A 268,463-nucleotide genomic window follows, 5' to 3' on the forward strand; every position below is an offset into this window, starting at 1 on the left:
GGATATTTTTTAATTATTATAAAATGGAAAGTGAAGTTTACTTACTGTTTCCTATAAGCTGTTTTTAGAGTACAATATATTATTTATTATATTCGAGCAGTACTATATGAGCCGTTATCTTTTCATTGCGTGCGTGTAGGAGGAAAACACATTACCGAAATACATTTGTCCTTATTCAAGGAAGCATGGCACAACAGAGAAATAATCGACACGATCTTGAACATTACTTTGATATTTTCTCGTAACTGCTGTAACTATCTCGGATCCTGGGGCAATCCTGACACTTTTAGATCGCTTTAGTGACCTTTGTTGACAGAAAGCAAGAAGCAGCGTGAATGCGGCAGACCACAGACAGTCTGATTTCGCTAAAGCATTTCTTACTGGCATTGCTCCAGTCAGCTACAGTACATTCTTGGCAAGTTTTTCATTCTCTCTGTTAGATATTTTATTTCTCCCGCGTATAGTATAAAATAAATGATAACTTAGGAAAACTTAAAACTTTGTAGTAGATTTAAAATGTTGAAAATCGCAAATACTAGAACTTGAATCAATTGCGAAATATTCCGCGTAAAATATTTTGCATGGAAGAAAAGTCATTACATCTAATCTAGCTGTAGAATCAGTGCCATAGCAGCACACTGTACAAACGTAAAGCCTTTTTTGACCTGCAGATATATTTTTTAAGTGGATATGTCAATTGAAACCAGTGATTATTATTTTATCATTATTTATTTCAAAGAGAATTTCTGTTCCAAGCTTAGTCACTTTGCTAGTCGGAAAACCGAAAAAAATATTTTCACGAGCCGCTAAGAATGGTCATTCTCAGCTCCTTCTGTGAGCACTTACATAAAGGACTGTGAAGGGAAAATAAAATTAAAAAAAGAAAAACTGCTAATTTTTTTCGAATTTTTTGAACTTTAGAATGTTTTAATCAATTTCCTTTGTGAAGTCAATAAAATTAGCAATAAACTTAGAATATTTTGGGGTAAAACTACATCTAACTAATTCTAATAAATCTAATTCTAAGAGTATTTTCTTGTATAAAGGAAAGCTTTTATTTAAGGAGTAACACAAACATTTCACTTTTAAGTACAGTACATCGTCATATAAATTCAAATAAATAAAAACTACAGAGTTAAATGAAATAACAAAATACGAAGGGACTGTTCCATTTGAAAAATCCTGTTCTTTGGCTTTGGCCCACAAGAGCTTTGGCCCACTGATAAAATAATAGCAAGGCGTAAACTTAAAAAAAGAAAAAATCGAACAACTGTATTGTTTAGTTTTTAGCAGTCACAGAAAAAAAGATTGTCTATAAAATGTATGCAGTTTCAAGAAATGTTTCACGCAGTTGGCACCATGGTCTCTTAAGTGCAGACTCACTAAACATATACTGTATATTGTGTATATTATAATTACATGCATCTTCATGGTACCAAATGTTTTTTCTACGTTAATTGTCTGCCATTACTTGTGTGCCTGGCTTGCCGTTTTGAGAAAGGGAAAGTTCGAGTTTCCAAGAGAGAAACTAGTATTCTCGTATGAGAATAGCTAACTCACCTTCAACTGGTAAGGCCCATACACAGATTCCTTGTGTCATAAGGCGTCGCGTCGCGTCGTTCTTCCAAGCTGCCATACTACTAGGGAATTAAAGCTAATACCAACATTTATCATGATTACCTTCTTAATAAAATATGACTATAAAAAAATCTTCCTTAAGTGTGTATTGTTGTTTTTACCAATAAAAATAAATAAATAAAAGTGGTTGTTGGCCGTCAGATTCTGTCAAGCAGTATTTATTATTATTATTATTTCATTATTTTGCTCTCGGGTCCTCATCATTTTTTCAATGCAACATCCCCGACTAGCGACCTCAAATCACTCCTGCTTCCACATTTCGTCCCTGGAGCATTTTATATAAAATACTTTGTTTTAATTACCTCATACAACTTTTTTGCAGCCATTCTTTCAAAACTAATTTCATCATCATCATAATCAATCCTTATCCATCCACTGCTGGACGATGATCTTCTGCATATTTTCCACGTTTCTCTGTCTCTGGCCCATAAGCTCTAGTCGTTTCCCATTGAATGATGGAGTTCATCTCTCCACTTTGTTGATGGTCTGCTTAGTAAACCAATTTACTAGTAATCAAAACTGAACAGTATATGATGAACAACATTTGAGTGAGTTGAAGTAACAGGCTTCTCCTGACTACAAAAAAAAATGAAATAAAATAGTTATTGATTCTTATCTTCATAAGGTGTTTATACCTAGTCCAGCCATAAATACTGTTATAACATGAACAGCGCATAAACCTTTAATCAATTAATAAATCATTTACAGCTTTCAGCACATACAAACTACATGTATAACGTGCATATAGCAGCACTCATTGTTCAAGCTCTAACCACAATTTCAAGTCCAAGGATTCAGATCGGAACTTTCCAGACGGTCAGTCAGATAGTGATATGTAGTCAGGCACATTCGTCTCCAACCACTGTTGTGTAATCCTCACCTTATGTGTAGGGGCTGAGTTCTGTTGGAAGGTCCACTGCCTACCTGTGTTGTTCAAAAGTATACTATAGGTTCCAGCATGGTGTCTTGATACACTCTGGTGGAGTTTCTGACCCCTTATGTTAATTCATACAACTAGACCTCTCTCTCTCTCTCTCTCTACTCGGGGTGGCTTGGATATATCCCCGATATGTCTCCCCACCAAACCATCACTGATGTGGGTTGATGGTTTGGTTGGGTGACATGTGCGACCATTTGGAGAATATACCCGATTATTTTGGCAGTTAAACAACTCTTCAATGATGAAAATATCATCTGTGAAGAGGACATCTCTGTCTGTGTGCGAACACCACTGGAGAAGTGCCTTTGATTTTATCATCCTCTGCAGTAGTAACTGATGACCTGGCAGAGTTAGAGCCTGTCATTGCTCTACTGTACACTTCCTCTCAGGTCATCTCAGTTAGTACATGTGACACAGTTCTCTGTGAAATGTTCATCTCTGGCAACATCACTTTCTGCATTCTCACAGGATTAAGGCAGAGGCGTGCCTTCACAGCCCTCACAAGCTGCGTCCTAATGCAGCGTGGTGGTCGATCTGTTCTTTGGAAGTCAGATACGTCTGTCATTATCAGGGATGGCTCCTGCATAGGCACTGCAGAACTGCAGCACCCCCAATTTTTCTCGATATATAAATATATTTATTAATTTATTTATATTTGCTTGCAATATTTAATTTTACCATCAACAATCCTATACAATTCTGTTATTTTGTATAAAAATAATAAAAAATCACCTTGTAGCACTTAGGTGGGCAAAGGTAGCTAGCAGCACTATTTTTACCACAGTGTCATATTGCTACCCGTGCAAGCATATGCACGTCATAGTGAGATGTGAGCTATTAGCATAATGCGGCACTGTCTGTCGCGCAGTTCCACTGTTGTTTATATGCAGTTTGCGCCAGTAGTAGTGTTCGTAGTGCTTATCATGTTTACTCCACTTTAAATATTTGGATATTACAATTAAATCCTTTAATTGTAATCTCCAAATATCTGTAAATCCATTCCTTTAATTGCAATTAAAGGAATGGATTTTATTTTTAAGTAATTTTGAATTATACTAAACTGTATAATTTTATCGATAATAAACAATATTTTTTCATGAAACAAAACAAGAATATATTTTATTTTTAAGTAATTTTGAATTATACCAAACTGTATAATTTTATTGATAAAAAAAATCAGCTAACGCCTTTTATTCCCTTATAGGGAGTAGGCGAGGCCTTTATATCCTATCCAGCTTTTGGAGACTGAGTGGGCAGTTCAATCTCCACCGGTAGCCAATCAGACATAGCTGGCTCATGTCTATCACTAATTATAGCAGCCACTGATAAAGAGGCTGGCAAAAAAGCACTGCCATCTCTTGGTACCTAATCCTAACAAGATATTTTACTGTCTGAAATAATGTGGATACTACGGTCGATTTTCTTGAGTTTACGGGATAATACTAATTTGAAGGCCTTTCTTCGGGCGTCTAGTGCCATGAACGGTACACGCCGCTTCGAAATGAACTATACACGGTTGATATTTATGTTTTTGATTTCGTTGATTAAAGTTTATGATTTTGATATTTTTGATGATATTGTATTTTTGCAATATGGTTTTAATTTTGCCTTTTGTTTGCATGTGGTATCGCAAAATTAAAGAAATGATTGAACTTTTTATTCAAATTGTAGATAATTTTTATTATTATTACGAGGCGCAGCCCATATCTGTCGTAAATGAATGATATGACATTTTCAATATTACTTCAGTGTTACAATTTTACACATTCCCTCAATACACTGAGACATTTATCGTATTGGGCAAGCCCAGATTTTTGTATCTCCTCTAGTAGTCTCCTGCCAGTGTCTTGATCCAATCCTCCACGACCATCTTCAAGCCATCATTGCTGTTGAATTGTTAAGCTGATATACATCTTTTTTTTTAAAGTGGGGGTGGGTGTTGGAAGACTTCCTACTTCTATCTGAATCCTCTGTACCTAACACTTCCCAGTCCACTAGAAATGCAGGTGGCCAAATCTGTGCACAGTAATCAACATGTGGCCAAATCATAGCTTTATAAAGAGGGATAATAACCTCAATATCTTTACTTGTCAATGTATTCTTCAGCATCCAAATAATCTTCTGAGTTTTTCTGCCAACTCTTGCAATATGATGTAAACTAGTACCATTAATATGATATGAAGTGTGTAATATTTTCATCCCGAAGTGAATTACTTTATATTTTACAACACTGAATTGACAGCCGCTGACCTTTACCCACAATTTATTTACGCCATCCTGCAAGATATCTATATTACTTTATTCAAGTATTGCCCTCCCTAGTTTCGCATCATCAGCAAACAACTAAATATCCCCTTTCAAATCTGTGATATCATTAATGTACAAATCAAATGGCAGGAGTCCTAGTCAGAGCCCTGGGACACTCCAAGTCACCCTCACTTGCCTTGATTTCACTTCACTATACACCACCCTGCGATGTCTATCAGTCATCCCCCACCATCCATTCCCATTTGCTCTAACTTATGTACTAGTTTTCCATGCAGTATTCTGTCAAATGCCTCTGCTAAGTCCAGCAGTATCATAGTGTAGCCATTTCCTCTATCTAATTCTGTTATCACCATATAAAATGTGAATAAATTACTGAGGCAGAACCTACCTTTTACAAAGCCATGCTTACCCGTATAGAGTATCACATTCCTATCCGCCCATTCCTGAATTTTATTTTTAACCAACTTTGGCAATACTTTAACTACAGAGATACTAACTGGTCTGTAATTTGCTACTTCTGCTTGCCGCAATCTTAATGTAATGGAACTAATCTTACCCTCTTTCCACTCCCTTGGAACCTTGCTAGAGGTGAGACTTAGACAGGGCTGTCGCAAGATTAAATTGCACCCTGATGCAAACAATTAAATATCACCCCTGATGAATTATAAGACAAAAACATAAGAAAATCTCCATTGCTATTTTGTTTTTATTACAAGAGAAAAATTAATGCAAAATGATTACATATGATATTAATTAAATGTTTGCTCTACAGGGATATCACACAATAAAACTGTTTATAAGCTCTTCTAAATTTAAATTATAAGCTATGTCTGCGTCTATCGAGCTAGACCAACCAATCTTTCTTGGGCCATTGCTGTTCGCAAATAATTTTTAATCAGTTTAAGCTTGGAAAAACTTCTTTCCCCACTTGCTACGCTAACAGGAATTGTTAGCATAGTGATGGTGCCTACCGCAATGTGGCTGAAAGAGCACCCTTATTAAACTGCGCCGGGAGGCAGGCTGCCTCTATGCTACACCCTGTCGACGGTACTGGACTTAGATTAAACAACTTCAGGGGCACTGCCAGTTCACAGAGCCAGATTACCAAATAGGTAGAGTAAGCACTAACCTATGGGCCCTGCAACAACAGATCAAAATAATATTGATTTCTTGAAAGAAAATTACAATCAAGCTTTCATAAATTGTTTCCAAAAGATAGAAAAATGAATCAACTCAAAGAAACAAAAACTTTACATTAAAGACTATAGAGAAAATACTGTATTAATGTAATTACCCATTAACAACTTAAAGTACATAAACCATAGACATCAGGTTCACATTACAATTTTTCGATTACAATTACAAGATTTCGACTGCCTAGGAGCCTCCACAGAGTTTAATTTGGCACTGCCAGTTCACCTGCTCATTCTCGTTGCACGAGTTGACATACTGTCTAGGTCCACTACAGTATTTACACTGTTATTTTTCAATATACTGAGTAACATTAGGTTCATCTACCTCAATTCTCACATCAGTCTCTGTCATGTCAGCAACTGCAAAGTCACCACTTGCATGATATACCCTTGCAGGGTGATCCCTAGTAACTGAACTAGTTCTTCTGCTTGTCACTTTCCTACCATCAGCACTGAGTAAAATTATCTTTTTATAAGCATTCTTTCTCTTATTTGCTATGTAGCAAAAAAAAACTCTTTTGGATTTACTTTACTTGTTACCCTTCTGGCTTGTGCTTTATATTGCTCATGAGCATGCAGATCACCTTTTTGTTTATATTCCTTCCACAATGCTTTCTTTTTTTGCAGTTCCTGCTTTATATTGTTACTCATCCACTTAATCCCTACTCAGTTTATCCTGCTGACCTGGGTATGCACTCTGATACTGCCAGGGGTGCGCCAGTAGTGTCTGGCACCTGTGTGCAAAACTTTAGTTGGTGCCCCTATACCCAGTAGCATGCCAGTAGTGTCCAGTGCCTGTGTGCAAAAGTTTAGTTGGTGCCACTATCCCCCCCCCCTCCAATAAAAAAATCACTTTAAAAAAACGTTTTTTTTTTTTAAAGGATTTCCTCCTCTTTGGTACCTTTACTATCCTGGCACCTGTGTGCATTGCACATATGGCTGGCCGCCCCTGGATACTGCCTTACTCAAACAATCCCTGACTGTTTCCCATGCACTAATGACATTCGTTCTATTATGCCATGGCACTGCTCCAAGTTCCCTACTATGTTTGTCATAATTACTAGCTTTGTAGTTTCAATAAACCCTTTCTTGAGGGAAAAATTCCACATGTTTAGCAACCTCCCAGGATAAGACTGCATGGTCACTTCCCCTGATGGAGGTAGAGTTGCTATAGTTATAGATAAATCTTCTGAAGCTATTACCAGATCCAACACTCTCAAACCCCTTGTCCCCTCTATCACATGCTATTTCTGATAATTATCCCTTAGTAACTGTATAAATTCCATTTCTATTTGGCCATGTACCCTTTCCTCCTTCCAATCTATATTTTCATAGTTGAAGTCTCTCATGGTAATTGCTTGGCCTGCACTCATTGTGCTAATCTGCCAATGCATGTCTTCCACATCTTCTTCTTCTGGACCCCAGGTCCATTGGTGCACCAAGGGGGGGGGGGGCAAAAAAGAAAAAAAACTCTACAAAATTTTCCAAAAATCTTTCCTGATTAAAATTAATTTTTTATTTATGTTGTGTCGTGTCTTCTATTTCTATACTACTTATGAATCAGCTGTCACATAAGGTGGGAATACCCTATAGCTCTTGGGAATCATGGCTGCTGTGAATGCAAGGTGAACAAGGTAGTGCTCGGGTGGACCAAGCGCTACTTCGTTTGCCCAGGCAGGGGCAGAGGAGATCACGGGTATCATGTATTGGAAATCACTGCATATGCTCAGTCATAGGTCGTACGCAATGCGTAGTGTCTATTCTCAAATCGTCTACTCAACTCGACCCCCCCCCCCCCCAAGATTAAATCCCAAGTGCATCACTGCCCAGGTCTACAGCTGCAACCAACAATATATTTTGTCTTATTGGCCTCTATGTCCACCAGACAACCTCAAATGACAAATGAACCATTTCTCTCAGATCTACAATCTTCCTCAATTTGTATTTTTGTTTGTTGTAGTTCTTCAGCTATCATTATTAATACCCCCCTCCTCCTGCCCTCATGGATATTAATGAGGTAATTAATATCCACTGGTATGAATTTATTTAAGCTAAAATGATTTACATTTCCAATTTCTTTACTGTTTTAATTTTCTAATAATGTTAAATATTTGTTTCTTCACACTTCATTTGTATGTGAATGTCAATTGAAAGCAGAATGCATGGAGAGAGAAAAACAGAACTGCTGAGAAAGAGAAACGATAACTGAGTTCAGGAGGGTGAATGAAGACATTAGAAGGCTGGAGAAGGTTGGCTAGTATGAGAAGAGTTGGTGTGAGAGAAGGGTCTCAAAGAGCAAGGGAGACAGGGGGAAGAGAGGAAACTGAAGAAAGTCAAGATAGTGTGTGGAAGCAAGAGAAAGAGAGGAGAGGAAGAAGGAAAAGTGGAATGAGTAAGAGCCAGGGATGCAAGTGAGAGAAGGATGAATGAATCTATTTGGAGTATTATATGGAGATTTATTGATTCAGGGTGTGCAGAGTAGAGTGCAGCACCAGAGTAGTGCTTTCCTGGTGGAATGATAAAGAGTGTGGCAATAGCAGCAAAAAGGGGTGAAAATGTAGAGATGACAATAATGATTTGTACAAATGACCTGAGAGGTAGTGTGAATCATGCAAAAGATTTGAGGTCGATGTTAGATATAGTGTGGCAGAAATGTGTCAGAGTGAAGATGGTGAGTGTGTTGACCCAGTATGATAATGCAGAGTGAAGAACAGTAGTGATAACAAATGAGATGATGGTGAGAAAGTTTAAGACAAAATGTCTGGAATATGTGGATGCATGGAGTATATTTGTGGATAGAAGAGAGCTCTATGAAAAAGATGGATTACATCTGAATGCAGAAGGAAGCAGGCAATTGGAGAGACTGTTGTTTTCTAGGTATGTCAGGACAGGGAAACTAAAATTGCACAGATGGAATGTAATAGGTATGGTCTCAAATCAGTTTTTCAACATGATTGGATATTAGTATCAGTCATGTTAAAAAATTGAGGGGAATGTTATCATTACCCAGATAGGATAATAATGATAACATTACATAAAAGATGAGAGAATAAGGTGTTGTTTCTGGAAGTTTTGTAAGAATGTGATTAGTAAGGATGTGAAGACTAAATATTTATGCTTGGCGATAAATTAATGGAACGGATTATTATTATTATCATTATTATTAATATCTGAGCTCCACGGAGTCAAAAGACTCTTCATAGGAGGTCTATACTCTCTCTCTCTCTCTCAAGCCAAAACAATCAGTGAACCATGCCTTAAACCCATTCACAGTTTCTGGACTCACCACACTTTCAGCGAATGCATTCCACATGCCAATCACTCTCCATGCAAAGAACCTGCTTCTCACTCTCCTTATACAGTTCCCAGGGATGGCCTCTAGTTCTATCCTTGCCTCCCTCTGCTCTATGAAAAATCTCCTCCACATTAATCTGGAAACAACCCCTGACAAACTTATATGTCTCAATCATATCCTTCTCTTCTTCTATTCACAAGGCTCTGTAAGTTGCATTCCTCAATCTCTCTCTCTCTCCTCATATCTAACCTTCCACAGACCTGAGCAAACCTTCTCTGGACCCTCTCCAATACATCCTCATCCTCCCCTGAAAACCAGGTGACCAAATCTGTGCACAGTACTCCATATACGGCTGAATATGATATAAAAGGGAACCATAACTCTTTTGCTTCTACATGTAAACGTCCTCCTCATTATTGCCATAATCTATTGAGATGTTCTTAGAATTTCAGCAATTTGACTACTAAACTTCAAGTCTCTGTCTACTGTCACTCCCAGATTTGTCATCTCCTCCACCTCCTATAAAATTTCTGCATTAATTGTATACTTTGCATCCCAACCATGCTTATCAAATTTAAAGACCTTGCACTTTGCAACATTAAATTGATAGCTCTACTCATCTGCCCACTTACATAGTCTATCCAGATCCTCCTGCAAGGCCACAACATTTAGGAAGGGCTACTTCTAAAGAAGTCCTTCCCAACTTTGCACATTGGCAAACAGCTGCACATCTACAGTTAAGCCATGCCATTAATGTACAAGTTAAACAATAATGGTCCCAAAATAGATCCCTGTGGCACTCCACTAGTGATCTTACTCTTTTAGGATACCACTCCTCCATACACAACTTGCTGATACCTGTCCAACAGCCAATCAGCCATCCAACTTACTGTTCTGTCATCCCATCCGTTTCAATTTAGCTACTAGCTTGTCATGTGACAGTCTGTCAAAGGCCTTTGAAAAATCCAAGTATACCACCATATATGAATCTACTTTATTGAGTGAATCTGTCATCTTACTGTAATACATAAGAAGATTGCCAAAAACATGATCTGTCCTAAAAACTCATGCTAATCATCATAAAGAATACTGCTATTATCAACCTACTTCTGAATCCTAGTCCTTACCAACTTCTCTAACAACAACCTCAGACACACAGATTGGCTTATAATTTGTAGCGTCAGTCTTAACCCCCCCCCCCCGTGTGAAGTGGAACAATTTTTACTACCTTCCATTCCTTTGGGACTCTCCTTGTTGCAAGACTTATGTTAAATAGGTATGCCATTAATTCCATAGAGCAGTGGTTCTCATCCCTCCTTTCAAGCTATTCGTTCCCCCCTGGGGGGTCATTCCCCACGGGGGGGGGGCACGAATAGCTTGAAAGGGGGGGCGTGGCATACTTTCCTACAGATAAAAATTAAAACTGTCCTAAATCAGTTTTAAAAATAACAACAAATAAAAATACAGAGCGAAAAACTTTTGATGAAACAGGTTTTAATTATCATGAATTTCAAAATAACTAATAATTATTTTCTTCACTCGCACTTATAAAACGTGTGTGCCAGAGGTAGTGTTGATAGTTCGGCAGCGGCGGCATCCTCTTCCAGGCAGCACTATACACGCACAGCTGAAAGCAGCGACTTAATGACATATCACTGGTGCTTGTTGGGCCAGGAGGGGGCAGTTTGCGCCAGAGTCAATGGTGATTAGCGGTTATACCTGTTTGAGATTGTGTTCTTATGCATTCAAAGTTTCCGTGCAATTGTGCTGATTTGTTTACCTCTTAAATTTGACTTGATTATGAACAATTGATCATGAAACGTTTCCTGAATTTTATTAGATTAAAAACCCATTCGAAAATGCACCTAGGCCATCATTTCTGAACATAAATGAGCAAGAACAACTCATCGATCTCACTAGTGATACTTCACTGAAAAGTAAATTTAAGGAATTGTCTTTGTCAGATTTCTGGATATATATATTGGCAAGGAATTTCCAACTTTGAGCCAAAAAGCATTGAAGATCCTTATTCCTTAAGCAACAACTTATTTATGCGAGAAAGGCTTTTCTGCTTTGGCAGCTATGAAGTCAAAGTATCGTTCAAGACTAAATATTGCTAAAGAACATAGAGTGGCAATTTCTGATATTACACCATGTTTTGATAAACTTCGTTCTCAAAAGCAGGCCCATCCATCACATTAGACTTTGACATTTAAATATTTGATTATTTTTACAGAGAAAAATTAAATACTTGTTAGTTAAATATTGTTTCATTTCAATACATATTTTGGTTAATTGCAAGTGTTAAAACTAATTTTTATTGTAGGCCTAATATTGTGATACTTTAATTATTTTATGTCAAAAACTGTTAAATAGCATGTAGAAAACACAAAATAAACTGAATAAAACATCAAATTTAGTATGACTTTTATTTTGATAAATAAAACCGGTGGGGGGGGGGCTGACAGTGTTTTCTCTTTTGTCAGGTGGGGATCAGAGGTAAAAAGTTTGAGAACCACTGCCATAGAGCATTCCTTCAAGACACATTGAGATATACTGTCAAATCCTATTGCCTTATTAACATCATGTTTACTTAATTTCTCATATATTGTACTTCCTGCTCATTCATGTTAATCCCTCCTCCACCATACCCTCTACGCTCCAGCTTCTCGTGATGTTGCCTTCACTAGGATCAATGTATTTCATCTTAGTGATGTTGCCTTCACTAGGATCAATGTATTTCATCCTAGTGATGTTGCCTTCACTAAGATGAAATACACTGATAAACTGATCATTGAATACTTCAACTATATCCTCTAAATTGATTACTATTCTGCAAGTGTCATTAACCTGGATCATCCTCCCATAGTCATTTTTCCTTCTACATCCCACATGTTGAAGAACTCACTAGAATTTTTCTTAGTTTGTTTAGCTCATTTCTTCTCATACTGCACTTTTGCTGCCTTTATCAAGGGAGTCACCTTCCTCACCTGCTCTTTATACTCTTTATGCAACTGATCATTACCGACATTCATCTTGTGTTGTCTTTACAGTGCCTTCTTCAATATTTCATGCTTAATCTCTTAATTCATCCATTTTACTCCTACCTTATTTAGCCTTTTCACCTTTGGAATACTCGACATTGCTGCTATTAAATAGCTCTAGATCATTGCCCATGCAGTATCTGTTTCCTTCTCACTTAACTCCTCTTTCCAAGCTATAGCTCCTAGTTGTCTCCTAAGCTTTTCATAATCACCGGTTACAGGCAAATTCATCGAAAAACAGTTAATCGAACAGCAATTCGCCGAACGACAATTGAACGAATGGCAATTCGTCGAAAAGGCAATTCATCGAATGACAATTCATCGAACGACAATTCGTCGAAAATGCAATTCATCGAAAAGTCAATTTTCTTGCAAAGTATTGTTTAAAAATCTTCAGTAACAATGCGGAACGTTACTCATGGTACAGACAACATATTTAAGTGGTCATTGAAACATAATAATTATTTTCTTGCATTTTAGAGCATTTAATGTAAGTGTACATCCTGCTTTATTGTACAGTTAGTGATTTATCTGTAGAGAAGACAGGAGTACCACATGCACTTATCTCCCGAATAACCTCGAAAACATGTAATTGCAGTTAATAAGGGGAGGAATAGGCTAAGAAATTCGTTCTACCAAATTATGTCACAATAAGTCTAGTCGATTGAAATTAAAAATTTCATTAAATTTCATCCAGCCAGAGCGAAATTGCTAATATCACTTAGGAACTTCTTTACAGAAATGTCATGATACAAGTGATCCATTACGAACTAAAACTGAACCGTGCATTCAGTTTCTTGTTCTGAAAACTTCTGCTAAGTCTGCGAGTTATTGTATACATAATTTCGACACTATTCCTTGTAGCCCCGAATATAGCTGAACTGAAAACTGGAAGGGTTCGACATTTTTTTGTAAAAGTTTCAAATACGGAATCTAAATAAATTTTTTTCATTAATAAATGTAATAAATAAATAAATTTACTGAATGTAAGTTAATAGGCCTAATACTGAGATGACTAGGCTTTTCCTCCTGGAAATAGGCAAATCGGACAAGAAAAACAATAAGAATCGATATTGTTCTGTAATTATTCCTTAGTAAAGCAGCATTGCTATACCAACAATCATTATATTGAGGAGGATGAGGGAAAATAGTATTAATCATTAATATTACAACTACTACTAATAATAAATTGATTCTTTGATGTAAATATTTTTCACAATATAATAATAAAATATACAGGAATTCAGAGTAAATATATTGGAAAACTTGAAAAAAATTCATTCTTGAAGATTTTTCAATCACGTTTCACTTATTTACTCCTGTTTCTGTTATTCCTCAACGACAGGAGTGCCACATGCACTTATGTCCCGAATAACCTCGAAAGCAAGTAATTGCAGTTAATAAGGGGAAGGATTAGGCTAAGAATACTGATGAGTATATGTGTAGGTATATTTCTGGGTTTTGAGGAGGTGATCGGTGCAGATTGTTAAAAAATAAATAAAAGGTTAAAATATTCTCTAGGAAAGGAAAATAATAAAATAAGGAATGATGAATAAAGAGTTTTAAAAAACAAACCTGCAAACCTTTTAGAAGCATACTCATCTGGTGTTATATTTAGATCAGCAGTGGTTGGAAGTCTTATTCGACTTTTGAAGGATGCCAGTGGTCACAGATCACAGTTAGAAAACACAGTGCTAAAGGAAATTGGAATTGGGTTGAGTTGTTTTGAATTAAGGAAGAAGCAACTGGCCTTAAATCTCTGCGTATTTTTCCAATTCGGTTCACTTGTTTTTCGGCAAGAAAAAAAAAACCAAGTTTGAGAGAGGGAAAGCCTTCCATCCTCGTATGAGACAGGATAACTCACCTTCAGGTTAAACGCCCTGATAAAGGTGCTTGACATCCTTGATAAACGTAGGATGCTGAAGTCCTTTTCAGCAGTTTCATTAAATGAGCTGTAGAATTTTTCTCTTCTCGGTTTCTGCAGTTTTGTAGAAAATAAGTTTAGGATGGAGGACTTTTTTTTATACATTCACGCCGAGTTTTTTTGTAGTCTTCCATTTTCCAGAGATGAGATGTTTCTTAAAGTTGATTTTTCTGTTTTGGAATTTTCGAGTTGGTTCGAAAATATGGCTCAACAATGCGATCATGCATGATCGCATTGTTGAGCCATTTTTTTTCCACGAGGAGTCGATTACGAGAGTGGCATACCTAAATATTCTAGAGAAATTTGTGTTTCCCCAGATTGAGAATGTGTAGGACCTTATTTTCCAACATGATGGAGCAACTCCACATTATGGCGACTGCGCGTATCCTACTGCTTGTCGTCACCCCGCAGTCCCGATTTGATTTCTTCTTTTGCGTATATTTATATTTGTGTATAAATAATTAAGTAAAAGAGTTTTTTTAAGGGGAAGGGGTGGAAAAATATGCTACTGCATGTGGTGACAAAATTTCTAGGGCAGGCCCTGCAGCCAGTCCTGGTGAATATGGTGTTTGAGGTAGATATTGTAATCTCAAGTTGTATATTGTCTGTTGGATTTCATAAGCAGGTGCATTGTCCTGCAAAAGCAATACGCCTCTGCTTAGTTTCTCGAACCGATTTTCCTTCAATACCTCCTTCAATTCCTTCAGAGCTGCTGTAACAGTTTCACCTTTCTTGAGGTAAGGTAAGGATTACACCATCCATATCCTAAAAGACAATGGCAAGAACTTTCCCTGCTGACTGTTTGGTTCGAAACTTCTTTGGCCATGGAGAACCTTTGTGTCTCCACTCCACTGACTGTTGTTTGTTCTCTGGGTCATAGTGACGAAGCCATGTTTCATCAACGGTTAGAATATGAGCTAAAAATTTCACGAGGATGAAATCCCTTTATGAAATATTCTTTTAACATCTCAACTATACCCACCTCAGTGGATATCATTCACTGCAACCAGTATGCCCTGCCAAAAAATCGCTTTCCGTACGAAGTAGGATAAATAGTAGGATAATAAAAAGATATATACCTCTCAAAATAATCCAAAACAAACCAAAAAAAAAAATTGCACACACATCTTCGCCCCACACGCTTTATAATTCATTTTTCGGTGAACTGTATTTTCGATGAATTGTTGGTTTTCGATCAATTGCATTTCGATGAATTGTCTTTTTGATTAACTGCTCATTGGTGAATTGCTTTTTCGGGGAATTGTCTTTCGATGAATTGCTTTTTCGATGAACTCTCCGGATACCTAATCACCAGCCTTGTAGTTCCACCTATATCCCTTCTTTACAGATGTTCTTGTATGATTGGCAGCAACATAGGTGATCATTTCATGGTCACTCTCACCTACTGGAGGGAAGATTAGATACTCTATTCACAATCACATCCTCTGATGATATAACCAGATCTAAGACTTCTAACCCTCATGTGCACTCTGTTACATATTGCCTAAGACTGTTGTCCCTTAAGAACTTGAGAGATTCATTCTCCATATTCCCTGATGCTATCTCTTCATTCCAATCAATCATAACTGAAATCACCCATAATGATCACCCTTCACTTGTTCACTAAGCCAAGATGCCTATGTTTCTTTGATTCCACCTTCCACATTCCCTGGCCTGGTAACACCCCAGGTGCAAATTCTCCATGCTTGCTGCGCAAACTCATTACTTGAAAAAGAAGTAATATTTATTTGTCAATAAATGCATGCATTTATAAGCATTCCATTTAGGCTTTTATTTTTATAGACAGAAGACGTCTTAAGCTTGCGTCGCAATAATTGAGCTTTGCGTTGTGTATCGAAAGCCAATGCTTGTTCGTCTAGCCAAAGCTACTTTGGCTTGCTCGGTTGTAGGAGCTTCCAGGTCTTCGCAGCAGTATTGTGATTTGATGAGCGTGCATAGCCATTTCACGTCGTCTCATTCTGCTGCTTAAACACGGACCATACGTAGTCAATGTAAGCCAGTGAGCTTCAGCCAGCCTTTACAAGTGTGTGTGTTGCTTGGGAAAATTAAGTTACAACCAACTTTTTATGACGATGTTATTGACCAGTTCATAAAGAACCGTAGGGTAGAATTTGTATTCAAGTAGCTAAATTGAAAAAGATAGAATATCATTTGTAAAATAAATGTTGTATTTGTATGATTAAATGTACATAAATTTCTAAATATATAGTTTTAATGGTCAGTAATTCATTATTCTGTTAATCAGACTTCAATCACACCTCTCACTCCCTGATAATTGTGGTAATTAAATTACCACAATGATAACAAGAGCAAGCTTAAATTTCAAGATCAGCATTTGCCCCTGTAACACCCCATGGAAATATCTCATTCTATCAACCCCCACTTCACACCATACTGCCACTTTTTTTCCCCTTGTATCTGAACATTCTGTACACATAATTCCCCTGCAATCATGAGCAGCACTCCCTTTCCCTTCTTGCCTTTCCTATCTTCATGAAAAACATCATATCCCTCCATTTCTATTCCCATCAAGATGTCATTCTCATCCAACCATGTTTCATTTATTCCAACTATTTTCAGGCACATAAACTGAATCAATGCAACAATTTCATCTCCCTTATTTCTGATACTCCTAGCATTCGTAAATAAGCATAACAATTTCTTGTCCACTCACCTTCTGCCCCATATATCCCTCCATTTATTCCAGGCAGTTCCATTCCTATGCTGACCATCCACATACATGTATTTATACTGCTTTCAGAATCCACTCTCTTTACACTGTATCTCCCTGTCTAAATTGCATTCCTGTTCTCACATTTTCTTCTCCATTCACAACTAAGTCAGTCTTACCTAGTCCACTCTTTGACTTTCATTGATACCTTGTTTGCATCACTCATTACACTTCCTTCTAGCAGCAACCTTTCCAAATGACTCACTCCAAAACCATTCAGATGTAGTCCATCATTGTTTTATACAATTCCATTCATACCTCAAACTCATCCCACACATTCATAAACTGCACTCCTTTCTCTTTACACATTTCTGCTAATATTCCATCAAGATCTTTGCTCTCCACTGCAACACATCATTGTTATACCTAGGCAACAGACAAACTTCCCTTTCTACCGCAATGCTAACTCTCCTCAATAATCTCCTGATATCCATTCTCACATTTTTCCTGTGCCCAACCAAAACATTTGTTCCAACCATAACCACTAATTTGCTTGCACACTTACTTCTCATATCCAGTGCCTCAATAACCCTGTTCATTTTCCCTCCTGAAAAACATATGTGCACCCTCTTATTCATCACAACTTTTTATGATGGAATCTTCATCATTATGATTGAGTCATTCACTACTTCTTTCTCTCCACTATCTTTCATTTTATTCTTTCACACTCTTTTGTTTGTATTCACCATATGTGTAATTTCATTTTGTACATGCCTCATCTCACATCTTAATCATTTCATTCTTCAATTCTTACATTTCAACGATCATGTCTGCTGTTGCTTCATCAGCAGACTTTTTTCTATTCCTACAGACATGTCAGCTGTTGTTTTGTCGGTCAGGCACACTTCTGCTTTTATAATTATATCTGGTTTCCTCTTTTTTTAATAATTTCCATATTCACAATCACATTCTCTGAATTCATATTCTCATGTTCAATCTTCCATCATTTCATCTGGTATTCTTCACTTCCAGTTCCTGATTTTCATTCAAATCACTGTAATCCATTAACATATCACACTTTTTGCAGAACCTCACTCTCTCACTTCTCTTGTTTAATCTTTCAACAAACACATCTGCTATATTTGCCCATGTGTACATATTACACTCCCAAAAATGAACTATCTTGGTAAAATCCATTAAGCATACTCAATTTTTGCACCATGCATCTGTTGACCTAGTTCTTACAGCTATTTCTGCCTCCATTAACTGTTATTCTGAAAAAGTGCTTGAAACTGAATAGTTTCCAAATGCAAACATGCCACATTCATTCACAACTCATTCCAAACTAGACTAAAATTATAATTATATTGCTAATAAATACTTATCTTTTTTTCCCTCAGACTGTATGTCATAGGAGACTGAACTAAACTGTTCATCCTCTACTGGCAAATCCAATTATCATAAGCGATTGTTTGTTAGTGAATGAGTTTAAGTAGAATTATGATGGGTATTGGATATCATTATCAAGTCAGGTTAGAAAATTCATGGGAATGTATCATGATTGATGGGAAATGTTTGGTTGTTTGTTAAAGATGCAAACCTGGGAAGAGCAATAGTAAATGAAGGTGACAGAGAGATCCTACAGGATATAAATTGAGAGGCAATATGGGCAAAAGTAAATGGCTGCCAGTTTAACATAACCAAGTGTAAGGGGATTTGGAAAGAAGACATCACAAGCTGTATACTATATTGATAGAAGTGAACTGAAGGAAACTAATCCCTGTCCACAATGACTTCAGGGTGATTGTGGACAGGGAGCTCATACTGCAATGGTAGCCAAAACAGCACATCAGATTACATTTGTTGAGGAACACACTAACCAGCAGGGATAGAAAAGTTATTGTTCCTCTTTATAAGGCTTTAATAAGGCCACATCAGGACTACTGTGCACAGATCTGTCAACTGGATTCCATGGGAATGAAGAAGTGGTGGAGAGGATCCAGAGACAAGTGACAAAGATTGTAGTAGGTCTATGGAACACTCCCTATTAGAATACATTGAAGATCTGTAGGTTTCCAAAACTGGCTCATCGGCAAAAAAAAAACATAGCATACATGATAGACGCATATAAGTTATTAAAGGAGTTTTAAAGGATGTGAGAGGTGTTGCATGAAGGAAGATGTGAAAGAGTTATTTGAAGAAGCAAAAAAGAAGAGCAATAGGATGAAGTTTGTAAAGCTACTGCCACTCTATGATAGAGGAGAACTGAAGAGGGTGATGATAGCTAATGAATCAATATGCATGTTGTGCAGAAGGAATGATGTAAAGCTTGTGGATCTATGAGGGACTTTGATGGATGTAAAGATTTGTACAATGCTCATGAACTGCATCTCAATGGATTCGGAGTTAGGGAGCTTTGTTCACTGAGACTGTGGAAGCACAAAGCCAGGAAAACTAAAGAAATTAATTTGGATGCAGATGAGTGTGAGTGTGTGAGAGCATCCATGAGGCAAATAAGTGTGAGAATGACCAACAAATGCAGAATAATCTATTCACTCAAGCAAAAATATTGAACAGAGTAGTCAATTCAGGAAGTAACGATGATTAGGGATCTAAAGGGATGCTGCAGTTTCTATATACTAATGCCAGAAGTATCAGGAACAAGAGGGAGGAGTTTCTGGCATTGGTTAGTGCAACCTCACCAAATGTTATAGGCATTAGTGAGACTTGGCTAACAGTAGATGTAGTTACAGGGATAGAAGGTGATGGATTTAGTATTTTCAGGGATGACAGAGTAGACAGGACAAGGGTGGGATACTACTGATGATAGGAGTAGTAGTAGCAGGAGGAGTCAGTCAGGCAGATGGCAGTTCTTTTGAGTCAATCTGGTATGAGATTGAGGCCAATATGACAAAATATAAAATTGGTTGCTGCTATAGGCCAGGGAGTGCCAGGAATGATGTAGAAGACATCCATCAGTAGTTTGGTACAATGAGTGCAAGTCAAGTAATTATTATGGGGACTTCAACTTCAGAGACAGATTGGAAGGAGGAAGTTCACACAGCAGGAAGGAAATTAAATTTATACACTTACTGAGAAATAATTACTCAAAGCAGAATGTGATGGAGGAGTCTCAAGGTAAGGAGTGTTAGGCCTTGTTATATTATAGGATCAGAAGACATGTCCATAACTAAGGTGCTATATTGCTTCTGACTGTAGAAAGTGATCTTGTGGTTTTGACTTGGGTGGTAACAAAGCATGAAAATTCCAGTTAAGAAGGGATGCTGACGGTACTACAAGTGTTATCAGTGATTATGATACATTTAAGAGGCAGCTCGAAGCAGTACTATGACACAAAGATCTGCAAATGAAGGAGGATGTTCACAGTGTATGGGGGATAGTCAAGGGATATCCGGAGGAAGCAGTATCACACCGTATACTCAAGATCAGGAGGGGTAAATCAGGTTGAAGTAAGATGGATGAGCAGTATCATTAAGCATGAGCTGGGAACAAAGAAAATGTTGTGGAGGGTATATAAGAAAAAAAGTGACCAGCTAACTCATGAATAGTATAAGGATCAGGCAAGAAAGGTGATCAGCATGGTAAGCAAGGCAAAATCAGATTATGAAAAGAGATTAGTCAAACAGATAAAAGGAAATCCCAAAGAGATTTTTCATTATGTGAAAACAGAAAGAAGAATGACTATGGAAGGATAACTTTAATTAGTACAGATGGTAGAGAGGTAATGGAGGCAGATGAAATTGTTCAGCTACTGAGTCATCATTTTGCAAAAGTATAATATATCATCAAAGTGAAAATATTATTATGAAAGAGGTGACAGGGACTAATGTGAGAGCAAAGGTCGAAGAATTAGCAGTACTTAATTTCACAGTGAAGAATTTATGGAGACAACACACGTTAGAATAATTACTTTACTTAACATTAGGAAAGTAACATTCAACGTTTTGACCTCTGTATTGAGGTCATCATCAGGAAAAATACATATGTATAAGATCCAAGCTACATGACACTGCACTATGCAAAGGTAAAAATCTAGGTGCTTGTTAATCTTTTAACCTAGCCTGACCTCTTGTGGAAAAAAAATTAAATAAATAAACTAAACTAAAAATAAATAAATAAATAAAATAAAATAAAAATACATAAATAAATAAAATTAAATTAATATACAAATAAATTAAAAACAGAACTACATTAAATTAAACATTTCTAAAGTCCTCTTCTTCTGGGCTTGTTCTGGCTGTTATAAGGGTTGCAGATGGGTCCTCTACATTCTTGGAATGATTAATCCATCGTTTTTGTTCAGGTTTGGATAATGTTTCAGCATTTTACAAGCTTCTTTGAATTTTCTTTCAAACTGGGTTTTGGTGTGGTGTGGTGTAGGAACTTGGTGCCTTTCCAGTCAATTCTGTGGCATGTTTGGAGTGCGTGGTCTGATAGGCTTATTTTAACATAGTGAAGGTATTTAATGTGTCATTTGTGTTCATCTTTTCTGATTGGAATGATGCATCCTGTTTCCTCCTATGTGAGGTAGGTTACATAGGTTACAGGTACATTGAATTTTGTAAACTCCTGGGTGGACCAGGTATGAAAGAAGGTCTTTGGAAGAGCTAAGTAAATTTCTTAATTTTGTCGGGGGTTTGAAGGTAGTCTTAATGTTGTATTTAAGCAGTGTTCTATCTATTTTTTCTGAAATGCCCCTATGTAGGATATGTCTATGGAATTCTTATAATCTTTTTTGTTTTTAGTGGCATTTGTATGGAGGATCTTGTGAACTGTTTTTTTTTTATTGTAGCCATTTTTTAGCAAATGTTTAGTTAATGATTTCAAATTCTTGGTCCAGAGCTTGTTCAGTGGAGCGAATTGTTATGGCTCTGTGTTTCAGGGTGCTTAGTTTTTGTGTTGGATGGTGGTATGAATTTTTATGTATGTATTGGCTGATATGTGTAAGTTTGTGGTAGAATGTGAAGGAGAGACAGCTTAAAGGAAGACATATGACTAGTGTGTCTAGAAAAGGAAGAGAGTTGTCATTTTCAATTTCGATGGTGAACTGGATATGTTTGTGTTGTTTGTTCAGGTGGCTTAGAAATGTATTTAATGTTTTGCGACTGTGGGGTCAAATGGCAAAAATATCATCAACATATTTGAGACAGACTTTGGTCTTTAGGCTGGATGACTCTAGAGCTCGTTGTTCGAAGTCTTCCACGTAAAAGTTAGCTATTGATGGTGGGAGAGTAGTGAGCCCATGTAGGTAAAAATTATAGATAAATTATAGGTAAAATAGGGGCCATGATGTCAGGCGAAAATATGTTCTGTAAGAGAAGAATAGTATCATTGAAATGATAAGGGCAGTTATGTCAAAGCTGACTAATTAATCTTCTTCTCTGAGTGTGATGTTTCTAATTTTGTCTATTAAGTGTTGTATATTTTTTATGTTGGAGGGGGAGTGACCTGCCAGCTCCTTGAGTGTGGCAGCTAATTTCTTGGCTAAGTGATAATTAGGACCGCTGATTCTTTCTACCATTGGTTGTAGTGGTGTGTTTGTTTTGTGTATTTTTGGCAGGCCATAAATTTTGGGAGCTTGGGCATAATGCGGTATTAGTTTTTTGGTTGTTTCTTCTGGCAATGTGATCACCAATTTGATTAATTCTGTTGTTTTCTTTTTGATGCAGTTTGTAGGGTTGTAGTTCAGAACAGAAGAAAATCTCAATATGAGAGGACTTTAAAAATGTTTAATGTAGTTTCGCTAGTGTCCTTGGTAAATGTGGCGGTCGAGTTTAGCTAGTCTAGAAAACGTGTTTTTAAAGTTAAATATAGTGTGGCTTTTTGTCACAAATTGTGCTGCAATTGTGCATCGGTTAGAAACAAGTGTCCTTCAGTGGTATTATTGTTTAGAACTGTGTTGTATATATTGTGTTTTCACTGCCGTTTGTTTCACTATATCAACGTGTAAAGATGGCGTCCAACAAGAAACGTACGTCAGCGGCGCGCAGGACTTCTACTACTACACGAAAGGCTGGCTCAGCGTTAGATTTTTCGCAGTGGATGCGTTGCGGAAACTGCTATATGTATGCACCGAAAAATGTGAAGGATCTGTGGTCGGTCTGGCAAAATGAGAAGAACGAAAATGTCGACATATGTGAGAAGTGTCGGGATAGGCTGGAGCATTTAGGAATGGAAGCTGACATCGGGACCGTAGCGGAAGAACTTCGGCGGGAGTTTATGAAAATGAAAAATGACCTTCATCTTCTTCATGAGGAAGTGGAAGTGATCGGTAAGGAGATACTGGAAGTTAAAGCTGAGTTTAATGTGTTAAACAGAGAAATTAGGACTATAGAGATTACTTTAGCTGAAGTAACTAGAACAGGATTACATATGGGTGAGTCTTTGGTGAATGATTCAGTAATAAATAGTATGGGAGTGATTGGGAGTCAACATAATAAAACCACAAGTGGCCTAGAAGAAATGAGATGTAGTGAGAGTGGGGGGGTAAGTAATAGAGAGTTGAGTAATGAAGCTGGGAGAGTCATGCTGAATAGTGTAGAGAATGAGTCCATGAGTGTGGACTTGAATGAAGTTAAGAGTGGTAAAATATATGGTGATTCTATGATTAAGGGTATGGAGACTGGTATGCATGAGGAGTGCTTGGCTGATGGGACAATAGAAAGAGTGGCCTTAGCAATAAAGAGAGGGCATGAAGCAGACAAGATGATAGTTATGGTGGGTACGAATGACCTGAGAGGTAGTATAAATCGGGTAGGAAAAGATTTAAGAACATTATTAGATATTGTGAAGAGGAAAAGTGTCAATGGGAGAATAGTGTGTGTGCTGCCTCGTTTTGACAATTACGAGTTAAGTAGACGAGCAATGATAATGAATGATATGATTGCAAGAATGTGCAGAAAAAGAGGTCTGGAGTTTGTTGATGTTTGGAGTGTGTTTGAAGGAAAAAGGCAGTTGTATGCTAGAGATGGACTGCATCTTAACATGGAAGGACATAAGCGATTGAAGAAGTTATTGTTTTCTGAACAGGTTGAAGTTATTGGGCAGGGAAACTAATATTGAAAAGGTTGAGTGTAAGAGAGAGAAACTTTAGCACTGATTGTGTATTTATTGATCCTTATAGGCTGAATAAATTGCAGAAGAGAGGGGATAAAAATCGGCATAGGACTACGGTAGTTAGTGACTTATATATCAGTTCTAAAGCCGGTACAAGATCTAGAGGGAATCTGCAATTTTTGTATACCAATGCTAGATGCATTCGAAATAAGAGAGAAGAATTTTTGGCATTAGTCAGTGAAATCTCACCAAAAGTTGTAGGCATTAGTGAAACTTGGCTGTCAGCAGAAGATGTGGTCACTGGAATTGAATGTGATGGGTACAGTATTTTCAGGGAGGATAGAGAAGATAGAACAGGAGGAGGAGTACTGTTGATGATAGCTGATGTGTTGCAGCCAAAGAAAGTAGTATATCATGATGATAGACATGTGAATGAGAGTACTTTTGAGGCAGTCTGGTGCGAAATAGTGACCAACACAACCAAATATACAGTTGGATGCTGCTATAGGCCAGGGAGTACGGGGGGGAGATATTGAATTCATGCATCAGCAACTTAGTGCAATGAGTGAAGGCTTGGTGATTATTATGGGGGATTTTAATTACGGTGATATCAATTGGAAGGAGGAAATATCACGTAGCAAAAAGGAAATGGAATTCATACATCTTCTACGAGATAATTACTTGAAACAGCACGTAACTGAAGGGACACGTGGCGTGAGAGTGTTGGACCTGGTTATTGGTTCAGAGGTTATATGCATAAGTAAGGTGTCCTCGTTACCTCCAGTTGGTGAAAGCGATCATGTGGTATTGACTTGGGAGGTTGCAAAATCTGTGGATTTTTCTATTAAGAAGGGGTATGTACGGAACTACAGGTCAGGCAATTATAACAAGCTTCGGAGTGAGCTTGCAGCCATCCCATGGCAGAACATATTGCAAGGGAAAGATGTTAGCAGTGCTTGGGATAAAATCAGCGGGTATCTGAGGAAAGCAATATCAGATTGTGTCCCCATGGTTAGGAGGTCAAACAAGGCAGGCATTAGATGGATGAGCAGTAGTATTAAGCTTGAACTGCAAAAAAAGAAAATGTTATGGAGAATTTACAAGGAGAAAGGCGATCAGGACACCCATGAGCAGTACAAGGCTCAAGCTAGGAAGGTTACCAGCATAGTAAGAAAAGCTAAATCAGATTATGAGAAGACCTTAGCCAAAGAGATCAAGGGTAATCCCAAAGAGTTCTTCCGCTATGTGGCAAGTAAGAGGAAGAATGACTTCGGAAGGATAACCTTAGTGGGTGCTGATGGTATTGAGGTGACAAAATCAGATGTAATAGTCGAGTTACTGAGTGATCACTTTTCAAAAGTCTATCACCCAAGTGAGGATATCTCTATACCTACAGCAATACCTAATGTGAGAATTGAAGCTAAAGAATCAGAGGTATTAAATATATTGCAAAACTTAAATGCAAACACTGCGGTAGGCTTAGATGGAATATCAGCTCGGGTGTTGCGTGAATGTGCAAATGAATTGTCAACCCCTCTCACCTGGATATTTAACTTAAGTTTGAACTCTGGTATGGTCCCTAGGGAGTGGAAGTTAGGCAAAGTGGTTCCTTTGCATAAGGGTGGCTCTAAAACTGCAGTATTGAATTACAGACCAATCACCATCTCAGGAGTAGTGGTAAAAGTATTGGAAAAGTTGGTTAAAGACAAAATTCAAGAATGGGTGGATCAGGATATGATACTCTATAGAGGCCAACATGGTTTTGTTAAAGGTAGATCCTGCCTTAGCAATCTATTAACTATTCATAATAGAATAACATCTGAGTTGGACAAAGGAACTGGCTACACAGTGGTACTTCTGGATTTTGCTAAGGCTTTTGACAGGATACCCCATAGAACACTGTTACGCAAATTGGAGCAGATGGGAATGGATATTAAATTGGTGATATGGATAGGAGAATGGCTCAGGGAGAGATACCATAAGGTGGTGTATGGAGGAGCCGAGTCCAGAATGAGGCAGGTGACCAGTGGTGTGCCTCAGGGCTCTGTGCTTGGGCCAATGTTGTTTAATTTGTTTATAAATGATATAGGAAACGGCTTAAAGGGAGATATTCAGTTGTTTGCTGATGATGCAAAGTTGTGTAGTGCAATAAAAAATCAAGCTGATGTTGAAAGTTTGCAGGAGGATTTAAATAAGCTGGTAAATTGGGCAAAAGGAAATGGATGTCAGTTCAATGTGGAAAAGTGTAAAGTCATGCATTTTGGGATTAAAAGATTACCAGCTGTGTACTACATCGATGGAAAGGTACTCCAAGAGATTGATGAGGCTAGGGACTTAGGGGTATTGGTAGATAGGGAGATGAAGTTCAGAGGACACATTGCTAGGGTGTCCAAGATTGCACATAGGATTACTTGGTTGTTGAGGAACACACTGACATCCAGAGATAAAGAGGTTATTATTCCCCTTTATAAAGCATTGATACTTCCACATTTGGATTACTGTGCTCAGGTCTGGTCACCTGGATTCCTTGGAGATGAGGAGGCTGTGGAGAGGGTTCAGAGAAGAGTGACCAAGTTGGTGAGTGATATAAAAAATGCTCCCTACATTGATAGATTGAGAGCTTGTGGATTGCAGAGATTGGTTGATAGGCGAAGAAGAGGGGATATGATAGAAACATTCAAATTACTAAAAGGTTTTTATAGGATTGATGCAGGGGAAATGTTTCAGCTGTGTGATAGTGATGGAAGAACAAGAGGTCATCTCTGGAAATTAAAGAAGAGTGTGGTTAACAAAGGTGTCAGAACAAGGTTTTTTGCCTGGAGGGTGGTGAATGAGTGGAATTCATTGCCTGACTTAGTTGTGAGCTCTTTGTCTGTAAATGAATTCAAGAAAAGTGTAAAGTCATGCATTTTGGGATTAAAAGATTACCAGCTGTGTACTACATCGATGGAAAGGTACTCCAAGAGATTGATGAGGCTAGGGACTTAGGGGTATTGGTAGATAGGGAGATGAAGTTCAGAGGACACATTGCTAGGGTGTCCAAGATTGCACATAGGATTACTTGGTTGTTGAGGAACACACTGACATCCAGAGATAAAGAGGTTATTATTCCCCTTTATAAAGCATTGATACTTCCACATTTGGATTACTGTGCTCAGGTCTGGTCACCTGGATTCCTTGGAGATGAGGAGGCTGTGGAGAGGGTTCAGAGAAGAGTGACCAAGTTGGTGAGTGATATAAAAAATGCTCCCTACATTGATAGATTGAGAGCTTGTGGATTGCAGAGATTGGTTGATAGGCGAAGAAGAGGGGATATGATAGAAACATTCAAATTACTAAAAGGTTTTTATAGGATTGATGCAGGGGAAATGTTTCAGCTGTGTGATAGTGATGGAAGAACAAGAGGTCATCTCTGGAAATTAAAGAAGAGTGTGGTTAACAAAGGTGTCAGAACAAGGTTTTTTGCCTGGAGGGTGGTGAATGAGTGGAATTCATTGCCTGACTTAGTTGTGAGCTCTTTGTCTGTAAATGAATTCAAGAAGAGATATGACAGATATTGTTTTGCTAGTTTGGGTCTCCCGCGATGAGTCTACTGACTCCATGGAGATACCCGTAATAATAATAATAATAATAATAATAATATGTTATTTTTATTGTAATTCCTTAAAATTTTTTTATATTTTAATTTAATTAATTAATTTATTTATTTTTATATTATTATTTTTTTTTTCCACAAGAAGTCAGGCTAGGTTAAATGATCAATAACCATTTAGATTCATCTTACTTTGTATAGTGTAGTGTCATGTAGCTTGTATCTTATACATATTGTTGTGTCGGAAAAAGTGATGAGTCATCCCTTTTTCCCACCCAACGTTACGTTACCTCAGAAGGAAGGGATAAGGACATGCTTATGCCTCCTGATGGGAAATGCACCGAATAATGTCCCAAGAAAATGTAAATAACAAGATGTGTAAATTCCAAACATTGTTAAGTTAGCCCATAAGTTTATTAAGATAGTAATTGTGAATGAATTAAAGTAGAAAGTCATGTAGTATTAACTGATAAATATGTATAAGCTAAGTACAAGTTTAAGGCATGTAAAGACAGTTCGTAGCCACGGCGTCCAATCGGCTGCCGCCGTGTGCATGACGACACCGCCGAGTGAAGGAGCTGTTCCGGAGTATATAAGTTTCGGCAGGAGTTCGAATCGCTCTCTTATCTCTTATCTCCGATTGCTGGTGTCTCGTCTCCGAGTATCGCCGGCACCAAGTTTCCCGTAGGAGAGCTATGTAGAGCTTGCCGCCACGTGTAGCAAGAATTTCCCCTTGCTATGCATGTTACATCGGTCAAAGCTGCAACTACATTGTGTTCAAATACATTAGGAGAAAGAGCCGCTGATGAAATCCACGTCAGCATACAGATCTGTGCATGAGTGTTTTCGGTTCGTGTAGAACAAAGGAACAAGGGAACAACGCCCGCCATCAGAGGAGGTACAGTGAACAGATCAGAATACCTAGTCAAAGCAAGAACGGTAAGCGAAGATTTTCTTATATTAATGTAGGATTAAAGTATCCGTGGAGTAAAGAAACAGAGGTTACGAACACACGCTATTTACGTGTTGTGCCATAAGAACAGTCTGCAATTTGGACACTTGTGTCTACTGTTAAGAAGAAAACATATTAGGCTCCAGCCGAACAGGAGGCCAAGCTCCGGACTGTTTAAGTGATTTTAAGAAAAGTAATGTCATATGTTCAGAAAGTAATTAAATGTTAACAGATATTTTGGGGGAGAGAATTAAGTAGAAATAAGTACTGTTGTCCTAGAAAATTACATGTCAGATTTATTGAATTGTCTACTGTTTATATGTAATGTTTCATGTATGATATTATCAGGTAACTTAATTGTGAGAGTCTGAGGATAGATATATGTACAGAAGTGAGGAATTTATGCCCAGTAAGAAATCATAGTGCAGAAGTTTAAATATGTTTAATCAAGAAAGGGGAACCCAGACTCTTTTAAGGTTAAGAATTTAAATAACATGTATACTTGTCTTTGTGAAATAATAAATGTGTTTCTTTTTACATAATCAATTGAGTTTGTCATATCTTCTGTGGATTTGAATTACCGTTTGGAAAATTTCGTACCATGCATTTAAAGGGGAAACCAATAGTGATATGAGAATAGGGACCACGACTGCATACATCTTGATCCCTACAATTTTCTTTAAGTATTTTAGATAGTGTATCAGAATTTAGTTGCTGGCTGGTGCAGTCTTTAATCTATACAAATTTGTCAGCAACTGAAGTCTGAGAATAAGAGATACAAAACTTAATGTTAAAGTAAAGTAAAAGCCAGTTTAAAGATAAAAGGAACAAAACGGGGATATAACAATATGTACTTTTCCTAATACGTGTGTTGTGTCTCCATAAATTCTTCACTATGAATGCTGACTACTGTGTAACCTTAAAAGAAAGAATTAGCAGTATTTAGTATATAGCAGAATATGAATGCAAATACAGATGTGGAATTCGATGGGATATCGGCTTGCATTTTATGAGATGTGTAGGGGATCAGACAATGCTTTTGATTAGGCTGTTTAATTTAAGTCTCAGCTTTGGCAAAGTCCGATGAGAGAGTGAAAGGGGGCAAAATAATTCCTTTGCATAAAGAAGGATCTATGTCTGTGGTGGCAAATTATAAACCAATTAGTATCTCAGAAGTGGTGGTAAAACTACTGGAAAAGTCAGTCAAAAAGAGAATTCAGGAATGGATGGATGAGAATATGATATTCTATGAGGTGCAGCATGGCTCTGCGAAGGGTCAATCATGCCATAGTAATCTACTAACTTTTAATAATAGAGTGACAACTGAGTTGGATAAAGGAAATGGCTACACAATGATGCTGCTGAATTTTACAAAAGCATTTGACAGGACACCACATGGAACTCTGTTATGCAAACTGCAACAAATGGGAATAGATACGAAACAGGTGATATAGATAAAAGGGTGGCTGATGGAGAGATATACCAAAAAGTAGCATATGGAGAAGCAGAATCCAGGAGAAGGCAGGTGACTAGTGGTATGCTGCAAGGCTCTGGACCACTGCTATTTAATTTGTACATAAATGATATAGGAAATAATTTGAAAGGTGATATTCAGTTGTTTGCTGATGAAGCAAAGTTGGGTAGGGTAACAGTTAATCAAGGTAACGTAGAAAGTTGCAGGATGATTTGAATAGCCTGACAGTATGGGCAAAACATAATGGATGTTGATTTAATGTGGAGAAGTGTAAAGTTATGCATTTTGGGATACAAAGATTACAAGCAGTGTCAAGTATTGAGGGAACTGTACTCCATGAAATTGATGAAGCCAGGGATTTGGTAGTAGTAGATAGAGAGTTGAAATTTAGAGGACATATTGCTAAAGGAGCCAGGGTAGCTCACAGGATTACTTAGTTATTCTAATCCTGTGAGCTTCCCTCAATATAATCCTGAGCACTAACAAACAGAGACAAGGGAGTTGTCATTCCTCTTCCTAAAGCCATGACATACCAAATCTGAGGTCTGGTGGCTGGGTTTCTTGGGATGAAGAAGTGGTGAAGAGGATCCAGTAGTGAGTGGTCTACGGAATGCTCCACGAGGATAGACTGAAGATTTGGGGATTGCAAAAGTTGGTTAATAGACAAAAAAAAAAGGGACAGGGGGGGAATATGATCAAAACATTTAAGTTACTTAAGGGCCTTTATAGGATTGATGCAGGGGAAATGTTTCAGCACTTGGCTAGAGGGAACAGAATAAGAGGTCATCCTGGAAATTGGGTAAGAGTGTGGTTAGCAAGGCCGTAAATAATAGATTTTTGCTTGGAGAGTAGTGAATGAATGGAATGGGATGCCTGATTCAGTTGTGAGTGCTTTGTTAATGGTTTTAAGGAGAGATATGATAGATATTGTGGGGATAGTTTGGGTCTCCCATGATAAGTTCTTATGACTCACTGGAGGTGCCCATGTACTGACTTTTCAGTACATGTCAGAAAGAGAGAAAACAAGGAGTCATCTGTGGGAATTGTGTAAGAGTGGGATTAGCAAGGTGTTAGAAATAGATATTTTTTGGAGGATGGTGAATAGGTGGAATGGGTTGCCAGATATGGTTATGAGTGTTTAATCAATGAATGAGTTTAAGGAGTGGTATGATATGTATTGTATGAATAATGGCTACTATGTGAATGAGTCTTCCAAGATGAGTCTTCTGAGTCCAAGAGGATACCATATAATAATTAATACACAGATAATCTTGAATGAGCACATGTAATAATCAGAGTGATCATAAATATAATTAATAACTATCATCATCATCAATTTCCTGATATATACTGACAAGGAGAGTTTAGGTTGCTATGACAACACTACATGATTCAGTTTACATTATTATTAATCTCCTATCAACAATTTTCCTCCAAATCAATCTGCTACTTGTGAGCACTCAAATGCTATCATATCTAACATTTTGTGCTATTAAGGCACTTTTCAGATTGAATCTGCCTAGTCCTCGATCTTCCTCTAGGTTTCTTTCCTGCCATCTTCATATCAAACACCTGTTTTACTAATGGACATACCACTTAGATCAGCTCTGCTGACACATTCTTGAATGCTAATAATGCCAAGTTCCTTTCTAATATCATCATTTTTAATACGATTCTGCCATTGATGCCATCAGTTCACTCACCTAATTTTTCTCGTATCTGTTGTCACTAGTCTTTGATCAAGTGCTTTATTTCTTGCCCAATTCTCAGATCCATAACTTAAAACTGGTTTGAGCACAGTCTTGTACACTGCTAGTTTGGTGTTTTAGCTAATTTCTGTCTTATTCCATATAAATTTATTCACCTGTCTATCCACAATATCAGCTTTGCTTATTCTATTGTCAGGTTCCAGATTTAACCTGCCATCTTCACTAAAAATGGTGCCTAAATAGCAAAAATATTTTTTCTTGTTCTTCATGTGCTTTCTGTATTCACTTTGTGTGTCATCAATTTATGTTTTTCTGTTATTTTCTTCATTCTATTTTCCATCATTCTTTGTCAATGTATGATTTTCCCTATTTCTTTTTTTCTCTATTTTTTTTTTATGTTTAAGCAAACTTAAAATAGAACTGTTCTATGGGACTTAAGCCAGGTTTTTTCTTTAATTTTGTATAGTGCACATCTACTATTGTGTCCACTAGTATTGTATCCTAAGAAAGTAACATGCAATATAAGTTCAAAAAATGCAAAATAATATAAAAACATGGAAGAACTAATTACCACTGCACAGTCATTGCCAAGTACTGGTATTATTATTATTTGACACTTCCAGGGAGTCCAAAGATTCATCAAAGGAGAGTGTGCCAGCAGCATCGAATGATTGGTCTCCTTCCAACTACTAACCGTGCTCAAGCTTGCTTAACTTTTTGCGTGCGTCATTAGTAGCAGAGGCTCTACCAATCGACCAAACTTTGCTGGCAATATATAATATAAAGTATAATATAACAATTCACCATTAGGAATCTTTGAAAGGATAGCTGAAATTAGAGGTATGTATTTGTATCATTCCAAACATAACTATTTATTATGCTTAGACTGAGAAATAATATGATATACACTATGAACTATGTGTATTATTTAAATCACTAGATCTTAAATTATCACTATAATTATTATATGTGGCCAATCAAGATGAATATACAATTACAAAGTGCTACTCCAGGATTCAGATCACACTAATCCATTCAAGGAATGTTAAACTGATATTCTGCGGTTATGCAAGAACTGGATAAATAGCAAATCACTCTATATACAGAATTAAGTGTTTGATGTAAAGCAAAAGACAAGAGCTATTTAATGGGAAATGAAAGCAATAAAGCAAGTTCTGATTTTTTTTTTAATAGACTGAATGACAGTATTGACTTTTATAATGCTATAGAGAAGACAAGCTAGGTTCAGAACTATATAAATACACAGGAACAAGATTCAAAGACAGACTCTTATTATTTTTAAATAAAATTTACTCAACTGGTATCCCCCCCCCCCAATAGAACGGAAAAAAGCAATTGTGATTCCTATCTTTAAAAAAAGGTAATAGAGATGACCCTAAAAACTATAGAGGTATCAGTATACTAAATTGCTATTACAAAATATATAGCAGAATCTTAAATAGCAAACTAATGAAATATTCCGAAAACTTTATTTTAGAAGTACAGAATGGATTTAGAAAAGGATGATCATGTATAGACCCAGGCCTTTTGCCTAAAATTAATAATAGAGAAAAGAAGAGAATACAATTTAGAAACACATATTGCATTTATTGACTTTGAATAAGCATTTGACAAAGTTAAAAGAAACATATTATTTAACATATTAAAAGAAAGACAAATACCAAATAATATCCTAAAAGCTATCACAAGTATATATGAAAATAATCAAATACAAATAAGATTAAATCATGAGCTATCATATACGAGAGAGATAAACCAAGGGGTCCGACAGGGATATCCCCTCTCAGCAACTCTTTTTAATATTTACTTAAATGAAATAATAATAAAATGGAATAAATAATTTACATCAAAGAATTAAACTTTCTCCTACAGCGAACTTAAACACTCTCGTTTTTGTCGACGACCAAATAATAATTACAAATTCTGAACATAACTTACAGAAAGCTATTTTAGATCTGAATGAGATAGCTAAAGATTATGGTATGATAATATCAATAGAAAAATCAAAAACTATGGCCTTTAAAGGACAAGATCCAGCAAGAACTAAAATAGTAATAGATAACAAGATCTTAGAACTGGTGAATTCATTTAACTACCTAGGATGTATGATCACATATGAAAATGAAAAAGACATAAACGTAAAAACTGCAAAATATTTAAAAATAACAGATGTAATTAACTCTATATTTAAACCAAACCTAGTTCAAAAACAAACCAGACTAAAAGTATACAATACATTAGCCCTACCAGTCTTAATGTATGGAAGCGAAATCTGGACAATAAAACAAAAAGACAAACAAAGATTAACAACAGCAAAAATGAAGTTTATGAGAAAAACTGCAAAGTATACCCTATTTGATCACAAAAGAAATGAAGAAATTATGAAAGAATTAAACCAAGAACCAGTAATAGAAAATTTAAAAATATAAACATAAATGGATGGAACACGTTCAAAGAATGAAAACAGAAAGATTACAAAAACAAGCCTTAAAGTACAAGCCTTAGGAAAAAGAAAACCAGGACGTCCTCTTAAACGATTCAGCGATGACTTCTAAGGCCGGAACAGGCCATGCTAAGCCTAAATCCTTGATACGCATGACGATGAATATGTTTTAACTAAGCTAAAGATGAATCTATAATTAGAACATTGCACCATGATGCTCCTTGTTCAAAAAGTAGATTATAACTTTTCCTTTTGGTGTTAACACCTCTTCTGCATAACTAATTAGTAGTGATGCTGCCAAGCCATATGCCAGGGTAGGAATTCCTGGAAAAAAAAATTCAGATAAGCGTTATTTAATAATGCCTATTTAAAACTTAGAGGTAGAATAAAATCATGTCATAGTTGTGTTTTGGGAAACTTGTATATTTTCAATAAATTATTCTAAAAATTAATATTTTGTTAATTCTTTAGAAACATCTTTCAATTTATTATTAAGGGTTTTATTATTATTATTACCTGTGAATTAAATATTTCCCAAATAACACTGTCTCCTCCATCTGTAGTCTTATATAAAATCAATAATTGCTTGCTTGTCATAAAAATTAACAAAACTCTCTGTATTCACGTATGAATTCCCATCAAGAGAAATATATGCTTCTGAATGCTCCCATCAGCTTGCTTCATCTCAATATAGTTTCACATCTTGAAGGGCAGATAATCAACCACATTAATATCAATAAGGACATATAGTGAATAGTGAATGCAGATGATGTCAAAATTTTGCAAGATGATTTGGATAGATTGGAGGTCTGGGCTAAAGAGAATGGATGTCAATTTAATGCGGAAAAATGTAAGGTTATACATTTTGAGGTGAAAAGATTAGCAGCAGTTTACTACATTGCCGGAATTGTACTCCAGGAAATTGATGAGGCGAGAGATTTAGGAGTGGAAGTTTAGGGGGCACATTGCAAAAGTGGCCAAATCAGCTCATCAAATCACTTGGTTGCTGAAGAATACTTTGACGAGCAGAGACAAGCATGTTATTGTTCCTCTGTATCGAGCCTTGATAAGACCTCATCTCGACTACTGTGCTCAGATTTGGTCACCTAGGTTTCTTCTTGATGGGGAGGAGGTTGAGAGGATCCAGAAACGAGTGACCAAGATGATAGCAGGTCTGTGGAATGAACCTTATGAGAACAGGTTGAGGATTTGTGGGTTGCAGAAATTGGTTGATAGGCAGAGGAGGGGAGAGATGATTGAGACATTCAAATTACTGAAGGGTTTCTATAAGATTAATTCAGAAGATTTTTTGAGAACAGGGCTGGTGGTGGGAGGACTAGGGAACATACATGGAAGCTGGACAAGTAAGGATGTTAGAGCTGGGTTCTTTACTTTTAGAGTGCTGAATGAGTGGAATAAGCTGCCAGTCTGTAGTGGGTACTGTGACAGTGAATGAGTTTAAGGCAAGGTATGATAGATACTGTGTGAATGTCGAATAGTTGTGATGAACATGATTCGGGGCCTCCTTCAATGAGTCTAAGGACTCCCTGGAGTTTCCCATAATAATAATAATAATATCGACCATAGTAACATTTAAGGAGCAATCACTGTTTCCAATACAATATCAATGTACTACACAGTAATGACAACTAAAATGAACTATCAAAATAGTAGCTGGAAATAAACTACCAGCATCAGAGCCTAAACCCAATATACACTGATGTCATGATTCAGTACTTTGGTATGATCAAGTTGGATAGATCTAGACATAAGTTACTGACAAATAATACAGGTCCCGATTCTCAGATCTGAATCTTGGAGAGCAGAAGGCAATTAAACAATATATATTTGTTTTTGATATATTTTATTAATAGAATTTACTGCAATCTTTTGCTAGTAAATTCTATTTCACATTTGTAATGTGCATTATAATTAATATAATTTTTAAAAAATATATATATTATGTTTGTTTGTTTTTTTTTGGGGGGGGGGGAAATCCTCCCCTAAATCTGCTACTGAACTGAAAGCTGATTTTTTTTCATTTTCATTTTATTTATTTTTTTATCATAAAATTTTTAATGACTGGAAATGTGCCTCGGATATTGGGTAATTTACATATTCTACGGACTTCTGTGAGTCGTTAAAAACAGCGCAATTTTAATATACATCGTGTGTTACTCGCAGTTTCTTCTCATGGAGAACGTTTAATAATCCATCTTAATTTAAGACTTACCCAAGTTCATAATTTTTAAGATCTGGAAAAATCTATTTTCTAGAGTCAAATCTTGAAATGGTCGTTTGCTACAATGATATTTTATATAAGGATAACATCCAGTTCTTAAAATATGGTAATTCACTTCTTCTATTTGCCAGTTGAAATGTGACAGACCAAAGTGATCATTTATGATACTACTGTACTTGACAAAATAAGATGTCCACGGAGGCATTTTTTTCTGTCTGATGTAACATGTGAGAACTTCTGATGCATAAGGTTTTTGCTTAAGATGCTCTGCCCCAAGGAATGTTCTGAATTTTGTAATAGGTCCATATGTCTTCTTCATGTTCATGATTTTATTTAGGGCTCTTCCCACTGATTATTCACATTTCGTTAATTAAACGCCTCCCTTTCTTCCATTTATGTCAAGGATTATATGAACACGGATTTAAAGTACTGTATATTCTTTTTTATTAAATGAAATAACGTCAACAAATATTAAATAATCAAGTTTTGCATCACATACAAAAAAGAGATCGCATACAGAAAACTATTCATAACAATTCACAGAATATATATAAGATAAGCAATCTATTTTTTTCACTACTTTCTAGTTATGATAAAAATAAGATTTATGATATAATATGTACGCAATTAAAAGCTAAATATTATATTAAATTAAATGCTAAATAAGCATGATTACCACTCAAACACGCCCTCCTGCCGCTACTGTCGGACAAATAAATGAGTTTTTTTTTTTTTTTTTTTTTTTTTAAATTGATTCATCAATGAAATATGAAGAATATCATGCTTTTCCCCAATTTTTTTTTCTTATTTATGATCAAATAAGAGAAGTAAAATACCTATGTGACCTTCAATTATTTATTAAATTGCAACTGTAGTATATCCATAGTGGCATTGCAAAAACGATGATACACAAAATGCGCTCTTCGATTGAAAGGGATCAAAGTTCGATGCTGATGTTGAGAGGAATCTTTATATGGATGAAGACAAGCTCAATCGATCTCATGCGGGGAAAGAAAGAGTTTTTCCCGTTTCAGTTTGTCATTACTGTTACCAATACGGTTGGTCGATTGGTAGAGCCTCTGCTACTAATGGCTCAGTTAAGTAAGTTTGAGCGCGGTTAGTAGTTGGAAGGGGCCCAATCGTTAGATGCTGTTGTCACACTCTCCCTCGATGAGTCTTTGGACTCCCTGGACGTGTCAAATAATAATAATAATAATGCAATATTAATGCACTACACTGTAATGAAAACTGAAGTGAACTATCACAATACCAGCTGGAAATAAACTATCAGCATCAGAGCATAAACAAGATGAAAAATTGAGTTTTTAAACTCAATTTTTCATCTCGCATGGAAATCGGCCATAAAACATACAGAATATATGCTATAATAAGAATATATGATATTACAAAGCAGTATATAGTGGATCGTGTTATAGTAATATGACAGTGGTGTGTGGCGGGGTTAGATATCGAAGAGTGGATGTTGGATTGAGTAGTGTAGACCATAGGTTCTGTGGGTGTACAGTGCCTTCCTGCGATGAGTCCTTGGACTCCACGGAAGTGTCATCATGTGATAATAATAATATTATTATTTACGACATCTCCATGGAGTCCAGAGACTCATCGTGGGAGACCCAAATCAACTATTGGGCACACAAATCCTATCATACCTCTCCTTGAATCCATTCACTGTTATTGAACTCACAACCAATTCTGGCAAACCATTCCACTCACTCACCACTTTCCAAGCAAAAAAAAAAAAAAAATCTGGTCTGCACACCCCTGCTAACCACAATCAAAGGCAATGTTATTATTATTATTTGACACCTCCAGGGAGTCCAAAGACTCATCGAGGGAGAGTGTGCCAACAGCATCGAAAGATTGAATCCCTTCCAACTACCAACCACACTCAAATTTGCTAACTTTTTTTGCATGAGCCATTAGTAGCAGAAGTAGCTCTACTAATGAAGTAGAGAATTGGTAGAGCTACTAATACTACAGAAGTACCATTAGTAGCTCTACCAATCGACCAACCTTTGTTGCCACCTTCATTAGCTCATCTGATCCTATAACCAAGTCTAATACTCTAGCGCCTCAAGTAGCCTTGAAGTAATTATCTCTCAGTAAGTTTGTAAGTCCCATTTTTTTCCTGCCATTTGATATCTCTTCCTTCCTGCGCTCATTGTACAAATATGCTGACGCATGTCTTCAGATTATACTTGGACATGCCCCTGGCTTATGGTAGCATCCACCGTATATTTTGTCTTATTGGCTTTGATCTCACACCAGATTACTTCAAATGAACAGCCACCTTTCCACATATCTCCTATTCCTTTTGACCGTAATTCCTGCTATCATTCAGCAGTGCTCCTCCCCATCCTGTCCCCTCTATCCTTTCTGAAGTAACTAAACTCTTTACATTTTATCTCTGTAACTACATCATGCTATCAGCCAATTCTCACTAATGCCTATAACTCTTGCCGAGGTTGCACTGACCAATGCCACAAACACCTTCCCCTTGTTCCTGAGACTTCTTGCATCAATATACAAAACTGAGCTATCCCTTTAGGCCCCAACCACCTTTACTTCCCGAGAGTCAACATTCTAGTTTAGGGAAGAATTAGGGCAGAGACTGAAAGACTGAAAATTCCAACTTTACTACTGACTAAAACTCTACTGGTATAACTCATGTCCATTTTGTAGCTTGAAATAGGGTGAAGCAAGTATGGTTGTGGCAAGTGTATTATGTCAACAAATTTCATATGTTCTTCTGTCTAGTTTACTATTTCGAGTAAAACAGTTACCTGTAGAATATTCCTGCTGCACTTGTATTCGATGACAGGGCCATCGCCAGATTAGATCGCGCCCTGAAGCAAACAATTAAATATCGCCCCTGATGGATTATAAGACAAAAATATAAGAAAATCTCCAATTGCGGTTTTGTTTTTATTACAAGAGAAACGTTAATGCAAAACGATTACATAATAATATGAATTAAATGTTTGCTCTATGAGGATATCGCACAATGAAACTGTCTATAATCTTTTCTAAATTTAAATTATAAGCTATGTTGTCCGCCACTGTCGGTATAGTTGCTAGATCAACCAATTTTTCTTGGGTCATTGAAAAAAAATAATAATAATAATCAGCTAACGCCTTTCTATTCCCTTATATAGGGAGTAGGCGATGCCGTTTTAGCCCTATCTAATTTTGGAGACTGAGTGAGCAGTTTAATCTCCACTGGTACCCAATCAGAGATAGCTGGCCCAAGGCTATCACTAATTAAGCGGTACGCAGTGAAGAGAGATAGCTCAACAAGCGCCGCCATCTTGTGGTCCCTAATCCTAACACTCTTATTTAATGTCTGAAATAATGTGGGTTCTAAGGTCGAATTTCTTGAGTTTACAGGACGAAAAACCAGAGTTTCTGGGAGAAAAAACCGCTTGCCTGTGCCAGAGATCGACTAACTCGGGAACCGGTCGAAAAAAGGCTTCAAAAAATTTCTTCTAGTCGCCGATTAGATTCAAAACCAAGTCTTCCTTCATGCGCCGTGGTGAGCAAACGCCACATCCGCTGAGCTACACGGATCATTGCTGTTCGCAAATAATTTTTAATCAGTTTTAGCTTGGAAAAACTTCTTTTCGCACTTCTTACGCTAACAATTGCTAACAGGAATTGTTAGCGTAGCGATGGCACCTACCTCAATATGGCTAAACGAGCACCTTTATTATCGGCGCTCGTTTAACCATAGCTGCCTCTGTGCTACACCCTGTCGACGGTACTGTTCAATAGACTGACTCATTAATTTGAAAAGTACTTTGTAAAGGTTCTTTACATATCAGATGGGATTCAACCTTGATCTTTACAACCATTTGCAATGATGTAATTGCTAATAGGAAATTTGCGACGATAAGGATCCATTACACAATAAGTCATCTGAATAACTATTACATCATACTCTTGTTACACATATGAATTTAATGTTTCAACTGACTTATTCCAGTGCATTGGCTGAACATCTAGAAGACCAGTCATGCTTCTATTGATTTTTTAAAAATTAATTTTGAATATTCATCTGAGGACTTTACTATAATCAATAGCTTTTAATCAGCAAACAACTTTGCTGATTTTACTATTGTTACTATGCAGATCTTCTTCCTTGTGAAAAGAAGTAGATTTTTCTTCTAGATTTAATATCACGAAATGACATAAAAAAATTCAGTCCAACATCAGCTTTTTATTTATTTTTAGTGGAAGAACACTATAGATATTACAAAAAATTGTAAATTTATAGGCAGCCAGTTTGTACCCTCAGAACTGATCATTATCAGTTCACTGATAACTGATCTTATGGCTATCGGTGAGATTGTAGTTTTGAGGTGCGAGTCAAGAACAAATGTTGTCATCTCGTAATCCTGTACTCTAACTTATATTGTTGTCTGAGAGATGTCAGAGTTCCACAGTCGTTAAAGGGTGTGTGTGTGGGGGGGGGGGGTTAAAAGTGCGACTGAAATCGCACTTATGACGTTCTTTCTTTTGTGGACCCTCAGAAGCTTAGTCAGTAATGATGATGCATTTTGGCTGAAAACACCTGGTTCTAATCTCGCTTGTTAATTGTTCTGACAAGACCGATTGATTGGACTTGTTGTTCTTCAACCCTTTGTCGGATGTGAACGAAATTTCAGGGTTCAGGATTACTATTGAATCACCTGCCTCGCCCATTGAGGGCTATTAATTACCAGTGAGTGTTTCAATTTTATTTATTATTATTAACTACATGTTTGGTATGATTTATTGGGATAGCTGTCCTGAGATAATAGTATTTATTTACTGCTAGGTGGTCAACAGAATAAATCATCTAACACCTTTTATTCCCTTCTAGAGAGTAGAAGAAGACGTTTTAGCCTTCACTTTTTGAGACTGATTGGGGAGTTCATTCCCCACTGGTAGTAAGCACAGATAGGTGGCCCAAGACTATCACTAATTATAAGCAGCAACCGACGAAGAGACTGAAAACAAGTGCTGTCATCTCTTGGTACCTAACCCTAACAAGATATGTTCTTGTCTGAAATAGTTTGTGATCTGTGGTCGATTTTCTTGAGTTTTACGGGACGAAAAATCCAAGATTCCGAGAGAAAAATCCGCTTGCCTGTGCCATCGATCGACTATCTCAGGAACCTGTCAAAGAATGGCTTAGAACGCGCACAATTAAAGTTAAACACACTTGCTTCATTGCCTTAGTAATTCTAACAAATTACTAAGGCAAATAGACAAATTACCACATCCACTGAGCCTGTGTAGCTCAGTGGATGTGGCGTTTGCACACCACCGCGCTAGGCCGCACGAAGGAAGTCTTGGTTTCGAGTCTAGTCGGCGACTAGAGGAAATTTTTCTGAGCCTTTTTTCGACCGGTTCCCGAGTTAGTCGATCTCTGGCATGGGCAAGCAGGTTTTTCCTCCCGGAAACTCGGGTTTTTCGTCCTGTAAACTCAAGAAAATCGACCGTAGAACCTACATTATTTCAGACATTAAAAAAAATATATTGAGTTAGGGTAAGAGACCACGAGATGGCGGCACATTTGTGCCGTCTCTCTTCACTGCGTACCGCTTAATTAGTGATAGCCTTGGGCCATCTGTCTCTGATTGGGTACCAGTGGAGATTGAACTGCCCACTCAGTCTCCAAAAGTTAGATAGGGCTAAATGGCCTCGCCTACTCCCGTATATACGGGAACAAAAAGGCGTTAGCTGATTTTTTTTTTTATAGTTGATATAAGCAAGACCATGCAATACTTTAGTTATAATGTTGTAGATTTTTTTTTACATGCAGTTGGTCAATATAGGGAAACTCATACTATTTTAATAACGTATATTTCAGCTAAAGTATTATTGGACAGCATTCGAGTGCATTGTGAATGCAGGTAGTGTAAATGAATTCAAACCTCGTTATGATAGATAGGCATGTTGTTGGTTGAGTTTGCTCCCACAATGAGTCTATTGACTCCATGGAGGTTACCAAAACAACAATAATAAAATAAAGAACTATCTACGACCAGAAAGGCCTACCTCCGTTTGGATCAATGAAAATGGGAAAAAGTTTGTGGTCTCGTCAACAGCGATCTTCGAATTTCTACTCGAATGATTGCACATCAATAGCAGATGAACAACCATCTGGTGTTGCTATCAAAAATACTCCTGCACCTATGAGTCAAACGTGAACTAGTTTATCTCTTCCAAAACCACCACAATGTTCGAACATTACCAGTTTTCGCAGTAGTTGGCAACTGCAGAGTTGTTTAGTTTCTTAAAGTGAAAACGAAAATCAGCGAACCCTGTTGGATGAATGGAGGTCATCCAGAAGAGCGTGTGACCACTGAGCTGAACATAATACGTTTAGATTCTTGCTAACGGTGTTTCGAAAATTAGTATGAGCAATGAAAGCATTGTATTGAGTTAAAGAAAGATTATATTGACATAAATAAATGATTCATCATCCTGTAGTTTGTCTTTATACGGATTATTCTAATTATTTATCTGGTACATTGAGTATGAACAATATGTTTGGTTTCATTTCAGGTAAAAGATATGGTTGCTTTTTTTCCGCTAACTTCAAATTTGTGCCTTCAAGAATATTCCAACAAAAAGAAAGTTCCTCGACTTGTGCGGGAAGAAGGTAATTGCTGTTGGCAGCAGAATAAATTACCCACTTTGGGAAATTCGAAAATGGAGAAATAAATAAATAAACGGGATCTTTGATGCAAGTTTTACTTCATTTTAGTACTGACTAGGAAAATTAATACAGAAATCAACAAATCAGTCAGACAATACAGTTCTGCTCGACTGTTTGTGGAAAGATCTTCACTTATGGAATATTCTTATACATATTGTTTCAAATTAGTGATTAATGAACACGTGGAGATATGGAGAAATTTTAAGGAACTTTGTATAAGAGACGGCCTACACTTGAATAGGTTTCTTATCAGGAGTCTTGTAAAATTGTTTGGTATGAGTCCTAATAGAAGGAGGCAGGGAAACTAAATTATGATGGTAGGGAACAGTAAGAATCCGTGTGTAACATCGATGATATTATCTAACTGTGTTAATGAAGTGAAAGGGCATTATAATTAGTGGATAACGAGGGGAGAAAGACTTTGTATACTTCCGGTTTGGACCTATCAAGCACGTGCAAAGATGACTGCATGAATAAGACACTACATAAGAAGAGAGATCTGTACGTTGTCCAACTGTGTCAAGCAGACTTAAAAGAAGAGTATACAAAAAACATGCCAGTAACTTATTATGTCAGTACACGAATTCTAGAGGTATAACAAAGGAGTAGAGTTTATTGCCGTGGTCAGATTGTAGGCATTAATGACACCTGGTTCTCAGAGGCAGACATACTAACTTTTATCCAATCTAATGGATGCAGTATTTTTATTGAAGGTAAGGTAAGAGATGAGGGTGTGTGTTGCTAATGATATTGCATGGCTTGAACATAGCTTTGAGACATATGACTGTAACAAAAGTCGCAGTGGGTTTGAAGCCATCTGGTGTGAGGTGGAGTCTACCAGTGTGAAAATTGAGCTGTTGCGAGACAACTTCATCAAGCAGCATATCGCAGAAGGAACTGGATATCAAAGAGTGTTAGATTTGATTATAGTGTCAGAAGTGTTTTCATTTAAAGACGTAACTATTCTTCCTGTGGGTGGTGACAGTGATCATGTAGTAGCAATCGCTTAGGAAGCAGCTAAGATTATGAATGTTCCATTCAGAAAAGATATTCTCTGAACTACAAAGCAGGCCATCTGAGTGTGCAGTATGCTGGATTCCGCACCGTGCGATCAGTTGCCAGTGAACCTTATAGTACTAATAAAAGACAAAAACATGGCTCTTGGGTAGAGGTTGTGTCCTCTAAGTAGTGCAGATCTAAGGTAACTACGAAGCTGAATTCGTATTCGTATAAGCCCTCTTTTCAATTTTTAGAAACTTTTTGGCTATGAAATGAGGATGGATTTATAATAATATGTCCTATTTCTATTAATTTATTTCACCAAAATGAAGCCTTTTGTTTTATTATTTATTTATTTATTTTTATCAACCATTAACCGTAAATGACAATTAAAGCAATTGCCGTTACGAGAGCAGACGAAAAGGTGTTTTTAAGTTTATTTCGACGCATGCGTAGTGATCTTTAGTTTGCCAACGTGTTTATGAAGATGTCATCTCAACAGGACGTATTATTTGATACTAAGAATTCATTTTTTATCGGGAATTTTCAGCATTGTATAAATGAAGTGCAAAAGATTAAGGTATCCAGTTGTTTCTTTTATTAGTTTAATTGAGTGTAGAGTTTATATATACTAGATATTAGAAAATAACGTTCTGTGTTATCCTCCAATGTATGACGTAAGATAATTCAAGGTTTGATGAAAGTCTACAATTAGTTCTGTTAAATAAAATATATTCTAATTTGCAATTATTTGTGGAATCTATCTTGATTGGCATGCTGCAGGAAATGTGAATTAATTAAAAAAAATGCCCATGCAGCAAACATCATTCCTCTGGAAATTTCCAAAATTCGATTTCAAGTAATTCCTTACTTTTACAATATTCGATAATAACAACAAAATGATACTTCCATTCAGTATTTGAGCGGCTGACCATGGGGAGGGTAAGAAAGGGACTTTTTTTGCTCCCAGTCGCTTTAGAAAATGCATTTATATCACTGACAGCTTCGTGGGTTGTGTGAAAGGTGGGGGAGTGACAGGGCCGGCCATCTCGTCGGTGCAGTGGTTTCAATGCTCCCGGGCTGCACGATCGAGTGGGCACAGTCGTACACATTTGCGGAAACGTATTTTTTGTTTTTTTCTTCTAATTTAGCTTATAACTGAAGGGATTTCATCGACAGGATTTTAGGGCTCCCTTTAATAATAATATTTCTGTGTTTCTCTATTATATTAGGGTTTTTGCTTAACCCTTTTGATGAGTTTATGCAGTGTATAAAAATTAACAAACATGATTTCGCTTATACCCTAAAATGCCTGATTCGTCATTAGTTTTTTTTCCTAATCTGTTACACATTTATATCATTTGGCTCGTTATCGAAACAGTTGAAAAAATATTTATTATATTCTTTATATATAGTTAGTCTAGAGTAAGGGTGGGCAACCCTTAACATGCCTTCCAAACGTGGCACACCAATGACTTTTTTACATTTCAAACATCTTTACTGACACATATTTTAACTTAATATAATACAATTTTATTAATTACAGCTATACCAAATAAAAATGCAATAATTAATTAAACTCTGCCAACTGTTTCATAAAAATAAGTAATAAGAAAATTAGAAACAAATATCCTATTTCTAAGCCATCGATATATTGCCACGATATACTGATGTACAAGTTTTGTCCAGTTCAGTTGTTGCATTATTCGTCAGGCATCCGGACGTGGCGTGACTCCTTTACCATCATTTGATATATATTTTCATGTTTCGTAAAGAACGTATCCGTTTTCTAAAGTGTATTTGAATTTGGATTTTATTAAATCATAAGTCATTAAAATATGGATTGGAAGTATTTATTGTCAATTAATTTATGACAATAAATGTAAATTAATTTGTCAATTTTTTATTAGATATAAAAGCAAATTTCCTTTACATTGATTTTCGGAAACTAAAGTTTTCAGTTTTTTTCATAAAATCCCCGCATATATTGCAATTGCTATTTCCTGCCTAGAGAGCAGTTTCCTTGTGTGCATCCTACCCAAATAGCACCATCTGCTTTCCCATTATTTCAAGCAAAAATTAGCAGTAATTTACAAGACTTGAGATACTTAATGAACAATCCTTCACAAATGACTAATGAACAGACAGCCATGGTACTAGGCCAGTAAAGATATGTGCATATGATTGGTGCGGTATTAACAAAAGGTTGCGCGAGTCAAAGATAAAAGTCAGCAGACAATTTTTTAATTGAAATGGTAATTCTTTTCAACTAAATTCAATATCTGAAAGTGAGATAACAATATTCACTATATATTTCCTAGCTTTAACACGTTTACGAATTTTAACACTTTCTGTTGATTTTTATTGTTGCTCTGCATTTGAGCTGGGGGGACAGACTCCCACACATCTAGTTTTTAGTGTTTGCCAGTGCAGCATATGGTTTTGCTTGCTGCTAAATAGCATAGTTTTTTGGGGAAGGGACATGCAATTCATTAGTTAGTGTCATTTTTATCCCAGCTCTCTCTCTAATTGCACTATTTGTTGAGAAATATATTACACAGGCTGCAAATGTTTGTACCTTATTCAGTGATACAATAAAGCGACCTGCTTTTACTTGCGTCTGCAGACATATTGGCTAGTATGGAGAGTGCGTAGTTTGCCACGGGATCTATTGCCATGAGCGAGTCACTATTGCCATCAGGTGAACATGATTAAACTTTTTTTTTTCTGTGCGAGGTCACGCAAAACTTTTCAATTTCTTTTTTTCGCAAAGTAAAATCAGGGGTGCGAGTTATACGCAAGGACCAGTTATATTTCAGTAAATACAGTAAGTTATTTTTAAAGCTATGTGAAATGTATTATCAATATTCAGGATTATGAAGTGTTGTCTGCACGTGATTAGATCTCAACTACATTAATTTCAACTCAGTTAATAGTGATAGATAAGGGTGAAACTGATGTACTGAACTAAACAAACAAACAAAAATCCACATTCCTTGAGTGTTTCTAAAATTTTGTAATATTGTAAAAAGTATGTACATATTTAACTTTTTGTTAATTCATGGGATAAAAATATTTAATATTATTTACTTCTTCGACAGGCAAAGCCTAACCTATAATGTCCATGCCAAGAAAATATCCCTCTGGGTGTCAAAAAGAGGAAATCAGCAGAAAAGAAAAAAGAAGAAAAGCAAAATCTCAAAACGTTGCAAGTAGATTTGTTTTCATGGCTACAAAATAAATCTGACAATGAAATTGCTACAATTTCAGCAGTTGTGATTCAAACTTCAACTGAAGAAGAAAACTCCAAACAAGCTACACAATATTTTCAACGAAAATGTAGAAACTGTGGGATTTGTCGAAAAAGATGCGTCTGATTATACAAATGTTTTGGATACAGCAAATAACGATGAAAACAATAACGATGGTGATCAAGTGAATATAAATGATCCAGGTTTGTGGCCAAATATTATAACTGATAAATTTAGATTATTTTGTGTTAAAACTGGACCTAAATAACATCATCAAGACGCATTTGTTAAGAATGTTGTAGGTAGATCATTTTCTACATCATACTATTTAAAAAAAAATGCCAAATGGTGAAACTCAGCTTCGCAGCTGGTTAGTTTACTCAAAAGCTCAAGACTCAGTATTTTGCTTTTGTTGTGTATTATTTTCCAAAAGAAGAGGAAAAGATCAATCAACACGATTTATATATGGTTTTAATAAATGGAGAAAACTGTCATCTGTAATTCGAGATCATGAGCTTTCTGTTTGTTACTTTAATTCTTTTATTGCTTGGTAAGAATTATTAAAAAGGCTTAATTTATGTTCGACTGTTGACAGAACAAATCAAATTAATATAAATAAAGAAATGGAACTTCTAAAATTACTATTCCAAAGAATTGTAGACAGTGGCGCACTCAGGATTTAATCTTGGAGGGGGCCGAGCGCTCAGGATTTAACCTTGGGGGGGGGGGGCTGAGTTGAGTAGACGTTTTGCGAATACACACTACACATCGCATACGACCTATAACTGAGCATCTGCAGTGATCGCTAATTCATAAGTAGCACACAACATAAATAAAAAAAATGAATTTTAATTAGGAAAAGATTTTTGGAAATTTTTCTAGTGTTTTTTCCTTTTCTTTGGGGGGTGCCCGGGCCCCTTGGCTCCCCTCTGGGTGCACCACTGATTGTAGATGTAATTCTATTTTTAGAAGTAATCTATCATTTCGAGGATCCCATGAAACAATAGGAATGCCGAATAATGGAAATTTTTTAAGTTTAATAGAATTAAGTAAATATGATCCTGTGCTAATGGATCATGTAAACAGAATTAAAAATACGAAAAAAAGAATTGTGCATCATTTGGCGCATAGATTTCAAATGGAAATTATTGCTGCATTAGGTAATGAAGTCCTTAATAAAAATTGAAGACGATATAAAAGTAGCCATATATTACAGCATCCAAATGGATTGTACTCCTGATATTTCTCACAAGGAACAAACTTCAATAATTATTAGATATGTAAATTTTGAAGACAAAAAATTAATTATAAATGAGTCATTTATAGGATTTATTGAAGTAACTGATGTGACTGGTGAAAGACTAGCAAATTCGCTTTTAAAAAGAATAGGTGAGCTTAATTCAGATATTATGAATTGTAGAGGGCAAGCATATGATAACGGTAGCAATATGAAGGGAACCTATAAAGGCGTACAATCTAGAATAATTAGTTTAAACCCTCATGCAATTTATGGACCTTGCTTATTACATTCTTTTAATTTGATAATTTGTGATGCTGCTTCCAGTAGCATATGTTGTAAAATATTTTTCGGAATATTGCAACGTTTATGCTGCGTATTTTAATAAAAATTGTCCTTAATAGTCCTTAATAAAAATTGAAGACGATATAAAAGTAGCCATATATTACAGCATCCAAATGGATTGTACTCCTGATATTTCTCACAAGGAACAAACTTCAATAATTATTAGATATGTAAATTTTGAAGACAAAAAATTAATTATAAATGAGTCATTTATAGGATTTATTGAAGTAACTGATGTGACTGGTGAAAGACTAGCAAATTCGCTTTTAAAAAGAATAGGTGAGCTTGATTCAGATATTATGAATTGTAGAGGGCAAGCATATGATAACGGTAGCAATATGAAGGGAACCTATAAAGGCGTACAATCTAGAATAATTAGTTTAAACCCTCATGCAATTTATGGACCTTGCTTATCACATTCTTTTAATTTGATAATTTGTGATGTTGCTTCCAGTAGCATATGTTGTAAAATATTTTTCGGAATATTGCAACGTTTATGCTGCGTATTTTCTGCATCTACAAAAAGGTGGGAAATTATACAAAAGCATTTAAATATTACGCTTAAACTATTATGTGATACTCGATGGGAAGCCAAAATAGACGCAGTCAAAGCAGTGTATACACAGTTTGAACAAACTTTTAATGCCTTAGAAGAATTTATTGGTGCAATTAACGATAACACAGCAGTACCCAAAGCTAAAAGTCTACTAGATTGATTACAAGAAATGCCATTTATTTTAAGCTTATTTAAGCTTACAATATTGGCAAACTATTTCAAGCAAAAACAATTGTTCTTGACTGCTTTTAATTTAGTGAATAAAATTAAAAATGAAATCCAAAATTTAAGATCAAAATTTAACACATTTTTAGATGACGCAAAAATGATAGCACCAAACTTGAATATTTCTGAAGACTTCCCTGAAAAAAGAATTCGAAAAAGAAAAAGATTATTTTCCGAACTAGCAGAAGATGAAGTTTTACTAAACCTGGTAGAGGAATTTAGATGTCACTTTTTTAACGTTGTGATTGATACCGTTATTGTACAAATAGATGAGAGATTTAAAAATATACCCAATGTTATTTCTTATTTTAAATTAATCACTAATATAAAAACATTAGAAAAAAATGAACTAGAAAACCGCTCAAGGGATTTTGTAAAATATTATAGTAAAGATGTAAATGAAGACTTAATCCTGGAAATTGATTTGTTACAAGAATTGATCTTGGACCAAAAAAATGTAAATACCGCGCAAGACATATTGCAATATATATTAAATAATAGTTATAATGAACTATTTCCAAATGTGCTAACTGTATTGAAAATTTTCTTTACGTTACCAGTTACTATAGCAAGTGCAGAGCGTTCTTTTAGCAAATTAAAATTGATAAAGAATTATCTTCGATCAAGTATGTGCGAAGAATGCTTAAATGCACTTGCTATATTAAGCATCGAAAAGGAAATTGCCAAAAATTGTAATTTTTTGGAAATGATTAATGACATGGCAAATAAAAATTTGCATATTTAAATAAATACATATTAAGCAATATACGTGTTAGTAAATCTAGGCCCCTAAATAGTAAACCTATTTATTTTTTTTATGTGCTTAAATTAATTTTTTTATTACTTTAAACAATAATTAATTGTTAATAGTTTTTGTGTGCTAGTTGGTGAGCCAGGTTACTTTTGTTTGTGTTAAATATTTATTTATTTTAATTATTTAATACTTTTGTTTTGTGTTCAGTAAACGTTATTTTAACCTGTTATATTTCGAATGTGTTTTTTTTGTTTTCCTGTGGCAAAATCATTTGCAGGCAAGAGGTTTTACAATACGTTTATTTCGAATCCTTTAATTTTTACCTTTGAAAAATATTTTAGGACCCCAAAAGGTTTCTTGGGCCCCGGGCCCCTTTATAGAGAAGGCCGGCCCTGGGGAATGATGATGTGTATGGCTCAGTTGGAGTCATACGCATCATCACTTACGGAAAAGCGATTGCTATAACTTCTTCAAAGGAACATTGATTGTGTGAGGCTCACACAGAGCTGGTTTTATCATTAGGTGAACCTATGCAATCACCTAGGGGTGCTAAGACTTCGGGGCTTATGTTTGTGTGAGTATGACAAAATATGTAGAGAGAGACAATGTATAGGGGCACCTAAATTTTCTCTGCCTAGGGGCATCATACTCTTGGACCTGCCCTGGGGTCACACTAACACATTGCTTATTGGTAGCCCATTCCACTCATTTAAAAAAAAAAAATTTAAAAAAATCAGCTTATGCCTATTTGTTCCCATATCTACTCATTTAATTATAATTAAATCAGAGAAATACATAAATATATATAAACACAACCTAATCATATAATGTAGCTCTTAGTTCATAGGTACCACTCACAAACTATTCACCTTTTTGAACCTTGAATCCTTACCACTTATTTCCATCTCTGATCAAAGATGGCTGTTCTGCATTTCATATCGGAATAGATTTAAGTCCCCAATGACATTATCTACATATTCCAAATAGCTGATTCTCTCTCTGAAAGATATCAACCCAGTTTGAAAGTTAGTAAACTTCAAAATGCTAATAGTTTATTATTACTTATATTATATATTATTTGTGTTCTGTTTACAGTCATGCATATGCATACCTATGGTATGTAGATTGAAATGATTTTAGTAAATAATTTTTATTTTGATGAATGGTAAAAATTAATATTTATTTATTTTAGAACCCTGAAAAGGAAATGACATTAATTCTGGAGTTCTGGCCTTCTGTAATTTTTTTTTCCTTTTTTTTTTTTTAAATGTAAACCTAGACACTGGTAGGCATTTAACATGCATAAGATGCAAAATGACTTGGTGTTTAATTTGGCATGATAGTATAAGAGAGAAGTTTGAAAGACATAGTTGGAAAAGCTGTGGGTTCAAACTTGCCATGTGAGCAATACCTAGATGGACCCGAACAATGTTGAAGATGAATTGATTGCTAATTAAGTATTAATTGATTGCTAATTACTGTTATGTAATAATAACGGTAATATAATAATAATAAAATGAATATGGGAGGGCAACTAATAGACTGATGAGAGACAATGCATAGCCTCTCCCAACCAGACTAATACTCCTCCCCTCATGTAGGGCACATATTCATGGAGGGACCTTCTCAGTGATACTGACTTGTTTCATTTTTCCTTTTTTTTTGTTTTCTATACTTTCCGTGCATTATTTTCTCTTTTATTTTTTCCTCCTTCCTTACTCTTAGTCTTAAGTGTAGTGGAGTTAACTTTCCTTTTCCCATAGTTTACAATAGCCATCGTAAACTATGGCTATCTATTTATGCTGTATTATTTAATTCCTATTCTTGGTTCTATCTCTTACTCTACCTTCCATGACTCTATATTCTTATACCTGAGAACACTAGAAATTCATTATTTATTAAAGACTACGTCACTAGGCCTCCTTGTGGTATAAGAAACAGTAGTACTTCCAGTAGGTCTTTAGTTAATCCAAATCCTCTCATTAAATTACAGTCATGGCTCTCTATGCATTCCTTATCTTATCTATCATTTAGTCTCCCCCCCCCCCCCGCGCTCACAGGATCGAGTTTATTTCGAAACAGTGCATTGCATATTAAAGATCAGGCGGTACTCATTGAATATAAATAACAAGCATGTTTATTAAATACTAAGACTGAATATACAATGCATGCAATAGGGAAGTTGCTTCTTAATGCTACACTGTATATGACAAACTTCTACAGCATACTTCCACAATTATGTAACATATCTTACAAAATTACTGCAATATAATTTATGACTCCTATTTTAAGTAAACTAATTTAGAACAGAATCACTATGGTAATTTTCTGTAATTATCCAGCATAAAGTCTTAGAATTCCTTACAATTAACAATTAAACATTTTGCCCAATCACTTCTTAGGAATTTGCTATGCTCTGATCAATACACTTATTAATTCCAACCATAAAGTTGCATTAATTATTTTCAGGCTATAATTATCTTATCACATTAAACTTAGCAGTCCATTAAGGTAGTTCCCTTACATCGCATAAAAAAAAATAATATACAGCAATTGATGCAAATGAATTCTTTTTGCTTTTAGTGCACGACTTCTCTATTCGTCTCAAAGTCCTTAGCTTCCTTTTCCATCTCGGGTTTTGAGTTCTTTCCTTAGAGGTTTACGGAGCACTGGCATTTCATTCAGAACGATTGGCAGGTCTGGAACGCAATTTCCCAGTGTCTTGGAGCTTCGGGCAAAGGGGATGCAGAGTACATGCAGATTTGTCTGATCGGCAATGCATTGGGTCCGGCTCAGCTGCTCCCTCCATAGTTAATCGCTTCTGGTAACTGTCATTTCTGATCTGGATGATTTGCTGTGGATCGACCTCCACCTCGTTACCTCCTTTCGACTTCTCTCTGTTCTAGCCTAAACTGTCGACCTCGATGGTTGAAGATCCCAGCCTTATATTCAGTCTTTTCCGGAACCTTGGGTTAAAGATTGAAATCCCCGTACCTTCCTGTGCAAACCCTGGATGTAGGTTTTGGAACCCCAGATATTTCCTCGTGACTCTTGATCTAAAATTTCCGCCGACTTCTCTTTTCTCCCCTTTCGTATGTCTTTAATCCGTTTTACCGGACTGTGGAACTATGTTTGAATCTTGCCGCCCCTTTCTCCACTGACCTTGAGGGTCGTCTAAGACTGAACGTGCAAACAAACAAAAGGGCTCTCTTATAATTTAATCAGAGCACTAACATCATAACTTTCTGATGGCAAGGGCATTGCCCTTGGCTTTACCACTTTGACATTCTTTGTTTATGCAAGCGAGCAAGCTAATTCTCTTTGGGCTTTATACGTAGGCTTTTAGTATTCCATTTACAATAACAACCAAAAGTTATTTTTACAAGTTTTTCTAGATCTGACCTCTGTAAAAGTCGATGAAATAAAAAAATATAAAAATTTATGCTGCATCGAATTTTACACTAGTATCTGAAGTAACTTTGGCATTCCACTTCTGAGAGACTTTATTGCTTGTTAGATAGTGGGTATCCATAGATGGCTCTGTGGTGGATAGGTGATCCAAAAATCCCTTTGAGCATAATTCATTCTCACATTTTTCGAAGCCCTCGTGAGGTCCAACCAAGTACAGACACCATAGCTACATCATCAGATAAGATAACAGAAAAAAGAAAAAAAGAAAATGCCTTGTGCACACATAAATACATTATATTTCTTTGCAAAGTCTAGATATCAAAAGATATGTTTCGGTGATTACACCACATTTTTTTATTATTCAGTTATATAAAACACTGAAATGATAGTTCCTGACAAGTTTCGTAAATCGTAGGATTTACATCTTCAGGGGGTAAATAGTATAACTTAAAGTTTAAACAAGAGAATTAATAAATACAAATCATAACCGTCTGGCTATTCATAAAACTCAAATAACAGAATGCAGATATATAACGTTATTGACATTGAACAATACTGGACAATGTCACGTGTTCTTGTTCTCGTTTCATACAGTCCGAGCTCAGATTGAGGTAGAATTTTTATTAGAGCTGACCACACTTGATGGAGAATTAAACCTTGATTTTTATTGCATTGGGTTGGGTTTTTTAGCATATTAGCAGCTTCTTTAAATTTTCTTATATACTGTTGTTTTCTATGTATGACATTGTCATTTTATGCCAGAGTACATTGTGTCCAGTGGAAGTGGTATGGAAAGCAAGACCCTGAAGATGTAAATCCTACGATTTATGAAACTTGTCGGAAACAATTATTTCAGTGTTTTATATAACTGAATAATAAAAAAATGTGGTATAATCACCGAAATATATCTTTTGAACCAATTAGCCACAGAAGTCTATGCCTGCCAGTCTAGATATATCGTAGAATAATCATTTCCATTATAAAATTTACTCATATTATTATAAAAATGAGTAAATTACTAAATTACAAAACTTCATGCTACTCTTTTTCTTCCATGATACTCCTATCTGCAATTATGAATTTGTGCCCTAATTTTCAGTTCATCTCCTGCTCAATTATCTCATCTGTTTCTATCAAATCATACACCGTATCTCCATTTGTATGATAGATTAGCAAAATAATTTATTCTTTCTGCTGATATCACTATCCTGCCATTGCAGTTGTTAAAGTTATCCTTCTGTAATCGTTCTTGTCACAGAGCAAAATACAGCTCTCTTTGGCTTGCTCAGATAATTTTATCTGATAATCTAATCTGTCTTCATTACCATGACCATCACTCTTTCAGCTTGTGCTTTATATGACTCATGAGTTTGCTAATGATGTTTTCCTTGAATTTTTTTTTTTCATGACATATTATGTAGATTATGCAAGTTGTTTTTCAATTATCAGTTTAACTTTCATCTGATTTATTCTCATACTGCTGAAAGTGCAGTTTGACACTCTTTCCTTCCTTTCTGCATTGAGTGATTCCCTTCCTTTCCTTGTAGTTTCTCATCCCATGGTACTGCCTTTAGCTGTTTGTGATCATGCAATCTTTGAGCTGTGAGATGGCTAAGTATTTTCCATTAATTACTTGCTCTATAGTTCATATACATGTTCTTAATGTGAAATGTACTTTGCCACCTCACAGCTCAAAGATTGCATCATCTCTCTCTCTCTCTGCAATTGGAACAGAGTAGCTACCTTAGTTATGGGTAAGTAATTGGGTACTGTCATCAGACCCAGCATTGTTAAATCTCATGTATCACTTAAGTATTTATTGTTCAATAGTGTTTTTTTTTTCCCCTTTCATTTAATAGTTTTTATATTTGTATTTTTAGATCACTAATCCAGAGCAAAAACTAGAAAAAAAAATATTCATGTATCGAGCTTATTTGGCTCAGAGGAAATATGGAGTTGTACTTGATGAAATACGCTCAGGTGATGTAGAAGAGCTTCAATGTCTTAAGATGTTTGCTGATTATTTGGCTAGTGATTCTTCCAGAAAGTAAGCAGGAAAACATGTTTGTATTTAAATATTTCAGTGATATTTTTAAACGTTTCTTAAATGCCAATAATCTAATATTGTAAATGCCACTTGCAGTCTCTGAATTAGCAGATGTTTTGAATGTTTAAAAATATTTAATTTATTCTACTTAATCTAGTTTTTATGTTGAGCTCATACACAAGAGGTTGGTTAATCAACCTGTAATATGTTAGTACTGTGTATGAGTAGTGGATTGGGAAAGGACAAACTTGTTTACATTTGATTTAAAAGCCTGTATAATTGTATTCCTTGGGAAACACAGGGAAAGACTTCCACGATACAGCAGTAACAGGGATGAAGGAGGAGGAAAAGAAACTTGTTCTGTGGGTTTCAAGGTATACTCTAAAGGGATGTTGGGCAGCAGCTGCATCTGTTTCCAACAGACTTAGTACTAGGTGGGAGAATTGTTGATGCTATTTCAATTGTCTACTAGTATAAATAATTTAGTTCTCTGTGATTATATGCAGCATATAAGTTTTCTAATAGTGTAAACTCAATTTCAGAAAAGGTAGCTGCTAAAAATTTGTTAACTGGGAAATTGCCTAGGGCGAGGAATAAGAGGAAAAATATTTCTTTTTGTATAGAACTGGTCAGGAAGAATCTGCATAATATGAACATTTTATCTGATGCCAAATGTTTGTGAATCTATGGCCACTTCACTTTAAAAAAAATAGTAGCTATAAGTAGAAGTTTCATCAGTAAAAAAATAAAATAAGCAGACATGTATCTGGTAAAATTTTTATTTAAGAATCTACAATTTAAATTTATAATAGGTTCTGAAAAATAACACTCTTGTTATTATTGAGTTTGGAAAGACTGATTGTTTCGAGAGTTTGTGAATCTGAGGCGAAGTCTAGCCTAGATATCAAGTCTAAATCTGTAAAATTTGATAGTCGTTAGGGGCCACATTGATAGTAGGACTACATTTGAAGAGCTGTGAAAGATAAGTGATTTAGTTTTAAAAAAAAATAGCGTTATCAGTTAATTATTGTGCTAGATTATAGTTTATTGCAGAGTTAATCTGTTTAGCATAAAAAGTTTGTTTTAATTAGTGTTAAATTAGTATTTTGATAAGATACATACGTAGTGTAGCACATGGCACCAATGAGAAGAAAGGCAATGGCGTCCAAATCATTGCCGTCTTTGTTGAATAAATTTAACCCAAGGGAGTTTGTTCAGTGTAACATTTGCAGGATGTATGCATTTCCGAAAGCAGCTGGAGTTTGGTTCGATAATGATAGTGGTGGGAAAGTGTCAGGAATGTGAGGATTTGAAGTGTGTCTCAGGTTGCGAGATTAATATAATAGATGAAAGCCATAATCTGATTGAAAATAATGATATGATAGAAATTTGCAGTGTAGTGCCAGATAGCATTGAGAGTGGTGTTGTGGGTGAGAGTGAAAGTAAAAGTACAGAACGTGAGAATGGTTTGAGTGATAAAAAAAAAAAATGAAGAGTTAGTTGCAACGAGGGAGATCGCATGGTTGCGCAGAGTGATATATAGGGCAAAGTGGCAGCTGAAGCGATTACAAAATTGTTTACCAAGCGCATCAGCTAACGGAAAGAAGCGAACGTGTGATAAGAAAAATGAGAGCATGATAGGGAGTGAAAGGAAAATGAAGGAGCGAGTGTTGTACGGTGATTCACTAGTAAGAGGTGTAATAGATGAGAGTTCGATAAAATTGTACTTACCGGGTGCGAAAATTAAGGATGTAAATGAGGCTATTAGAACGCAAAAGCAGAGGGTGAAAGAAATGATAGTAGTTAAAGGAACAAATAATTTAAAAGGTGATAAATTTGCTATGAGAGAGGACCTGAAGGAATCACTAGAGGTAGCAAAAGAAAAGAGTGAGGGAGTTGAGATAGTGAGTCTGTTGCCACGGTATGACGGAGAAGAGTTGAGGAGGGCCATAATTGCAAATGACCTTATGCACAGGTTATGCAGGAGGAGTGGCGTGGAGTGAGTTTGATGGGCGAAAGGACTTATATAAGATGGATGGTTCGCATCTGAATGGATTTAGTGTGCAGAGACTAGAAAAAGTGTTGCTGAATGAAGTGAAAGTGGATGTGCAGAATCAGGGAAACTAGAGCTATTAGTGGGGGGGGGAGTGGATATGCAGACATCAGTGAGGCAGTTGAGTGTAAGAATGTGTATAACATTCCTTAGCTAGTACGAAGGACAACAAATCAGAATGGGATAATTAATATAAGGCATCAAGATAGGGGTGGGACTAACAGGCTTTTGCACTTCATGTATACTAATGCCAGGAGTATTAGAAACAAGAAGGAAGAATTTTTGGCCATGGTTGGCTCTTCCTGGCCACAGGTTATTGGCATTAGTGAGACATGGCTGACAAGATGATATAACTAGTGGGATAGAATGTGAAGGCTTTAGTGTGTTTAGGAGGGACAGAGAGAAAAGAATGGAGGGAGGAGTGTTATCGATGATAGCTGATGAACTGCAGCCAAGGAGAATTGAAGTTGAACTGCAGGATATGAAGAGAGCACATTTGAGGCTATTTGATGTGAGATTGAGACTAGTGGAACAAAATATACAGTTGGGTGCTGCTATAGACCAGGTGATGGAATAGATGGTGGAGATAGTATGCATAGACAAATAGACGCAATGAGTGGAAGGAGGGTAATTATTATGGGGGTTTTCAACTATGGTAACATTGATTGGAAGGAGGAAGGAATTGGATTTTATGTAGTTATTAAGGGATAACTACCTGTGACAGCATGTAACGGAATATACTAGGGGTTCGAGAATGCTTGACCTAGTAATTGCATCTGAGAATTTGACTGTAATGAATATGACCATGTTGCGACTAATTGGTGAGAGTGATCATAAGGTTTGACCTGGGAGGTGGCTAAATGTGTGGAATTTTCAATTAAGAAAGGGTACATGTGGAGTTACCAGGCTGGTAAGTATGACAAGCTTAGGAGATTGCTTGGTTCAATGTCATGGCATGTAAAACTGCAAGGGCTGGAGGTTGATAGTGCATGTGAAGCGGTAAAGGAGCGTTTGAAGGAGGTAATGGCTGACTGTATACCTAGAGTCTGGATAGTAAATCAAGTAGTGGTTAAATGGATGAATAACACCATTAAGCTTGAGCTGCAAAAAAAGAAACAACTTGGAGGGGAATTTAAGAAGAAAGGTGACCGGCAGGCACATGAACGGTATAAAGTGCAGGCCAGAAGGGTAACAAGTGTGGTAAGAAAAGCAAAAGTGGATTATGAAAGAACATTAGCCATGCAGGCTAAAGAGAATCCCAAACAGTTTTTTCAATATGTTGCAAGTAAAAGAAAAAATGTATACTGCAGAATGATTTTAAAGAATGCCGAAGGTAGGAAGGTAACGAATCAGTTGATATAGTGGAATTACTGTGCAAGCATTTTGCAAAAGTATATCATCCAGGTGGTGACATTGCAGGATTGAAAGAACCAACAACTTATATGGGAATTGAGGTGAATGAAATGGAGGTGAATAGTATATTACAAAACCTTAATGTGAATACATCTGTGGGATTGGATGGTATACCAGCTCGGGTCTTACGTGAAGCGGCTAAAGAATTGTTGGTGCCCTTGACCATTTTGTTTAATTTGAGTCTTGGTTCTGGGTTAGTCCCAATGTGGTGGAAAGAGGGGAAAATAGTTCCACTGTATAAAGTAGGTTCCAAGACTGCTGTTGCAAATTACCCACCGATCAGCATATCAGGAGTCGTCGTCATGAAGGTTTTGGAGAAAGTGGTCAAGAGAAAAATACAGGAATGGATAGATGAAAATGGGATACTGTATGGGGGACAGCATGGTTTTGTGAAGGGTAGATCATTCCTCACTAACTTGCTCACGTTTTATAACACAGTGACGACTGAACTGGATAAGGGTAATGGGGGACAGATAGGAGGGTGGTTGTTTGAGAGATATCAGAGTAATTTATTCAGGGGTAGAGTCCAAAAGATGACCTGTGACTAGTGGTGTGCTGCAGGGTTCTGTTCTTGGACCACTACTATTTAATTTGTTCATTAATGATATAGGAAAGGATCTGAGAGGAACTGTTCATTTGTTTGCTGATGATGCAAAGTTGGGTAGAGCAATAGTGAATGCACATGATGTCAAAATTTTGCAGGATTATATGGATAGATTAGAGGACTGGGCTAAGGAGAATGGATGTCGATTTAATGTGGCAAAGTGTAAGGTTATGCATTTTGGGGTGAAAAGATTAGCAGCAGTATACCACATTGGTGGAACTGCACTCCAGGAGATTGACGAGGCCAGGGATTTGGGAGTGTTGGTGGATAGGGAGTTGAAGTTTAGGAGGCACATTGCAAAAGTGGCTAAATCAGCTCATCAAATCACTTGGTTACTGAAGAATACTTTGGCAAACAGAGACAAGCAAGTTATTGTTCCTCTGTATTGAGCCTTGATAAGGCTGCATCTTAACTACTGTGCCGAGATATGGGTGCAGTGTTTCTTCTGAATGGAGAGGATGCAGAGGCGAGTGACCAAGATGATAGCAGGTTATGGAATGAACCTTATGAGAACAGGTTGAAGATTTGTGGGTTGCAGAAATTGGTTGATAGGCGGAAAAGGGGTGATACGATTGAGATATTCAAATTACTGAAGGGTTTCTCTAAGATTAATTCAGAAGATATTTTTGGGAACAGGACTGGTGGTGGGAGAACTAGGGGGGCCATCCATGGGCAAGAGTGTTAAAACTAGGTTTTTTTACTTGGAGAGTTGTGAATGAGTGGAATAAGCTGCCATATTCTGTTGTAGGTGCCATGACTGTGAATGAGTTAAGGCAAAGTATGATAGATAGTGTGGATGTTGAATAATTGTTCTTGACACGATGTTTAGGGCCTCCCTCGTTGAGTCTAGGGACTCCTTGGAGTTGCCCATGATGATGATAATGATAAAAACTTGACAAAAATTATTTCATTTGATATACTAACAAATTTTTTTTTGAAAATAATTCTGTCGTATGATGTGAAACTATGAATATTTGTCATGTTGTACCATCATTTTGTATTTTGAGTTGTAAGTCAGCAGTTAGAATTGAAGGAAGTACAGGGAGATGGTTTAATATTAAATCTGGTGTGAGACAAGGATGTATTTTATCCCCTCTGTTATTCATTATCTATATGGATCACATTATGAAGGAAAGTGGTATTAAATATGATATCAAAATTGGAGATGTTAATGTCTGCTCTTTGCTTTATGCGGACGATGTTATACTTCTAAATAAATCCGCTACAAGTCTGCAGGATTCACTGACTTAATTGAATGACTGTTGTAATAGATATGGTATAAAGGTCAGCAATAAAAAGACAAAGACAATGAAAATAGGCAGAATCATTGAAAATTTCAACTGTGTTGTGAATGAGGAACCTGTGGAACAAGTAAAACATTTCAGCTACTTAGGCACGATTTTTAGTGAAGATGGTAAATTAAATATAGAAATAAACAACAGAATCAACAGAGCTGGTATGGTAGGAAGTCAATCGAATAAATTCATATGGAATAAGAGAGAAATTAGTCGGAACACTAAATTAGCTGTATACAAGACAGTGTTCAAACCAGTTTTAACTTATGGATCTGAGAGCTGGGTCAGAAGTAAAAGACTTGACCAAAGACTAGAGACCGCAGATATGAGAGTCCTGAGAAAGATTAGAGTTGTGAACAGATGACATCAGTGGCAATATCATATTAAAAATGAGGATATTAGGAAAGAACTTGATGTTGTCAGCATCCTGGAATGTGTTAGCAGAGCTAATCTCAGGTGGTATGGTCACTTAAACAGAATGGGCTAGGAAGGATTAGCAAAACAAGTGTTCTCTGCCAGGTTGGCAGGAAAACGACCCAGAGGAAGACCAAGATATAGGTAAATTGATACGGTACAAAGTGCCTTAGACGATAGAAATATAAGATCTGATAATGTTGTAGTCTTGACAAGTAACAGACTGATTTGGAGGAAAATTGTAGATAGGAAGTTAGTAATGATGTAAATTTTTCATGTAGTACTGTCATATTCTGTACATCCCTTGAGGGTACATGGCAGGAATTTGATGATGATGAACTATGAATATGAAAGAGCCTGAAGATTTGATGAAACTAATTTAAGTGGTTAATGAATTATTGTCAGATATATGAACATTTTGGAGGCCTGACGTGCACGAGAAAAGTTCCTTGTTTGATTCAAATTTCCAAATTATCTAACTCTTGACCAAACCATGGTAGTAGCACTAATATACTATATATATATGTATAGACTTAATTAATTCAGGAATCACTGCTATTCTGATTTGAGCATTGCAACTCTGGGAAGAAGTGATAACAGAAACTGCACAGCATTTGTCAGAGTATAGAAACTTTGGCTCATGTTGCACATCGTTATTATCACACCATGGAGTACGTGTCAGAAGACTTAATGCAGTTAGGATTATAGAAAATAGGTTAAAAAACAAAGGTTAGATATCAGCAGCAGAACCCCACTCTAGGACTAATATTAGATTGAAGAAGCCTAACCTTGTAGTAAAGAGAGAGATGAGTTAGTTGTTATCGACAAACAAGTTGTGGGTGCCAGGCAACCACTCACTACCTTCCCTTGTGTGAAAGCTGCCTACTGTGCTGAAAACCATGGTATATCTACTTCACGAAGAATGCGACATTGTACCAAAATTTATCTCTACAACTGTATCCTTCAGAGATATACGGTGTGAGCAAAGTTATATGGAGTTGCTCAGTTTTGGATTCTTGTGGGCTTATTTCAAGATATGGGACCACACCCTGACTTACAGTACTTTGACTTATGGTGCCTTGTACTTATGGATATTTTTGAATTGCTACTTACCCTTGAGTTATGTCTTTAGTACCATGATGCTACCACTTGAAAGGTGTCGCTGTCTCATCAATGTGCTGTCAGATGTGGCTCACATGCATTTTTAAGCTATTGTGTTGCTTTGTGATTGAGTGAATATTAAACTTTTTTTAACTTTTATTCTACTATTTTTGTTGTGATTAAAAATAAACTTAAGTAAAAAGAAAAGTCCTGAGGCTATTACATTAGATTCAAGGATTAAAATGACTAAACTTAGTGGTGAAGATGTAATGCAATCTGAGATAGACCAAGCACTAGGCTTCCCCTCACACTACTATTAACACTGTGATTAAAAACAAACAAAAAAATCTTGCCGAAGTTAAAAGTGCTACTCGAAGAAGGCACTGGACAAGAAGTCATCAGGAACTTCTGGAAAGCCTTTGCAGTCTTAGATGGCATCAAAGCTATACGAAATGAAATGCATAGAATGATTTTAAGATCTCTACGGTAAAAGGAGCCTGGAAAAAATTATGTCTACAGTTGGTAGATGAGTTTGAAGGCTTAGAAAATCCTGTACCTGAAGAAGTAATTATCAGTATTGTAAAGATGGCAAGGCAGTTAGAGCTAGAAGTGGAGCAGCAAGATGTAGCTGAACTTATGAAGTCCCATTCTCAGCCTCTCAGCAATGAAGATCTTCTGACACTTGAAGAGCAGAGGCAAGAAGTTGTGCCTTAAGTGGTATTCATTGTTGAGCCTAAAAGCCAGCTTCCAAAATTCTCTCTGAAACTTTCTGTCATTTTGAAGCTGGCATGGCTCTTTTTGGAAAAGCATGATCCAGATTTTGAAAAAAATTCAAAAATAAATGCTAACATTTTAAAGATTTATGTAAGTGATCTACAAAGATGATCTAGCTCACATACAACCTTAGGCAGGTATTTTAGAATGAACACAATGAAAATCTATCCGTCATCAAATGTAGAAGATACATACAGATATGATGCAGTACTGTGCTTGATGGTAACAACAAATGGCATTGCAGCACATGAATTCATTCAGTAAACCAGTTTTTATACCTTTAGTTTTTTATTTCAGTCATAACCACACCATCTCCAAACTTCAACACAGTGCTTCAACTTAGGGACATTTTCATAAAAATCATATCTGGTTGACATAACTCCCAGATATGATTGTACGTGCTTTGCAGGCACACTGGCTACATAGAGAACTTATTGGAGAATGACTTCTCGATGACCCATGTTTGGAGTTAGATAGCACAGGATATTGTTGGAGCTTGGGCACATAGCACTATAGCACATACTATGGTCCCACATAGTACATTCGGAAGCACAGTATGCAGCACTGTTTTTAGTGTGAAGTTAGGAAAATCAGTAAAAAATAAAAATTTATAACTTGTCATGAGTAAAATTCACATTAAAAAAAAAAAGTGAACTTTTGGGAAGTCAACTGAATAAGAGAAAAGTTTCAAAATAGTTAACTTTGTGTATACAAGAGTGCACAGATCAGTTTTAATTTGATCAAAAAAATAAATAAAATAAAATAAATGATCAGAAACTAGAGGCCACAGATATGAGAATTCTGAGAAAAATTAGGAAGTGAATTGATGGCATCTGGTAAAAATGAAAATTTTGGATTTATTTACATTAAGCAATGTGTGAGCAGAGGTACTTTAACAGAAGGGAGATAGAAAGATAAGGTAAGGTAAATGAGATAAAGAGATAAGAAAAGAATAAGATAAGCAAAACAGGGGTATGATGTCTGAATGGTATGTAAAAGATTCAGAGGAAGACCAAAATCTAGGTGGATTGATGCAATTACAAGTTTCTTAGGAGATTGAAATATAGGATAAGATAGATAGCAGACTAATTTTGAGAAAATATTTTAATAGGAGGTTAGTATTATAATGTAAACGATTTATGTAGCACCATCAAAAATGTGTGAAGAAATGTGTTCACACCAACCTCAAAGTGTGAACAGGACATCAAAAAATGTCCTGTTCACACTTTGAGGGTACATATCAAGAATTTTAATGATGATTTTCCTGAAAATTATGCAACATTCATTTGCTCTCTCAACTGTTCTCCAAATTTTGAGTCACACTTGTTCTGCTTTTTATTTGTTCATCTTGATTTTATACAGTTCAACTTCCCAAGCAGCGGCATCATCTTCCTTAATGCTTAATGTTTACAGCTTCAGCTGTTTCTCTTTCCACTTATGCTTATTAAACTTGAGAAGGGATGAAGCCGTTGTTATAAGAAGTAATTTAACAAATAATACATCTACCTGTTACAGTCCTTTCCAGACTTTGACCTGCAGATTTCTTGTCCTATGGACTGTCCTTCTTCCATGCAGTTATTTTTCAGTTACCTGCATTTATCAGGATGATGCAACACTTACCTATCCATTTGAAAGACTTGGGCTCGAATTCTGTTTAGCACATGAGGAACTTTTTTTAAGGGTGATTTCATTTGAAGTAAATCAGCTAGTTATATATGGAGATGCATGATATTTTTTCTTGCAAAACATTCATACTATCCAGAGAACACAAAGTTAACAGACATAATAAACAAACAAACGGTGTGCCATCTTTTTATTAAATTACTCTGGATTTAGAGAAAGATTAATAAAAAGGTGGCACACCGTTTGACAGCTCCTATAGGAGGAGATGACCTTGCTAATGCTTCTGCCTTGGTATCTCCACTTGGGCCTGGCTCCCACTGAAGAGACCTCAATAAAGGTTGAAACTAGTCTGGGTAGTGGCCCTTCCTTTAATGCATAACATTATACATATCCGCAAGGAGATGTGTTTTGCATTATGGGAGATACTGAGATAGGAGTGTTGGTAGCTTGCTCCACCTTTGCAAGGAGTTGCCTGGTGTTGTACCACTTTACCCCCGTCCTTTGTTTGCACACACTTGGATAAAGGATTAAACTAAATTTATTATAGTCTAACCAAGTGAAAAATAAACTTTCAATATCAGCCATTATATAAGATAACGTATTTTCATTATGATATTGCACGAGCTATATAGCTTTTTCTGTTTATTTGGTTTGGATATGTAACAAAGTTAGTTTGCATGAACTGTGTGGGAAGTATGAAGTTTTAACACCATTTTCCTGAAGTTAATTATACTTGATAAGTAATTCTATTCTTCTTTCATCTGTTTTCCAAGTGTAAGCAAACTAAGTGAAGTATCTTCATGATTAAGGCTAATGTTATATGGAGGCTGTTGATTCACATCAGTTTCATTAGTATCTCATGATGTAAAATACGTAAAGACTTGGGCTCGAATCCTGTTTAGCACATGAGGAACTTTTTTAAGGGTGATTTCATTTGAAGTAAATCAGCTAGTTATATATGGAGATGCATGATTTTTTTCAGTATGGGTCATTACCCACACCGGTTTTGATCTTTATTGAGTTCTCATTAATAGGAACCAGACCCAGAAAGGAACAAAGGTTGAATCAGTGCAGAAGTCAGTTGATATGTAGTCAACAGCTTCCATATACAGGTAGTCCTTGTCATGAAGATACATTGCACATAAACATTTTTCTGAAGATGTGATGGAATACAATTGTGCGTGCATGCACTTGATGTTAAGCATTTACTACTTAAATAGAGCTTTTCATATCATTGAATAAATTACTAATCTATTCTTGTGAATCAACTGTTAGTGTCTGTGGAATGTCAAGAACAAATCACAGGTGTAAAAAAATACTGAGAGTTGTATGACATTCAGTGACAAAGAGAGCTTTGTTTCAAGATATTGTTCTTATGTTGATAATGGAGAGCAAAATTGCTTTATATCATTGACTATTTCGTCATTAGTCATAGCAAGAAAAAAAAATTGTATCTGTTATCTAGACTAGTATAGCTGCCATTCTGTTGAACTCTGTTTAAGTTCAGCAGAATTCACAAGTAGAAGTTTGTATGTTAGAGTAACTCGTCAAATATTTGCTTTCTTAACCAGGGACCAAGTTGTACGAGATATAGACCAAATGGTGAAAAATTTGGATGTTGCGAACACAACTTTGTTGCTAACAGCAGGAAGTATTTACTTTCATGAACAGGTGAGTTAAAAATGTATTAAATACTTAGAAATTTCTATTATGATATTTAGATTTATTTTTTACCAAGAACCAGTAATTGAAAAAATTAAAAAATATAAACATAGATGGATGGAACACGTTCAAAGAATGAGAACAGAAAGATTACCAAAACAAGCCTTAAAGTACAAGCCATTAGGAAAAAGAAAACCAGGACGTCCTCTTAAATGATTCAACGATGACTTCTAAGGCCGGAACAGGCCATGCTAGGGCCTAAATCCTTGATACGTATGATGATGATGGAGATTTATTTTTTTTACTAAAGTAGTAGGTCTTACCAAAAAAAAAAAAGTATCTTCGCTCATTGTTTTTCCAAAAACCACAATATCTGGTGCTGCAGTGTGCATAATGACCTACTTGAACAAGATACTGCTGGTATAGATAGTAATATTTTATTGTATTGTTTGTCATTAGTTATTATCATGAAAAGTCAGTGTATCATTACTATGCATCGTAATTTGTTGTCTGAGAATAACGTAAACTGTGACTGATTCACATTAAGTTTAAGACATGTAGCTGAAGTTGAAGGAAGCATTTACTTTATTGTTTTTATTACTTTTTTTTAAAAAAAAAATTTTTTTATCAACCACATGCATGACAGGTGAAAACCTATAACAGTGCCATGAGTTGGCAGAAAGGTCTGGTGGGAAGAATCAGTAACATAAAATAAATAAATAAGAAAATAAAATAAATACATTATTGAATTAATATTTGGTGATAATTGCAATGAGCAGATGCAAAAGTTTATCATTATGATTATTGTATGGGAATCATCATGGAGTCTGAAGGTTCATTACAAAAGACCTGCACTATCCACACAATAATCTGTCATACCTGTTCTTTAAAGTACTGATAGATGAATCACTTCAAACAGATTCTGGCAACTCATTTCCACTCATTTCCCACTCTTCAAGGGAAAAAATGTAGTCCTCACACTTTCATTCACACCACTCTTTCTTAATTAGCTAGCTTGGTTGTCGGTTTGAATTCCGCTGTGGGCATGGATGTTTGTGATTGTCTTTAGGTGGGAGATGAATTTCATCACCTGGCATGAGACCACTGCCCTGCTTATTGGAGACCTGAAGTGGCTTGAAAAAATTTTTCATTTGGTCTCTAGAATAAGGTTTCCATACTATGCAAGAAAATAAATTAAAAATACAAAAAAATATAAAAACAGAAAAAAAAATCCTTATCTCACACATGGTAAAAATGTACTACAGTTTTCCAAATAAATAACCTTTGGTAGGTGAGAACAACATAAAAAAAATTCCAGGATGACCCTTTGTTCTGCCTTTCTAGCCAAGCTGAAAAATTTGTTTGGAATCAAACCTATATTACCCTTTTAGTAATTTAAAATGTTTCTAACAGATATTTAAACAGATCTCCTCCTTTCCACCTTCTGTCTTCAAAGGAAGCATATCACAGACCACTCATCACCATCTTTAGTCACTTACCTCTGAATCCTCAAAAAAGCCAGGTTGACCATACTTGTGAATGGTAAAACCAGATGTGACCATATCAAGTTCTTATAAGGAGGATGGATAACTTCTGTTGATTAGTATGTGCTTCAATAATCAAATTATCCTTTGAGCTACTTGACCATCTTGCAGTATATACTCTTAACTTCCACTTCCTATCCACTATCATTCACAAATCCCCAGCTTCATCAATTTCCTAGAGTACACTGCTTGTAATCTTTTCATCCCAAAGTGCATTCTTCCACATTAAACTGACATCCATTATCTGTTGTCCATACTGTCAGTCTGTTTAAATATCATCTTGCAAGTTCTCTGCATCTCCTTGATTAGCTATTATGCTATCCAATTTTGTATAATCAGCAAACAACTGAATATCTCCTTTCAAATAATTTTCTATATCATTTATTTACAAATTGAACAGTCCAAATACTTTTTATCACAGTCAGCTGTCACTCTATTATAAAAATTGAATATATTACTAAGGCATATTCTGCTTTTCACAAAGCCATGCTTTCCCGTAATTTATCATATTTTTATCCACTCACTGAATTCTGTCTTTGATCAGCTTTTCCAATATCTTTATCACCACTCCATGTTAATGATTGGTCTGTAATTTGTTACTGTGGTCATGGAGCCTCCTTTATGCAACAAAACTATCTTATCCTCCTGCCACTCCCTTAGACTTTGCAACCTCCTGCCACTGAGGTGCAAAGTTTTGTGGAAAGAGACTTAAACCTAGTCAGAGGCAATGCCAGTTCCTTTCATATGTTTTCATAATACAGTGGAACCTCAGTTGTCGAACGTAATTCATTTATAAAGGACATCTGAGACATGTTCAAGAAACTGATTTGTTTGAAAACTGAAACCATTTTTTCATAAGAATTAATGTAAAATGGAATAATCTGTTCCCGAACCCCAGATGATTGCTTATTTAAACCCTTACAACAGTACTTCATGCATGAAATCGTATACAAAAATAACGAAATCTTACATAAAAAGAATAAATAGATAAAATATAGACGAAAAAGGGTGATCTCTTGCCACAAAACTTTGCACCTCATCCCATTTTGCACACATTTCTTTGATCAAAGAACTAGGAATCCTTTCTTCCTTCCTCTGTCTCTGAAGATATTTCTTCAATCACCGTCTTTTGCTGCTCCTTCTGAAGGTGTTCCATTTCTTCTGTGATGAGCTCATTCCTGTGATCCTCCACATCAGCATTGCCAACTTCCAAGCCTATGCTTTTGCCCAGAGACACCACATCATCGACAACAGCAACATACTCAGCTTCAAAGCCCTGAATGTTTCTGTCTGCTACACAGTCTGGCCACAATTTCCTCCAGGCCGAGTTTATGGTCCTGTAAGTCACTTGCACCCAGGCTTCGTCAAGAATATTAAGCAATGGAGGATATTGAAGTGATTTTTCCAGAATTCTCTGAGAGTTAATTCTGTGTTAGAGGTCACTTCAAAACACCTTTGAAACAGTGCTTTGGTGTAAAGTTTCTTAAAGTTTGAAATGACCTGCTGGTCCATGGGCTGGATTAGAGGAGTCGTGTTAGGATCAATCCTTCCATGCTGATTATATTTCTTTCACTCTCTTTCCATAAAAATCACAGTTTTATTACTTGCCTTAATAGAACATGCCCAAACTCTCATGCAATGTTTAATATTTTACTATTTATATTTACTCTTTCATTACCAAGCAACATTTCTCCAAATTCCTGACATCAAATCTGTTCAAATGCAATCCATCTTGCAAGTACCAGTTCTTCTTTTACCAAACCACACAGAAGTATACTGCACACTAGTTCTCATAGATAGTGTGTTTATTGAATCATATGCAGTTAACTGTTCTCCTCAGTTTAGTGCTGTCATAATCTTGATTGTTTTGCCTTTTTTCTCTTCCAACAATCCTATCCTATATCAATTCTCATGCCACATTTATCTTCTTTTAAGTTATTTCTTCTAACCAGCACAATTATATTCTCTGCTTACTTTATAGTGTTGGTCACATCACAAATCTTTGCACCTGGAAAAGATGGTTTTATCACTAAATAAATAAAAAAATAAATAAATAAGCTAATTCCTTTTATTCCCTTATAGGGAGTAGGCGAGGCCTTTATACCCTATCTAGCTTTTTGGAGACTGAGTGGGCATTTCAATCTCTGCCGGTAGCCAATCAGAGATAGCTTGCCCATGTCTATCACTAATTGTAGCAACCACCGATGAAGAGGCTGGCAACAAGTGCTGCCATCTCTTGGTACCTAACCCTAACAAGATATATTACTGTCTGAAATAATGTGGGTACTACGGTCGATTTTCTTGAGTTTACGGGATAAAAAACCCGCTTGCCCATGCCAGAGATCGACTAACTCGGGAATCAGTCGAAGAAAGACTTAGAAAAAGTTCCTCCAGTTGGCGACTATACTTGAACTTAAGTCTGACTTCGAGTGACCAAGTGCAGAGGATGCAAGCGTCACTTCCACTGAGCTACACAGGCCTTCGTTTTTTATTTTTATCACTTAATTATTTATCATACTGCAGATTATAGAATCACTGTAAAATATATCATTTCTGACCCTTTTCTGTTTATTTTTTCTCATCTTGCTTTTTATTTATTTATTTATTCTTTTGTATTTTGATTCCTTGTGTACCTTTCATGATACTCACCATGTATGTTTCCAATATCTCCACTCTCCGTGTAGTGTTGTGAAGTTGTTGTTGATGCCTTGAAATTTCTAACCTTGTGTACTATGCTCATTTTTTCCTATTTTCACATCACCTTTCTGCACACTCTCTCTCTCTCTCTCTATATATATATATATATATATCTATCAGTGACATCACATGCCCATTTAGGTTGGGTGTGCTGTCATATGGCTTATGCAAAATTCACGTCAATTTGACTGCATGATTGCATTTTTACTGATGTTTGAAAGTTTTAAGAGTGCATAGCACATCAGCACTCACCTTAATTGCTCCAGTACAATTAATTATAGGATAACTTTGAATACTTTAATTTTTAGTTAATTTTAAGTTAATTTCTTACTGAGATCTACATTCTGCTTGGCCTCGTTCAATATATTCAATCAGAAATGCTCAAATATAGAGGTATAAAAGTTTTGTAATGGCTGCACTACATGATTCAGATGGCCTGGTTAGAGAGTTGAATTCCAGATGATTGGAAATAAAACTGAATGTAAGAATTATAGAGGAATTTCTCTACTGATTGTTCCTGGAAAGATTTATGTAAGTATACTTGAGAAGTGACTTAGAAAAATTGTGGAAGGGAAACTTGGAGAAAAACAAGCTGAGTTCAGTCCAAATTAGGTTGTCCGGATCAGATTTTCGCTTTAAGACAAATGTTTGAGAAATTGTGGGAGTATAACATCATCGTCAGTTTCCTGATATGCACCTTCAAGTGGTGTTCAGGCTACTATTACAGCACTATATACTTAAGTTTACATTATTATTAATCTCTTAATAACAGTTTTCCTCCAAATTAGTCTATTACTTGTCAGCACTCCAATATTGTCATATCTAACATTTCATTCTGTTACTAATACAATGTTCCAACATAAAAATGTGCAAAAATTTATATGGAGAGAAGAGTCAAGGAATAAGAAAAAGTCTCATTGACTATGTTATTGATAGTGATGTTTTCCCACTGGTGCAGGACGCTAGAGTGTACAGAGGATTTGAAATTGGAAGTGATCACCATTTAGTCTTGAACAGGATAAAATTGAATTTCATACTGAAAAGAAAAACATGTAAGAAAATTTTAAAGCAAATAAAAGTTGAGCAGCTCTCAGATGGAAACTGTAGACTAAAATACACAAACATTATTGAAGAAAAAATGAAAGAGTTTGAAAACAGGAACCAAACCTTTGAGAGTCATTGGCAAATCCCGAAGATTGATTGATGCAGCCAGAGAGGCATGTGATGAGGTTGTCTGCAAGTATAGAAAAATCAGAACCCCATGGTGGACACAGGAAGTTAAAGAGGCAGTAAAGGAAAAGAAGAAAGCATATCAAAAGTTCCTTGCAAATAAGTCAGCTTGTGCTCTTAGAGAATACAGAGACAAATGTAAGAAAGCTAAACACTGTGTAAAACTAGCTAAACAAAAGTCATGTGAAGATTTTGGTAAGAACATAGAAAATAAATATCAAGAAGGTGGCAAAATATTCTGGAGGCTGTTGAAAAAGCTCAGAAGCAGAGGAAAAAGTGCTGTAAAAGGAATTATAGGTGATAAAGGTGACATGAAAACTGGTGAAAAAGATATCCTTGATGTATGGAGTAATTACTTTGAAAAATTGCTAAATGAAACAAGCAGTGATGACAGCACAGTGGTAAAAAAAACACTCAACAGGCATGCAATCAGGAATACATATCCATACTTGAAGTAGAAAAAGCCTGAAATGTGGAAAGGCAGCGGGAGTAGATGATATTCGACCAGAAATGCTCAAGTATGGAGGTATAAAAGTCTTACAGTGGCTGTACTGCATAGTTCAAAAGGCCTGGACATAGGGACGAATTTCAGATGATTGGAGTAGAACTCTCGTAGTACCCATATATAAAAAGGGAAATAAAACTGAATGTGAGAATTATAGAGGCATTTCCCTGCTGAGTGTTCCTGGTAAGATTTATTCAAGTATACTTGAGAAACGGTTGAGAAGGATTGTGGAAGGGAAGCTTGGTGACGAACAAGCTGGATTCAGGCCAAATAGAAGCTGTCAGGATCAGATCTTCACTTTATGACAAATAATCAAGAAAGCATGGGAATATAACAAAGAACTATATTTAAGCTTTGTCGATCTGGAAAAGGCATATGACAATGTGCCTAGAGAGAGAAGCTATTCAATACGCTACAGTTATATAGTGTCAATGGGGCATTATATCAAGCAATACTTAGTCTTTATTTGAGTTGTAAGTCAGCAGTTAGAATTGAAGGAAGTATAGTAAGATGGTTTGATGCTGAATCTGGTGTCAGACAAGGATGTACATTATCCCCTCTGTTATTGATTATCTGTATATGGATCACATTATGAAGGAAAGTGGTATTAAACTTTATCAAAATTGGAGATGTTAATCTCAGCTCGTTACTCTATGCAGATGATGTTATACTTCTAAATAAATCTGCTACAAGTCCGCCAAATTCCCTGACTAAATTGAATAACTCTTGTAATAGATTTGGTATGAAGGTCAGCAATAATAAGACAAAGGCAATGAAAATAGGTAGAAGCACTGAAAATATCAACTGCATTATGAATGGAGATAGAACAAGTAAAACATTTCAGCTACTTAGGCACGATTTTTAGTGAAGATGTTAAGTTAAAATTGGAAATAGACAACAGAATCAACAAAGCGAGTATGGTAGGAAGTCAACCAAATAAATTTATATGGTATAAGAGAGAATTTAGTCAGAACACTAAATTAGCTGTATACAAGACAGTGTTCAAACCAATTTTAACTTATGGAACTGAGAGCTGGGTTAGAAATAACACTTGACCAAAGACTAGAGACCACAGGTATGAGAGTCCTGAGAAAGATTAGAGGAGTGAACAGATGGCATCAATGGCAATATCACATTAAAAACCAGGATATTAGGAAAGAACTTAATATTGTTAGCAGAGCTAATCTCAGTTGGTATGGTCACTTAAACAGAATAGGAGAGAAAAGAGCAAAACAAGTGTTCTTTGCCAGATTGGCAGGAAAAAGATCCAGAGGAAGACCAAGATATAGGTGGATTGATAAATAATGGGAGAGGAAAGGTTAAGTGATCATACCACCTTAGATTATCCCTGTTCACATATTGTACATGCTAACAATGTCAAGTTACTCCCTGATGTCTTCATTTTTGATATGATTCTGCCATTGATGCCATCTGTTCAAGGTCTTAATTTTTCTAAGAACTCTCGTACCTGTGGTCTCTAATCTTTGATCAAGTCTTTATTTCTTACCCAGCTTTCCAATCCATAATTTAAAACTGGTTTAAACACTGTTTTGTATACTGCTAGTTTTGGTTTTATTTGGCTAATTTCTCTCTTATTCCATATAAATTTATTCAACTGACTCGTTATCATACCAGCTTTGCTTATTCTGTTGCCCATTTTTTCCAGATTTAAATGCTGTCTTTACCAAAAATTGTGCCCTTTACTTTGTTCAGGTTGGTCTTTTTATTGCTGATTTTCATGCCAAATTTGCTATAGTTGATTATAGTTTGCTATAATTTAGAGAATCTTGGAAATATGCATTGGATGTGTTTAGGAGTACAACATCTGCATACAGCAAAGAGCTAAGTATAGGGTGTTTCAAATATAATGACCTTATTTCAAATAATTATATTTAATAATGAAAATGTGGTACAGTTACAAAGTAAATTACCAAATATGAAGTAAGGCCTAAAATTTCACTCACCACAATTACAAATGCTCAACGTGCCTTCCACCTGCTGCACGGACGACATCAAGCCGATAGCTGAATTCATCCCAAACGCGTCTGAGAGTGTCTTCTGTCACAGAATTTACTGCAGCCACGATTCTGGTTCTGAGTTCATCCAAGTCAGTGGGTAATGGAGGAACATAAACACAGTCTTTTACGCATCCCCATAAAAAGAAGTCACAAGGTGTGATATCTGGAGATCTTGGAGGCCAAGAGTATAGTGCCGAGTTGTGGGGTCCCGTGCATCCATTCCAACGCTGAGGCAATGTTTTGTTTGGAAACCGACGAACTTGGAGTGCCAATGTGGTGGTGCTCTGTCTTGCTGAAAAATGTAATCTTCAGATTCTTCATTCAGTTGTGGAAGTAGCCAGTCCTGCAGCATTTCAAGATAGGAGTTTTCCTCAAAAAGAAAGGGCCATAAACCTTTCTAACAGTAACCGCTCAAAAAAAAAATAGATTTTGGTGAATCACGTTCATGTTGTATAATTTCATGTGGATTCTCAAGTCCTAATATGCGAACATTTTGGCGCAAAACTTTACCGCTTAGATGAAAGGTTGCTTTATCACTAAAAATCAACCTTTGTAGGAGGGTGTCGACCTCCATGTCCTCTAACAGATTAGCACAAAAATGTTTTTTTTTTTTTGTCACCTACACAAAGAGCTTGCACCAGTTGCAATCTGTGTGGCTTTATAAGCAAACGTCATCATAACACACGCCAAACAGTCACATGAGGGATGGTAAGTTCTTGGCTAGCACTATGAGTGGACTTTCACTGGTTTCGCTGAAAAAGCCTCTTGAATTCGTTGCACATTCCCCTCTGAGGTGCGTGGTTGTCCAGGACTCTTTCCCTTACACCCTGTTTCTTGAAATTATTGATACCAACGATGAGTGTTTTTGTCCAGTGGTGGATCAATTCCGTAACTTCGTCTAAACGCACGCTGCACCATAATCACGGATTCTGTCTTGCTAAATTCGAGAACACAAAAACTCCTTCTGTTGTTGAGACGCCATCTTCTCATTAACTAAGCGTAATGGCTATTTGGGCGCTAGTAGTGGCATCTAGCGGTCATCATATCAAACTCTGGGCCAAGACCCTTCGCATGGTACAAGTCGCATTCATTTGTGGTTCGTGATTGCAGAGATATACAATTTTCAATTTGGGACATTCTTTTTGAAACACCCTGTATATAACAAGAAATAGTGACCTGTCATTGTCTAACTAGTGACCTGTCGGTATCAGCTATAGTTATATGGTGTAAATGGGAGCTGAGAGATGCATAATCTGTATATTTGAGTTGTAAGTCAGCAGTTAGAAATGAAGAAATTACATATAGGTTTGATGTTAAATATGGTATTTACTCTTAAATTACATGTCTGCAAAATTCTTTAAATTGAATAATTGCTGTAACAAATTCGGTATGAAAATCAGCAACGAAAGACAGACTATGAAAATGGCAGGAACATTGAAAACTTGCTGTATCCCGAATTTAAATATATAGGACAGATAAAAACATTTCAGTGTTTAGTCACAGTTTTTAGTGAAGATGGCAAATTAAATATGCAAATGGCAATGGCATTAGCAAAACTGGAGTAGGGAATCAATTGAATAAATTTATTTGGAATAAGACTAAAGTCAGTTAGAATACTAAACTCGCTGTTACAAGTCAGTATTGAAACTAGTTTTAACTTAGGGATCTGAGAGCTAGGTTAAAAATAAAGTTAAAGACTGGAGATTATATATGAGAGTTTTGAGGAGTGAACAGATACAATCACGGCGACAAAATTATATTAAAAACGAATATATTAGGAAGAAATTTGACATTATTATTATTATTCAGGAATATGCAAGTAGTGCTAATCTCCAGTATTATGGTCATCTTTACAGATTGGGAGAGGAAGGTTAGCAGAATAGCTGAGGAAGACCTAGGTGGATTGATGCAGCAAGAAGTGCTTTAGGAGAATTAATTATAAGATCTGATAATATTGGAGTCCTGACAGATAACAGATTAAGCTGGATGAAAATTGTTGATAGGTTTATAATAATATTAACTTTTCATGTAGTACTGTCATTGTATCCTGTATGCCTCTTGAGGATACATATTAGGAATTTGACGATGATGATTATATACATTTCTTATGCAAATACATTAAAACCCCGTTTTTACGTTCCCGCAATTTACGTTTTCCTGCCATTTACGTCGTTTTCCTTTTGTCCCGTCTTAAGGCCTATTCTTACGATATATTGTTTTCCCGCCATTAACAACTTGATGTGGACGTTATTTCCCGTGATTTGCGTTTTTTCTCGGGTGGCAATACTGATTTTCGAATAGATTTCTGCGGACATTGCTTTCGCTGTAGTTTCTTTTCCGCCGTCACGGTGACTTGCACGCTTGCAGCAGTAATGTAGTGATGAGCGATACCGTGATTTTTCAATCACAGGATGAATTGATATTGCAGAATTTCTGCTACGTAATTTAGCGTGTGAAAGTTGCTTTCAAGTTGTGGTGGTGGATTATCCATGTTAGTGGTAGAAAAAAGACAGAAAAATGTATTTCGGTAGAAGAAAAGATGGCAATTCTGCGATGTGTAGATTGGCATGCCAGAACACGTGTGCATTTAGCAAAATATCTTGGACTCTCCATGTCCATTTTGAACACGATAGTAAAAAACAGGTCAAGCATTGAACTCAATGCAAAGCAATCTGGCGCTATATCAAAAAAAAAAAAAAAAAAAAAAAAAGCAAAAACAATCAACAATTAAAGATTTTTTTAAATAGATAAATGTAAGTAATTATAAATTCATTTATTTTCAGTCATTAAATTTTGTAATCTAGTATGTAGACTCACATTCTAGCAGTAAGTCATCTTTTAGCCTTTTTTAAAATTATTTTACATTTCCTGCTATTTACACTTTTTTCCATCAGTCCCGTGATAAGTATAAAAAAGGGGTTTTACTGTATATATGATACCTTTTGCAATCCACTGCCAATTGGTAATGTTTTTGTATTGATCCTGATAGTATCTATCATGTTGCCGGTCTGGGTAGAGTAGAAAGAATGCAGTTGAGTTTCACTCCATTCATTTATTCTTTCATGCAGTGGTCATTTTGTTATGTTTACATTGATGATGATATGATCATCATGAAGTGATGAGATTTTTGTATTAAATATTTTTTTTCTTTATGTAATTAATGTGTGTGGTAAGTTTCTGATGTCTGTTAATTATATTATCATTAATAGCCAAAAAATGTAGACTTAAATCTTTCTTTTACAAAAAATTTATTTGTAAAAATGCAGCTTTTCAGTCTTATATCATTAGTATGACTGTAAAGTAATTACAATTAGTATTTACAGTGAGCAAGATATTCCATATCAGAACACCTGAGCAGCCATGTTTAAACACTTTGATTTGCATAAAAATAGTCACTTAATTGGATTACTTTGCTAATGATAGCTGCATTTTTTGTAGTACTGAGAAATAATAACAAAGTACTACTGAGGAGACTAGAGGTCTTTTCAGTACTACTTAGAGCCAAACTTCCAGCCCCTTACTTACCTCCAGACTTACCCTGACTTACAATCCTTGAGATTTAAGTCACCTCACCATCACCAAAGAGACAAAGGAAAAGCTGTAGTAATCATAGACACTTTATGTACAACAAAAAAATTTCCTTACAAGATCAGACCGCTTACCAGGAGATTACTCAGAGCCCTAACAATACCCAAATCAGCAAACTAAATTCTCTTCTCAACAAAGTGATCAGCTATAATGAAGACACTACAACAAACTAAAAACCCATATTATATTACATGTTTCTATAGCCCTACCAAAAATCCACAAAGGAGGAGTCTCACTCATATACCCATAGTTGATTGCATAGATATGCCCCCCATGTAGAACCTAGCCAAATTCCTAGCTTGTCTTTCAAGTTCCTGTACTAGCCACAGGAACAAGCCTCTGTGAAAACTTCATCAGAATTTCTGACAAAAATAAAAACCCAACCTTCATTACTAAAAATTATGGAAATAACTACTATGTTATAGTAAAACATCAGTTTAATATAAACCAAAATAATCACTTGATGTTTTGACCTTCACATTAAGGTCATCATCTGGAGTGTACACACATATACAAAGAAACAAGCTACATTACAATCTATCATGTTTTTCAGAACATAAGATGCACCTTTTTATGTAGAGAAATGACTTAGAATCGGGATGCATCTTATGATCCAAAGGTAGGTGATACCGGGTAAGTCTTGGATTCCCACGTTTTCAATGCGAGCCAAACATGTCTTGCTTGGCTCACTTTACTGGCATCAATAGTGGTTAGTAGACGAGTGTATGTAGTTTTGAATGGACGAGATGATTATTAAGTCTTTTAAAAAATGCATCATAAGTAATGTTACAGATGGTACTGAAGATTACTTAGTTTTTGAAGAGACTGATAACAATAGTTATCACTGTCTTTGAAATAACGAAAAGTGACAGTAACGAGACGAGTGAAGACAAACTGAATGTTGCTGGTACAAGTTATGGTAATAATAAATGAAATTTAACTCAGCCCATGTCGCTGTTTTCGATCAACGTAAACCATGTCGGTGTGATTTTTGTGTCCAGAGCTTATTAAATGATGTTTTTATTGAATAATTAAGATGACGTGAACAGAGCACATCATTAATACATTCCAAAACATGGTACAATCAATAACAATAGCAAAAAAATTATTTAAATGATTGTTTAAACTAATAAGCGTCAGAAAAGCGCAAAAAAGACTGAAAAATTTTACAAATTCATATCTCTGCTTGTAATAGACCAAAACCTTTGTTTTTTTTAGTTTTGTAGGTAAATGTATGTACATTAACACAAAATTAATGACAAAATCGTATCTTTAAATTACAATAATTATTTTTGCAATTGAAAGTTGCTAATTTTACAGCAATTGTAAAAAGGTATAAATGCATGATTTTTTTTATTTACATGATTTATTTAATAAAAATATTCATTCAAAATGTATCGTTTACGCATACTAAGCCATTTTAGGAGCTAAAAATATTGTCCGCTATAAGCAAGCTCCATCTGTCTAATGGACAGTGAATATTTAACACATCTCCTGATGGAGACGGAAAATGCATTTGAATATCCGATGATCGATGACCACGTGTTTCCGGAGCATTTGAAGATCACTTGTGACTGTTTCTACCTCAAATATAAGATCTTTGTCCCACAGTTGGAGTAACTGGCTGCTCGATGTTCTCTTCGTCTTCTTCGTTGGCGGAAAAATTATCGCCTTCTTCTGTTTCTAAGTGTTCATCTTCTTCTACTTTATCTTCTTCTTTGGATGCCTCGCTCTCAACATAATTAATGGGCTCACGGAGAGAATAAACAATCTCATTTGAATTGCGAAGAGCCATTTTTGGAGCTAAAAATTTCGAAAAATTAGCATTTCTCAAAAACTATTTTTTTTTGGCTAAAATTGTTGTAAAAATTTTTTTTTAACACTTACCTCACCCTTCTTAGTAATTTTTGCACAAAAATATCACCAGACAGTAAAAAAATGAAAAAGAGCGCAAACTCAATATTTCATTTGACACCCGTTGCTCATGTCCATGGGACTTTTTTGTCCTTCAGCAACTACGAGGCTTCTTTACACCCGAAAGGACAAACCGAAACTAACGGACTACCAGCCTATATTGTAGTGCTCGGCCTAAAGTTTTTTTTACCGTTATCGCAGATGGTGCTACCTGTCCAATCCTAAAAGATATTACAGCCAATAGTTTTTGGATGGACAAAAAAGTCCCACCAACATGGCCTGAGGGTTAAGGTTTGTGAATATTTTTTCTAAAAATTATTTCATAAATTTGGGGTTGCATCTTATAGTCCAGTGTGTCTTATCGTCTGAAAAATACAGTACATGGTATGCTAAAGTTACATTAATTTGTTACAGAAAAATAACTAACACTGGGTTTAATGGATCGTAATAGATATTTGATTAATTCTACTAGTTTTACCACATATGCTAGTGGCTTCTTCTGGGTTAGGAAAGAACAAACAAATATACAATAAGCAATAAACATGAACCGTTACATGATTAAAAGAGAGCAAGAGGTGTTTGGGGAATTGAGTAAACTAGATATAAATAAGGCTGTGGGACTTGATAATATATCACCGCATATTCTGAAGGAATGTGCCAGAGAGTTGACATGTGCCTTGACATATTTTTTTAATATGAGCCTTGCACTTGGTCAAGTTCCTAAAGAGTGGAAGGAGGGCAAGATTGTGCCACTTCATAAAGGAGGTGATCGAACTCAAGCATCCAACGATAGGCCTATCTGTGTGTCAGGTGTTGTGGTTAATTGTTGGAGAAGCTTTTGAGAACTATGGTCCAGATTAGGGTTGATAACAATGGTATTATCTTTGATTGACAGCATGGATTTGCTAAAGGGAGGTCATGTTTTAGTAATCTACTTACTTATTACAATAAAGTGACTGCTTCCTTGGACAGAGGAGAAGGATACACAGTAATATACTTGGATTTTGCAAAAGCTTTTGATAGAGTACCTCATGATAAGTTGACAGTCAAACTAGAGCAGATGGGGTTGGATATTAGATTAGTGCATTGGATTGGAGACTGGCTATCTGATAGGTATCAACAAGTTGTGTATGGGGGTGTGATATCCAGGAAAAGGAAAGTCACTAGTGGAGTGCCTCAGGGGTCTGTTTTAGGGTCATTACTATTTAACTTGTATATTAATGATATTGGCGAAGATTTGGATGGAGATATTCAGTTGTTTGCAGATGATACAAAGTGGGGACAAACCATAAAGAGTAGTGAAGATGTTGTGGCCTTGCAAGAAGACTTGAATAAATTGAGTGATTGGGAAAGCAAATGGGAATGTGAGTTGTTGCAAAATGTAAGGTTTTAAAATTTGGAAAACAAAGATGGGATGCAGAATTTATGCTTAGTGAGAAGATATTGTTGGGTAGAGGAAATAAGAGATCTGGGGGTGATAGTGGATAAGAATCTAAAATTTAGGGGGGACATCGCCAAAATTGGGAAGACAACACAGAGACTTCTGGGAATGATGCGGAGGGCACTGACGTGTAGAAGTAGGGAGATTTTTTTTCCATTGTATAAGGCTTTGATTAGGCCACACATGGACTATTGTGCCCAGATTTGGTCACCGGGTTTTCAAAAGGATGAAGAGATGTTGGAAAGTGTCCAAAGGAGACTGACTAAGGTAGTTTCTGATCTCTGGAATGTTGAGTATGAGGAAAGATTGAGAAGATGTAATTTGCAGAGTCTGGTGGAGAGAAGGAAGAGGTGAGATATGATAGAGACCTACAAGTTGGTAAGGGGTTGTTATAAGATCAATGGTGGAGAAGTTCTACAGAGAATAGTGGGAGATCAGGGGAGAATCAGAGGTCATCCCTGGAAACTGTATAAAGAGGGTGTGAGTAGGGGAGTGAGAGGCAGGTTTTTTCGTGCAGAGTTGTGAATGATTGGAATGCCTTGCCTGAGAGTGTGGTGTCTGCAAAGAGTTTGAGTGTGTTTAAGACATGGTATGATGAGATGTGTGTGTGATAAAAGGACCTCCCAGATGAGTCTTTGACTCCTTGAGGTCTTGTTTAATAATAATGATAAAAAAAGCCAAATATGTAGGAACTGTTATATGAAAATAAAAAAACAGAAACACTTGGAGCATGGAAGCTGGCACAGGTCAGTCATTATTCAGCAGGTGTTCACAAAAGTTGGCATAAAAATTAAAGTGTGACGTGTTGAAAGATCATGATCTTTCAACACATCTAGTACGGTTCTTTCAAGACATAGTAGGCTTGATGTTGATCTTTCAACACATCAGACTTAACTTTTTTGCCAACTGTTGTGCACACCTGCTGAACAGTGACTGGCCTGTGCCAGCTTCCATGCCCCATGTGTTTTTTTTGTTTTTTGTTTTTTTTATTTTTGTGTAACGGTTCCTACATCATATTCCGCTTTTAGTAATGTAATAGTTCACGGTTATCGCTTATTGTATATTTGTTTGTTCTTCCTTGCCCAGAAGAAGCCACTAGCAGGTTTGATTAAATATCTGTTATGACCATTGTTAGTTATTTTTTGTAACATTCATTTTTTTTATTGATAAAATCGACATATTCATTACCTTAATTTGGTCAACCGTTAAAACTACTGACCAGACCTCTGTTGGTAAAAAAAAACTTACATCATAGCTAGAGTCCTGTTATTATTATTATTATCCATTTATTTATCTCTTAATAATTTGTAACCAAATAGATTATAATACAGGCTCTGGCTTTGATGTAGTAAGTTTTTTTTTTTTTTTTTTGGTCAACCATTAAAACTAGTGGACTGACACTATAGGTCAGTCCACTAGTTTTAATGGTTGACCAAATTAATGTAACTTTAGCATACCATGTAGATTGTAACGTAGCTTGTTTCATTGTATGTGTGTGTCTGTGTATATATATATATTGTATATTCCAGATGATGACCTTAATGTGAAGGTCATCATCTGGATTATTTTGATTATATTATGTTGATTAATTAATTTGGTTTATGTTAAACTGAAGTTTTACTATAACACAGTTGTTTCCATAATTTTTAATGATGAATACTGATTGCCATGTAACCATGAATTAAAAAAAAAAAAACAGACAACTGGATGTCAGTTTTTTGACATCCAGTCGTTATTTACCAGGTACCTCTGGCTGACATTCTCTAACTGTTATCAGAAGAGTTCTCTCCACACATGGTCAAACTGTTCAACATTGTCATGCACTCAGGCTATTTCATCTGTAGAAATCATTTCTACAAAGAGTTTCTTTTTACGAAGGAACCACTAGAAGCTCCTTGTCACTTGCACTTGCCAATTTCTACTTAGATCATCTTGAAGACTCCCTATTCTTTTCAATACAACTTTCCTTTTGGATACACTATGTAGATGATGTATTCACCATCTGCCCAGACTCAAAAACATCTCCAGTGAATTTCTTAACCAAAATCAACAGCTTACAAATGCATCATCTTCACCATGGAAAAAGAAAATGACAGAAAATTAGCCTTCATGGATATCCTCCTTACCAGTAACCCAATCTGGAATACTTAAAACACCTCTTCGCCATAAACCTACCTTCACAAGCCACTACATACAAGCTTTAGTCCATCATCTGTCTTCAAAAAATATAGGGATCAAATATTTGCTTATTAGAGCACCTATGATCTGCTCCAATTCCCAAGCTCTCCAACAAGAACTAGTATGATGGTAACCTCCTGGTTACCATCATACTAATCTTTACTTCAAGGAGGTTTAAATAGATCCTAGACACATTACAAACCTCACTCTGAACCTGTATGTTTGGTCTCTATCCCATACATTGCAGGTCTTGGATTTGATTGCAGAGATCCTGAAAAGGTACAGTTTAGTCTTTACATTCTTCCCTATTACCAAAATCTTCTCCTAATTACCATCCATGAAAGATAAACAGCCTAATCTTTCCCTCCCTGGGTATTACCAGGTTCAGTGCATATCTGCATTCATACTTCAGACAAGCAGGATGCTCGGTCAAAATATGACTGCAAGAGCATCCATATCAACAACAATAAACCTGAATAATCTGGCACTCAGCATGAAGTGGACACTGCCCACAGTATTCTCTGGTCCAGTACTTAACTTTTACATCAGTGCCATTTTAGGTTTGAGCAGTTAATGAGAGTGCCAAAGCCCAAGCTTAAATCGGAATGACTGCCTATCAGTTGCCAAGATTTGAAAGATTCTCATCCTCATAAATGACAGGCAGTAAAGTGCTCCCCTCTTTTTTTTATTATAATGCTGTCTTTCATTCATTTATTTATTTATTGTATTTATTTAAATTTTGTTTAATTTTTGCATTTCAAATGATTTTAATTTTGGTTTTGGCTTTAATTGTAATCTCGTTTGTTTTTGTAATGACCCACATCATGGCATTCTGATATGTGGCTCAGCTCTGTAAATAGGATTAATATTCTTTGTTCTAGCTTCACATTGTGATTATGCTGAAGCACTGGTGATGGCCCATTAATTTCTGGCTGAAATATTTGCAATAAGGAAAATTATTATTCTTTATTCTTCTGTATGTGTGTAATAATCTAATGATATCTGGCTAAGGATATCGTTAGATATCCTTAGCCAGATATCATTTGATGAATGACTATTATTTAAAACCAAAAGTTATCATCTAAGTATTGTATGAGATTGGAGAAGTTCACAAATAAATCATTTAAAAGGTTAAAATTAGCACATAAGCACAAGAAAAGAATGTTTGTCTGTTGCAAACATTTCATGTAGGCTGAAAAATATTAATGATCACGTGCAATGCAATTGGTTAACAATAGTTAAAACTGGATCTGAATTTCATTCAGAGAGATGTTTGGCTATCTCATTTTGTCAAATTTTTGCATTAGGAAAATTTCTACAAAGATAGTACAACTAATTTTGAATAATGAACTTTAAGGACTTCTGTTCTGATGCCAGAATAATTTTTTTGGAAAGCATTGTAACTAGGGATAAAACCTGGATATGTTGCCATTGTTATCCAGAAATGAGGCAATCTTTATTGAAGGATTTTGTAGAACATGCTGAACCCAAAGTATGAATGTCAGATTGATAAATATTCACAAAATAGTATGTCACATTCACAAATAACAATCCTAACAGGATTATTATTTGTGAATTTTGCCAGTATACTTGTTGCTTTTGTATTCACGGGGCCAGTTTGCCTGCTTGCAGGAGGAAAAAAAAAACAGATAAACTGCAGAGAAAAACCCTGCTGTCCACACCCAAGACTGGCTAACTTGACTATGTCTGAGAAAGATCCTTAAGCTCCTCATGTCGACGACAGAATCAAACCAGGGACGCCCCTTTCCCAGGCATATGGTTGCGAAGCACATAACCGCACGTATAATAACAGCTTTTAATAGAATTTATTGTGCAATTTGATCTTGCTCCCTCCCTGCCTTTGTTTTTCCAAACTTGTTCTGAACAATTTTGCCTCCTTCTTCAAAAATGGAATTCATTTTTGAAAGGATGAAGATTTAATAGCATTGAGACCATTGAAAAGAAGGCAGTTACAGAATGTCTTCAAAACAAAATGTTTTGAATAGTCTATTTAAATTGTTCTTTACTTCTTGCCTTATTACTGTATACAGCTGCACCTCATTATAATACCATTAAAATTAACTAGTTGTCGGTTACATCTGTTTCCCTAAGGATTTATATATCTATTTTAGAATTATGCTGCTGCTCTAAGAGTGCTTCAGCAAGCAGATTCCTTGGAATGGTATGTATTATATTTGTTCATTTCATTCAAACACTATTGCAAATTTAAATATTAATAAGCTGTTACTAGATAAATTGCTGCGTTTCTTAATGTTAGTTTTGTGAAATACTTTAAATGTTAAATATCTTTCAACTTGGTCTTTTTATTTGTCCAGTCTCTGATTTGATTATTCTTACATTTTAGTCCTTGAAAGCACTCCAGCTGCAAACACCACAAATATCTTAAGGGGAAAAAAAAGTTCACTTTCTTGGTTTTATTTTCCTGTTATATTCACTTGAAATTCTTGTTTTGTTTATCTTATGTACTCTTTAAAAGTGATGTCATCATTTTAGATTACATTTTATACATTAGATGTTCTTGATTATTAATATGGTTCTACCAAAGATCCTATTTATTTACCTCCCCCCCCCCAAAACTCTTATATTGATCAACCATTATTTTAAATATTTGTATATTGTTAGTTCTGCGTTTTGGCTACATTCTGTCTAATTCCATATAAATATTTTCAAATGCCTGGCCACCATACCTGTTTTCTTTATTATGTTTTTTTTCTATTTCCAGTGCCTAAATAGCTGATATAATTCACTTGTTAAGTTCTTCATTGAGAATATGGGCGAATTTTTTTTTTTAAGGTGGGGGAGGGGCCTATTTTCATAGTTTTTTTTTGTCTCTTAATTGCTAATTTTAATATCAAATATTTGTTATAGTAGTTATTCAGCTTAGTTAAAGAATCCTGAAGACTTGTACTCCGTATAAGAGCATAATATCATCTAATGAAGTAAAGAGTTGCGATTTAACATCTGCACTTTTGATATCAGGTTTAATGCTACTTTTCATCATATTGTGATTCATATAGATAATGAATAAGAGTGGAGATAGTGTTCTGCTCCATTGTCTTACATCTGATTCTACATTACCCATCTTCCAGCATATCATTCAGTTCTAACTGCTACCAACATATCGTTCTATATCACATTCTATTCACACCGTATAACTACAGCATTTTACACATCTTTTTCTCTTGACACCTTGTCATGCATTTTCCAGGTCTACAAAACTAAAATTCCAATCGTTGTTATATTCCATTATTTTTCAAACTAGTAAAAATATGATGCAGCCAACCTCTATTTGGCTTAAACTCAGTTACTTCTTCTTCATCATCACTTGGTTTCTTTTCCACAAATTTTCTTAACCTCTTTTTTAAGTTCATCATCATCAAATTCCTGTCATGTACCCTCAAGTAGTGTACAGGATATGATAGTACTACATGAAAAAAATTACTAACTTTCTCTCTACAATTTTCCTCTCCAAATCAGTCTGTTACTTGTCAAGACTCCAACATTATCAGGTCTTATATTTCGATTATCTAAGGCACTTTATACCATATCAATCCACCTATATCTTGGTCTTCCTCTGGGTCGTTTTCCTGCCAACCTAGCAGAGAACACTTGTTTTGCTAATCTTTCTTCGCCCATTCTGTTTAAGTGACCATACCACCAGAGATTAGCTCTGCTGACGCATTCCTGGATGCCGACAATGTCAAGTTCTTTCCTAATATCCTCGTTTTTAATATGATATACCATTGATGCCATCTGTTAACACCTATAATCTTTCTCAGGACTCTCATATCTGCGGTCTCTAGTCTTTGGTCAAATATTTTACTTCTGACCCAGCTCTCAGATCCAGAAATTAAAACTGGTTTGAACACTTTCTTGTATAAGCTAATTTAGTGTTCCGACTAATTTCACTCTTATTCCATATGAATTTATTCAATTGACTTCCCACCATACCAGCTTTGCTGATTCTGTTGTCTATTTCTATATTTAATTTACCATCTTCAGTAAAAATCGTGCCTAAGTAGCTGAAATGTTTTACTTATTCCACAGGTTCTCCATTCACAACACAGTTGACATTTTCAATGATTCTGCCTATTTTCATTGTCTTTATCTTTTTATTGCTGACCTTCATAGCATATCTATTACAACAGTTATTCAATTTAGTCAGAGAATCTTGCAGATTTGTAGCGGATTTATTTAGAAGTATAACATCGTCCGCATAAAGCAAAGAACTGACATTAACATCTCCAATTTTGATATCCTGTTTAATACCACTTTCCTTCATAATGTGATCCATATAGATAATGAATAACAGAGGGGATAATGTATATCCTTGTCTCACACCAGATTTAATATTAAACCATCTTCCTGTACTTCATTCAATTCTAAGTGCTGACTTACAACTCAAATAAAGACTAAGTATTGCTTGATATAATGCCCCATTGACAGCATACAACTGTAGCGTATTGAATAGCTTCTCTCTTGGCACCTTGTCATATGCCTTTTCCAAATCGACAAAACTTAAATACAGATCTTTTTTATATTCCCATCCTTTCTCGACTATTTGTTGTAAAGTGAAGATCTGATCCTGACAGCCTCTATTTGGCCTGAATCCAGCTTGTTCTTCACCAAGCTTTTCTTCCACAATTCTTCTCAACCGTTTCTCAAGTATACTTGCATAGATCTTACCAGGAACACTCAATAGGGAAATACCTCTGTAATTCTCACATTCAGTTTTATTTCCCTTTTTATATATGGGTACCATGAGAGCTCTACTCCAATAATCAGGAATTCGTTCCTCTGTTCAGGCTTTCTGAACTATGCAGTGCATACGCTGTAGGACTCTTATACCACCATACTTCAGCATTTATGGTCGAATATCATCTACTCCTGCTGCCTTTCGACATTTCAAGCCTTTGATGGCTTTTTCTACTCCAAGTATGGATATGTATTCCTGACTGCATGCCTGGTCAATGTTTTTTACCACTATGCTGTCATCACTGCTTGTTTCATTATTTTCAGTCTTTCAAAGTAATTACTCCATACTTCAAGGATATCTTTTTCTCTCATTTTCATGTCACCTTTATCATCTCTAACTCCTTTTACAGCACTCTTTCCTCCATTCCTAAGCTTCTTCAACAACCTCCAGAATATTTTGCCACCTTCTTGATATTTATTTTCTATATTCTTGCCAAAGTCCTCCCATGACTTTTGTTTAGCTAGTTTTACACAGTGTTTAGCATTCTTGCATGTGTCTCTGTATTCTCTAAGAGCACAAGCTGTCTTATTTGCCAGGAAGTTTTGATATGCTTTCTTTTTTTCCGTTACTGCCTCTTTAACTTGTGTCCACCGGGGAGTTCTGATTTTTTTATCCTTGCAGGCAACCTCACTACATGCCTCTCTGGCAGAATCAGTCAATGTTTTCTTCAAAGTTTGCCACTGAATCTCCATTTTTATGTTATGTTATGATTCCTGTTCTCCAACTCTTTCATTTTTTTTCAATAATCTTTGTGCATTTTAGTCTACAGTTCACATCTGAGAGCTGCTCAACTTTTATTCGCTTTAAAACTTTCTTACATGTTATTCTTTTCAGTATGAAATTCAATTTTATCCTGCTCAAGACTAAATAGTGATCATTTCCAATTTCAAATCCTCTATACACTCTGGTGTCTTGCACCAGGGAAGGGAGAAAAGATCACTATCAACAATAACATAGTCAATGAGACTTTTCTTATTCCTTGCCTCTTCTTCCCATGTGAATTTGTGCACATTTTTATGTTGGAACATGGTGTTAATAATAACCAGTCCATGTCCTGAGCAGAAATTCAACAGATATTTGCCATTATTATTAGCTTTGTTCTTTTCTCCAAATTTTCCCAAAATATTTTTGTATGTCTCGCATTCATTTCCTACTCTGCTATTTAGATCCCCAACAAGGACCAACTTTTCCTTTTTCATCGTGTCAGTTGCTTTTTCTAAAGCCTCAAAAAATTCCTCCACTTCTACCTTAGTAGAGCCTTCTGTGTGACCATAGGCACAAATAAGTCTCATTGTCCAGTTCCCCATTCTCATATTTGCCCATATTACTCTACTTGAGACTGGCTGCCATTCAAGAAGATTAGCCTGGTATTTTGTGTTGAATACTATGGCTACTCCGTCTTTTCCTTGATTGTCATTGCCTGAATATAAGATTTTGTATTTATTGCTCAGAAAGATCTCACCAGTTTTTGTCTTTTTTGTTTCAGTCCCCTGTTATGTCGATCTGGTACTTATCTCCTCAGCTAGCTCCATATCTTTGCCATTCAGGCTTCTTACGTTGATAGTACCGATCTTTAACTCTGGTGATGTTGAGTTGGGGTTTGTTTTCAGATTTGTTCCAGTAGCTGACTTTTCGCTGTTCGCCCTGGTTCCCTGGCGAAAACAATGGGGGGTCTTGTTTAACCAGGCGACGCCCCAGCCGTCATGAAATTTTGTCACGTAGTACCATCATTTTTTATTTTGGTTTAACCAATAAGAATACAATTTGGTCGGCTAAATCCCAAATTGCCAGCCCATCCTCGTTCGTTCAGTATCCAAGTAGATACCCAACAGGGTGCACCATGAGAAGGTGAGGATTGGACATTAGGTCAGAAGCCCTGGTTGGTTCTCTGCATTCCTTTAAAGGCTATGTGGAGGTCTCCTCTCAGTTATACAGCTTTGACCCTTAAGCACCCCCATCGGCAACAATAGTTAATTAAACGTGAATGGATTGATTTGAAAAAGTAAGAGCCATGTGATGTTATACATAAAACTCAATGGTATAACTCAGGGAATATTGCAATATTAATTATTCATTAGAAATCTGATATCTGGCATTTTTGGCATGTTGTAACCCATCTCGAGAATTCTTAAGAAATATAATTTAGTGGCTGCATTTCTTCCTATCCACAAAATTATCAACATGGTTTTCATCTTCCAAATATAAATGATCTCCTTTAGTTCTCCCTGGTGTCTATCAAGTTCCCTGTGACTGTCGTTATTCTTACTTTGAACATACTAGAAGCTCAGTAGAAATGAGAATACAAGAACACCAATCTTATGTTAGCAACAGTAAATGTGGGAAATCTGGGACGCAGTATGGAATAGATACAGACCACAATATCCTCAACACACTTACTTCATCGATGTTCGTATAAGTTTGAAGAAATTCGTTTGTTTAAAGAAAGTGCTGAGGCCTTACTTCAACATCAGAACGACTTCCTCTTTCTCTTTGTCTATGACATGGGAAAGTCCTATTTCAATCACATATATATAATGGTATCCCTTGCTTAACGCGGGATTTGATTAACGCGTCGAAATTAATTGATGCATTAATCAAATTAATAGCAAAAGTTTTGATTAATTCACCTTTAACCCTGCAGAGCTCGCAGCTGATCTGAGAGATACATGCAAAATATTTAATATAAATATTCTTACACAATTCAGTGTATAGCTTGGAGGTCATGTGTAGCTTTGCATTCATATGTTACAAATGATATTCTGCACTGTTTTTTTGCTGTCAATTTGGTTTAACACACGTTATATAAAGGTTTGTGATATTTGACAGTAAATTATATCTGAGAGATACCGCGACCTCCGATGTCAGTATAGCAATGTTTAGTTGTTTTTTATTCTTTGTTCAATAATTTCTAGATTGTAACTGAAAATAAATAAACCATCATGTATCACTGAAATAGAGAGCCAAAGGTTTATTTATCATACATGTCCTCTAGGACAGTGCTTCCCAAACTTCTGGATGTCAGGGCCCTTTGTAAAAATTAAAATATTTCACGGGCCCCCCTCGAAAAAAATCGTAATAGAGAGATATATTATTATAATATTTATTGTATTTATATTCAATACAAAACATACACAGCGAATATTGCAAAAATCAAATGCATATATTACATTTTTTGCCTCTTACCGTTTGGTTCTGAAGACAATGCGGGCTGTTCTGGTAAAATATGAAATACTGTCCTTTTTTTGAGTCTGTTTCTGCTTCTTCTGATTGTTTGTGGGATTTTTTTTTTATTTTTTATCAGCCACTTATCCATCCCAGGGTTAAATTTTTTAACGTAGAATAGATCAAATAATATCACCACTTACAGATACTGGCACACCACATACTGATAACATGAAATTAGTGAATATTACCTGAATAAGGGAATCCCCGGACCAGGAACATTTTTCTCTTTTGTGACTTTTCTCCCTTTACGGTAATTAAGCCTAACGCGAAACAGACAGAGGCAGGTTATTAAAACGTGCATATGATTGGTGCGGTATTAACAAAAGATTGCGCAACTGAAACATAAAAGCATAGCTGACAATTGAGTTGAAATGCTAACTCTCTTCAACCGAATTCCATATGTGAAACTGCCATAACATTCATTATATATATATATTACTTGGTTTTAACACTTTTAAGAATTTTAACGCATTCGGTTGAATTTTATTGCTGCCTTGGGAAATCGAACTCACACACACATCTAATTAATAACAGTAGTTTTTAGTTAGATACTGTGTTTGCCCATGCAACATATGGTTTTGTTTCAGTCTATACAGCATAGTTTCTGTATGAGGGGACATGTGATTCATTAATTAGTGTGTTTTTATCCCAGTTGTCTCTAATTGCACTATTTGTTGAGAAATATATTACACAGACTGCTCATACCTTAATCACTGGCATAATAAAAGTACTTGTTTTTATTGCCTCTGCAGTATAGTGGCTGTTAGGGAGGGCTGTTGTTTACCACTGCAAGCGAGTTACTATCTCCCCACATGAACTTGTTTAAGCTTTTTTTCATGTGTGAAGTACATGCAAAACTTTTATTGGTAACAGAAAACTAGCTCGGATGACAGTGATAATATAAAATGAGTTTTGATATGTATATAAAGTCAGTATCAAGTCCCTGATTACAAACGCCTGATGAAAGGGACAGGAAGATTTGGAGCTTCCCTGGAGAGCATTCAAAGTAAATACAATTAACCACTGCTTTGAAATGAAACATATGAATAAGCAATATTTACTAATATTGATTAAGCACCGAAATACGCAGGAAGCAAAGTTTGTGAACCAACACCAATGTGTGAATTTTTCCATTAAAATATAAAAAATAACAAAAAAGAAATCATAAATAATAAAAGTTAAATACATTTCTTTTAAAATAAAAAAATCTACTTAGTCTTAAAACATTTTAAATTTGTTTTCATTATTTCGCGGCCCCCTCAACAAAACTAACGGCCCCCAAGGGGGCCGCAGCCCACAGTTTGGGAAGCGCTGCTCTAGGAGATGTGCTTTACATTATGGAAAATACTAAGGAAAGTGATCTGGAGCTTACTTCACCTTTACTACGAGTTGCCCAGAAGATTGCTTATGCTTACATCCGTCGAAACTTTTAGTTTCTATATATATGGCACGAAACTCTTGTAGTTTCTATATTCGGCTATGAAATAATGTTGGAGTCAATATTTATTATCATATCCTCTAGGAGATGTGTTTTACATTATGGAAAATACTAAGGAAAGTGATCTGGAGCTTTACTCCACCTTTATGAGTTGCCCATAAGGTTGCTTATGCTTGCATCTGCCGAAACTTTTAGTTTCTATATATTCGGCACGAAACTCTTGTAGTTTCTATATTTAGCTATGAAATAATGTTGGATTCAATATTAACTTAATTTGTACCATTATGTATTATATTTGCAGTGTTTTTTCTTTATGTTTCATTGTTTGTTTGCCGAGGTATGGAGGGTCATTTTTCTTGTTATCGTAGAATTTATGCTGATAAGAAAAAAAACTAAAACTGTTCAAACGACTCTTGATAACTTCTTTTGATAAAAAAAAAATGCAGTAAATAATGTAGGTACAAGTATTTATTAAACATTTCCTTTGCATTAATTTTTTATCTTTCCTAAAAGAGTACCATATAAAACGAATTCTTAATACGGTAATCGATCATGGACGAATTGTAATTTTTACCATTTATTATTAGATTTGATTAACACGATTTTGATATACGCGGCAACATCAAGGGATTAATTAACCGCGTTAATTGAGGGATACCTGTATATGTTTTTTTTTCATCAAATTCCTGACATGTACCCTCATGGGATGTACATGATAATTATGATAGTACTGTTACACCTGATATCTTGAGAATATAGTATTCTCAGTTATCATGGTGTAACATGAAAATTAAATAACATAAATAAAACCCCCTGCATAAAAAGGATAATTTAGTTAATGTAATATTCTTGCATCCAGTATAAATTGAGTAAAATGTAAAGGTCTATTGTTCAGTTAAGATAACAAAAGAAAAGAATGTATTAAGATGTATTATGACTAAACAAGGAATTTGTGTGAAATAAGTAGCTAACTAAGAATTAATATAGTAATGCGATTAAGAATGAAAGAGTTAAGTGCATAAGTATAAAAGGATGAGTCATGAAATACGCTATGTAAGAGGCTACGGATTAAGCTTTAAGTTGAATTCTGAGAAAAGGTTTGAAAGGGGGTTAAGATAGAGGCTAACAAGAGAAATAACGGGATATCGCTTAGGTCCTATGCCCGGATAGGAATTTCGTTACGAGTTGCCGATCAAAATGACGTATGGCGGCCAAAATTCCACCCAATTGGTAGACAAACGGAAAACCAGTAGGAGGTGGGAAAAAGAAGTAAGAAAGGGCGCCGTTAGGGAAGCAGCTATAAAAGGGTTGGTAACCCCCCCCCCTTTCGAGGCTTTTCTTTCTTTTTTGACTTTGGATTTCAAGGAGTAGGCTCTTTTGGGTCTTGGGGGAGATGTTTAGGTGGTCAAGGAGGCTTGAGTCCTTTTGCCTTTTTGTGAGAAGAGAAGAAACGTTTGGATAGTCGCGGTGGTTTTAGTTTGGTTTTCTAGTGGATTTCACGGTGTTCCTGAGTGGAGAGATATGGCATATATCCTCATGCCACAACAAGGAATCGAAAGTGAACGGGAAAGCTATTCCCTTATTCAGATGTTCATATAGCCCTGAATTGCAAGAAGTTATGCAAGCAAGTTCGTTCAGTAGAAGGTGAAGGCCCGTAAGTGAAGCTAAAGAAAGGTATTGTGAATTTTGGCTTATGTTAACTAGAAGTTGCATGTGATAGATACCATTGTCATATTACGGAACTGTTAAAGTGATTAGGGAGAAATTATAATAGGACTTTAGAGTTCGATAGAGAGTGTTAAAAGTAAGCTAGCTAGAGTTGATAATCTGTGAATAATTAATTATCCTAAGAATTTTGAGTGCCTACTATATTGTAAAAGGAAAGTTAAAGACATAGTTGTGTGTTAATGATTATTGAGTTTGATTAGTGTAAATTGAGTAACCAAGTAGCCTGAGGAATTTGAATGCCTAGTGTGATGTGTAGAGAATCGGAATTGTCATAAATATGTGCTAGAGTAGTTAATGTATTTGTTAGTGTACTTGGAGCTGAATAATCTATTAATGTGTGATGATCTAAAACTTTTATGTTAAGTGAATTCATGTTTTGTATGAAATTTTGTGGCGGCATGATCATGGTAACCTTTGTCGAATCATAGCCCAACTACTTGTATTAAGCAAATTTTAGTGTGTAAGTAATTTAGATGAGTATTTTGATATGTACCATGTTTAGAGAAATAATAAACCTTTTCTTTGATGATAAAAGAAGTTGTCTGATATTGCTAATCCAGTGCACCGCTTAGAAACATTCTAGCCTAACCACGTGGGGAATTAATGTTAAGGAACGGGAAGTTTAAGGAATTAAGGTTGAGTAATAAGAAATAGTGTCACGACTGCACTAGTTACACTTTCAGTTATTTGAGTTCCTTTCTCTGTTTATGTATAAGATATCTTAAACTAAATATCCCAAAGGGCGCAATTAAAATACAAATACTAGGGATACCACAGAGAACAATAGCTCAGATATTAGTAGAAATTTTGGTGGTGTTTTAAATTCAGAAGTTAGAAGAATATAGACAAAGGAAGTTTGTAAGACAAACAAACAAAGATCGTAAGATAGGGACATAACAGTACTACATGAAAAAGTTAAACTATTACTAACTTCCAATCAACAATTTTCCTCCAACTCAATCTGTTATCTGTCAAAATTGCAACATTATCAGATCTTATATTTCGTTCTTTTAAGGCACTTTTCACTGTATCAATCCATCTATATCTTGGTCTTTTTCCTGCCAACCTGGCAAAGAACACTTGTTTTGCTAATCTTTCCTCTCCCATTCTGTTCAAGTGACATTAGCTCTACTAACACATTCCTGAAAGCTAATAATGGCAAGTTTTTTCCTAATATCCTCATTTTTAATGTGATCTGCAATTGATGACATCTGTTCATTCTACTGGTTTTTCTCAGAACTCTCATATCAGAGGTCTCCAGTCTTTGATCAAGTGTTTTATTTTTGACCCAGCTGTCAGATCCATAAGTTAAAATTAGTTTCGACACTGTCTTGTATATAGCTAATTTAGTGTTTTGAATAATTTCTTTCTTATTCCATATAAATTTATTCAGCTGACTCCCTACATACCAGCTTTATAATTCTGTTGTGTATTTCAATATTTAATTTGCCATCTTCTATAAAAATTGTGCCTAAATAGCTGAAATGTTTTACTTGTTCTATAGGTTCACCATTCAAGATATAGTTAATGTTTTAGTGTTTCTGCCTATTATCATTATGTTTGTCTTTTTATTGCTGATTTTCATACCAAACATATTACAACAGTTATTCAATTTAGTCAGGGAATCTTGCACACCGTGTACTGGATTTATTCAGAAGTATAACATCATCTGCATAAAGTAAAGAGATAAGATTAACATTGCCAATTTTGTTATCAGATTTAATACCACTTTCCTTCATAATGTGATCCATATAAATATTGAATAAGAGTGGTGATAATGTACACCTTGTCACACACCTGACATAACATCAAACCATCTTGTACCTCCTTCAATTTAACTGCTGACTGACTCAAATACTAACTCAAATATAGACTGTGTATTGCTCAATATAATGTCCCATTTACACCATATAACTGTAGGACTCTAAAGAACTTTCCTCTTGGCACCTTGTCACATGCCTTTTCCAGATGAACAAAACTTAAATACAAGATTTCTCAGTCATTTGTCTTAAAGTGAAAATCTGATCCTAACAACCTTTGTTTGGCCTGAATCCAGCTTGATCTTCACCAAGCTTCCCTTCCATAATTGTTCTTTGCTGTTTCTCAAGTATGCTTGTATAAGGCTTACCAGGAACACTCATTAGGGAATTACTGAATGTGATTCTCACATTCAGCTTTATTCCTTTCTTTATAGATGGGTACTATGAACGCTCTACTTCAATCATCTGGAATTCGACCCTCTAACCATGCCGTCTGAATTATGTGGTGTAGCCATTGTAAAACTTTTATTTCCATATACAGTAGGCACCGCTTATTGTGATCACTTTATGACAGTTGCTTTTCGATAACAATAACCGGCTGATAACATTAAGCAGAGGATATAAAAAATTGCATCATTTATTTCAATTTATTGTTGTTAACATTATTTAATTTATTATTATAAACAACTTTTTAATAAGCAACAACATAAAATTTATTTTAATAACTTATCTAGTGTTGTCTGTCATGTCTTTGAATATAGTAGTTCATGAATAAATTGCTCATACTCATAATGCCTTTCGAAGTTTGTCGCTCTATGTTGCACACCGTGACGAAGTATTCATAGAGCTTCTTGCATTGATTGGATGAGGCTTCTAAAATTTGTTCTTCTATACGTTATCAAAGGCCCATTAATCAACTGTATTAGATTCACTTTCTTCTATTAGTTTAAAGCTCTCATTGGATGCAGCTTGACATATTCCTGACACTGTCACTGTAGCGATCACTTTGAGGTGTTATCAATATCCAACCAATTTTCAAATTCTTCTTTTGATGTACCTAGTTCCTACCAAGAGGTCTGGGGTTTTATCAAAAATTTCATTTGTGAGCTATTCAAGTTCTTTGGAAGAAGTTTCAGAGTTTGTCTTAAAAAAATCCACCTTTTTGGAAGCAGTTTTCAATAGTCTTCTCTGAAACTTGCTTCCATGACATTGATACCAAACGCAATGTATCAAGAAGGGAAATCTTTTTTTTTTTTTTTGCAATTGCACTTGCATCAGATTGGTCTTTTATATAATCAAGTTCAGATATAATTCTTGCACGAACTTCTCTGCGATAATAAGCTTTAAAAGCTTGTATGATGACTTAGTCACATTGTTGAATTAACAATGTAGTGTTCAAAAGCAAGAAAATTACTTGTTCTTTAACGATAAATTGTTTGTGTGCAGTGCATTTGTCTACTAACATGACAATTTTTCACTTTAATTTAAGATCCCACTTAACTAATTGTTGAAAATGTCATTAGTCATCCAAGCATTTGCACTAGAACAGTAGTCGACAGGCAAACTTTTGACACTTTAAAACACCAAGGATTTTTACTTTTTCCAATTACTAGGAGCTCTCATTTCTCACCTTTCATATTAGCACAACAAAGAATTGTCACTCGCTCTTTTGAAGATTTAAATCCTTTAGTACTTTCATTTTGAAACAAATAAGCATGCTCTGCCACTGCACGAAAATAGAGTCCTGTTTCATCTGCATTGTAAATATCCTCGGGAGAATATTCAGCAATAATTTTTGGCCACTCAGTCTTAATCCACGCATGAGCTGATAAAAAAAAATCAGTACTTTTTCCTTCACCAATAATACCCTTGTACACAATATTCTCTCGCTTTTTCCACCTGTTAAACCATCCATCAGTTATGGTGAAATTTTCTTTGCCCATTGTTTTTGCAAGTTCTTCTGCTTTTTGACGTATCAAAAGCCCATTAATTGAAGCATCTTTTTCACGAACATTACTAAACCAAATTTTTAATGCTGATTCAACTTGAATATCCTTACCAGATTGGGATCTCTTCTAATTAGTTTCAATGTTTGATTTGTTTTTTAAGGTCTTGCACAAGAGTGGTTGTGATATGTACAGTCGCACTAGCTGACTCATTTTGGGCAACTTATCATAGCACTCCAAAAAAATTCTTTGCTTTTCTTGAAAAGATAAATCTTTACGTTTTTTACTTGCTTCTGTCGTAATTCTAAGGGCTGTTTTAACAAGCACTTAAAGTCAAATTCACTTACTGAAAGAGAGCACGAAAATAAACTCGAAAAATCGCAATTAGACTGTATTTATACCCCCCCCCCCCGCCCATTTGCCTTGAAGATATAAGATTTATGGAAGAATAAGATTAAAAGAAGATTAATAAAACAGTCAAATTTCTACAAATGTTCTTTGTCAAATTTTCTCCTGATTAACCCTTTTTCTTAGAATTCTGAGACACGAAAGGCTAAACATTCAAGGATTTTGATAACAATAATCGGAACTTTGATTATAATAGACGGATTATTATTAATTCCTTTTAAATGGTGTGTTTTGAGACTGACTAATTTTGATTACAAGAGCCGATTGATGATAATATCTGTGATCACAATAAGCAGATTCTACTGTATTAGCATTTCTGGTCGAGTATCATCTACTCCAGTCGCTTTTCCACATTTCAGGTTTGTGATAGCTTTTTCTAGTTGAGGTATGGACATGTATTCCTGCTGTGAGTTTTCTATCAACGTTCTGACACAGCTTGCTTCACTTAGCAGTCTTTCAAATTAATTACTCCAAACATTTAGAATATCTTTATCCTCAGTTTCATGTCACCTTTATCACCTCTGATACTTGTTACAGTACTTTTTTCCCCCATTTCTAAGCTTTTTCAATAGCCTCTGCAATATTTTGCTCCTGATATTTATTTTTTGTGTTCTTACCAAAGTCTTTCCATGAATTTTGTTTATCTAGTTTTACACAATGCTTCACTTTCTTACATTTTGCTCTGTATTATTTAAGAGTACAAACTGTGACTTACTTGCCAGCAACTTTCCATATTTTTTCTTTTTTTCCTCGACTTCCTCTTTAATTTCGTGGCACCATAAGTTTTGATTTTCTTTCCTTACAGACAACCTCATCACATGCACCTCTGGCTGAATCAGTCATTGCTTTTTTCAAGGTTTGTCATTAAATCTCCAAGGTTTGGTTCTTGTTTTCAAACTCTTCCATTTTTCTTCAGTGATGTATATGAGTCTACAGTTCACCTCTGATAGCTGTTCAACTTTGATTCATTTCAAAACTTTCTTACACACACCCTTCTTTTGAACAAGAAGTTCAATATTGTCCTGCTCAATACTAAATGGTAATTACTGTCTGTTTCAAATCCTCTGCATACTTTTATGTCCTGAAGCAGTGGAAAACATCACTGTCAAAAATAACATAGTCAATGTGGAAAGTTTTTCTGCTTGGTTATACTATAAATTAAAGATGTGAAGAAATTATATTCTTGGTTTAATCCTTTACTGAAGTGCAAATAAACAAAGCATGCGTGTGAAGTAACTGGGCAACTTGTATATAGAGGCTAATGACTTCACGTCATTTGCCTTAGTATTCCATAATGCAAAGCACATATCCTTACAGACATGTATAATGCTATGCATTATGGGAAGTGTCACTACCCAGACCGGTTTCGACCTTTATTGAGATCTCATCAGTGGGAGCCAGACCTAGAAGTGATACCAAGGTCCGTAACAATATGTGCTTTGCATTATAGGATACAAAGGTGATGTGAAGTCACTGCCTCTATATATGAGTAGCCCAGTCGTGAAGTTACTTCAAGTGCAAACTTTGTTTGCTTACACTTGGATAAAGGATTAAACCAAGAATATAATTTCTTGGTATCTTTAATTTATAATATAACCAAATGGAAAAATTTTCAACATTATCTCTAATGTAGAGTATTTTAGTAATAATATGTGACACCTTTTGGCTACTTATATATGGAAATATGACTTCTACATCACTTTAACCTTTGTATCACTTTTGGGTCTGGCTCCAACTGATGAGACATCAATAAAGGTCAAAACTGGTCTGGGTAGTGACATTTCCCATAATTCATAGCATTACACGTGTCCATAAGAATATGTGCTTTGCATTATGGGATACTAAGGCAAGTGATGTGCAGCCAGTTGCCTCTCTATACGAGTTGCCCACTATTATTAACTTTGCTGTTTTCTCAAAATTTTTCCGAAACATTTTTCTTATGTCTGATAATCATTTCCTACTCTGCTGTTCAGATCTTCAACAAGGACCAACTTTTCCTTTTTTATTGTGCTAGCTGTCATCTCTAATGACTCAAAAATTTTTTTCATTTCTTCCTTGGTATTCTTATTGTCCTACAAAAGAAATACCAAGGAAGATAACAAATAAGTCTTGCTGTCCAGTTCCCCATTCTGATATTTGCTCACATTACTCTACTTGATATTGCTTGCCATTCAAGATTATCCTCATATATAGTGTTGAATAGTATAGCTATGCCTTCTTTTCCCTGATTGTTATTGCTTGAATATAACTTTTTTTTTTGTATTCATTAATTAGAAAAATCTTGCCCGTTTTTGTCTTCTTTGTTTCAGTAACACCAATTATGTCAGTCTAGTACTTATCCAATTCTTCTGCTAGTTCCATTTCTTTTCCATTCATGCTTCTTATGTTGATAGTACCAATCTTGAGCTCTGCTGATATCGAGTTTGGATGTGTTCCATGATTTGTTCCGGTAGGTGACTTTGAGCTGTTCATCTTGGTTCTCTGATGAAAACAGTTGCCTTGTTTAAACCAGACGATTTCCCAGCTATTCTGTCCTGTTGTACCATCATTTTACATTGAAGTTTAAGCTGATAAGAATACAGTTTGGTTAGCTAAATCCCAAATTGACAGCCCATCCTCGTTCGTTCAGTATCCAGGTAAATATCTAACAGGGTGCACCATAAGAAGATAAGGATTTTTGTTTTTTAAATAGTGTTGTGTCCCAATTTATGATTTTTATTCTATCTAATAATTTCCGCTTATCTATGTTCTGCTATTATCTATGCTCAAGATATCACCAAAAGTTTTACTAATACTTAAGTTATTTCTCTCCTTAGTACCCCTAATATTTGTATTATACTGCCCCTTTTGGGATATTTAGTTTGAGATATTATATACAAAAACAAGCAGAAAGAACTAAAATATGTCTGAAAGTGTAACTATGTTGCAGTCGTGACACTTTATCTCGTTTCTTAACACATTAATTTCCCGCATGATTAGGTTCGTAATTTTTCAAGTGGTGCATTGGACAGCAATTTCAGACAACTGTTTTATCATTGGACAAAAGGTTTATTAAATTCCTTAACATGGTACAATTCAAATTTTAGTTATTACTGAATTCAATGCTATACTAAATATTTACAAACTGACATTAGCTTATCATAAATAATTAAGCTATGATCCTATAATGGGTATTACGATCATGCCGCCATACACATTCAACACATAACTTCATATGACATGGACATATAAGATTAATTCACACTATTTAACTATTCAGACTTAAGTAGCTTAACTAAACCATTTACTGCACTAACACATAACTATGACATTTAAACTTTCTTATACAATATAATAGACATGCAAAATTCTCAGAACACTTAAATACTCATATAACATTAACACTAGCCAGCTTACTTTCAATATATTCTGACAGATACTAAAGTCCTAGTATTGTTTTCTTGGTCACTTCGACAGTTCAGTATTAGAATAATGATAACTAATACAGACGAATCTTAGTTAACACGAGATATAATTTACAGTACCTTTCTTTCCTGAGTTTTCCATATGGGCCTCTATCTTTTTCTCATTGAAGTATCCTGGTATAACCTCTCCGATAATCTGCTTCTCCTATGTTCCCTATTGAATTGAACTATATCTACGCGGTCTTTATCTTTCGTTATTCAGGACACACTTTGAATCGTCTAAATAACGGCTGTGCAACTCGCGACGTGGATATCGATTTCTTTACAGCTTTCCATTTTTCGTGGTTGTCACTGAAGTTGAAACTCAAAGAATATGCTTTCTTCTCCTCGACTATATGGCATTCTTCGCTTCTTACATAGGAAATACGGAACCGAAATTTCGCATACTTTTGTTTCCATGTTGTGACGACGGAGATATAACTCCAATCTTGCCACTCAGGAAAACACCATGAAACCCATACGAAGGAGCTCACAAAGAACTCTCCTGGAACAGAACCAAAAACCAAAAGCCAAAAAGGTCTGAAAGCCTACTTCTCTAAAAAGCCATGGGGGGGGGGTTTCCAACCCTTTTATACCTGCTCTCCTAATGGTGCCTTCTTTAACTTCTTTTCTCCGCTCCTTACTTGATTTTACTTCACCGACCAATTAGGGTGGCGTTTTTCTGCCAAACGTCCTTTGGTCGGCGAGCCCGTAATGATGTCTCAATCCGGGAATCGGCCCTGAGCGATAGTCTGTTGTTCTTTCGCTAGCCTCTAACTTAATCCCCTTTCCAAAATTTCTCTATGAATTCACTTAATATTTTAATCTCTAGCCTCTCATATACCATCTCTTATGACTAATCCTTTTCTGTATTTAGTTAAATTTTCTCTTTTATATCATATTACAACATTAATATATTCTTTCTTTTTGTTAGTTAGTTCAACAAACACCTTTATATTTTATATATTTTATTGGATGTAAAAATATTTCTTTTTCTTTTAATTAATTCATCTATTATCTTTTATTCAGGGTTTTTAATTTATTTATTCTTCATGTTACACCATGATAGCTGAGAATTCTACATTCTTAAGATATCAGTTGTAACAATAGCTATCATCATCATCATCAAATTCCTGCCATGTACCCTCAAGGGGTGTACAGGATATGACAGTACTACATGAAAAAATTACATCATTACTAACTTCCTATCTACAATTTTCCTCCAAATCAGTCTGTTACTTGTCAAGACTCCAACATTATCAGATCTTATATTTCTATCGTCTAAGGCACTTTGTACCGTATCAATCCACCTATATCTTGGTCTTCCTCTGGGTCATTTTCCTGCCAACCTGGCAGAGAACACTTGTTTTGCTAATCTTTCCTCTCCCATTCTATTTAAGTGACCATACCACCTGAGATTAGCTCTGCTAATGCATTCCGGGATGCTGACAATGTCAAGTTCTTTCCTAATATCCTCGTTTTTAATATGATATTGCCATTGATGCCATCTCTTCATGCTTCTAATCTTTCTCGGGACTCTCATATCTGCGGTCTCTAGTCTTTGGTCAAGTGCTTTACTTCTGACCCAGCTCTCAGATCCATAAGTTAAAACTGGTTTGAACACTGTCTTGTATACAGCTAATTTAGTGTTCTGACTAATTTCTTTCTTATTCCATATGAATTTATTCAATTGACTTCCCACCATACCAGCTTTGCTGATTCTATTGTCTATTTCTATATTTAATTTACCATCTTCAGTAAAAATCATGCCTAAGTAGCTGAAATGTTTTACTTGTTCCACAGGTTCTCCATTCACAACACAGTTGACATTTTCAATGATTTTGCCTATTTTCATTGTCTTTGTCTTTTTATTGCTGACCTTCATACCATATCTATTACAACAGCTATTCAATTTAGTCAGAGAATCTTGCAGACTTGTAGCGGATTTATTTAGAAGTATAACATCATCCGCATAAAGCAAAGAGCTGACATTAACATCTCCAATTTTGATATCAGGTTTAATACCACATTCCTTCATAATGTGATCCATATAGATAATGAATAACAGAGGGGATAATGTACATCCCTGTCTCACACCAGATTTAACATTAAACCATCTTCCTGTACTTCCTTCAATTCTAACTGCTGACTTACAACTCAAATAAAGACTAAGTATTGCTTGATATAATGCCCCATTGACACCATATAACTGCAGCGTATTGAATAGCTTCTCTCTTGGCACCTTGTCATGTGCATTTTCCAAATCGACAAAACTTAAATACAGATCTTTGTTATATTCCCATGCTTTCTCGACTATTTGTCGTAAAGTGAAGATCTGATCCTGACAGCCTCTGTTTGGCCTGAATCCAGCTTGTTCTTCACCAAGCTTTTCTTCCACAATTCTTCTCAACCGTTTCTCAAGTATACTTGCATAGATCTTGCCAGGAACACTCAGTAGGGAAATACCTCTGTAATTCTCACATGTAGTTTTATTTCCCTTTTTATATATGGGTACTATGAGAGCTCTACTCCAATCATCGGGAATTCGTCCCTCTGTCCAGGCTTTCTGAACTATGCAGTGCAGCCACTGTAAGACTTTTATACCACCATACTTCAGCATTTCTGGTCGAATATCATCTACTCCTGCTGCCTTTCCACATTTCAAGCCTTTGATGGCTTTTTCTACTTCAAGTATGGATATGTATTCCTGACTGCATGCCTGGTCAGTGTTTTTTATCACTGTGCTGTCATCATTGCTTGTTTCATTTAGCAGTTTTTCAAAGTAATTACTCCATACTTCAAGGATATATTTTTCTCCTGTTTTCATGTCACATTTATCATCTCTAACTCCTTTTACAGCACTCTTTCCTCCATTCCTAAGCTTCTTCAACAACCTCCAGAATATTTTGCCACCTTCTTGATATTTATTTTCTATATTCTTGCCAAAGTCCTCCCATGACTTTTGTTTAGCTAGTTTTACACACTGTTTAGCTTTCTTGCATTTGTCTCTGTATTCTCTAAGAGCACAAGCTGACTTATTTGCCAGGAACTTTTGATATGCTTTCTTCTTTACCTTCACTGCCTCTTTAACTTCCTGTGTCCACCAGGGAGTTCTGATTTTTTTTATCCTTGCACACAACCTCACCACATGCCTCTCTGGCAGAATCAATGTTTCTTCAGGGTTTGCCACTGAATCTTGCAGTATTCACTCATTTACAGCATTGTGTTGTTTTATGTGGCTCTTTTTCAATTTGGTCCATTGTTCATATCTACATTATAATTAACTTTTGTCACCACTAGTGATGGCCTGTAATATTCTGGCTGAAATATATTCCTTGTATTTTGAATTTTAATTAAAAGAAACTTCTCATGGTACAGGTATGTCTTAAACAACAATTTACTGACAAAACACTCATAATCGCCTCTAGCAACTCATTCCACCGATTCAACACCCTTGAAGCAAAAAATTTAGTCCTAATACACTTGCTAACCACGCTTGTACAAAATTTTTACAAGGAACCTTCAATCCATTCACATAGAAAGCATTCCATAGACTTACCACAATCTTTGTCACTTGCCTTTGAATCCTCTTGACCACTTCTTCATCCCCATAGAATCCAGGAGAATTGTGCACAGTAGTCCAAATGTTGTCTTATACAGAGGAACAATAACCTCCCTTTCCCTGCATTAGATATAGATACTGCCAGTCTAATTATCCTGCAGGATCTCTTCATTAGATATTGCTCTTCCCAGTTTAGCATCATCAGCAAACAACTGAATATCTCCTGTCAAGTCATTTTCCATACAAATTAAACAATAGAAAACCAAGTATCGAGTCCTGTGGTACTCCATTATTCAGCTTCCTTCTCCTGGATACTCCTCCATGAACCACCCTTTGATATCTGCTCATCAGCCACCCACTAATCCAAATCACCAAATTCATATCCATCCCCATTTGCTCCAGTTAATGCAAATGATTTACAAAGTCTAGCAGTATCACTGAGTAGCCATTTCCTTTATCCAACTCCATTGTCACTAAGGCAAGACCTACCCTTCACAAAACAATGTTGCACCTTATGATGTATCGTATTCATATCCATGCAGTCCTGAGTTCTGTCATTTATTAATTCTCCAGTGCCTTAACTACTACTCCTGAGACACTGATTGGCCTAGGAATTGCTACTTCTGTCCTGGAGTCTCCTTTATGCAGTAACTCTATTTTGTTCTCTTTTCACGCCATTGGCACACAGTACTGAGGTGTAAATTAGGCAGCTTGGTCAGAAAAATTGATAATTCTCTTGCATATTCTCATAATACATGGGCCAATATGCCATCTAATCCAATGGCCATGTTTGCATTGAAGTTCTGCAATATTCTAAGCACCTTTAATTCTTCTGCCTTTGTTCTCCCATTCAGGCAATCTCACATCCAGCATCGATTGTTACTCCCCCCGCCCCAGTCCAGATGCTGGTGATATTTCACTCTTGCAAAATGATTGCTCAGTGACCCAACTATTTGGTTATCTCTCTCTCTCCTATCAGTGTCATCCTTTGATAGTAATTCCTCCTTTTACCACATAGTAAAAGAAATGTTTAGGATTTATTTTTGGCCTCATCAGCTAGCTTTCTCTCATAATCAGCTTTGGCCTTGTTACCATGCAGATCCCCCTTCTTGCCCATGCCTTGACTGTTTATGGGTATGCTGATCACTTTTTTCTTTATCTCCTTCTATAACTTTTTCCTTTCCTTTTTTATACAATGAAACGTGGTGAATTCATCACTAAAAAACACACGTACTAACCACAGTGATAAGTTTTAATATGTAAATATTTCATCCCAAGTATCTTGGGACATCCTCAGTACAATAATTCAAACAGTACTAGGAATAACATAGTTAAGGTGCATGATTACAATGGAATCTCAGTATGCATACAGTAGCATGTTATAGAATTAAATTAAAATATAACTGAAGAAAAAAAAAGATAACATATATAAAGAGATTATTTTACACAATTTTGTATGACAATTTCCCATACTTTAGGAATAGCAAGAACGTCATTGATTTTTAGTGATTTTTCCTTTCCTGCAATTCCTATGTAATGATGCTATTCAGCTATCTAATTCCTACCTGATTTATTCCTCTGTCTTAGAGTATATAGTCTGATACTGCTTTCTTCAAACACCACCTTGACCACCTCCCATGCACCACCACCACCATCCCCAAATTCTCCAAATTCTTATGCCGTGAGCTGACTGCTCAGCTTGTCATAATCACCTGCTTGGAATTCCACATATATTTCTTCTTAACAGAAAATTCTGTATGTCTGACAATTAATCAGGTCATGACTACATACAAGTGAAGGCAGCATAGCTAGATTGGTTCTTTGATACTATAAAAAATCCAGTAGCAGGATTTGCTACTTCTGTCTTGGAGCCTCCTTTATGTAGCAAGACTATTTTACCCTCTTTCCACTCCATTGGCACCCAGTATAGAGGTGTAAATTAAACAGCATGATCAGAAAAGCTGATAATTCCCTTTCACATTCTCATAAAACAGGGGTAGCCAAACTTGCTTAATATAAGAGTCACATACGATAAACTTCAGATGTTTCAGAGCCTCAAGACATGAAATATTATACACACGTTTTTATTCTTACATGCATATTTTGTTACAAAAATTTTATATAGATATTAAGAAATATATATATGTAATAATATTTATTTATGTACGTAGTAATTAAAACTTTTAATTTGTATTAGTTTCAAAACTCACAAAGTACATGTATACCAAATGTTTTCAAAATCTTGACTGATCATTGTTTTAATTATATTGAGTGTATTTAATACAGTAATTAACTGTGGAAACATCTAAGAGAAATATGCAAATTTACATTTCATTAATATTAAATGAGACTGCCAAAAATAAAAGGAGTAAAAACATATCTTTTTAATGATATTTATTCTAATAAATATCTGGTCAAAAATGGAAGAAACATGTAAACCAATAAAATTAGAGGTCTTTTCATCAGATACCACCTTACAAAATTATAGTTTTATCATAATATTTTTATGACACAAATAGCCATTGCTACAATTATGAGGCTATTTACTACTGGTAGAGGTCTTGTGAGTCTGCATCTTGGCTGTGAGTCATTGAAAATCTGACTGATGGGTTGTCAGGGCAGTATGAATTAGCTCTGTCAGGTGTTGATTCGTAAGTATTGCATGATGCTCTGACTTCACAAACTTCATTACAGAGTACAGTGATTCACAGCAGCATGTTGTGCTGAAAATTGAGATGAGTTGTTTCTACAATATTTTATTTCTCAACCTTGCTTCTAGAACTCATTTGTAGACTGAGATTTATGAATCATATTTAGACCCAGATCCTCCTGTAATTATGTTAGTTCCATTTCCACAGCAGATGAATCTGTAACCAGAAGTTCAAGAATTGGACAACAATCATTGATCACATCAACCATGAATGGATTTATAAGAAGGCAAAGCCAGGGCTTCAGCTTCTATAGGTTTTTTTTTCAGTTATATTTTTAATTCAGTTATATCATCATCATCATCATCATCATCAGATTAATGCCATGTATCCTCAAGGGGTGCACAGGATATGATGGTACTACATGAAAAAAAGTACATCATTACTAACTTCCTATCTACAATTTTCCTCCAAATCAGTCTGTTACTTGTCAAGACTCCAACATTATCAGATCTTATATTTCTAACGTCTAAGGCACTTTGTACTGTATCAATCCACCTATATCTTGGTCTTCCTCTGGGTCGTTTTCCTGCCAACCTGGCAGAGAACACTTGTTTTGCTAATCTTTCCTCGCCCATTCTGTTTAAGTGACCATACCACCTGAGATTAGCTCTGCTAATGCATTCCGGGATGCTGACAATGTCAAGTTCTTTCCTAATATCCTCGTTTTTAATATGATATTGCCATTGATGCCATCTGTTCATGCTTCTAATCTTTCTCGGGACTCTCATATCTGCGGTCTCTAGTCTTTGGTCAAGTGTTTTACTAAACCTGTCTAGGAAATTATCAAGCAGTCCTTGTAATTTATCTTTGTATTCTTCCAGTTTGTGGTCTTAATTCCATATTACGGAATGTATTTACTCTCCTTTTGAAATTGGGAAAGTAACTGAAGTTTCTTCACAGTATGTCTCTTTGAAAAACTTGTTTTATTCTGAAAGCTGAAAATTGTCAGAGTAAGATCAGAAACAATTTTATCCTTCTCCTGGAGTATCAAGTTGAGAGTTTGTAGATGATTCATTATATCAGTAAGGAACATTAGGTCTTGCATCCATTCATCATTTTCCAGTTGAGGATAGAATCTTTTCTTCAAGAAAAGTAATAATAGGCTCCATCAAATCCACAAACCTATTTAGAATATTGCCTGTTGACAGCCACCTCACAGTGCAGTAGAAAAAGACATCACTGGGTTTATCTTCAAGCTCCAGTTCTTCAATTTAAGCATATGAAATTAACAGTTTCAAGAACAGAGTTCATAACACCTTCTTACTAGAAGTATCTGGTTACCAGGTTTTCGTGATGAATAAATGAACAGGAAGAAACTCTGGAAAGCTGGGATCACTTTTCACAAGTGCGATTAATTCTGCATTTTCCTCACAAGTAGTCCATTCATCACATCACTGTTTGCTTACACTTGGATAAAGGATTAAACCAAGCATATAATCTCTTGGCATCTTTAATTTATAGTATAACCACGTGAAAACAAACTTTCAACCACAGATCTACTGGTAAGCTCATTATATTCTATCCAGCCAATAACAAAATTATTATTTTATATCATTTCACAATATTTTGCCACTAAAAACTGACTTATTCACTGAGAAAACATCCACAAACACTAGCAACCTATTCATACATTACTCTCCAAGAGAAGAATCTAGTTCACACATTCTTAAACTCAGAATTAAGAAAAGATTTTAATTAGGATCTCAAATAATAAATTTCTATAAAATCTATCAATAGTAATGGAATAATGGGTGCTGTGCATTTAGCAAAACACCTAAAAAGTGTTTTAGTAGATCTTTCTTTTGTAACAGTCTATAATAACTATAATTATTATTGTTTTGTGGAACAAATCACTTGAAGTGCTTAAGGGTCAAGGCTGGATAACTGGGAGGAGACCTCCACATGGCCTTTTCAGGAATGCAGAGAATTGACCAGGGCTTACCTGATGTCAAATACTCGCCATTCTCATGGTGCGTTGGGTATCTACTTGGATACTGAACGAGGATGGGTTGGTAGTTTGGGATTTAGTCAAGATTGGCAATATCAACATATCAAGTATGAATAATTGGATAAGCACCAGATTGACATAATAGGTGTTATCGAAACAAAGAACACAAAAACAGGTGAGATCTTTCTAATTAACAAATACAAAAAAAGTTGTATGCATTCAATAACAATCAGGGAAAAGTAGTAGCTATAATATTCAACATTAAATATGAGGATAGAGTTAATCTTCTTGAATGGCAGGTAATACCTAGTAGAGTGATGTGGGCAAATATCAGAATGAGTAACTGGACAATCAGATTTATTTGTGCTTATTGTCCCTCAAAAGGCTACCAAGGAAGAAATGAAGGAATTTTTTGAGTCATTCAATAAGGCTGCTGGCATAATAAAAAAGGAAAATAATAAATTTAGTTTATTATTTTCCTTTTAAAGGATAAAGGATTAAACCAAGTGTAAGCAAACAAAGTTTGCACCTGAAGTATCTTCAGGACTGAGGCAACTCGTGGTAAAGGTGGACCAAGCTCTCATCCCTACTTGTCTTAGTATTATCTCCCATAATTATTTTAGTATCTCCCATAATGGGAGATACTAAAATAATTATGGGAGATAATACTAAGACAAGTAGTGATCAGAGCTTGGTCCACCTTTACCATGAGTTGCCTCAGTCCTGAAGATACTTAAGACGCAAATTTTGTTTGCTTACACTTGGATAAAGGATTAAACTAAATTTATTATAGTCTAACCAAGTGAAAAAACTTCCAAAAAAGGAAAAGTTGGTCCTTGTTTTAGTTCTAAACAGCAGAGCTGGAAATGATTACCAGACATATAAGAATGTTTTGGGAAAATTTGGAGAAAAGAGCAAATTTATAATAATAAGTACCTGCTAGATTCCTGCTCAGGATATAGACTAGTTATTACTAACATCATGCTCCAACATAAAAATGCACACAAATTCACATGGAGAGAAGATAAAATGTCTAATGAAAATATGTCTAATGTTATGCATTAAGGGAAGTGGCCCTTCCCTTAATGCATAACATTAGACATATCTGCAAGGAGATGTGTTTTGCATCATAGGAGATAATGAGACAGGAGCGTTGGTAGCTTGCTCCACCTTTGCAAGGAGTTTCCCTGGTGTTGTACCACCTTACCCCAGTCCTGAAGATACTTTCAGGCGCAAACTTTGTTTGCTCACACTTGGATAAAGGATTAAACTAAATTTATTATACTCTAACCAAGTGAAAAATAAACTTTCAACATGCAAACTTTGTTTGCTTACACTTGGATAAAGGATGAAACCAAGAATATAATTTCTTGGCATCTCTAATTTATAGTATAACCAAGTGGAAATACTTTTAACAAATATCCAATGCTTAACATCTGTATACAGATGTTAAGCACTGGATATTTGTTAAAAGTATATAAAAGTATACTTTTAACAAATATCCAGTGACCGGGGGGGGGAGTACAATCGTTATTGTTGTAGTTGTTTTTCTTACTTTATTACTTTTTTGAAAAAATATAATCAGAGTTTTTGATTTCAGTTATCAAAGAAAATTTAAAGTTCTCTTGTGTGCCATTTCATATTTTTCATCACAAAATCTCTTTGCATATTAGCTGATTTCAAACTCTTTGTTTGAAATCAGCTAATAATATTTTGTACGTTTCTAAATTTGTGTTTTGTCTTTTGTTTTCTTGGCCATTCAGATGTTTCTGTGTTAATTTCTTTATTTTCTATTTATCTCAGTCTGCTACCAATAACCAAAAGATTGTATAAGTTCATACTGATAACTGATCGATGATAATGGTAGAAGTTGTGGATTTGTTAGCCAGTGTTGTGACAAGTGATAATATCCACTTGTTCGAACAAAATTTTATTGAATTGAATGTTTAGCCAACTTATTTCATAAAATAAATTGAGACATGCTTGATTTTTTTTAATTTTAATTTAATTTTATTATTTTTTTTTATTTGAGGATGTTAACTAGTTTGACCTGATATTATCAACCTTAATGGTGCAGTTTGAAATCTGATATGCTGAAAAGACTGTGGGTTTGTGAATCCCATGTGAAATAGATATGTTTATAGTGTTTTTTCTGGACAAGATGTGAAATCTTTTTAAGTTAAATAGGGTATTTTTTTAAATAAAAAGAAAAACTTTTTTTCGTGTTAAATATCATTAAACTTACGTTCATTTTGTTGATATTAGCCACCCGTTATGGTTAACTTTGCATAGACATCAAATTTAATTGATGTCACTTATGATTTTACACCTGTGAAGGTAATGGATAATACTAGGAAGCAAGCAGATATGACTTTAGTTTTATCCTGAATATAGAAATAAAGAATATTTAAAAAAAAAACCAAACTCATTAATTACTAGTAACAAATTCTAATGTAGCAAAATGATTTTTTTTTCAACAGTTCAGCACTCATATTGCAGACATACCTTAAGACTGATAGAATAGACCTTGCCAAGTAAGTACTTTTTTTTTTCTTTAAGAGGTTAAAACTGAAAACGTGTTACTCTGAATATATAGTTTTGTGTGTTAGCTTTTTAATTTTTTTAAACTAAATGATGGGAAAAAAAAAAAGGGTGGCAGTGGTATTTATTGCTGACACTTTGAGTATCCAGAGATTTTTTAATTGCATTAGTAAGTAAAGCATTAAAGAGGAAAATTATACATGCAAACCTCTACTTTAGAACTTTCATGATACAAGCAGTTTTTGATTTTACAAACATTGCATGGATTGATAAACTGTGACTCCAGTTCATCTTACAAATGCAGAATACTGCAATTATGAACATTTTACATTGCTTGGAGTTTATCAATATATTATACAATGTGCAGCAGAAAATGTTTGGGCAGTAATTACTTCATTTTTCTGTGACATACTGAATTTTCTTCAATTGTCAAACATGTTCCACATGTTAGTAGTGTGGGTGTATTTCAAGGATAATAAAAAAGCATAATGGTATATGTAAATATACTGTTCTATTTTATTATTATTATTATTTTTTTTAATACCCTTGAAATATAGAAAACAAATGGAGATGCAGCAATTGTGAAAGTGCTGCTAAAAGTGGCAAGAAACAGTGAAGAAAAAATTTGGTTGATTTTAGTGAAACCAAACTGAAATTATTTATAATAATATTAATTATTATAAATAATTAATTACAAGATAAAATTCACTCTGGAAGTTGGAAAAAAAACAACCATCTGCATTTTCTAGACATCTTGATAAAAAGACAATCAAATAGTGCCAATTTATCTATTTACAGAAAGCCGACAGACACTGGAAGATACCTTCATTATACTTTTAACCATCACAAGACACACAAACTAAGCATTATCCATATGTTGAAAAATAGAGCACGTAAGTTTATATCAGAAGAGGAGGATACACAGACTGAAATCTCACTAATAGCCAAAACATTATCACAAAATGGATACCCTCTGAACATCATCAAAAAATATCTATACAGTGATAACCCCAGACAAGAAGAACCAAACTCCCAGCACATTTCTTCTGTAGTGATTCTCTTCATCAAGTAGTCAATTTCTTATCAAATAGCCAGAATACTAATAGCCCACAACATCAGAGTGATCTTCAAACTAACCACCAGCATCAAACATTTTTTTAGGATCAGCAAAAGACAAGGTGCCATTCTACAAATATCCAGGAGTATATTACATTCCTTGCTCCTGTGGTCTTGCCTACAGCGGACAAACTTCACGAAGTTTGGAGATCAGACAGAGAACACGTTCGTGATGTAAACCACAACAGAAGTATTTCTTCCGGCTTAGCACATCATTTCTGTACATCTCACCACACGATAGAGTGGCAAAATAGCTCCATGCCATATTTAGATGACGATTATAGACATCGTTTATTCAAGGAAGCCGCAGTAGTGTTAAAAACTGGCGTAAACCTCTACAAAAACCAGGGTACTATTCTTAACAGTTCATGGAAAAACCTCATCCTCTCTCTAAATCCATCTGAACTACAGCTAGCTAGTAATCACATTATGTGTTTACAACAAACACGCGTGCGTGATAATGATTAAGAACAATAAGTTAACTCAGTCTTTTTACGCGAACGTGCAACCTTAGCTACTAGAGTATTCACAACATTTTTATGTTCCTTTCAATTTGCATTTACTAGTATTTTTTATACGTTTACGTCAACGCGTTGAAAAAGCTAGACAGTTTGCTAGCGAAACTGGTAGGCAAAGAATGTTAAAATATTTGTATATGGTCAGTATTAAACAATAAGTTTTTTATCATCATCATCATCAGATTAATGCCATGTATCCGCAAGGGGTGCACAAGATATGATGGTACTACATGAAAAAAAGTACATCATTACTAACTTCCTATCTACAATTTTCCTCCAAATCAGTCTGTTACTTGTCAAGACTCCAACATTATCAGATCTTATATTTCTAACGTCTAAGGCACTTTGTACTGTATCAATCCACCTATATCTTGGTCTTCCTCTGGGTCGTTTTCCTGCCAACCTGGCAGAGAACACTTGTTTTGCTAATCTTTCCTCGCCCATTCTGTTTAAGTGACCATACCACCTGAGATTAGCTCTGCTAATGCATTCCGGGATGCTGACAATGTCAAGTTCTTTCCTAATATCCTCGTTTTTAATATGATATTGCCATTGATGCCATCTGTTCATGCTTCTAATCTTTCTCGGGACTCTCATATCTGCGGTCTCTAGTCTTTGGTCAAGTGTTTTACTTCTGACCCAGCTCTCAGATCCATAAGTTAAAACTGGTTTGAACACTGTCTTGTATATATACAGCTAATTTAGTGTTCTGACTAATTTCTCTCTTATTCCATATGAATTTATTCAATTGACTTCCCACCATACCAGCTTTGCTGATTCTGTTGTCTATTTCTCTATTTAATTTACCATCTTCACTAAAAATCGTGCCTAAGTAGCTGAAATGTTTTACTTGTTCCACAGGCTCTCCATTCACAACACAGTTGACATTTTCAGTGATTCTGCCTATTTTCATTGTCTTTGCCTTTTTATTGCTGATCTTCATACCATATCTATTACAACAGCTATTCAATTTAGTCAGAGAATCTTGCAGACTTGTAGCGGATTTATTTAGAGGTATAACATCGTCCGCATAAAGCAAAGAGCTGACATTAACATCTCCAATTTTGATATCATGTTTAATACCACTTTCCTTCATAATGTGATCCATATAGATAATGAATAACAGAGAGGATAATGTACATCCTTGTCTCACACCAGATTTAACATTAAACCATCTTCCTGTACTACCTTCAATTCTAACTGCTGACTTACAACTCAAATAAGACTAAGTATTGCTTGATATAATGCCCCATTGACACCATATAACTGCAGCGTATTGAATAGCTTCTCTCTTGGCACCTTTTCATATGCCTTTTCCAAATCGACAAAACTTAAATACAGATCTTTGTTATATTCCCATGCTTTCTCGACTATTTGTCGTAAAGTGAAGATCTGATCCTGACAGCCTCTGTTTGGCCTGAATCCAGCTTGTTCTTCACCAAGTTTTTCTTCCATAATTCTTCTCAACAATTTCTCAAGTATACTTGCATAGATCTTGCCAGGAACACTCAGTAGGGAAATACCTCTGTAATTCTCACATTCAGTTTTATTTCCCTTTTTATATATGGGTACAATGAGAGCTCTACTCCAATCATTGGGTATTCGTCCCTCTGTCCAAGCTTTCTGAACTATGCAGTGCAGCCACTGTAAGACTTATACCACCATACTCCAGCATTTATGGTCGAATATCATCTACTCTTGCTGCCTTTCCACATTTCAAGCCTTTGATGGCTTTTTCTACTTCAAGTATGGATATGTATTCCTGCCTGCATGCCTAGTCAGTGTTTTTTACCACTGTGCTGTCATCACTGCTTGTTTCATTTAGCAGTTTTTCAAAGTAATTACTCCATACTTCAAGGATATCTTTTTCTCCCGTTTTCATGTCACATTTATCATCTCTAACTCCTTTTACAGCACTCTTTCCTCCATTCCTAAGCTTCTTCAACAACCTCCAGAATATTTTGCCACCTTCTTGATATTTAATTGCCAAAGTCCTCCCATGACTTCTGTTTAGCTAGTTTTACACAGTATTTAGCATTCTTGCATTTGTCTCTGTATTCTCTAAGAGCACAAGCTGACTTATTTGCCAGGAACTTTTGATATGCTTTCTTCTTTTCCTTCACTGCCTCTTTAACTTCCTGTGTCCACCAGGGAGTTCTGATTTTTTTTATCCTTGCAGACAATCTCACCACATGCTTCTCAATCAATCAATGTTTTCTTCAGAGTTTGCCACTGAATCTCCAAGGTTTGATTCCTGTTCTCAAACTCTTTCATTTTTTCTTCAATAATCTTTGTGTATTTTAGTCTACAGTTCACATCTGAGAGCTGCTCAACTTTTATTCGCTTTAAAACTTTCTTACATGTTATTCTTTTCAATATGAAATTCAATTTTATTCTGCTCAAGACTAAATAGTGATCACTTCCAATTTCAAATTCTCTGTACACTCTGGTGTCCTGCACCAGGGAGAAAACATCACTATCAACAACAACATAGTCAATGAGCCTTTTCTTATTCCTTGCCTCTTCTCTCCATGTGAATTTGTGCACATTTTTATGTTGCAACATGGTGTTAGTAATAACCAGTCCATGTCCTGAGCAGAAATCCAACAGATATTTGCCATTATCATTAGCTTTGCTCTTTTCTCCAAATTTTCTCAAAATATTTTTGTATGTGTCACAATCATTTCCTACTCTGCTATTTAGATCCCCAACAAGGACCAACTTTTCCTTTTTCATTGTGTCAGTTGCTTTTTCTAAAGCCTCAAAAAATTCCTCCACTTCTACCTTAGTAGAACCTTCTGTGGGGCCATAGGCACAAATAAGTCTCATTGTCCAGTTCCCCATTCTCATATTTGCCCACATTACTCTACTTGAGACTGACTGCCATTCAAGAAGATTAGCCTCGTATTTTGTGTTGAATACTATGGCTACTCCTTCTTTTACTTGATTGTCATTGCCTGAATTTAAGATTTTGTATTTATTGCTCAGAAAGATCTCACCAGTTGTGGTCTTTTTTGTTTCAGTCACTCCTATTATGTCGATCTGTACTTATCTAATTCCTCAGCTAGCTCCATTTCTTTGCCATTCAGGCTTCTTACGTTGATAGTACCGATTTTTAACTCTGGTGATGTTGAGTTGGGGTTTGTTTTCAGATTTGTTCCAGTAGCTGACTTTTCGCTGTTCGCCCTGGTTTCCTGGCAAAAACAATGGGGGCCTTGTTTAACCAGTTGGCGCCCCAGCCGGCATGAAATTTTGTCATGTCGTACCATCATTTTTTATTTTTGTTTAATCAATAAGAATACAATTTGGTCGGCTAAATCCCAAATTGCCAACCCATCCTCGTTCGTTCAGTATCCAAGTAGATACCCAACAGGGTGCACCACGAGAAGGTGAGGATTGGATGTTAGGTCAGAAGCCCTGGTCGGTTCTCCGCATTCCTTTAAAGGCTATGTGGAGGTCTCCTCTCAGTTATCCAGCTTTGACCCTTAAGCACCTCATAAGTTTTTTATGCTTAATTACTTACATAATTATTCTAATCATTGCAGCTGGTTTAAAAGACAAATAAAAATATTTGTGATTATACTTACAGTGCAAGCTCTGTTCAGTCTGTAGTTATTTGTAAACAGGAAATATCATCATTGAAGAAATAGAACATTTAACAGTTTGAATTCAGAAGCAAAATAGAAAAATCCATTGCTTAGTTGTTCTGCACTGCAAACATGTTAATAAAGAGTTGTCCTGTTACAAACAAATGTATGAAGAAATGAAAGAAAAGTGAAAAAATGTAGTTCTCTTCAAATTACATATTTTTTCAATAAACTTTTATTTTAAAAATACATAATTAATATGAACTTCGTCAAATTCCTGATATATACCCTCAAGGGGTGTACAGGATATGATGGTACTACATGAAAAATTTACATCATTACTAACTTCCTATCTACAATTTTGTTAAATGTCAAAACTCCAATATTATCAGGTCTTATATTTCTGTCTTCTAAGGCACTTTTTACTGTATCAATCCACCTATATTTTGGTCTTCCTCTGGGTCTTTTTCCTGCCATCCTGGCAGAGAACACTTGTTTTGCTAATCTTTCCTCTCCCATTTTCTGCTTAAGTCACCATACCACCTGAGTTAATTATGAACTTAATAACTTTATATCAGTAATGTACTAATGGTTATTTTATACTGTACTTTATTTTTTTCCACCAAGGAACCAAAAAGGACACATTTGATTAATTAATATAATTAATTGTAATAAATTATTTTGGATTTATATATTATTTTCTATCTTTGTATTAAGGAAATTTATTTCAAGAACACATTTAAAAATGTAATAATAATCTTGTTAAAAGAATGAATTGAACTTACAAATATTTAACTTACAAGCGTATTTCCATAAATGCATTATGTTCATAAGTTCGGGTTCGCCTGTATTATCTATACTTCTACAAGGTGAAAAGCCTGTTCTAACTCTCCCATTCTATTTAGTAATGCATCCCAAATTCATTCAGTGAATTTGAGGTGCATTATTAAAAGTGTATGGTTGGTACCACACACATTCTAGCAAGACACCCATTTTACCATAGTGTTGTAAAATTCGATGCAGTGTAAATTTCTCCAATTTTATTGCATCAACTTTTACAGGGATCACATCCAAAATTCACAAAAAATAAACTTGTAATTTTCTATGTAAATAATACTAAAAGCCCATGTATTAAAACCCAGAGGAATTAGCATGCTAAATTGTGTAAATAGAAGTTCAAGGGTAATGCCTTAGAAACCGGAAATATATTGATGTTAGTATTTAGATAAAATGTAAAAGAAACCTGCCAGTCTGATACCGCCTTCAAGGTTAGTATTAAAAGTGACAGCATACATCTAACATGGCTATGCCATTCCGTTAAGGAGATTAAATGTGCACTTCAAGGAGAGCTAGAAGTCCGAGTTTAAAAGAAGGTCAAGAGTTTGTGTGGAAAAGTTTGGGGGATCTCAAACTTTCGTTCAGAGTCCCGGGAAAACCTAATATAAGGCATCATGGAAAAAGAGATCAATATCGACACCAGGAGAAGAGAAAGGAGGAAAAGAGGAGAGAGTATCGTCAATCCACGACTTTCGTCCCGTTCGAGTGATGTTGCGACGGATAGTCCCAGGAGCCGATTAATTACCATGGGAGCAGTGCCGCTGGACCTAATTCATTGCCAGTGGACAACCTGCATGAGGCATCGACCGTCAGACCTTCACCTGAGTCTATAAGGCCAGGAAATTGTGCTCCAGGTTCTGCCAGCCACTCGTCAATGAAATGTCAGTGTTCTTGAAATCTCCAAGTAAAAGCCCAAGACCAGATATGGAAGAAAAGCCAGAGAATTCAGTAAAGGAAATGTGAGCAAGTGCACTATACTGATAAAGAAGTCACGTGAGTTTGTTTTAAATGTAATTTTGTCTATGTTATAAAAGACTGTTTTAGAAGGACTGATAAGTTTATAGAGTTACTATATATAGTATGAAAATAATTGCATAAAGAGAAGTTTATATCAAGTGATAGCAGGAGTTTATAGTTATAGTAAACAAGGCATGATAATTCCTATATTGTAAATGGCTAATAGTTTTTTCTTTAAATTGCTTAATGATTTGCATTATGTTGCATGCTTATGTAAATGTTCTAAAGGAAGTTTTTCTCTAAGGTTTTAAACTTAGAGTTCAATAAGTAATAGTAATTCATTAGTGTGTAAATTGTATGATTGTTTCAGTACAAATAAATATGTTTATTTTATTTACAAAGACTGCCACCTGATCTTTTACGCAATGCACTGTTTCCAAATAAACGCATCCTGTGAGCGGAGAGTTTACTAATAGCTACGACTTGAAGTTAAGTGTTAGCCATGACTGTAAAATAATATAATTAGAAGGGCCTTAAGATAGAAAGCGAACTTTACTGGAAGTATTGATATTTCTTATACCACAAGGAGACCACTGGTGGCACAGTTGTTATATCAAAAATAAATTTCTAGTGATTACGGTATAGGTAAAGAATACTGAAGGTAGAGTAAGGATACAAAAGTTAATAGAGTACACGAAAGGATTAGATAAAGTTAAAAGAGGGAATAAATAAGATTAATGAAGAATAGAGATATAGGAGTAAATTGAAGTATAGAAGAAAATAGTAAATTAAATATAGAAATAAACAGTTTACAATAACGTAAATAGATACAGCTTACAACGGTGACTGCAACTTGCAGATACTTGCAAATAGCAAGTATCTGTAAGTAGATACTTGCTAATCTGTTTACTTACTATCTTCTTCACCACAAGGCAAAAAAGGACATAGTTTCATATTCTTGCTCTTTCAGAAGGCCTGGTCAGAAGTCAGATTCCCAGATGATTGGAGTAGAACTCTCATAGTACCCATCTATAAAAAGATAAATAAAACTGACTGTGAGAATTAGAGAGAAATTTTCCTGCTAAGTGTTCCTGGTAAGATTAATGCAAGTATAAGTATTCTTAAGAAATGGCTAAGAAATATTGTGGAAGGGAAACTTGGAGAAGAACAAGCTTCATTTAGGCCAAACAGAGGTGGTCAGCATCAGATTTTCATTTTAAGACATAGTTGAGAAATCATGGGAGTATAACAAGGATCTGTATATAAGTTTTGCAGATCTCGAAAAGGCATATGACGAGGTGTCAAGAATAAAGCTGTTCAAAATGCTACAGTGATATGGTGTAAATGGGACATTATATGAAAATATACTTAGTCTATGTTTGAGTTGTAAGTCAGCAGTTAGAATTGAAGGAGGTACAAGAAGATGGTTTGATGTTAAATCAGGTGTGAGACTAGAGTACACATTATCTCCTGTTATTCATCATTCATACAACTCATATTATGAAGAAAAGCGGCATTAAGCCTGATATCAAACTTGGAGATGTTAATCTTAGATCTGTTTTATGCAGATGATGTGATGATACTCCTAAATAAATCTAGTACTACTTTGCAGGATTCCCTGCAATCTAGTACTAGATTAGTTTAGTTTTTTATTAGTACTAGCAGGATTCCCTGACTAAATCGAATAGCTGCTGTAATAAATTTTGGTATGAAAATCAGCAATAAAAAGACAAAAATAGTGAAAATATCAACTGCATCATGAATGCAGAACCTATAGAGCAAGTAAGCATTTCAGCTATTTAATCAATTCTTGGTGAAAATTGAAAATTAAATAATGGCAAGAGAATTAGCAGAGCTGGTATGGTTGTAAGTAAACTGAATAAATTTGTATGTAATAACAGAAAGACTGCTTCGAACACTGTCTTGATACATGACAGTGTTCAAACCAATTTTAATTTATGCATCTGAGGGTTGGGTTTGAAATTAAACACTTGATCAAAGACTAGAATCCACAGATATGAGAATACTGAGTAAGATTAAGGGAGTGAACAAATGGCATCAATGGCATTATCATATTAAAAATTAGGGTATTAGGAAAGAATTTGACATTGTTAGCATTCGGGAATGTGTTAACAAAACTAATTACATGCGATACGGTTGTTTGAACAGAATGGGAGCGGGAAGTTTAATAAAACAAGTGTTCTTTGTCAGGATACTAGAAAAAGAACCAGAAGACCAAGATCTAGATGGATTGATGCAGTTAAAAGTACCTTAAAAGAGACAGAAATATAAGTTCTGATAATATAGGAGTCTTGATGGATAACAGATTAATTTGGAACAAAATTGCAGATGAGGAGTTAGTAATGATGTAATTTTTTTATATATAGTACTGTCATAATATCCTGTTACTTTCCCCCCTCACCCCCAAGGTTACTTGTCAGGAATTTGATGATGACTCTTTCCAACTTTGTGAACAGTTTTCAGCATTTATATAATGCAATCATTCTGTCCTATGATTCTATCCAGCTGATGTGATGAATTCTTGATATTACATTAGTGTTTCTCATTATTACAGTATTGAATTTTTTGTTAAAAACAGTTGAATGTTGTTTGTTCAGACTGTTCAAATCATTATCATATAAGTTAAACAAGCGATAGTGCAAATAACAAGTTTTGGTTGGTATCCTAAGCTTTTGTTTACTTAATTTTACTAATTTAAACAAAAGTTCACATATCATGGTATAGTATGATTAATTTAACATATTTACTCAAATATAACTAGCACTTTTTTCCCCTGAATTTAAAGTTAAATTGTGGTGCGAGATATATGCAGGGATTTTTGAAAACTAAAGTTTTTCAAGAAAAAACTACATTGACTTTATAATTAAATTCCAAATATTCATTATAATTTATAATTGCTCACATTATTTATAAAATGAATGCATTTAAATTTTAATTCTCCACGTTATTTATGTGATCGGCCACTTGCCTTCATCATGCAATATATTTGCATGTTTAGTGACAATGCTTCTGTAATTAAATTAAATCAAACAATTTCATTATTGCTTGTCCTTTTATCATTTCAAAATCATATGATCTTTAAGTTTATCATAACTTGAGTTTAAAACCAGCACTGTAGCTTAAACATTTCTCCATATTTCAAGAAAAAATTACCAGTAATTTATAATCCTTCATGAGTGACTAATGAGAAGTGAAAGCAGAGCATGAAACGGACAGCAAAGGTAGGCCGGTAGAAATAGCGCAGCTATGAAGATGTGCATATGAGTGGTGCGGTATTGACAAGATTGTGCTGCTGTATGACAAAAGCAAGCCGACAATTGTTGAGTTGAAATGCCGATTCTCTTCAACTGAATTTCAAAATATCTGAAACTGCCATTAACAACATTCACTATCTATTTCTTAAAGTTTTCAACTTTTTTCCTGTGCAAGATATATGAGAAACTTTTTTTTAATTTCCTTTTTCATAAAATAAAATCAAGGGTGTGAGATATACTTGAGGGCAAGTTATATTCGAGTAAATATGGTAGTATCTAATATGATAATTTGATATATCTTAAGTGCATTCATTCTCTTGCTAACTGAACTAAATTGTTTATGTTTGAACATCAACAGTATTAGTTTATATTAAATTTCCATGTAGAAAGTATTTTTAACTTGGGTATAATTATGTTAAAGATACCAAGCAATTTTAAACCTGGTTTTTCCAGTTTAGCACTTTTTGGTCTATCTCTTTAAGTTTACAAAACTGCTGTTAATGTGTTATGTACTTTACACCTTTTATTTATGTTGTTCAAAAGATAAAGACCACTGACTAATATAAATAATATTCTGTTATGTTCAATGTATTTTTGTTTCCTTAATCCTGAAGAAGCAAGCCAAACAGTGAAACTTCTGAATGGTATGACCTAGAATCAAGGTCATCCCATTATAACTTGAAGTACTATAAGTTTTTTTTTTTTATGTGTGTGTGTGTGGGGGGGGGGGAGTCATCCTAGATCACCTAATTTGGTATATAGTTTCCTCTTGTAATAATTTAAATCACTATAAAATTTTGGTGGGCCACCTGTATTAGTGAGTTTCCAGTCACATTCTTACAGATTTTATCTTAATGTTGGAATACTGAATGTGGAATACAACTTCCTTATGTTAACAGTGTTTGATCAAGTTATCTGTATCCAGGGTACCTTTTTATGTAAAGATTATGGACTAATATCATCAAATTTGGAATACAGCTTCCTTATCCTAATAAAGTAGCAAAAGGATGAGGTTGAGGAGATTTTACCTAAAAGAGCTGGACCTCATCCAACTTAGTATATGGCTTTCTTTCACCCATAGCTTACAAAATAGTGTAGGTGTTTGGTTGAGACGCCTACACCTAATGGCCAACTGAAATTCTTGCAAATTCTATATGAGTAGTAAGAATTAGAATCACAAAATTTGGTTTATATTGTTTCTCTTCATGATTAAATCAAAGTTCTCTTTTATAATTTATATATTAAATTGTTTTCCTTACTGTGGAATAATGAATTTAAGTTGTTTATTTACCAGTGCAAGTGTACTATCTAAGTTTTGTTGTTTTTATTTTTCCATGTAATCACCTTTAAATATTGTCCTGTACCTCCCCTGAAAGCTGCTATTTTAGTGATAGACAGTTTGTATCTTAGTATGAGATCACTGTTCTGCTTGTTAGAGGCCTGAAGTGGCTTAAAAAAAAGGAACACCGTACTTCATGAGCAATGTATCAGCAAAAAACATTAGGAAGCACTTTATTGCTTTGGTATTCTCTCAAGGTTTATTTCAGCTAAAACTGTATGAATCGTAACTTACCAAGTGTAAGTTCGTGCATGTTTAAATTGAAGAGATCACAAGCTGTGTACTTCGTTGATGTAACTGAATTGTGGGAAATTTATGAGGCCAGGGATTTGGGTGGGGGTTAAGTTGAAGTTTAGAGGGCATATAGGAAAGGTGGTCAAAATAGCAGATCAGATTACAGGTTATTGAATAAGAGACTGACATTCAAGGGTAGGAAAGATAGTTTTCCAGTTATAAAGCTTTAATAAGGCTATATATCTGGAATTGTGTGCAGATCTTGCTCACCTGGATTCCATATGGATGCTGAGGTGGTTCCAGGTATATGGAATGCTTCCTCTGAGGATAGATAGGTCTCTGAGCTAGAAAAACCATTCATCAGGCAAAAAGAAAGAGGGCCATGATAGATAGATGTCTTATTAATGCTAACATGGTTTTGTAGGATTGATACCAAAGACTTTTTGAGATATGATAAATATTATGTCAATAATGGTTAGTGGCAGTTGACACTTTGACTCTGTATAATAATAAATAGCATAAACTTAGTTCTCTTTCTAACCCTAGCTCATAGCTTTTTTTATATAACGTAAACTAAAGCACACTGAGTGTCCCTCCCACCTCCCTTTTACCAAGGCAGAATCATCATCATCATCAAAAAACAACAAAAAAAAAACCAGCTCTGGTATTTTAAAATTTATAGATTAACAAGTTCAAGACATGTAACAATGAAATTTTTTGTAGAAGATTGAACAGTTCCTCAAACTTTACTGCACCATTTCCTGCATAACACTGACATAATTACTACAAATATGGATTTTTAGCAGAGTGGTATTTGTTATGTTAAACAAGTTTTTAATGGCACTTATGATATAGTAATGATTATTAGATACACGACTTCACAAGAATAATAAGAATTTTTATTATTGCAAATATTTTGGCCAGAAATTAATAGGCCATCATCACCTTGTGATTATGCTGAAGCTAAAACCTTAGCAAGATGATGCACTGATGATGGCCCATTAATTTCTAGCCAAAATATTTGCAATAATAAAAATTCTTATTCTTTATTATTGTGAATTCATGTTATGTCTAGCCCAGATTTTCCACAGCATAATATTATCCATTTAGCAGAAAGCTTAGCAAGTGTGTGTGTGTGTGTGTGTGTGTGCGCGCGCGTGCGTGCGTGCGTGCGTGCTTCGGTGTGCCAAATCCATTTTACTGTTCAGTGCCATTTTTATCTATCTATCTATGTGTGTGTGTGTATATATATATATGGAAGAAGCACCTAATAAAAAAAAAATATATATATATATATACTAGATGATTTACTCAGTCTAGGAAAATGGCGTTTTAAATCAGTAATCAACAGGAGAGACTTAACATCCAGAGAAACTACCAAATGTTGAATGTCATGTGTGTGTACAGCCCCCCCCCCCAAAGTCTATTACTTCTTGCATTTGAAAACTAGTTATACCACATCTAAAATGTGCTTGAATAAGTGCCTAAGAAGGGTCAAAGCTGTGTAACTGAGAGAAGACCTCCACATAACCTTTAAAGGAATGCCGAGAACTGACCAGCACTTCTGATCTAATGTTCAATTCTCACCTTCTCGTGGTGCACACTGTTAGGTATCTACTCGGATACTGAACGAATGAGGATGGGCTGGCAATTTGGGATTTAGCTGACCAAATTGTATTTTTATTGGCTTAAACCACAATGTAAAATGATGGTACAATATGATAGAATTTCATGCCACATCCACCTGGGGTATTGCCCAGTTAAACAAGGTCCCTGTTGTTTTTTCCAGGGAACCAGAATGAACAGCGAAAAGTCAGCTACTGGAAGAAATCCTGAAACACATCCCAAGTCAACATCACCAGAGTTCGAGATCGGTACTGTTAACATAAGAAGCCTAAATGACAAAGAAATGGAACTAGCAGAAGAATTGGATATATACCAGATTGACATAATAGGCATGATTGAAACAAAGAAGGCAAAAACAGTTGAGATTTTTCTAAGTGGCATATACAAAATGTTATATTCAGGCAATAACAATCAGGTAAAAGAGGGAGTAGCCATAGTGTATTCAAAACTAAATATGAGGATAATCTTCTTGAATAGCAAGCAGTATCAAGTAGAGTGATATGGGCAAATATCAGAATGGAGAACTGGACAGTGAGACTTATTGGTGTCTATGTTCCCACAGAAGGTTCTGCTAAGGTGGAAGTGCAGGAATTTTTTGAGGCTTTAGAGAAAGCAACTGACACAATGAAAAAGGAAAAGTTGGTCCTTGTTTGTGATCAAAATAACAGTGTACGAAATTATTTTCAGACATACAGAAATATTTTGGGGAAAATTTGGAGAAAAGAGCATAGCTAATAATAATGACGAATGCCTGTTGGATTTCTACTCAGGACATGGACTGGTTATTATTAACACAATGTTCCAACATAAAAAATGTGCACAAATTCGCATTGAGAGAAGAGGCAAGGAATAAGAAAAGTCTCATTGACTATGTTATTGCTGATAGTGATGTTCTCTCACTGATGCAGGACACTAGAATGCACAGAGTATTTGAAATTGGAAGTAATCACCATTTAGTCATGAGCAGAATGAAACCAAAGTTCACATTGAAAAGAAGAATGTAAGAAAGTTTTAAAGCGAATAAAATTTGAGCAGCTCTCAGATGTGAACTGTAGACTAAAAGAGAGGCATGTGATGAGGTTGTCTGCAAGGATAGAAAAATCAGAACTCCATAGTGGACACAGTAAGAAGCAGTGAAGGAAAAGAGGAAAGCATATTGAAAGTTCTTGGTGAATAAGTCAGCTTGTGCTCTTAGAGAATACAGAGACAAATATAAGAAAGCTAAACACTGTGTAAAACTATCTAAGCAAAAGTCATAGGATGACTTGGGTAAGAATATAGAAAATAAGTATATCAGGAAGGTGGCAAAATATTCTGGAGACTGTTGAAAATGCTTAGAAATGGTGGAAAGACTGCTATAAAAGGAATCAGATATGATAAATGTAACATTAAAACTGTAGAAAAAGATGTCCTTGATGTATGGAGTAATTACTTCAAAAAATTGCTAAATGAAATAAGCAGTGACAGAACAGTGATTAAAAATAAAAAAACACTCAACAATATATGCAATCAGAAATACATATCCATACTTAAAGTAGAAAAGCCATCAAAAGCTTGAAATTGGAAAGGCAGCAGGACTAGATGATATTCGACAAGAAATACTCAAGTATGGAGGTATAAAAGTCTTGCAGTTTCTTCACTGCATAGTTCAGAAGGTCTGGACAGAGGGATGAATTCCAGATGATCAGAGTAGAGCTCACATAATACCCATATATAAAAAGAGAAATAAAACAATGTGAGAATTACAGAGGTATTTTATGCAAGTATACTTGAAAAACAGTTGAGAAAAGCTTGTGGAAGGGAAGTTTGGTGAAGAACAAGCTGGATTCTGGCCAAATAAAGGCTGTCAGGATCAGATTTTTACTTTATGACAAATAGTTGAGAAATCGTTGGAAAAAACAAAGATCTGTGTTTAAGTTTTTATGACCTGCAAAAGGCATATGACAAGGTGCCAAAAGAAAAGCTATTTAAAATGCTACAGTCATATAGTGTCAATGGGCATTATATCAAGCAATACTTTGTCTTTATTTCAGTTGTAATTCAGCAGTTAGAATTGAAGGAAGTACATGAAGATGGTTTGATATTAAATCTGGTGTCAGACAAGGTCTACATTATCCAATCTATTATTCATTATCTATATGGATCACATTATAAAGGATAGCAGTATTAAACCTGTTATCAAAATTGGTGATGTTAAACTCAGCTATTTACTTTATGCAGATAATGTTATATTTTTAAATAAATCCAGTACAAGTCTGCAAGATTCTCTACTAAATTGAATAACTGTTGTAATAAATTTGGTATGAAAATCAGCATTAACAAGACAAAGACAATGAAAATAATTCGAAACATTGAAAATATCAACTATATCATGAATGGAGAACCTATAGAACAAGTAAAATATTTCAGCTACGTAGGCATAATTTTTAGCGAAGATAGTAAATTAAATATGGAAATAGAATCAACAAAAGCTGGTATGGTAGGAAGTCAACTGAAGAATTTTATATGGAATAAGAGAGAAATTAGTCGAAACACTAAATTATCTGTATACAAGACAGTGGTCAAACCAATTTTAACTTATGGATCTAAGAGCTGGGTTAGAAATAAAACACTTGACCAAAGACTAGAGACTGCAGATATGAGAGTCCTGAGAAAGATTAGGGGCGTGAACAGATGGCATCAATGGTAATATCATATTAAAAACAAGGATATTAGGAAAGAACTTTTACCATCCATGTCTGTGTTAGTAGAGCTAATCTCAGATGGTATGATCACTTTAATAGAATGGTAAAGGAATAATTAACAAAACTTGTGTTTTCTGCCAGGTTGGCAGGAAAAAGACCAAGATATAGGTGGATTGATACAATAAAAAGTGCCTTAAAAAATTATCCATTTTAAGTACCTCTCATTATCATCAAATTCACTTAACATGAAATTTGCAACTATAACTCATTTCGTAAAATTAGTGATGTTAATTTCGCTTCTCAGTTGAATTATATGTGCATGCAATCGTCATCATCAAATTCCTGCCATGTACCCTCAAGATCTGATTATAGAGTGATTTGGAGGAAAATTGTTGAAAGGAAGTTAGTAATGATGTAAGCTTTTCATGTAGTGCTATCATAATATCATGTACACCTCTTGAGGGTACGTGGCAGGAATTTAATGATGATGATTGCATGCACATATAATTCAACTGAGAAGCGAAATTAACATCACCAATTTTACGAAATGAGTTACAGTTGCAAATTTCATATTAAGTGAATTTGATGATAATGAGAGGCACTTAAAATGGATAATTTTTGCTAATGGAGCTATTTTCATTTTGGATCAATTGTCATAACTCCAGAATATAGAAATGACAATAGGCTAGATGAATTTTTGGAGTAAAGGTGATATTTTGAAGATAAGCATGTTGTGTGGACTACTGTATGAATGCCTGGAAGAATGCTTTTTAGTTGAGAAAACCATTACAGGAATCATTTTCTAGATGTATTAAAACATTTCATTTATACCCCAAACTGTAGTAATTCAAAGAGAAAGCAGCTGCAATACAAGATTTTTCATCTTCAGGTTTGCTTTATGCAACTTTCTAATAGATCGATTTGAGGAGATGGATCAGTAATATATTCATGAAAGTGCAGAATGTAATACCATTATATTTTTTCATGTGGAAGTATGTGAAAAAAAAACATGTCGAGAAAATTTGACTGTGACTTGTCTAATCTATGTGTGAGAGAGAAGCAAGAGGATTTTTGCAGCTGTGACAATAGTCTGCTGGACATGATTTACTGTACTTCGAAAGAGGCAGATTACAAATAGTGCTCACAGTGAGATCTCTTAATGGATAACATTAAATGGCAGTGTCTGTGTGTGTGTGTGGGGGGGGGGGGGATCGAGGCCAAGAGCAGAAGGAAACTTGGTTCCTTTGGTGTGGAGACAGTATGCTTGTTAGTTTTTCACCATCTATTGCATTATTGCATGCCCTACTCTTCACCACCAAAACAAACAATTCCAAAAAATAAATAAATAAATTGCAACCCAAAAACTACCACAAATATTTATAATACTGGAAAAAAAAACTCCATCTCACTTCACCAACATTACTGGCCTTAATATCATTTCAAATGATGTAATAATGTGCACTCTACCACTTCGTTACCAAACCAGACATTATTCCTAATGGAACCTCATCTGGAAACCTCAGCTCTCCAAACTATGCTTTACACAGTTCCTTCTAGCACAAGGGAGATATAAAAATCTCGCTTACTTATTATGTTAATTTTTTTACTTTATTATATATGCTGAATGAAAATTTCAAATATGGTTTAAGTTTTGTTATATGATAGAATAATCTAAAAATAGATATGTATTTGTTTGCATTTATTAATGCAGTTGTTAGTATTGCTGCAACTTCCATGTGATTAAGTGGTAGTGAAACAAAGGTAACTTAAATATATTTTTTAGCAGTCTACTGCTTAGCTTGATATTGTAATGCTTAGAGAATTTCATAGAAGAATGTTGTATGTGTATTATTTTGTCTTTTCATAACTGTTCCTATTCCATATGTTATTACTGTAACATGCAATTGCTATATTAATGGCAGTCATATTGTCACTTGAGTTTCATATTTGCATCTTGGTAATGGGCATGCATGTTAGTTGAAAATTTGTATAGCTGTTGCTGGATAACAGGAATGGCAGCAAACAAGAGAAGAGGAAGAAGTAGCTGGAAAGCCTTTCCTTTAAAGTTACTCAGTGACCAGCATTCATTTTGATAAAATTATGCAGACTACCATATTTACTCGAATATAACTCTCCCTTGCATATACCTCGTACCCCTGACTTTACTTTATGAAAAAAGAAATTAAAAAGTTTCACATATAGTTTACACATGAAAAAAGTTTAAAACTTTAAGAAATAGATAGTGAATGTTATGGCAGTTTCAAATATTTTGGAATTCAGTTGAAGAGAATCAGCATTTCAACTCAGCAATCGTTGGTTTGCCTTTTGTTGAGCATGCGATCTTTTGTTAATACCGCACCAATCATATGCATAGAGATGGAAGCAACCAGTAGTAACCTGTTGTGCAAGTAGATTTTGAGTACCTCTCATTTATCTTCATATGTCAGCTTGGGACATGATTTTGCTAGAAATAATTAATTTAATTACAGAAGCATTGTCTCTAAAAGATTAAAATATTATGTGATGAAGGTGAGTGGCTGATCGCATAAATAACATTGATAATTAACATTTAAATGAATTCATTTTATAAATAATGTTAGCAATTACAAATTATAATGAATACTGAGGATTTAATTATAAACATAAATTTAGTTTTTTTCTGAAAAACTTTAGTTTCCAAAAATCATCAAATCCTCGCATATATCTCGCACTATGATTTTTTAACTTTAATTTTGGGTAAAAAAGTGCCAGTTATATTCTAGTAAATATGGTACTACCATGTAAATAATAATTACTTTAATTTCCTGATGTTTTGACCTTCCTGATGTTTTGACCTTCGTATTGAGGTTATCACGTAGAGTATACACATACACAGGGTGATCAAAATTAAAGTATTCCTGTTCAAGGCCTTGTGGAGTACCACCCAGTGATCCAAATGCTGGGAAACGTTTTAGGAATACATGTGCATCATGCAGAAGCAATATTTGAGGGGAGAAAAAAGTAGTTATCACACTACTTGGTAGGTGCCAGGAGTGTTTAAAAAGATGGACACTGGATTTACTGATGTTGTGTGAATTATATAGTGTAAATATAAGTATGCCTCGATGAGTCTTTGTACTCCCTGGAGGTGTAAAATAATAATAATATATAAATATGAATGTAAAGGTCAGAATACATATAGATTTAAAAATATAAATGTAAATATGAATTTTGATACAAAAATATAAATGTTAATCAGTACTTGGAAGCTACATGTAATATATGCATTCTATGCATGGAGGATGTAGGAAATAAATTACCTCCTGGTAGGGTTACTGTTGGGAGGAAAATGCAAACACACACACACACCAAGAAAACCTGAGTGTATATATATATATGTGTGTGTGTGTGTGTGTATTTCAGTTAAGCATAAAATGTATCTGAAATGAATGATGTACATTTGTGGCACAGCAAGAATTTGCTGCCATGATCCTGATTAAAGAAGGTAAAAAACTATTTTGAATTTTAATCTGAATTTTTTATTTTAATGGTATATATATTCACTATGAAGTTCTGGGTTGTATTACTTTTTTGGATTGTAAAACACAGTTGTAGATTAATGTAAACGCTAGACTAAGGATGTTATGTGTATGTGACAGAGGGAAGATGGTTGCCATTTTCTCATATGGTATCATTTCAGCTAAGACTGTTACAGCTATTATGCATTAATTCCTAATAATCAGAGCATTGTAAAACAGACTTACACATGTCTGTTAAATTTCATGTGATAAATGATCAGCAACTTTCCAGTCTATCACATAATTTATTTACAAATATAACACAAGAGCACCTAGACATTGTGTACTTGCCATCACTATCTCTTGTTGAAAATGCTGTTCCATGTTTCACTCATGATATTAGGACTAATTATTACTGCAGTCCAGAGACGTAATATTAAGCAAAACCATATTCTGTATCCTTTATCGTACGTAAGGTGAAGACCCAATTAGAACTGAAGCTAACTCATTTCAGATTAGTGATTCTGCCTCTCTCATTTGTATGATAAATGTGCTGTATAGCAAACATCCTGTAACAAATGATGCACTATAACAAACTATAGAAAAGTTCCAAGCTATGTCATGGAACAGTGTTATATTAAGCTTACTATTACAAACAGCAACAGCTCAAAACTGGCACAATAGCAAACTGAATTTACTAACAAGTGATGTCGCAATTGGTAGACAAAGGAAATACCAGGAAATTTACTGATGACAGAACAATGTTTATACATGGCAGGAACTGTACCATATAAACAAAAATCATGGGAAACAGAACAAAGAAAATTGCACAAAATAGAACACAGTCAGTTGCTGGAATCAGATTAAATCAAAAGAAAATAAAGGAAATAGTGGGGAATCATATTGGAAAAAGCACACAAAGGATTGGCAAGAACCAAACATAAGAACATGGAACAATAACATTTTGAAAAATAAAAATGTAAAGAATAATGGAAGATATATAAGAAAGAACCAGAATAGTATGAAGTTATAAAAATGAAAATGCAGAATTAATGTGTAAAATTTGATGCATGCATTAGCTTAAATGAATCACCTGAAATCTTCATAGTGAATTAAATATATGTACCATTTAAATGAAAAATTTAGATTAAAATTCAAAATAGTTTTTTATCTTATGGGTCAAGTATCTTTCAAACATAAATTAGGAAGCTGACTCATTCACATCAGTTCTCCCCCCCCCCCCCCCCAAGTTGGTATAACTGAAGTAAATATTTCTGTTATTTAATTTTTTGTTCATTTTGTATTTTCTTTTTTCTTTGCAAAACTACATTGGGAAAAATGCAATTTTCTATTCTTGTCTCAGGCACAAAAGCATCTAATTATGGTTCAGCCACCATTTCATTTGTTTCATGAGATTGTAGTTAGAAGATCAATCAAGATTTTCCCAAAAGTCACCATAGCAAATCTGACATTATAACAAACTGTTTCTATCACCTGTAGTGGTTCAATGTAGTGAGCATCTGCTTAATAGCATTATTAAAAAGGTATCCAAATTTCCTATCTCAAGACACCAGTAGCATAGCATGTTCACTGCACTAATGACTTGGTATCATAAATGTATATTTGAAAACCTACTTTATCTGTCTTGATCATGGTTAATAGTAATTTCCAAACTGTTGAAATATTCCTAGGTGATACTTGTTTGCATGATATATGCAGAATTGACCTGTTGTTTTGTGGATTGCAGTTGTGCAAACCACAAAATTGTCTCAAGAACTTAATCATAAATTACAAAGATCTTAATGAAAAGAACTTAAAGGCTAAGGCTTCCTTGTTAAAACAGTTTAATATTAGGGATTTCATGCAGATTTAAGGATTTGAATGCCTTATGGTATTATAATGAGAGTGGAGAGAGGGTGTGGAATTGTTTTGTGAGCAAATGCAAGAAATCTCAAAAGCTAGAGAATGAAGTGACAAATATGAATGCTATAAGGCAAGATAGTGAAATTATTGTAAAGGATGTAATGGAAGGAGAAAGCAGTAGTAGACTAAATATGAGAGTATGAAAGGAATGGTCGAAGGTAATATGATGATGAGATGGCAGTTAGGAAAGAAATGGTGCCTGGAGTTCTTCCCAAGACAAAATGTGAACTTGAATGACTTGAGAAACATGTGGCACAGTAGGAAGGAGAATGAAAGAAAAAGTAAATAGGAAGCATATGAAAGTGTAAGAAATTTGGGGTTAGGAAAGGATATTGTATGGAGATTCTTTGATAAGACGTGATGAGAGTATACTTTTAGCATATTCACCTTGGTGTTTCCAAGGTGCAAAGATTAAGGATATTGGTGGGGCTGTTTGTTTGTGTGGTAAAAAGTATATGTGAGCCTACTTTCCAATAGCTGAGATGTAAGCAAAACCATGTGATCCAGTTGGTAGTGCATTGGTATCATCACTGGAAGTGACATCACTCTGGTGATTGACGTGCTGCCTTTGCACATGGAAGACTAGAAACCAATGTGCTACCTAACAGAAGACTAGTAATCATTATATGGGAAATTTTGAAAATGGAAACAAACCAAGTAAGAAAGAACAAAAAATGTTGCATATTACATATTATATGTTAAACTAATAATAAAAACAACCCAACATCATTAAAAAAAAATGCATACAGAAAAAATAAACCTGATAAAATATAAAAAAAATACTGCATTCACTTATAAAAACAAAGCAAGTAGACCTCAAGCTATAAATTAAAGATGCCAAGAAATTATGTTCTTGGTTTAATCCTTTATCCAAGTGTAAGCAAAGTTTGTGCCTGAAGTATTTTCAGGACAGGGCAACTTGTATATAGAAGCTAATGACTTCACATCACTTGCCTTAGTATTCCATAATGCAAAGCACATATCCTTACGGACATGTATAATGCTATTCATTCCAGTGACTTCCACATAATGATTCTTCCCATAATGCATAGCATTATACGCATTATACATGACATGTATGATGTATACGTGTATTAGACATGTATAATACTATGCATTCTAGTGACCCTTCCCATAATGCATAGCATTATCCATGTCTGTAAGGATATGTGTTTTGCATTACGGGATACTAAGGCAAGTGATGTGAAGTCGTTAACTTCTATATACAAGTCACCTGTCGTAAAAATACTTCAGTATAAACTTTGTTTGCTTACACTTAGATAAAGGATTAAACCAAAAAGATAATTTCTTGGCATCTTTAATTTATAGTATAACCAAGTGAAAAACTTCCAACAGTAGACTACAAGCAGCATATCAAGATTTTCTTATGTGTAATAATAACACATGCTGAGGATCTCTTGTGGAGCAGGTGTGTATGGTAGTGTTTTTGAGGTGGGGTAAGGGTGAGTGGGTCTTTTTTGAGATACAGAAAGGGTGGGTGTATTTTTTGAGGTGGAAGGAAGGGTAGGGGTGGGTGTTTTTAAGAGAAGCAGCAGGGCAGGTTTTTTTTTTTTTTTTTAAGCTCACAAAGGTTGCAGGCCAGAGGTGTTTGGTTCTTGTTTGTGTTTCTGATATTGATTTTTGTCAAGGTTTCTGGATGTTTTTTGTTTGTCTTGAAGGACTGGTGGCTTTCAGAGAGCTCACCTGACCATTTAAATTCAGTGAAACAAACAAATCACCACACCAACACCAACAAAAAATACCCGACAATATTAATAATGGAGCACATATAGACCACAGTAATAAGTTTACTTACATAAAGCTACAAATATTTCGTACTGAAAGTAACAGTTCATCCTCAGTGTAGAACAAACAGTTAAAGGAATGGAATACAAAGTACAGAACAGTCGGTGGATCACCAAATAAATTTTGCACGTGCCAGAAGATTAATTACTAAAATATTATTAAATAATTCTTTAAAGATAATTATTTCATTGATGGTTGCATAAAATAGGAGTCTCCCAAACTTTTGGGAGAGAGAGACAGTCGTTTCGATTTAAATTTGGCCGATGTAAGAGGGCTTCGCAACTTTCTTTAGAAAGGCGTTCATACCCAACAATATGAAAAAACCAATATAACAAACAATCTTTTTTACCTGACCTTGCAGCCCTTGAGAACTACCCCATTATACACCCACCTTCACCACCTCAAAACCCAGCTAAGTGCCTCCATAGTGTAATTGGAAGAACGATGGTTCGTTGCACCCTCGATAGGAAAAAAAGGCCTGAGTTTGATTCTTGTCACTAGAGGAATCTTTATATATGGGTTTTTATCAGTTGAAGGTTAGTTAGCCGATCTCATACGGAGGTAGCAGGATTTTTTTCTCTCGGAAACTCAGGTTTTTCATCCTGTATACAGACAAATCGGCCTTGAGAACACACAATTTACAGACAAAAAAAAAAAAATACTAGTGGTGGTGATGGGCAGTAGATGGTGTTGGCATAGATGATGGTGGTAGTGGCGATTCGGTATGGTTGGTAATTGTGGTGGAGACAAAGTTGTAGAAGTAGGTGCACTTCCTCAATGAATTCTTGGAGGTGTCACATAATAATACCTACTCCCACAAATTACACACATGCTTTTCTCAAAAAACACCTCTCCTCACTTCCAAATACATACACACGTGCCCACCTCAAGAAAACACACTGACATATAACACCACGTTCATCATAAAAAAATAAACTATTTCCATACATGCACATAAACTCTAGGAAAAAGAAAACTTCAATGAAAATAAACATATCATAATAAACAAGAACATGCTAAAATAATATACAACAAATTGATTAAAAAAAAATTTGCAGAATTGTTTCTCTTCCATGTGGCAGAGCATTTTGCTTATGTCTCTGGGATTGGAAATCAGACTAACATTGTATACATTTACTGTTTGCAGAGAGGAGAGGTAAAAAAATTTGTTTTTGAAGATTAGAAATATACAATGATAGAAAATAAAGAGTTGCTGGAAGAAGCAAAAAAAGAAGAGTGAGAAAGTAAAGATTGTGAGTGTGCTGCAGTATGATGGGGCTGAATTGAAAAGAAGGGCTAATTGTCAGAATCAGTGATAAGATATTGCAGGAGGAATAGTGTGTTTATAGATATATAGGATGAATTTGATAGATGAAAGGACTTATGTGCCTGAAGGATTGCATTTGAATGTTTTGGAGAAAGTTGTTCAGTGAGAGATCAGAAGTGCAAAACCAGGGAAATCAGAGATATTATTGGGAGTTGATGCAGCCAGCCATCTGTCTAACTGCTCCTGCGATAAATGAGTGCAGAAATAATCATGAAATGCTGAGTACAGATACAATTTCCCAGGTTTGGACTCTGGATAGGTTAGTAATTATGTTACGCAAAGGTAATTGTGGGCTCACGGGATGGGGATGTTGAAATACATGTACATAAATGGCAGAGGTATTAGAAATAAAGAGTAGGAGTGACATTGGTCAACTTGACTTAGCCAAAAATCAGTTCGGCCTGGTTGACAGAAGATGAGATAGAATACAAAGTACAGAGATAGAATGTAAGGGGTATTGCTGATGATAGCTAAAGAACTTCAACCAAAAAAATATAAGTTAAGAAGATTTTAGATCTGAGAGAGAGAGAAGGTTCATTTGAAGCTGTCTGGTGTGACAGTGGCCAATAGGACAAAATATATTGGTGGTTGCTGTTTTCTATGCACACCCTGCTATGCAGAATCTGCACAGAAAGAATGCATCAGCAGATTAGCAAAATTGAGTGCAGGTTGAGCAGTTCTTATAGGGAGATTTCAACTATGAAAACATACTTTAGGGCATGTAGCAAGTTGGAAATGGAATTTATACAGTTGCTAAACATAATCACTTGGATTAACATGTGCCAGAGGAGACTAGAGATTTCATACTGCTGGATCTAATAATAATGTAAAAAAAGGTAACTATTTTGCTGCTTATTGGGGAACATGACTATATGTTTTCATCCTGAGAGTTGCCAAACCTGTGCCATTCTCATTCAAGAAAAGATATATGTGGAACCACAAAGCTAGCAGGTATGACAAAAATAGGAGGCAGCTTGGAGTAGTGCTATGGCTTAAGAAGCTACAACGGAAGAATGTCAGTGGAGAATGGGAAATGGTGAGGGATTGTTTGAGGAAAGCAGTATCAGAGTGCATACCCAGGGTCAGAAGGATAAATCAAGTGGGAGTTAAATGGAAAGTAGCATTATTATTATTTTTATATGACACCTCCAGAGAGTTCAAAGACTCATCGAGATCCAGTTTGATCATATTGGCAATTGCATGATATTGCAATTGCTAGTGTGATAGACTAATTTGAGAATTGAAGTAGATAAACTGGAGGTGCTTAGTATATTTAAAAATATCACTTTGAATACAGCAATGGGATTGGATATCATCCCATGTGTTATGATAATGTGCAAGAGAACTGCAGTGCCTTTGACCAAATTGTTTAATCTATATCTCGGCTCTGGCAATGATTTCATTATATAAAGGAAGCTCCAAGCTAGAAGTAGGAAATTAGAGTCCATTTATCTCAGGGGTGGTGGTTAAGGCCAGAAAAGTTGGTTAAAATGTTCAGTGCCACTGATACTTTTAAGCGTTAAACTATACATGGTATTTCTATATGTGCCACTGCTGCTTCTAAGCATTGCATGACACATGTTTCTATGCTGCATATAACCACCTGTGGCTGATTCGTGTGGATGTGTAGACAATGCTATAAGGTCATTTTGAATGGCCTGGGGCAGGGGTAGGCAACCTGCGGCTCGCGAGCCACATGCGGCTCTTTGGATGTGAAGCTGTGGCTCTTTAGTTCCATACGCAAATATTATTTATTTTATCAAAAAAAAAAAATTTAAAAATCGTTCTGAATCGATTAACGAGGATTAGGCACCGATTCTATCTCTCAGCCACTTGTACTCGCTTTTCACCGCACCCCTCCCCCGTGACACGCATCGTCACTGTCGTCGGTCCGTCGGAAGCTCTCGGAAGTTTATATGTTTGGCAATTTTCATTGATTTCGGCATAGCTGGGCATAACACCTTTACTCGTAAACTAAGTATCTAATATTTGCCAAAATTAAAAAAAAAAACAAATGTGCAGACTGATAAACACGTTCTGACAAGTCCGTTCGTGCCAGTCGGCGATCACTGCACACGGGAGGCGACCACAGATGCGACGAAACTATGTACTTATAGTCAATCAGTACGTGAGAGAGTGAGACAAACAGTGTTTCGTGTCTAAATTATTTATTTTAATAATTAAATTATTAGAGAATTATTTATTTTATTTAGGTAGGTATTTTTAATTGGGAAATATCGTTGTAAAATGTTTTTTGATAAATTATATTTCATTATGCCCAGCTTCTCGTATCCGCTAAAACAGTACAAGATAGAATAGCTAAAATGTCTTCAAATGTAACATATTTGCAGTTGGAAGATATTCAACCTTCTTCTGCCTTATCACTTGCTATAGATGAGTCTTGCGACATAAAAGACACGGCACAAGTTGCCCTTTTTGTCAGGTATATGTCTTCCCAAGGTCCAAAAGAAGAACTTCTAGGATTGCTACCGCTCTCGGGACAAACTAGAGGGGAAGATATAGCGAATGCCGTGCAAAAATGCCTTGAAGACAATAAGATCTTGTGGCTCTTTAAAAACTTTGAAATTTTGTAAATTGTAATTTTTGACTCTTCCGACTCAAAAGGTTGCCGACCCCCGGCCTGGGGGGATGTTCTATCATAAACAAGTGGCATTGAATGTGTTAAACAAAATTCAAGAATGGATGGATAAGAATATGATATTCTGTGGTAGGCATCACAGCTTTGTAAAAGGTAGGTTGTGCCATAATAAATTTAATTCATTTTACAATATGAATCAGATAAGGGGAAATGGCTATATCATGACACTGCTGGAACTTTTTGCAAAAGCATACCACATGCAAACTATACATAGGTTGGACTGAATGTAAATAGAGATGAAGCTGGTAGCATGATTAAAGGTGGCTGACAGGCAGACACTATAGAGCAGTATATGGTGGAGTGGATTCTAGAAGAATGAGGATAACTAGTGAAATTTCTTGGCCTATGTATTAGGGTCATTACTCTGTTTAATTTGTGTATTCATGACATGGGGAATGATTTAAGGAAGGAGTATTCAGTTGTTTGCTGATGATGCAAAATTGGGGAGGGCAAGCAATAGTTAATGTAGAGATCCTGCAGTAAAAATGATGGATAATAATTGTCAGTTTAATGTGGCAAAGTGTAAGGTTATGCACTTTGAATTGGAAAGATTACATACTGTGTATCACATTGATTATATTGGATTTTAGGAAAGTGATGAGACTTGGGATTTGGAATTGATAGTGGACAGCGAGTTGAAGTTCAAGGACATGTTGTAGAAGTTGACAAAATAGTTCAAAGGATTATTTGGATGTTGAAGAACATATACTTCTTTATAAGGCTGCTATATCTGGACTACTGTGTACAGATTTGGTCACCTGGATTTTGTGAGCATGAGGTGATGGTGAAGATATTCAGAGACAAGTGACCAAGCTGGTGACAAGTCTGTAGAATGCTCCCAATGAGGATAGATTTAAGATTTGTGTATTGCAAGTTTAGCTGACAGTCAGAAAAGCAGGCACATATGTTACTCAAGGAATTTAATGTTTAATACAAAAGAAATTTTTCACTATATGATGGGCATGGAGACAACTAGGAGTCACCCCTAGAAATTGTATCCAAGTGTGGTTAGTAAGGGTGTGAAGACTGCATTTTTTTTTGCTTGGTGAGCAGTATACGACCAAAATATATTGTCAGAGGTAGTTGTGAATACCCTGATAGTGATTGAATTTAAGAAAATGTATGATTGGTATTATGTGAATAATGGTTAGTGTGGGTCTGGGTCTCCTGTGATGAGTCTTCTGACTCGATGGATATTACTATTACTATTATTACGGGCAACTCCAGGGAGTCATTAGACTCATCGAGGGAGGCCCCAAATCATATTCATCACAACTATCTGACATTCATACAGTATCTATCATACCTCGCCTTAAACTCATTCACTGTCACAGCATCCACTACAGACTCAGGGAGCGCATTCCACTCATTCACTACTCTAAAAGTAAAGAACCCAGCTCTAACACCTTTACTAACCACACTTTTGCCCAGTTTCCATGGATGTCCTCTAGTCCTCCCACAACCAGCCCTGTTCTCAAAAATATCTTCTGAATTAATTTTATAGAAACCCTTCAGTAATTTGAATGTCTCAATCATATCTCCCCTCCTCCGCCTATCAACCAATTTTTGCAACCCACAAATTCTCAACCTGTTCTCATACGGTTCATTCCACAGACCTGCTATCATCTTGGTCACTCGCCTCTGGATCCTCTCCACCTCCTCCCCATCAAGAAGAAACCTAGGTGACCAAATCTGAGCACAGTAGTCTAGATGGGGTCTTATCAAGGCTCGATAGAGAGGAACAATAACCTGCTTGTCTCTGCTTGTCAACGTATTCTTCAGCAACCAAGTGATATATTCAAATAATAATAATTAATCTTAAAGATAAATATATCTATTTCTGTATACTGTTAATTTTGATTATTTGATAAACATTAATAATGAATAGATAATGAATATTCATATTGATAATGAATCACACAATATTTAGAAAGGAACTCAAAAGAATGCAGGAAAAGGATGATGATGCAACACTTACACAGCTAGCAACAGCTTGGGTCAATATGGCAGTGGTAAGATAGTATTGCAGTGATTAAATATATTCATAATTCTTGAACTGAAAGAAATAATGAAATGCAGATATTAAGTTGTTTGAATAAAAGTTTCCTAAAAGTATGATACAAATGGAACACAGTTATTCAAATATTTTTTTTATTTGTCCAAAAGATTTTCTTATTGTCATCAGTAAAAAACAAACTTTTCCTTTAGTTGCCAGGTGTTGACCAGATTCCTTTCCCCTGTAGTTAGTCATGATTTGGATACTCCGGAAAACTGCCATTCATCATGAAGAATGTAAAAATTATATCAAATACCACAAAAACAATATTCTGGCCCCTTTTGTAATATACTGTCTCCTCTAAACACAATCTTGCACAAGGACAGATTTCTTATGGAAAGATAAGGCAAGTGTTGAGGCATTATTCTAGTCATAATAGATCAGATCTTTGAATAATAGTTTTAATGGCATATGTGCACAAGACATATTTAAATAGCTTTCACTGTTTCAATGTTTTCACTTGAAAAAATTATTTCAATGAAATAATTTTTTCAAGTGTTATCCATGCTAATTTCCTGTTACATATCATTCTTTACCTTGAACATGTTCAGCAATGGAGTCTCCACTCTATGCAGAAAATTTACTTTTCATTTCCTAACTCATACAAGTCTAATATAGTTTTTAGGATTAACTTCTCATTCTCTCATTCTCATTATGCTATTCAGTATTTTGTTTATATCTGCCTGATAGGCTCCATTTATGTCTCAGTAATAACTTCCTTTTTTCTGTCTGCCGAGCTCTGCTGAGCATTACCTCAGTCAGTTCTCGTGCTCAACATTTCCAAAATCTTGAGACAGACAAGAGTGACTTGAGAGTATAGACAAATACTCTCTCTCTTTCTCTTACTAATGTTTCCTTATCACCAGATGGCCGTGTGATCGATCTGTGTACAGAAATCTATATGTGCTCTTATTGATACCTTATACTGAGACATTATTACTTCATCCTTACTTGTGATTGCCATGAACATCAGGCTAGTAATTTTTGGTGTAACCTGTACAACTTTAACAGTGTATCCCCTTATCTTCAGCTCCCTATTCACCATTCCTCAGATTTCTTTCTCTGATTTCTGGTGTATGTGCAGTATACCTCATTTCATTTCTTCTGGCCAAAGTGCATGACTTCACACCATGCAACATTGAACTGAATCCTCATTCATCTGCACTAATGCATTAACCTGTATAATATAAGCACGTACACACAAGAAAGATATTTAATTAGCCAAATATTTCGGTCTGAAAATTTCAAACCATCTTCAGTGGCAATACAAGAACAGTTTTAAAATACAAGGTGGAATACTAACAATAGATCATTTATAAATAGAACAAGCCACATGATGTTATATCACTAAGTATTAAAGAGAAATATTTTTAAGCAGAGACATGATTGAATTAAAAATATTAATTAATAATTTTAAATAACATAAAATTAATATGAATTAATGAGTTACCGGATTAGACTTTCCATGATTTTTGATATAGATATACAGTCATTCCGATTCAGGTTAGGACGATGGAGTAAGGCCTCTATGCTTTCTTTGAATAAACGTTCAAATTTATAGCAGGATCTATGTAAGAGGTGAGTTTTTGACCAAAGGATGTTGTGATTAGTTTCTATCCAGTGCCAAATTAATCCAGATTTTTTGGGTTTGTTGTGATTGATGTTCTTGGATTCTTTTTTCTAGAGAGCATCCAGTTTGTCCAAAATAGGAGAGATTACAGTTGCAGGGAATTTGATAAACTCCAGGAAGAGACATAGTTTAGCGTTTGTCTTTAGAAGAAGGAAAATGGGAAGATAATTTGTTAATAGGTGAATAAGTAGGTGTTAACTCATATTTCTTCAGAATTCTTGAAATAGGTTCTGAAATCCCGGATATGTATGGAATTGGAACTCGACGTATTGAATCTTTGTTGTTTAGTGGTGGATTATAAGAATCAAGAAGATGTTGTGTACTCTTTTGGGAAAGCCATTGAGTTTCATGTGCTGTTGGATAGTAGAAAGTTCTATCTGTAGAAAATTAGAAGTAGAATAATTAGTTTTGGCTCTTCTGATTAGACATTTTATTATTCCTGTTTTTTGACAAGGATGATGGGCAGATACTTTAAGAATATAACGACCTGTGAATGTTGGTTTCCTGTAAACTGTAGTTGTAAGAGTATTTGAAGGCGACCGGATGAGGAGAACATCTAAAAATGATAACTGGTTGTTTTTTTTCCATTTCCATGGTAAACTTTATAGGATGATGTAAGGAATTGATACTGTTTAAAAAAGAAGGTAAAGAGTCTTTGTTGTGAGGCGTACAGCAAAGATGTCATCTATATATCTTACCCAAAAGGATGGTTGAGGGAATATAGATGAGAAGAGAACTTTTTCTAGATGTTCTAAATAAAAGTTGGCTAAAGCAGGAGAGAGAAGACTTCCCATGGCCGTTCCTTCTACTAGGCTGTAAAATTTGTTTTGACATAAGAAATATCCAGAGTGTATTACGAAATCGAATAGTTTTATAATGTCTTCTGGAAAGATGTCAGCTAGTAATTTTAAAGTCTCTTTGAGAGGTATATTTGTATATAAAGATTTTATATCAAAGCTCACCATAAGATCTGTAGGTTACAATGAGATATTTTTCAATTTTTCTAAGAAATCTGATTAGTTTCTAAGAAAGGAACTAGAGTTGCCTATGTGAGATTTCAATAATTTAGCTAGATATTTGGCTATACGATAAGTAGGAGAATCAATACAATCTACTATTGGACAAAGAGCAAAATCAATCTTATGTATTTTAGGAAGACCATAAAATCTAGGAGGTCTTGCAAAATGAGTTTTAAGTCTTTCAATTGTGTCTCTATCTAAACTGATGACTTCATCTATTAAAAATTAAATGTTATTTAATTTCTTAAATAACAGCTACTTATTCACCTATAACAAATTATCTTCCCATTTTCCTTCTTCTAAAGACAAACACTCAACTATGTCTCTTCCTGGCGCTTATCAAATTCCCTGCAACTGTGATCTCTCCTATTTTGGACAAACTGGACGCTCTCTAGAAAAAAGAATCCAAGAACATCAATCCTCTATTCATCACAGCAAACCCGAAAAATCTGGATTGACTCAGCACTGGATAGAAACTAATCACAACATCCTTTGGTCAAAAACTCGCCTCTTACAAAGATCCTGCTATAAATTTGAACGTTTATTCAAAGGAAGCGTAGAGGCCTTACTTCATCGTCCTAACCTGAATCGGAATGACTGTATATCTATATCAAAAATCATGGAAAGGCTAATCAAGATAACTCATTAATTCATATTAATTTTGTTATTTAAAATTATTGAAATTATTAATATTTTTAATTCAGTCATGTCTCCGCTTAAAAATATTTCTCTTTAATACTTAGTGATATAACATCATGCGGCTTGTTCTATTTATAAATGATGTATTGTTAGTATTCCACCTTGTATTTTAAAACTGTTCTTGTATTACCACTGAAGATGGTCTGCCAATTTCAGACTGAAATATTTGGCTAATTCAATATCTTTCTTGTGTGTCCATGTTTATATTATACAATCTTTATGTCACAAGTATCCTTAAAATATCAAATGCATTAACCTATTCAACATGTCCATCTGGAATTTTTTTTCAGTAGCCTTTACAAATTCCTGTACAATCACTATATAAGCATTTGACCAGTATAAAATATAATTAGGTTATTGAAGCCAGATCTCTGCTAACAAATCCATGCTCTTCCTTGGAAAGATTCCTTTTCTCATCAATCCAATTTTGTATATTATCTCTAAACTGCCTCTCTAAATACCTGATATGTAACTTGCCTATAGCTTAGCTTGTCACTACTGACTTGGATTCTCTCTTATGTCGTGACGTTGTTTTCTTCATGTTGTGTTCGAATCCGCCATCTTGTTACAAGTCACTTTCATAAAATAAAACACAACTAAATGTAAATTGATCACTAATCCAAGGGTAGAGAAATTTCTATTATACTGCGCCACTCTATCCTTAGATAAGTCTATATGAAATAGTAGGATCAATTCAAAGTTAGTTAGCAGTCTTTTCATTCATTCAGGCCGAAGTATCTATTTTCTTTCTGGGATTCCCGCTAGATTCGAATTTTTGTGAACGGTGCATTAAAAAGAAATTCAGGCAAATACAATAGTTAGATTAACAAATGAAGCATTTAATATAGGTCATATAACACATACATAAATTTTACTTCTAATTTTTAATAGTAGTAACAAATCAAACATTAAGTCAAGTTAATCACATTAGCACAATCTTCCAAGTCTTCACATGCACTTTCTCAGCTTCTGGATTACAAAGTTTCTACACTTAAATAAATATAATAGAACATCCAATCTAATCAGTTTTCACACATTTCTCAGTCATGCTATAAGTTCAAAGTATCACAGGCACTAATAGCTGAAAAATATCTTTCAAACAATTCTTATCTCCAACTCTCAATCACGAAGAGTTTCCATAGTGAAAGTTAGGTTAAGCATAGCGTAATTAACACACAATTCTTCAAGGATTGAAATAATACACTATGATAGACCTTACCGGAAATAGTTCCTAGTACATCAATTATGTTGTGAGCAAACTTTTGGAATTTATTTATCTTACTTAAAAAATAACACATCTACAAGACTTATCCACAGTTATACTTAAAGCACTATCAATCGCACTTCAGGATTCCAGACATCAATTACAGGGTACTTCAACTATGCTTGTTAACACTCATAAACTACTTAAAACACTGTGAGGTTCTTTTAGGGCAAATCGGAAATAAGCCGCAATTCTAGATCAGCTGGGTTTATTCAGAATTCTTCCTTAAACGTCCAGCTTTTTATTTTATCCGATTGTAGCATTAATTTCCCTTCTATTATTACTGCTGATTTCACTTTCAGCTAACTAGCAAATTCGTTTCGTCCTTGCTCACTTATAAAAATTATCCACTTAACTCCTACCCTTAAGAACCTCTTATTTACTTCTACTTCTGTAGTTTATCCCCTTGCTTCCTTTCACTTCCAAGTTTCTGTCCCCACTCCTTCTCACCTTCTATATATTTTCTCTTCTTTATTTGCCCACGCTCTGTTCCACTCGCGCTCGTTTATTTCACGCGTCTCTATGACAACAGATAAACGTAAACATTCTCGCCAATGTTACATTAGGCTATACTACTACATTGAGTTATTACATAACGTTAAGCTTTCACAAAATAGGAATAATTAGAATATTTGCTTTTCAATAAATGCGTAGTTAAATTGCAAATACAAGTTTTTATAATATTGACATAACAATAAATAAAATAGCTTAATAATATTTAATACAGAATCTTATTATCATTAACACATTCCTTTGATTAAATAATTAAATATTTGATATAATTAAGGTAGTTATATGATATCAAATTATAATTTATGTTATTTACATTAAATAATATTTACAAATTTAGCTCTTGTGACGGAAAATCATGTTGGATTCTGAATCAAATAACATTTATTCTAATCTCTACATAATCAGAATCCAACAGTATCTTATCTCTAAACTGCCTCTCTAAATACCTGATATGTAACTTGCCTATAGCTTAGCTTGTCACTACTGACTTGGATTCTCTCTTATGCAGTAACAGTGTTTTTTATTCCTTCTTTTCACTCTTCATTAGCTGCTCTTGTTGCCATACTCTAGATCAGCAGTTTTCAAACTTTTGCTCATTAAAAATTGAGGACCCCAAAGAGCTTTTCTTTATGAGGCAATATTTATCGCATTAGAAGTCAAAACTGAGAAAATTTTAAATAATTATTTATTTCATTTAATAAATAAATAATAAAACAATAACATTTTTTATGAAAAATAACCATTTTTCAAAACAAAACAAAAATAAGAGTGGCATTGTTTTACATTTTTGCAAATCTCTTTAATGTCTGGTTTAATAGAAGATAGCTGGATTTTCTTATCTGTTTCTGCATTCAATCTGTTGGTATGTTGTTTTGGTATATATGAAGAAAACTTCATTGTACACTTGTGAAATAATGAGTGAAAATGGCAAATTACATCTTAGTATTATAAAAATAATTTTTGTGGGTACCCTGTAAAGGCTTCAAAGTGTGCTCCACAGTGGACCCCTGTGAACAACACTTTGAAAAACACTGCTATAGATGAACCAATTCCAGAGTGCTCCTTTGCACATCTCCTTAATGCACATGAATCAGACTTTTTTAAAATTTCAAACACTGCACATTTCTGAAACCAGATTATCCTCTTCTTTCTTGACTGTATTCAACTCCACTCTCTATCTCTAAAGCTTGAAATACACTGACAAGAATCTCACTAAACTATTCTTGAATTATCTGAACATAGAGTTTATGTTGCTGTAATTTGTTGCATACAAATGTAGAGTAGCAAAGCATAATGTATTACAGAGCAATCCCTCTGCTACCTACCCAGAAACCAAATTAAATATTAATTTATAACTACTTCTGTTTTCGTTAGTTGTTTAAAGATGATAAAGGGGAGACCTTTCTGTGTTGTGGACTTCTAGTTAGAGAATAATCTAGAGTATCATAAGGGTGAGAAGTTGCAGATAAAGACAAAAGTTATAAATATATTTAAATTTAAAAAATCCAATCTAAGAGAATAGTCAGTCACCCACCAGCCCTAGTGAATGAAATACATGAAATACATCAACCATCTTAAAACGTTTTATTCATGTTATTTCAGTGGTATTTTAATGGTAGACTTCACTAATCTGTTCTATGATTGAAAATTCATCATAGCTGGTAGAATGGATATATAAAAATGTGTGTATGTGCACGTGCCTAAAAGACTGAACAGTACTTGGATTGGGACAACTATTTACTGTTTGAAAATTTGAAGTGGACAAATAAACCTTGATATCAGGATGTTACGTTATAGTACAGATTGGTGAATAGAATTCCATGATGTTCTACAAGATGTTTTGATCATTCATCCTCAGAATAAAAAGAATGATCAGAAAGAATACGATAAAGGTAGTATTCCTTATATAGGTAGCATCAAGTTCAGTACACATTCTGATTCGTTGGATAAACAGTGGTCCTTCATCTGATTTAATTACCAGGCTATCGAGATTATGTATGTTTAATGGAATAAATACAACACAGATTTAATTTGATACAGCACATTGATAACGTTTGATTATTTATTGAACACAAGTTTAATGACTCCTATATTTTGTCTGTCACAGAGTTTTCATCAGGGATACAATCTTAAAATTCTAAAAGCACATGCAAAGCAATAAGTGGGAAAAAAAGAAGTCCTATAAGTGGAGACCTCAAGGAATGATGTTGGCTAGGCCTTAGTGGTTGGGCAGTAGGCCTAAGAATTAAAGTTTCCCAGATATTGGAAGTTTAACATAATGATATTTATTAAGTTTAGGTTTTTTATTTTTTATTTTAAATCTGCTGCTGATTTAAAAAAAAAATCTTTCAAGTTTATATTTCTTGCAATGAAACAGTTTTTTCCCTCCCCAATTTGATTCTGTGCAAGGTATTCAAGGCATGGTCAATTAGACCTGATTAACCGTAGTTATGGCAGTGGATGTATTTCTTGTGTTCTTTAAGATGAGTGTTAGCAGATATAAGTTGCAAAACCAAGGAACCTTGTAAACACCTGGAATAGAGAGGATCTTAGGAAGGGCTGGCTTCAGATGAGATTTTTAAGACTTGACTGATTTTTACTGGTGAAATATGCTTTCACCCCTGACATTATTCATCTTTCTAGTTTTGCCATACATTCTGTTTACTGCACTTGAATACAGCATAGATTATATAAACATATATAAACATCTCAATATAAACATATTGAGAGTACAGCCATGGGCTCTCCTCTCTCTCTACCTTCACCAATTTCTATATGGAAAGCATTTTGAAAAGCATGCCCTTGATACTGCTATTACATTTTGAAAAATTATGGAGACAACTACCGTGTTATAGAGTAAAAACTTTAGTTTAATATAAACCAAAATCAACACTCAACATTTTGACTTTCTTATCAAGGTTATCATCTGGAGCATACACAATATATAGAGAAACAAGCTACGCTACAACTACACGGTTTGCTAAAGTTACTGACCAACCATTACTACAATTATTGGCCTGACCTCTGGTGAAAAAAAAAAAAAAAAAAACTCCAGTTGGGCTGGAGAGCAACATGTTATATATATATATATATATATATATATATATATATAATTTAAATTATATTTACCCTCTATTACCTCTGCAAGGTAATAGAGGGTAAAAAAAAAAAAAGATGTGATATGCAGCCTTATCTTTTAACAAAGATAAGGCTGCATATCTCATCTGCATTCTTCAGTTTTAACTGTTGACTTGAAATTGAAGTGTGGATTACATATGGCACTTTATAATATTCCATTTACATCATACAAATTATCAACTATTACTGTTCAGTTTTTAAGCAAACAAAAAGTAAAAATAAAACACCACTTGCACATTTTTGCTATGAAAAGTTATAACAGTAGCTGTAGAAATTTGACATGACCCAGCAATCTCAGGTCCACAATGTATCATAAAAATCCAGGAGGATCCACTGATACACATAACATAAAAATATTACATCTGTCTTTCTGTCTCATCTTTGAACTTGATTATCTTGGAACGAATTCAGCACAAAGTGCTTGTGCACACTAACTAGTATATCTTTTGAAGAAAGTTTATGTATTTTACATTGTCATATATTTAGACAAAGCTTATTATGGTTATATCTTATATAGGGAGGAGAAAAACTGCAAGAAGCTTATTACATTTATCAAGAACTTGGTGACAAATATGCCTCTACTCCACTTCTGCTTAATGGACAGGCCGTAGCTCTCATTGCTCAAGGAAAGTATGATGATGCTGAACCATTATTACAAGAAGCTCTTGATAAAGTAAGATTTAAAAGAAAATCTTGTTATTATATAGTTGCAGTCAGTAAATTTTGAAGTTATTCTAAAATACAAAAATTCAGTTTTCTGTAGAATTGCTTATTGAATATTATTTTACAGAAATTGTCATTGTTAGCTTGTGAACTGAAGTTTAGTCATTCTTTTTCTATAGTCAGTTCTCACTATAACAAACTCAGGAATCACATATAGATAATTCCTTTTAGCATAGCAATGTGCTTATGAGACTTTGTAAGGACTTGACAGTAGTGTTTAGTGTAGTCAGTCATCTGTATATTCTAAAGTTTATTTTGAATTGATTTTGATTATATTGCAAAAGATTTCATTATTAAGCTTTATAAATATAATTATAAAAGTTATATCTAACAGTTATATCTAGTTCCATGAAAATTCATCAAAGACAGTTTATGAATGACAATTTATCGAAAAGGCAGTTTATCGAATAAACAATTCATTGCATGACAATTTGTTGCAAATGCAATTGATAAAATAAAAACAATTCACTGATAATTTTTCGATGAATTATGAAAGAATTTATAGAAAAGTAATTGTCTTGAGAACTATTGTTTAAGTCAGTTGTTCTTAAACCTTTTTTACTGGCCCGCACCTCAGTGAACTTCAATTTGCATTCTCACATTATCTGTTAGAAAAGAAGATTTATTGCAAAATAATTTATTGAAAAATAACATATCAATTTTTAGTGACTAATTTGTTGTTGCTTTTTCATAATATTTTAAAAGCGAGGTTCCTTTTTTGAAAGGGCTATGTGCATATCATCACTTGCATTTAAGTGATTTCGGGTTTTTGTTTTTATATGCAAAAGTGAAAATCCCATTTTGCAAAGATAGGTGGTAGCAAATGGTAGAAGTGTCTGCGATGCTGCCTTTGCCAATTGTGGAAATGGTTCTGAGTCCATCAGAATTGTTCTAAATCCAATTTTTCAAATTCCATTTGAATACGTGCACTGGCTCGCATTTCAATAAGATCATCTTTTATTAAATTACCATCGTTTATAGATCTAAAAGAAATGGATCCAGTATCCACCTCTGCTCTTTGCCAATATCTCTTGTGGAAAAATATCTATGAAAAGAATCAATCAATTGTTGCAAATGTGTTACAATTTCAGGTAAAATTGTGATTTTTTTCATTTTCCAGAACAATTTCATCAAGCAAGGGAAAGTTTGCAAAATTACCATTTTCAACTCGACATATCCAAATTTTTAGTTTTTCAATAAAAGCAAATAATTTTTCACTAGATATTATGTTTTTACCATACTCTTGCAGGGCCATACCCTTGTATGCCAATCGAATTACTGCATCTCTTCTTTCAAAGTCTTGAACTAAATTACAATTCTGGTTAGTAAGAAACTGAATAATCTCCTCGTGCATTTCAAAAACCCTGCTAAGCACACATCCCTTGGAGAGCCATCTTATGTCGGTGTGATAAAGAAGTACACTATGGTTAGCACCGATTTCTTCACAAAATGCACGAAAGATACGATGATTAAGCACCCATCCTCGAATATAATTTACTATATTTGCCACTGTAGCTAAATATTTTTTAAAGATCTCTGGCAAAGTTTTTGATGCAAGTGCATGGCAGTGCAACATGCAGTGTGTTATTGTAACTTGCAGTACTTCTTTTTTGATACAAAATATTTTTGAATGCGAATCCGGAATTATTGCCTATCGCAGGCCATCAGTACATATTGAGCTAATCACATCCTTTGGTATTTGATGTTTCAAGAAAAAGTTTTTAATGCAATTAAAAACATCAATTCCTTTTGCTGTCAGTTCCAGTTGATCACAAAATTAAAAATTCTTCCAAAATTTCCTTTATGTATTGCACAAATACTAATAACTTATTGCAATTATCAACATCAGTTGGCTCGTCCAATTGAATATACACTTTCAGAGGACTGGTTTTAATATCTTGTACTACTTGCAGTAAAATATCCTGATGTCTTGAATGCGTAATCAAATCACATCATTTGATAATGGAATTTGCTGAATTTTCTTATGTGCTTTAGAACCTAATACAATTTTTGCAATTTCCAATGCACATGGTTTCACCAGTTCTTCATCTATTGTATGAGGCTTTTTATTTCTTTACACACAGATATGCCACCTGATAAGCTTCTAGCAAAGGCTTCTGAACTACCACAGAGTCAAATTTTGTAATGGTACCGCTGCTATCAATTCGTGCCTTCTTAGACTTCAAGATGTTAAGTGTATGTCCTGCAGCTTTACCACCATGCTGATTGTTGAAATGTTCTAACAACTTTGACGATTTAAGATTGGAGTTTGAAAATATTTTGCGACATAAAATGCATTGTGGTCTTTGAGTACCATCTTTCTCTGTTGCACAAGTAAATCCGTAAGCAACATAATCATCTTTCCATTGTCATCTTTTTGACATGGTAAGGATTACTACAAATAATAAATTAATATTTACATATTAACTACACATTTGGCTATGGTTCCTTAAGAAAATTATAAAATAACTTGTAAACAAAAATTAATTTTAGTTCTTACTAAACTTTTCAAAATTCGAGAGAAAAAAATTTAATCAGTTGTTCTTTACTTACTGATTACTGCTGGTAAAACAAAAAATTAGCATTCATTTGTCATTTGATCCACATTGTTGATGTTTGTACACAATGAAATAACGTTTCTCATGACAATGGCAAGTGTATGCGCAGCAAGTATCCTTGCATTCGGCTTGGGCGCGTGCATGAACGTTTGTGAGCGGCAGTACATTCGGGGATATTTTTTGAATATAGTGATTTTTAATTTCTTAAAATGTAACAAATAAATATGTATAACTTATTTAATGGTTCTTGGTGAAATAGAATAATTCTGTATGGGTTGAAAGATTATATCATCATCATCATCATCAAATTCCTGCCGTGTACAGGATATGACAGTACTACATGAAAAAATTACATCATATCTTAAATATAATTTAGTTCACATAACTTTTTTTCATCTTGTGGAAAAAGCAAATGTGATTTAAATAATTAGTCCATATATGCTGGAATATTTTCTAGCTCGCACTCCTAGGAATGCTTTCTTGCACCCCTGGTTTAAGTGTTCAGTAACAATATCTAACATTACTCAAGATATAGACAACATTTGTAATTAGTCATTGAAACATTATAATTTTGTTGTATTTTAGAACAAATTTTCTGTAACTGTAGATACTGCTTCATTGTGTTCATAGTGATTTATCTCTAGATAACAAATTTTGTTCTACCTAATATTTTTACAAGAATGGTCAGATTGAAATCAAAACGGACAAATTTAAATATAGATCTTAACTATAAAATTTCATTAAATTTCATCCAGTCAGAGCAGAATTCCAATATCATTTCAGAAATCTTTACAAAAATGTTATAATAAAAGTGATCCAGTTGGAACAAACTGAACCACTCAGACAACTTCTTGTACAGACAATGTCTTTAAATTCTACTAAGTCAGAGAGTTATTGTAATATATAATTTTTGAGATGTTATCCCTTTGTAATAACCCCGAATATAGTTGTAATAACCTTTGTAATAACCTCGAATATAGTTGAACTGAAAAATGGGATGGTTTGACAAGTTTTTGTAAAAATTTCAAATACCAAATCTAAGTTAAATTCATCCCATATAACTGGTGTGTGTGTGTGTGTGTGTGCATGCGACAGTCACGTGCTAATATTACTACTAATAATAGTGATAATAATGGAGCCTCCATAATCTAGTCATTATAAATGAAGCCCTTTAGTTGAAAGACTTGGGTTCGAATCCAGTCTGTGACACGAATAATTATTCAGTCCTCTTTACTGAAGGCAAGTTAGCAGGTCTCATACAGAAATAGCAGGGTTTTCCCTCTGGGAAACAGGCAAACCAGTCCCGTGAACACATTTACAGACAGGAAATACTTATTGGAGAAGAAAGACAATAGGAAACCATGGTGTTCTATAATTATTCCCCAGTAATGTAGCATTGCTATCCCACCAACCATTAGTTATTACCAATGCCTGCTTCCAAAAACACCCACGTCAGTCCTATACTTGGATATCTAACCTTAATAGGTCAAGGCACCAGATTGATTGCATCCTGGCTCTCTCCAGCAGTGGAAGACTAGCATTTCTGATATGCATACTTGTCCTGGAGCAGATGTGGTACAGACCATCAGCTAGTAAGAGCCAAAGTAAGACTAAGGCTGTGAAATTTTCCAAGTCAGGCACATCCCACTAGATTGGATGTTAGAGTAATTCCTAGTGAATTCACAGAAAAAACATAGACTTAGCTGGATGATTTTTTCAAGACCAATGAGGAGAACTCACCAGAAATGTTTTGGGAAGGAGTCAGGATGATAATACAGGATATAGCCAACAAGTATCTCGGCTCAATAAGAAGACCACCCATGGATGTCATATTAAACATGGGAACTAATCAAAAGAAGGTGGTTGGAAAAACAGACACAAGGACTGGGAATATAAGAGATTACATAGAGATGTCAGAAGAGCCATCAAGCAGGACAAGGAAAAGTTCTATACTAATAAATGTGACAAGATAGAGTTCCAGATGAGGAGGCACGATTATATAAAGATGTTTTATTTAGTTCGTGATCTAAAGCACAAGTTTAAGCCCAAATTGAATGTATTCGAAGACAAGAATGGAGCATTACTAACAGAAGAATTGGAAATTCTTTTCCAATTCAATAAGAAGACCACCCATGGATACCGTATTAAACATGGGAACTAATCAAAATAAGGTGGTTGGAAAAACAGAGACAGAGGGGCTGAGAATATGAGATTACATCAGGGGCATGCCAGCCATATGTGCAATGTGTGCAATGCACACAGGTGCCAGGATAGTAAAGACGCCAGAGAAGAGGAAATACTAAAAAAAAAAAAAAAAAAAAAAAAAAACGTTTTTTTAAAGTGATTTTTTTATTGGAGGGGTGAGGGATAGGGATGCCAACTAAAGTTTTGCACACAGGTGCCGGACACTACTGACGTGCTACTGGGTATAGGGGTGCCAGCTAAAGTTTTTCACACAGGTGCCGGACACTACTAGCGTGCCCCTGGATTACATAGAGAAGTCAGAAGAGCCATTAAGCAGGACAAGGAAAAGTTCTATACTAATAAATGTGAAGAGATAAAGTTCCATATGAGGAGGCACAATTATAAAAAGATGTTTTATTTAGTTTGCGATCTAAAGCACAAGTTTAAGCCTAAATTGAATGTCTTCAAAGACAAGAATGGAGCATTACTAACAGAAGAATTGGAAATTAAAAAAATAAAAAAAATAAAAAAACAGATGGAAAGAATACTTTTTTTTTAAATTTAATTTCCAATTCTTCTGTTAGTAATGCTCCATTCTTGTCTTTGAAGACATTCAATTTAGGCTTAAACTTGTGCTTTAGATCGCAAACTAAATAAAACATCTTTTTATAATTGTGCCTCCTCATATGGAACTTTATCTCTTCACATTTATTAGTATAGAACTTTTCCTTGTCCTGCTTGATGGCTCTTCTGACTTCTCTATGTAATCCAGGGGCACGCTAGTAGTGTCCGGCACCTGTGTGAAAAACTTTAGCTGGCACTCCTATACCCAGTAGCACGTCAGTAGTGTCCGGCACCTGTGTGCAAAACTTTAGTTGGCACCCCTATCCCCCCCCCTCCAATAAAAAAATCACTTTAAAAAAACGTTTTTTTTTTTTTTTTATTTTATTATTATTATTTTTTTTTTAAGAATACTGTGAGGAACTGTACAACAATGGAGTGGATAAAGAAAATTTGGAGGAGCCCTCTCACCAGGATAATTTCGATTTGGAACCTCTTCCACTTAGGCACGAAGTTGTATCCATGTCTATATAAAGAATTTTTACATAATCTTTTCCAGAATTGTGTAAAATACACGAAACGCATATACTACTGAAAGGAATATCTCTCTCTCAAAAAAAAAAATTACCCCCCCCCCCCCACACACACATCTAACATATATGTAAAGGGGATATCATGCTAAGCTTCAGTTGCGTCACAAGTTAATCCAAAAAAATCTACACTTATTTTTGATAAATACACTTCAATTAACATCTTACAATTAATTTTTCGATGAACTGTTCATTCGGTGATGTGTAGTTTTGAGAATTGTAATTTTTCAATGAATTGTTGGTTTTCGATAAATTGTTTTTGGTTACTTGCCTTTCAATTAATTGCTTTTTTGATTAACTTGTTAGATGAATTGTCTTTTGATTTATGGTTTATTCAATTAATTGATTTTTCGATAAATTGCCTTTTTTTTTTTTCTCTTTCAATAAATTGTTTTCAGTGAAATTTCTGGATACCATTTTATATATCTCATCTCATCTTCATACCCTCTTTTACCTTTTAGGAAAAAATATATCATCTTCCTTTTACCCTCTTTTACCTTGTGGTGGCGGGGGTCCATTGATCATCGGACCTCAATCCATTTACAGGATAAGGTGGTCAGCCCTATGCCCCAGTATATCCTATGGGCTGTAGTGTTAAGTTTTCAAGGCCAGTTTGCCTGCTTTGCAGGATGAAAAACCCCAGAATAAACCGAGGAAAAAACCCTTCTGTCCACGCCCAAGACTGGCTAACTTGGCTATGGCTGAGGAAGATCCTTCAGCTCCTCACGTTACTGACGGGAATCGAACCTAGGACACTCCTTCCCCAGGCATATGGTTGCGAAGCGCATAGCCACTAGGCTAACCGCGTGGACATATATATATATATATATATATATATATATATATATATATATGAAGTGTAAGGAGAATGAGGATCTAAAGCGTGTTTCAGGTGTCGAGAGTGATATCGTTAAAAAAAAGTCAGAATATAGAAAATAGTGATGTGGGTAAGAAATTGCGAGGTAGTACCAGATAGGTGTACGAGCGACGTTGAAATTGTTATTGAAGGTAAAAATACAGAACGAATGGATGATTTAAATGATAATGAAAATGGTGAGATAGATGCAAGTAGTGAGATTGCACGGTTGAGTGGAGCAATACATAGAGCAAAGCGGCAGCTGGAGCGCATGCAAAAATGTGTACTGAACGTACCAACTAATAAATGGCGAAAGTCTGATACGAAAAATAAGAGAATGTTAGTAAACGTAAACAAAATGAAGGAGTGAGTGCTGTACGGAGATTCGTTATTAAGAGGTGTGATAGTTGAGAGTTTGAAAAAATCGTACCAACTGGGTGCGAACATTAAGGACGTCAGCGAGTCTATTAGGGTGCAAAAACAGAGGGTGAAAGAAATGATAGTCGTGGCAGGAACAAATGATTTGAAAGAAGACAAAATGGAAATGATAGTGGATGTGAGGGAATTACTAGAGGTAGCAAAAGAGAAGAGTGAGAGAGTTAGGATGGTGAGTATTTTTCTGCGGTATGACAGTGAAGTGTTTGTTTAGAAGGAGGGCCATAATTGCCAATGACTTTATGCACGGGTTATGCATGGAGAGTGGTGTGAATTTGTGGATATGTGGAGTGAGTTTGATGGACGAAAGGATTTATATAAGATGGATGGTTTACATTTGAATGGATTTGGTGTACGGAGGCTTGAAAAAGTGTTGATGAATGAAGTGGAAGTGGATGTACAGACTCAGAGAAACTAGATTTATTAGGGGGGGGGGTGAGTAGATATGCAGACTTTAGGGAGGCAGTTGAGTGCATGAATGAGCATAATATGCCCGAGCGAGTATGAAGGACAACAAATCAGAATGGGATAGTTAGTATAAGGCATCAAAGTAGGGATGGGACTAACGGGCTTTTGCAATTCATGTACACTAATGCCAGGAGTATTAGGAACAAGAAGGAGGAGTTTGTAGCCTTGGTTGGCACTTCCAGGCCACAGGTTGTTGGTATTAATGAAACATGGCTGACAGAATATTATAAAGCTAGTGGGATTGAATGTGATGGGTTTAGCATGTTCAGGAGTGACAGGGAGAATAAAAATGGGGGGGGGGGAGTGTTATTGATGATAGCTGATGAGTTGCAGCCAAGGAGTATAGAAGTTGAACTGCAGGATAGAGAAAAGAGCACATTTGAGGCTATTTGGTGTGAGATAGAGGCTAGCAGAACAAAATATACAATTGGGTGCTGCTGTAGACCAGGTGATGGAATAAATGGTGGGGATAGTATGCATAGGCAAATAGAAGAAATGAGTGGAAGGAGGATAATTATTATGGGGGATTTCAATTATGGTAACATTGACTGGAAGGAGGAGAGGGCACATGGGAGGAAGGAATTGGATTTTATGCAGTTATTAAGGGACAACTATCTGCGACAGCACGTAATGGAAAATACTAGGGGGCAGAGAGTGCTTGACCTAGTAATCGCATCTGAGAATGTGGCTATAACGAACATGACCATGTTGCCACCAGTTGGTGAGAGTGATCATAAGGTCATGACTTGGGAGGTGGCTAAAGGAGTGGAATTTATAATTTAGACAGGGTACGTGTGGAATTACCGGGCTGGTAAGTATAACGAGCTTAGCAGTGTGCTAGGCTCAGTGCCATGGCATGTAAAACTGCAAGGGCTGGATGTTGAAAGTGCATGGAAGGTGGTTAAGAAGTGTTTTCAGGAGACAATGGTTGACTGTATACCAAGAGTCCGAATAATAAATCAAGTAGGGGTTAAATGGATGAATAACACCATTAAGCGTGAGCTGCAAAAAAGAAACATTTGTGGAGGGAATTTAAGGAGAAAGGTGACCTGCAGGTGCAGGAACAGTATAAAGCTCAGGCCAGAAAGGTTACAAGGGTGATAAGAAAAGCAAAAGCAGATTATGAAAGAATATTGGCCATGCAGGCTAAAGAGAATCCCAAACAGTTTTTTCAATATGTTGCAAGCAAAAGGAAAATGTTCATGGCAGAATGATTTTAAAAAATGCTGAGGGTAGGGAGGTAACTGAATCAGTTGATATAGTGGAATTACTGAGCGAGCACTTTGCAAGAGTATATCATCCAGGTGGTGACATTTGAATGGATGTCAATTTAATGTGGCAAAACGTAAAGTTATACATTTTGGGGTGAAAAGATTAGCAGCAGTTTACTAAATTGGTGGAACTGTACTCCAGGAAATTGATGAGGCGAGAGATTTAGGAGTGTTGGTGGATAAGGAGTTGAAGTTTAGGGGGCACATTGCAAAAGTGGCCAAATCAGCTCATCAAATCACTTGGTTGCTGAAGAATACTTTGACGAGCAGAGACAAGCATGTTATTGTTCCTCTGTATCGAGCCTTGATAAGACCCCATCTCGACTACTGTGCCCAGATTTGGTCACCTAGGTTTCTTCTTGATGGGGAGGAGGTTGAGAGGATCCAGAGGCGAGTGACCAAGATGATAGCAGGTTTGTGGAATGAACCATATGAGAACAGGTTGAGGATTTGTGGATTGCAGAAATTGGTTGATAGGCGGAAGAGGGGAGATATGATTGAGACATTCAAATTACTGAAGGGTTTCTATAAGATTAATTGAGAAGATATTTTTGAGAACAGGGCTGGTGGTGGGAGGACTAGGGGGCATCCATGGAAGCTGGGCAAGAGTGTGGTTAGTAAGGGTGTTAGAGCTGGGTTCTTTACTTTTAGAGTGCTGAATGAGTGGAATAAGCTGCCAGGGTCTGTAGTGGATGCTGTGACAGTGAATGAGTTTAAGGCAAGGTATGATAGATACTGTGTGAATGTCGAATAGTTGTGATGAACATGATTTGGGCCTCCCCCGATGAGTCTAAGGACTCCCTGGAGTTGCCCGTAATAATATATATAACTGAATTTCAAATTTCAGAGCTGCCTAGTCCTGTATTTCTCCAGAGGTGCAGTGTCCCTTACCAGCTGCGATTCATTTGTTTTGTGTATAGCCTCTGTTTCAGGACAGATTGATAATTGTACTCTTCACCCCACCCCCCTTTTTTTTTTCTCCCTTTCATCCCTGTGTTCCAATTAACTTATGAGGGTGGTCTGAAAAGTTCTTGTACTCGACCATAGATGGCAACACTATTGGCAAGATTTTTTTTTCTAAGTTAGTACATCTGTCATGTGAAATTGCAAGTCATTCTATCAAGTAGTTTATTTTATACAGCTGTCTGAAGCAAAAGTGTTGTTTGTATCTCTTGAAATGGATAAAATTGAGTCATGCGGTTATAAAATTCTTTGTAAAAGAAGGTTTAATGCCAAAATAAATTCATTCTAAGTTCATAAAAGTAATGGGCACTCTTCTCCTTCGTTTTCCACAATTAAGAAATGGACTCGAGTTTAAACGTGGCCGTACCAGCCTTGAAGATGATCCATGTGGAGGACGTCCATAAAGTGTAACAACACCAAAAATCATTGATCAAGTGCACAATATGGTATTGGATGACCGACGAGTCAAAGTCCGTGAAATTGCTGACTATAGGCATATCAAAAGAACGTGTAGGATATATTTTGCATGAAGAATACAAATGAAAAAGCTTTGTGTAAGATGGGTGCCATGCTTGCTCACAGCAGATCGAAAATGCACTCGCATGAAAATCTCTGAACAGTGCTTGGAGCGTTTTAATAAGAATAAAACTGATTTTGTGCTTTGATTTATTACTATGGATGAGACTTGGATTCACCATTACACACCAGAATCCAAACAGCAGTCAAAACAATGGACAGAAGCCGGTTCCATCAACAGGAAAGGTCATGGCATCAGTGTTTTGGGATGCTAAAGGCATTTTGTTTATTAATTATCCTGAAAAGGGTAAAACAATAACCGGGGAATATTATTCCGATCTTTTAACCAGACTAGATGAAAAATTTCGTGAGAAAAGACCCGGTATGCAGAAGAAAAAAATCATCTTTCATCAGGACAATGCACCTGCCCACAAAGGTGTTTTGGCAAGGGGAAAATTAAGGGATCTGCACTATGATTGTTGGAACATCCACCCTATTTCCCAGATTTGGCTCCCTCTGACTTCTCCTCTCTGGTCAGCGTTTTTCTTCAAATCAAGAGGTGATTAAAGTTGTAGAGGGGTATTTTGCAGATATTACCGAGAACCACTACAGGGACGGGATAATGACGCTGGAGCATTGCTGGAATAAATGTATTAGTCTTAAGGGAGATTATGTTGAAAGATAAAAATAATTTTGAAATTATAAATTCGTTTTTTCATTGTTAGGAAAAGACGAATTTATGATTTCAAAATTATTTTTATGCTAGTCCTTTGTTTTACTCTGATGGTGTTTGTCAGCAATGAAATATTGGAATCTGATTATTAAACTAATGGTGAATTTTGTCTCTCAGTTTAATATTTTTTCCTTTAAACCATAAGATGATTACAAACTAGCATTTAAGTTTGTTTATATAAGGTAAACCAAACAAATAATTTGTTATAATGGAAAGCTTGTTGTATGGAATTTCCTGTAGAGTCATTGATGTTATGGGACGTCACTGCAGGGTTTTTGGTAATTTGTTATAGTGAGCACTCCACTATAATAGTATTTCTTGTAATTTGCAAGGTAACTAATATAATATATGTGTGTGTTCTTATTTTTTCCTTTTTTTATATTTCTGATTTCACAGTTACTTGTTTCTTTTGTTACTTCATTCATCATCAAATTCCTGACATGTACCTCAAGCGGTGTACAGGATATGATGGTATTACATGAAAAACTTCGCCACTGATTTCCTATCTACAATTTTCCTCCAAATCAATCTGTTACCTGTCAAGACTCCAACATTATCAGATCTTATATTTCTGTCTTCTTTGCACTATATTTGTATTTAGAAATGAAGTATCAAAATTCTGTCATGTTGTACCACAATATAAAATGATAGTACAACATGACAGAATTTTGATACTTCGTTTCTAAATAAAAATGACTCAAGTTCATTAAATTTGGATTTGATAGTCTTTATAGTCTGACTCAGTCAATAGATTTTTCTCCTTCTAGAGACTTCAGTTTTTTTCATTTTGCAAACTTGCTAAAAATAACATAGAACAGATAGACTGTGAAATTGTTTCTGTCCTGGCATTAGTTGGTTTCTGTGAAGACAGTTGCTTGGCTATGACAGACTATAGAGTCTAACATGTAAGGGGAGAAAGATAAATAATAATGAAATAATAATAAACTAATGCCTTTTATTCCTTTATAGGGTGTAGGCAAGGCCTTTAAACCCTATCTAGCTTTTGGAGAATGAGTGGGCAGTGCAATCTCCACCGATAGCCAATCAGAGATAGCTGGCCCACGTCTATCACTAATTATAGGATTAATTAGTGAAAGACGTGGCCACTGGTGAAGAGACCAGCAAACAAGTGCTGCCATCTCTTGGTACCTAACCCTAACAGAATATGTTACTGTTTGAAATAATGTGGATTCTACAGTCGATTTTCTTGAGTTTATGGGACAAAAAAACCCAAGTTTCTGGGAGAAAAAATCTGCTTGCCTGTGACAGAGATTGACTAACTCAAAAACCGGTTGAAGAAAGGCTTAGAGAAAGTTTCTCCAGTCGGCAACTAGACTTGAACTATAAGTCTGTCTTCAGGTGGCCTTGAGAAGAGGATGCAAGCGTCACTTCCACTGAGCTACACAGGTCTTTTAGGGGAAGAGATGGAAAAATAATTTCTTATTACAAGATAAGTCAAAAATATATATTTTAAATTATAGATATCTTGTTCAAGTTCATATTTGTAAATATAAATATGTGTCATGATTATAAAATCTTGGGAAACCACCACTGTTATCTTCATTATTAGATATTCACAATATTGAAATTATCAGATTGCAAAGAAGTTCACTTTGCAAATAACTAGTCCAAAACCTGTTATTTTTGTTTAAATAAACTAAAAGCATTTTAAGTAGATATATTAACTAATTTCAAATTAAATAGAATTCTTCCAAGATTATTTGAGTTATATGTTTTAGAAGTGAATTGTATGAGTTTTTTTATTTATATATTTTTATTTTGTTTTTTTGAAATGAAAGGATCCTAGCAATGCCGAAACCTTGATCAATATGATTGTTTTATCACAGTATCTTGGGAAACCACCAGAGGTATGCCTGCTTATTAATATAATGGATTTGTTGCATTGTGCATGTTCATATGCTCTTGTTTGCTTGCTTGTTTCTGTTTGTGTGCTTTAGATATTTGATTTATTTCTTTAGTACTAGTGATAAAAAATTAAGAGAAAGTGAAAGAGCGAATGCATTCTTAGCTAGAACATATCACAGTACTTATGAATGTTGTACAGAAAATTTGTGAAACAAGAAGGCATGGATTTTTTTTTTATTTTTTAAATTCATGAGCTGGAAGAACAGTGAAATGTACTGCCAAAGTTGGTAAGAACTTAGGGATTGAATTTTTTAATAAAAAAGCATAAATATTCATGTGAACATTTAATTGCTATCTTTTATGAATCAGTGAATTTTATGGATACTGTTCATTCTCATATAAAGGTAGTTTAGTATTAAACATATATCATTAAAAAATTCATACTTGTTTCTGTTTTCCATTACACGCTAATGTGATACTATATAACTGCTTGGAAGAATACTTCTTCCAAGCAGTTATATAGTAACAAATAATTGTAAATTGGAAACAGTTCTGTGACATAATGATTCAGTAAGAGTGTTGTAGACCTTAGTACATTCTACAACATGTACCTCTGTAACATACTTAGAATGCTGTTGGTTGGAAAGACTAGTTCAAATCCTATCTATAATATGAGAAACTTTTGTATACCCCTTTTCAACAGAAGGTATATTAGCTGGTCTCATAACCAGGCAGCAGTGATTTTCTCTCCAAAATTTGGAATTTTACTCTTCCCCCACCAAAAAAAAAGACTAATCAGTCAAATACATGCATTTAATAATAATAATATGCAGTATTTACATGCCTTTATGGCCCAGTGTGTTTCCAGATTGTGGCTTTTGTATAATTTTGGGATAAGATGATTAGTCATATCTCTAAATATATATTTCTCTGTGTGAATTGTGTATATTTCCTTGGCCCTGTTTGCATTTTGGGAAAAAAAAAAAATCCTGCTACCTCGTATGCGACCAGCTAACTTATCTTCAGTTGGAAAGCCATGATGAAGCTTTTCTCCATCCTAGATAGAATTCAAACCCAGGTCTTTCCAACCTTAGGGCTTCATCAAAACTGACTGATCTTTAGAGGCTCTCACACATGCATTTGACTGGTATATTACATATGATTTGTAGTCTTAGTTTGCCTTGTGTAGTACTAAACAAATAAACAGCATCTTACAAGTTTCACAGTCCCATATTAATTCTCTCTCCAGCTGAAGTAATGTGATTACTGATGCCTAAAAAAACTATTGCTTCCTTGTTCTGAGAATTCAGAATTACTTTTTTTATTTATGCAGTATATTCCACTATTTATTGAATAATTTAATTATTAATAATATGTATTAATTATAAAGAGATCAGCACATGTATACAGCTAAAATTATACATATTGGCGAGCATACTAAATAAACATGTGAATATTTATTGCCATCAGAATAATAATATTTGAGAAATATAGCATATAAATTAACTATATATTTGCTTTATTTGTTGTGGTAGTATAATGTGATAGAAATTTATATGCCATTATCATTGTAATGCTGAAAGTCTATGAACACAGTGAAAATTAATCAAAAGCAAGAGCTTTTAACTGTTGATCATAACATATTAATAACAGAATTGCTTATGTTGATTTAAATGACTTTATTTGTAAAATTTTTGGCTACGTTTCATAGCCATTGTCAATACAATTACAAGAAAAACACAAAAAAGGGCTCAAGAATTCATTTGATAGTATGTGCATTATTGGTTGCAGGAGATAAGCTTGATCTGCATTAATAGATATACAAAATAAATTACAATAAAATAATTTAATTAAATTATTTTTAAATATAAACAGCAAATTAATTACGAATTAAGGAACACATGAATGGTGAGTATTAGACACTATAACCTCCCAAAATCTAGAAAGTTTTAGGCAGTCATTTTTATTCAAAATAACTACTGTAACAAGTAACTATACTTGTGAGAGTATTGCAACATTTGCTTTTAGTTTGTAAAGACTTGATTCATGTTCCATCGATGATGCAAGGAACTTTTATATACTGTGTTTCAACTGAAGTTGAATTAGTAAACTTATTACAGTGGTAATAAGATTCCTTTTTCTCCTCCACAAGCAAACAGACAAGCCCTGTGATTAAACATAGTAAAAAGATTTTTCACTTGCTTACTAAGTAAATTATACTTGCCAGGTTCTTGTTTAATTATTTTCCCAAGCATAAGCAATAATGTTTTGTATGTGAAGTATCTTCATGACTAGCCTACTTGTATATAGATGCTGTTGTCACATCAATTCCCTCATTATCCCTTGATGCAAACCACACTTCTTTTTGGACCTATATATTGCTGTGCATTGCAGGAAGGGTCACTACCCAGACCAGTTTTGACCTTTATTGAGGTCTCGTCAGTGGGAGTCAGACCTAGAAATATACCAAGGTTAAATTATTAATGCAGAAATCATATATTTTTCCTTAGAGGATGCAGCAGAGAAATATCAAGATATAAAATGTGTACTCAAAAACTGTCTACTGGGATTATACCATAAATATTTATAATCCCAGTAAAATTCTTCATCCTGAAGAATGAGAAGCACAAAAGAAAGGTGTGATGACTAGCATTTTTTGTTTTACAAATAAGTTAATTCTCAGAAAAAAATGCAAATCATGATTTGTCAGGTATTAAATTTGGAATAAAAGAAGATTGAACCTGTAAGTACTTCATTCAGAGTTTAACACGAAACGTCATTCCCAGAGTCGGTATTGGTTTATCAGACTAAATAATATGATGTTAACTTACCAACATAATTCCTTTTTCTTTGTACATACTGTTTTGAGTCATTTAATTGTAGATAATTCTTGTAAATCTCCTAATGTAATAACTGTGTGCTTTCTATAAATAATTATGTGCGAGAGGGAGAACGAAGTAATCAGCTTATAAAAGGAAATGGCCTGAAGCAAAACGTGAGCAAGGCAGAGTAGCACACGAGTCTCTCCAGGGTGCTCACCAGAGTACAGTATGGTGCTAGTGTTGCCAGGGAGAAGTAAGTGCCATGTGCAGTGAAAGAAAAGTAGTGACATAGGAAGAAAAACATAGGGTGCGCAATATAAAATCTGTTGCAGTGCCTGCAGCTCTCTCTTGGTCCTTTTTTTCAACGGAGTGGTCAACGAAGTCAGGAAGTCATGCGGAGGTCGGAAGGCCACGTGGATGTTTCCAGGGGAGTTCGAAAGTCAACCTATAGCCAAGCAGAGCAAAGTTTCTGATCCAGCAAGGAACCCATTGGAGAATAGAATGCCATGCCGAGCTGATTGACCTGAGAGCGGCGAACCTACACTATCGTTTCCATGAAGATGTGTCCTACCCGAGACCATTGCAGATTCATATAGATGAAGTCTCATAAGAATTAAGATGAGACCAAGGATGTGCTACCTGGACGCACATGTAGAAGGCCAAGTATCTCTTCATGCCTGGGTAAAGTAGACTTTTGATATGTTTTATAACTGTACTGAGAGAATCATGTGTTGCTAGTGTGATGGGCTTTCAAATTGCTAAAACTGAATAGTGAAAGGACTTTAGTGTTCTCGCTCAAGAAATTAGAGAAAGTTTAAGCTGAAGAGTTATGTAGAATTGCTTTAGAGATATTTTCACTGTGTCGAGTGCAAATCTCTTCCAGAAATGCTGATGACGGAGTATAAGATTGCCTTGTACTTGAACTCTAATCTTTAATTAATGTCTTAGAGAATGTGTAAAAATTTAAAGTAATTAAGAGTACTCTAGAGCTTTAGTATTGATATAATAATATGCTTGAAATGATTCATATATACTTTCATGAAATTGATGATCATTTATTGACTTGCCTGATTTTCTTCCTATTGAACTGCTCATAAAAGTAGAACCAAGGCAGGGAGGGAATAAAAGTAAAGAAGGCTGTGACTGCAAAGCAAATCTTGATAGTTTAGATGATCTAAGTAATTAATAGTTTCGGTTAAGATAAACATTGTAGTGTGCTAAGCTGGAAACTAATTCCTTGATATTGCATTGTTCAACTATCTAAGACATAGAGTGGCGCAGCTAAAAATAAATTTCTCTAAGTTTGAAAGGGAATTAGCACCAGTTCAGAACAAAGGAATTGGCATTAAGCCACGGCAGACCCTTGATGTGCTGATACAAGTGCACTACCGATTGGATTGATTTATGGCCTAGACCAGTGATAGCGAACCTTTTTACCTAGGTGTGTCAAACTTTTTTTTTTTTAAATATTGACGTTGTTGATGTGACACTTGCATACATGCATTATAAATGTAACTACATAATCATAGATGGTGATTTATACATATCATATTAGGCTATTTATTTAATAGGACATTGATATAAAATCTATGAATTCATATTATACAATTAATTTAATAAACTGAAATTACAAACTTATATTACATTTAATGACTTTTCTGTTGCTGACTACTGGTAGAAAGTTCTTTCAATGAACAAACCTACCTTCGCCTTAACTGAGAGCGATCTTACATGATTTACGCAGTTTTTTCATCAGAATACCAATATTTTTCTACATCCAAGGTGTGTCACCTTGAAACCCTCAAGTGTGTCAGTGCTGACACGCATGTCATAGGTTCGCCATCACTGGCCTAGACTGAGCTATGAGACTGCATTGAAATTAACGTAAACTGAATTTGTAGTAAGTAACTTAAGAATGAAAAGACACAGCATGTTAGAAAACCTCAGAGATAGAAAATTCACATAAGAGAGTATTAAAACAAAGTCACGAAGGGTACAACAGCGAATCTGACAAAGGCGCAGCCGAGCAAGAATTAGTTAAAGTAATTAATAACAACAAGCATTAACGATACAGAGATAAATTTTACACAGGTGAAACATTATATATAGCTATATAACATGTAGTTGATTTATATATATATATATATATATATATTTGATTTAAGGTGATATATATATATCACCTTAAATCACCTAGTTGATTTAAGGTGATATATATATATATATACAGACTAATTTTTTTCTTCTGTTCTAAGGTGAGTAATAGGTACCTCAGTCAGCTGAAAGATTCTCATAACAGTCACCCATTTGTTAAAGAATATCATTTCAAGGTAAAGTTTAAGTATATACTATTCAAAATTACCAGTCTGTTTTGAGATTTAGGATATTTAAAGTCTAGAAAAATATTTCATTAAAATTATTTGACTTATCTTCTGGCAGAATTCTCATCCCATAATGCTTGACCACCAGAAGAAAGATCATTATATTATGTTTGATTCTATTCATCAACTCGAGCCAGTTGATGACTAAAATCAGACTTATAATCGTTAACACAAGCAGTGGATACAATCCCAGAAACTTTGGTTTTTAATCTTACATCTCAGAAAATGTTGCATCTTGCAAATCATCTGTAGAACTCATATTATTTCAGACAATTTACTAGTTAGGGTTTATGAACAAGAGATGGGCGAGGGTGGAGCCTGCCTATACTCTCTTTGGGGACTAAAAGTCATTAAAGGACTTTTTAATTTATTTTTTTATTATTTAAATTTCCAACAAAAAAACAATATATCTGTAAATTTCCAGAGTCAATATTCACTTCAAAGCTGTTATATTAATAATGCTTGAATTGTTTTCTCACATTTAAATTTATTCAACGAAACTAGTAGTATCTTAACATTAAACCTTATTCTTTTTCATTCTCGGTATATAGTCATTCAAACTAATTATATATATATAGTCAGTGAACTGAAACTTTAAAATTGTCACAGAATTATTATTGATCTTTTTAGGAATTTTTCCTGTTGCCCTAGAGCAGTGTTTCTAAAATATGGGAAAATGAATCACTAAAATTCAAACAACACAAAATTTTCAAAACAATTAAATGGCTAATATTTCTGGCTGCACACATTGTAACTAAAAGTCAGCTTTTGCTCTTACTGATAGATAATACAGTTACTTGTTAAGGATTAAGCTTTCAATAAAGAAATTATCTTAGTTTTCTTTTCAGAAGCTTTTCATATAAAATTATGAACATAGCTTTTTGTATAAAGTACGTGGGCTGTTCAATAAGTAATAAGACTAATTTTACTGTGGCGAAACCACTCATCACAATATTAATTTCTGTGGAATAAAGAAATGTTGCTGTATGTATGTATTAATAAAAGAGGTTGATAGATGGTGTATACGGGCTGATGTGCCAGAGTGTCACGTGACTAAACACAAGTGCTCATCGGTGCGCCTACGAGGTGAGACCAGTCTTCGAAATGGAAGTGTCCTTGGAACAGCATTATGCGATTAAATTTTGTGTGCATTTGCAAAAATCAGCATCGGACACTTGTAACATGATACGTGAAGCTTTCCACAATGAAGCAATGTCGAGGGCAAGCGTTTTTTGCTGGCATAAAACTTTTAAGGAAAGAAGGCAAAATGTGGAAGATCTTGAACATGAGGGAAGACCTTCAATGTCCATCACAGAGATAATGATCAACACAGCAGCGATTATCATCAAGCATGTCAAAAGGAAGCGTCCATTGCTGAAGAATGGCTTCTTATTGCACCACGATAATGCAATGCCACATATTGCTGGTTGTGTAGTGGACGTTTTGCAGAAGAACAACACAGATATCCTACCACACCCTCCATACAGTCCTGATCTCTCACCGTGCGATTTCTGGCTGTTTCCTCAGCTCAAGAAAACACTAAGAGGCCGCCATTTCGAAAGCAACAAAGCATGTGTAAAAGCTGCGGAGGCGGTTTTGAAAGAACTCTCAAAAAACGGACTCTCACATGTGTTTAAGAAGTGGACACATCATTGGGACAAATGCATCGCGTCTCACAGTAGTTACTTCGAAAAAGACCATGTAAATGATGACGATTAAAGGTAATCTGTTTTCTATATAAATATAGTTTTATTACTTATTGACCAGCCTACGTATAAATATTTTAAAGCTTTTCAGATAAAATATAAATATTTTAAAGTATAAAGTATAGATATTTTGCAGTGTCAGAAGGAGTGACTGTTCTGCTTCCAAGTTGAGGACAATGATCATGCTCTACTCACTTGGGAAGTGGCTAAGCTTATAGATATTCTATTCATAAAAGGCTACATGCTGAGCTACAAAGTAGAAATTATGACCAGCTGAGGAATATACTAGGTTCTGTCTCATGATATTGTTTGCTAGATAGGAAGGATATTGGCAGTGCATGGGAATCATTTAAAAAATGTTTAAATGATGCAATATCAGAATCTGTCCCTAGGGTTCAGGATGTGTAATCTTATTAAAGAGGAGATTCATAAAAGAAAGTGACGTGGAAGAAATATTGTATGCATAAGGATGATGCCATTTATCAAAATTATATGGTGCAAGCCAGAAGATTTACTATTGTTATATGGTGTATGTTGTGGTTATATTTCATACTCTTGAGAGTATGAAAAGAAACTGCCTCTGCAAACTAAAGACAACCCAAAAAAATTCTGTCATTATGCTGCAAGTAAAAGAAAGAATAAATGGAAAAAATGTGAATAAATGTGCAAGTAAAAGAAAGAATAACACTAATCGATGTAGATGGTATGTAGGTGGCAGGTGCAGAAGAGATTAATGAGTGCCCATTTGCTAAAAGCTTTCAGCCTAGTTGATATGTATGCAGCAAAGCTCAGTGCTACATTCACACTGAAGGGAAAAACTCATATGAGGAGGATGTACTAAAGCTGTTGCATAAACTGAATAAGAAGTTGCCAATAGGGGCTCTGGAATATTATCAGCATGAATACTAAGAGTGATGATGATGATGATTTATGGTTTTTTAATGGTGCAAGACTGCCTTTCATGATAGTATATTTTAAAATTTCATTAGTATGATGGCTTTCTGGTCTCTTGAAGCACCATATACTTTACAGCATCTCATGTGAAAACCATATGATATGGCTAACTTTTAAATTTACTGTCATGGTGTGCAATAATAAGTTTAAAATAAGTATCAATCTCATATTCACTCACTCAAATATTATTTACATTTTAATTTTGTTGAGAAATACTTGACAAATTAGTCATGCATAATAAACATAAGCACACAATCTTATGATTGACTACTATTCTTTCTGTGCCAGCTTTATGGTCTTCTAAAAAATTTATAAATGATTGACCAAAATGTTTACTTGTTTGTGGGGTGCTTCCTGTGAGAGTAGATTAAAGGTTGTGGTGGTATAAAAGTCTTACATGGCTGCACTGCATAGTTCAGAAAGCCTGGACAGAGGGATGAATTTCTGATGATTGGAGTAGAGCTATAATAGTACCCATATATAAAAAGGGAAATAAAACTGAATGTGAGAATTACAGAGGTATTTCCCTACTGAGTGTTCCTGGCAAGACAAGATCTATGCAAGCATACTTGAGAAATGGTTGAGAAGAATTGTGGAAGAAAAGCTTGGTGAAGAACAAGCTGGATTCAGGCCAAATAGAGGCTGTCAGGATCAGATCTTCACTTTATGACAAATAGTTGAGAAAGCATGGGAATATAAAAAAGATCTGTATTTAAGTTTTGTCAATCTGGAAAAGGCATATGAAAAGGTGCCAAGAGAGAAGCTATTCAATATGCTACAGTTATATAGTGTCAATGGGGAATTATATCAAGCAATACTTAGTCTTTATTTGAGTTGTAAGTTGGCAGTTAGAATTGAAGGAAGCACAGGAAGATGGTTTAATGTTAAATCTGGTGTGAGACAAGGATGTACATTATCCCCTCTGTTATTCATTATCTATATGGATCACATTATGAAGGAAAGTGATATTAAATATGATATCAGAATTGGAGATGTTAATGTCAGCTCTTTGCTTTATACGGACGATGTTATATACTTTTAAATAAATCCGCTACAAGTTTGCAAGAGTCCCTGACTAAATTGAATAACTGTTGTAATAGATATGGTATGAAGGTGAGCATTGAAAAGACAAAGACAATGAAAATAGGTAGAATTGTTGAAAATTTCAACTGTGTTGACATTTTCAACAATTGTGAACGGGGAACCTGTGGAACAAGTAAAACATTTCAGCTACTTAGGCACGATTTTTAGTGAAGATGGTAAATTAAATATGGAAATAGACAACAGAATCAACAAAGCTGGTATGGTAGGAAGTCTATTGAATAATTTCATATGGAATAAGAGAGAAATTAGTCGGAACACTAAATTAGCTGTATATAAAACAGTGTTCAAACCGGTTTTAACTTATGGATCTGAGAGCTGGGTCAGAAGTAAAACACTTCACCAAAGACTAGAGACCACAGATATGAGAGTCCTGAGAAAGATTAGAAGCATGAACAGATGGTATCAATGGCAATATCATATTAAAAATGAGGGTATTAGGACAGAACTTGACGTTGTCAGCATCCAGGAATGCGTTAGCAGAGCTAATCTCAGGTGGTATGGTCACTTAAACAGAATGGACGAGAAAAGATTAGAAAAGCAAGTGTTCTCTGCCCAGTTGGCAGGTAAACAACCCAGAGGAAGACCAAAATATAGGTGGATTGATACGGTACAATGTGCCTTATACGATAGAAATATAAGATCTGATAATGATAATATTGGAGTCTTGACAAGTGACAGACTGATTTGGAGGAAAATTGTAGATAGGAAGGTAGTAATGATGTAAATTTTTCATGTAGTACTATCATATCCTGTACACCTCTTGAGGGTACATGTCAGGAATTTGATGAAGAAGTTTAGCTTGACAGGCAGAAAAGAGGAAAATGACAGAAATCCAAATTATAGAAGAGATGCTAAAAAAGAAATTTTCAAGTATATGAGTAGACAAGAGAAAGTTGTGAGATTAGGTGGTTAGCAAGAGTGCAAGGACTAGATTTGTTTTTGCTTGGAGAGTAGTAAATAAGTGGAATGGGTTGCCAAAGGCAGCTGCAAGTGCTTTTTGCTGAACACCTTGAAGGAAGTACAGTGGTGTCATTCAGCTAGTTCATCCAAACTGGCTGGTTGTTAAAATTTGTTGTCTAACTGATTATTTTGGACAGAAAATGACAACAACAACAAAAAAAGTTTAATTTTTGCAGGCTTGCTAAATGTTCTACAGTGTAAATGAAAACAATAAATTACTCTAGGAGTCATTAGTGTGATTCATTGAAAGTCACGCATAATTATATGAAAGTAGTAAGTTGCAACAGAAACTATGACTTTTATCTCACAGCTTCATGCTGACATGTTACAACAACAAAAATATGTACTAAAATAGCATGTTTTAATATCAAATTCATACTTTCTTGATTCACATTATGCCTAAAATCATATTATGTAAAACCTTTGCTTCACATTTAACCATGTGATAGTGCAATTCAATAGCCAGTAACTAATTGAGCTTGTCACATATAATAGCCACTGTGTGAATAATAGTTCGTTTGGGCCCTCCCATGATTAATCTTCAGATTCCATGAAATACCTGTGTAATAATAATAGTACAGTAATTCTTCAGTTAATTAACCATATGGGGAAATCAATTTGCTAGTCATATAATCTTGGATATATTATGGATAGTTTATTCGAGGCATATTAACATTATGCTATAACTGAAGTCACCTAATATGCTAACTCATTTCAAGGATCAATTAGATAATTGAAGGTTTAGTTCTTTGAAGGTCAGATAATGGAGAGATCACTGTAATAATAAAATCTTATTCTGTTAATTGGTTTCAAAAAAAAAAAAAGTTATTAGCATTGAATTTGAATTGCAGTGTATTGTATTTTGAATAATGTTTACTTCTGAATGGCAATAGCTGATTGCTGCTCATTATTATGTTTGGAGGAAATGGACAGAAATATTTGAGATGCTGGCATTATGATCGGAACTTAACTTTATTTAGATCACTGATGAATCTAAGTCATGACAGGACATCAGTACTGACTGAGGCATGCATTTATGTAAATACATATTGAATAAACTAATTTTGAGTTAAATGGTAAAACTAGTTCACATCTTACATGGATATTTTTTTTTTATAAAAAAAAGCATATAATGTATTTGAATTATTCTTTTTCCATTATTTAGGTATTAAAATCTAGATGACATATCATCTGTTTTTGTAATGCTTCAAGTTATTTTAAAGCATAAAAATTACTATTACTCCACCAATAAATAAAAACAAGGTTTCTGCTTATATTTTTGTGTTTTTGATAGGATTTTTTTTATTTTTTATTTTATGATATATAAATTTTAAATGAAAAGTGCAAAACTTTTGGAATGAAAATTAATCTAAGCAAAACTAAAACAATGAAAATAAAAAGAGATGAGGAAAACATTTCAATAATGGATGGTCTAAAATGAATAAATTAAATATGAAAAAATAACAGCATTTCAAAAATCCCAAACTAAAACTATAAAATCATTATTATACCTACAGCAATACATATGAAACTCACTCAGAAAGAAACAATAAATTAGAGCATTTGAAATGAAATGTTTAAGAAAAAATAAATAAGTCTCACTGGTCAGAACACAAAACAAATGAGCACAAATCAAACATGAATTAAGCCATAGAGAAAATATCATAGATATAATTCTTAAATGGCAATTAAAATGGTTTGGACACCTCCAGATAATGTCCTCTCAGAGATTAAAATATAACCTTGAATGGAGTCACTAGAAGAAGACGATCAAAAGACAGGCTGAAAAGAATTTGGTTATAGTCATTGAAGGAAAAGTTTCAGAGAGATGAGAGAAATGGCTGTAGATAATCAGATGGCAAAGGTTGCTTATTCGTAGGGGACTCAGCCTGTCCTCTAATGGATGATAAAGAAAATATATGTTTTTTCAGTAATTTTTAATTACTATGTAAATTGTAGTAAATGTTCATGAGATGCAATTTTTTGTATTTCATAGGAGTTTAGGAGTTGCATGGGAGTTGAGTAATTACAGAAATACTGTAACTACTCAAGTGATAACAGTCACAATTACTTGTGTAGAAGAAAACGATTTGGATTACCATAGAAAGACATTGAATTTAAAAAAAAAAACAAGGTCTGATTTTTTTTATATAGTGAAACCTGTAGAGTATTCATAACTATAAATTTACATGTATACCACAGTAATTAACATATTTAATAATATGTAAATATTTCATCTTAAGTATCATAAGATATCATCAGTACAGTTATTAAAAAAAAAAAAAATCACATTAGTGCGCATGCTTACACTGGAATTCCTCTATGTATACAGTAGTGTGTTTAAGGATTTAAAACTATTGGGCTGTAATTAAATTAAATTAAAATATAACTGATAAATTTTATTTTGTACAATTGAGGATAAGAATGTCTCACTATCCCAAAAGTGATTGTCTCACTTTTGGGATACATTACAGTTAAGATTGGGCCTGTGACATAAGTCTTCAGCATTGTCTTTATACAAACACTCATGTTTATATATGGCTGTATGTAGTAGCTTGGTGTTTTGCCATTGGACCCCTTGATTAACATTTTCAACTCCATGTTGTGCGAGGCCAGATTTGTGAGACTAATGTGGTCTTGATGTTCAGAGATGCGTTTATTTACAGATCTTCCTGTTTGTCCATAGTAAGACAAGTTACAAGAACATGGTACTTTGTATACACCAGGTATCATCAGTGGGGGAGAGTTTGTCTTTTGGTAACAAATTGTGAATTTGGTTGATTGGTTTATAGGTAGCAATGAGTTTGTATTTCTTAATAATTTTGAAGAGTTTGGAGAATCACAAGTGGCTGCTCTAGATACTAGCAATTGTTTATTAGTTGAGAGACTTCAGGGTGGCATAGAAATAGACATGATGGTTTTCTATGTTACTTAAGACAGAAATGAAGCGAAACATGTTAATTTGATAAAGATTTGTCGTTCTTCTTAGGAATGGGTTGAATTGGCTAATTTCCAGGGGCTCGAGGATAGATACTAGCATCATAGAAGAGGAATTAACTGGGGAACACAAATCTTCAGAATAAACTGAGAAGTGTCGTCAAGATCAGGAGACTTTTTGATATCTAGTTTGGACAAGGCTCTTCTGATCTCTTTCTGGCAAAAAATCGAGAGGGAAGAATGCTGAGTGTTGTGTGTTTGAAATGGTAGAACATTGACAAAGATGACTTCAAGAATTTGACTAAGGAAAGTAAGAATCTAAGAGATTGGCTTTTTCTGTAGTTAATGATGCAACAATAGAACCATATGAGTGCAAAAGAGATTGAAGTTGAACTAGACAAAAGTTTTGACAAGTAGCTTTATAAAAGACCAGAAAGCCTGACTACCATTTTTTCATATCATATCATATCTACATCAAAGATAGCAACCTATAGCACATAAGTACCATGCATAAGCAATAGGTTAAAGGAGAAAGAAGGAATTTAGTGCCATGTTTTGAGCAGCTGAAGGTTGTAGTGTTTTGGGAGAACAGAATGTTAGAGGTTGTTTTGTAGGATAGAGGTATATATAGAATGAAACAAGAAGAGAATTTCAGTAGGTTTTAAGCTGAACAATAAATGGATGATGACCAGTAGCTCCTCATGTTCTTTATAGTCTTGGAAAAAGTGATAGAATGATGATAGCCATTTCAGCAGAATGTTGTCCATAGAAATATTTATAGAAGAGATGTAAGCCAGAAACAAAAATCTGTGAGAGCGTATTTGGAATGAATCTGTGAGAGGCAATCATAACATAACATAATCAGTGTTCTCTTCTGGATAGTATCAAGTTTTCTTATAAAATTTTTGATGCATCATCAAAATATGTAAACAGTATTTCAAAGTTTTGTGGATTTGAGATTTATAAAATTTCAACATTTGTACAAATGAGAAGTAATGTCTTAAGTGGAGGAATTTGTGTTTTTGGCGACTAGAGAAGAAGCTGTAGCTGAGATGTTTGTTGGGTGAAAGCTAGTCCAAGAAGAGAAACTTACTGTTCCTGTTTGGAGATTTGGGTATTATCAAAAGTGAAGTGAAGTAAGATCATTTAAACAGACATGATACAAGTTGTTTTTGGCTGTTGTTTTTTTCTAAATGATGGAAATTTTGATGAAAGCCATTTGCAAAATACCCCAGTTCTTCTCTTATGTGAAGAGAATTAAAAATGAAACGAATGGTTCCATATTTGCGCTGAAGCAATTCTTAAAAGAATTGCTTCAGCGCAAATTGAAGACTAAAAATGATAGTTACTGTATATCACTTGCTATATAGTCAACTCTCACCGTAGCAAACTCCTGAGGATACAGGAATTGTTATAGTGAATAGTTATTATAACAAATTCCCATTAGCATAATGTTATACCTATGAGAATTTAGTTCTCTCTTTTCAGTAGTTCATTATAGTGAGTTAAAATGATGTTTGCTATGGTGATAATCAGTTGTATTTTTTTTATCTTTTGATAGTCCACATAGCAAATGAAAGATTGTGAATATGAGCATTCACATAACAGTGAAAGAGATCATGCAAATATAAGTAAATTAAAGTTACTTATAAACTTTAATTTACTGTTAATGGTACAAAACTTAATATTAGTCAAGCTGTCAGGATGCAAAAAGGTAAGGTGAAAGAATTGATTGTTTTGGTAAGCCACAATGCTTGGAAAGAGGGAAAATATCATAGGAGAGAAGATTGAAGGCGTTATTGGAAGAAGTGAAAAAGAAGAACAAGAGAGTAAAGATTGTGAGTGTTGTATGCTGTGTTAGAGGCAGGTTGAGGAAGAGGAGGGTAATTACTATTATTATTATACAGGCACCATCATGGAGTTCAAAGACTCATCGTGGGAGACCAATCTATCATACCTCTCCTTGAACATTAACAGACAAAACACAACTGACTCTGGCAACCCATTTGACTCATTCACAACTCTCCAAGCAAAAATTTTAGTCCTTACACCCCCACTAATCACACATTTCTTCAACTTCCAGGGATTACCCCTTGTTCTGGCCCCTCCAGCCAAGTGCTGAAACATTTCCCCTGCATCAATTCTATAAAGCCCTTTAAGCAACTTAAATGTTTCTGTCATGTCCCCTCTTTTTTCTCCTATCAACCAACTTCTGCAATCCACACACCTGCAATCCCCCCCCCCCAACGAATGCAAATGAATCGGTGCATAGGTTGTGCAATTTGTGTAGACCTATAGACCAGGTTTGACTAATGGAAGAACTTACAAGTATATATATGCTGATGGATTGCACTTAAATGGATATGAAAAAAGAATCTGTCTCTCAAGTGACAAGTCAAAATTGAATGCAGAAGCCAATACAAGATTTGTAAAGTAGTTGATTGCTAAAGGGATACTACAATTTAAGTAAACTAATATCAGGAATAAGAGGGAGGAGTTATCGGTTGGTTAGTTATTGGTTGCAATCTTGCTAAAAACTATAGGCATTAGTGAAACTTGGCTGGCAGCAGATGATGTAGTTACAGGGATAGAATATGAGGGGAATAGTATTTTCAGGGTGGAGAGATGGGATGGGATAGTGCTGATGACAGTACAGAATTGCAGCCAAAAAAGAATTGGAGATCATCAGGAAGACAGGAATGTGGAAGGCTGTTTGTTCATTTCAGGCAATCAGGTGTGAAATTGCTGCTGAAGTAGGCCAGGATGTGTGAGGTATATTGCGGAATACATGCATCATCAAATTAGCTTGAGTGCGGTTTGATTAACTATTATGGGAACTTCAGCTACATGGACATAGATTGAAAGAAGGAAAGATCAAATAGGTGGAAGGAAATGGAATTTATACACCTACTAAGAGGCTGACAATTTTTTCTGTTTATCATTCATGATAAGTGAAATAGGTATATCCACAATAAGTTAACATGTTACTATGTGTATATTTTGGTTTATTTCAAAGTCAGGAAATGATTCAAGTCCATCATACAAAAAAAGTGTTTCATAATAGCATATTGTATATTTTATTTTGCTTTTTTTATGGAAATCCTGTCCACAAAAGGTAAACCCATATGTTAGTACTGTTGATAGGCTAAGAAGGCAAAGTAGTGATATAATTGAGATATAGGATAATTATTATCGCACTGTAGGCATGTATCATCTCATAAAAACCTTATATAAAAATAAGTGAGCCAAGTATTGGGGAATAAGCAGAAGATTGGCTGCAATTTAGAAACAGCTATTTAGTTAGCATTATTTTTGTTGTTTGAATTAGTGATATTGTTTTTGTGACTCTTATCAATGAAAGTTTATAAACAGACAGTACTTTAAGCATTGTATATAGATAAAAGATAATCTGAACTCTACTTTAGACCAAACAGAGTACTTTTTCAAGTCATTAGTTTTCCAGTAAGTAGATCTTGCACTGGGCAATCAAATTAATTACTGCCTAAAAGACATTCACAGTTATCTATACTACAGTGGGATTTGAATCCTCATTTGTTGGAAACAGAGAATTATCCACTAGGCCAACCACATTGCTTCAATTTCAGAGGAGAATTTTACATCCTTGGTTTAAGCATTGTGAGCAATTAGCTGCTTCTCAATTGCAGCCAACCTCCTACTTCCTCAGTATTTGGCTCACTTTTGTTTTTTACACACATGACCATAAAAGTGAGCCAAATATATGTGAATAATGATAGTATATATATATATTTTTTTTTATTAATTATAACTTACTTTTTAGGTGAAGCAGGTAAAACCTCATTCAACAATCACTCAAATGATTCAATCTATTGTGCATCTTTTATCTCTCTACTTTATGTAACCTTGTATTCCATTTTGGTCCAGCTGCAGAAATTACCAGGGAATCTTAAAGTAAAAAAAAAAAAAAAGCTGTGTCAATTAAGTATGAAAATGAATTAATGCTACAACCTTTAGAGTTATCTATAATTCCTACTAAGTTTATGATTGTTAGATGCACATATTCACAAGAATAAAGCATAATATATTTTATTATTGCAAATATTTCAGCCAGAAATTAACAGGCCAACATTATCAGTGTATCTGATTAATCAAGGTGAAGATAGAGCAAAGAATATTAATCCTATTTACAGAGTTGAGCCAAGTATTTGAGTGCCTCCGTAGTGGTTACAAAATAAAATGAGATTGCAATTACAGCTAAAACAAAAATTAAAATAATTAATTTTTTTTTGAAATACAATAAAACAACAAAAATTAGATAAATAAAATGATTGAATAACATAGCACTATATATATAGATATATATATATATATATATATATATATATATATATATATTAAAAAAAAGAAAGAGAAATTTCTGTTATTGCTTGCCATTTATGAAAGTGAGACTCTCCCAATTCTTGGCAAGGGAGTACTAAAGCAGATTTCAGCGGTGCAGAAGTGCTTCAGTAATCTTTAAGTAACTGCTCAAACCTAAACCAGCATCTATACAAAAGCTGAGTATTGGACTAAGGGATATTGTGGTTAGTGTCCACTATGCAGTGCAAGGCCAGATTTTTCAGGTTTATTAAGTGTTGATATAAGACTGGTGTTCATCTAGTAATTTTTTGACAGAACATGGATGTAATATCTTCTGTTGTCTTTAATGCGTTATTTTATTATCTTTACTATTCTACACATTTTTTTCTATGTATTTTCCTTTCTTACTCTGCCTATATTAGTAATATCTTTTTATTTTTATTCTAATTATGCTGTGTGTGCTTTCTCTCTCTGAATCTTTCTTGCTTATATTATTACGTACTATGTTTATCTACCCTTCGCAGTACGAGTCTTATGCCTGAGATACTAGAAAATTTATTTAATTTAAACTGCACCACTAATATCATTTAATTAGCATAAAACTCAATAATACAGCTGACAGATTTCTCTCTCTAACACAAATTCCTTCAAAAAAACTTGACACAAACAGTCGTGGTCTATTCTTTTACTTAACTTTACGCTTCGGCTATCTCACCTAGTTTCCTGCTCACAAGTCTGATTTATTTAGGAACAGTGCAGTTGTAAAAATAAACAAACAGGCAGCACTCTTTTAACAAAAAGAACAAAACAATTTATTTACATTACTAAGAAATATACATGAATTTAAACATCAGGGAGATTGCTTTCTTTATCCATTTATGAAATCTTTAGCATAAATTATAACCTATTTACTTCAACACTAATTAACTTCTTTAACTCACAATCTTATTTACTCTCCGCTTACAAATTCAACTTATTAAACTTCTAGTTTACTTGCAAAGAGGTTAGCTAACTGTCTGTTAAGTTATCTTTACAAATTTTATATCAACTTCCAATATGCCAATTGATTCTCTTAATGATTATTCTTACTACTATTGAGCAATCTCTTAAAAGTCCATCTACAACCTACTATGAGAGGGAATATACAAAAGGTTTTAACTTACAAAAGACTCTGCATCGCACATTCAGTCAAAAGTCTTTCACTACAGTCTTATGGCATTTCTTTCATTCTCAGATCTTGAGCTTCCTCAAGAATGTCTGGGCTTCAGTAATATATCTCAACAGGAAAATAGTGGGCTGTGGACTGCGACCGGCAAAAGGTTGTTCTCCCCCGGCGAAAAAGAAAATCTTCTGAGCGAAGTTACTTTGGGTAATTTACATTGCCTTTTCTCCTCTGCTTTTGCTCGCTGAAAATGCCTGGACAACTGCCATCTCCAATAGCTCGAACAGCTGCCTCCAATGACCGTAATTGTTGCCAACTGACTCTTTTATGGACTCCCGAATCTGTTCCCTCTCTCTGGCAATGACTGGAAGCCGGGAAGCCTTTCCTTCTTTGGCAACATCTGGAAGCCCTCTCTCTGGCCTGGAAGCTCCTCTTTCTGGCGACGAATCGAACCGGGCAGCCTCTTCTAGCGACTTCTAGATCCAGGAAGCTCTTTATGCTTGGCTCAGTCCCTTTTTATTATGCCTTCTCTGAGACCTTGCACGAAGTTTGCAACCCCTGAAGAATTTGGCATGGTTCTTTCATCTTAAGTTTCAGGTCTGGCCCGCTTTCTTTTGATTGTAAGTTGCCAGCCATCGGAAAGTTGTTTGAACCTTTCTGACTGACTTCTGAGGTGTTTACGTGCAGAGCTTGTAAGTCTTTCACATACACACAAAATTTCATAAACCACCTTTCTGCCATGTAGATCTATTACATACAGTTCTGGTGGCAAAACACTGCCTTGTTTTTTTAACATTTGAAATATTCTTATTAAAAGAGTATATACAGTTAATTTCCAAAGAGTTATTTATAAAAATATCTAGTACAAAAGATACAGAAACAAAAATTATTTTTACAACATACTCATGGGACTTGACCTCTGTAAAAAAAATCGATGCAATGTGCTTTAGAATATTTAAGCTACAATCAAGTTTTTACAAAGGGCCCACCTCTTCATGAAAAATTTTTAAACCATGGGGTGCCAGGGGGCGAAAGCCCCTTTTGAGTCTTCAAAATTCGAGTCATCAGAATTCAAGTAGAACCAGCCTACCAGTCCGGTACATGGTGGGTTGGGTGCCTTAGGCACCAGGGGGTGTAGCCCCCCTAGTATGTATGTGTATATATGTGTGTATATATATATATGTGTGTGTGTGTGTGTGTGTGTGTATATATATATATATATATAGTGCACATAACATGTAATAGACAATCTATTATTACAAAAAAAATACTTTTCTCACAATATAATTTCATTAACAAAATAAACTGGTACTTATAAACATAAAAATTAAAATTGGCACATCTAATTAAATGGTGTAGTACATCTATACATCTGTTTCTTCCAGCACCTTTATCCCTTAAGTAGGTGCACAATTATAATACAATATAGCCCTAAGCTTATTTCCACAGTCCACAGCACAAATTAGTTTAGTGTAATTAAATGTTTGCAAATTTTACATAACAAAAATGAGTATTAACCTCCCTACCGGCCAATGTGGATGAAATAGTGACACCAAATTGCACTTCTTATCCATGTTATTCAATGGGTTTTCGAGCTTCATATCCAGATGTAGCTCGACGTCTATAGATGTCGTGGCCGGTTGGGGGGTTAATATTGTTACTTAAAAAGTACAATTATCTTGTGAACACAAGTCAAAGACCCAGCTCCCCATCGAGTGCCACCCTTTTTTGCTTTTGTGAATTTTATTATTTGTTTTTCATATTAAACTCTATGAATAATTTATATAAATCCATCCTTAATTATGAACAATAAACAAAACAAAACACAAAATGAGCTGTGTTGTAGAGTACATTTTATATAATGGAAAGCACATTTCTGTAAATGTATGTGATCTATAGTAAGAATTAAAGAATGTATTGGTTTGTTTTGTCATAATTTAAAACATCACCTACAACAATTAAAGTAGGCCAATACTACGGGTGAGTAAAATTTTTGTGGCTAGCAGATTTAAGTTGTATTTCTGGAGCCCTGCCCACAACTATTTTTAACTTTTTGATTTCCTTTTTAAAGGTTCATTCTCCCCTACCCTTCTACACTGACTCAGCAAGTATAGACACTTGGGTATTTGTTGATGCTAATAATCTTATAAAGATTGTTCATATGTCTACCAGAATACTAGATAACATTAACTGCTATCCAAACACATTTCATCTTGTCCTCACTGGCGACCCTTCTGAGGAGGCTGTTTGTTCTCAGAGACAACTCATACCATGTGGTACTGATGTCTTGCATATTCACTCTGATCCTTGTGTTGTCTGGCATCATAAAGCATTCTGAATGGGGAAAACATGGATTTGTATCTTATTTTTTGCAATGGATTATTGCAGAAAATAAGAAATAAGATACAAAGATTTGGATAAACTCAGTTTATCCAAATGTTTGCACTGAAAAGATTTGGATAAACTGATAAACAATGTACCATTGTTTCCAAGAAAGGTACCAAAGCTTTTGAAGAAGGGAGTCAAACATATTGAAAATGACTTTCATCGAAATCTCCACCTCTTTTCTATTCATACGAAAGCTCGAAAAAGCAGGAAACTTGTATTGCATGTCTAGATGACTATTTCTGGTTTCTTGCTAATTACTTCACTGCACATTTTGTCCATTCCTGCTTCCACCTGTTTTTGCACTGAGATGGTTCTGCTGCATTTTTACTCACTGAATGTCGAGTGTGTGAAATGGGAGAACATTTATCAAGATTATCAATACAAGAATTTAAGAAAAAATAAAAAGATAGCAGATAGGATATCTCATTACTTTTCTTCATATTGTTGAAATTCTTGTATTGACAGTCTTGATGAATGTTCTCCCATTCCAAACACACAACATTCAATGCACCCACTCCTCTTGAAAAACTGACACCTGCTTAACAGTTACATGACTGCCAGCAAATACATTGACTTAAGCCATGTGACACCACACTAATACTATGCACATAAGAAAACAGAAAATTAATTTCAAGGGGAAAAATAAACTAAAAACAATTTATTCTGTAGAGTAATATGTTAGATAAACAAGGGGATGTTCCAGTGAGTTAAATGTATAATTGTTGCATGAACACGGGCAAAAGAACAGAACTAGAAAAGCATACTGCATTACAGCAGCCTGTCCTATGTATTGCATACAATGAGTGGAGACAGTTCTTTATCTCTAGCTATTGCTCCTCCTCCCCACAACCCAGATAAACATTGCCACCATTCAGAGAAGTCATAAAGGAAATATAAAGAGAAAAATATTCATGCTGCCACACATAATGATGTTTTATGTAAAACATGTTTACGTACACTCCTAGTTCTCAACATGGAGTAAACTTGCAGCATGTATGTTACACAATAAGGTGACAGAAGTAACCACAACAGCTTATAATGATATTGATACTTCTTCAGCATGGAGCAACTAGTTGGTGTGACCTGATTTTCTGAAACGGCACCATCTGGAAAAATTCCAAGTGTAGTTACTTTACTACACTTGGAATTTTCTGTCAACTGGCAAGAATTTGAAGATTGCATATCCAATATTAACATATTCATGTTTATGGTGTTTGGAAGTCTCTTGCCACCACCTTGACATCTGGAAGAGTGGTAGAAAACACCTCACTATACCACAGTTTCATGCTTGTGTATCAGCAGATGTGCCATGTTTTGTGATGAGTTTGTCGAGTATAACCAAATCTTCATGTGTGTGGGAGGGGATGGACTGAATGTGTTTGTTTTAGAATATATTAGAAAATATTAAGGAGAATGTATACTTGGTTAGTATATTTGAGTTATTAAAAGGTGTAAATATGTGAACTATTATTATTGAGTTATGTGAGAATGACAAATATAATAGTGTGAGAGAGCAGGTCTGATAGAAATACTTTCACACTGGCAAATGAATTATTAATAATTTACATTTGTGATATATTGTGTGTGTGTCCTATAAGTTGCTGGCTGGAAAGAATAACATACAATCCTATAAACTAGGCATGCATATTTGCATTTATGATGGGCATGATTAAAGAAAAAAACCTTAAGAGGAGAGGGAATGGTATGTGTCAGTGATATATAAATAAGTAATCAATAATAAACAGTAGCATTATACATTTATTCCCCTATAGTTATTTAGCTCAGTAAATAACTATAGGGGAAGTTAAGCCAAATAACTAATATTGTTGTTCAGACAATTCATATAGGTGTGCAGAGGATTACATGCAGGTTGATGGAGCAGCAAATCATCTTGTGCTTTATGTGTATTTGCTTTTATGTTTTATTTATGTTTACCTTAGTTTACTGAGAATTTTCTTTTGTTCACTGATGAGCAGTATATTATTTTGAAGAGAGACCTCTAGGGAGTCAGGGACTCATTGAGGGAGGCCACAATAACTATGATAGCTTGTACTACATGTACCAGCTATCATACTTATTCTTAAATTCATTCACACTGCCCACACACACAACATCCAATAGCAATCCATTCCACTCATGCACCACCCTGTGAGAGAAAAAGTCTAGCTCTCACACCCTTAGTGGCATTCATTCTCAGTTTCCAAGGATGCCCTCTTGTCCTTTCCCCACCTTCCAAAAAATGAAAAATTCCATCAGTTGAAATGCTGTACGACCCTTTCAGAAGTTTGTGTCACCCCTCTTTCTCCTGTGTACTAGTGTCTGTAATCTACAAATTCTCAATCTGTCTTCATAATCAGTATTTCACAATCCTGATATAATTTTTAACACTCTCCTTTGCACTCTCTCCACTATCAGAATCACAATGGAAAGCAGGAGAGCAGACCTGTGCACAGTAGTCCAAGTGATGTCTTATCAAGGCCTTGTAAAGAGGCAAAATGACATTCTTATCTTTACATGTCCAAGTTTGTTTCAGCATTGCAATTATCTTTTTATTTTTATTTGCAATCTTCACTACATGGCCCCTGCATTTCAACTTGCTATCTACTAACACTCCAAGATCCCTAGACTGATCGGTTTCTTCTAGCATAATCCCACCAATATAATAAGACATTGGACATCTAATCTTACCAAAATGTGTGACATTGAACTGACATCCATTTTTCCATGCCCACAATTCCAGCCTATTCAAATCATTCTGCAAGCATTGCATCATCAGCAGCATTCCTGATTATCATACATCTTTGCATCATCAACAAATAGCTGTATGTCACCTGTAAAATCCTTCCCAATATCATTAATGTACAGATTGAAATAACAGTGGACCAAGGACTGATCCTTGGGTTATACCACTAGTTACCTTAAATTTTATAGACTAACCCCCCCCCCCCATATACCACTTTTTGATATCTCTCAGTCAACGTCCTCTTATCCATAGAACATCATTCGTGTGAGCCCAGCATATGAATTATTTTTTATGGGGGTGCATATTAAGTGTGATGGTGGGAAGAACTTTATCCTCAAACTTTACAGCAAATGTTGAGGTTCAAAGCTCTGTTTATTAGCTTAGTCTCTTTCTTCTTTTTATCACTACCTTTTTCTGTTGACTGCAAATCCAATCATTACAACTGTATCAACCATAGAATGGAGTGATGACAAAAATATTTTATCTTCTCTCCAGTCTGTTTGATACAATTGTAATAATTCATTCATGCAGTATATATATAATTATATCACTAGTATGTCAGCAAGATCACTTTTAAGCAATTTACCAGAACCATGTTGTAGTTCGTACATGAGAATGCAGTAACTTGTGGAATATGCTAAAAGTGCAGTGCTTATTATATATATATATATATATATATATATATATATATATATATATACAAGATGGAATCAGAAAATTTCTGAACCAATTACTAAATAATTCTATTGCAGTTAGTATATAGTTTCTCCACTAGATGTGGAGAGATAGAGTAGAATCTGCTGGATCATATGCCATTGATTCAAAACTGTAGTTTGTTTGTGGCATCAAGAATTACTTTGTAAAAGACATCGCATTTTTGCACCCTTTGTAAATACTGCTTTTTGAAAAAAACGAGGGCTACAAACCAAGAAGAGCTGCCATAGAAACTGTTGCAAGGTTACAACTTACTTTGGAAGGGAAAACAGAAAACTTAAGCATTTGATTGGTTTTGTGTACCCAGTGCAAACAGAGTGAAATGTGATTGTTATTTCTTGAGATTCATAGAATGGAGCTGTTCTGGGCATTAGTTTCATCACACATGCAATGCTTTTGCTCTTTCTGTTTTGTTTTTGTGGGAATTTCTCTCCCAAACTTGTCCCAAAAATGTTAAAAAGAAACTACAAAGAAATAAAAAAATAGTGAGATGACTGACACTGTCTGCTATCTAATGCTAGTAACTTGTTGCTTGGGGCTTAAGTTTGAATTACAAAATGCAAAGAATATGTCAAGAATAAACTAGTCCTAACCTCACACATCTCTTCTTCTCTTAGTGAGGCATAGTGGTTGCAATTCACTCCATGTGTAGTTTGTAATCATTGTATTAGAAAATTTCTTAATGCAATGATCAAAGAATTGACTAAAGTGATTTGTTCATGTGGTTTACTCAACAAAAACCAATGATTATTTTTTGAGACCTGGAAATGATTTTGATCCAATCTTCAAATACTGCAGACTTAATTATGCCAACAGTTACTTGAAAACATTAGGAAAGAATAGATGAAAAATGTGCAGTTTACAGTGTATCCCATTCTTCCATGTGTTTTAGTGGTAATAGTTTTAAGTTGTGTTTTTGGTATTTCGTTTTACTTAGAACATGAAGTTCTCTACTGTTAGATAGTAGTGAAATTTGTTTTCTTTTAGTGATATTAAAATTCCAGTTGTAATATTTCAAAGCATGTATTTTCCAACAATCATATGAAAGAAACACTGGGTTTGCTATATTAAATTAGAAGGGAAGATTTTAAAGGGAATGTCATGGAACATCAAGTGTAAATCCTGTTGTTTGTTTTGATTGCAATTTAGTGATAATTAAATTTGACTTTTACAAGTAAAGATTTTATAAATGATTTAAATATATATACTTGGGCATTCTTTGAAAAGTTTTCTTCTTTACAGGACCAAGAGTATGATAGATTAACCAGACAGTATGCTCTTTCAGCATAGTTTTTTTTTCTCCCTAAATAAAAACAAATTGTATATGTAGATTTTGTGAAAATAAAATATCCAGATTGTTAAAAGTATACTTGTGAATTGCACATGAATAATTCATTATATTTCTAACACACACACAAACTTTGTTTGCTTACACTTGGATAAAGGATTAAACCAAGAATATAATTTCTGGGCATTTTTAATTTATAGTATCTGTCTCTAATCCAGAGTATTTTAGTAATAAGATGTGACATCTTTTGGCTACCTGTATATGGAAATATGACTACTTCATTACTTCAACCTTGGTATCACTCCTGGGTCTCGTTCCCAGTGATGAGACCTACCTCGATAAAGATCGAAACTGGTCTGGATAGTGAATCCTCCCATAATTCATAGCATTATGCATGTCGTTAAGAATATGTGCTTTGTATTATGAGATAATAAGGCACGTGATGTGAAAGCATTAGCCTCTATATTACAAGTTGCCCAGTCGTGAAGTTATTTCATGTGCAAACCTTGTTTGCTTACACTTGGATAAAGAGCTAAACCAAGAATATTTCTTGGCATTCTTAATTTACATGTAAACAATATAATCAACTTTAGCAAGTTTTAAAGAAAAAAAATTCCTAGACCTACAGACAGTACATATTACATAACATAACAGCTACTACTCACCATTATATTATGTTTAGAGCTATTAACCAACAAACTGACTTCCATGAATTGATGAATTTTATAAATGAATGTTATGATGTAGTGATGAGCTAAAGGTTCTAACAAAACTTATTAGTACTTCAAAATGAATTAAACAGTTTATAGCAGGGGTGTACCCAACTTGGCTTGCGAGCCACATGTAGCTTGCGTCCATGTCACATGGCTCTTCACGCTCTACCAGGGGAAAAAAAAAAGAGGAGACAACAAAAACAGGAACAAAATAAAAAAGAGAGAAAAAAAAACGGTGAATAAAAATTACTGCAATAAAAACGTTTAATTTGAAACACATTAAATGAAGTTTTACTTTGAAGGATTAGAATAATTTTAAAGTCAAAGCAGAATTTTAGTTATTTACTAGTAGAGGCCTTGTATCCATTTTCTTATAAGTTCCTTTAAATTAGGTGTGTAATTAGTCAAAGCAGTTCTTACAAGCTTGTTCAAATGTTCATCATTTAAAACAGATCTATATTTAGATTTAATAAATTTAAGAGTTGAATATAGCGCTTCACAGGAGTACATGGTCCCAAAAATGGAGATCAGTTTTCTTGTGCATTATTTAAGTGTTGGATAACATTGGTCTGGAACTTGCTTCCAAAACTCAATTACAGAACATCTATTTTGCTTCAGTCCTTCGTCCTCTTGAAATTCTCAAAATTCCAGTTCTGCAGCTGCAACATCCATCACAATTGGTTTTGAAATAGGACAACCGCACTCAGGATGTTCGTGAGGAAAGGATTTTCCAAAAAAGCGAATGTTGGCTTAAGTTCTCAAAAGTCACAAAATCGATCGAGTTTTTCGGCCAGATCATTTAATTTGCTGACATAAGATCCTATTTCTAATTCCACTCCTTGCGAATTTGTCAGCATTTTCTTCAGACAAACGAAGTGATTGAAAGTTTTATTTTCCAAGTCTCTCTGGAAAAGTTTTAGTTTACTTTGGAAGCTTAGCAGGTCAATGCGAGATCGGTTATAAGTTTTTCTTTCCCTTGAAGTGAATTGTTTAATATCTGTAGATAGTGGAATACATTGGTAAAAAATGCCATGTCTAATAACCACTGAGTGTCTTCGAGATGAGGGAATAATTTCTCCTCCTCTCTAAGAAACTGTTTGATTGGGTCTAACAATGCAAAAAAAATTGTTTAATACATTGCTGAACGCCACTTAAGCAAAAACCATGATACGTTATTAGAAATCTCGTCACAATTCAACTCATCGAGAAAGCTTTTGTATTGTTGGTGTGTTTAGCACTTGAATGAATAAAATTGACAATTCTTAGAACTACTGCTGTTACATGTTCAAATTTAAAACACTTGGCAACTAGATGTTCCCTGTGAATAATGCAATGTACGGGTAGGAAACCAGGATATGATTCATCATTCTTGAGGAGCCACATGAGCCCTTTAGTTTTACCCCTCATAGCTGGAGCACCGTCAGTTGCAATGCTGATGATTTTTTCGTGCGATACTGAAGCTTTTCTAAGTGCAACATCGAGAGCTTCTTTGATGTCAGAGCTACATGTTGTATCTTTCAAAGCTATCAAGTCCAATAGCTCTTCCTTGACGTCCAGGTCGTGAGATACAAAGCAGACAAATGTAGCTAGTTGTGGTTTGTCCTGAATATCTGTAGATTCATCCAAAGCCAGAATAAATGCAACACAGTTTTTCAAGTTATGGTGTAAGTTATTTACAATGCCAGCACTAATAACGGATTTCTCCTTTCAATTGTATTCCTGGAGACTGGCATCTGTTCAATCAGTTTGAGTAGTTTTTTATTATCCTAGTCTAAAACTGAAATTATTTGTGCAATAATCTTCTTGACAAATTCTCCTTCCATGTATGGATGTTTTGCCTGTGCAGTATTAAACACTAAAATGAAACCAGTCTCGGTAGTAACATCACCCTCTTTAGTAAACATGGACATCAATTTACTCTGACCATGGAGTTTTCTTTCAAAGTTGAAAGTTTAGTTTGCCTCAGATCAGAGCCAAGAGGAAATTCTTTACTAAAATTACTGTGATGCTTATCATAATGACGCTTGAGATTGCTGGCTTTGAATTGTGCAAGTACATTTATTTGTCATATGGCACACATTGGTTTACTTTGTCGTTTCACAAAAAGATACTCCTCTTCTCACTCTGGCCTAAATTTCTCTTATCATAGCATTGTGACTTATAACTACTCAGAGTGATCATACCATTAATCCTATTATATTATTTGACTTTTGATTTACCATTTTAAAGGATGATAGCCACTGTACAATAACATTGCCTGGGCATATTGCTGCAAGGAAGTCATATTTTATTATTCTTTGTGTGCCACCTCTCCAGCCACAAGTTGGCTAGCATCTTGTATCAGTTTCATTTGCATACAGAACTTTTCTTTCTGATTTACTTAGTTCTTTGGAAAAATTTATTTAGGTATGAAAATAATGGGGCATCACAAGAATGGAAAAACTGTTATTACTGCTATAGCATGTCTTTTTTCTCTCCATGATATTGGCTGTTTTGAAAGATACAGACATTCATGAAGCATTGAAAGGTTCTGTACCAGTGAAGGCTATGATAATCATAAAAATAAAAATAATAATAATTAAAAAATATATAAAAAAAGACAAAACTCTAGCCCTATATTTGGGATAGAACAACTATCAGTGATGTGAATGGATTCAGATGGACATTCCTTTAAGCATCCAGGCTTGTTAATTGTTAACATAACCTTCATGGTTCATACAGTATATAGTAATTTGCTACTAGACATTTTATAGAAATGTGTGATAGACAGTAATATATAATATATTTAAAGAAATAATGCAAGTAAAGAAAATTAGAATTTAGTATAAAGTCCAATATATATTTTCATTCAATATTATTTCATTTCATTTCATGAGCATCATTCAGGGAGAATGTGAAGGACTAGTTACAACATTCAAAATAGAAACAAGAATTAATCATATAGCATGAGTATACTTCATGTCTCAGTCACAACTGAGAAAACAATATTCAAGTTCCAGGGAACCCAGTATAGTTCCCTAGGTCAGGGTTAACTAAATAATAATAAAACTATGAACAACTTATGATTATTTCCCAAAATTTTGATAGGCATGAAATCTGATCAGTTAAGACAAAGTTGATGATGCGGGATTTTGCAAGTTGCAAAAAATAGATGATCAAATTTAAATCTGCTGTAGTGTGAAAATCTTGGTTTGATTCCAGTGAACTCTATCTCTAGTGTCTGAGAAGCAAGGCTAGAACATTCTGATTCCAAAAATCTTATGTAGTCTTTGGATTCTGATCTCAGCAGAATGACCAGTCTATCCTTGGGACGAAGAAATGCACTGAACACTCATGCAGGCACAACAGCAGGAAGGCAAATACAGAATGAGTGTGAAAGACATCCTACAGTCCTAACTGGCATCCTGTGTGGGTGTGGTGATGGAATCTTGCTGAATATCTCAATACGATGGTCTACCACATATTTTGCTAAAGTGAGGTCATTTTTTAGTATGGCTTGAAAACTTTCCTTCAAACCAGACCAAAAATTAGCTACCTATATCTGCTTAGGAAAAGATATTCTCCATCTAGATCATCCTAGTGTCTACAGAATTCCTTGCTTCTGCAAACTTACTTTGAACAACAGAAATCTGAAGGAACATGGAAACTATTTCCATACTCTGCACTACAGTTATTCAGGAGTAGAAGACCATGCCACAGATCAGATCTAATGAAAAAAAAAAAAACTCACAGAATAATATAGACGATTCTATCAACACACTCGTAAAGTGTGTCAGTTATGACTATAAGATCCTGCCTTTCACACTCAGTCTGTGTTTATCATCCACATACTTAGGCAAAACATTGGCTTAATAATCTAATTAGCTAAATAAATTTAGGTCAATTTTTATCACTAGATGTGTGTTTTTCTCCACTAAGCACCCACACCAGATTTTATCTCCACATTTGAGGTTTTTGATGACTTTTTCTATTTAGTCTTGATATGAACACAGTGAAGAAATATTTAATAAACTGTAATTAATTACATGGATATTTTAATTTTTAAGTAGCTTGAACTATCATCAGTGCCACAGAGTAGATTATGAGAAACAGCAGCATAGGTGCATGGAGAATGGTATCTTTTTCCATTTGCAGTTGTGAGAGAGTCAATAAACCCAAGTAAACATAATTCTGTTAGGATCAGATATAGGTGTGTGTGAGTGTAATTTTTAAACACATAGTTATTGATAATTTCCTAATTTTGGGCATAGATAGTCCATCGTTGAGATTGAGACCTCAACACTTTCTTTGAAAAGATGTTCCAATTTATGGGAGCATATGTGCAAAGAAAGTGTTGAGGTCCTCAATCTCAACACTTTCAATGATGTGTTTTAGATTTAATAAAGAATTGGTGGTGTTCAGAAACGTGCTTTGTGAACTGATTGAACTGTTTGACTATAATAAGATTACTTGCAGTTATCTGGAATTGAATAGACTCCATGTAGCTGGAAAGGTTGCATTTTATTCTTTGGAGATGATAACAAAGAGCTGATTTCATTAATAGGTTTGGTTGAAAGCCGAAATTTCCTAAAGGTGTGAGTAACACATTTCAGAAGTACCTCGGATGTAAGGAATGACTCCTATAGAATATCTTATATTCTATGAGAGTCATTTCTATATGTGGACCGCTTTTTTTTCACTATGTCGGCTGTCTACTCTAATGCCTTGAACAATTCTTTCACTTCCTCATAAAGAGTACCTTGGCCCTCCAATCACATTAGAATCCCATACGTCAAATACCTTAATCCGACCGTGCTCAGAACTAACTCATATACTTTGGTCTCTTAGTAACTAACAGAATGCTATTGATTATATGCAATTTTTATGTATCTGTAATGCAACTCCGAGTATAGCTACAACTTAACGATAGCTATTGTGAAGTCATTTTAACTAGATATTAAAATGTGATTACACATAACTCCAATAAACATATGCTTCCCGTAGTAGCTTTACTAGTGACTGCACTGGAAATATCGATTAACCCAAGTGGAGATTCACATTCTGTATACGAATGAATCTGAAATAATTGATTTTTAGTAATACAAGTGTGCGTCTTCCTGGAAATCACAGCTTGCATTATTATACTAAATAACACTTATTGACTATTTCATGAATGCTAATAAAAAAAAATCCAAAAGTATATTTTTTTAAAATAAAGTATAAAAAGAGCAATGGATTATACGATAATTCTCAACTGTTCTGGGATTCGAGCGCAGATCCTTTCAACCTATGAGCGTCATCGCCAACTGAGATACTTTTTTTTTCTCATTAATAATCTTGAATGATTTTTTTTTTACACCTTTACAGTAAACTGACATACAACACCTAATTGTGAGCAAATCCATGAATGTGATATACACGAGCAATGAAGACAAGTTATGTCGTACAAGTGATTTAAAATCTTTTGTGGAAAGATATTTCTACATCTCCTACAACCATACAAATTTGTAAATTTCACAGAATATTCTACAAATAAAAAATTCATGAGTAGCAGAGAGTCACATTCATCTCATTTTAGAAACGAGAGCCAGATGATGAAAAACAGCTTGAGAACATATGGAAACTTCCATTTGGATATTTGGAAGTGGTGTGTGATTGCATGTAATGAGACCTTCAATTGCTTCTGATACGCCATCAAACTCTAATAATCCATAAGAACTTTGTTCACTCTTGGACTGGAACAGCTTAACACTTTTTGGAGGAGTTACTTCATTTCTTCCACTTCTTCATTTCTTCCTCAGTTATATTAGGAGAGCTGTTAAAAAAATGAAGTATTCTGGATGGGGTTGAATGCGATTTTTCCCAGCAGAATCAGGATTTGTGAACCGATTATTTCGATTTCCCATGTAATCTTTAAAGGATGGAGTTCCATCAGGTAATTCAAAAGGTTGTTGAACATCATTCAGAAATGCTTGCTTTGAATACTCCACTTGCATCTTTGATAAAAAAAACAAAAAAAAAACAGCATTTTTAAGATGAGACACTGCTCGTTCAACAAATAAAGGATCGTCCATTTGAATCATAACACAATCTTTTTTGCTCTTAAGAAACTTTATTCTGACATTTCCATAAAGACAAAATAAATTGAATAATTTATCAGCATTCACTTTGTCCTTGGTTACTCCATAAACCATAAGTACTGAACACTGCTGAGGGCCACCAGGCATTAACCCATAACCTGGTCCTTGAGATGATGGTCCATCAGATCTACAATCATAGATATCACGACATACCTTCCAAATCCATCTGAAGGAGGGCTACTATAACGATCTTGGGATCCTGGATAAGGAGGTCCATATGGATCTGTTCCATAGCCATCATAATCAGGACCATAGCCTATTGGGTGTCCATGTCTATCACGATATGACCCTGATCCTCCGTATCCTCTAGGTTCTCCAAGTAGTGCAGGTCGATCATTTCCTTTTCCAAGACCAGGACTAGTATAGTCCCAACTCTCTGTCATTTTTATAAACATTCAGTTTATTTGGTTTTGCAAATTCAGTTTTTAGAGTGCAATAGCCAGAGTAGATATCTGCACCATTCGAGGATTCCTTTGCTCGCTTAGCAGATTCAATACTATCAAATTACACCATGGCCTGAACACCATTCTTCTTAAAAATTACAATTCTTAAGACCTTGCCACTAGGACTGGAAATGGTATGAATTATGTCCACAGTTATTGAATAAGCAGGATTATAACTGTCATCAAAAGAATGTGGTTTGGCTTTATGTTTTCTTCATCGCCGACTGAGCTACGGTGCTTCTTAGGTGAGAGGGGAGAGGCAGAACGCTTCATTCATAAACATTGTTTCACTATGTACAGAAATTTCCGTAGACTAAACAATGGATTATACTAAGTTATAAAACTATTTGAATCTCTTCTATTTATCTTATGAATAATAACTTTATACAAAGTTGTTATTAAAAATTCTATCACCATCCATTACCGAAGACAAGCGTCTGGTTTCCGTCTATCTATAAATTACTTAACAAAAGTAGGGACTGTGCTCTAATTTATAAATATATGTTACTTAAGAGAAAAAGCTATCTCTCGTTTTCAACACACACACATACACATGTAGAAAGTTTTTTAACGTTCAGCTTTTTAACTTTTTTAAGCACATCCCCTTCTCTGCAAGGGGATGTGCTTTACATTAAGGGAAAAATACTAAGGAAAGTGATCAGAGCTTTAACCACCTTTACCACGAGTTGCCTTGGAGTTGGACTACGTGCAGGCGCAAACTTGACTTTCTTGTCTGTTCGCTTACTTGGGAAATAGGATTAAAAACCAAGTTTATATAAAATTACATGATATCTTGAATATATATATATATTTATTTATTTATTTTATTTTATTTTATTTTATTTTATTTTTTTCACATCTGAATATTCAAGGGAGTAAGTAATCAGTTCAGAAAGATCTATTCGAAGATAGTCAATAATCAGTCATCGAATTCATAGTTTTCGTTTTAAAAGTTTTCTTTTCTTTAGTTTTGTTTTAAAAAAAAATAAATTTGCATCATTAGATGATATTGTTTGATTTTTCATTGCTTAGAATTCAATCGACTTTTCATACCATTGACTACGGAATTTTAGTTTATGGTGAATTTAAGGCTAGGCTTTCAGATCCTCCCGATTTAGAGTTTTTAAAAATTGAGTATTAATTAAAGTTTATGTTCTTAGTCTAGAGGAGTATAAGCCGATCAAAATTTGGAATATGCATTTAATAAATGGGAAAAATATATTTACAGTAAACTACAAAGGAAAATAAATACCGATTTTATATATTTACAGCAAACACAACAAAAAATGCGTGCTTATATAATTACAATAAGGACAAAAGAAAAATAAATACTTATTAATTCCATAAGATGAATCTGATGTTACTGTCATATGATTCACTAAATGACAGTTTAAACGGTTTTGAGCATCTCAATAAGGTATAAATAAGGTCTAAACATAATAAATACAAAACTATTGTTACTTAGTATAAGACTTTATTAATATATTTCCTCCGTTTAAATGATAAAATAAAACAAATCACGCATCTTATTAATGCTTATTATGCATTATTTCAACAATAATAATTACTAATAATTTTGTAATTAATAAAGCAATTATTTTTTTTTATAAAACCAATGTATTAACTAAAGTTAATTTTTTTATATACAACTTGCAATTCAGAGATGGGGGCGTCACATATTTGATAACTAAATTTTGAGGGTGGTTCATTTTGTGTCAGAGTTTGTAGTCAAGTTAGAAATTCGGTAAAAACAGCCTTGCGCGTAATTTATGGGAAATCTCTCATATCCTCCTATCCACTCGAGCCAGCGTTATTATAACATCATGAACCTTGTGGCCAAATGGCAGTGATCGAAATCATTCTTACTGCACCGGTATAAAAATATGCGACAATCTCACAAAAAGCAATTTACGAAATTGTGGTATTATACTATCCTGCTAATGTAAAATTGAACAACATAAATTAAGGAAATTCTTGTTGAAAGATTAAACACAATAATTAACAACGGAGTAACTTACGTGAGGATTTTTTTTTCCAGAAATTTTTCGACCATGTATTAAGGGTTATATAATCAGTATGAACTACAAATTAAATAAGTACAATTGGCTAAACGAAAATCCAGTAATGAGAATTAGTGAGCTACAGCCCGTAAATGATAGAGAGAGAGAGAGGGGCACGGTCTAAAATACTTACAGGTCCTAACGACATTTTTAAACAGGGTTAATATATATATATATATATATATGGTTAAATTGTATGCAGAAGAATGATATCAAATCTCTCATAAAAATTATAAAATACTGCAATTTTTGTTACCGGGAGTGTATTCGTATTTTCATTCTATAATTGCATTATTGTAATTTTATCTTCATTAGCAGTCATGCAATATTAAGATTTCTATAGCATTCTTTCCTGTCTTGAACAGCAATTTTAAAGGTTGATTAAGGGAAAAGCTAAAGTTTGTATTCTTCTTCAGGGAAAATAACACTTTTAGTTCTGGATAAGACAAATTTGAAGATGTTGGCTTAGACCGAAAAGAGAATCGGTGCCGCTACAAAACGAAAACAGCCACGTCTGAAAAAAATATTATGTACACTTCTGTACATAATATTACATGTTAGGGGAGGGGGGGGGGAATCAATAACAGAGAAAGATTTAAGAGTAATAGCAAAATCGGGACCTTTGTATAAGACATTTATTCCTCTGAAGAGATAGAAGACGTCTAGAAATAAATAGAAGAGATAGAAATATTAATAACGGTTTTATCTCTCTAACAGGATGAAATAGAAAAGAATGACGGGCAAAGGCTAACAGAAGATTCCATTTCTGTATAGTTTTGTCAAGAGTAGAGGCAAAAACTTTTTCTTTTTTTTATTTTTATTTTGGAAGAATCCGTAGAAATACATTCTATAACATCGAAAAACTTTTTTTTTTTTTGGCAAATTAGAAAGCATTAATTTGTCAACTTAATGTTTAGTTGACAAATTAATTTGTTAACAAAACTAGCATGAACTTTCCAGTCTAATATTGCAGTAGGTGGGTATCACCTAGGACGCTTTACATCTCTTGAGAATCTGATCGGGGCGCTTCGCATGTTAAAGTAAAAGTTTTCCATAACGGTAACACTGCTTTGAAAACTGGATTAGATTTCTATGCGAATTGCAGTTAGATGCTGGATATGACATTCCTCAAGAATCCGTTTTATTTATTTCAGATCAAATATTGGCATAAGAATTAAAAAAAAACTATCGGAGTAGAACATCCCAATTAATCTGACCATATATGATCTATTAATTTTGAGTAATATTTGGTCCAGAATATTAAAAAAATAATAATTTTATGTCCATTCAGTGAGCTATGATAGGGATGAATGATACTTTCCTTCATATCACTGTAGTCTGATATGAAAGCCGGTCTTATTTAGCGGTTAGTGTCCCCCACATTCAACATGTAGGCTGTGGATTCTATTTCCCGTGTGACATGGATGGCTTTAAGTGGGATGGTTTACATCGCTCGGTGTAAAATTACCAGCCTGGTTACGATGTTTGTTTGCAGTGGCTTGAAAAGCATAATGTTTGATCTTCAGAGCAGGGTTTCATATTATATAACTACCGTGTTATTAATTCATAATAATACAATCCACAGTATTAATGTACCACAGATTTCCAACCTTTCTTGAGTGGAATTGCCATAAAATACGTTTATATTTTATGTCAATTTTTCTAGACACAATAAATATTTATTGGTTTAATTACCTCTTAGAGAGAGTTATCGATCTTTGGCTCAGGTAAGTAGGATTTCCTTCCTAAGAAATTTCTGCAACTCAGCAAAAACATTTGTAGAATAGAAAGAGGACATATAAATATACTGTTGAAATAACTATCGATATATCCTACCCCCACCTTTTAGAATGAAACATACTGATATGTATATTCCTGTCATCGTACATTACCAGATACAGCCTTAGTTCGACTATGCTCCATAACTAGGGATGCCGTACGTCCCGTAAAATACGGGATCATCCCGTTTTTGGCTAACCCGCCCCGTTTCATTTTTCAGAATGAAACGGGGCACATCCTTTCTTCAGAATTTATTCTTCAGAAAAGTATTGCAAGAGTGAGCAAGACTGATTGATTAATAAGAATATTGTCAGATGAGAAGAGCATTACTACATTAGCAATCTATTTTGTATCTATAATAGTAAGTAAAAAACCACTTGAAGGCAACTTAAAGTGGCTTAATGAAAATATGCAGCCTAACAATTGGATTTACTATTTGTTTACTTATACTTAGTATAGTGTGTGTGCATAGTAAACCTTACCACGCACCACATACTTGGAAAGTTAGAATCATTTTCTAAGACTGGCATATGTGATGGATGAGCATACTAAACTTTCACCCTCAGTCATAAGTGTCCCCTATTTTTTTCCAGTGTATCTGGGATCCCTATCCATAACTCTCAACGGCACCTAGGGAAATTATTGACTTCAAAAAAGATATTATCGTAGTATGCAATACAATATCAGTAGCTTATTTGCTCGCGACATTGCACCACTATCAATTCTGGACATTATCAGGCGATGAATATTGGCAGGTATTACGAGAGGTGGTATGGAAATCTTGGTATTACTCCCAATTGAAAATGATCAATTAGAAAGTCCAAGAGCTTACGTGAGTTCATCACAATAGGGCATTACCAGTTTCTATGGAAGAGCAGCTGCACACTAGCCAAATATGGAGCACGGCAATCATCTACACTGAAAAAAAAATGTCTGTAAAGCATTTGAGGTCTACTGTGATATTGAGTGACGAATCGCACTACAACATTTTCCGACTGGATGGGTAAGTGTGGGTGTGGCAAAATGCCTGGGGCAAATACCTTATGTGCGAGTGGATATCTGATCTGTGACGATGTTTGGCGGCAGAGGTGCACTAGTTTGGATCTGTTTTTCTCAGTTTGGACTTTGTTGTGTCTGGAAGGACGAATATGCAACTTATAGATAATGCAATACTTTATACACTGCAGTAGTTTTATAGAATAAACATCTCTTTTCAACATAACAGTTCATTCACCATGCAATAGTGTGGATGCCATTGTGACATGATTTGAGGGAAGTGATGCGGAAAAACTTGACTGGCCTGCATAGCCTTCCGATCTCAAAAAAAAAAAAAAAAAAAAAAAAAAAAAAAACCGAAAACACCTTTAGGATGAATTTGAACGTTAGGTATGCCCAGGAGAAGTGTATTTTGCAGCGACACATCGACTGATGGAACGATGGATCGCGCTACCTTTTTCCGATATGTTGAAGGGAGAATACTAAAATAAAATAAAAACCTGTGTTGACCCAATGCTTATTTCAACATAGTAGCAATATTAGTGAATTAGGAACGGTGCCTTTTGTCTAGCACTCTTTATCTGTGGTGATAATGAAAGGTGGGTACAGCTGCAGATTTCCAAATCGTAAGGCTAAGAAAGTACTACGTAATCCTTCTGAAAAGTTTTTAGAGAATTGCATAAATACAATAACATGAAGGAAGAGTCCAGTCTACCAGTGAAGTAAAATAATAATCAATTCAAGATATAATTGTCCAAAATGTTCAAAATATGTACGAGTATTATGTATGTCCTTAGATTTTAGCCGTACATTTTCATACTTCTCCCAAATACATTGCTCGCAAATCCAAAAGGATTTCATATATATGTACACACATATATTAATGTAATATGTTTTATAAGTCCGTACACGTATTCTTTCCATCTATTAAAATACTATTCATCCTAGTTTCATACGTTCTTAAATATGTTTAATAAAAATAACACCGAACGCACCTGCCTCCTTACAAGGATATATAGAAGGCAAGTGTTTACAACCTGAAGATTGGTTTAATATTTTATATCCAACAGACTCAATTTTTTGAATGATGCTGAAAGATAACATGTTCTAACTAACTTACGATAATATGATGGCAAGAGTAAGTTATGTGAGAGGAGATAATGCAATGCGATCTTCAGTACTTCAAGATGGAGAAAGATTGCAAATACAATAAAGCAGTTTGGTCTTTGTCTCCAAGAACCGTGTAACTACCGAAGTGTTTGCAAGCACGAGTGACAGAAATAAGCTCCGACTCTGCTCATTTATCCGCTGTGCGCTAAGTTGTAATGGGTGAGAACTAGAAGCACAGAAACTGACTCAGTCGTGTTACAGATGTCACCATGTCCGTGAAAAGTAAGATGAACTGACATGCACGTGATTAGATTAGCAGCTCTAAACGCTTCCCAGGTTTCCTGAAGAAGTCAGGTGAGAATGAACAAAGTGAACAGCCCCACTTCTTTCGTGGTCCTCCTTCTGGTAAGAGGTCGTACTGCATTCCCCTTTTGCCATTTGTCAGCTTTTCCTTTTCTTACCACCATCACTATATTTTCTGTTCTGCTGAAGGAAGAAATTTACTTACTTCTATCCTAGTCTGATAATTTACTCTCTGGGAGATTAGTCTTTCAAGATTTTTTTTTTTTAAATATATGTAGATTTCTAGTAAATCTTTAATTTATTCTTAAAAAACTTCAGACCTTTTCAAAAATATTTTTTCCCCACATATTATTTCTGATTCATTTTACAAGATTGGGAAACGCAGCTTTTTTTAATCAATTTTTATGGCTATTTGTCAATTTTTTTATTTTCGTCCTTGTATCCAACATTCTTTTTCAACCCCTCTGAATTCAGCTTTTGGTTATCATTTCTAATACTGATACTACGAACAAAAGGAAGTAAAAGGGCAGGCAACTTGTCTGTTAGAAGATCACATTATTGAAAACCCAATATACTGTCCAGCTAAGGACGTATCAAGCAGTATTTTCTCTCTCTCTCTCTCTCTCTCTCTCTCACACACACACACACACACATCACATCACATCACACAAGAAGTTTCCCTGCGGTATTTTTGTGCATTGCACATAAATCAGTAATTCGTTTAACTTTCCGTTTTTGTATGGAGTTAATGATCAGCATTAAACTTCTGATACGTAAAATTGGCGAATATTAAAATAATTCAGTTTAAAAAAATTCTGCAAGATAAGATTTATGTTACTGTAATGACAAATTCGGAGTGTAATATTCGCAACTTTCATAACGAAAGGGACTTATATGCAATGCTCGAAAATACTCTCACCCACATGGCGAGTACTGCACACAGGGCAAAATAGATTTTTTATTTAACAAAAGTACATAAAAATAAAATAACTTTCTAAACAAATCTTTTTAACTTGAAGAAGATAAATAAAGTGCCATTCTAATAGCAAAATTAATGTAATAATTAGATTTTCCATAAAAGTAATGTTGTTTTATTGTTCTTCCTATTCTTATTATTTATTGACTTTTCCTTCTTCGAAAGATTCTCGCACAAGAGAAATTTCCAACCATGATACAGTACAGCACCACTAATCATGTTATGGAACTCCTATTGACTTACTGGGACATATTAAAAAAATGGAGGGAAGGAAGTCTTGGGCGAGTATATTCTGTGTTGCACTAGTAGAGTGTTTGCATAATTTGTCAAACCACGACTATGCGACTGATAAATACTCACTTGCATTATGTGATTATTATGCTGACTATCAAACATTCGGGATATTTGCTGTCTGGTGACTGCGGAGGATGTTGCAAACCTCAAACTGTCATATATACGACAATAAGTAAGAATCCTTTTTTGATACAACCTTTTCTGCAGTTACTTTATGTTGCAAGAAGGTGAAACTTAACTGACTTACAGGAATGATGATCTCGTATTTTTTTTCCATACCGAAAAGATATACTAGATAACTACTGTAAGTAAATTGAAGAATTTTTTTTAACCTATGAATCATACTCTCCCTTTCTTTGATGCAATAATCAACAAATAAAGAAATGATCAGCTTTCCTCTTTTATAAACCTTAATTTATTGAATGGTATTCAGGTACACTATGTGTGTGTATGGGCACGCGCGCGTTTGAAGGCACCCCATATGTATATATATATATATATGTAAACTATTGATGTTTGAACAATCAAATAGATTCTCAATTCATTTTTCTGAAAGATCGTCGAACTTGAATCCAGGATGTGACGAAAGCGTTTTTTATTTTATTTCATTTTTTAGAGTCGTAAGTAACAGAAAGAGCAATGATTACTTCGATTTTATTGCATTATTTTTAGTCTTTGACTCCCCTTTTGTTTTTTTCGAATGACTTCATAGTATCAGAAACCACTGGATACTACTGGCTTGCTGTTCCTGACAAAATCTATCATGACTTGGAGATTATTATTTCAGAATCTAACATTTTTGTTTTTATTTTCAACTTGGGAGAATAAATGAAATGTGCAGCCGAAAGTAGTAAACGATCATCTTTTGTTATCGGCGATTTAGACATAATGCACTCTTCATAGTGTAATTAAATAGCGCCTCCGTAGCGCAATTGGAAGAACGACGGTACATTGCGCCCTTCGATTGGAATAGGCCTAAGTTCGATTCTCGTCGCGACGGGAGGAATCTTTATCTGGTCGATTTCAATCGAAGGTGAGTTAGCCGATCTCATACGGAGGTAGCAGGGTTTTTTCTCCCGGAAACTCGGGTTTTTCATCCCGCATACATACAAATCGGCCCTTCAGAACACACGCAATTTACAGACAAAAATTACTAGTTGTGGTGGTGTTGGAGGTGGGCGGTAGATGGCGTTGATGAAGATGATTCGTAGTAGAGGTTAGGTGTAGAGACAGTTGTAGGTGTCCTCCTGCGATGAGTCTTCGGACTCCTTGGAGGTATCAGGAATAATAATAATAATAATAATAACCAAACAACCAGTCCTGGTATACTAGGATAAACATCAAGAAAAACAATACATTACCGACTATGAAACAAAGCCAATAAATTCACTGTCCCCGTAGCACGAGAGTGAGTCAAACAGAAGAGCTAACTACTATTACCATATTGTTTATTCATACGTCATAAATTTAAGCGCAGAAATCAAACCCGTAATCGAACCATAACCCGAAGATCAAATCATTACAAGCATTTCGCCGAATACATTTATCCCTTTTCATGTATTTACTCCTCTGAACAAATTTTCGCCATCTCAGAAACTGCAATGATAAACTAATTTACGCAAACTTAAATGAATAACGGTCGTCTTAAATCTAGCATAACGCTAATGAGATACTATGTACATATTTACATAGAGCTGAATACTAATTTTAACTTCTAATTGCTATTAATATTCTGTCATACATAAATGTTAACTCTCATCGTTAGTCTTGGACTGTTTACAAGATTACTAGAACCAAAATCGTGTCATAATAGTCCAGAATGAATCTCACGGTACCGATTGGAACGAAAACGCGTCTAGTTTAAATTCACAAAATCTGTCCTTATGTGAGAAATATTTCCGTAAAAGCAGGCTAATGTACAAGAAAAAGATTACTATTCCATCACACTAAAACGTTCATTAACAAACAAAGTTTAAGAATATGCACACACTATAATCAGCTATATGAGCGCTCCACATCGCATTTCCAGTTCCAGGCTTAAAGTCGAAAAGGCCTTGGTTCAAATCTCCTCTTGCACTCTGAGAACCTTTATAAGTGATTTTCGTTCAAGGTGAATTAGCCGGAGTCATGAAGACACGCTAGCGATATTCTTCCTAGAAACTTGTTTTTCATTTTTATTATTTTTCATTTTTATTTATTATTCCTGCTAAACGATCAAACCACCTAGTGAGCACACACACAATTAATTACGACCAAATCACCATTCCGGCAGTTTTTTTTTTTTTTTTTTTAAATACTTGTTATTCCTAGTACATATATTAAAATATGTTGCATTTTAATATATGTACTAGGAATCATCACGTATCAAATTTGCCAAACGACTAAAGAAAATATCAATAAAAGCAAAATCGATGTCATGCAAAAACATTATAATTAACCAAACCATAATTAAACATTTAATTCTACATTTTCTATTTCGTATTTATTATCTGCATACTCCATAACTTAGCTTTGTGGAGGTGTGGATATTTATTTTTATTGCGATAGAAAAGCATTTAAAATACAAGAAGTAATCGTTACTGTGTAACTGATTTGTCGTAATGACATTTGATGTGTTTGTTACTGTGACGAAATGAAGCGTGAAATTATTCACAATACCTGCTTCAGTAAGCGTGACTGGAAGATAAATCCAACACTACTTTATTTGAGAAAACGGAAATGTGATATAAAAACAAATATGCTGAATTTCATTCACCTAAGTAAATGAACCTATATGTGAAAGATTTGATTTATGTTTATACATACGAATAAAAAACATCTTACACATGAAACGTTCTGCACTTCGAGATGCCGCGTCTGATGTAAACATTATCTGCAACTCCTAAAATGAAGAACATTTTTTACACAGAAATACTGAAACGCTACTAAAGGTTTAATACTTTTTATCTAGACACTTCATTTTGTCTCTTCTTCATTTTCAAATAATGTTCCAGCAATTCAAGAAGATGAAAAATATATTCGATGGTCCTTTCACAACGGTTTTATTTTTCCCATCTTCAGGTGGCACCAGCCTGATTTTCAGTCCCTTCTTAATCTATAGATGCTATTTTGTGGTACATAAATCGACAGAATTGACGTACTTATCGACAATGTTTCCACAAAACGGTCAAAAGAACATCAATCGAATCCTGTGAGGGAAAATTTTCTACGCCTATTGAAGATGAATTAGCTAGCAGAAAGATGCCAGAAACACCAATTTTTTTCCCACAAAACAGAAAAATCAGTCGACGAATAATAAACTTAATAGTCATCATATGGTTGCCTCGTGGCCTCATCTGTCTCAGCATTAATTCTAAAATTAACGTAAGACAATTTTATGAACAAGATGAATGCAAATATGTTCATTGGTCCGATAATATCGTTACTTTTAGTTAAAGCATGCAAAATGCGTGAGTAAAGTCACATATTTAATAATTATGAGATGATTTTTTACTAAAAACGTACACCAAATACTGCCGTAGCATGTCTACTAAAATGATTCCTAATCCTACTTCATGACACAAGTATAAATGAAAAATAATGTGTTAATCGTCATTTGCAGATAATATAGAGTTGGAGCACGTAAGCAAGGAAAGATATCTGTTAATGCCACCCGCGATAATGCTCACTTCAAAGTCATCAGCGGGCCGTACGCCCTATAAGGCAGATATCTGTTGGTTTCTCCCATTATTTTCATAAGAAAAGAAAGCTTGTTATTTATTCGGATTTCATTTTAGCCAAACTTTAGATTATTTTTATTTTTATTTATTTATTTTTCTACGATAATCCCACCAATTAAAAGTGTAAACATAAATTAGTAGCATTGGTGGCCTAAGGATTAGATATTCCAGAAACACTGCTGTACAAACAAGGCTTTTACAAATATTTATGTCACAGCGGAATTCGAATTAAAATGTCTGTTGGTTGGACAGGACGTTAAAGCCACTATCTTATAAATTCTTAAGTCCTCTGATCTTTTTAAACTTTGTGAACACGGCGAATAGAACAACTTTCATTCCATTTTTAATTCATTGCACTGTAAGGTTTATATTAAATAAATAAGTTGTTTCACAATGGAAATCTCCGCAGAGATCTGCCAGTGTTGTCGACTTTGGACAAAGTGATAGACCAGTTTTATGTGTCCGAACACAGACTGCATATACTTCTTCGTCTAACAGTTTTAATCCTACACTGTTAAGAGTTTATGACAATTTATAATTTATTTACCTGTTTATTTATTTCATATAAACTCATTATAGATTTTTGATTATTATATGTTAACAAGTACAAATATGTCTACTTCTACTTCTTTAAAAGCTAAGAGTGATTTATTTAGTACGATAGTCAAGATATATTACCTTTTCCCATACAATCGAAATGTCTTTTATTACGTGTGTGCGCCCCCCCCCCCCACACACATACACCGTAATTGCCTTAAAAACAAGGCAACCTTCATTCTGACATATGGACGTAATCGGAAGGATAGTCGTAGCATTTCGTTGACAGGAAAAAAAAAAAAAAAAAAGTTCAAATCATGTTAGTTAGCAATGAACATTTATAATGGCTTTTCAAATGAATGTCAGTTAGCATTCGGGAGGTGAAGGAGTTTTGTTCCGGATCCCTCTCCTACACAACAATGACTAACCAGAAGAAAGCAGATATCATAAATTTATGCGTGGATTTCACACTTTTCTTCAATCTGAATGTCAGAGAACATGTACACAGTTAAACGTACGCCTGTCTTATCATGGGTACAGAAACAAAACCACGAAGCCGGTCATTTTCATTTTGTAATATCACTGTAACGGATCAGAAAGTTGATATGAGAGAATTAAAACGTTACCAGTTATACAAGGAGCCCTACTAAATAACATACCTCAAAAACAGCTATTGATAAAATTTTAATTAATCTATAATCATTGTAAAACACAGGACTGTAAGGCGCTTCGGGAATTGCACATCACTGAGTAAGAGACAACACGCACTAAACATTTTTTCTCAAATAAAAAAAAAATCAAACAGGCATTATAGTCAGTGTTGCCCGTGCCCCACGCTTTAATGAGCGTATCACAAACAAAAAATTATTAAATAAGAGATAAAAAATAAAATATGCAGAATCAATCTTCTGGAAAAATAAATTTTATGGAATAGATATACAGTAATTTATGAATTATTTATGTATCACCGCTACTCAAGAAAGGCTCATCCTAATCTCTAAATAATTTCAAGTTCTGACAAGATTCTGAGAGCCTTCTTTAAGCTTGGAAAATTTCAATTAATATTGTGGACATATTAGCATAAACCTAATGCCCCTCAAAATAATTCTAATATTAAATGTACAACAAATCATTCTATACAAATACGCGCAAAGAGGATTAATTTAAAGCAGTTAATAAGTAGCTGGTCGGCGAATTTAGTGCCCCTGTAAAGTTGGTGAATTTTGTCTGTTTTTATTGTGTTTTCCCTTAGAAAATTAGTGTTTTCTAGTATGCTAGTGTAGATTTTAGTGTTTTGTAGTGTATTTAGTATTTTATCACATGCTTTTATTAAGATATTTCAATATTTAGTATACGTTTAAAATGGCGCCAAAAACGGCAAGAAATGTAATGCTAAAAAAAACACCGCAAGCGAGAACAAGAAGGTTAGTCCTACTAACGAGGTTATTGTACATATGGAGGAGGTTAATGAAAATGAATTAGCCGCCAAAATAGCGAAGTTGAAGCAAGATCATCAGAGAGACGACGCAGGAATTGCAAAAAGTTGAGAGGCGTTTAAATGAGCGTAGGGAGAAAAAGAAAAATGAACAGGAAAATAAGAAACAACAGAGCAAGGAAACAGGCAAGTCAGGATATAACGGAAATCAGTTAAGTGACGTTATTAGTTAAAAAAGATGTTATTTGGTATGGTGACTCTATAATAAAACATGCTACAGATGAGCGAATTATAACATTGAGTTTTTCTGGAGCAAAAATTAAAATATAACGCAAGTGATTCAAAAACAGAAAAGAAAAGTAAATGAAATCGTAGCTGTAGTAGGTACGAACGATTTATGTGACGATATGTTCAGTATGAGAGAGGACATGAAAGGGTAGGGTTGTTGGAAGAAGCGAGAGTGAGAAAGCGAAAATCGTCAGTATTTTACCTCGCTATGATAAAAATGAATTAAGAAGAAGGGTCATGATGTCAAATGATTCGATGCGTGGGCTGCGCAGAAGGAATGGCTGCGAGTTTTTGGATGTGTGGAGTGAGTTTGAGGGAAGATTGGATTTATATATGAGGGATGGCCTACACCTGAATGCGTTTGGTATCAGGAGTCTAGAAAAGCTAATAACTGGTATGAGACCTAACACAGAGAGTCAGGGAAACTAAATTATAAAGGGAGGAATGATGGGAGTGTAAGAGCGACAATGTTATATAACTGTGTTAATGACGCGAATGGGCTTTGTCATGGAAATGTTGACGAGGAGAGAATGATTTCGACTTTGTGTTCGTCAGGGTTCGGATCCATCAAATGTGTGCAAAGATGTCTACAAGTGTAAGGCATTAGAGAAGAATAGAGATGGGCAAGTTGTCCAACTGTGTCAGGCAGACTGCAGACAAGACAATACAGGTAGATTATTATGTCTGTACACGAATACTAGAAGTATCAGAAACAAAGGGATAGAGTTTGTTGCCTTAGTCAGTATGTTGCGACCTCAGATTGTAGGTATTAGTAAGACCTGGCTATCAGAATCAGACCTACTAACTGGTATCGAGTGTCAAGGGTACAGTATTTTTAGGAAGGATAGACAGGATAAGAGAGGGGAGGGTGTGCTGCTAATGATATCGGATGACTTGAATCCAGTTAGAGTTGAGACCTATGATTGTAGTAGTAGTAGTACTACTACTAACAATATTTCATGTCGCACTAAGTTTGAAGATATCTGGTGTAAAGTGAAATCTAACAAGATCATTTACATAGTGGGGTGTCGTTACAGACCTGGTGGATCGGTTGCTCGTGTGAAGAAATGCATCACCAAATAGAAAAGATGAACAAAGAAAGAGTAATCATAATGGGAAACTTTAATTATCCAAATATTGATTGGGTAGCAGTAGAATCTTGCATACTTCCTGTCCTAACATATGGAGGAGAAACATGGACTTTAACAGAAGCCCTAAACAAAAAGCTGAGAACAACACAATATCGCATGGAAAGAAGTATACTAAAAATAACATTAAGAGATAGGAAGACAAATATCTGGATAAGATCTGAAATAGGTGTCATGGATATTGTAAAATACATTAAACAGGCTAAGTGGAGATGGGCTGGCTATATTGCCAGATGCAGTGACGGAAGGTGGACTAGAAAAACAACAGAATGGAGACCAATGGATGGAGCAAGACAAAAAGGAAGACCGAGAAGAAGGTGGAGAGATGAACTGGAACAAATTGCAAGAGTGAGATGGATGGGAGAGGCAGAAAACCGAGTGATTTGGAAAATCATGGGGGAGACCTTCGTCCAGCAGTGGACAGAACTAGAAGGTTGAAGAAGCAGTACAATCTCATGAGAAGAATGAAAATGCATTTATTCAGCTGTTGCGGGACAACCTCAAGCAGCATGTGACAGAAGGAACTCGAGGATAAAGAGTGTTAGATTTGATTATAGTGTCAGAGGGCTTTTCAGTTAAATACGTAACTATTCTACCTCCGGTTGGTGACAGGGATCATGCGGTACTCACTTGGGAAGTGACTAAGTTTATGAATGTTCCATTCAGAAAAGGTTACATTCTGAACTACAAAGCAGGAAATTATGACCAACTGAGGAGTATACTGAGTTCAGTGGAATAGGATCGGTTGCTGGATGGAAAGAATATCGACAGTGCATAGGAAGCGTTCAAACAATACTTAAACGATGCGATATCAGAATGTGTCCCGAGAGTTCGAAGAATAAATAGAGTAGGAGTCAAATGGATGTGTAATCTTATTAAGCAAGAGATTCTACCGTTTGCATAAGGATGACGTCCGTTATGAGCGTTATAAGCAGCAGGCTAGAATAGTCACAACTGTTGTACGGAAAGCAAAGTCTGATTATGAAAAGAAACTGGCTCTGCGTGCTAAAGACAACCCACAAGAATTGTATCGATGTGTAACCAGTAAAAGAAAGAATGAATATGAAAGAAAAACTCTTATAAATCCAGATGATGTGAGGGTTACAGGTGCAGAAGAGATTGTTCAGTTAATGAGTGGCCATTTTGTTAAAAGCTATCAAAATGGTGAACGCAACATTGAGCTCACTGTTACCTCTTTACTAGATGAAGAAACGCAGGTGTATGAGGCCGAGGTATTAGAGCTGTTTCACAAATTGAATAAGAATTCAGCAATAGGGACTGATGGAATATCAGCACGTATGCTAAAAGAGTGTTCAATTGAACTGGCTATTCCTTTGACCAGGCTGTTTAATATGAGTCTCAGAACAGGGAAGATTCCGCAGGAATGGAAGGAATGTATGGTAATTCCATTGCACAAGGGTGGTGCAAAGACCGATGTATCCAACTATCGACCAATTAGTATCTCAGAAGTGGTGGTGAAGATTTTGGAAAAATTGGTTAGGGCTCGCATTCAGAAATGGGTTGACAGTGGATCTCTACTTTGTAATGAACAACATGGGTTTACTAAGAGAAGGTCATGTTTTAACAACTTGCTCACATTCTATAACAATGTTACCATTGAACTAGACAAGGGGAATGGATACACCATGATACTTTTGGAGTTTGCTAAGACTTTTGACAGAATACAGCATGATAGATTGTTGCATAAATTGGAGAAAATGGGTTTGGGTTATACAATATTAGCATGGATAAGAAGATGGCTGACTGATAGATATCAAAAAGTGGTATACGGGGGATCTGAGTCTGCAAGGTTTAAGGTAACAAGTGGTGTACCACAACGATGAGTGCTTGGTCCACTGTTATTCAATCTGTACATTAATGACATTGGGAAGAATTTGACAAGCGACATACAGCTATTTGCTGATGATGGAAAGATAAGTAGGGTAATCAGGAATGCTGATGATATGCAGAATAGGCTGGAACTGTATAATAATAATAATAATAATAATATATATATATATATATATAAATCATCGTCATCATCATCATCATCATCAACAACAGAAATCTAAGAAATTGCATCACAACGAAAGGTGGGCATGGGAAAATGGGTGTCAGTTCAATGTTAGTAAATGTAAAGTCATTCACTTCGGCATGATTAGATATCCAATGTCGTATTATACTGGTGGGATTAGGCTAGAAGAAACTGACGAGGCTAGGGATCTTGGAGTGTCAATAGATAGGAAGTTGAAGTTCAGTGGCCATGTGGCAAAGATTGCAAATATAACTCAAAAGATAATTGTAATGCTGAAACGAACGTTCACATGTAAAGATAAGGATGTTATTTTGCCTCTTTATAAGGCTTTGATAAGACCTCACTTGGACTATTGTACGCAGGTCCGTTGTGACTCTGAGATATTGGAGAGTGTACAAAGGAGTGTGTTAAAAATGATATCAGGATTGTGAAATAATGATTATGAAATTGAGGATTTGTAGACTGCAGACACTCAAACAGGAGAAAGAGGGGGTGATATGATTGAGACTTACAAAGTTCTGAAAGGATCATACAGGATTTCAACTGATGGAATTTTTCAATTTATGGAGGGTGGGGAATGGACGAGAGGGCATCCTTGGAATAATAATAATAATAATAATAATAATAATAATAATAATAATAATAATAATAATATATAAAAATCATCGTCATCATCATCACCAACAACAGAACTCTAAGAAATTGCATCACAGCGAAAGAAATCTTAACCATTACTAACATACTATTCTCTAAATTCATCCATCGTCTCTACACTTACCCTGGCAAACGAATTAGCACTATAACCCCTGTAAGCATCAGAAAAGAACTGAAATAACAATCTTCGTTTGGAAATAATAGTTGAGCTTATTAATATAAAAGCATCTCTTAAGAACTATCTAGTTTTTTGGCAATTTAATGTTTTTTTTATCCCTCACACATGAGGGTACAAAACATAAAGCACATCAGTGCTGTATATGAGGTGCAGATATGGATTAGTTTAAAAGAGTACGTAAAAAAAAAAAAAAGAAAGAAAAACATTACAAATCCCGATTAAACAGTACATGTGAGAAAGACAAAGTAATTTTTACGTTCCTACTGGATTTAAAGATATTTTTCTGTTCTTTAAGATATTTCAGTCATGTGACACTGGAGGTGTGAACTGCAAGTTTTATTATAGGCTGCTACAGAATTGTTCTTTTTAAAAAAAAAAAAAAAAAATGATAAACTTAAAGGAAGCTTTCAGTGGGAGCATCCTTTCAGCTTTCATGCCATTGAAGTTTTCTTTTGAGTTTCCAGCTTTTATTTGTTCTTATATGTTTGCTTTTTGCTTATATGTTATCCTATTTTTTTAAAATCAACATATTTCAAATTACTAGTCGTACAGCGCCAAATTTTATATCCTTCTGCAATATAATTTTTTTATTGTTTATACCTTTTTTTAAAAAAATATTATTTTATATTTTATGTTTTATTTATATATATATATATATATGTTTTATATTTATTAAATATTTTAAATTTTATTTTTTAAAAATTTTATTAAATATTTTTAAAATAATTTTTGTATTTTTTTCGGTATACTGTCAAACACTAAACACTATCCTTCCAAGTATATTCGATAATGAGTACAGAAATCGGTACAGATTTTTTTTATTATTAATAAAGATAAGCGTTATAAACTCAAGAAATTATACAAGCTCGCACAGAGCAGTCTTTTACAAATATCCATGTTCACAGTGAGATTCGAACCCACAACCTGTTTGTATGGCATCCACTTGGCCAACCAGGTTGCAATCAATTATTCTATGCAAATATCAGCAAAGAAATTAATTTACAGCAGATTCCCCTCTTAATATTAATTTTTACTATTAGCTTCCGGAGAAAGAAATGCTTCTTTTAATCGTCACTATGCAGCTTTGTTGCAGAACTTACTTTGCTAATATTGTAATCTACAAAAGAGCCTCTGTAGCATACTTGGAAAAACACTTATTTGGGAGAATCTAATATGGGGCTGAGTCTCGTTTAGGAGGCAAGGAACATTTATAAGAACTTGAACGAAAGGTTAGTCCTTCACCTGACTAACCTTTAGTTGAGAAGTTGGAAGGATGTGAAACATTTCATGTTTCACATCCTCCCACATTCAGAATGTAACGTGTACATCATGAAAAATAGACAACAGGAGTACTTCTAATTTTACAGTCTGTTCAAATAAGACACGCTTCCTCTGTTAAAGCAAAGGTGGCTGAATAAACATATAGTGCTTTCCATTTTATCTGAAGAAACAAATTTTCCCTGTCGTAGCATAGAGATACGAACATTTTATGACATTTATACGATAAAAAAAGAGACAGAACTCTGAATAACAGTCAAAAACTAGACAAAAAAACATTTTAAAGTAGCTTTAAAAACAAAATGAAGGTTTCAAACAGTGAATAATATTAGAAATTTCCGTTTCTTGAGAATATTCACATCTATATGTGGTCGAACTAATTTTTTTTGTGATATATGGCAGCACTAGTGAGTCTGATTTAATTTGATTGTAATTACGACGGAAGCAACTAAGGCTAGGCTTTCAGTATAATATGTCTAATTGCGTGTGTTCTCTTTACTAATTCGTATAAGACCTTCTAGTGAAAAATCTTCTGCTGAAAAATCCTTATAAAGATTTTTCGCGTCTTCTATGTAACTTGAATGCATGTATTTCCAACCGAAAGATAATTGCCGCATTGTCCTCGAGATCGCTTAAGTGATTGATTGATGAGTGAGCACTGCCATGGAAGTGCTCACTCATTGTGACACAGTACATGTTGGAAAATGTGACTCTGAATAAGTCAAAAGTATTTCATAATAATTGATTCAGTAGTGAAGGAATGCTTTATTCCTTTGTACAAAAAACCCTGAAACATTTGTGGGGTAAAAAATCGAAATCACTGATAAGACTTGGATCGTCCAGTAAGGAGTAGGAATCAAGACCCCAAGTTTTTAGTCAAAAATTCAATTCAATCAAAAGCATGTCAGAACGTGTACACGTTTTGGTCATGACAGATCAAAATTATACTGATTTTTTCATATTCATGTCGAAAGAACTGTACACTGTGAATTTGTTATTAACATAACTACTCAACTAACCTTCAATGTTCAAATCTGGAATATTTAAGGCAGTTTAAAAAAAAAAAAGTCTAAATCTTTAGCTAGAAAAGTGGTTTCGGCACTACTACGATGCACCTTCCTTTCCTATCGGGTAATTTTCAGTAAAAGAAAAAAAAAGAAACAGTAGTGTTGAAACTATGAATGCGAGATTCTCTCCATGCTATGCAATGTTATCAGGTTTCCACAACAGAAAACTCCAAAATCGACGCAGTTTTCAGGGACAATAGAAAAGCACCTTTAGACAATGATTTCTTCTGAAATATTTTTCGGCATCCCATAGAGAGTATAATATTAGAATGATATGAATATGAAGTGAGAATGAGCGTATTCTGAAGATGAAAATACCAGTAATAACGATTAATCATTAATATTATTTTTAGCTAATCTCGTTACTATATTGTCAAACTTCATAGGCAATACCTATGATAAACTCTCTCTCTCTCTCTCTCTCTCTCTCTCTCTCTCTCTCACACACACACACACACACACACACACACACTGAAGATATACTATAATATATTTAAAAGTTATTGAAGATAATGGATAGAAACCTATCGAATTTTATACTTTTTGATAGTTAACGGTTTTCCTTTAGTAGATTGCACTAATTCTATATGGAACGCTGCTGTACAGGTGTTTCCCGAGAAGACGGCGACAGTCGGCTTCTCTACCCAGGAAGTACCTTCCGTGTCGGCGCCAGGTATGAAGACAAAAAAGCCTACACAACGAATGCCATCAGATTACTGATTACAGTGAACTCAGAAGAATATTTTCATAATTTATACTATAGATTTTTTTTTCTGTTTAATTCAGAAATGAAACGAGTAAATCCGACTATCGCCCAGGCGACACTGAAGCAATTAAACATGGTGATTTGCTTTTCATAACTTTATTTCATTAAACTGTCTTTGTAAAGTCAAAAGGTTAAATAGTCTATTCTCTACTACGTCATCAACTAAGAAACAGAATGTCAAGCAATGCTCATGTCTTACGTTGTTTAAGTGTTCACTACGAAAACAGTGAAGATCCGATAAAATGAATGCTGGAAAATTTGGATTGAGCAGGAGAGATGTTTTAAAGCCGATTTATTTCTTCAAAAGGACATCCCTGCATACCAAACCTATATTTTGAGACGGATTTCTGTATTATTTTATAGGCGCACACAGGCACGCACGCACACGCACACAAATGATGGACTGTATTTTATTTTCTGCATCCTCCAAATAGTCACGTTATCGTTTTCATTATTTTGTTCTTCCTTTCTTATAAATTAAGTACAGTTTATAGACTGGTATAAAACCAGATAAAAAATTAATACGTAAAACACGATTACATGTCAAGCACACGTAACATATATCAAGTATGGATTGGGTAAGCCAATCACCCTCCCAAGGTTTCATTTCTCCTAAAAGTATCATCATAGTATAAGCAAATTTATTATGTTTTTTACTTTTTGATTAAAAAAAAAAAAGAAAGCTCAGATAACGTAAGATGATACATGATTTAAAATACACTTCTGCGTTATAAATATGCAAACATTAAGCAATGGTAGGTTTCCAGCTGCTACAGGAAGGTTGCCGAGTTTTCAATTGAAAAGATCAAATTACCATTTAGGCAGATGTATGTAGATGCTCTCAGGAGATGAGTTAATTTTAACTTTCAGTACAGCATGTGAAACAACAAGCAATTAAGAAAGTAGAGCTCTCTAGCCTATATTGCAGATATTTTTATTAAATATCGTGCTTCGATGACATTTCACTATACTGGTTCGTTGAAATAGGAACGTGATGAATCGAGAAAAGCTATTTGGTCTATAATTGTTTCAGCATGTTTAGATTACAACAAGCAAAGATTCTTACAATATTAATGCAATAATGAAGCTGAAAATAGAACTATTAACCTTGAAAATATAATATTAGCTTGAGAGAAACGTATCTCAAGAGACACAGATACTTTTAAACTATTAGCATGAATACTAAGTTAAATCAAAACAAATGTATCGTGTTTTCAGTTATTTTGTTGCCTAAGAATAATACTCGTTAATTTTTAGTGCTACTCAAATATTATTCAAACACGCGTATGAGGCTTTACTAAACAGTGATACTCTTGATCGCTAGCAATAAAACATTATTAATCATAAATATAAAGACAGAATCACTGATCTAAAATCGTCCTTACTTGTATTTTTCCATAATTTGGACCTGTCTGTAAACTACATTTATTATGTTTTATGAATTAAACGGTAAGTAAATATTTATGAATATTTTACTTTGAAAATAACGAATGCTAAATAAGTTAGTGATTAGATAACGTATATTTTCTTTATGCTCATTAAAACAGAGTAATTTCTAAAATAAATATACTGACTTGTATATTGTTGTCAAACGTGGCATATACTCGTATGACAGAGAAATATATTTCGAGAACCTAATGCGCATCTATAGTATACGGACAACTTACTGCCTTTCGAAAGCGGTTTTGCCATAGGATAATTCTGACAGCCATATGAAGAACAATCCGTTCATGACAGTGGAAAAAGACTGCATCTTCAAAATCAACTGTAGGCAATGTTATCAGCCGAAATTTGTAAAGATACGTTACTCAAGAAAAGTATAGGAAAACAAGCTGTTTTCAATTACGACTGAAGCAACACTATGGCTTGTATTGTTCTGGCGGTCTGCTGTTCTACGGGATGAAAAATCCAGGTTTTCAGGAGGGGAGATCCTTCCATCTCATCATGAAACCAAGTAATTCACCTGCAGATGAAAAACCCTTTATATAGGTTCTTCCCGTAGATTAGAACGGGGTCTTTCTAATCAAAGGACATCGTCGATACCGACTGAGCTACGGACGCCCACACAAGAAGATAACATTAAAGAGATTAACTGCTGCTTGAAAGAGTGCAACTAGTATGGAGGCGATCAACCAAGAGTTGAAGAGTCTATAGGAATTCGCTTGAATAGTAGAGGTGCACAGTTTCGATTTATATGGAAGGAAGCAATGCTTAGCTAAACATTAATCATAGCCATCAATAACACAAACTATATTGGTGTATAAAATATCGTTACTAGTTCGTAGAACAGAAGTTTGATATGGAATCATGACTTACGCTGCGTCAAATAAAGATGCCGAATGAGATGGGCGAAGCGCCTAGTGAACGCCTTCAGCCAGATAGCATCATGCCAGTTGTGAAATTTGGACAGGGGTATGATAGTCAGGAGTAGTTTTTTCCTTGTAATTCATCGCGCATCCATCGGAGCATCGGTGCGACACTTGGAAATTACTAGTTTAATAGATGCTACACTTTTTGAATTGGGTCACTAATTCTTAATGCAATAATGTAAGATATATTACATCATTATTAATAGTTCTGGATTTAGCAACCTACTACTATATCTGGAGTTAGCTACTTAAATCTAATCCACGATTTAGAAGACAGGAAAGGAAAAATGCTCATATGCTGGCTGCACGGCATTCTGTATATCCGTAATTTATTCAAGTGTTGTAACTGTCCGTCACTGGCGGTATAAGTGTGAACAATTTTCTTAAGGCAGTAAAATTTTGGAGATCGCATTTCGCAAGTAGCTATGATTTTGATGGAAACTTCGTGAAAGCTAAAATCGCAGCACGTACTTTATATTCAGACTCTTCAGAAATACAATATCCGTGTCGCTTTCAGTCGTGAAAGAAAATTTTCCGCACACAGGCGATTTACGAAGGCTATTCAAGACACTCTGAAGAAACCAGTCGCGTATCAAATCCAGCACAGTTGCGGCGCATCTTGCTTTTGCTAAATAAGCAAATGAAAGTCAGGAACACAAACTCATGTTTCATCCATCCTAATTTTGCGTGATTACACATATTCTCAATATGTATAATCACCTCAATTAAATTAAGTAAAGGGCACACTAACCCTGACTGTTGAATCTCTAATCAATCAACATGCCAATGATGATCTCGAACCAATCATTAGTCAGTGGGAGAAGTAACACTTAAGCATAAATATTACCAATTAATAGAAAGACACAAAAAGAATAAAACAGCTACATAATTAAATTGCACATTTCACATAAATGTGCAATTCAATTGAGGGAAAGGGTCTAATTAGTTTTGAGCCATTTATTCAAACAATTAATTTTTTCAAAGAGCCATTGTTAAATGACACAAATTCAAGAATTCTGAAACAAATTTTCCATTTTCGATGGAAATTTTTTAAAAGCTGCTCTAGTGTTCAAAGATATTTGAACTTCATACATTGACTTATAAAATGGTTATATTGGTAACCATAAAGATATCAGCTGTCTAGAAGCAACTCGTGACAAAGAAATGCTATGCTTTATAGACAATTATCAGTAATTACTACATCTTAGATCTCAGCTTGGTGACAAATTCTAAATAATTTATTTAAAAACGAATTCATATTACACTTGCACCAATATTTTGAGTAGTTTCCATACTTTTCAGTTACTAATTGGCTGACCAATTAAAACAGCCTGATGGACAGGACGTGATCCGTGGATCATCATTTGAGAAGCTCTACATTAAGCTGTAGTAAAATTTAATTTCATTATTAAACCTAAATAATTAAAACAATTCGGCCTGGGGAAATGCACTTGACGTCGGAGATATTGGGAGACGGCATTGGCTGCCTACTTATTTCCACAAAACGTAAGTGTTTGCTATCGCTGGAGAATGAAAAGGTGTTAAAGGTATATTTATAAAAAAAAAACGAAACAGTTTATTGTGCAAATTTGAAAATAACACTTATATAAGATTTATAATTTTTTGGGGGGGCGGGGGGTTGATGTTCAAAAGCAGTGGAATTCTGTTGGAAATATTCCTTTTATTCAATATAAAAACAGAAAAATCTCATTTAGCGCTCATCCTTTTTTAGACTTTGTAAAAATACTATAAGTCGCCATTACTAAACACTTTTAATATTTTTTTAATGACACTCCCCCACTCCACAATTAAAGATCGGAAACTTATGGCACATTTATAATGATAGGTGGACTATTCGAATCTCACCTCACAGTGGCATGGATTTTTATGAAAGTCTTTAATGGGACAGGATTTTCGTTGCTAAGTTGATATCACCATCATACTTATTAGATTATTATTATTATTATTATTATTATTATTATTATTATTATTATAAAAACCTCCATGGAGTCAAAGACTCATCGTGGGAGGTCCACTGTTATACACACAGCTTATCATACTGTGCCTTAAATATATTCACTGTCTCTGCACACACCACACTCTCGGGCAAAGCATTCCAATCACTCACCACTCTCCATGCAAAAAACCTGCTCCTCACTCCCTTGCTCACACCCTCCTTATACGGCTTCCAGGAATGACCTCTTGTTCTCCTGCTATCCTCACCCATTCTGTGCAAAACCTCCCCGACGTTAATCTGGTAATAACCACTCAACAGCTTATATGTCTCAATCATATCCCCCCTCCTCCTTCTATCCACCAATTTCTGCCAATTGCATTTTGTCAATCTGTCTTCATACTCTACATTCCAGAGACCAGAAACCACCTTAGTCAATCGCCTCTGAACTTTTTCCAACGCAATTTCATCTTTTTGAAAACCAGGTGACCAGATCTGTGCACAGTAATCCATATGTGGCCTGATCAAAGCCTTATACAAAGGAACCATAACATCCTTACTTCTACAAGTCAATGTCCTCCGCATCATTCCCATTATCCGCTGTATTGTTTTCACTATTTTAGTAACATGTCCCCGAAATTTTAGGTCTTTGTCTACAATCACTCCCAGATCTCTCATTTCCTCTACCTCTTCCAAGATATTCGCACCGATTGTGTACTTTATATCCCATCTCTGCTTCCCAAATTTCAAAACCTTACACTTTGAGACATTGAATTGACATCCCCACTTATTTACCCATTCAGACAGTGTATTCAAGTCCTCTTGCAAAGCTACAGCATCCACACTACTCCTGATAGCTCTGCCCAACTTTGCATCATCTGCAAACAACTGCACATCACCATTCAGACCTCTCCAGATATCATTTACATACAAATTAAATAGCAATGGACCCAAAACAGACCCTTGAGGTACACCACTAGTAACTTTCCTCTTCTGGGATATCGCTTCTCCATAGACAACTCGCTGATACCTATCAGACAACCAATCTCCAATCCAGTGAACCAATCTACTGTTCAGCCCCATCCGTTCCAATTTAATTACCAGCTTGTCATGTGGCAATTTATCAAACGCCTTTGCAAAATCTAAATATACCACTGTATATGCAATACCCTTATCCAGATGCCTGAAGATACTTGAAAAATACCATGTTTAGTCGAGAGCAGGGCTCCTGGATAATTTAACCCTTAGCCCCTCGCAGTGGTATTTATGCGCTATACTTTTTTACCTTTCGTTGAGTTTGATTCAATAAAGAAAATGAAATTACATTAACATTTAATTTTTTAACTTTTTATATTATATCTGGTATAGTTTTTGATTTATATGCATTCAACAGCATTCAGGTATGCCATTACGTGTTGATAGAGAAAGGTAATACGGAATGCTAATTTTATATGTAAAACAGTATTCTGTATTATCCGAAGTTCCTCTGCTAGCTTGACTTACGTTAAAAACAGTACTATGTCTATTAATTGAGTGTATTATTCTGACGATTTGTCTGTTGTTCTGAAGTTAGAAGAATGCTTTTCCGAAAGGGGAGGGAATGCCCTGTTACCTTATCAGACCAGCTAACTCAACTTAAGCCTCCATCATAAATTATACTCACCTTCTAGGCAGGATTCAAACCCAAACTTTTCCAACCAAAAAAAAAAAGCACGAATCAAGGTTTTTCTGTTTAAAAAGATCAGAGTATAGAACATTATAATTGTTCCTAACACACACACACACACACACACACACACACACACACACACACACACACACACACACACACACACACACACACACACACACACAAACTTCATACCCGACTGCATTTAAGTTCATTACGTATTTCAGTGATGCATTAACAAATATCGTTTCGAGTGTCGAAGGTTCGCCATAATTATTATATACTATCCTAAGAGGGAATGAATCGCACCATTAAAGAACTAGTAGAAAGTAAAAAAAAAAAAACTGCAGTAATTAAGCCTACCTAGCTTAACCAATAAACCTATCAAAAGAAAAGTAACAATCACTGAGCAAAATAATATTTAAGCACCATACACAACCCGAAAAGTGCCAGATATAAACAACGAAAACTGTTGTTTCCACCACACATTATGTTATAACTCTCCATAGCATTTTGTAAATAATTCTCATAACACTTCGTTGGTTTCTCTCACATCAAGAATCTATCTTCAACTAAAGGATTACAGTTGGTTGGATATTTCCTAGCTGCCGAAACAATTCTTGATGCATTCTATTCACTGTCGCTTGTGAAAACCTGAAGCAGAAGAGTAATTTCCGTGATAGCTGCACTGGCATATCTGACAATAACTTACTGTACCATATTCAAAGTCGCTCAGGTTACGCTGTTGGCCTACTGGCCTACTATCGCACTATGTGTATGCATGTGTTTACTTACTTACCTGCTTTATATAGCCTGGAACGGACACTACTTTTGAAGGAGTGGTCGACTTCGTGAATATTGAACTGGCTAGTGTATATTATAAGTTTGGGTATTTTATATATTCTTCACACAATACTGAATCAAATCATGAACATTTTATGAATAAAGTTTAATCTGCATCGCAAAGTACCTTAACTCATGTGGTGCTCAGAAATTAAGGGACTCAATTGTCAGGTAAGGGAGCTCATTAGGAAGTCGAAAGTTTCAATCTTCGGACTATATAAATCCACGAAGGGAGTTTATATAGTCCAAAGAACTATAAAAAAGAACTTGATACTTCACACATATTCATGTAAGTTAGAAAGTATTTGTCTTATTAAAAAAATACTACAGAACGTTATCTACCAGACGGTTTGGGAAAACTATAAAAAGTCGCTTTAGATGAGAAAACAAGTACGATTTATTTGAAAACGAAAAAAAAAGTCTTTGAGGATAGATAAATATCCTCTGTTAATATTTCTCAAGAAAGCGAATAAGTTTTAGTTGGATTGTTTAGAATTAACTGCAGACTAAGGCAATGAAGAGAGTGGATAATGTCTGTCAATTGCACGTGTTCCTCAGCCAGTTTCTTTTACAGAAGTGAAAACCTGAGCTTCCTATTTTTTGGGGTAATTTGGCGGTTTTCAAAAAAAAAAAAAAAGATTAATTTACTTCAATTATTCATTTCACTTATGATAAATATATTTTCATAAGTATATTAAGAATTTAAGAAATTTCTTAAAAAACATTTGTTCTAATGTAGCATCTCTCTTTTGATTACTGGTAGCTTCATGTATCAAAAAATCATTTTTTTTCTCTGTTTCTTGGCCAACTAATGTGCAATTTTTTTTATTAATTTACTAATTTGCTACATTGAAACTGCAAGTTTCATTTTTAACCCTCAGTAAGTGATCATAAAAAGTTAAGGCAAAGTATTCCAGTATTAGTCAAAAATAAACAGTTACAAGCACAGATGGAAAATAAAAGTTATATTTACATGCTCTGATCGAGCGCTTAAGTGAATTTCACCTCCTACGATGACGAGATTCCTTTAATAGGAGACAGAATAAAATAAAATTTGGTTTCCAAAAATTATCCTGTCTGACCATTGGTCCATAGAGGTTTTAACCTTTCCTGGGCGGGAATGAATTTTAAAAAATTATTATTAGCTAGTTTAAAAAAAAGATAATACGAGGATAAGGTTAATGAAATCGAATTTACTTTTTTATTAGAAGAGGAAGTAAGTATGATCACTTGCTGAAGAAAAAAAATACACGCGTGTTTCATTCGTCTTCATTCCAAATACAGTTGTATACCTATTTGACGCCGTAGTGTCTACTCTGCTGTTTGAGGAAGTTAATCTGTTATTCCCCTCCTCCATCATCTCCACCCCGCAGTGGGGAGGGGAGAGGAAAAGGGGTAGTTAATCAAAAGTCACTACGGTTCGCCAGTTTCGACAATAGCGAAGGAAACACCAAATATTTAGGCTTAGGTTTCGTGTAGTTGGCTACCCGCGAAAGAAGCCAGACTGGAGCCGTCGGTTGCCAATAACGACCGAGTATAAGCACAACTGTGCGCCACGATCGAAGATAGGCAACAGTCTTCCAGGAGAACAGAGAGGATAGGTCCATTAGCAACAAGGGAGAAAGGGTCGGAGAAATCGCACGGACACAAGCCAGTACAGTAGTCGCTGTAACCCGACGTGAAGGTTAGAGACATAGAGAAAGGTAGTAGATCCAACACCTTGTTGTTGGAATATATTCTTTGAAGCTACAGCACTTATATAATTCTAAAACACTTCAGTATTCCATAGAGCGATTCAAAGCACTCTGGAAAGCCTGTTTTCGTTAATAAATAAACGACATATAGGTTTCCGACGAGAGCTGTCAATACCTGCGGTCAAGGTCTGGCGAGAAGGAGGAGACACGGTCGTTATACGGTTCAACACCAAAGTTTGGTTTTAAATAGTCCTAGAAGTTCAAAGAGTTTGCTTTACGATATCAGAGAACCATGCCACCTGCAGGAGCGGCGGAACATTTTCATATGACAGGTAAGTTATGCATTTGCTATTAGGAATAATGTCTGTTACTAACACTGCTCGGCTTTAGCGTGAACTAGTGAAGAAGCTGATAGGGGCGGTTTCGTGTTGCTAGCGGAGGGTTGGTCAGAGCCATGTTTCAACTACTTGATACGCGAGAGATTTAAGCCAAGCTTTTAATTATTCAGGACGCGAAGAATCTCACTGTAGCATAGAGTCTCACCGTGGGATTCATAATGCAATGTTTTCTATATGAACTTTTTTATATACTTTATGGGGTCCACATTATGCAATCTTCGTTTTTCATTTACGATAATATAACATTCGACGAAAGAATGAGAATATACTATAATTTCAGGACATATAATTTGAATAATCATATATATATATATATATATATATATATATATATATATATATTGTGTGAAGCCATATACTTAATGAAATTTACAGTATTATGAGATCAAATAGCGTTGGTTTGCTAATCAGTGCTCTCTGTATCAAATTAGCATTTGGATAATTAATTGAAAGTTAAATATCAAGTAACTTAAAGAATTATTCGAATTAATATAACGGTACAGTAGTGAGAAATGATCGTTCTATTCTTCATTTTCTTACAACGACATTTGACTGATTTATTATTGCTACTCTCTTTCTCTCTCTCGTGCGCGCACACACACACATACACAAATATACCCTGGGCATGTTTTTCGGTATTCATCTTCCTCCCCCTCCTAAAAAGTGTTGTGTTCACATTTTATTATATAATAAATTTCTTGTAAATATAACTAAAAACCGTATAAACGTTCATACTACAACGAAATATTTAAAAGAAGGAAAAATACTGGAAGTTTTTTCTTAATTAAACTACATCTTTTGTATGACAACTGTGTATAACAATTTTTCAAACCCACGAAAAATTATTAGTAAACCTATAGTACATTTGTACCGTGGGTGGGCTAAGGAGTTTTTTTTTTCTGTGTGTGTAATATATATTGTAATTTTTTAAGCAACAAAGTTAAAAGAGAAGCATTTTATTTAACATAGTAAAAGAAAGACAAACACCAAATAATATTCTAAAAGCTATCATAAGTATATATGAAGATAACCAAATACAAATATAATTAAATCATGAGCTATCATATACGAGAGATAAACCAAGGAGTCCGACAGGGATGTCTCCTCTCAGCAACCTTTTTAATATTTACTTAAATACAATAAAAATTTCTACCAAGGTATTAAACTTTCTCCTACTGTGAACTTAAACACTCTTTTTTGCCGATGACCAAATAATAATTACAAATTCTAAAGATAACTTACAGAAAGATATTTTAAATCTAAACGAGATCCAAAGATATGGAATGATAATATCAACAGAAAAATCAAAAACGATGGCCTTTAAAGGACATGATCCAATAAGAACTAAAATAGTAATAGATAACAAGATTAGAACAGGTGAATTCATATAACTACCTAGGTTGTATGATTACATATGAAAAAGATATAAACATAAAAATTGAAAAATATTTTAAAATAACAGGTGTAATTAACTATATTTAAATTAAACCTAGTTCAAAAACAAACCAGACTAAAAGTATACAATACATTAGCCCTATCAGTCCTATTGTATGGAAGTGAAATCTGGACAATAAAAAAAAAGACAAACAAAGATTAATGACAGCTGAAATGAAATTTATGAGAAAACTGCGAAGTATACTCTCTTTGATTACAAAAGAAATGAAAAAATTATGAAAGAATTAAACCAGGAATCAGTAATAGAAAAAATTAAAAAATATAAACATAAATGGATGGAACATGTTCAAAGGATGAAACAGAAATATTACCAAAACAAGCATTAAAGTACAAGCCATTAGGAAAAAGAAAACCAGGACGTCCTCTTAAACAATTCAACGATGACTTCTAAGGCCGGAACAGGCCACTCTAGGCCTAAATCCTTGATAGGCATGATGATGATGATGGTATTGTAATTATTTTATTTTATTTTTACATAGTCCGGAAACCCTGCTCTAGAGACGTTTTCATAGAATTTTTCAAGCCACTTCAGGTCTCCAGTAAACAGGAATAATGTCACACCGGACAATGAAATTCATCTCCCACATAAAGACAATCGCAAACATCGATGTCCACAGCGGGATTCGACTCGCGACTTGTTGGTGGGAGAGTGGGTACGCTATTCCGCCATGCAGGCCTTTCGTTATTATAATATAATAATGAAAGATTTCGTTAGCTGTGGCACTATATACAGTATGAGTATGTAAGGCTGAGTGGGCGGGGGGCACTGTGACACCAATTTTTAGTTTCTAAAACAACGAAACACTTGCAAATAACAATCAGAAATTTAAAAATTTAAAGAATTCAGATTCTACAGCTATACGATTATTAGAAAATTTGAATAAAGTAGACATCGTTTTTTTTTTTTTTTAAATAAGAGAAAACATCATATTGATAATTTTATTTACTTTGAAAGAGAATATTAAAACTCAGTGGGAGTGTTTATGATCAAGCGGTTCATATTCTTGGAAAGATGCGATATTAATAGTAGTAATTATTACAGTTTTTGCTCTCCAATCCAAGGATATTTCGTTTGTGCTGCTGAAATACATACAAAATAAAGGTGGTGGGTGAACACACATACTATCACAAGGCGGTAGAACCATAGTCTGGAAGTAAGCAATGATTTCGCGAAGTTAAGCTGTTACAAGTTGGATACGACAGGCGAATGCAATACAAGCAATTAGTTTCACAAAGCAAATTTTAAACTTAAGTTGTGTTGCAGAAATTAGATATATAAAGCTTCATTTGGTAAGTGTCGCTTGTTGCTCTGTTTTTGTTATGTCCTCAAATTTAGTGTTTGGAATCTTTACTGAAACTTGTTACGCAATCACAGTTTTTGTTTCAGTTGGATCATTTGCAGTAATAAAATTAGGAAAAACGTTTTGATATCTTACAAAGCAATAAGTCTGTTTTGGTTTGAGGATTTTTAAATTTGCTATTCATCATGTAGTTAAAATTGGCTGCTTAACTTAGTACTGGTTACAATCGAAGCACTTAGTATTGAAACGATTCTAAATAATAGTGATAATTCTGAAAGAGGTAGATGGAATTTAATGAAATTTGGCAAGGCATTTAGGATCCTGATTAAACTTTGACAAATGAATTATTAGTTTCAAAATTGAAAAAAAATTATACGTCGACATTACATAAATATTCATTATCATAAATAGTTTTAATGGAACACGTACGCCAGACATATTATTTATCGTTCATTATTACAACATTATACCTAAAAGTATTTTACTGGAGTGTAGATTACCTCAATTTACATTTTCGTGCATATTAATTTCACTTTATTAAGCGCTCAAACCACTTCTATTATAACAACATTCGAATCGTTTTGACAATTGTTTCGGACTGGAACTGAATGATCACATTTTAGCGGCCGTCTAAATATCATATTTTATTGTATTCCATTTAGCGAAAGTAGAGTTATGAATATATAATTTCGAAAACGCTTTTGTCAAATTTAGTCTATTGTCCATACAAACTGATTGAAACGAAAATTGAGATGGTGGGACAAATTTCTGCAATGATTCTAAATACAAAATTTCACTAAAGTCTGTCTAATAAGAGATATACTATGCATACGAATATAACAGGTACTTAATGCATTTTGCGAAACCGCACTAAATGGCCCTAGATTTCGATAGTTGAGATATTAAATGAAAGCATTCATAATAGTAATTTATTCAATTGTGAAACGCATTTCTTACGATTGATTCCAAACATTTGCTTAGTTTTTCGATTCTTCATATATGAAATATCTTTTGCTTTCATTTCTTCAAAAACGGACTGTCAGGAGTATAATATAACTGAGATTCCCTTGCTGTAGTATCGTTTTTCGACACCTGCTCCATTGTCGAGGTTTTCAGATTATTCACTGTGTAGAACTTTTTCTTACATCCAAAATTTGACTTGCAGCATATGCAATCAAAAGTACAAATAGATTTAGCACACAAATATCAGAGAGAGAGAGAGAGAGAGAGCGATGCCCTATCCTTCATTTTCTTAAAACGACACTTGACTGATTTATTAGTGCTACGAGCGACGGTGAAATATCACAATTTTCATCCAACAAAACATTTCGAAATATTAAACTAAAATGTTCGGTTTTATTGAAGAGTAGTGTCCTTCAAATGCAAAGTAATACGTGTTTAATATATCGCATAATAATAAATCGCATTCCAGAAAAGAAAGAGCAATCTGATTGGAAAAGACTAACCATGCGACACACCCATGCATATCCAGCGGTTCTGAGAAAGCTTAGAAATAAGGTCAATGTATTTATATTAACTTGCCAAATAACACAATGTACCTCTTTGAATTCACTTAAATTTTGTAAATATTTAATTTTTCATGTACTCCTGTGGTCCTAGTGTAAATACGTTTTCTACAAGCATCTATACAAATGAAAAATAATTTGACATTTAAGACATGTAGTGATTTGGTCTGCTGGAGAGAGAGAGAGAGAGAGAGAAAGAGAGATCTGTAAAGTTTGCTTAAATTTCTCTTTCTCGTACAAGACCGTTTGAGAAGGGGTTTATTATTATCCTTTTCCTTCATATGTAAATGACCTAATTCTCCAAAGGATACCCCACAGATAGTGGTAGGCTACCACTATTCATGAAGTATTCTTAGTTGTGGTTTACCACTATTCAAATTATTATGCATCACCGGCAGATGACGATGTACTCATAAATAAATCAGTGCAAGTCTCCACGACTCTTTAGTTAGAATGAATAACAGCTGTGACAAACACGAAACTCATCAATAAAGTGATCAAATCCACGAAGATAGGCAGGAAGACATAAAATTTTAACTGTCTTCCCAATAGAAAACCTATAGAACAAATAAAATATTTAACTATTTAGGCACAAGGCAGAAGATGGCAAACTGCATATGGAAATGGAAAATGGAATTAGCAGTGCTAGAACAGTAAGAAGTTAAGTGATTGAATTTATACAGAATGAGAGAGAAATTCTCAAACACTAAACTTCAAACAAATTAAACAAGTATTATGTCTAACTCAGCTCTCAGATCCTACCAAGATAGAATCTGATAGCCGGGTTAGAAATGAAGCAGTTGATCAAAGACTGGAGACCACTGATATGAGCTGAGAAAAATTAAGGGAATGAACAAATGGCATCGACAGTAGAATCATATTAAAATGAAGATATCAGGAGGAAACTTGACATTGTTAGCGTTCAAGAATGGTTGGGCAGAGCAGTTGATCTAAAGTGGTACTGGTCACTTAAACAGAATGGGGAAAGAGGAAAAGTTAGCAAAACAGGTCTTTAATGCCAAGATGGCAGGAAAACGCCCCCCCCCCAAAAAAAAGATCAATATGTAGGAGGAGGATTGATGCAGTCAGAAGTGTGCTAGAAGACAGAAGCATAAGCTCTGACAATATTGGAGTGCTGACAAATGACAGATTAATTTGGAGGAAAGGTATATAATCTCCTCTTAAGGAGATTGTTAATATTGTAAACTAAATCGTGCAGTACTTTCATAGTACCATGTGCGTCCCTTGAGGGTGCATATCAGGAAACTGATGATGGTGATGCATTACCAGCCTGCAGATACTATCGCCTGGTGGATTTTTTTGCTAGTAAAGCACTACATCAAATATTTTGTTATATTAAGTGGTTTCAAAAATACTTTCAAAACAATGCTTCAATGTGGACAGTCCTATGAAAAATGCTCCATGACCGTGATATCATACTGGATTGCAGATCAACAAATATGAGCGAATATCCAAACAGGTTCGCTTTGCGGAAGGAAAGCTACATTCATATGAGCTGGGCTAGACTAATGTTCATTCGCTATGGGACAGTGTACTAATACTACACGTATAAGCAGGATTGTTTATATTAATCCTGCACTTATTGGTCCTCAGTTATAGTTCGCTATTACATGCCTCTAGTGGTACAGGTTCTCAATATATCAGCTCCTAAATCCAGGTTTTAACTTTTTAAGCAACTCCTAGATTCAAGTCTCAGATCTCTCAGACTGTGCATAATAACTAGTCCCTTGCATTCAAGTTTTGTTGCGGGTCCGTTGTATGCCCAGATATTATAAATGTCACTGTATGTGCTCACGACGATTTTTCTGTTTGATAGATGAAAACCAGAGTTTCTGATAGGAATAAAACTTTTATTTCTTACTAGACTGATTAACTCCCTTTATTTGAAAATGTCCTCTTATTTCAAAGAATTAAGGACTCCTTACCTCAATGATATATTTGAACTTACGCTGAAAGGTCATTTTTATTTCTATAGAGGTGAGGAAGGAATCTCAATGGAGTGAAATATACCTAGTGGACTTTTATTCAAACGAAAAAAGTGTCTTTATTCTAGCGAATTAACAGGAACGATGCATTGGTTTCATAGCTTTTCGGCAGCAGTTCCGAAACAACTTAACCAAAAGTCTCGGATCAATCTATATATTACACAGAAAAATAAAAATAACTGACTTACTTCCCGTATTCTAAGTCTATAAAACTTGAACAGTAGATGATCAACACTAGTTTCCATCAGTCAAAGTTCAGTCTCAAGGTACTAGCAAATTCTTTCATCTCATTTGCTTATGTTGATTGAAACAGCCTTCACTATCATCCAGAGTTCGCGAAGTGATGCTACTTGCAGCTACTTAAGAAGAGCATTAATAGGTTTCTTTTTATATTCTCAACCTTTCACATAATGTCATTTATGTACTATAAGTCAACAACTAAAGTGATATAATGCTCGGTGATATATTTTTAACTAACTGATATATTTTTAACTTTCCATATATCCATCAAAAATTGATGGATATATGGAAACAATGCAGTAAGTATATAATGTGTTATGAATTCATTTTAGACTCCAAAATTCCGACAAAAGTTCAGGTGTCTGAGGACTACTACAACTTATATAATTAACCAGTTTGGGATGAGCTTTTCACTTTGATGACCTCTATTAGCCATATGTGCAGAGAATTCATTTGAAATTCTTCAAACCCAACTAGAGCCATTTTACCGACTGTCTCCGCTTACAACAACTATTAAGAAATCAAAATTTGGAAGATAAATTTCTCATACGTTGATAAGTAAATTATTACATAGTCTTAGAGATCATAAATATTTAAGCTTCACTGCATTCTTTTTAGCGCTCTTTAGGACTTTTAGCGCTGCTTTTAAACGACTCATTAAAGTGAATGCTACATTAAAAACTATCACAACCTTTCTAATACCGTCGACACCAACCGTTTCACTGGTGAAGGACGCCCTGCATCAAAGCCAAATTCCGATCTTTCCCTCCTGTACTTTATTTTGGAAACTTGTCATTAATACCATTCCAGTTTTTGCCTTTGCCAGAAATTCCAATTCCTTTTGAGAACTGCAGTGCAAGAAAAACCTCTTCTTGATCAAGCGCAAGAGAGGGAATTTCATCATGCCACACAGATCACGAATGCCAAAATAGGAGAACTTTGTTGAGAAGAAAATCCATATCCATTGTGTCCATCGGACCTTGCATTATGAGATTACGAGTATTCTGAGGTCTGCATTATTGTGTAGCAGTCTGAGGAGTCTATTAGATGGAGAACTCGGTTTCCGTCAGTTGCAACATTCTTTGCTTAAACCAAAAGAATTTTATAAAGATGGAGAATTCCAATGCTTATAGAAAGGCAGAGAACTTCACTGAGAACAACGAAATAACTATTCGATTAAAATTTGATTAGATGTAGAGGCGTGTTCAATTTTCAAAATAAGGAACACACACATTACTTATTGGATTAACCGATTAAATTAAACATGAAATCCTGTTCAACAATCAGTGACTTTTTGAAGTCACTGATTGTTTTTTATGGAATTTTGCTCGTTAAAATTAACTGATATGGCCGATACTGCTACTGTTGTAACAACATATAGAGCAATCCACCATAATTATACGAAGCACTTACTTCCAAAATGTGCATGTTGGGATGCACTGTTTGATTAACAAAAATTACATCTCCTCCACTAGCGGCCTCGGTAACGTCTAAGACGCTCACTTGCTGAAGAGAGTGACTTAAATTCAAATACATTGCTAATATGTTTGACGCTATAAAGGTTGCTTTCTTTTAAGTTTTTCTTGAAAATCATAGCTATCTCATTTTTTAAGGTATATTTATAGTGTCAGTTGAAAGTTTTTGTGATTCATAGTTCTCGTAGAGCACAGTCCAGTGATTTTATTAACTTAAGCTTTCTTGCAATATGAAACAATTGCAATTGATAACGAAATGCATATTGGATCGATCTTAATATTGATAAAACTTATTTGTGATAATACTGAAATCTGTTCTTCTCTATAAAGTTATAAATATAAACCAAAATAAAGTATAACAACGTATTATCTACATTTTAAAAATTAATTTGAAGTCACTGATTTGTTTTAAGTTTATTATTGACAAGGATGCATATTCTCTAAATTAACAAAAAAAAAAGAGCTGGGGTTGGTGAATAAGAATAAATTATTTTTACATGTTCGAAAATTATTCGCAAATCAGTCGATAGGTGTGTTGTTGCATACCTATCGACTGATAAGTATACATTTTAGGTTCCTTCGATTACTATAATGAACTGGGATAGAGAGAGAAAAATAAATGAAACATAACATCCACTTAATGATATTTACTTTAGTCTCTTCCAATTCATTACTTCAAATTATACGAAATATCCAAATCCGCTTTTAGGGAAAATTAAAGTAGTCTTTTCCAGTAATCTGTTAAAAGTTTCTTAGCAAGCATTCGACTACAGAGGGAGTCGTGGTTGTTATAGCGACAGAGCTCAATAATGTCACTCCCTTTACTGAAGAAATCGGCTGCGTGATACAATGGAGTGAAACTTTCAGGTCGATATCCAATTATTCAGGATGGGACGGACCGTACCATGCGTCTTAAAATTTGTTATCAGTGGCATTAGATTGTGCGTTTTGAAATCGAAGAGGATTGTTTTCTCTTTGCTTCCAGTGAATGATATTAACATATATCATTCAAAGATTTTATTTGTGTAACTTCCATGTATTTGTTTCTTGGCTACACTTAGACGTTGTCTTATTACTTTCTTGATCGGCCTTTTATGAAGCAGATATCAAATTCGATTACAATGGCTATAAAGGTGCGATTAGACTAGTGAGATCATTCTGAAAGACTGGTGTTTTGTTTCAAGCAAAAACTGTTAATGATTAGCACTGAATCTTGCAAAATGCAGTGTTATGGAGATTTGTAAGTTATTGAAATCTTGCATTCAAGACAATTCATCAAAATTTGCAGCAAATGCAACAGTGTCTAATCCAGAGACAGGGCCTACGTTTATATCAGCCGGCGTATAGGAGTAAAAATAATTCCAGTCTTCTAAATTCAGTTTTTGTAAACTTCTTCCTTTTTACGTATTAAGCATAGTGGCCTGTTACGGAGCTGTCCTTAAAACTTCCAAACCGTACCCGTTCCGAGGATAAAGTAGTTATTCCTATGTTTGTAGATGCGTGTGTTCACAGGGCCGGTTGGCCTGTTCTAGGGGACGAAAAACCCGAGTTTCCGGGTGAAAACCCCTCCACCTCCGTATGAGACTGGCTAACTCACCTTTAGTCGAAAGAGACCAGATAAAAGTTCCTTCCGTCACTGACGGGAATCGAACCGGGTCTTTACGACTAAAGGGCTTCGTCTATACCGACTGAGCTACGGAAACGTTTTATTAAATACTATTATTTGTAAATCAGCTTTTTTTTTAATTGCATATTTTTAGAATAGAGGAATATTTTTCTAGGCCTTTTTTTGTAGTCGTGTCTTGAGTTGCTCTTTCCAGAAGCTAAGACTTTTACCCTCTAGAAAGAAATTGGGGTTTTTAATCCGGCAATTCTGATAAACAGATCGTAGAGCTTTATTTATTTAATATTAATATTATGATTAGGGACATGAGATAGTTACAGTTGTGAGCATTCCTGGCCGTCGGTGTCGACGATGTCATCTAGTTAGATAGGAGTTCGCATCCTGTCTAGGATACGAATAACCGTTAAAGTTTCTCAGCTGAAGATGAGTCATCCCGCCTCATAGGAAGGCGACGGGATATTTTCCTCCTTAAAACTCAGGTTTTCTATTCGCAAAACAGAAACAAAATGTCATGGAAAATGCGCAATTAGCCGCTATAAGACACTGGCCTGAACAGCAGTCGTTTGCTGTGTCCTTGTCCTCGTCACCTTAGAGTGTCATATTATGCACAGATCTCCCGCGATTGCGAAAGTTAGTACTGGTCATCTACCGATATAGAAGATTTAGGACTAAAGTACTGCCATCCTTGGGAAAATAAAAAAGACGTTAAGATGTAATTAAATTATCTTGTTTTAATGTAACATTTGGAGCAAATTCGTCACCTATCTATTCTTAACTTAGCTGACACGTACATTGGATTGTTATTAAGTAAATAATTTTAATGTGAAAAAACAGTTTTCTTAACCAATAATTATATGGCAATTTATTTCTAAAATGTGGCATATACACTATCTACCAATCATTGTCTGAACATCTTAGCAGTTTAGAATTGATACAGCAGGCGAACCCTAATATCGAGTACATCTACCTTTTGGCTTTGATCATCTCCTGTGCCCTTTGAGGGAGGCTTTCCACCAATGTGCGCCAGACATCAGGTGGAATTTACCTCCATTCCTCCATCAAAGCAGTACGAAGTTCAGCGACAGATCGAGGACGTGTTGGTCTGGATCTTAATCGCCGCTCCAATTCGTCCCACAGGTGTTCGATGGGGTTAAGGTCAGGACTTTGTGCAGGATAGGGCAGTAGTTTAACACCTATCTCTTCATACCATTCCATAACAGCTGCAGCAGCTTTGTGGCATGGTGCATTGTCGTCTTGATAGTAACACGGGTCCGTTCCATAAAAACTCCACAGTGTAGGCAGCACCTGAGAACGGCCAGTGGTCCCACTTTAAACCAGCTGAATGCATCCCTAACCATTACTCCTCCACCACCAAATTGTGGGTACAGTACACTGTGATAACAAGCATTCACCAGGCTGCCTTCACACCCACACCCTGTCGTCAGAGTATAAACAGGTGAACCTTGATTCATCGCTCCAGAGTACCGTTTTCCGCTGGTCAATTGTCAAGTTCACACGCTCTTTGCACCAGGCCAGACGAGCCTGGTGTTGTGATGTTCAGCTTGTGTGCCGCTGCTCTTCTGTGGAAATCCAGTAAATGGAGGTATTTTCTTACAGTATTACTGCTCACCATGGTGTTACTGGCGATCTGGGACTCATCACGGATGGTCTGTCTGTGCCGATTATAGATGGTTTTTGCGTGCCACTCGTTTTAACACTTCCCTCTCAGTAATTTTCGGTGACTGCCCTGTGTGTTTTCCTGCACTAGTGATGTCAGAACGTCTCCATTTGTTGATCACATCGCCAATTATTGATTTTGGATGCTCCAGTTGAGCTGCAATGGCATGTATGAACATGCTACCAATGTGACAGCCCACGATGACACCTCTCTCGAAGTCACTGAGTTCACGTCGTGTTGCCATACTATCTGTATTCGATGCTACTGTTACGATGAAATACTGCTTCCTGCTATCTGTACACCAGTTTTTATGTTATTAATAAACCTGGAATGTTCCATAACTTCAAGTAACAGGGGTATCCGGACAATTATTGGTATACAATGTATTATATATATACTTAAAATGAATCAATAATAATTCATTTTCTTCAGTTACCTAGAGTATTTGGAAGCACTTATTATTCGTTCCAGAAGACTCATTATTGATAAGCAGCTTGATGAGAATATAAGATGCTAGTTAGAGCCTATAATATTCTGATCAGGTGCGTCAGCATGATATGGAACCAGCTAAAGCTTCCTTTAATTTTCTAAAACTAATTATTTGCTTATTTCAGACGAACTCGGAGATACAGTGTTGTCTCGAATAAAATTTAAATGTGATCAATAAATACAAAAAAAAAAAGCAAAGTATATTAGAATATAATTCTGAAAAGAAACAGTATCGCTGAACGGTAGGCAGGAGTTTTTGTCAGCAGGTCCAATCTTTGATTTAAAAATTGATAAAATTATTAATGAAAGATAAAGAAAAAATATACCTGTATGATATAATCTTTGGATTACGATATTATATAATCCAAAATGATGAAAAACTAGTCGACCGATTAATTAGTTATTCACATGTGATGTTATTTTGACCGTAGGATCACTCCAGATGTCCAGGGTGGCAGATGCCCTTTCCTCAAAGAGTTAGTAGGAACAATCGCAAACATCTATGTCTCTGGCAGGATTCAAACTATAAGCTCTTGTCTGGAGAGCGGATACACTACCACTCGACCAACCAGGTCGGCAGTCGACTGATTTGGTAACACAAAAAAATTGTGTTGCCAAACCGTTGTGTTGTGTTTGTATGTCATTATTAGACCCACACAAAATGTGGGTCTAATAATAGCATGCAAAATAATATCTGATGTCACACAAAATAGTTTTGCTTTTTAATTTAATACGTAAAGAACATAAATCTTTAAAAGGGGAAACAGTGGCAGCTGATATAGTCACATCTGAAACTAACCTTTTTTTCTACACTAAAAAAAGAAAACACGCTTTTATCACTAACGTTTTGAAAACTTGCAGGTGGAGACAGCCGTTGATTGACTCGCTAAATTGAGTGCATTCCAACAGTACATGGTTAAGAGGCGACCTTCCAGATCTGTAACTAGAATTCACTTGTATGCAATCAAATGTATAAAAGTAGGTCGATTTTACCCAATTGCTAGATTAAAACCTGAGCATCTTTCGTAAGAAAAAAAATTGTCTCTACTTCATGATACCACATTTAATATCGTTTACTGCATTTTTCTCTTTCGTTCTTGGTGTCTTCCGTATTGTTTACACCAATGTAAACGATACGATTATGATCCAGGCCAAATTTCACTAGATTTTTTTTAAACTTCACTTAGTACGTTCCTAGGCCATTGTGGCGTTCTAATGTTTTGTTTCTGCAGATAAGAAGGGGAGATAAAATACCGGTGGAAATGCAAAAATGACCACAGCCTACACTTTCGACCGGTAACCATTTTAACCAGTATAAAGCAATGCATATATATTTAAGTCAACGAGATGGTGAAACGTTATCATTGTTTAAATTTATTTTATTTATTATTGAGTTATCAATACACATCATTACATTACAGCTCATTAATTCAAATCTTTCTTCATCATGATAAAATTGTAAAACAATGACATGCTATGTATAACCCAAGAGCATGAGTTCATCCGGGTTACAAGAAGTGTAACAATTACACAACATAAAGAAAAGTTACCTTGAAATTGAAATATCCATCTTTCAAATGTATACTAAAGTGTTCTGTTATGAATAATAGCAACTAACTTTTCAGGACGCTGTTTCTTTACAGAAATGTGACAACAAATCCTTTTACTTAAAATGGAATACCAAGCCATCCGTGAAGCAGAATATTTTGAAAATATGCTTCAAACAGCCTTGGTAAAAGTTTCACCAGGTCTACGTCTAATATGCCAAATTTCACTAGATTTTTTAAAATTTCACTAAGCACTTGCGTATTTTAAACTGAACGCGTGTTATTAATCAAAATGGATTTTTATTTGAGACGACAAGCTTTTAAGTTGCTGTGCAGTGATTGACATCTTAGAGCAGTGCTACTTGTCAAGACTCCACTCCACAGGCATTTGAATTATTTTGATTAGAGCCATACGATTCTAGAATGAAAATCATTTCAGTTAGTAGGTCTATATCTCCATAGGCAGCTTCTTCTTCTTTAGGTTTCTTTTTAGGATCAAGTGCCTCGCAAAATTTTCTTGAAGAGATATCATACCATTTAATGATAGCAGTCTATTTTTTGCTAATGTATTGGTGAAAATATTACCAAAAACCTGAATTCCATAGTTGATGATTGACTTATGTGCAGCTCCTTTCGGGAAAAAAACATTACATTAGAATGATAACGTTGAAAGCTGCAGCGACTATACTATTAAATGATAAAACTGAGTTTTAGATGCTGCCATAACGGAAAAATTCTGCTGGGTTAAGATCCGGACTGTGCATACCAGTCAAGATTTACATATATACCAAGAGTATCATAAAGTACCTACAATATTACTTCGTGAATTGTAATATTAAAAGAAATGTTATTCTCTTCGATAAATTTTTTTGCAAAGAAGGTGTCATTGCGTTACCTGTGTGTTTCAAAACCGTCGCCGTTCTTCTTCCAGGAAAAAAAAATAAAGGCCCGTGTTTACATAATGATAAATAGCTTCAGACTATTACACTCCCCCTGCCAGACGTCACAGTTGGAATATTGCATTTGGACATAAAGCATGACCCAGACATTCGCCCATCCATTCGAAAATTGGCATAGCATGATTCGTTACTCCATATCATTGACTTCCAGCGCTCTACTAGAAGTCAATAATGATATCAATATTGTGACTGGTCGCAATATTGATTATATCAATCTAATCTTGGATGTTTATTGCTATTGTTAATGCCTGGATTATGTGCAACTCTACTTAGTGAGCTACTTCTGACGTGAATCCTAGTAGATCAGTGAATCCCTGGTTGATAGTTTCCACAATGAACTCCTGGAATTCCAGAACTTCCCTACCAAGCAATGTTTGGTCTCTTATTGATTAGCTTCTTGGATCTTTCTCTACGTTTCTTGGCTGAGATGACGCCCTCAACTTTTCATGTGCTGATTTTGGAGGTATAGTCCTTAATCATGCACAGACGCTACTGATATGGCTTCCTGTGAAAACATCTGAAGTTCGTAAACTCTTCTCTATACGCCATTAAACAGATGTTTTGTTAACTCTAGGGATATATCTATTTGCCTCGTATAGCAATGTGATGGCAGGAATATACATATCAATATCTTTCACTTTTCAAAATAGAGAATTTTTAGTATTTATTTCAATATTATTATTTAGGCACGCAAGTGGATGAAAAAGTCCGTTATTTTTTGTTTTATTACACTGGTTAGAAAAGCTTCGTTATTACTGACTTTCGAATGTCTTCCAAATGGTCCAATGGGAAGACTGTGCAAAATTTCAATAAAACGCATATTGTGACTGGATTGAAACTGTGGAATTCGAACATAGTCTACGTTCCCATCAAGAAATTGAGATGCTACGCGGTGTCAAGATTAGCAATAAGCATATTTTCAGTACCTGAACCTCAAGTATGCACTACACTAGAAATGCATTTACAGGGAAGAAAAAAGACTGCACTTTTCATTTCATAGGAATCAAACTGCTCCATTAAAAAAATAAATAAATATAAATTCACTAACATTTTTTAATAATTCTCCAAATCGACTAGGCGAAGCTCCTTCAGTCGTAAATAACTTTTTGTAGACAGACAGCGGTCTTTATCCTACAGCCTTTATCGATGGTGAGTTCGAGTTATCAATGAACCAAAACTTTTCAGACAACTCCTGCCTTCGCGTGATGCTAAGCGCTAACATTTGTATTACAGTCTTTAATAGTGTGAGTTCTGCGGTTCGATTTTTTGAGATGCGGGATGAAAAATCCGAGTTTCCAGAATTAAAGTTTCCAGAAAAGAAGAAAAGAAAAGTACCAAAGATCGATTAGCTCGGGAAATGGCCGAAGAAAGACCTATAAAAGGTACCCCTGGTCGGTGACAAAAATCGAACCTATAACGGTTTTAATTCGAGCAGCGACGCACTACAGAAGCAAACTCTATTTCCATAAGGCTACACAGGCAAAATCAAACTACTCTAAGGAATAAAAATTTGGGTTAGTCTACCGTTTATCTGTAAACAAATAGGATGCCTATGCAAAATTTAGTGGTGGTAGAGCTCATGGTACAACTTTGTATGCCGAAAAAAAAAAATCAGGCATTTTTGCTGAACGATATGTTATTTGGCTTGGCAACAGACGTTCATAATCCCAATGGTTTAGGCTTTGCCATCTACAATTGGAAATTATATTAATTAAGATTACAGAAATATTAATTAGGAAGAAATAGAGTGAAGGAATTCATGAATTGGGAATACATAAGGGAAATGCTTATTGAAAAGATATCATGGTTTGTAGAGACCATCCATTGAAACTGGAAATTTTGGATGTCTTAGTTAAACTGGCAAATAGATTAATTACGAAGAGAATGAAGTAATCAATCGGAAAATTCCAAGAAGGGCTCTCTCTCTCTCTCTCTCTCTCTGTGTGTGTGTGTGTGTGTGTGTGTGTGTGTGTGTGTGTGTGTGTGTGTGTGTGTGTGTGTGTGTGTCCTTGCTCAGCCATTTTGCAGACAGCAACTTGAGCAGGCAATCTTATTATATACGAGTGAAAGTGCATTATTTATGCACATTATAACACATGAAGTTACTACGTTTGGTTGTTAATAAAAAGCGCTAGAGTTAAAGCGAATATGAAAGTGATCCGAGGGAATCATAAACGAATACGAAGAAGTGACAGCAGACAATCACAGAGATGCGTGCTTCGTAACAGCATTCTTGTATAGTGACATCATTCATCAGTTATTTTGTTTGCATAATTTGGCTATTAACATGGTACAATTGAAACGACTCAACAAATTAATATTTATACTAATTTTCATTACATTTCTTCATACCAGAGAAAAATTAGTGTTACGAACTTAAATTGTTTTTCTAATAAAAACAGTTTCATAATTGTGGAGAAAAAAATTATCATAATTATAGATTGTTAATTTTCGTTAATAAAAATAGTATTATAAAATAAATACCCACCACATCTTACACACTCGTAGACATACATTAGCCTTAGACAGGAGATAATATATATTAATTTCCAAATAAATCACGAAATTTTGCTGGAGATAAATTTATTTATATAACAGTGTGAACTGCTTGGATCTCGTTTCCAACAATGGAACTTAATAGCCCTGGAAACGAAAATTATGTATAGAAACTGTAACAAAATCTTAAAATTTCACAAGATATAAATGTAATTTAACCCTTTTATGTGGAATTCTCTAAATATCCATAAAAACAGTTTTTTCCTTTGCTCAATGATGAAGCAAAACCCTCTATATCTCATGCGTGCATTAAGGAAAGCTTGATAATGTGTTGTCATTTGATGAAGGTTATAAGCCGCCAGGAATTCCACTAGAATGCTTATGGTAATTCAGAAGTAATCATATTATTGCCGGATGTGGAAGGAGGATTTACAAAACTCTATGGCGTTCTTCTTTTTTTATGTTGAGACAGCAAGACAACTAAGTATTATGGAAAGAAAACATGGGTATCTCAAAAATGTTTTTACACCAGGAAGAGAGAGAACAAAGAGCACGCTTATTGGTGATCCTAAGAAAACATTTATGTCAGCTCAGCTAACGCCTTTTATTTCAGTATAGGGAGTAGGCGAGGCCGTTTAAGCCCTATCTAAATTTTGGAGACTGAGTGGACAGTTCAATCTCCACTGGTACCCAATCAGAGATAGCTGGCCCAAGGCTATCGCTAATCAAGCGGCACGTAGTGAAGAGAGACGGCTCAACAAGTGCCGCCATCTCGTAGTCCCTAACCCTAACACAATATATTTAATGTCTGAAACAGCGTGGCTTCTACGGTCGATTTTCTTGAGTTTAAGGGACGAAAAACCCGAGTTTCCAGGAGAAAAAACACGCTTGCCTGTGCCAGAGATCGACTAACTCGGGAACCGGTCAAAAAAAAAAAATGCTTAGAAAAATTTCCTCTGCAAATGCCACATCCACTGAGCTACACAGGCTCCAATATTCAAATATTCCAATATTTATGTCACTTTTGCATATTAATCTAGACCTCATTGCAAACCTTGTTAAAGTTTATGGAAAAGATGGACCTGAATTACTGCACCTAACACAATTATTACCAACAATTTCGCAACCCAAAGTTAAGTATATACACGTGTGTGTGTGTGTGTGTGTGTGTGTGTGTGTGTGTGTGTGTGTGTGTGTGTGTGTGTGTGTGTGTGTGTGTGTGTGTGTGTGTGTGTGTGTGTGCGCGCGCACGCGAGCGAGCGAGTTTTGCCCTCAAATTAGGGAATACTTAAAGAGGAATTAGATAAGACTCACTCAAACAGAAGCACAAATCATTGTTTACGGCTAGACAACAAAGCTAAAATTATAAAACACTAGTTGATCAACTTGTGACAAAGCACCAAGACGGGAATCAGGATGTCGCTAAAGATCGAATTCTTTCTTACATCGCCCCTTTACTGAAAACCTTGGTTCAAGTCGAATTTTTGATAGGACAACGCTAGCATTGAAAATGAAATGGTGGAGAATGGATACTACTGTTGCTTTCGCCAAAGAACGACTGATGGCGCATATACAAGATGAAGCATTGATAAGTATCATTAAATTTACATCATTTTTAATTTTTTTTAAAGTTTTTAAATACTGTCAGTAATGTGGAATGTACAAATGCCTGAATTTTGCTGTTATATATACATTTTACAAACTGCAATTTTTAAAAATTGACAATTGTGTATTTTTAATAACCAACCAACAGGCTGAGGATTCTAATTCTTGAGAGAGTACTGATGTTTGTGATTGCCTTTATGTGTGAATTAATTTCATTACCCAGTATGAGCCCACAATCCTGCTTATTGGAGGCCTGAAAAAATTTCATGTTTGGTCTCGAGCAGGGTTTCTGGATTATATAAAAATATAAACACAAACTAAAACACCATAAAAGTCTTTCACACACCCATGTTACTAATGTGATACAAATTTACAATTTTTTGTGTGAGGGAGCGAGAGAAAAACAACAACCAAGCTTTTGTTTTGACATGATAGGAAGAATCCTTTTGCGCTGGGGAGGAAAAAAAACAAAACTCTATTCCTTAAAGCATACAGAATTGGCCTCTTTTAATCTTGGTTACAAGATCATTTTTGAAGACTGTAATTATTTATAAACAGTACAATTTCACATTATTTGCGAGAAAACTAGCATGATGTGTGAAACATGTCATTCATCATCACAATTATTCACCGAACTATCCAGTGGTGACGCTGTTATAAAAATCCGATGGGTGTAAATGGTTATCGTGCGCTTATTGGCATGTCGACTTATTTTTGGTTTAAGTGGTGTCAACATGTAACTTCACCGCTAAGAATGGTCCAAATGCAACAAAAATCGAGGTGATTCGATATATTTTAATACAGACCCTAAATATGAAATATAATTCGATTATATCCAGCTCGCTAGTAATTATTATTACTTTGAGTAATTTTGCTAATAAAGATGATTCGATTATACCACATTGATACCTTCTTGGATACATCCTAAATCGTGATGGTCTTTTTTTAATTCCATTGACCCAGAAAGAAGTCATTGTAAAACATATCGAAAACATAATTTCGATATATATACAGGGTGGCCATAAATTAACTTTCCCTCTTTGGATGTATCTGTAGCTCAAACTAATACACGGAATGAGATCACATTTTATATTCGGCGAATTTTGGTACTAAACCTTTTTTTCGCGGAAATCATCTCTCCATGCCTTCAAAAGTCTCAATATAAAATTTGGTCTCATTCCGTTTATTTGTTTTAGCTACAGATGCCTCCAAAGAGGGAAAGTTATTTTATGGCCACCCTGTATACAGGTATCGCTTGCTTAATGCATATTTGATTATCGCACGAAATTAATTGCGGCAGTCCCTTGATATATACGCGGCAAGAGTTTTGATTAACGCGCCTTTAAATTTAACACGAAAATTCATGCTCAGGCCACGATGCTGCTAGCAGCATCGTGGTGATGACATTTTCCAAAGGTCATCCAAATTTTCTTGATGATCTATGTGAGAATGCAAAAGTTTTATTTTACCCACCAAATACGACATCATTGCTACAACCCATGGACATGGGCGTCATTGCAACTTTCAAAGCCTATTTTCTTAAAAAGACATTCTCAAAGGCAGTAGAAACAACAACGGGAGAAAATGCGATTACGCTCCACGAATTTCGGGAAAAAAATTAACATTAAACACACAATTGAGAACATTCGTGACTTGTGGGAGCAAGTGTCTTCTAGTTGCACGAAAGCTGTTTCGAAAAACCTTCTGCCAGAATGCGCTAATGACTTAGGTTGTTTTCAAAATCCTGTGAACAACGTAGTCAAAGAAATCGTTGCAATTGGTGAAGACCTCGGTTTTGATGGTGTTGATGCAGAAGATGTTAAAGAATTATTGGATTCAAATTCAAAAGATTTCAGTGACAACGATCTTCTTGAAATTGAACAACGCACATATGAAGACAACGAACAAATGGAATGTGAAGATGAGGTTCCAAAGGAAATAACAGTCAAAGACCTGGAATATTTCGCAGTTTAGAATCGCTTAAGCAGCAAGTAATGGATTCAGATGTTAATCGAAGAATGCTTGTTTGCCGAGGTCTGGAGAGTCATTTTGCTTGTTATCGTAGAATTTATGCCAATAAGAAAAAAAACTGAAACTGTTCAAACGACTCTTTATAACTTCATTTGATTAAAAAAATTGCAGTAACTAATGTAGGTACAAGTACTTATTAAACATTTACTTTGCATTCAATTTTTATCTTTCCTAAAAGAGTACCATATAAAACGAACTATTAGTACAGTAATCGATCAGGGACGACTTGTACTTTTTACCATTGATTATTACATTTGATTAACGCGATTTTGATATACGCGGTAACATCGAGGGATTAATTAACCGCGTTAATTGAGGGATACCTGTATATATATTTTTCCTTTGTGCATATTCAAACGGTCCGACGATTTTTTTTATCCCCTAAGAAACGAAGTACCAAATTTCCATAAAAATCAGTCCACTCCGAATCGAGGAATAACTTCTAGATAGATGGACGGACAAAGTGAATCTATCAGGTACCAACGCATTTTTTGAAGCACACCTAAAATTTTGTAAATCAGACTAGTATTTTTTGGTTTTTCCACGTTCGCATCTTAGTGCTAAGCCTTGGGGATCTGCAGTTACGGGAATAAGTCAAGATCTTTTTAATATGACTTCTAATTTTTTTCCCCCATAAATCATAAATAATATTACATTTCCTTTTATGTTTGGTGTTTTATGATAATATCTTAATTTCAGATATATCTTGAATTTGCATTACGCTTCTTCTTACAACAAAAAAAAAATTAACCTTCTAAGTCATCTAAATGAGATCAGTGCCCGACTTGGCATTTTTTCAAGAAACAGAATGGAAATATTATGCTTCCTATAGAGGGCACTATGCTCGAATCACGTATTTCGTCACGCTTGACGTCCGTAACGAGAGCCGCAGTTACGAACCTTGACGGCTATTGCTAACCGTAGTCACGCAAATCAGACTTGCTAGATAATAACGGAGCGACACCTAGTGGTAGAAAACTGTGGTAAAGTAATTCCTTAAAATAATACGATTTTCAAATCGACCTTGTCTATAAATGACATGAAATATGAGCCTACAGGAGAGAGAAAAGAAGTATAGCATTTAAATTTATTCAGAAGCATCCTTGTGCATAATTTGTGGGAGGAGGGGGGAGAGGAGCGCCCGACTATAACATAATATCAGAACAGTCAAAACAGTAATGTGCTTAATATATATTTATTGTGTAAAACTATAACACCAGCAACAGTCTCTGCTTAAAATAAATTTTAAGAGCAGAGACTGTTAAAAAAGTAACCATTTATAACACCAATAATGGTGTTATAAATGGTTACTTTGCTACAATGAATTATGGATGTAAATTACTAATTAGAAGTAGAAAGTTTTTTACCTTGGGTATAATATATGATAAAGATGCCAAGTTATTTTAAACCTGGTTTTACTCCATTTTCCATCATAAATTACTAATTAGAAATAGAAAGTTTTTTTTTACCTTGGGTATAATATATGATAAAGATGCCAAGCTATTTTAAACCTGGTTTTACTCCATTTCCCAAGTAAGCAAACAGACAAATAAGTCAAGTTTGCGCCTGCATGTATTGCAAGTCTAGGTGACCCGTAAAGTAGTACAAGTTTAGGCAACTCGTGGTAAAGGTGATATATTTCTAAGCCCGGCTCCCACTGATGAGACCGCAATAAAGGTAGAAACCGGTCTGTGTAGTGGCCCCTTGCCTTTAATGCATAGCATCATACATCTCCTCAAGGAGATGGGCTTTGCATTAAGGGTAAATATTAAGAATAGTGATCAGAGCTTATTTCACCTTTACCACGAGTTGCCTAGACTTGTACTACTTTACGGGTCACCTAGACTTGCAATACATGCACGCGCAAACTTGACTTATTTGTCTATTTGCTTACTTGGGAAATGGAGTAAAACCAGGTTTAAAATAGCTTGGCATCTTTAACTTACTAATTAGAAGTTCTGACTAATGGCTCAAATATTCTTCCATCAAGAATTATAGTTCCTAATTTGAGAGAATATGTGCGTACAAAAGGTTCTTAATAAAGGTGACTGGTAAGCCTTGGTGAGAATGGAAGTAATTCCATCATAACCGATCCTGTTTCAGTCACACAGCGACACTGCATGTTTGAAAGGCCACCCGAAATACGAAAGCATAAATTAATTTTACTCTTTTGTTTCTTTTGTGGCACAGTGACAGCTAAAGGAATCCCTTTATATTTTAAACACGCGTTGGACACAGGGCTCACACATCGCTAGACTGTTTTGAAGATATAGTATCTGACCAAAATATTTAGAACTTACGAAATAAATCAAATAAAAGAAAAGAAATAAATCAAATAAAAGAACTACTGAGAAAGAATAACATAAGGAAAATTACGAAACCTTTCATCAGTTACATTACAGCGAGAGAGGGAGGGACAGTTTATGAGGCCAGCTATTATGCCTGTAAACAGCGTATGTTCTTCTAACCGGTTTGTCTGTTTTGCGCGGTAGAAAACTGGAGAGGAAGGGGAAAATAACATTCTTACAGATGACCAGCGGTTCAAAAGAGAAAGTAAAAGTTAATAAAGAGTTTAAAAATGTAAAATGTGACGCCTGAGGTCCCAGTTTTCCACAGTGATTACCGCACTCACTCTCTGACCAAGGCTTCAGGTTCAAATCCCGATGCGGGCATAATGTTTGGGAATGGCTTTAGGCGGGAGATAAAATTTCATTGTCCAGCGTGAGACTAATATCCCGCTTGTTGGAGGCTTGAAAAATTTCTGTGTTTGGTCTTTAGAGCAAGGCTTCCGGATTACATTAAAAAATACAAAAAATAAATAAATATCTGGAACCAGCCAAGGTTCTAATGTACTATAGGTTTACAACCGTCTACGCGGGTGAAAGTCGTTTAAACATTAGTACTGCGAAACAGACATTATCTATATCATGCTTGTCAATCAAAGCTTAAGTGATCCTTATTTAGGAATCCGCAATCATTAAGGGAAACTTCGTCTTCCATTTACGAATAGCCATGGACTGTTTGAATCAAATAAGTTGGCCTTCACAATAGAAACTATACCTCAACTTGTTAGTAGAAAGTAATATTTATTATCTTCATATTTTGATATGCCTATTGATGTATGATCAAGAGGAGCTTTTTTACTTATATTTTGAAATCTGAGTTGCGGGAGAAACATTGTTTTGTCTTTTAGAATTTGAAATAGAAACTGATTTGAAAACTGCTTAGACCAACTAATTTAGCTGTGTCTTAAACAGGAAAGAAACTGAAGAAATCAGGGTCAGTTATATGCGAGAAGTAAAGCTTTACTGTGCGGATATTATAGTCTGTAGAAACATGATCAGAAATATCTGGAATTGAAACTACCTAAAACATTGAAAATAAAAATGAATTCAATAATCACTAACTTCGTCTCTATCTGACATTCCTCTATCATGTATATAACTAAAATTATTTCAAGACTAACAATGAGTGCAAGCGATGTCCTATTTCTGCTCGAATATCCGCTAGTCGATGATGGACCAAGTTGCTGATTGAAAACAGCCTGATTTGTTATTATATATGCACCAGAAAATGAAAGGGTCAGGTTTATATTTCGTTTAGCTTACTTATTTCAAGATCTTTTCTACAGGCTTGTAAACAGTTCTAAATGCTGCGTTATGTTATGTTACCTTAATGTTTTTGGTTAGCATTTTCACTTATATATTTTAAATAATGTGATCGAGTTCACAAATTATGTTCTGCTTTGTTTATGACGTGGAGGTGAAGGAGGCTGCTTGAAAGGATTTGAAGTGTTTTGTTTTAAATAACTAAACGATTAGGGATGCTTTTGAGTCAGTGTTTTTCCCTTTTCATGTCCCATTTTTTTTTATCAAAGAGATGTATTTCACATATGAAACTAAAAATAACGTACTTGTTTAACGCCTTAAATTCAAGCCTGTAAAAAAAAATCCATTAATTAAGAAGCACTAAATCTCTTAAAACAAAAGTAAATAAGTCTTAGCCTAGACCAATGGTTCTGTGATGTCATCAAGTAATTCATCATCCTGAAGGTGACTGACGAACATAGAAAGGAAATGAGCGTGCTTATATATTAATTAAACTTGTAAATTAAGTAGATATTAATTTTTTTTTAAAAAAATTAAGCAGGTTTAAATATTATCCAATCTTTTGACAATTTCCTCCTCTAAATATCACTAAATGCTTATTATTTTCGGTCCTTCTCAGCGAAGGGACATTAAAAACATCAGAAACAACCTGCTTATAGAAGAGATTATTATTCCATTCCTTATCCAAAAAATTTAGAAAGAATAGTAGGGAATGTAATAAAGATAACAAGGACAGTATGAAGGTATACACACTATACAGATGAGAGGAACCAGAAATTTTGATGTACATAAGAGAATTAACACCGGGTTCACTTCTATTTATCATGATTGATGCAGGCGCGAAAGAATGGAAAGGGACCTAATATTTGTCATAAACCAGACTGAATGGAAAGAGAAATTCATTAGTGTTGAAACACAGATATAGAGAAATTAAAATACTCAGGTAGCATTACAAAAGGAAGATTTTGTGAGGTTATGAAATGGGAATCAAAGCTAGCTTAAAGAACGTTTCGCAATTTCAGAGGAGTATTGTGAATGAAGCAGCATAGATGAAATGCTTTTAAATTATTGCAGAATTTCTAATTCGATTAGGAAAGATAATGCATAGCCTAAGATGAAAATGAAAGCGCAGAAGAATGCCTGCATGGAAGAGGGCAAAGACCAACTTCAGAGTCTTCTCTTTCCATCTATAACATATCACAAAGTAATGCACATATATTTATATGCAGAAGTTTTAGGTTTACAAGAACGTTATGAAAGACTGAGTACGCGAAGACGGAAAATAAAATATCCGAAATATGAAATTAGATAATATTTACAACAGATGACTCTAACTGATTGTTTCTTTCCTACGCCACATTTAAAACGACAGCATTCCCTGGTCGTTGAGCTTATAAACTGGTCAAATAATCAAATAAGGCTGCTTTATCATTTAGTGTACGTTTATTAATTAGTCTTCGGAATCGCTAAATAGTTTTAACGACTGCGTTTTTATATGACCTACCATGCAGATTATTTTGGTATTTACTACCCTTGTAACGAAAAAAAAAGGTGTTTTTTTTTAAATTTTATTTTTATACTTCACTTCAGGATGCGGCATTGCTGAATGCTTGATGAACAGCGACAGCGAGTTCCCTGCAAAGTAATGTTCAAGAACGAACACACTTTCTGCTTGTAAATACATTATCGCACCTGCAGAGCAGTTGCCCAACGAATGTAAACAGCGACTTTATAATCACGGTAACTTTGACCCCAGTGTCAAGGGGAAAGCTGGGGTCTCCTGATTCCATTTCTGTACCCGACTGTTGTTTGAGATGGGTTGTAAATGACACACATCCAGTATCTTCTAAAGATCGTGTGAGATCTAATAGAACTTAAGAATCACATGCTTGACTTCATTACTCTGACTCCTGAGTATATTTATATTTAAGCATTTGCCAATACCAAACAATTTATTATTTTTTATTTTGTTTTATTTTCGAGCAGTCAGGTTATTACTTTGTGAGGTCAAGGTGTTTGCTTTAGATTTAGACTTTCTGAGATCCCGGCATAAGTTAGATTAGAGGTATCTTATTTACAGTTTTTAGGCTGGTGAAGACCACATCCTTCGGATATGACTCCCTTAATACACTTTATAAATAGGCCAGCTTGATTCATCGCCTTGAGATAATGCTCAAAAGAATCTGGTCTGGCTGAGAAAAAAAAATGTAGACTTACAGGTCATTATTGTTTTCTTCATAGTAGTTCCTCATAAATTTTATCACCCATTTCAGACCGAAGTTGTTGATTCTTCGGTCATGATATCCTCGATCTCCATCCTGAACTGCAATTTCACATAGAAGAACACAAAAAAAGTCAAGAAAGCAATACCAGGACTTTTGCACGGGTTACTTTTGGTTTCGACAAACCATCTTCCCTTAAATGCCTAAGTAATATTGTTGGTTAACAATATGATCTACGGGAACTAATCTATAATGCAGAACTCCAGCATAGTCAAATAATACAATCATCCTGATCATGATTCTCGACCGGAATTGTCTTCTTTTCTCACTGAGAAAAGCTCCAGAAACCTGTTTCAGAACCATTTCAAAGGTCTTTGGAGCAGGTTTGTCAAGTTTAAAACAAATCTTGAACAAACTTGCTGTCTCTTCATATGATTCAATTTGAAAATTGCTGAGTATAAACAATGAAGAGTTAAAGTGTGTTTACGTGAAAACACTGCAAACAGTAATGGCGACAGTCGATTGATTTATTCATAACCTACCAACGGTAAATTATACTACGGCATCCAGTACGGGAACTTTTAGATAGCAGATCTACGTATTTGTTAATGCTGATCAATATATATATATATATATATATATATATATATATATTTTTTTTTGTTTCCTCTCATTCGTAAGAGATTATAGTAATCTAGCGGAAGTATCACTCAATCTTCCTGACTAGTTAACAGAAGTAAATCTTGGCAGGGTACCGTTATGAATAGGACATGAGATGTCTGATATAAAAGATGACGCCTACTGGTGCTCATCTTCTGTTATAAACGTCTGCAGAAGACTTGCACTTCAGGATATGCACACGTGTGGAAAACAGATGGAAGATATTTTTCTGTGAAGAGTTACAAGTAGTTTCTCAGGTTAGCAAATCTGCTAACCTGTAATCAAAATATGTTTTACGAAATGTTTGAAATTAAAAATGGTTCATTTTCCATCCTTATTATAAATCCCCATTGAAGCAATCTCAATATTCATTTAAGTTAGAACATTTAATGTCAGCTTAAATGAAAGTATAACGAGGAAATCAAGACATTTTTGTAACTATCTGAACGGAGGTTTTGATTTTTCTTTGATTAAGACATTCTTGAAAAAAAAAAAACCCTTCCAGAAATGAAGTTCTGTAGAAAGAAATAAGTTGGTTCCGGAACCTGAGTAAAACAGAAAAAATATACTCGACATTTGTCTCATTGCTATTTATTGGATAGCTATTCTCAACAGGTAATTATAATGCAGTTGTTCATGATTGCTATTCTCTTGTTGTATGCTGCGCAACAGAAATGGTCAGGGGGGGGGACGGATTCTTCGAAATGTTTCCGCTATTTCTTTATACAACAACAATCATAAAATAAAGATTATTTCAGCAATACATTTGAAGACACAGTAAATGAGTAAACAGCATTCTTCAACCTACATGTCAAAAAGCAAAAGGTAACAAGTAATCTGGAATTCCATTCTAGAGGAAACAGTGAACGAAATTGGTAGAGACTCTGAGTTACTTTTACCGAAATTAACCTTGACAAACAGAAATTATATTTGTGATGATCTTCATCGAGAACGAAAGATGAGGTGTTAGGGTGAACATCGAAAATAATATATTGTATTCTGACAAATAATTTGAAACAAGAAATCCATAATATAAAAATACTGCTTGTCATTAACTAATCACAATGGCACTTTTTATATTCGAATTCTGGCAGTGCTACTTAAGAAAAAGAAAGCTTGAGTTAAAATAGTTAAAATTTATAGCGTAAAGCACGAATTGGAATTTTTTAAAAATCATTCAGAAGACAGCATCGAACAAGAATTTAATCTCGCAAAAGGGCAAGTAATCGTTTATATATTGATATGACAGAACAAAAAATTAGTCAATATACCACAGCCATTTTTAATTAAGTCATTAAAAGGCTCAAATAACAGTTAAAATTTGTTAAAACCTCAATTATCCTTCAGAAAACACGAGAAAGTTTGTGTTATTAACATTAGCGAAGAACTTTAAAAAAGAAAGCCAATATAGTAAGTTTGGGTGGCAAACAAAGCATAGGATTACCAAGGTTCCTATTACAGTCCTGAGTCTTTAACTATAAGAAAAATGTTATTTTGTGTAATTAGTAGTAACTGTTTTTAAAGAAAGAAGAGTTGTCATGGGCTACTTGTAAGTAGCAATTAATTAATTAATATATTATTATTATTATTATTATTATTATTATTATTACTACTACTACTACTACTACTACTACTGACAAAACACAAATAGGAAATAAACAGCTTCAGAGAGCTCGTTTCAAATTCTTCCGTAATCACCTCTGAAAAGAATGATTGACTTATTTCTGGAGTGATATTTGATAAACGCCGAGGGACTAAGCCACAAACTAAACCCTCGGGATATTATTATAGGCTGTTTAGTACCTCGGGTTGCATTAAGTGCTCTCAGGCTGAATCTTCGTCTGTCAATTCATTTGTTAACAGGAGAGATGACCTTGAACGAATTAAACTAGTTAAATACCACTTGCGGCGGAGATTATTCAGGAACTAATCAGTTACGTTCCGCAAAACAAGTTCCAAACTAAGAGAAATCAAATACTCTCTCAAGTCAGAAATAATAATTATAAGAATACTCTTGAAACCAAATAAATGGTGAGACAAAAGAACTCAAGCTGTCTCACAAAACAGTGGCATAGTGTTTTTAGAGAGCTAATTAGGGCTATTTAGAAAATCAGACAAATGTCCAGCAGGCAAGTAGAGCGAAATGATAGCACGGCTATTTCCTTAACTCCATTCTGTATTATCTGTTTGGAGTTTAATTTCCTAATGGGAAAGTTAGCTATTTTGGATAATTTCGAATTCTTTTAGAAACACAGATGGTAGATTATTATTATTAATTTCCTGTGTAAATTTTATCGCGAAATAAACTTATCATATTAAGAGTGAAGTAAAGATCAAAAAATGATGATTTTTCAAGCCATTTTAGGCCCTCCAATATCAGGATGGTGGTCTGACACTAGCCATTTAAATAATCTTCCTCATGAAATAATTCTGAACTTTAGAAAGAAAAGGGAAAAAAAGAAAGAAGGATCTGGAGAGTTATTCAAACAGTGCAGTTGAAAAGCAATAAATTTTATATTTATATATCAGTTAAGAATAATGATATACGAGCTTAAAAAAAGATAACTCTCATTTAAGGAAAAATTTATAAATACATCCATATGCATTTTAAGGAATGCTAATTGAAGAAAATGGTCATGTGTTCTTATTGCAGAACAACGTCTTTAATTACAGCGTGAAGCGGATAATAAAAAAAAAAGTGAAAGATCAATGCAAGTAAATTTATTTTGCCAAATAAACCGATTATCAAAATAGTGTGGAGTCTTAAACAAACACACATGAAAAAAATGCACCTCGAGTCTAGTATGCCCATGAAACTATTACATATACACTGAATTTCAAAAAATTCGGATTTTTACAAAGAGCCATTTAAAATTTAGTTTTAATCAGACAAATCTTAGTATCTCAGGTGCTGTGTAAAAATTATATACAGTTTTGAGCTACACGTGCTGTGGAAAGGTTTTAAAAAGAAGGATGCTATTGATTTTTTTTTTTTTTTTTTTTTTTTTTTTTTTTGAATACCGGTAGGTTGTGGTTCTTGAGGAACTTTGTCCAGAAGACTGAGACCAAAGATAGATGAGATGAAAGAAGAAACGGTGAAGCAGACTCGTTGCGTTTGCAGTTGGATTGTGACCAGATATTGCGCTGCGTTGCAATGGAGCTGAGCAATGGAAATAATTAAGACATAAAGTAGTACGAAACAGTCTGGCAGATAGCGGTTGGAATGAGATTGTGACAAAGGGATTAACCGGACTCTTCTCTCCTGGAAAACATCAAGAAATTTCAGTGAAGTTTTAAGTGCACAATCCTAAATGTGAGTAAAGTATTTTGAAGTTATGCGGATTTGGGCTTCAAGATCAAAGAAAACAGATGGGGCAAGGAAACCTTAAGCTAGAGAAGCCAAAAAGCAGAGATTAGAGATAATATGCTACACTTTTTAGCTAAAACGTACTGTATAAGTATTCTCTTACTGTAATGAAAACCCATAGACATAGCTTAGAGCATTTAGTATAATCAAACAAAAGTTTGCACCTCATTCCGGAAAGCGCTACCATACAAGACAGTAAATTACTCCAAAGTTGCGCAAGTGTGAATTACTGCAATTAATTACAGTTAATACATTTCAAGTTATATTTTTATCTTGTGATGCACATTCATTCCCTATTTCGCATTTGTCCCAGCTTTTTCCCATGGCAGCAGCAAAAAAAGTTATATTAAGAAACAAATGACATAATGATAACTTTGAGGTGAGGTGACGCTGTGGCTTTCTTCAGAGACATTTTTTTAATAATTTTAGAAAGAGAGAGATATGTGCGAATTATCTCTCTAAATTATCTCTAATTATCTGTATAAAAATTTCCCAAATGTTCCTTCTGAAAAACTAAAATGAAAATAAAAATCAAAAAAATTATTCATATTGTAATCCCCTTCGTGACTTACAGATCACTTGTATTATTTGCTATATATAATTTTGTACCATTTCGAATCGTTCTGCTCAATTTTCCTGCTAAATTGGCCCGACTCAAACCAGATTCTGTCGACTGAACACATTATTAATGATCATTAATGTATGAAGAAACGATAGACAAAACGATTGTAAACCGTTTTAGACCAAGTGAAGATATTAAAATGATATCAATTATAAAAGAAGAGAGAGAGAGAGAGAGAGATGGGTATTTTTGAGACAGAGTTCAGTACATATTTATTGATGCAAGGATGAGCTGAAATATATTTGCAGAAAAACTCAGAGAAACTAAAATAAGATTAACTAGCAACGCGCATTATATGTGAATCATATGGAGGCTGTAAATAGGAATTAAAAATAATCCAGAGTGAACGCATGGATTATTAAAGAAAACGTTAAACAAGAAAAGTTGATTATATACAGGGAATTCAAAGTGATTCACCGGAATCAGAAAATGGAGGAATTATATTATTGATGAAGTCACATTGTACTTTTCCAAATAGCATCTCTGTGTAGGCTGACTTGATTTAGCAAATAAAACTAAATTATAGACTCAAATTTTTCCTAGAATTTAGTGAGCTAGATTCTAGGAAATGCTCATAAATTCAAAAAAAAAATAATGATGATGATAAATCGAAATTTTGGAATCGATTTTAATAAAATTTAGTACATAATATTTGACAGGACACCTGTCAAACATTAAAATTTTTTTATATTTTATCACAAAGAACTAACAAGATTAACACATACATCGTAAAATGATATCAGTATTAATTTAAGTGTCCATTAGCAGACCGAACTTGGCTAATCGGCAATGAAAAGAGAATGCAAGGTTCCTTCTCAGCTGTTATACGTAACCGAAATGAACAAGCCAGGTTTGATACTATTACTGGAAATGAATAGTAAACATGCAGAAACCTACGTAACTGATCCTCAGTTAACTGAGGATCAGTTAGGTAGGTTTAACTGAGGATCAGTTAGGTAGAAATAGAAACTGAAGAAAATTTAGGAAGAGCTCCCCGCCCCACCCTTTGCCAGGAAATGTATTTTTCATATTGCAGGCAACTTAAAACAGAAGGTCAAAATCAAGATGAAATGTTTGATGTCTAGTTTAAATTATGCCATCTTTAAAGTTGTTCACCCAATTTCTCCCTCTACTCTCGGAAAAGCAAACCAACTAATCAGTGATGTTTGCTATTTATAAAATAATGGCCTTTTCTACGTAATCTGGAAAGTTGATAAGTAACTGATACCTGAGCTTGTTTTCATCTTTTGCCAAAGGGAAAAACGAGTTCCCTCAAGTAACCTTAGACTGTGGAAGGATCCAATCGCAATCACACACCAAGTTGATGTTTTAGAAAAATAGTGGATCCTGAATTATGTTTATTTTCCCTCTCCCTCTATAATATAATTCCATCTCGGCAAATGCCCGTATGTTATGTGACACTATCATGGATAGATGCGTGGCTGTCAGGGCTCTTAGAGATTAACATAATGAACGACTGTTTTAATAAAGGCTACACAATAATCCCCAGTCAAAAAAAACAACACAAAAAACGACTCGTATTTCAAAGAGATCCCTCAATGATTTATTGCACCTTAACAACTCTCCTAGAGTCACAAAAATGGAGTCGTACAAGCCAATAATAAACATGATGTAAAGAAAGTCCAGGAGATTGATTGTACTTTCATACGATTATTAAAGGGTAGTCACAGTTAGATCCCCCGAGTAAAACGAAAACCACTCGAATCATTAATTCAAAGGATAAAGAGTGCATTGAACTACCAGACCGCCATCCATTTTTTGCTCGTAATATACTTCATCTGTAAAGGTGTGCAGACGATACTCCCATGAGGTCTCAGCTCATGAGCACTCGTAATATCAAAATGAGTGGTTATTACAAAAGGATAAGTTACAGAAGTGATAATCTAAACAAATAAATATTTGAAAAGAGTTTTAAAGTGTGATTAGTTATCTCTGAATATGTCTTAATTGTAAATCTCACTAAACAGCTAAAACGAAGTTAGCAAATAAAACTAAATTATAGACTCAAAATTTTCCTAGAATTTAGTGAGCTAGAATGCTCATAAATTCAAAAAAATAATAAATAAATAAATAAATTAATAATAATGATAAATCAAAATTTTTGAATCGATTTTAATAAAATTTAGTACATAATCCAGAAAAATGTATACTCTATTGTGCGCACAAGCAGCTATTGGCGAGTACACTGTACTGTTGATGGTATAGTGATCTATGTCACCAGTTCATCAGTAATGATTCTACTCATTCTTGAGAAAAATTTCTCTGCTAAGTGCTATTATATTCACTTATGTGACAGGAAATGTGGTGGACTGAGTAAAATAGTGCTTGAAAATTTTGTCACAGTGAATCGTAAACAATACGGACAAAAATATATATTATTCTACCCCTTTTGTTCAAGGTCTGAGATATGTTGTATGGCATGAAATTTGTCATTCGATGAACACTGATTCCAGGAAGACGATGCTAGAGTCCTAACTGCTAGGGAAACGTAGCTCCTCAAACCATATCCTATGCAGCAGATCATCTCAATCTGATGCATAGGATATTCCCTACTCCCGCACAGATGGCGATACACAAGCCAAATTCTGTGTGGGAGTAGGGAATCTTGTGTAGGAATTTTGTTTAGAATCTCTCTCTCTCTCTCTCTCTCTCTCTCTCCCCTCTCTTCCCCCCCCCCCTCCTTTCCAGAACATAAACCTGAAAAAGTTGTTCTCAGTTCTCGGACTCAGTTCTAAGTTTTTACGAACCAAATCGACCTAGAATATATTTGAATGCATTTTGATACGTACTGCAGAGGTATCAACCATGAATTTGGGTAATTCGTGTTGTTCGAGACCGATTTAAATCTCCGTTGAAAACGGAGAATCATAATGATAATAAAATACTAATATCAAGATTGTGCTAGTGCATACTTAAAAATGAGTTTAACCTCAAGACGATTCTACATGTTCCATCAAGTTATATGATAATGTTAATATATCATTGTGATATAAAGTTAACTATCCTTAGTTATTTCCTTGTAAAATCCGATACAAGATATTGAGAAACCCACTAATATTCAAGCTAATTTTGAGAGCTAAGCTTCTCTTAAGACTGGTAACTTGTTTGAAGACCTTAAAATTTCAGAAACGAGATCTGACTCTAAATATCTTTTTCCAAACCAAGCTGTGAAATCACGCAGCTAAGGAAGCAACTTTAATTGGAGCTGCTACCAGATACACATTAAAAAGGAAGAGAGTGAGGAACGTAATTAGGCACTGCAGTAACATGTGAAAGGCTCAGGATTTTAATTACCAACCATTACTTACATGTACACACTTGTCCGCCTACGGCGAGAGAGAGTAATAAACTAACTAAAAGAGTAAGAATAATATCGTCAAAAGACAGCTAAAGTTGGTATGTTCTTACAATATAAATATAAAAAAGTTACAAGTAGTATACAGGTGCATTCAGTAGTATGAAATAAATTGGGTTGTTTATTAAGAAGAGTTTACTCCAGTTTTTCTAATCAGTAATTTCATAGACTAGCCCAATTTACGATATGAGTTTGAAAGGAGTGAACTACGAAATATTTCATGCTTGGAATACTAATCTGTTAAAGTAGAACAGTGTGCGTGTCCTAATTTCTAATCAATCTGAAGTCAAACAAATGTTTGAATACAATGATACTTAAACTTTCACGTGAATTTTTCACTCACTGTAAATAGCAGAAGCATCACAAAAGTATGATGATGAAAAGTACAATGCTATTTTTCAAACGCGGAGCGTCTTTTGTAATGTAATATTTTATATCATATTACACACACACACACACACACACACACACACACACACACACACACACACACACACACACACACACACACACACACACACACACACACACACACACACACACACACACACACACACACACACAAATTCTGTTGCATAGTACTACTTTGAAGAGAAATCAATTTGCAGTCCCAGTCTGTTATATTCTTAACTCTCCTCCTGGAAACTCGAGCTCTTCATCATGCGAAATAAGCACACCAGGAAGAACATACATGCAATTAAAAGACAATACATTTGCTTCGCAGCTATAGTTGCTTTGGTTATAATTGCAAACAACTAACCCAACTTAAGATTGTCTAACTTCACAGTTAAAATTATGTGTGTGTAATATGTAAAATAGGTTTCATTTTTTTTATTTACTAACTGTATACATTTTGAATTATTATACAAATTACAAATTTGAAAATTTGGAGCCTATTCCATGAATATAACATGAAATTCTAAGAAATATCCTCTCCGAAATTGTAATTGATTCCCCTAAAATTAATCTTGATCCTCCAATTTATGTGTATGTGTGTGTGTGTAATATCCATACAGATCATATAAAATAATCTCTGTTTTCAATGTGAACAACTTTGTGAAGTATGTTTCACATGAAGTAAAAAAAAAAAAAAAGAAGTTTCACCCCAATGTAAAACGTGTGTTGTTTTAGAACAATTTAAGGCGTCATCTAACTTATACAGAGCAATAATAAATATAGAAGTTAAGGCAATAAGTTCTTTATTTTGTGAAAACTATAGAAATAATACTTCTTTCCACCCTCGTCTCTTGTAGCCGTTATTTCACACAGTGCAGGTTTCGTATCGAAATGCTGGTATATTATTCTTCGTATTTTTCAATTAAAACAAATGTGAAAAATATAACCAGCAATCAATTAAGACGACAGAAAAAGAAGACACAAATGAAAACAAAAAACAGACTAACAACAACAAAAAAAAAACATAAACCTTAAGTGCTGAGATAATAAGAGATGTCTAAATAGTTTGTCTTTCAAAAAAAGTAATATTCAATGTTCAAAGTACAATGACCATGAAATGAACTTATTTTCCTTTATTACGTAGATTTTTTAGAAATTATGGCAGACTGTTTTATATATTTGAATATAATAATTCAAATCGTTATTTTTCGTAGTTAGTGCCAACAAGCTTTCCTTAAGATGGTTTAACATAAAAGTAAGATTAATGAAGCAATTCAGTAAGAAAATTAGACCAATTATAGAATGTTTTATGCAGCACCTTTTGAGTCTTTAAACTAAGCGCTTAAGTATATTAGTCCTATAAGTATTTTGTGAAATTAGACATTAAAAAAAATTCACTCATAAAAACTGTTCACAAATGCATCATAATTTCATAGATTAGTGCTTATTTTTTAATTAGATTAAAATAAGTCAGTTTTAGAAAATAATGAAGTTATGTATTTACCGATTTGTGAAAATTCCTCCTGTTACCCCCCAAAATAATAATATATAATAATAATTAGAAGCTAACGCCTTTTTATTCCCTTATAGGGAGTAGGCGAGACCTTTTAACCCTATCTAGCAAAATCAGTGATAGCTGGTCCGTGACTATCACTAATTATAAGCCGCACACCGATGAAGAGACCGGCAAGCAAGTGCTTCCATCTCTTGGTACCTAACCCTAACAGAATATGTTACTGTCTGAATTAATGTGGGTTCTACGGTCGATTTTCTTGAGTATACGGGATGAAAAACCCGAGTTTCCCGAAAAAAAAAAAAACATTGTCCGTGCCAGAGATCGACTAACTCGGGAACCGGTCGAAGATAGGCTTAGAAAAAGTTACTCCAGTCGGCGACTAGACTTGAACTGAAGTCTATTTTTGGGCGGCCTAGTGGAGAAGATGCAAGCATCACTTCCACTGAACTACACAGGCCTCCCCCCCCCCAAAAAAATGGATATCATTTTTGAAATTAGCACTGCAACCTTAGACATAATAAGTTATTCAAATACTATTAAGAAATTTCGATTCATATTCAAAACATGAAATGCGGAACTAGTTGATGTAATAATGCTTTGGATATTCACTTTATAGAATGAAAGGGATTTGTTTTCTTAGCAAGCTGGCAAAAACTTATTTTTTGACAAAGAATGCATACGTTATTCATTCGAGAAGATGGTTCTTCTCTTCTAAGCATGAGAATCCCCCCCCCCCCCTGAAAACAAGACCTTGTGCCATTTCCTGACAGCAAAAGTTGCTAGCTAGTTAAAACAGTAACTAGTAGCACTGCTAGCTATTACAGTAGTTATATTCAAGTGCCACACGTACAAACCTCATTTGGTCATTAATACATTATCATCGGTCTTTCTTTATCATCTGTTTGTTCATTTGATATTCTTACTTTGCCTTTGCGTTTAAATCAATACTTAACACGGAGGTATTATCAAAGTTATACATTTGACGAGTGCTCTTGGAAAACTACACACAATCAAAACTTGAATGTTTGCGCAAAAGGCGAAGGAGTTTTGCTCAGTCATGAAACTGGACACAAAATGAAAAATCCCACACACATTCTTAAACGAAACGTATGTTCCGGAACTGTGCCAGCCACCGCCGTTATCTTTATTATTCAGCGTTCCTTCGGGATCAGATAATTACACAGATGGTTGTAGCTTTAACGACTCCTTCCCCCCTCCCCCCTCGAGTAACAACGGACTGGGAGTGGTGCAATCACTCCCCAGCGAACGAGACACGTAATTGCAACTGCAACAGTCGCTATTTACCCACTAAACAGTCTTGCTAAATAGGAATTAGTTGGGTTGGTTCGACTAGACATTTTGACTTTTGGAGATTGCTTTTTGATCACGAAATACAGACGAGGCATTGGGAGCAAAGCTAAATGAAATCCATTCTTTGGGAAAATTTCATTCAAAACACGCTGTCCTTTAAATGCCCCTTAAAACAAACAAACAAACAAAAAAAACTAGTTGGATAGTTTCCAAATGCTGCAAACTGATCAAATAAGAAATCTTGAATGAAATTTATACTTTGGAATATAATCGAATCAAAATTTTGCTTCACGTGGTTTGCAAGATTGATTTATTATTGGTAGACGTGAAAATAGATCAACAATGATTTTAAATCACGGTTTTGCTTATAATCATCATGTACCATAAATATAAATATAATATAAATAAAATAAATAAATATAAATCAGTATAGCCTGTGCGTTAATATTTCTGAAAATTTTACTACTGGTTTAGGATAGCGCCTTTCAGAATTTTTATAGGAAACGTAGTCATTATTTGGAGAAATGCCAAGTGCATGGATTAAACTCTTCTATTTCGTCAATAATACGTTGTCTCCTAAGTTCCTAGAAAGTTCCTAGAATCTGGATGTTAGAGAAATTTTAATTCCCACAAGTACGGCGTAGGCGTTGATATTTTTGTAATTGGAATTGATTTGCGGATTCCATTATTTTTTGTGTGGGTATCACAACATGAACACAACGGCAGTTCGAATTGAGTTATCATTTTTTCAAAGCAAGAAATGCGTCGCAAAATTTAATACAGAATGTAATAATTTCCATACATGAATGGATATTTGCAAAGATGACTAACTTTTTCTTTTATCTAAAATGTTTCAATTTGAAGTCAATCAACTTCAGTACAGTCGTTTAAACATAGATGGCCTTTACCCTAAGAATACATGAATGACGCTAAACCGACTGACGTTCGCAAACATCTAATTTAAGAGAGTGCTAACTTAGTATCAAGCGAAAATGCTTTGAGCGAAAGTAATAAATCAGTCTAAATAATTTCATGTTTATTAATTCAGTTTTCAAGTGTTAAAATCAGAGGCGTTGCTTTTTATTACAACTAGTTCTGCTAACGAAACGACGGCAGTGTCATTTACAGAAAATACGAAAATTACCTACTTCTTTAAATTCACGGGATTCATATTACCGGAATCATTTCCATCGCCTTATTATCGAGAATTCCCTCCCATACACACACACAGTGGATATAGGCTCTATAAGATAACAAGCATCTTGATTACGGTAGCATTTTATAGAGATATTGTATTTTTGCATAATGTGCTGTTTTGATAGGTCGCAGAAAATGATATGAGCATTAGTTGAGAAAAATGGGACGACCTTTCTGAATCGTTGCTGGATGCTCTCAAGATTAATCCATGCTATTTTGCAATGCTCTCTGCTCTCACCGTCGTCCTTACGGTAACTTGAAGGATATTCTATAGTTCGTTGCCTTTACAAAAATATCGACTAACGAGTCAATAAGGTGGCCACTTTCAACAAAGGATAGTCGAGGGCTTTGGCTTGCACTGCTCTTCAACATTTCTTGCAAAACGTTGTTATGGAAACGGAAGAATGACGCAAAGAAAACAGCGGGGATATGAGATTAGAAAGTAATTTTCTGTAAATTGTTGAAGAAGAAACGATGTAAAACAGCCAAGTCTGTGAGTGACACATTTGTAGACATCATAAATTATTGTATTCATCCAAGATGCATCTTTTTATTCGCATCCGTTTAAAGAGGCCAATGTGATAAAATGTGAGGAAATATGAGGTTAAACAGGCCGAGATAGACGGTATTTGCGCAGCTGTGAGACATAACAGAATGATGCTTTTGAATTCTTTATTAAGGATTTTAAACCGATATCGCTAAGCAGAAGCTAAGAAGAAATTTTTGCCTTCCTCCATTTCAAACATAACATTGTCGGATTAATCAAAGTCCTAAATGGTATGACTTTCAAGTTCTAGTCGGATTTCTGAAATACTGCATTACAAGACTGTTGAGTTATCTCTAATGATCCGTTTTTGACAGTGGAGGACAATCGCATAATTATTTTCAATCACAAGATTATTTAAATTTCCGATCAAATTTACGTTTTTTATTTCATTCTGCTTTTAACATAATTATAATGTTATAATTATGCTAAAACATAATTCATTATAATTATCTTATTATAAGATAATTATAATGTCTTGCACAAAATGTACAAAACTGAATTCATTTTAGTGAAAAATTAGTGGCCCTCAAAGACCTTACTTTCTCATTGTGTGTAACACTTAAAGCCACGACTATAAGAATAAAGAATAAAACTAACCATGGAGAAACTATCCTACCTACACAATCGTTAAATAATAAAGATTTTACAGCATTTTTGAAAATTTACCCGAAATATATATTTAGGGTAATGCCTCCATAGATTCCCGTTCCAATGAGATAGGTCAGCAAAATAAAAACAAAACACAGTCTGAATCTCTTCTCTATTTTAACGTAATACTTCACAACACAGCCTTCCCTTCCTTTCCATACATTTCCTCCACTGCAAAAAAAAAAAAAAAAAAACTTTCAAAGCAAGATTTCATAGAATATTCTTGAGTTGTTTTTCAAACTTTTCACACTTCTGAGTCAACCTATTCGTAATTTTTAAAACATATACTCTTGAGATATGTCTTCAAATTAAGAAGTAAACCAAGAGTCCAAGATAGCCAAGTCCAAGCTGTAGGGAGAATGTCCGACAAATTCAAATATAGTCATTCACCAATACTGTACAAGCAAAGTGACAAAGGGGCGGCAATAAATTTGTAAAGCTATGTGAAGAACTTGAAAAGTTGAGACAACAAATCAATCGTAAAAAACAAAAACAAATTAGTGCGAGGAAAAGCAATTTACTTTTGCAACGTGATAATGAGAAGACGCACTCCTGTTCAATTTTTGCTTTAACGTCTATCGAAACGATCGGATTTGAAAGAACATCCTCCATACAGCCCGGTCTTCTTTCTATTGGACTTCTGGCTACCTCTTAAATTGAAGACACATCTCAATGGTACCCATTTTAAAATGATGGAAACAGATCAAAATGAAGATGAGGTGAGAAAATGGTTCCAAAAATAACTTGAAGACTTTTACCACGCGAGCGTCTTTGAAAATCTTGCTACACGGTGAAGAAAATGTATTAAAAGGGAGGGAAAATATGTTAAGAAATAGTGTAAGAAAATAAAGTGAAAACTTGAAGCTTTTTTATTTTTTTGATATATAGCTTTGAGTGATGTCTTATCACAATAGTCACACAGCTTGTGTGCATCTTAAAATATTTCTTTGTCAATAATTGCAATATTTTTTTTTCGTTCATCAATAAATCATGTTTCTGTATATTCTTCAAAACTAAATGTGCCAACCTCACAATGTAAACACTATTGTTAAATTAGTCTATTTAATTCTCTGAATATCTGTTAATTATCTGTATGTCTTTACGGATTCTTAAGTGTTAAATTGTCGTAGATAGATAAAATAACATCCTTCCTATATTTCAGTCACTTCCTATATCAGTCACTCATTTTATAACAAATTTGTTCTGTAATGTTT

General features: G+C 34.9%; 2 protein-coding genes and 1 pseudogene across 2 annotated transcripts; 1 reads left to right on the forward strand and 2 right to left on the reverse strand.

The window, feature by feature from the left end:
* Positions 1 to 33,573: 33,573 nt before the first annotated feature.
* Positions 33,574 to 36,823, reverse strand: LOC150098147 (uncharacterized protein C15orf61). The gene is made up of 2 exons (XM_090406269.1): positions 36,496 to 36,823; positions 33,574 to 34,586 (listed from the first exon to the last, which is right to left on the reverse strand). Exons 1-2 carry the CDS (start codon positions 36,821 to 36,823, stop codon positions 34,459 to 34,461), a joined length of 456 nt encoding a protein of 151 aa, XP_090262395.1. The 3' UTR covers positions 33,574 to 34,458.
* Positions 36,824 to 44,696: 7,873 nt separating this feature from the next.
* On the forward strand, positions 44,697 to 190,601 carry epsilonCOP (coatomer subunit epsilon). The gene is made up of 10 exons (XM_090406607.1): positions 44,697 to 44,810; positions 55,890 to 56,056; positions 66,905 to 67,004; positions 86,243 to 86,292; positions 113,537 to 113,590; positions 142,913 to 142,994; positions 151,819 to 151,974; positions 164,959 to 165,027; positions 170,103 to 170,177; positions 190,477 to 190,601. The coding sequence occupies exons 1-10, from the start codon at positions 44,712 to 44,714 to the stop codon at positions 190,522 to 190,524; spliced, it is 900 nt and encodes a 299-aa protein (XP_090262733.1). The 5' UTR covers positions 44,697 to 44,711; the 3' UTR covers positions 190,525 to 190,601.
* A 6,187-nt stretch (positions 190,602 to 196,788) lies between these two features.
* Positions 196,789 to 198,070, reverse strand: LOC150098149 (heterogeneous nuclear ribonucleoprotein L pseudogene; annotated as a pseudogene).
* Between the last annotated feature and the right edge of the window lie 70,393 nt (positions 198,071 to 268,463).

This window comes from Typopeltis vanoorti, chromosome 16 (genome assembly GCF_054136105.1).
Source record: "Typopeltis vanoorti isolate ZY-2024b chromosome 16, IOZ_Tvanoo_1.0, whole genome shotgun sequence".
NCBI lineage: Eukaryota > Metazoa > Arthropoda > Arachnida > Uropygi > Thelyphonidae > Typopeltis > Typopeltis vanoorti.

Bases quoted from the DNA above. Each gene is read 5' to 3' on its own strand.
- LOC150098147 (XM_090406269.1), bottom strand. From the start codon at position 36,823: ATGAAGAAGACATATGGACCTATTACAAAATTCAGAACATTCCTTGGG. The intron at 34,587-36,495 runs GTAAGTCTTAAA...TTTTTTTTCCAG, and splicing joins CTTAAAAATTATGAACTTGG to GAATTCCTACCCTGGCATAT.
- epsilonCOP (XM_090406607.1), top strand. From the start codon at position 44,712: ATGAAGATGTCATCTCAACAGGACGTATTATTTGATACTAAGAATTCA. The intron at 56,057-66,904 runs GTAAGCAGGAAA...TTTCTTAACCAG, and splicing joins GCTAGTGATTCTTCCAGAAA to GGACCAAGTTGTACGAGATA. The intron at 113,591-142,912 runs GTAAGTACTTTT...CACAATATTTAG, and splicing joins GATAGAATAGACCTTGCCAA to AAAGGAACTCAAAAGAATGC.